Source organism: Kogia breviceps, chromosome 1, assembly GCF_026419965.1.
Source record: "Kogia breviceps isolate mKogBre1 chromosome 1, mKogBre1 haplotype 1, whole genome shotgun sequence".
Taxonomy (NCBI): domain Eukaryota; kingdom Metazoa; phylum Chordata; class Mammalia; order Artiodactyla; family Physeteridae; genus Kogia; species Kogia breviceps.
In genome coordinates, this window is record NC_081310.1 from 108,597,623 (window position 1) to 108,885,980 (window position 288,358).

The 288,358-nt window shown below is 34.0% G+C and overlaps 1 protein-coding gene and 1 pseudogene across 1 annotated transcript; both read right to left on the reverse strand.

Moving 5' to 3' along the window:
* Window positions 1-21,264: 21,264 nt before the first annotated feature.
* On the reverse strand, window positions 21,265-220,565 carry COL11A1 (collagen type XI alpha 1 chain). Its single transcript, XM_059061934.2, has 67 exons — window positions 220,175-220,565; window positions 199,479-199,646; window positions 194,609-194,822; window positions 191,077-191,239; window positions 156,620-156,748; window positions 150,712-150,828; window positions 149,997-150,086; window positions 147,789-148,043; window positions 146,974-147,036; window positions 145,323-145,364; window positions 144,289-144,351; window positions 143,553-143,627; window positions 140,511-140,594; window positions 138,364-138,420; window positions 134,953-135,006; window positions 132,440-132,493; window positions 132,268-132,321; window positions 132,019-132,072; window positions 130,752-130,805; window positions 130,590-130,634; window positions 129,348-129,401; window positions 128,862-128,906; window positions 128,558-128,611; window positions 128,035-128,079; window positions 123,772-123,825; window positions 122,389-122,433; window positions 120,324-120,377; window positions 120,199-120,243; window positions 115,605-115,658; window positions 113,897-114,004; window positions 110,932-110,985; window positions 106,091-106,144; window positions 105,913-105,957; window positions 105,725-105,778; window positions 105,565-105,609; window positions 101,992-102,045; window positions 95,827-95,880; window positions 91,318-91,371; window positions 88,542-88,649; window positions 88,059-88,148; window positions 87,744-87,797; window positions 74,918-75,025; window positions 70,955-71,062; window positions 69,967-70,020; window positions 68,808-68,861; window positions 68,202-68,309; window positions 63,741-63,794; window positions 62,226-62,279; window positions 60,634-60,687; window positions 55,352-55,405; window positions 54,643-54,750; window positions 54,308-54,361; window positions 53,613-53,666; window positions 52,529-52,582; window positions 41,840-41,893; window positions 41,596-41,703; window positions 41,070-41,123; window positions 34,500-34,553; window positions 33,507-33,614; window positions 32,962-33,015; window positions 32,815-32,850; window positions 32,664-32,717; window positions 30,909-31,158; window positions 28,087-28,199; window positions 26,583-26,651; window positions 24,201-24,434; window positions 21,265-22,969 (listed from the first exon to the last, which is right to left on the reverse strand). The coding sequence occupies exons 1-67, from the start codon at window positions 220,278-220,280 to the stop codon at window positions 22,823-22,825; spliced, it is 5,418 nt and encodes a 1,805-aa protein (XP_058917917.1). The 5' UTR covers window positions 220,281-220,565; the 3' UTR covers window positions 21,265-22,822.
* Window positions 212,362-213,009, reverse strand: LOC131765115 (superoxide dismutase [Mn], mitochondrial pseudogene; annotated as a pseudogene).
* Window positions 220,566-288,358: the final 67,793 nt, after the last annotated feature.

A 288,358-nucleotide genomic window follows, 5' to 3' on the forward strand; every position in this document is an offset into this window, starting at 1 on the left:
AACAATGGGAAGTTCAGGGCGGCAATTGCACAGGTTAATGATAGGAGTCTTAGGAGATTAGGCTGGAAATAAGTTAGAATGAGATTATGAAAGACCATGCAGTACTTTCTAAGAAGCCTGTATTGATTTCTTCTATATGTAATGAGATCATAGTAGGTTGCAAGCTGAGCTGTGACATAATCATATTATATTTGGGAAAATGTGACTTAAATCACTAAATCATAATCTATGTGAATGGGATACTGTTGCCTTCTGAAGAGTAAATGTAACATTGTTAAACCTATGTTAGTAATAATGTACGTTAATATTGTAAAACCCGATAAGAATTGCCTTTACAAATAAACAAAAGAACTATTAAGACAAAGAAAATTTAGATTTCTTGCCACCCCCATTTGAACAAAATAGTCTGTCAGTAAAATATATTTGTTGGAATTATAGTCCATATAAAACCTTATTTTAAGGTGATGAAGATGAACAAGTTGATAGATCAAAAGTGGTTATTTTGACAGTATATAATTTCCTTTATGGTTCAAATAAGGCATAAATGAAAAATACATTATATTTGATACCATAGCAAATTTATAAATGCTACTTTACAAGTGAGCATTCATTACATGTCAATTTTCTAGTTTTCAAATGTTAATTTCTTGATAGATTGAACAATCTAGCCATTTGTTTATTCAAGTTATCAATGAGCATATACTGGGCACAGCACAAGTGCTAGTTATTGTGAATGCAGGGCTTCAAAAACAATAGATGGTATATATTATGCCCAAAAAAGAAGCAAAGACTTTGCAATGCAACAGAGTTTCAAACTAAAGAGTGCAAAGGAAGGATGGAAGCACCAATGTGAGGCAGGACGGAGACGGTATAATTAAGTAAGTAAGACTTCTTAAAATAGTTTGTAATGCATTTATTTCTGAAATAATGTATTGATAATATATAGCTTAGCATAGGTAAACCGTATGCACAAATATGCATCTCTCTCTTCTCTTCATATTTTATCATTCCCATTTGGATTTTTTGGTTTGGGCTATTTCTGCCTTCAGGCTCCTCATTGGAACTATTGATACATCGCCCCCAGCCTGCAACTTATTAACAGGCAGCAAACCTTCCTTAATCTGCCTTACTTGAAAATGTGAATGACTGTATGGAATACCCTGGTAAGACTGCTTCATGGATCCCAAGTGGCCACACCACTGCTTCTGGTCCCATCAGGATGTTGTCTCCTTTAGTGCTGCTGAAGCCTTGCTCTTCGGATTTGCTGCGGACTCGTGTTTTTTGTTTGTTTGTTTGTTTTAAGATTTTTTTGATATGGACCATTTTCAAAGTCCCCATTGCATTTGTTACAATACTGCCTCGGTTTTATGTTTTGGTTTTTTTTGGCCCCGAGGCATGTGGGATCTTAGCTCCCTCACCACGGATCAAACCCGCACCTACCCACACACACATTGGAAGGCAAAGCTCCAACCACTGGACCACCAGGGAAGCCCCTAGACTCATGTTTTGGGCCACAGTGGTTACTCTTGCTATTTTCAAATCCTTCCCCTCTCTATCCTGCTATCCTGCTGCCCATCTTTTTCCATTACTCCCTATGATACTGAATTCAACCTACTGTTTTTCAAACTCAAGTGGAAGAATTTTCCTTCTCTAATTATGTCGTCTCAGTAGGGACAAAGACAACTTTTAACTTTTTTTAAGCCATGAATTAATGATAAATCTAAGTAATTGCCTTGGTTATTAGGCCCCAGTTTATTCGGCTTTCATATGAACATTTACAAACCACAATTTAGTTGGTATTTTTAACATTCCCAGGTGGCTATATGCTGTCAAATCAAAGAGCATTTATGAATTTTGTGTTTCAAGATTTTGAAAACTACTATTCCCCTTTCCACTTTTTGAAAACTATCCCACCTGTCCTTCAATTGGCTTTAGAGTCTGAAGAACAAGGAGACACCCTAATCACTTGAAAGTGAAAGAAAGAGAAGCTCTACCTTTCCTACCATCAAAATTGTTCTTCCCTACTAACCAGAGAATCCAGTGTCACAGAGCCCCCAAATACTTAGTAAACTCTTAAATTTTACTTAAACTTCTCCTCTGCCTTCCTGCATTTGAACTGCACTCATTTAATTTATTCCTATTTTCCGCATTACATTCTTTGTTATCCTTAACTAGGACTATTGTTTACTGCTTTGCCACTAACAATTTTATTGTTAGCTATAATATTCTTGTATATATATATATATATATATATATATATATATATATATACATATACATATATATGTATAACTTAAGGTTTTCCCGAGCTAATTCCTCTTAATCTATCAAAAGTATCAGAAAGCAGAAAAAATAATATTCAGAACCATCAAAAATATCATGTATTATGACTTTAAGTTCACTCAGAATGTTTATATATAAAACAACCTCTATGTGACTTACACTACATATGGCCCTGCTCCTTAAGAGCAGACTTGTATATTATAAAAACCGTATCAAATTTAGCACATATATGTTACAATTCTATAAACACTTAACTTTCAGATAGTCTCCTCATATTTTTAGCAGGTCTTAGAGATTTCTCAATTAGGTTCCTGGACCCAATTCCAAAGTGTGAGGGGAGGGGAACAGAGGGAGGTTCTGCACCCCTCCAACAAGCAATGCTTTGACACCAGCTGGCTGTCTTATAATTCAACTCAATTCTGACACTATTTACCTGGAAATAGCATCAGATTCCACAGGTTGAGGGCTCCGTCCCACAAGACAGATCCCACCCCCAACACACACCCAGGCTATTACCTGTGTTCTGACAGCCCGGCTACAAATTGGAGATTCCAACAACCCACTTCAACTCAGGATGCCAATAGTAAGTCCAGGCTGTTACCTGTTATTTCTGATCAAATAGCTATAAATCAGAGATTCCTACCACTGCCACCTTGAGTTCAATTAATTTTCTAGACTGGCTTACAGAACTCAGGAAGATCTATTTACTCACTAGATTACAGGTTTATTATAAAAAGATGTAGCTCAGGAACAGTCAGATGGAAGAGATTTCTATGGCAAGGTACAGGAAAGGGTGCAGAGCTTCCATGCCTTTTCCAGGCCTGCTACTCTTCCAGCACCTGCTTGCCTGCACCAACCTGGAAGTTCTCTGAACCCAGGCCTGGGTTTTTACAGAGACTTTAGTACATAGGCATGGTTGATTAAATCATTGGCCATTGGCAATTTTTCAACCTCCAGCCCCTCTTCCCTCCCTGGAAGTCAGAGTTGGGGCTGAAAGTTCCAATCCTCTAATCACCTGGTTGGTTCCACTGGCAAGGTTGGTTCCCCATCCTTAGGTGATTTCCCAAAGTCACCTCATTAACTTAAAAAGAGACACCTTTACACTCTCAACACTTGGGAAATTCTAAGTGTTGGGGGAACTGTGAGTCAGGACAAAGATTAACTATTTGGACAAATTTCAAATATGTGAAAAACATATTTTGGTCATGTGAATAACCAAATATATATTTTTCTTGTAAATCAAATTTTCACATTTTCACATAAAACAAACACAGAAAATTCATAAAATTATAGCCAAAGCAGAATTTAGTGTAAACTGTTAAATATTCAAATAAAGTAAAATATGGCGGGCTCCTTCAGTTTTGCATTGGTTGTAATGGAATGATCGCCATATAGATAAAAACCTATATTTACTCAAGAGATTAGAGTTATCAGAAAACAACCTAGTTCACTAAAATTGTTTTTCTCCACTCATTTGGCAGCATTTTATATCCTATTATTTTCTGAGTTATGTGATATATCTCCATCATCTTTTCCTAGAATATTTAAATATATATATGATTTCTCAAACAGAAAATATAGCCAATTTCAACTGTAACTCTGCATAAATACCCTCTGTTAGAAAAAATGGAAGGCAGTATGTCAAGACCTATCATGTGGTATCATGATAAAAATTCTAATGAAAAAAATGTGAACACATTTAGCACTGGAAAGAACTACTTGATAATTATTTTTCAGATTATATTGATGTGTGAATACAGGGTCCTACTCCACTCTAACAGATCTCCACAGTCTATAGAAAAAACATCTCTCACTAATTAATTTTATGCCAAAAAAGAAAACAATGCTTAAAACAGCCCATTTTATAATAATACTTTAATTCAGTTTTATCTAGACTGATACCATTCTGAATTCTCAGAAATTATGGCTCATCCTAGAAATAGTGATGCACAACTAACAGATACAAACTTAACAGGTTAAAACAACATACATTTATTATCTCACAATTTCAGTGGTTCAAGTCCAGACACAGCTCAACTGGGTCTTCTGCTCTGGTTCTCACATGCTGCAATCAAGGTGGCAAGTAGAATGAATTATCATCTGGAGACCTGCCTGGAGAAGAATCCACTTCCACACTCATTCAGTTGTTGGAAGACTCTATTTCTCTGTGACTCTATGACTGAGGGCCCCAGCTTTTTACTGGCTGTTGGCAGGGGTCTAGCCTCAGGTCCTAGAGGCCACTGCTGTTTACTGCCATGTGGCCCTATTCATAGTCATTTCACAAATGGCTGTCTGCTTCTTAAGCTCAGCAGGAGAATTTCTTGTTCACCAATCTGCTAAGATGGATTTTCATATAACATGAAGTAATCATGATAAGACATCACCTTTGCCATATAAAATAACCTAGTCAAGGGTGTGATATCCCATCACTTTTGCCTGTATTTTACCTTCTACAAGCAAAAGAGAAATCCTGTCCACACTCAAGGGGATGAGATTATACAGGCTTGGCAGCAGGAGGTGGATCTCATGAAGTCACCTTAGAATTCCCTCTACCACACTTTTCTAATATTCCATCAATTCCTCTCGCATAGGTCATGTCAAGGATGAATTAAAAATGTATATTTTCTTATAATTGTACCAGTAGAAATGTTGTATTCCAACTTAAGTAAACTCTGAAATTTCTAAATACAAATTTTGACCCATTTGATCAGGCTGTATTTTCACAAGCAATGAAGTGCAAAGGCTTTGCCTGAAAAGAAATTGATCTAGCAAGGCTATTTTAGAAGAGTTTTCACTTTTAAAATTTAACTTAGGACCAGTCTTTCCCCTTGGCCAATTTTTCATGGGTATACAGTGAAGGTCAAACTTTTGCAATGGCATCCCCTCTTACATTGGAAATGTTTGTTATTTATCTACTTGCCCTTGGTTTGGAGGCCCTAGAGATCTAATCTTTTCCAGTGATTTCTTTTATCTTGGAAGGTAGAACTGCTAGTAGAAGTGCCATTTTGTTTTCCTAATTTCCTTTCCATCCCCTTAGTCTGTCTAACCACAATGAATTTCTCAACTGAGGACTGTAAGCAGGACTCAGGTCATGTGCTAGATATTTTTACTTTAAGGCTTGTACATTCCTTGCTAATGTATGTCTCATCATTTTGTGATATCCAAATTGTGGAATTGGTTGTGGTAATATAAGGGATCTGCCCCCAATTTGTATAACCCCCATAAGATTCACAGTCCCTTTGTCTGTTAATGACAGAGCAAGACGAGGACTCCTTTCTTCCTATCTTCATAGAGTTCCTTGTGGACTTATCAAACATTTCACTCTAACTATATTAGCTGCTTCACTTTCATTCCCACTGCCAGAATTGCCTGGGCAAAGATGCCTCAGTGATGGATGGCTAAAGTGGTGCTCTTTGTTCTATTCTAATTATTACAATATTTTGACCATAAACTTGGTAAAATGCTGTCTAAAAACTTTATCAGGCAACAAGCCCCCGTCCTTTAAAGAAAATCTTGTAGAAGGACCCTCTGTCCTGGTACCCCAGTTTGTGAGCTATTTCCTCTTTCCTAGAGATAAGTATTTTCTGTACCTCTAATGAAAACCCTTACATTAAATTTTCTTCAGGAAAAGAGAAGTTTCTCCCTCCAATATCAGTGAGCTCTGTAGGAATTTAAAAGTACACAGACATTTTGAGTCAGAAAATGAGAAGGAGAGAGAGAGAGAGAGAGAGAGAGAGAGAGAGGTTGAGAAAAAGCTGATATGAGAAGGGGAGTGCTTAGAGCAAACCGATTTGCCAAAAGATATACTAGTATATTGTATGGTAAATTTATGTAGATATTTATAATACTTAAAAGAATATGACACATGTTTCTGTGGGTCCAGGTTGGATGGGATGGATTGTAGAGGGGGTGAATGAATTTTGGAGGAATTAGATGTGTTTCATATCTTGATTGTGTTGGTGGTTACTTAGGCTTACTTGCTCATCCAACTTCATATTTAAAAACAGTGTATTTTACTGTGTATATGTTATACTTCCTCAAAGTTGATCACATGAATAATATTATATATGGCTTGTAGTTACCTTTACTTATAGATAAATGTATCCTTACAAGAATGGGAAACATATTATCAACTTAGGAAGGGTGAGGAATGGGAGGAGGGGACATGCCCTTTGCAGTTATCCATAACTTTTTCTCGATGAAGGGACCACATGTATTTAATCTGAATGTGGGTATATAAGTATCCTATTTTCTATATTATTCTATTTTATAGGACATATTTCAAATTTGAAGTTAACTGCTTATTCTGATATAATTGTAAATTCACATGCCATTGTAAGAAACAATACAGTGAAACCCTTTACTTCGTTTTCGTCAATAGTAACGTGTGAAAATATACTACAATATCACAACCAGGATATTGACGTTAAAACAAACTAGAACCAGAACATTTCCACCACTACAAGGACTCCTCAGGTTGTCCTTTTATAATCACATCCACTTTCCTCCCATACATACCTACTCCCTCCTTAACTCCCGGCAATGACTAATTTGTTCTCCTTTTCTGTAATTTTGTCATTTCAAGGCTATTATATAAATGCAACCATACAGTATATGACTTTTGGATTAGCTTTTCTTCACTCAGCGTAATTTGCTGAAGATTCATCCAGAGTATTGTGTATATCAACAGTTTGTTTTATAGCTAGAGTATTTCATGGTGTGGATGGATTAAAATTTGTTTGAATCTTCACCCGCTGGAAATCTGGGTTGTTTCCAGTTTTTGCCTATTATGGAAAAGCTGCTATAAACATTTATTTACAGTTTTTTTGTGAACATAAATCTTAATTTCTCTGATATTTCTCTAAGGGTGCAATTGCTGGGTTCTATGGTAGTCCAATGCTTACTTTTGTTTTTAAGAAACTCTCAAACTGTTTTCCAGAGTGTAACATTTTGCATTAACATCAGCAATATATGAATCATCCAGTTTATCTGAATCCTTGACAGCATTTGATGTTGTCACTTTTTTTTTTCGCCATTCTAATAGGTGTGTAGGACTATCTCATATGGTTTTAATTTGCATTTCACCAACGGCTATTGATGTTTGAACATATATTCAAGTGCATATTTTCAGCTGTATATCCTCTCTGGTGAGTTGTCTCTTCATTTCTTTTGCCTACTTTCTAATTGGATTGTTCATTTTATCTAATTGGGCTGTTTATTTTTTAGTTTATAGTTCAATTTTTCCTTTTCTATGGATCGCGCTTCTTTTGGTGTCATGTCTAAGAACTCATTAGCCTTGAGTCTCAAAGATTTCCTCCTATCTTTTTTCCTAGAAGATTTTTATTTTATATTTTAGTCCATGATCCATGGTGAGTTATTTTTGTATAAGGTATGACATTCTTTTTTTTTGCCTATGAATGTCCAATTGCTTTGAAATTATGTGTTGAAAAGGCTATGTTTCCTCCATTGAATTACTTTTGCACTTTTATCAAAATTAGTTGGACATATTTGTGTCTATTTCTGGGCTCTCTATTCTTTTCCATTGCTCTATTTGTCTGTTCTTCTGCCTGTACCATAGAGTGTTGATTACTGTAGCTACATAATAAGCCTTACAACCAGGTAGATCAATTCTCCCACTTTATTCTTCTTTTTCAAAATTGTTTTAACTATTCTAGTTGCCTTGATTTTCAGTATGAATGTTAGAATTATCTTGTGCATAACTGCAACATGTCTTGCTTGCATTATGATAGGAATTGAATTAAACCTATATATCAACTTGGGGAAATTTGGCAACTTCACTGTATTGCTGCTTCAATCAATAAACACGGTATGTCCCTCCATTTGTTTAGATTTTATTTGATTTCTTTCATCAGTGTTGTACAGTTTGGGCTTACAAATCCTATACAGGTTTTGTTAGAATTACACACCTAAGTATTTCATTTTTTAAAGCATGTTAAGTGGTATTGTATTTTTAATTCCAGTGTCCATGTGTTCCTTGCTAGTATACAGGAATCTGTGTCCTTAACTTCACTGAACTCATTTACTAGTTCTGATTTTGTAGATTCTGTTGGAATTTCTCTATAGGCAATCATCTTATCTGTCAAGAAGGACAGTTGTACTTCTTCCTTTCTAATCCATGTCTCCCTGTATCCATTTGTGTTCTCCTCTTCTTATAGGACACCAGTCATATTGGATTAAAGTCCACCTTAATCCAGTATGAATTCATCTTAACTTGATTATATCTACAAAGACCCTGTTACCAAACAAGGGCATATTCTGAGGTTCTACATTGAAATGGATTTATATGGGATACTATTCAACCCAGTACACTTGTGTTTTCTTTTAGCCTCATGTATACCAGACTTGAAGCTAAAGTTGGAATTCAACAGGCATAGACTTAAACTCCCCTGCCTGCTCTACCAAAAAAACTATGAAAGGGGAAGTCCAGTAAGTTAGAAAACTTTGAGATAGTAACTGCTTTTCTCCAACCCAAACCTTGTGGTGCTGTATCCATTGATACCAGGAAAATTCAAGTAAGTAACATAATATTTTACCCTTAGTCGGCTGTAACAAGGCTCCCCAGTATTCCTACTGGAGTGGTGTCTGAGAAGGCAAGTAGGAAGCTGAAACTTTTGCCTCTACTGGTTTGTAATGAACTCTTCCCTTCACCAACCCCCTGCTTCCTCTACGTTATCATTGGAAGCCCATGGGAAGCCTAAATTTCCATTTCCAACTGACAATAAAAAGTCACCCATCTCTCTCCACTGAGGTGGTGTCAGAGGCAGCCTAGCTGAAAGTGAAGCCTTTCACCATTGCCCAGCAGTAATGAGACCACTGCTTTGTGGTATCTGTGGAGATTCAGGGGAAGGGACCCTGAACTCTCTGTAACAAACTGTGACACCCTAGATGATCTGCTGTCTTTTTTTGACCTTTCAGAATCTCCTTATATTTGTTTTATATAAAATATACCGGGTTTTTCAGTTGTACTTAGTGGGAGGAGTAGAAGAAAGTAAATCTACTCCAACTTCCAAGCTGCACAAGTCACTCCACATTTTAAGAGGAGTTTTAGATAATTTTGCTGTTTAACTTCCTCAGTAAATTTTAATGAAAGTCATAGGAAAAAGTAAAATAAAATAAAAATATAGACAGAGCCTATGCACAGGTGGTCACGTAGAGCACAGTTCCAATCTAGGTGTGTAGTGCTCAGTGCCAGTCAATGGAGCTTGCTTTCTCAGATTACAGGGAAGGTCAGTTTATATACCAGGCTGTTGTCTGTGCTCTTTTCTTCTTAAGCTGTTCAGCCCTCCAGGATGGAGAGAGTAGTGCAAGCACTTGTATCTGTATTGCTCCAAATTCTTATACAGGAGCCCATAAGAGTATCTCTCTGCTTTCTTTCAGTCCAGAGTTTCAGATTTCTAAGGTTTCTTTATAAACAGCAGTGGTTTTTAAAAAAATGTATACTGACTTTATCTGAATCTGAAGGAGTAACAACCATTTAGCAGTATCTGAAGTACAGAGACTCAGGCTACCACTTATGAACTAAGTACTATTTTCTCCTTCATATGTTGTTCTTTGTCTCTGGTATACACTCTTCCCAAAGTCTTTCTTAAACATTTAATGTAGAGCTAACTAAACCAGGGTTGCTCCAGTCTCAATTTACCAGTCACTTGATTTGCAAGATGTGTTTTTGTGATGGTTAATATTGTGTCTATCTTGATCAGATTACAGGTATGCAGATATATGGTTAAGCATTATTTCTCTGGATGTGTCTGTGAGGATGTTTCTGTAAGAGATTAGTATTTGAACTGGTGGTAGACTGAGTAAAGCAGATTGTCCACCCCAACATGGGTGGACATCATTTAATCTGTTGAGGTCCTGAGTAGAACACAAAAGTAGAGGAAAAGAAATTCTTTTTTTTTTTGCCTGACTTTTGCTTTGCATGAGCTGAAGCATCAATCTTCTCCTGGCCTAGGACTAGGACCTTCACCATCTAAGTTCCTGCTTCTCAAACTTTTGGACTTAGACAAGAACTTACACCATTGATTCTCCTGGTTCTTTCCTATTGGTTCTATTTTTCTAGAGAACCCTGACTACTTCAATTTTCCTTATGATGCCATTATCGGTCAAGCGGGACAGGGTAGCTTTAATGGAGACTGTCATGGACGGAATGTTCCCCTGCTCTAAATTCATATGTTGACATCTTAACCCCCAATGTGCATTTGGAGATGGGGCCTTTTGGAGGTAAATAACAAGAGTTGATGTTATGTTAGTGGGGCCCTTGTGATGGGACTAGTGTCCTTATAAGAAGAAACACCATAGTGTTTGCTCTCTTTCTCCACCATGTGAGGACACTGCAAGAAGGTAGCAAGGCAAAAAGAGGTCCCTCACAAGAAACCAACCTTGGTGGCATCCTGCCTCCAGAACTGTGAGAAGATAAATTTCAGTTGTTTAAGCCACAAAGTCTATGGTATTTTGTTTTGGCAGCCAGAGCAAACTAATACAGAGACTTTTACTTTGACCAAATCTTTCTGGGTTCTTGGCTGGCTTCACTACTCTGATTGAAAGAGTGTAAACCATCTCATAATATAGTCTGTTTTATTTCCTTGCTTTGTCTATTACCTCTCATGAAATTTGAATTCATTTCCCTGATATGTGGGTGATCTTCCCAATTACCTCTGAATTTAACAGTGTAACTCTTTTAGGCCTTTGTTTTTTTCTCGACAATGAATTCCCTGTCTGATCAATATTTCCTAATCTCCATCCTCCTTTGCCTCCTTAGTCCTGGGTTTAGGACTTAAATGCCTAGAAGGACCAACCCACATGAAAAAAAATAATGAAGCAAATGACATAGAAGAAAAACAATGGAGAGTGCTGGGGGGTACAGCAAATTAGAGAACGCATACTCCCTCAAAAATGTGCAATGGGCACATACTCACATTGTGTTAGATCCTCCAAATTTTCAAGAGAAGCCAGAAATTCTAATTTTAAAAGGTTAGCAACTAGTTTAAAAGATTCAGAAAGAATGTATGCAAGCCAGCATTATTCAGACCAAAAAACATAGGTATGAGGGTCAGATGTAGCTCTTTGGTCCCCAATTTAGGATCTCTACTATAATCTCTTTAATGATTTCTCCCAGGAATGCTAGGAGTTATTATGCAAGCAGTTCTGCAGGTGGCTCTTATTGATATCCCCTAGATGGCTTTGGAGATCAGGCCAATTTAAAGCCTGATTATGGTGGAATCATGTCTCATGTCTTTTTTCAGCTCTGTCTGGCAAACAGCTCCCCCTGGCTCAAAGAATCGTTGCCCAGCTGACTGCTAGCAGCAGAGCAGGACTCCCACAAAGAACAGAACACAGGATAATTGCCCCAATCACTCTGTCCTGGGGATGAGTCTGTCTAAATTGAATAGTTTATGATGCCACGAGCTGGTATATAGCTCTGTAGCCACCTCTGCAGTGGCGGCTGAGACCATCTGTCACACAGAATCTGCAGACATCAATACTATTGTTATCTCAGGCACTAGGATTTTATTTTCCTCAATACTTTATTTACATCATTGAACAATATTGAATTTTCTTCTGCCTGACTTGGTCTGTGAGATGGAATCATGAGCAGGTGCTTTAAATCGTTCTCTTGATGATTGCTTGTTCCTATTTCTGGTATCGTTTTATCTCTGAAGTACTGCTTTGGGTTTTCAATTTTGCTGGTCAGACCTGTGTTGCTCTTCGCTGCGGAAGCGGAAGCGAGTCTCTGAGGCATGTCTTGCTATTTTATTCCTTGTTTCTAATGTGTCAGGCCAGGTTAGGCAGCAGCCTGCGGAGGCTACAGCTTGTTTCACGGAAAGTTTCAGAACTACGCAAGTTCTACGGGCTGATGCAGTCAAAGAAAGAAGAAAAGTGAAAAACCCTTTTAAGCATCCTCTAAAAGAAAGAGAGTAGTACTCAGTGTTTTTGTTTTCCAAGATTTTTTTTGGCCCAGATTCATCAAACAATCATTATCTTTCCTTTACTTAACATACTTTGTCTATTTCACTGTTGTTGAGGAAGAAAATTTCTAAACATGCTTTGGGTCTCATACTAAAGGTCATTCATTCACAGATACCTAACTGGGCTCCTCGTTAAGGTTAGAACCCCTGCCATAGATTACTTCAGTTTCCTATATTTTACCTGATGTAAAATTACTTACTCATTATTATTGTTGTTATTATCAATTATTCACTTTTTTAATATATCTACCTTTAAAGTCTCAAAGGTGAGGAGGCTGTCTTATTCACCATTGTATCCCCAGGAGAACAAATAAGTAATGTATGTCTCAGCTGTATTGATTACACTTTTATACACCACTCTTCATATTTGATTTTTAATTTCATACAGTTCATTAACATTTAGCCCCTCTTTGCCAACCACTATTTTATAGCTGCACAGAGCAAAACAGCCCACTTTACTCCCTATGTGTGGTAGTCGTTGGTCATCTTTTCTGTTTCCATCCACATGTTTCTCCCTCTCATATCTAAAATATAAGGTAGAGAATTTAATTATTCTATTGGTCAATAGTTTAATATTGGTAAACACTAAAAGCTTGTTTTATATATTGTGAATGTGTGATCCAGAAGTTTTAAGTTTCTAGCAATTCAGCCAAAATTTCTCTCGTCTAAGAACATAGGATTATTAATGTATACTCATGAGTCTTTCATCTATTCAATTAATCAAACAAAAATTAATATTTATTTAATACTTAATATTTATTTAATACGGCTCACGGGTCCCAGCCACTCTGCGGCATGTGGGATCTTCCCGGACCGGGGCACGAACCCGTGTCTCCTGCATCGGCAGGCGGACTCCCAACCACTGCTCCACCAGGGAAGCTCAACAACATATGAATTTTTAGAGGACACATTTTAAGCCATAACATACATATTATATCATTAGAACTAATGTTTAGACTCTAGGGAATTCATATTTTACACTCTCATTGGGTAGACCAAACTAACACTCATTAAAGAGAAGTATATGATACAAAGAACTTTACATGCAAGAGCTGAAATTGTGTAGAACATATGTTTATACTAGAGGAGTTCAGAAATTAAAAATAAAAATAGCTGTGTGCACTGGAGTAATCAGGAAGCATCTGAGACTCTAATAAAAATAAAAGCTTAGTAAAAATTAAGCTGGATTTTAATAAAAATAGAGTTTAGTTAAGTATAAAAGATGGAAAAAGGCATATAATGTAGGGGATATGGGTGAGCGCATAGAGGTATGAATGATTAAAAATGTAAGACATATTCATATCAGAGTGAGTAGATGATCTGGCTCAGGTAGAGGAAGTATGTTGAGGAAAAATAGGAAAGGAGGTTAAATTAAATTTAAAATGAAGGTTACGCTAGATGGAAGCTGTTTTGGGATTTGAAATCTTGGGGGCAGTGTTTACATTTTATGAGAATATGAAATAGGTAGTTCTTGAAAGTTTTTGAGCAGGAGATTGACAGTGAGTGTGGTAGAATGCAGAAATCTTCACAGTCTTTTACTTCTCCCCACATCCATATACTTTGTAATGTGACTTTGCAGCCCCACCCCATAAGGGGGTGGAGACTATTTTCTTTTTCACTGGACTCTGCTAGTCCAGTGACTTACTTTGGCCAATAGGATGTAGCCTAATTAACACCACAGCAGTTTTGACCCTAGCCTAAAATTAATGGTTGTGTATACTTTCTCTCCCTCTGTCTCTCTGTCTCTATCTATGTGTCTCACTCTCTTGCGTTTTATCACCATTTGAAGAAGCCTGGTATAACTTGCAAGAGGATGAGGAACCATGTGAAAGAAATCCACCACAGGCAGGGTCATTTTGGATGACTAGTCCCCAGCAGGCCATTCATTTGCCTGCAGACAGCAGACACAGGAGTGAGCCCAAGCAAGATCAGCCTAGTCAGATGCAGGCTAGAAAGGCCTCCCATCTATGCACAGAATCATGAGCAATAACAGAAACTTAATATTTAAAACATTAATTTTTGCAGTTATTCATTAAGCAGTATTATGGTAATAGAAAACTCAAATGGTGACATTTGATTAATTAAAGAAGGATAAATCAGACAGCAAATATAGTATGGATTGGAGTGTTTGTTTGCATAGGTAAGAAGTAGAGGTGGACAATTACAGTAAGGAGTAATAGTTAAGAAACTGACCTAAGAAGGAGCTCCAACTAGGACACTAGTAATTGAGGTACATAGTAAGGCAGTCATGAAAAGCATTTTGAGAAGACTGACAAAGCTTGTGGATTTTAAAAAAATGGTAGGTAAGAATTAAGGAATTTTACTTTTCTTTTTGCCAAGTATTATAGATAAACTTTTGCTAATTCCTTTAGAGATATTTCTAAAGTGATTTTTTAATGGCTCAAATGAGAACTTTCCTTAAGCCGTTTCTTTCATCAGTTTGTCAAAATATACCTAGTGTTTTTGGGATTCCAAGGATAAAAATTATACCACATTCTACAAAATATGTGGCCACAGTAAAATATTTTACAAAAATAAAGTCTTTGCTGGGGATGATTGGTTTAAAATATACACACCAAAGATACTCCACTGTCAGGGAAAGCAGGTGAATTTCTGTTACTGTAAAAGCTAAGAGGTTACATAAGAAAACTTTGGTCTTTCAGTTAGAATTTCCACACGCTCAAGTTCCAGATTATGTCAAGGATAAAGCAAGATTAAACCATTTTCTGTCCAGCTCCTTGGCTTTCTGCCAAAATCATAGTGCTTCCTCATACCCGTCTTCTAACCTAAGCTAAATCCTTCCTACAACTGTTTTAAAGAATGTGCTATCCTAAGAGGGAAGGATCTTATAAAACAGGCATAGGAAGCACAGCCAAATACATAACAACAATGAAAACATGTACTGTTTTTTTTCTTTAATTGTCAAGCGTAACAAGAAGTGGAGATAAAATTTTGAATATTTGGATACTTTAATGTTCATGAACATATGTGTCAAGGATAAAAGGGCAATCTTTTTTAAAACGTTATTTTTAAACATATCTCATCAGGTAATTAGGTAATTTTACATTATTTAGGTCTATGTTAATATATATAATGTAACTTTCTTTCAACAAATCTTAGAAAAATTATGATGTCTTGTTCATAAAAACTCCTCTCAGGCAAAGCATCCATTAAAACAGAGAACAAACAAGTGGTTGCCAGAGGAGAGAGGTGAGGTGACAAGTGAAATAGGTGAGGGTGATTAGGAGGTACAAACTCCCAGTTACAAAGTAAATGTCATGGGGATGAAACATATAGCATGGAGAATATAGTCAATAATTTGTAACATCTTTGAATGGTGACAGATGATAACTAAAAAACGTATCATGGTTATCCTTTTTTATTGTATAGAAATGTTGAATCACTATGTTGTGCACCAGGAGCTATCATAGTGCTGTAGGTCAATTAAACTTAAAAAGCAAACAAACAAATAAAGAAACTCAAAGAAAAGGAGAGCAGATTTGTGAAGTGGTGATGGGTAAAAGGGGAATTGGTTGAAAGTGGTCAAAAGGTACAGACTTCTACCTATAAGATAAATAAGTGCTAGGGATGTAATGTACAATACAATAAATATCATTAACACTGCACTAGCTTATATATGAAAGTTGTAGGAGAGTAAATCCTAAGAGTTCTTATTACAAGGACAAATATCTTTTTCTTTTTTTTAATTTCGTATCTATATGAGATGATGGATATTCACTAAACTTATTGTGATAATCATTTCATGATGTATGTAAGTCAAATCATCATGCTGTACATCTTAAACTTATGCAGTACTGTATGTCAATTGTATTTCAATAAAACTGGAAGAAAAAATAAAACAAAAATTATTAAGTTTAGGTAAAAGGGCTTCCCTGGTGGCGCAGTGGTTGAGAGTCCGCCTGCTGATGCAGGGGACACGGGTTCGTGCCCCGGTCCGGGAGGATCCCACATGCCGCGGAGCGGCTGGGCCCGTGAGCCATGGCCTCTGAGTCTGCGTGTCTGGGAGCCTGCGCTCCGCAACGGGAGAGGCCACAACAGTGAGAAGCCCACGTACCGAAAAAAACCAAAAAAACAATTAGATGAAAAATTAACGAGTGAAGAGGAACAGATAAAGTAGAAATGATGTCATCTTTGTCTCCCTTTGGTTCTTTAGCTCTTGTGATTCTCCAAAGATCTACGTCTATACATCAGCTTTTATTTTGTTCAACAGATGTGCCGTTTAATGACGACAATGTGGAGATATCAGGAGTCCTAATGAGTCAGATGATAATGCATATAACTTTCACACAGATCTGCATCACTGTGAAGGATTCTTGCTGAGAAATCTTACATAATTAATAACTGATACCAGTATACAACACTAACCTAACACTGGGTCTGCCTTTGTATGCTTTATTTGAATTAAGTTACTAGAATTAGCTTGAAGATCTTCTGTTTTTGACTTGTGGTGTTTATCTTATGATCCACCAATTTCTTTTTTGTTACAGATGAGAACTTTATATGGAAAGGACTAATTGCCATGACTTTTGCTGATGAAAGGAGTGATATATTTGTAAAACTTGTTCCCAATAATATGTGATGATTAACACACACACAGATCATATTTTTTCATATTAGTAATATAGAATTATTTCCAAAATCTCCTATTTTCTTATTCTTTATGTTCCAGTTTTTACTTATGAAAGTTTCAGTATCAACAGACAAAACTATAATAATTAAGTTTTAGCAGTTAATCTTTCTTTCTATAAATGTATGTCTTCTGTGGTTGATAATATACATGAACTTTTATTTATATAGGAGATAGGCACTTGCCCATAATCTTGTAAGCATGTATTGTTTAAGCAATCACAAATTATTTTCATATGTAACCTTTACAATAATATATGAGATACAATGGGAGATACAAAGCCAATTGATAAGATTGTGCCAGATGTCATTTTTTTTACTGAGACCTGTTGGCTTTTCAGATTTTTAGTAGATTCAAGGTTTCTTTTCTATTATTTTATGATATATGTTCTTAAAGGCTAGGCAACTATAACTTATTTGTGGATATATCCAGTGAAAGCCTCTGGAATTTTTTTTTTTTTTTTGTGGTACGTGGGCCTCTCACTGTTGTGGCCTCTCCCGTTGTGGAGCACAGGCTCCGGACGCGCAGGCTCAGCGGCCATGGCTCACGGGCCCAGCCACTTCGCGGCATGTGGGATCTTTCCGGACCGGGGCACGAACCCGCGTCCCCTGCATCGGCAGGCAGACTCTCAACCACTGCGCCACCAGGGAAGCCCTGGAATATTTTAAATATTGTTAAGATATAGTCATTTCTTCTATCAATTTGTCTTATACGTGTCCCTTCCTCTTAAATCATGGAGGTGTAATCAAAATCTGTGTTATCACTCACTTAAATTTCCACAACAGTTTCATGATACTTGGTCCCCATTATCTGACTCATCTTACAGATCCATCCAGCATAGAATGTCTACTAGGTCAGTTCTATAAAAACTGCTAAAAATAGTCATTCTAAACACAGTTTAATTGTGACTGTCTTACTCAAGAACCAACATTCATTTAAAATTATTTACTGCATAATATCCATGCTCTTTTGCATGATTTTCAAGCTATTACAACCCAACCCTAAACACAGGCCTTGGCCTCACACCAGGCCATGCCCTCTCATGACTGGGGCTTTATCAGACTCTTCCTCTTCTTCAGGTGCCACACCCACCTGTACCACTGGAATTCTTTCCTGGGTTTCCTCCTTAAAGTAGTCTTCCTTCTCACCTCCATACACACCCATCCACACTCTACAGATATTTGCAGACGTGCCATTTTTTTCACGAAACACACTCACAAACCAGTATTAATTGCTCTTTCAGTTCTCCAAACAAACATCTGTATAGTCAGGACCTTGATAATAAACTGTTTTTATTTTTTAATAGATTTTATTTATTAAAATTAATTATTTTATTTATTTTTGGCTGCACTGGGCCTTTGTTGCTGCACGTGGGCTTTCTCTAGTTGCAGCAAGCAGGGGCTACTCGTCATTGCGGTACACAGGTTTCTCATTGCGGTGGCTTCTCTTGTTGCGGAGCACGGGCTCTAGGCGTGTGGGCTTCAGTAATTGTGGCATGCAGGCTCCAGAGCCCAGGCTCAGCAGTTGTGGTGCACAGACTTAGTTGCTCCGCGGCACGTGGGATCTTCCAGGCCTAGGGCTCGAACCTGTGTCCCCTGCATTGGCAGGCAGATTCTTAACTACTGCGCCACCTGGGAAGTCCAAACTGTTCATTTAGACGTGATGGTTTTATCTCTTCTATTAATCTGTGATTAAGGATATAGCAAAGACACTTTCTGACCTAATTATTTTGTAAAGTTGAGTTTTTAATAGTGATGGTGCTAAATCATATCCTCGGTCATTGATTAACTGATAAGTGACCATCAAGTTTTCTGGCATTGATGTTCTCTGATTCAATGATTCAAAACCACTTGCCTCCATCTTTAGAAAATATTAACTTCAAAATCCTGCCCCTCCTGCAGCTGCCCCCTTCGGCTCTTTCACTGCAGGTGGCCTGGGTTCAATCCCTGGTCGAGGAACTAATATTCCCCCAAACCGCGCAGCACGGGGAAAAGAAAAAAAGGAAAAAAAGAAAAGAAATGAGGATACTGCAGGGGTTGCCTATGTACTGATAACTGAACTTGGAATGTTTTAGCAGGATATATTCTGAAAGATTTTAAATTGTGAATAATTCTGCAGTCTCTGGATCTCTAGGCTGCAGCTGCTTTGAGGAATCATTAGTTGTATAACCACTACAGAGATGAGACCAGCAAAATATAAAATTTGAGAGACCCTAAAACCAACTAAACTCATCCTTCTCAAGAGCAAAATACATCCTGGGGACTTGAGAAGCTCTGTCTGATGAATTCGGAATTCTTGGATATGGTATATGCTACTGCTTATTTTTTGTATCCTTTGTGAATCTCTGCAAGGCTTGTATTTTATGTAAGTCTGTTTGCTGATTTGGACATCTGTGATGCAATTTGTACAGTGTTTTACTTTTTGAAAATTAAATCTTTATAAAAGTCTCATGGGGTAGGTAGCACATATCATTAGCCACGTTTTATAAAGGAACTTATGCTAAGGTAGTGATAGTAGAGGTAGGAAATCTAGAGCAGTAGCAACTATTTATTTAGCTCTTAGTATATATCAGTGTGCTAGACCCTTAATTAACTCATTTATTTTGCAGTTACCCAGCATGCAGAGGACTATTTACTTGAAACTAATAAAGCTTAAGCTTCATAACCCTCTTTCACAGGCACCATCTAAGACCTTAGAGAGCTCCTAGAAATATGTTCATGTGGTAATATGATTGGTAAAATTTGCCAAAGATTCTTTAACCATGATCAGCTAAGAACATAGTCTTTTCACTCCAACTTCCCCTTGGCATTCTTTCTTGTATTGGGCGGTGTGGAAAGAACCTGTAAGGAGGAAATTTAATTAGGGATTCTTTTACTTGGGATTTGTGGAATATGCTTACATGGTAGAATATAATTATGTGGCTTGCAGTTATTATTTACTTACAATTAATGCCAGTATTCCCAGTATAGAAATGGCTTTCTGGAATAACCCTATCACCCACTGTGTTATGATAATGAAACAGAATTTATACCATAGCATGCATGTGTCTTATGGTGCCCAGAATCTGAAATCTAGTGATAGTGGAGGAGAAACAAGGTAAAAAATGTACAGAATCAGAGGCTATTCCGTGGAAAAGGAAAATTTACCGTGTGAAGTATAGTATGAAGGAAATATAAAAGAGCTTTTCCTGAATTTAAAATAATCTAAAATTTAAAAATACCAATAACAGAATGTGACACTGAAACATCTCTAAGCTATTGATAATAAGAATTTATAACCTAACATGTTAGAGAACCTTATTATTTCTATAAGAAATTTAAATTATAAAATTCTCATTTGAAGAGGCACTCAGAGATTGCAGCCAAAAAATATAAGTAAATAAATAAGTAAACAAATAAACACATGGATAAAAGTGTTACAGAAGTACTTCAGAGAATTAATTAATAAAAAAAATATTTTCCTGGATGTTCTGATACTTTTGGTATAGGTTCAGTTTTTAATTTAATGATTTGTTATAATATCTTTACTTCTTCTAAATAGTAACTTTATATTTTTTATTTGTAATTTTTAATTATTTTTTTAAAGAGAATTGTACCAAACTTTATGTGCCTCAGGCCCAGGACTTACTCATGCCTGCAAGGTCAATAATATTCTCCATAATTTACACATGAATAACTTATACATGCTGGGCCAAGACTAGAATGTTGTATAATATGCTTTTTCCTTTCCACTAGCTTCCTTTTGTCCAGATTAAATCAATTACAAGAGAGAGAAAAAAATTTGATACTATGCAGAAAACCATATCCATACATGAAAGGTATAGAAAAGGATAGGTGATTTAGTTATTTATGCATTATTTCTACTGAGTGCCAAATTTGAAGCCATTTTTTAAAATGGACAAATGCAGCTTCCCCAATGCAGGTCAATATGCAAAATATTCTCTCATTGTTATGCGTTCATTAAAGTAAATACTCTGTTGTATGGGACTCCTCTTGATAGACAATATTATTTTATGTATGATTTAGAGACTATATTTCAAATAAAAGTTCTGGAAATTCTTTTAATGCTGAAATTGTGAACATATGTTTGAGACTTTGTAAAACATTTAATTATGAAAAGCATTTCTTTGAAATTTTAAATATACCCTATCTTTATTTTAATAGAGTATTACCATGTGGTGTTTTTATTTTAGAAATGTGGAGAATTTAAACAACTAATCTCTGAAGGATAATATTCTTTTTCAAAAGTGTAAAACTATTCTAACCTGGATGGTCAAGAAACAAAACTGAAAGCCTTTTCTGCAATAGAGAGTAATTTAAAACCTGTTTAAGAAAGAGAATGACCAATCCAGGTAGACAAGACTTGAGTTTATTTATACGATTCATAGCTCCCTTCTTGAAAGGACATTTACAAACTTGATTTCAAAAATAAAAGAACTTCTGAATGACAAATGTTCACTTTTAATTTCAATATTACAGGTATGTTCTTTTGTGATAAATTATCAGTTGAAAATGTTCCAGTGAAATCTGCTATCAATTAACTTAACACTTCATATAAGAAATAATAAAACATTTATTTTCAAGTCTTACATATATTACTTAAAATAGATACAAAGTTCAGTGTGTAATTTTTAAATTTTACTGCTATTTCAAGCTACCTGAAAGAAAATGCCTTAGTGGAAAAAAATGTTTTGATTGTTTTTACTAAGTATGACTTTTAAAACAAGCACTGTTAGTAACAGTCCACCCAGATGTTATTTAGCAATTAGGTCAAATAATGCATGATATTATCTTGAAAGAAAAGAAATAATAGTTGTTGGGCAGGTGCAGGTAAAATAATATTTGGATACTATTATAATATGCAACTTAGAATCAAATTCAAGAAATTGATTAAAAACATAACATTGAACAAATTCATAAATAATTGTTTAGTTTCCATCTTTTAATATTAACCTCACTGGTTGAAGCACACTGAAAACAATAAGATAAGGTAGTAAAAAAACTGTACATCTGATTGATTGCTTGATGGAGGCATCAATTTGTTAAAACAGCTTCTCATACATATTTTCCTGTCCAAAAATATAAACTTGCTTATTTTCCACATATACAAGTATCCTTTGAAATCCTGGTCTCTGAAAAGAAAAAGGTTGAGGTATAGCATTGAATAAAGCATTAAAATGCATGATGTTTTTGGCTGAAATTCAGCAAAATTACGATCAGTACAGAAGAGTTGATTGGAGTGTGCTTCCAAAAGTCTTCCAGGTTTTGCCCTCTGAGAAATTTGTTGGCGACATCAAATAATTGAACTCTTCAACATCAATATATACAAAGGCATTTTATTATTCATCAAAGAAAGGGAATTAGAGTCATCAGAAATTGCAACTTTATTTTTTCATGATACATGTATTTATTGCCATCATAGTTCTGCAGTTGTCATAAAATTAGAGTCAGATGGAATTCAGAGACACGTGCAAGTTTTGGAAATGGACACATAGATAACAGTATAGAACTGTACATAAAATAATTACAATTTATTAAACACACTGTTTTAGCACATCCTGGATGGACGGGAATGAGCACCATGTCTTTTATGAATATATATTTTTCTCTTTTTTTTTTTCTACAGCACCAAAGAAATCCAAATAGGAAAAGAAGAGATGAAAATTGGGAATCAAGAATAAGGCCTGTTTCCATCTTAGCCACACTATCTTATATTTTTATGATTTTCAAAGCTTTTGTCATGTGATTCTGCTCCCACAAGGGCATCGATATTTCCTAATTGGTACATATATACGTAACAAGTTATTTTCTACACCATTCTTATTCAAAACTTGCATGTGGCATAAAATGGGTTGGTGGCACCAAGGTATATTTTCTGTTGATTTCATATGTTCTTTGTCCTAATCTTAGCCAAGAAAACAAACAGGACCAACTTCAAATCCAAACTTCTGATTCAGATCACCAAAGTCATTGATCATTACATCAACGATAGGTACTTGGTCAATTTTCGGTGTATTGATTTCAATCACAGTCTTTTCATAGCCTTTTCTGGACTGTAAAGTTAAGCAGAAATAAAAAGTTATACAATCATTTTATATTTTTAAGATATGTTATTTTTTCTTAAGCTTCTGAGTGGACGTAAGAAGGTAAGAAAGAAGAGAGTAGAAAACAAATTTGCCATTATCTTTGTAGTAATTAACTCTTCTTGTTATCACTGATGTCACATGTAGTTTTAAATTTTGAAAATTGACTGTATTTAATACTTAGCCATAATTACTCAAGATAATGCTCTAATATACTGCACAGTTGGAGAGAATCTTACTGAACTGAAATATACATTTTAACATGAAAACTGATATTGGTACTGGGTCATACCCTTACATAAATAATATATCCTTACCAATATTATAATAATTCTTATATGTATATATACACACACACATAGACAAAATTGCTAAGAAAAATTTGAACGCAGTATAGGAATTATAATGCAAGAAGTCTAAAGTTGAAGCATTTGTATTGCTATGTATTAATTTTATGAATAATTATCAATACATTATATTGGGAAATCCTAAATGCTTTCTCCTTTTACATGCATTACGGTCTCTTCTTTGATCTTTGTGTAACCTACTCACTTTGTTTATTTGTAATTGTGACTTCTCTTCACTCATTAGCTAAGACAACAAGCTTTATAGGATGCTCTATTGGTCATTTGCTCTTACAAAATTACCATATGTGTGAGAAAGACAATTTCACAGGATAAAAATAACAAAATGATAATAACTGTCTAAATTGTTGTAACATAGTACCAATAAGCATGCCTCTATAAGCAAAATACAGGGGTAAGAATTATCTATGGTATAAACAGTATAATGATGATTCCTTTATCTGTCATTTTAGAGTCATGAATTAGGAGGCAAATGAAATAAGGCTCTTGATTTTTTTCTTTTTTTTTTTTTTCATTTCAGGAGTATCTAGCTGTAATAGTATTCAAATATCAGGAATAATTCCATAAAAATAACATATGATCCAAGACTACCTTCTGTTATGACTTTTAAAATGTGTCTATATGTATGTTTGAGAGTTTCTGTGTCTCTGTGTGTGTTTGTGTATGAATATTAGTGGTCTCTAATATACTGTACTTTAATATGTCAGTGTTAAGCATCAAATCTTAATAACAATTGATATCCACTTCATGAGAGAAATCTGACTTAGGCCCAAAGTAGAATGGTTACAGGCTGCTTCTCACCTCTGTGAAAGAAGGCAAGCAGAGTTTATACTCACCGCACAGCCATCATATAAGGCTTTGATGTAAGGGTTGTTGTCATGGGACATCTCCTCATCATTCGATCCCAGGAACCGAAGTGCTTTGTCATAGCTTCCTGATGACACATCGTACCAGGCTGCTGACTGATGACAGCTGTAGGTGAAATTTTGCCGCGCAGAAGCAGTCAGCAGTTTCAGGAATGTCATTTGCACCATATTAATGGAATTGCCTTCCACATCTAAATATGAAAGCTGGGAAGAAGAGAACAAAGAGACACATAAAGACCCTTTTCCTCTTTTCTGTTATAAAAGAATACAATCACTGTCAACAGTGAACTGTGATCCCAGAAGCATGTGGATGCATCAATAGACCCATTTTCACTTAATGAAAGAAAGTATGCATTGAGAGTCAGAAGATCCAGATATAGGACTTTATGAAATCAGGATGTATTCCCACCTTAGGTACTGTCAGCAATACTTATTTTGGAAAAAAATCACTTTACTTCTATATATACCTCAGTTTCCTAATCAGTCAGTCAGTATTACAAAAAATGCCTTTGTTTCCAAGAAATCTATCATTATATTTGTGTATCTTTTAAAATAATAGAGTGGTAATATAGTAAAAATGAAAACTGAGGAATCTCAGTGCAATGCAAAGGTCAACTATTTTTATGTTGTTTGATTTCACCTATTTTCCTAATGTATCTACTTGACAAATTTTTCAACATGTTCCTGAATTTTTCATTTTGGCGGAACAGTCTTTTTGGTCTTCTAATTTTCAGCACAGACCTGCTTGTTTGTCTGTTCTCAGATGATGTACTTATATTCATCATTGTATCACTAGCACCAAGCATATTGCCCAAGACACGCAAGTGAATATTTGTTGTCAGGAAATACTTATTTTGTATTTAGAGCAGGAAAACAGTCTTAATTGCAAATTATTAAGAACTCATTTGTCAAGCTCATAATTTGTTTTATTGGATATAAATAAAGTATCTGGGATCAGCTGAAACATAAACCTATATTTTTAAAAAAATTAAGAAATTCGCTCAGATTATAGATTCACTCAATATAAAGGCAGTTATTTGTGACTTTCCTCCTTTTTGTTGATTTTACTTAATTCTTACTGATTAACAGTTCAGATGATGAGGATCCTTGAGAGGTTGGAGAAAAAAACCAAGCAAACTGGGAAATCCACTCTAAGGAAAACAAAACAAAACAGCAAAAAATAAAACCACACACAGAGTTCTATCTGTGCATGTATCTTTATCTCATACAGAGATACAAATGTAACATGGTTATTTAACACATAACTGGAAGACTGAACTAGACAATTACGTCAAGTGGAGAACTTCACTAGTATGTGTAGGTTCTTATAGGATAATAACTGTGTAAATAGTCATCAATGGAAAAGAATACCTTTTTTAAAGAACATTAAACTATTGAATAAGTATCTGAATAGCTGAAAAATGTTTATTTAAATATATTATAATTAACATTTTAAACACAAATATTTTAAAACAGATTTTAAATGCAAATTTAGTTTTGGCATCCAATTTTAAAATCTCTATAAAATGATTGATCACGAACTGGTAATTGTATGGAAATATTTAAGTAAACTTGTGCTACAATACATAAAAGGTCAGGTCAGTCAGTTAACTTTATTTCCAGATGTAACTATCGGAAAAAACATTTCACATTCCAAAAGTTCTTACTGAAATTGCAAACAAAGAATAAATTAGTTTTCAAGTACAGTGGAAATGAAATAGGGTCAGAGATACTAAATAGGCATTATATTTTCTATACCTGATATTTCTAACATAATCCATTTTTATGATATCTATTTCAGGTACTTAGGGAAATGCATACTTTATTTGATCTTAATATTTTAGTAAATTTAATATATTTCCATTTATTTTGATACAAAAATTTTAGACTTCTCTCTAAAATGCCAAAGTGGTCTAAGAGGGAGGTGGGAGGAATTGGGAGATTGGAATTGACATATATACACTAATGATACTATGTATACAATAGATAACTATGAGAACCTACTGTATAGCACAGGGAACTCTACTCAATGCTCTGTGGTGACCTAAAAGGGAAGGAAATCCAAAAAAGAGGGGATATATGTATACGTATAGCTGATTCACTTTGCTGTGCGGTAGAAACTGACACAACATTGTAAAGCAGCTATACTCCAATAAAAATTTAAAAAAACAAGAAAACGGCAAAAAAAATACAAAGTTTCCAAAGATTTAGATAGAGCAAACTAGGGAATACATAGCATACTGCTTTGTATAATTTAGACTTTCACAGTAAGAGTTTAGAGATTATATAATTTGAACTTGTATTATGTAAGAGGTTCAAAATAAACCACTTCATGCTGAGGTAATAACATACCAGTTTTCCTCTCTTAAATTCACTAAACCAGCTTCTTGGTTTCTCCTTTGGCCATGATGAAATTCTTACCTGTTGCAAAGGAACAGGAAAATTAGACAGCAGATTAAAATTATGAACAGTATTGTTTATGTATATATCAGTAGTTTTCAGTAAGACTTTGATGCTAAAGAGTTTTTAAAATGGTCTACCCTGGATTATACAAAATGAGATAAAGAGCAAAATTTGAAATAGAGCTTGTGAATTCCAATTTAGTGAAGACTGAGTCATTTTTTTTTCCTGTTTTCTTTAATTGCTCAAAAAGAAGGGGGTGGGAAGTAACTTGGTAAAGGCATACTAAGGGTTGGCTGTAGGGGACATGGGTGGAACTCTTAGGTGACCCCTTGCAAAGGAAACCCTCACAATGCCAGTTGGCATCTGCCATCAAGGCAGATACCATGAGTATTTCACAGCCAAGGGAGGCATCCTGAAGCATCCAGCTAGTAACTCAGGGCGGGATGCTATGGAAAAGTCATTGGCAGGAAACAAGCTCATTATTCCCTGCTGGGGAAAATGTTTAGAATCTTTTATAGATCTGAATTTATTGTTTTGCTTTACAAAGATCAGCAAAAATTAAGGTATATGGGCCTCACTATAGGGAATTTGAGTAATCCTGTAAGGGGAGGCATTTCCATTTCCCCACATTTCTTTGTGGGCTAGAGGAACTTTATTCCGCTTCCCCAAATGCAAAGTGTGGTTGGGAAACAGAAGTTGCTTTGTCTCCTGACCCTACTACCCATCCTTCACTTACAAACTAAATGTCTCTCCTAAAGAGATTAGTCACACTTAAAGCTACTTGTTTCGTCTTAAGGAGTTTTCGTGCCTCTGCACGCCTACTCCACTTCCTAAGAAGAATGCGATTTACTAAAACAATACAAATAAAGTCAAAATTTCCCACCTATAAAATGTTTGGAGAATGTAATTGTGCTAGTGAAAAATCTTTCCTTATATTAATAATTTGCCTGTAGCTTTAAAGATAGAGCTCACATGTATTAATAATGCTAGGTGAAAATCAAGGAATGTGTTTGAAGAGATTAAACATTTAAAACGTACAAAAGTGCAGAGAATACTCTTATTTTATGTGAAAGAATCATTCTTTATAAAATTGTGTATTTTGAACATAATATACAGCTGTGAATTCTACCACGTGGTAATTGGAAAGAATACTACACATGCACTAAAATCTGAGAATTAGCTGTGCTGTGTCATGGAAAGCCATAGAATTTTAGAGAGCAAACAGGTGCATGAAGAATACATCTGGGTAGAAAATAAGAAAAGAAGTTATTTGTCAACTCTGTGTGTCACTTTGGTGTCTTATTCATATTTGTGCAAATGAAATGCTCTTAATTACCCTGTAAGAAAAGCAGATAAATGAAAATATGACAGTATAATTTTCCTGTTTAGTTCAATATTGCAAAAACATGGCAGAAACTGTCAACAGTCACCACCAAAACAGATTGGTACTTACGCCCTCTGACTTTCTGTCTGGATAAATGCAAGTCTCACCACCAGACGTGAAATTACAGTAAACTTTGAAGGAATCTCCTGAGCAACCCTGGTTAGGATCAATCCAATATTCACCTGGAAGTAGGAAAAAATCTGTCATATACAAATACATTTATACCAAAAACTGAATACATTATATACCAAATTTTATTAGAGAAATAAGGAAAAATGAATATTCATTCATCTTTTCCCACATGAATCACTTTTATGTTTTTGGTCATATTGAGGTACATGTGTGGATATTTACAGAGCAGCCCTTTGTCTTTGCCAATGCTCCCATACGCTCTGCCTGGAACATCCTTTTTTATTTTAATCTTAGCATGCCTATTACTTTTAGGTTTCGGCTTAAATGCCACCTTCTCAAATATTAACATTCTCTTATCCATGCGTAATAAATTGCAAGTACATTGGGATGAGATACACCTGACTCTAAATACCATATGTATTATTTACTACTTAAGTAATCTGATTTTTTTCCCTTGATTTATTTATCTGTAATGATGGAGGTGAGAGTATCAACTTAGCCTCAAGTATCATACTTTTGCATGACTTTACAGGAAAAACTTCATGCAGTAAGTGTACTCTCTCTTTGAGTGAGCATCTAAGAAGAAAGTCTATTTTATATATTTAAATGCAGTTTGCTATTAATTCTATTATCTAAATGGTACAGAAAAAAATTTATTATGTGAATGACCATGATGATTAATTTGGTGTTAAGTGAGTAAAGATGGTAAGTAGTTGGGCTGACAAAAAGTTATCCCTTACGTAATAGACAATGGAGCTTTTATTAAACAAGAATTATTGGGAGACAGACTTGATATACATGTGATGATTACTTTGCTTTCCTCCTACCATTTTTCATGCTGCCACTTCATTTCAAATATTACTTTGAATTACGTCAATCCACTGATTGTGAACTTTGAACATCTTAAAAGCTCCAACTGCTTAGCTTAGTACTGGAACTCCTGAAAATCTAATGCCAGTTTGCTTTTTGAAATAAATTCTTTAACAAAAAAATTTACACTTTTTCTGATCACGCCACTAATAAGTTCACATCTGGAACAAATTGAAATTCACAGGAAAAATTTATAAAAGAAAATAAAAATCATCAAAGTTTTTACCAATTGGAATAGCCACTCTTAATCTTTGATATTTCTTAGGGTTTTAAAGAATATATAATTTTGAATTATATGGTAAGCATTATTTTTATCTTGTCTTATTCGGTCAACATTGCTACTAAATATTCTTTCAAATAACATACACTTAATTATTAATATACCTTTATGGCTTCATGCCATTTCAGCTTGCAAAAGATTTCATAGGAACCCTCTAATTTTGGAAAGCAGAGGAAATCTGTATCTGTCATAGTTTGCTATTATAAATACTTATGGTTTACCTGTCTCCATCATTATACAATGGTAGCCCGAGGGCATTATTCTTTCTCTTTATCTGTGAATCTCTGCATGAATAACAGTGCCTGGCACCGATAAGTTAATAAATAAATATTTAATTGTAATTAATTAAAATTTAATTAATTACAGAATTAATACAGCTAGTTAATATATGGAAATCACATGGAACTATAGTCCATAGGGAGCTTTCCATCCCCAAACTTTACAAATTTTTTTTCTGGACTGCTCAGGTTCTAATTAATCACACGTTGCTTTATGTTGTCAGTGCATGCTGTCATCTTTTACATTTGATTTTCAGTCACATACGTATGATTACATTAGCTAGATCAGAAGTTTGGGTCATTCTCCTTACAAATCACTGAATTAATATGAAACTAAATGTATCTTTTTCAAATAAATATATTATAAATTTGAATACATTTGATAGCAGTTTGTAAAGAACCCTTAATAATTACCTGTGTTTTCCTTTTAACAGGTTGTGCTTGATTAAGATAGGAGATTTTAAGACATTCTTTGTCATAAAAAATGTCTCTTCCTAAATTGCGTGAAACTTTTCTATCTATACTGAGTTATTTAGATCTCAGTTACAATTTTCATTATATGATCAATAGTGGGAAATAATGTAGTCCCACAAGTAAACAGAGTGGCACAGTATTTCCACATAAAGTGGAAGATTTAAAATCAGATATAGATCTGCCCCTTGTTAGTTTAATATTGTGTGAGTTAGTCACTTAACTTAGGATACTTGGAACTGTTTCCTTCTCAGAATGGGTATGTAAAAGTTTTGTCAAATAATAGTTATAAAACATTATCCTGATTATTATTACAAATACATTGTTCACAGTTGTTCTGGTTATTCATGGAATACATTGTTCACAGTTGTTCTGGTTATTCATGGATCAGTGAAATAAATTTTTGCCTCAAACTATCCTAATTCTTAAATGTTCTGCTCACCAAATCATTGCTAAACTGATAGGTCACATATGATTCAGTTATGCTATTTAATCATTAATGCAAAGTAAATTAGGATATAGGATATAAATATAGTAACATGCACATATGTGTACACACATCAAACCCATTCTGTGATGGTTATTACAAGGCAAATTATATTTGTGTTATCTATAATCATCCAAAATGAACTTGTCATAATTTAATGAAACCTTGCTTAACAAGACAAAGATTTTCCAGAGCAGAACTTGTTTTACAGTGTAAACGACTTTTTCTGTCTACAAGATTGGAACTAATAATCATTCACTTTCGTTTTATTTAGAGACTATATTAAACATTTAACTAGAATTAATGAGCTGAAAATGCACCTTGGTAACTTAGAGGCTCAGTACATTTGCTTGGTCATGTATTATTAACATACCATCTGGGAAGTCAGGATGGCTGAGTTGCAGATCTTTGCAAGTTCGGGCTGGGTTGGTCTGTGTACCCATTGGAAACTTCATATGCTCAATGTCTTGTTTCAAGGAATTGAGGGAACCAAATATTTCCTCCATTCCATCAGTGTAATCCAGAATATTATCACTTGCATCTGACTGCATGCTTTCTGTATGTCTTCTTGTTTTTTTGGGTGACAAGATTGGTAAAGGCTGTATGACTTCACCCGGTGGACCCTGTAAAAGAGATGGATGTGCATGTAACTGTTTCCTAAGGTAAAATATTCTGCAGATATTAGTTATTACTGTTTATGTTATTGTTATAAGAACTTATAGTTTAACTTTTCACTGTTTTCCCTATTTTCGATGTTTTATCTAATTCTAAAATATGTGTATTATGTACATATATCTCTTTATATATAAACTTTGTGAATTCTTTTAAAAAGAATCTAGTGGAGATATTGAGGTAGGCACAAAATTCAGATGATTTCTGAACCTTTTTATATACATGTAACATAACACAGATTTGTGTGTAAATATGTTATATCCATTACTTTCTTATTTATTAATTAGTCCTCATTTACATGTCCTATCTCTGCAACCAGATTTTAATTTCTGAAGCTTAAAACAACAATTTAAAGTTCTTGTGCTATATAATGAGTTGTCTGTCGTGCTTGAAAAAAATTCATATCATGTTTAAAAATACATATTAGCTGGTTCCAAACATCTATAACTTTATAAATAAACAAAATTAAAAGAAGTGCAATCAGATTTGAATTTACATATGTGTAAGAGTAGAACTACACCAAATATTTAATCAATATTGTTATGGATTGAACTGTGTCCCACAGAAATTCATACGTGGAAGTCCTAAGCCACAGTAACTCAGAGGAAGACCTTATTTAGAAATGAGGTGGCTGTAGATATAATTAATAAAGTGAAATGAGGGCATAAGGGTGGGTCCTCTTCCAATACAACCGGTATCCTTCTAAAATAAAAAAAATCTGGGCACAGAGATACACACAGACAGAAGACCATGTGAGGAGACACAAGGAGAAGAGAGCCATCTACAAGCCAAGGAGAGAGGTCTCAAACAGACGTTTACCCCACACCCCTCAGAAGAAACCAATGCAGCTGACAACTTGATCTAAGACTTCTGGCTTCTAGAACTATTAGTTAATACATTTTTATCATTTAGCCATGTAGTTTGTGGTACTTTGTTATTGACATCCTAGCAAACTAATACACATATAACTTGGAAACAAGTTCAAGAAGGAAGCCTCAAATTTTTTCACATGGATCTAACAGGCTTGTGTGAAGCCTGGAAAATGTCAGTGCTAAAAAGTGGTAGCTATTACCATTGCTTTTATTATTATCATTATATGCAGTAGGAAAAAAATGTCAAGCATCTGAACTTTTGTTTTTATTCCTAGTCAGGTATTAATGTATCTTTGTGGCATACAACCAATTGCTTTCATGAAAAATATATGATTTTCTTGAAAAACTAATAAAAGCAAGATTATTATAATAGTTAAGATATCTTTACATTCAAAGAGTGAAGCCAATTAAAAGACAAGTGTTGGCATGTAGACCTGAGTACTTAATTAAGGTAGTTGCTATTTCCTAGAAAATCAGCACTTTGACAGAATATGCTTTTTCATCCTTCTTATAAATTCAGAGAAATCACCGGCAGTCTCAGGATGCTAACTGTCAGAATATCACGCTTTTTACCATGCACTTACCGGAGGCCCAGGAGGCCCTGGAAGACCACTGTCACCCTTCTGGCCAGCAGGTCCCTGTTAGAAAGAATAAGAGAGAGAACAAGAATAAGAGAACAAGGCATTTGAGTAGGTGTCACTGCAAAATTTATATGCCAAAGAGAAAGGTGCTTACAGTAGAGCCTTTGGTACCCTTTGGACCTTGAGGACCCTGGAAAATGCAAAGGCAAAAGTACACATAAAAATCTGGAGAATGTGTGTCTCTTTGGTATATTTGGTATATATACATTTACTTTATAAAATTCTTTTGTTTTGTACTTACTGGTAAGCCTGGAGGACCAGGTGGACCTATGGGACCAGAAGGGCCTGCAATACCCTACAGAGAGAATCATCCAAATTAAAGAGTTTTTCTCAGCGATTCCACTTTCACATGTTGCATAACAACACACATTGCAAAATTTAGACAATGCAAAAATACATAAGAATGGCCTAAAATTTTCCATTGTGAATCTAAGAAATAACTTTTGCAAGATGAGCTGTATTTTTGTCCATTTTGCTGCAATGTCTCCCCTGTCTACACATATGTCTTTACATTCCTACAGCCTTCAGAAAAATGATTTGTATGTGTTGGGGATTCAATAAATGTTTGTGTAATTAAATACTGAACTATAATTTTTATGGTTTCTAACTTAAGTCATATTTTTAAATTTACTGTAAGGTTAAATAAATTTCTTTTTGAAAACACCATTGACTTAAGGAGATTAAGATGCTCTAAATTACTTCCTAGGTCATGTTTAAAGGAATGTCTGCGAGTGTGTGAGTGTATGATTGGAAAGGAGTAGGAAAATAATTTATATCTTTACTCACTCCATCCCCTTTTGCTCCTGGAGAGCCTTGAGTTCCAGGGAGTCCTCTGTCACCCTTTTCACCTTGTTCTCCTGGAGGACCAATCAGGCCAATTAAACCAGGATGTCCCTTTGAAAGGCAAAGAAATTTTAACAATATATAAATTACAAACATATATTATAGTCACAAAATAATTGCACATTAAATTTATGAAACATAAGAGTAAAAAATTAGATAAAAACTTTAACCCTTTCTGAATGAAATATAGGATTAAGAACCTCTTTTCCCTCACCTAACAGGATCATTTATTGATTCCATTAAGTGAGACCTTTATTAAGGGTTGGGAATATTATTGAAAAAATTTTTTCTAAAAATATCCCCTTCAGTGTTACATTTACTTAAAGGGAATTCCTTCAACTAAAAGACTAATAATGACTACATATAATATTGGTGAAACAAACAACTGAAAATTCATTATTTTAAAAAGCATCTTATTTTATATGAAATGATTTCTATCCACAAATTTTTCAGCATCTAAGAAACATTTAAAGATTTAAAAGTAGTTTTAAAAATTTAATGTCATTCTAAAAATGTTTTATTTTCTTTAATTATTTGATGCAATAGAGCATACATATCTTTCAAATCACCATCTGAAAGATAGTCTAGTTTAAATTTTTTTTTTCATGTTTAAAAACATAAAAAAATGACCATTTTGTTATTCTATCTGTTTATTTTCTGAATACTTATTTTAGTATAACCATATGCTTTCTCCATATGGTTCCTACAAAGGAACATTGAGAAATTTAACACTGAAGTCTGGTACATTTTTCACTATTACTTTTATATTTTCTCTTTTCTAAATTCATCTTGGAAGCTAAGGACTGATAACTTTTTCCTTGGTTAGGATGACAAAGGTATTCCTTGAAATTTCCTTTTGACTCATATTATTCTGCAACATTATTGTCTCTGCTATTAAGAAATCAACATTGTAATAACACATTCTTTTACTCTCACCTTCTCACCCTTGGAGCCAGGGTCACCTTTGAGACCAGGTAAGCCAGGAGGTCCCTGAATAATAAACATACATAGAGTAGTTACAAATTAGAGAATCATATTACTATCCACTGGGCTAGTTGGTTTTGATAATATGATAGGGTTCAAAATAACTAATAATGACCACTGTTTATTTTTCAGGATTCTAAATAATTTTATGTGTTTAAAACTCCACAGTTTGATAGTTAACCATAATAATAAAACATAATATTGATAAGTTTGATTAAATAATATGAAGTTAGAAATAGGGCATGATTTACATGATTTTTCAGTTGAAAGAAAAGATGAATTTTTAATTACACTAATTTTAGAAGAAGAGGTTTCCAAGTTATACATACGTTTAATCGAATATTTCTCTGTTAAACTCACATTCAAAGGTTACAATATTTCCAATAAAATTTAAAGAAAAATCCTCAATAAACTTTTGATAGTCAACTGACCATTGTTAATCATTTTTCCTAAATAAACTCCCAAGATACTATTTTTAGCTGTAATTTCTGAATTGAATCTCTTAACTAAATGATTTGTAAATGTAAAGATAAGATAATTTACTTTTCTGACATTTATCGGACCTGTATTTTAATTATTTAACCCTTTTAATAATCCAAGGGTAAGGCATTTATCCATTTAGGCTAAATTATATTTTAATGAAAATTATGGCATGATTTTAGCAACTAACTCTTAGTCGTGGTCCCTACTCATGAAAATATTCATAATGATGACTTTTAAACAGACTTTTAAATATAAAAACTAGCGTACTCCAAATTGAAGGCAACACAAAATAAGATCCTTATTCTGAAATTACAACAAGTTGCTATGCAGGCAACAGATTCTGTCAGAAAAAATGTAACTGACATGGTTTGTAAGATTGTGACTGATGAAACCAGGGCCCAGATAATACCACCACACATGAGTCACTACTGCCTACAACAAGTACCACATCAAGAAACAAAGACAAAATATGAGTTTTCTCTATGAGTTTGAATTATATAGACTGAATTGAACTACTTGAATTATAATTTTAATAATGATTTTAACATGGCACTTAGTAATCAAATTGTTTTAATTTTTACCAAGCTATATGATTAGTCTTTACTATCGTATGTTCTGCAAGGATACCACAAGTAATTTTTTCCCCTCTACCTAGACACTTTTGAGTCTTCAGTGTGAAAGAGCACACTGAGTCTCAGTCCATCATTTTTGTGAATTTAATATATTAAAAGCCATGGATCTAATCCAAGAAGCATGATGTAATTTAAAAAGTATGGGTTCAGAATACAATAGACATGGGGTAGAAGCCAGCTTCTCTTATCAGCAACTTAAATTAGCTAACCAAAGAGAACTTCAGTTCTCTCATCTGAAAATCAAGGATTATAATTCCTGTCTCAAGGGGCTACTGTGAGATTGCGTAGATGAGCGCTTTCAATTCCTTAGTTTCTCAAGTCTACTCCTCAAACCGAAGTCCTTAATATCAGAGGAAGGTAAGAATAATGTTAGTATAAGTTAGTCCTGTGTATCAATAGTATTTTGGACAGTTATCAGAAATATTTATATTTGTTTTAATTCATGAATGAATTTGAAATTCTATAAGTATTGATATAAAAGTGAACAATTTCCCTACATCATTCTATTGACAATAGATAAATTATTTTTGTAGAAATTATGTGCAGTTTAAATGTAAATGTGCCCAGTAATATTCTAGTAAGAAGAAAATTATTAATCCTCAGATGTAAGTTTATATCAATTCAGTTTAGATTTTCTTTTGTATAAATATAAACAATAATGTCACTTTGTTAAATCTCTTGTAGACAAAAAGGAGACTACAAAGAAATTACCAAATTTACTTTCAGGAATATTCTAAGGCTAGGTTTTAACACTGGACTTTCATCTCATTTGCTAACACTATATCAGAGTGGATGATCTCAAAGTGTGATCCTCAGACCAGCAGCCTTAGCATCATTTGTGAACATATTAGCAAAGCAAATTCATAGACATCATCCAGACTAACTGAATCTGAAATTCTGGAGTTAGAGACCAGAAATCTGTTTCACAGGTTTGTTACTCATTAAGGTCTGAGAAACGTGGCTCTGTGGCATTAAGTTCCAAATCTGTTAAATCCATATGAAAATCAGAACAGCATAAAGGATGTCATTTATTTTAAAATAAAAACATTACCTATTTAGCATTACCAGTTTAATAATTTTAAAATTAAGTAAGTATATTTTGCATCTACTTTTTTCTCATCTCATCAGAAAGGTTTGGTGAATTATTGGTTAGGAAAATAATGTTGTCTGATAGCACAATTTTAAAGGAATAATATAAATGAGTAATAGAAATAATAAAATAATTCATTGAGGTCATGTGACCATCAGGATAGATGCCAAACATTCTATATGTTAGAACAAGGGGGCATAAAAAAGCATGAAAAAATAGTTCTAATAAATATGTAATTGCATGAAAGTACCATATACTTGTACCAGTAGCAGAAACCATTTAAAAATATTGGTTAAAACTGACATATGTCACTTAAAAGTAAATACACTCTTTAGATTGAAAACACAAAACTATTAAAGAGGCCAGATATTATTTTCTTTCTTTACTTCTTATTTTACATTCAAACTCTTGCTGGTATGCGATACACTTTACAGAAATTTTGCTGTTAAGTGGGAGAACTAATAGGAATGTCGTTTGCTGGGCATCAATATTCCAAACACTGCTTCATTCAGCGTCTCAGGTCTACCACTCATTAGTTGGGTAATCTTGGGTCTGCTCCTTTTTATCTCAGAGCTTTATTTATAAAGGTGTTCTAATAATAACTGTGTCAGAGAATCGTGATGATGAAAGAAAAAACAGGCTTACAAAAATACTGCATATAGTGGAGTGTAATGTAAATGTGAATTATTATTTGTTTCTTATATGCCACAGATAGTTATCAATCGGCTTCCTCATCACATTCTAATAGTAAAAGCTAAAATGGCAAAAAAGAAGAAATACTGCGGATTCTAATTGCTCGGGGGTAACGGGAAACATACTAGACATTTTTTGTGTTTGTAATGCATTTAAAATCATTTCTATAAATATTATTCAGGAAGGAGTTAAAGGAAAAGAGTGTTAATTCCTCTAAGCTAATAATCTCATAAAATTATGAACTATATCTAAGGAGGCATTAGCCAAGTGAAATCAGTTTATTATCATTTTCATCAGTTAGAAATTGGTAAAGCTATGATGTTAAAGCTATGATAGCAGTTATAAATAACCCTCTGAACCTGGACCATATCAAAAATATCAACTCTGCATATAAAAATATTATTTCAGGTATACATATTTTCTATTTCCTCTTAGGATATTGTAAATTGAAAAACCCTAGGGAAATACATAATTCATAAGTAATAAAGTGAAAGGAAAACAGGGATGATACATTCTTAAGTGTCTAGAATACACAATCAAATATGTTCCCCTGCTGTATTATGCTGTACTGAATATTTGCTTTGAAATGCATCTCAAAATTCTAATGCATTGAAGTTTAAAGAAAATGCAGATCCTACTGTTTATTTAGAATGTAGTATTGTAAAATAACGTTTAATTTGGTGAAAGACAAATGCTTTGTAGTTTAAACCTGCTCAATCATTATGGAATGCTACACATCTCAAACCTTTTTACAGATAAGTTAAATGTAGCATTTAAAAAATCAAAATATAATTCAGTAACCCATCCTACCATTTATTCACACACTTATGGTTTAACAAATAATGTTATCAGATATTTTACTTATCAGCATGTGAAAAGAATTAATGTATGATAATAGTAAGGTAAAATTGTCTGAAGATAAATAATAAACAATTTTTCAGCTACATTGGAACAAATAGGTTCTTAAAATGTAAGATTATGAAACAAAACAAAATAAAAGCTTAAAACTAAAATAGATGCTAATTGTGCCTTCAAAAAATAAAATAAAAATTATTTAAAATGATTAAATCATGCTTATTTTGACTATGCAGCAGAGGAGAGAATGTAGCAACCTTTACTGTTCTCTTTAAAACACTCAATTTTATTCCCATCTGATTTTTGCTATTTCCTAAAAAAAAACCACCCCAGCAGTTCAACTTTAAAACTCCTCAAATAAAATTCTTTATACAATCTCATCATTGTCCTTAGCTTTTAGATTTCACACGTACTGTTTTATTCTCAGTTCCATATGATGATTCTGAATATTTATCTGTATATAAAATTCATGCATATGTAGAAGTTTAATTTTTGCCCTGAGAAATATCTAAATTTTGAAGTAAAAAGTAAATATTGTACCATATCTAAACTCTAGCAGAGCTGATCATATAGAGTGGTCAGACACCAAATATCATCTTAAGAGTTTTAACCAGTGTTTGTTTCACTCTAGCCCAAATAATTTCTAATCCAAAGGTTAATATAAAGTTGTTAAACTGTTACTTATATAGAAATGGTCTAAGTTGTTTCTTTTGTTTGTTTGTTTTGTTTTTTAGAAATAGCTCATCTAATTAACATAAGAACCCCATGGGGTAAAAGATATTAATATCCCCATTTAATTCATTTTAACTTCATAATATCCCATAAGATCGATGCTATTCAAATTCTCATTTTACAGATGAGAGACCTAAGGCTTAAAAAAAATTGAATAACTTACTTAAAACTTATTCAGCAAGCAGGTAGTAGTGCTCATTTTGAAACCAGGGCTCTTGGGTTGAGAGGTGATGACCTTAACCAGTAATCACAATATGCTACTTCTCACTCTAATACAAAATTGCCTACTAAAATAAGTACCAGTATTTCTTCGCTGAGCTGAAAAGTTCATTAAATTGCCATAAAATGCATCCTGAAGATGATTTCTCCACCAATCCTCATCTCCTGTAGACCAAGTAGCATTTTCATTAAAATTAGATAGCACAATCAAACTATTTGATGGTATGAAAAAGCTACAATAGATTTGCATTCTAAGTACTCTCTGATAAAACAAGCAGCCAGAGAAAGAAATGGCACCCATGTTGCTCAATTCTGATGCTTTTCATTTCACTGCAGAAAAGGATGTGAGTTGTTTATTTAGCTCCTTGCTCTGTAAACCCACATTTACCTAAGATTCAGAAATATAAACTTTTGCAAGCCAGAATCAGGTGGTATGTTTGATGGTTTTATTTTTAATATTAGCTGAAGGAAGTCTCCAGCTTGATGCGTTTTATTTCATCTGGAGAAAGGTCAGAATACTTATTGGAAAAATCTGAAATAACAAGAAAAAAAAATCTTTGGCAAATTTTAGGGTGATATTAAGGTGAAATATTTCTTTTTTCCTAGGCTATGACTTTGTACAGTTAGGAATTTAACATATCTAAGAAGAATATTCCCTAAATAGTGATGCAGACATGGAACTGATGATCCTACTTTTGTCAAGTCCCTGTTCCTATGTCAATGGGGTAATGTGCAGATTTGACAATCTCCTCAAAATTTGATAACTTTTATCCATTTATTAAAATAAGTGATCTTTAATTTTTCAGTGCAAGTTAAAAAAATAATCTCTGTAACACTTATGAAATATCTGGAATGTTAGAGGAAATTTTTGTGACATTTTTCCTAAAAGAAATGGCCAAGTTCTCCTGAATGATTAAGGTTGCAAATCCTAGTTTCGATGGCTTTCTGAGCACATACATACCTCTGAGGTAGTTGATATACTCATGAAAAGAGGCAGTTTTGTAAAATTTAAATTTCTGTATGGACAAATCAACTATTTAAACTGATATATATTACACTTGAATAGTGCTATATGTATTGCTTCCTGTTTTAATTAATCCCCTTACATATTACTATTTTGGACATTGAAGTTCAAATATCTCCACCATGAAATAGAATCTGTTACCTAGTAAGCAATCATTTTAAAGGCAAGACTTGGAGTCTCACTTTCTGCCCAAATTTTGTAGAAAGAATAGCCTTGGCTCCTATAATAAACTCTATCTATGAACCATATGCTGGTCAACTAAATGCTTTATTGCATTGCTCAAGTGTGTTGTTTGTATACACAGTTTATGAGAGTAACCAAGCTTTGGTGTTGTAACAATTATACCTCTCTTCACTCACGGGGATATATGCTTTATCTTTCAGCCCATATGACTCATGAAGAGAACAATTTATTTGGTGAAAGAATCACTGTATGCCTGTGCCAATGTTATTCTTTTAAATGAAGTGCCAGGAAACTAAGTGTAATTGCATGCATTTGGGGGAACTGTCCACATTTGGAAAAGAACTGTGTGGGCCAATAGTGGCATTTTATTCAGAATGGAAGTTTTTGTTTTCATCCATTGGACATAAGAAAGGAAAGGTCTTCTGATCAAGGGCATATTTTCCAAATAACTTATCAGTTAGGATTACTTTTCTCTTTTTAGGTCTGAGTAATATGCTTCCTTGAATACTGTACAGAATATAAACCAATTTATAAGACAAAATTTCAGGAATTTTAGCTTATAAATAATTTCATTTCTGGAATTCTAAACAACAGAAAAAGGTGCTACTCACCATAGGACCAGGTGGCCCATCTTGGCCTGCAGCTCCAGGGAGACCTTGTTCTCCCTGAGGAAGAAGAAACATGATTGATTTTTTAAATTAACAAAAGCAGACATATTTTTTCTTTATTTTAATTTTGGTAATATGAATAAGAAAGAAAGCAAACATCACCTATGAATTCCATCATGTGAAGGACATCTACAAATATTGTAAGCAATTTTCGAGTCTTTTTGCTTTCTGTGTATGTGTCTACATACACATATATACACACACACGAATGGATGGATGCATGTATAAAAATTATACATCTTTGAGATCTCAGAATTTAGTTTTCTATTCTACCTTTAGAAGTTAGAATTTCACCATAAACTTATTAAATAAATGACATACTTAAATATTCTAAGGGTCTCTGACTTTATTACATAATAATTACTGCACACAATTTATAAAATAATGCTGACATAAATATTTTCATTCATATTTTTCTTAGAAATAAGACATTATTTTCAAAATGACATCTTTCAGCACAGATGCTCACCACAGGGCCAGGGATGCCCCGAAGACCCTCTGGACCAGGCTTTCCGACAGGTCCCTGAGGACCAATTGGGCCAGTTTTTCCTGGAGGACCTTCAGCTCCTGCTTCTCCCTGTTAGAAAATAAAATATGTGAATGCATTAATAATGAAAAAAGACATTTTATTATTTTATTAAAATTACTGAAATAGATGTTGTCCAGCGTGCACGTGAGTTTTTTAAACATAATACCTGTAATGTATATTTTACCTTAGCACCTTTTTCACCTTGTCTTCCCTCTGCACCTGCAGCTCCAGGAGGACCCTATAAACATAAAATTGCCTTTAAAATATATATGACATATAAAAGTAATGCAGCTGAAGACTTATTTACAAATACCCCAGTTTAATTTGTAGCAGAGTGTAATAAATTGTGATTTTCTATAGCAATTTAGTTTAAAACACTGAGAAAACTCAGTGTTTATGTATAAATTTATGTACAAATTTTAGTTAGAATATTAAAAACAAATGAAGCACAGATTGAGTAGAATACAGATAATCACATCATATCAATGTAAAGAAACAATAGAGATAAAAATTTTAAAGAAATGCTGATGACTTAGTCACCCTTAGTGTGTTAAATACTCAGATATCATTTATTTTGTTGTATAATTAGGAAGTAATTGAAGGTTTCAGATTTCACTTCCATCATTATATGTGTTTTTAAGATTGGCTCCTTTCTTAATCTTAGAAGATCCATACATTATACATTTTCATAAGATCATGTTCAAACTTGAAAAGTACAAAATTTAAAATCTTGTTGGTCAACGGATATTGTATTTTCATTCTCTGGAATTGTGTAATTCACATAATTAAGTGGCATAAAAAATAGTATGACTTTTTAAAACCTAGTATTAGAGAAAAAGCAGGAAAAAAATCTTCACACTCCATATGTCATTCAAAAACTTCAGAAGATATTCTGGTATTTGCATAACTTTTGTATATCTGCATGGATTGCTATGGAGAAATGTTAGTTATTATATATAAATTATATATAATTTATATATATTTAAAGCTTTTCATAATACTGCTCTTTGTGTATATATATATATATTTTTCCCCTATCTTTGTGAGGTATCTGTCTCCCTATTTCTCTTTAGTTTTAGCTAAATAAATAATGATTAATTTAGCTAAATAAATAATTTAGCTAAATAAATAATTAATAAATACTTTAGCTAAATAATTAATAATTAATAAATAATTAATCAATTATTAGTATTTTTGAACTTCAGTTCTTTCATCCATAAAATGTTATTAATAAGAATTCTCTTGCTATAGAATTGTTGTTAAATTTAAATGATGTAACACATGAAAAAATATTTTGTGAACTTCCAGTAGAGCAGTATCAAATACAGGAATGGAATCTGAAGCTTAAGAGACTAAAACCAGGATTCAGACTTCCTGGATTCAAATCCTGGCTCTGCCATCAACAAGCTTTGTGATCTTTGGCAAGTTACACACCCTGTGAGTGATTCAGTTTACTTCTCTGCAAAATGTGGATTATAACAGTAGCTATCTCCCAGCATCATCATGAGAATTCAATGAGTTGGTAAATGTAAATGGTGTATAAAAGTACCTGAGACATAAAGAACACTACAAAATGTTAGTTATTTTATTATTGTTACTAAAATTATTAGATATTGTTATTCTATATAAATTCTATTATTTTACCAATACTTTTCACCCTGTTGGCAACCTAAGAGTCAGGTCAAACAAAACTGACTTTCAAAATACATGTATAGACACCATGTCAACAACTTACTTTTTTCCATACATCCTGTTTATAACAACTGAAAAATATGAACTCCATGTATGAAACTACTTGTTTTAACTAGAAAATTGAAAGTCAGCTAAACGATCCCGTAATATATAGTCAGATATTGAAATCTGACATTCAAATTTCCTTCTTACATTCTCTTAGTCATTTGTGAAATACAAAACTTGACATTTCTAATCTTTGTAATAAACATATAGAAAGGAATCATTTATATTACATAACACATAATATTCAAGGTATCAAAGAAAACAACTATTTTTCAAGCTAGAAATATGCTATAATTCCCACTGTGTCTAAATTTTGTTCCTACTCATTATATTAGGTCATTGATATTTTCACTTATGGTGTCTCAAATCAACACAAGCAGGGCACTTGGTTTGATAGTCCAATACAATAAGAGTGCTTTTGGCCCCTTACTGTGGTGGGCTACACAATATATATACTCATAATAAATTCATTCTAAGACATAAAAAATTTATAATTGTATTATAAAATATTTATTTCATTCCACTACTTAACTGATTTTTATTATTACTTAACAAACATTTAGATTCAATCTGAATCTTAACTGTGCTGAAAATGTCTACACAAGTTCAGACATAAGTATAGAAAGTTTAAAAAAGAAACAATGATCTCTAGGAAATTGTATTTCATTTTTCCCCAGACTCTCTTGTTTTCCATTTGTTTACTTCAATTTTTGTTATGAATTGTGCTCAAAATCGTCAACTGAGATTGAGGTTGGAATTTTGGGAGATTAGCAGAAACAGTGTTAATTGGTGAAAATAAGGTGAGGCAGGATGACTTTCTCTCTTTCCGATGCTATATTAATGTTCTAATGGTAGATACATGTTAGTCTTTCATATGGTCTTTTAAATCCACATTTAAAATGGGTATCAGGCACTTCATCAAACTCAGTTCTGTGAACTCATTTATCTCTGAGAGAGTCAATGAATATATCATTAGTAATTATTTTCTCAATATCATCACTATAACTTCATATATTATTAGGCATTCATTGTGCCTCGACCCAAAGATAAGAAGTGCATAAATCCTGTAAGCAGTCTCTTGAGGCAGCAACAGTTTGTTAGCAATAATATAGGCATTAAAACTTAAGTGTATCTTTTGAATTTCATACTATTTATGCAAGAGGATTTCTGTAGAGAGCATAACCTTCAAATATTTCTTAGTATTAGAGAGTTCAGTCATTTTGGTGTGCAGATGGTAACTACACTTATTGTGGTGATTATTTTGTAATGTATAAAAAATACATTTTTGGTGTGATGGTTAAAGTATTCCTATTCAAAGTGGGTAAAACAGCCATAATGACTATAATTTGGGGAATAGAAATTATGAGATTCAACTGAATAATGGGCTTTTCTTTATTCTATGAAGATTTTTCTGTAAACTAATGACATAAAGGTATGGGGTATTAACTTCAAGATTGCAATTACACATATGAACTTTATAGTATAGAAGATTTATAAATATCTAACTTTAGGAGAAGCAAGTCATCAACTGTCTAAAATGTAACAAAAATATTGCTTTTACTGTAAGGGAGAAAAGAAAATCTGAGTTTGAAAAGCCTAGAGAATTAAACACAAGTAAACTACAACATGGCCACAAAATTGTGATTCAATAAAATGTTTCTTCATCCCCAAAGGATTTCTTTCCTCTTTGAATGAATGCCTGATGTTTATCATGTTGGAAATCCACATTAAATGGTTTTATTCTGTTCTTTATCTGATTTTTCCCATTTTCATTTATTCCTTATACCTTTTCCAGATGGCACAGATTTTTTTAAGAAAAACTAGGATGAAAACAGATAACACACTTTTTTTTAAAGAGAATAGGAAGTTCCCTTTAAAAAATACTAAGCAATGCCTATGGAAAAATTCTTGTTTTAGTTATTTCTTTCTCATATATCTGCATAAGCAGAGAGGCAAGGACTTAATATAGTGAATTACTTCTTGTACTATCATGAAGTAACAAGTGTTCTGATTGGAAAATGCCTTGTAAAACATGAAAATAAAATAAGCCTTGGTTAATTTTCCACCAGTAATCACCGTTACATGAGATTCTCCTTGCTATGAGAAATATACTTTATATAAAATACACAGTATAATCCTCTCTCCACTATTCACATTTTATAATATTATTATACAATTTACCCATTCTTCCATACATGTTGCAAATAGTTAAGTCTTCCTTATATGCCAGAAATGTGCTGTGCATGGAGAATACAAAAAAAACCAAAAAACAAAAAAAAAGTGAAACGCTAAGGAGTTCACAAAGTTTAGTTATGAAGACAGACAACAAAATTAACAAATACAGTACATTGTAAAACACACAAAGATGAAGGAGGTGTACAAAATAGGTACACTGATCTAGTTAGGTAGTAGGGAAAGCTTTCCTAAGAACCTAATATCTGATCTTAATCTTCATGTGGGTAGATATGGGAGGGATGTTTCTTTCTAATCTGACCATCCACATTCATGCATAAAGGCATAGGGATGGAAAGAATACATATATGGTATATATGCACATATATAGTAGGTTAAAGCTTCCTTTGTGATTCTATTAGTTAATAATATCAGTTATTGTTTTAATTTTTTATTGTAAATTCTCCTTTGGCAAATGAGATGGGACTCCTTAAAATTCCATTTAATATATGCATTTTCAGGTTAGGTTTAAATCTTTTTAGTCATCTCTAGATTTTTTTTCAGTAAAAGGGCTTTGAACTAGTTCTTGGTTTCAAACCGCTATGATAACCTGAGTATTAAAATTCCATGGCTTACTGATATAAACTGTACAATCTTTAGTGCCTCAAGGAAATATACATTTATTCTCAAGTATTAAAATGCATGATAAAATGTACATGTACTACAAATAACTTAATTTCCTTACTTGTTCAGTAACTGTTAGAATGTTGTTTCTCAGTATCACTGCCACTCACAACATTCTGACCAATATTCTATTGGGAGGGTTTATTATCATTTATTTGTAAGAGTCACTCAAGGAAAAATGTGATAATACTTTTCAATACATTTCTATTCATTGCTACTTCTGCTATGAGATGCTATAGCAAAATTGTTATTGGTCCTTTTCTGTCGTTCCAATGTAGCAAAACAAAGGTTAAGAAAATGTTAATTTCCACAAAATACATACAAAGCTTACTTAAAATTATGCTTTCTAGATGAACTAAAGGGAAATAAGTGGTAAGGCATTCTGTATTCAATTAAGTCGTAAGTGTGTAGATCAGATATTATAATTATTGTATAGGAATGTTTTTTGCTGTTTCCACAAGGGTGATATTAAATTGATTCCTGCATCAAAGACATTGCTGCCTGTTGGCTGAATGCAAAGAAAGGTTGGTGAAGACAGAATTCTCCTCATTAGCTACAATTCACAAAATTCACTCTGTACCATATCCCTTTAGGCTCTGGAGCTTTGTGTTCACCCAGTGCATAAACAAAGTGACCTCACAGACATACAATAAAATTCCCAAGTACTTCATTCTAACTCATTTTAATCACATTATTATCTCTCAAACTAGTTCTAAATCCCTGTTGCTTGGCACATCCATTTTATTAAAATTATATGCAGTCATCATGAATTTAATGCTCTGTTTTTTGGCAACAGTTCTCATAGGAAATTCCTTTACAGTTTACGCTACATAATTTTACATCAACTTACACCAAATAAATAAATAATACAAATTTGTATCCATCTCAACAGAATCACAGTATTCTATACTTCAAAAATGCAATTAATTATGAAGTTACTATGAATTTATTGCTAATAAACTTTCATCTCAATTTATATAACTCAGAAATTAGAAGAAAATGTTTTTATCTTATCTGTATATTTTATTTAATGTTTGTTTTGTTTATAAAAGATGGCATAATTCAAAACCTGTATTTAACTCCTTAAGAAGAGTATCCACTCTTTGAACTCTTGATAAATCCAGATAGTAGATGTAGTGGTTTAAATATACATTTTATTAATTTAGTCTTTTCTCCAGCATGGAATATTAGTTATTTTGCCTACTTTATAAATGAGAAAACTGAGACTCAAAGAAATTAATTTATTCTAAGTTGTATTTATAAGTAGCAAAGCAAGAATTTGAAACCAGGTCTATTTGATTCTAATGCAATAGCATTCGGGACTAGTTTGTGCTGATAGTTAGCTATGAAGAGTGTCAGTTTACAGGCTGAGAAAGCCCTAAGTAAATAATTTGTATTTCTATTTTTTCATCTAAGCCATCTTTTTTCTTTTTTTTTTTTAGGTTAAGGTAGAGATCTAGACTAGTTTGGTTGGCTGTAATTCAAAAGAATGCAAGCATTAATTGCTACTGTTAAATCAGAGCAAATTATAGTTTTAGTTGACATTAATCTTTACACCATTAAAATATATTTTACTCTGCTAAAGAGAAAAATTATTGTGTAAAACAGAGAAAGCCAATTAAACCTGCCAATCTATCCAATCCTAATACGGAACACAATTTTACACATTACTTTAAATATCGTTCAGGTTAGATTTAATGATGCCACATTTTAAAAGAAGAAAACTTTCATAATACTGCTCAGTTGGGCTGACCTAAGGTTGATTCTTCTACTAAATCAAAATGGATGTAAATAGCTTTGTAAGCAATGCATACTCATCACAATTCCCATATCATTAAATATTCATAGATACAAAGTCTTCTAATTTTGTTTACAAAATGACTAGAGCAGAATAAAAATAGCGTATTATACTCATAAAAATTGTTTTTTAAAATGGGAGACTAGAACATCTCTAAAATTTTGATGAGATTAGTTTAAAATAATCTCATCAAAAATCAGAAAGGCAGCACTCCACTACAGAATTTTCTAATAATGTAAAGGATGATACAGGGTATGAAACAGTTAATTACTTTAATATCTATGAGTCTCATCATACAAATGTATAACTTCTTACATGTCACTTGCAACTACTGTAACCCTCTTTCTCCCAGAGAAATAACTACCATTCTGAATTTAATGAATCATTGCCTTCATTTATTTAATCACTTTTACCACTTATGTTTGAATGCTAAACATGTTTTTATTTTTTTGCATATCATATAAATGAAATTATATATCTTCTCCAGCTCAACACTACATATATTTTCTTCTTAACATCAGGTGTTTGAGATTCATCTTTGTTGATTCACACATCTGCAATACAATATTTTCATTGCCATACAAAATTTCAGTTTACGCCTATCTCAGTACACTTATTTTTTCTACATTTGTATCTTGGTAAAGATGTATAAGATATCATCCAGAATTACGAGATAGTAGGGAAAGTTTATTGTTAAATTCTGCTAGGTAATAATGAACAATTCCTAAAGCAGTTGTACCAGTTAGCTCACAACAGCTGTTTATGATAATCCCCATTATTTTCTTTTTGAAAAACATCATTTCCAACATTTGGTTTGTCAGACTTAAATTTTCATCAATTTATAGATGTAAGTGGTATTTCTACATCATTTTTAACACACATTTCCCTAACTTCTACACATCTTTTTACATGTTTGTGGAACATTTGTGTAAAATACCTTTTCATGCCTTTTGCTGATTTTTATCTATTGTTTGATGCTTTTCTTCTTACTTTGTCAGATACACTTAGATACTCTGGAAAATTTTTCACTGCAAGCTTTCTGTATGTTAAAATATTTTCTCCTGATTCGATTTTTTTCTTTTCAATGTCTTTTCAGTATTTTTAGATAATCAGAAACTTTTCACTGTAATATATTTTATACACCAACTTTTCCATTCTGATCATACCTATGTGACCAGAATTTATAACCAGATGTCATAAATTTATTCTCCAATAATCTTTGCTAAAATATTCCAAAGTTTCCTTTTCATATTTAGGATTGTAATTCAACTAGAATTATTTTTTGTGAATGGAGAAATGTAAAGTCCAACTTTATTTTTTAATATAGATATTCAACTGCCCCAGCAAAATATATTCAATAATCTATCTTTTATCCATTGATCTGCAGTGTCTAATTTGACACAAATGAAGTTACTGTATATTTTTAAGCCTTTTCTAGGCTCTCTCTTCACTGAGACCATTTGTCTATATACCTATAGAGAAGTTCAATTATAAATTTACTAACACATTATGTTAATTTCTTATTTTATATCCATCTCATTGATGCTTATAAACATATTTTGATTTTTTCAAGATATTTTATTCCTTTTAATCAAGAGAGTCTGTCTAGTTAGAAATACTGACAGGAAAGAGAGTAATGTGATTTTTCTACTCTCTAATTTTCTATTTAAATTTAAAGAATAAATTTACCAATTAAACTTGCAATTTATTAATACCATGTAATCTTAAATTTGATTGAAAAAAATCATTGGTTATTATTTATGTTCTTAAAGCAACAAACTACTAAAATTTGTTGAGCGTATACTTATGTTCTTGTTAATATACTATTAATATGTTATATATTATACAATGTACTAGATAGTATAATTATTTCTAATCTGTGAAAAATAAAACCTTATTCTATTATAAAGAGAAAAGAATTAAAAATCAGGGATTAACGTTTTTACATTATACTACATTTGAGCAGCAAATGCAGAGGTCCAATTCAGGTGTGAATGAAGAGAAATGCAAATTACATGGACTTTCCGCTACCCAACACTGTCTCATTGTTATAGAACAGAATACAATCTAAATATCTATATATCTGTGCTGACTTTCCTATGACATTTTTTCAATTCTAGAATCGAGTGGAGGTCTTTCTAGAAGTTTGTTTCAGTTATTCATTAAAAGTATAATTGTTGATAATTACATATTCTAAAGTATTCAGCACAAATATTTTGGAAACTCTGCTATTATAAAGATGAAAAGCGTGTTACATTATATTAGCAAGGCTTAAAAATTAGTAAATGTGGATGGAAATATTTTGAAAGTTCGTAATAGTGTCAACAGTGTCAACATTAACTACTGTGCTGAAATGCTTTCATATATAGCTTAATAGATTTAAGATTTTTTAAATAGTTTTGTTATATATTTGTATGTAAATTTGGAGTCATATTAATCTAAAGGAGGCATCTGATATACTGGTTCACACCTAAGTGCCCCCCTTTTCTTGCATGTTTCTATTCATACTCCCTAGTGAATTGTTTATATTTATTTACTTTTTAAAAATTTCAAAATAATTGTGTTTTCAAAATGAGTAAGCCACATGATCCACCACTGTCTCGCTAAAGAAATTAATTCATCCCCTAACTCTGTCACATATTAAAAGAATACATCCCAAATAGCAAATGGTACTCAGTTGAACTGATCAAAGATTGTAAGTGGACAGTCTGTTTTGACATATTTTAAAATAAAACTGAACTATATAGCACTTGCTGAGAATTTGCTTTGGATAATGGAATGAGCTGAGAAGCTGCCAATGGATGTTAATGAAATATTCAAAATATATTTTTATATAGCTCCTCCTTTTTCAGTAGTTACAATTTGAAGGAAGGTTTAATTCCCTCTGCATCAAAAGCATAATAACTTATACTTATATAAGATGATAATTTTGTGCTTATAATAACTATTCAATAACTATTTCATAAGTAAAGACTAACACACTAACATTATTATGTGAATACATATTATTTTTGTTTTATATGAGTTATCTTATAAATCCTAGGTATAGTAGGCCCTCCCTGAGAAGCAATATAAGTAACTTGCCTAAGGAAATACAGGTAAGAAATGGTAGAGCTGGGTTAAAAGTCAGGTAGTATGACTTCACTGACTTATTAACCACTACATTAAATAGCCTTCTATCATTTGACTGGGAGAAAGAAAAAAATGATTTCATGTTTTCTCAGGAAAGATTTCTACCAATTTTCAAAGACATTTTATATAAGTATTCTTCTGGAAGGTCTGAAATAATAGAACAGATATTCATCCATTTGGAAAGTTTTAAGAACATTCAGACTGTAGGCAAAAACAGGCAACAGATCTCAACATCATGTTGCACTTTGTAATTACTTTCTAAGAATAACAGCCCAATGGTTGTTTTGGGATATATTTCTTTTTCTATCAACATTATGCTTTGGGGCTGCTGACAAAAAGAAAACAAACAAAATAATAATAATAATAATAATAATAATAATAATAATAATGAGAAAGAGGAGGAGAAAAGTAAAAAAGGCACTTGGGTCAGTGAGAAGAAAATTGTATTCAGAGAAAATATTTACTATAAACTAAGTTCATTTCCAGCAAAGAGAAGTGTTTGCTTGTAAATGTTGACTCAATTTATGTCCTGAGAGACAGAATTAAAACCTGTCACGCTCTGTGTATAGGAAGATGTGTAGTGTGAAAATTCTCCTAAGATAAAGCTACTATTAGAAAACCAGAGTGGCCCCAATTGCTCTGTGTCTTTGGATTACTGAAGAGGAAATGAGCTTAAGAAATATATTTTAATGTTGACCAAATATTTTGTTCATGGATAGGTTGGAAAATAGACTAAAGGAGGTTCAGGAGAACACTGTGTATTAATAGAAGTGCTGCAAGAGGCAGGTCAACAGGATTGTTTTATTATAAAAACAATATAATATTGGGAAAAAGGCAGTAAAGCAAATCTCCTAGGGTCCACTGTAGCCAATATTTTGAACAAGACCTTTATATTTTACTATAGCTCTTTCTTAAAATCCTATCAGAGTAGTTTGACAGTGTAAAGCAATCTAACATTATATGCTGATTCCTGAGCTCATTCTACTGATACTGCATTCAGGTTTCTATAACGTTTTCAACAAGCACTGGAGTTTGGACAACTCATCTCCCTGTAGGATACCATGAGCTGAAATTCAGGGTATCAGCAGAGTCTTTTATAAAAGCCTATGGCATTTGTACAGCGGAGACCTAAGCACAGAGAAGTGGGAAACTATTTTTCATTGTGACAGATTAAACCTGTCAATTAAATTGGGTTCTACTTTAATAAGTATTTTGACAAATTTAAGAAATCACTCTCTAGGACATATGTTTTTCAGCACCATTATAATGCGCTGCCTACAGCTTACAAATATAATATAAATTTATACACACAATGGATAATGTTTCAAATAAAGAATTTAAAAAACTTACTCTTTTTCCAGGAGGACCTGGTGGGCCAGCCTCACCAGATGGGCCAGGAGGACCCTAAAAAATGTGAAAAATACCTTTTAAGCAATTGGGTATTATTTTATGGCTCCCAGCACTGTTCAAAATCTGGACTGAAGCCAACCTGCTTTCTTCATTTCTTCACATCTATCTTTCCTGGAAAATCATAGCCCTATTTCAGATACCTAAACTTCCTTCGGATATCTATAATTCGAGCTGGTAAATTCGTATGGAAAACTTCTTCACAGCTGGAAAAAAGTGAATCGAATTCCTTCTATTTAAAACTGTTTTTTTTAAGTGCTAATTTATATCTGACAAGCATCCAATAGATGTACTAATTAATAGAATTATATGGTTACTAATTCTAGACATATCACATACATCTGTGAACCATAAATCTATTACCTCTAATTTCATCTTGTGCAACACTAGCATTTTTATTCCAAGGAGTACGCAGCATGCTGGGATATGACCCACAAGTCTTATCTACACAGAATAAGTCTGTATCTCCTTGACTCCAAGTATCCAGTGGGTATGGCTCTAGAGACAAAGTTATGTTAAGAGTGCAGTTTGTCTTTGACTCCTATTTAAGTTAGTGCCCTCCTTTACTTCCTCCCTAAATAACCATATGTGGTCAAAGTCCCCTACTGCATTTCCCAAATTAAAAATAAAAAAGAGTCCAAAAATGCTGAGTTCATTCTGGTTAGTAATTGAAGTAATTCATGCTAATAATAGGCTGATAACCTAGTTTTCTTCATTTAATTCTTACTTATGTTTTTAAAATGACTTTCCACTTAACACAGTTGGAGAGATAGTTCAATGTAATATAATATAACAAAATCACTAGTATGATATGAATACAGTTTTTATTATGAAGGCTTTGCTTATATTTCTTAAATCACATCAAGTAAGAAATGTTCCATGTAAGACTGACTTTAAACTGGAATTCAAATATACCTGAATATGTACACACATAGCTATGCTTTTGGAAGTGTAATTATTTCTGATTATTTATTTAAGATATCTTGAGACTATGCAAAGATTGAATAAAAATAGTGTGCTTACTTACCGGTTGTCCAGGATCTCCATCTTCACCCTTGTCACCACCAACACCATCCTGACCCTATAATGGGCAATAGAAAATGAACCCAGGTATTTCTCACTATTAATTAACTTTTATCAGAAAAAGAAGATATGATGTACCATCTTAGTCCTTAAGAAAAATTATTACCAGGTAAACAAATAAAAGTATTATTATATTCTTTCAGTTGGTTTTTTTAAGGATTATGGTATCTCTCTTCCCATAAAATGTATGAAATTGCTATGATATCAAATTTAAAATATAGTATGCTCTTAATATAAGGAAAGGGGAGGATGTAATTAGTATAGAAAGACAGTGCATCCTTTAACCATGAACAAATATGGTGCTGTTTGAGATAGAATTTGCATTTTAGAACTGATTGAGGTAAAAGCAAATATCTTATAACTTTGAAATGACAGTAATGCGGCTACTCAGATAATTGGTATGTACAACTCAACAAAGTCTGGAAAACTAACCCAATGAAGAGATAATAATAATCATGCAACACAAGTCTGATAGTCTCCAAATACATAAATTTTTATTCTGGTAGTTGTAATTACAGTTTACATCTTCCTTTTATTCCTATTTTGGGGGATCCACTGAAGTAATTAAGACTTTTCTTTAATTATTAACTGGGAACAATCCCCAGCAAAATAATTCCTTTGTTTTTCTATGATACTTACTGCGGGGCCAGGTTCCCCAGGGGGACCAGGATCTCCAGGAAAACCAACAGGACCCTAAAATAATGTTTTTAAAGGAAAGGAAATAAATGAAAAAATTTTATAAAGTCATGATATTCTGAAATTTAAGAGGTAAAAGTCATGGTAAAACCATATGGGAATATCTCTCTTCTCATGCTAGAAAATTTTTTAAAAATGAAATGCTTATGAATACATCAGATGATGAAAAGTCAGCTTCACCAGCTATGGGCCAAAGTCTATGATTTCTAGTCTTTCTATGAAAAGCTTCAAGTGGCTTTGACATAGATGCCACTTTAAAGAGGACCAAGGTCACTTACCGGGTTACCCTTAGGGCCATCGTCACCTGATGGTCCTTTAGCACCAGGAGGTCCAGCAGCACCAGGTGGACCAGCTTCTCCTTTCTCTCCTCTTTCTCCTTTGGGACCCTACACAACGTAAGAAAAAGAATGATTATCTTACAAGCTTTAAATCAGTTTCTTAACCTTAGCATATGAGATCAGACAATACTCTGCTGTGGGAGCTTGTCTCACGTGTTGCAAGATGTTTAACAGCATTCAGGTCTCTTTTAGTTGGATGCCAGCAGCTACCATTCCTCCAAGTGTGATAACCAAAAATGTCTCCAGACATTGCCAAATGTTTCCTGGGAGTGAAGTTCACTCTCAGTTTAAACCAATCTAAATTAGAATAATGTAATGCTAATACAGTTCATAAATGTTTACTCGATGTAGCAGGGTTTGCTGGTTTCTTTTGTGGACAGTCCACCAAAGATATATGCAATAAACAGCCTATAGTTCTAATGTTCTAACTTATGTTAATGTAATTTTTTTTCAGTTGCTGTGTGAATCAAAATATGCAGAGGATAGGCAAAATTATTGAACAAAAAGGCTCTGCATTTGTGATGATTCTTAACGGGTTGGAAAGTGAAAGGAACTGAATCACAGCTAGGAGTTAAGCTACATGTTTAAAATACCCTGAAAGAAATATCTGATCCATAACACACTACATTGAAAATAAGCCAGCACTTACGCCTGTGCCTGCTTCCCCAGGAGGCCCTGGGTTCCCTGCTTCTCCAGGCTCACCCTATAAAGAAGAGATCAAAAGAGTATCTTAGCACAGAAACAATGTTTCATATTTGTAAAACTTCCTTCAATGATGACCATGACACTTTAAACTAGCCCTTAACTCATTAAATTATTTAAAAGGCAGCGAACAACTTTGATAAAAAGAATAAACTTTTCCTATTACTGACCTTAATATTTTATTTCTCAAGTAGGGAAATAGAACTGGATAAGCTGGATGCTACAATTCTCATCAGTTAGTTAATACCCAGAGCATTAACCCAAGTTACCACCAAACCACACAAACAGACATTTGCATGTTTCCTAAAAACTGTGTATTTGTGTTGCATCAATATTCATATTATAATTAAGTTTATGGATTAAACAATTTTAAATGTTTTTTACTAAAATATGAATTTACTTTACTATAATAATCAAACAATTTCATAGTGTTTTGATAATCCTATAAAATTTAGTTAGTAGAGGTGTAAAGCGGTCTAAAGTAGAGCTATAAATAAATACAAAAACAATATTTATAAGATATACATAGATACTTAGATACTAATTAAAACTGCTCCATTTGAGGATATATATTGGTAGTATTTATGATCTCCATGTATAGATGTGGATGGCTATTTTATGGCTAAGTGCAATAATAAACCTCCTAGCCTAGTAGGCTTCCCTTATGAAAGTCTGTTACTAACTCTTCGCACTTAGAAATGCATACAAACATAATATTCGGTTCAAGTAATCATCCAAGTGAAGTAATACAATACATTCATGTACCACGTTTCTATACAAAATCAGTAGTACTAGAAACTCTGAAGTGAAAATTGTTCTAAGTTTTTAAAAAGTGTGAGGCCTGAATTTTCTTTAATTTTTAACTCAGCTATTTCCAATATTCCTGGCACAGACCCACTGCTCATAAATTGGTTTGAAATGTATTATATTAAATATAAACATAATTCCAGGGGAGAGACTATTTTGTGTACATAATTTCTTATTCTTTGAGAATATGCACATATTTTAACTTCTTGAATTAGCTGCATAATGAGGGAAGATATCAAGTACTTTCTAAGAATTCATTAGTATTATTATGTGTAAATTATTTTCTCTCTCAAGTAGGTAGCAAATATTTCCAATTATCTTGAATAAACTTTACAAGTAAAATACTGCATTTACATTATTTTCAAAGCAATGAATCATTCATCTATCCCAGTATGATGGAAAAATATGCAAGTGATATTTTTATGAGTCATTATTCACATCTTTGGAAAAAACTTAAGCAGTTTGCCATTCAAATCAACTGTAAAATGTCCATATTAAATTCTTTATATATGGAATATATATAGTATACTGCACAACCTCAGTTAGATGTGAAATTTAAAATAGCCAAACTCACACAAGCAGAGAGTAGAATGGTGGTCACCAGGGGTTGGAGAGTGGGGGCCATGGGGAGATGTTGGTTAAAGTGTACAAAATTTCAGATACTCAAGATGAATAAGTTCTGGAGATCTAATATATAGCAATATGACTATAATTAACAATATTGTATTGTGTGCTTGAAATTTGCTAACAGGGTAGATCTTAAGTTTTCTCATCACACAACCAAAAAATGGTAACTCTGTGAGGTGATGAATATGTTAATTAGCTTGGGTGTGGGCATTATTTCACAATGTGACATGTATCGAAATATCAATTATATGCCTTAAAAATACACAATTTTTATTTGTCAATTATACCTCAATAAAGCTAGGGAAAAAGGAAATACAGGACATCTATTGTCTATGTACAAAATGTCTTCATATGTACCACATTAACTCAGTGATATCATAAGAGAACTAGAAGGGAAATAACTGCATATTTTGTGTTTTTTATTAATCTGTGTATTTTGTTGTTCCCCTTTAATCCCTGTCCACTATAAAGTTAAACTAAATTCTGAAATGATTCCATTTGTTTATGGTTTTTTTTATGAGGGAAATAATAGGTGGTGAAGAGACAGGATTAAATAATTGTCAAAAAACAGTACAGATGAACTTATTTGCAAAGCAGTAATAGAGACACAGACATGGAGAACAAATGTATGGACACCAAGGGGGGAAAGGTGGGGGGTGGGATAAATTGGGAGATAGGGATTGACATATATACACTACTATGTATAAAACAAATAACTAATGAGAACCTACTGTATAGCACAAGGGGGAAAAAAGAGCAGGTGCAATCTATTTGTAGGACATATATTAAATTAATCTTAAAAATGCATTCCAATATACAGTAGGTGCAGACAAATACTGTTTGATTCCACTTATACGAGGTACCTAGAATAGTCAAATTCATAGAATCAGAAAGTACATTGGTAGATTCCAAGGGTCAGGGGGTAAGGGGAGTAGGGAGGGGGAATGGGGAGTTAGTGTTTAAAGGGGACAGAGTTTCAGTTTAGGAAGGTGAAAAATTCGGGAGATGGATGATGGTGAGAGCTGCACAACAATGTGAACGTACTTAGTGCCACTGAACTGTATAGTTAAATATGGTTAAAATAGTATGTTTCATATTATGTGACTTTTACCACAATAAAAAACATTAAAAAAATTTAAAGACAAACTTTTACTACAAAGTCTCTTCATTTTAAGAGCAATGCATTAATATTAATTTCTCTAATATATATATGAAACTTACCTTTTTTGAGTATTAGAGATAAGTGTGCACAATATAAATAGCAATTACTTAAGATGAAATTAATATTAAATCTATAAAGGTGCCATTTTAAATCTTTGGAAAAGGGATGGGGCAAAATCACAAGGAAAGAAATAAAACACTGTAACAAGACTACATTATACAAATTAAGTATCTCTAGTATCAATGAGGCTATACCATGTTTATTCTAAGTAATAATAATTGATTTAAATACAATAATATAAATTCTATGAAGAGTATTGGCATATAAAGGAGGTGCTAGTTTATACATTTATTATTACTTATCATGTAACTATTTTATCCCATTCTATAGTGCACTTGTTAAGATTAAACCCCCCTTTAGAAGAGATAGCAAATTACTCTGTATGCCTAAAGTCATAACAGATGTATTCATTCTTAAGGTAATATCCTGATCTGTCTCCTTGTTTTAAAGAAAACACTAAAGTACAAAATCTATCAATAGCAAATATATAGTATATGGAAAACAAGTTAAACTTATTTAAGCAAAGTGCAGCATGACCAAAGTATCTTTGTTTCTCTTTTCTTTTTTTCATTGAATTCGTGACTGGGAATAAATTTTCCAAAATAGAAATGGGGAAGAATTCAAACAAATCAGAGTTGATGTCAAAAATCTATAATCTACATCAAAGTATATTACCCTAGATTGTGAAGAAAAAAATAAAATTAGGGTTTCATTTCTACCCTGCTGTCACATAGAAACTTTTTTAAACAGAGAAAAAATAAAACTCAGGTTTTTTAGTATAACAAATTTAGATTCAGGTATGTTTTAATTGTAAGAAGTCGAATGCCATCATGATTGACTGAATCATTCTGTGAAGATTCAAAGTTGGCCAAGTATATTACCAGATAGGCTTTAAACAAATGGAAACAGTATGGAAAAGAAGTTCCCCAAAACTCCAAACATCTGGCATCCATGTTTATCTTCAAGGGTAGCACAGAGGATAAAACCATAAAAGAAGCAACGAAAGCACTTAAAACTTTTCCCACTGCACACAAAAGCTTTAGGAAACAAGTAAAATAGGCTGAAAAGCCTATGAAATGGTTTTAGAATTTGCTATATCGGCAAAAAACTAAAATTAGAGGCTAGTTCTCACAACTATGTGGTCAGTATTAGAGCCGAAAGAGGATGATGCAAAGGGAAGAAAGAGGAAAGTTGTGGGCCATCTTCATCAGTCTACTGCTATGATACCATTAGGCATCAGTCCTCTCTTCTGCTATTCTTTCTATGACAACTGAATTCAACAAAAAAGTTCTTTCAATTACACTCTCAACTTTCTGCATTTTTCAACACAAAACTTTAAATTTAAGAATATAAACCAAGAGTTGGTCAATCAAAAAAACTAGACCGTTTATGCAGTAAGAATTAGATAACTTTCAAATATTTCTAATTTAGTAATTAAGAAACTATATAATAATCATATAAAATTAATTATAATCAAAATACTAGAATGTGGGTGTTGAGAAGAAATAAACACCAAAATATTAGGTTCTCAACATACTACATTTCTTTTTCTGAGTGCCAAATACTTTGATTGAGATAAATGAAAGAAAAAAAAAGATAAATGAATGAGTATAAGATAAGATATGTCAAAATTTTTGAGACTAAACAACAGAATCATTTTTATGATTAGGATAAGTCTATACTTTTGATATTTATTAACAAAACTGAAGTAAACTCAGGAAATTTCTAAGTTTTTTTCATTGCATAATATTTTATCGTATCAAATTTAATTTTCATCCCTCAAAACTGGTAAATTATTTTTTAAATAAAGCAAATAACAATGTTAATTTTCTTGAAAGTTATTTTAAGAAATGAGAATGAATGCATAAATAACAAATCAGAGGATCATTCTGACATTTTCATGAAAAGGAAGAGCAGATATTTTAAATAAAATCATGTTCATGAAAAAAAACTATTCTGAGCCCAGATATTATGGCACATGCCAACTATTTTGAAAAGTGCCAAAGACAGGTCATAGTATTAGTAATGAAAATATAACTCCAAATATGATGAACTGAATGATTAATTCTTTTGTAATATGAAGGATTCTTTTTTTGCTTTTAAGTCAATTACATCTTTTTTTGCTTTTAAGTCTGTTACCCATCTCTTCCATTTTCAATAATGAATGGTTACTAGAGACACAGTCTAGTCAAACTTACATGGGTTAGAGTGGATCCTGATTTAGTCCCTTTCTAATAACAAAACCTTAATGAAATTACTGAAATTCTCTACAATTCAGCTCACTCAGCCTAAAAATGTGGGTAATAATAATCATGCCATCATCATGGAGTGGCTGTGTTGATTAAAGGAAATAATCCACCGCTCAGCACAATACCTGTCAATCAAAAATGTGATATCTCTAAATCACTTTTTCTTTAATTATTTAACTATTAGAGCAGATGAGCTGTAGTTCATATAACTGTGTGTAAAATACTTAGAAAGACAGAACTATTAAAAGCACTTATACTACTAGCTAATATTGTCAAATTCCTCAGTTCTCGCTGTTTCAAACTGTCTATCACTGCATTCCTTACCTTTTCTCCAACACCACCAACTGAACCAATGGATCCCGGGGGTCCTTGTGGTCCCTGTAGTGTAGGAAAAGGAATACAGTTATCCTTGCTCTTAAAATAAAATATAAAATCATAAATATATGTCCAGTTGTTCTCAAAGGGAGAGAAATATTATGCAAGAATATTCCAAGTCATTTGAAAGATGAGACAAGATGATGAACTTTATTGAGTTGTCAAATTTACCAGATATCAAATAATTTAATTATACTAAATTGATTTTCAAATTCATCAGAATTTTGAAGATAAGGTAGGAGACTTTCCAACTCTAGTCATGTCAGTTGATACTTGGAACATAATTTCAATCTCTCTGCCTATTGAAGAGATCAGATTTAGAGGATGATTTTGTAGATTTTTTTAGTGGATCAAGATATGACTCTGGGGCTTCCCTGGTGGCACAGTGGTTGAGAATCTGTCTGCCAGTGTAGGGGACACGGGTTCGAGTCCTGGTCTAGGAAGATCCCACATGCCACAGAGCAACTGGGCCCGTGAGCCACAACTACTGAGCCTGCGCATCTGGAGCCTGTGCTCCGCAGCAAGAGAGGCCACGACAGTTGGAGGCCCGCGCACCGCGATGAAGAGTGGCCCCCGCTTGCCGCAACTAGAGAAAGCCCTCGCACAGAAACGAAGACCCAACACAGCCATAAATAAATAAATTTATAAAAAAAATATGACTCTGGTTAAGAATTATGTAATCCATGCAAAAAACAATATAAACCATCTCTTAACCTTTAAATTATGTAGGGGGAATTAAAACCTAAAAGCATTTTTAGTACATCTGTGCCTAATCTATTTTACCCAGTTCTGGTCTGCCAAAATTAAAAGCAGGAATAACAGAAGAGCAATAAAGACAAGAATAAATGACTTGTTCTTTGTGAAAAGGGAAAGTCAAATGGAAACAGAACATCAAAGCCTATAAATTTGTTAATGGAAACAGTAAGATAAATACGGCATTACATTCCTGTAATATTGGAATAGTTAGTCAACAATTACGCTTGGGGGAGGAAAGCTTTATACAGTTGAGAAGAAACATTTTTTACATGGTAAGAGGTGCACATATTATCATGCACATATTACTCTGACATATTTTATAGAAGGAAAATATAAAACTTTTAGATAGTAGATGCATAAATAAAAGCTGTTTGGAGTACAGACCTAGGCTAGTACAATCAAGCCAATTACAACCATCTCCTCAAGCAATTGTAAAAGATAAAGGTTAAATTGGAAACAATTCAGAAACATTGTACAGTTATTATGTGCAAGACAGTATGTTGAACTGAACAATGCAGTTCTTAGAGCTAGTATTTCTCATTCACCAATAAATATTAATATATATTGACTGTAAATTTTGTACCTATATTATATTTGTGAGGACTAGCTCCCTACAAAGACTTTCTTTTCCTGTAAAATAAAATGGAGTGAGTAAATGATCCTTGAGCTCTTGTTCACTTAAACATTTAACAGGAGTGTAATTGTCTCCATTATATCGTGACACTACCTGCTATTAAATAATATCTATATAACTTCAAAATAATTAACATATTTCACAGTCTTACATCAGCTCCATTGGGACCTTGAGGACCTCTGGGGCCTGGAGGACCAGGTGGACCCTGTAAGAGATGAATATTAAGGTCTATGAAGTCTAAACTCAAATGAATTTCTGATATTTCATTTTGTGATTAAGAAAACTAAAAGAAGTTTCAGCCTGCAAAATCATAGTCAGTGAAGCATATCAGGGTTATAAGTCATTTGTGATGGATACAGCATCATGTTAGCAAATGATTATTTACACATAGCTATGGGGAAATTAGAACTGCAGGAAAAACAATTTAATTAAAAATTAGAAAAGTCTATTGTTACTATCTGGTACAATGAAGTCCTACAGCTAGAAATATTTTAGGCTAGAATACACTAGAATGCTAGAGTATAAAAGGAACATAAACTCTGAAGAGGAAATGGTGCTTGAGTAGATTTAGAATTCATTAATTCTATATTTTTATTTGTATATTTTTGTTTTGTTTTTTATGTCAGCTCTCCTGTTACATATGCTAGAATTGGAATAAGATTAACTATTTAGTTGTCTTCCTCAAACAAAACGTCTCTCTCTTGGTTGTGCTTTAAGCACTTTTTAAAAAATACTGGTGGCCAGAACCCCTTACTTCAAGAATGTATTAATGATTCAGGGAACCATAGCAAGCATATTTAGAGAGGAGTTTGCTATGTAAGTGATGCTGTTTGAGGTATTAATTAGTTATTTGAATCAGCAATATTTATGTTCTCAGTTTTTAAGTTTATTGTAATAAGAATAATTTCTTATTTGTAGAAAATGAAATCTAACATGCAAATATAAAAATATGTATTCTGAAGGAAGCAAAAATTGGGGGCAATGTTTATTGAAGGCAAAGAGCAATTAGGAAATGTATTCATTACATTTCATAGATTTCAATGACCTTGGCTAATTGTTTCCTTAACCAAGGTAGTGCTTAATCAGCAAATATATGTATTTCAAGTTTTTAGTTGAATTATTAGACTTAAACTTAGAGGAGAAAGCCAGAATCAATAAATGCAAATTTTTATGTTATAGCATTCTGATTAAGACAGAATTCCTTATTAAATTAAGAATTTGTTTCAAAGTACAATTAATTTTTAATACTGTGTTAACATTTGCTAATTATCTAAATCCTGGGTAACTATTATCTATTATTTACCTGTTTCACATCAAAGTCCAGAGCTAAAGACTAAGAAATAACTGAAGCGTGGCAGTTTATATACACTTCAACAATAAATACACATCAAAAGAAAAAATATATAACAATACATCAATCAAAGAATACCATATATGTATAAAACATTACTCCAAAGTGAGAAAGAGAAAAGAGAGAGAATTAGTCAAGACTGTGGGGGAAGACTTCAATAGCAGCAGATGCAAGTTTGGGTGAGAATCAGGGAGGCATCAATCTGAAAAATCATAGCCTTTAGGGCTACTATTGTTTATACTAATAAACCTTAAGAAAGATGTTAGTAATGTGGAAATTCGCAGCATACATCAATTCTAAAACATAAAAACTTACCATGGGACCAACATCCCCATTTTCACCTTTTTCACCAGGTGGGCCTGGCAGACCCTAAGAAAATATAGAAGAAAACAATAAAAGTCATTCATGTATTTAAAAAATATATATTTGGCTAATTTCTAATATAGAATTAAAAATTAAGTATAAGTTAAATAAGAACATGGAAATTGAGTCAAACGATCATTTGTCAAAATACTTATAATGCAAATATTGACTATATATGATGGAATCATATCTACATTCACTAATAAAATTTATGCTTTGCCTAATATACTGTTTGATTTCAGTTACAAGAACTAAGCACATTATTTGGTCTGGGAATTTATGAATACTAAATCATTTTCTCCATCTTTTATGAGTAGTATATGGAACTACCATTGTAAAAATTTTTTGGAAAAATCTCGTCCCAAATTATTTTAGAACACCTTATCCAGGGGAGGATTTTATAACTAGGTATAGTCAAAACTCTTTCAAAAATAAATATTCCATCCAATATACATCCAGGGTTACAAATATCTTCTGAATTTTTAATCTGTTAATTCCACTTCTGAATCTTAAAAACTCATAGGCCATGAGATCTGATATATTAGACTTCCTTTATTCTCTAAATCCATTTCCTTTACATTCATTTGCAGTGTAAGTGCTTTAGGAGAGGTTTTGTGCTACTGAATAAACTCAGAGCAGCTGCACACAAATTTCACTTGGCCCCGTCTTTATTTTACTTCCTCTTGGCTCTTCCTAACTAGTTCCCTCATGCAGAGCTGTTTATATTTCCTCTTTCATATCACAATGATACTTTGTACATATTTGAATGTACACTTAAAAACACAATTATACCAGCTGTTTACATACTTATCCTCACTGGGCAGTGCTCTTTCAGGTGTCAGTTTTTTATCTCTTACAATAAGCAGAGGGCCAGGGAAAAACTGAGATTTTAATAAAATGTTGAATTTATGATGAATGAATGAATTCTAAGAAAATAAATCAGCAGGAAATGCTACATGCAATAAGATGTTTCTTGTAACACTAGCTATGATAGTTAAAATTCTCAATTATTCCAGATGTTTAATCATAAGAAAACATAGTTAAATAAATTTGGTTATATAAACTAATGGAATATTATAAGACTATAATTATGATACTAATATTCTAAATATGAATAATGTTTATGATAAGTATTAAATACAAATATAAATGAATGTATACTATAAATTTAACTGTGAAATATGTATTAAAATAGGTATGATGACTACTGGACAGAAATAGTAAAAGTGGTAACAGGTTTTAATATGGTAGAATTATGGATTGTTTTAATTTTAAAAATGTTTTTGGGGTTACCATTACGTATATAAATCATACATTTTATATATATTTAAATGTTTTTACAATAGTATTCCAGATATAATCTATTTAAGAAATAAAAAATACACACTACATAAGCTCTACATTTCTACTGATATTTTAGTAAAGTTATTGACTTGGTCCTACACACAGTGGTTACAAAGTATTTGACTAAAACCCACAGTAATAAATATATTTTACTTATTACCTAGTAAACATGCACATGTAAAATAGCTGAAACATGGATTTCAAAAGTAATACTTAACTTGAATGGATAGATGATGATCTTTGATATTTTTAATCTATTTTACCTTATCCTGTTATATTTCATTTTTTAATGCTGGTAATAACCCACTAAATTGTTTTTGTGACCTACTAATTCCATATGACTCTCAGTTTGGAGAGAGGGTACTTTACCGAGTATACTTGTAAACTTTTAAAAATATTCCATATATTCATTTTTATGAGGAAATCTTAATTACTGATTTATAATGAATAACATACACCAGAATGTCATTTATTTTTTCTCATATATCAGTCAAATATCTAGGAAAATAGCCTATCATATGTACTTCCCAAACAGTTATCATCATCTGATTCTAGCTTCTAGAATTACTAGAGAAGTTCCTAGTAAGTTTCCTGGGAGGAAAGAGCCAGGTAGTGTTTCTGATTTTAGCCTGCATAAAAATTATTTGAAAGAGATCCCTAAAATTTTAGATTCCAGGATCCACAACCTAAGAGATTCTAATTCATTGATGGAGCACATTAACTCAAATTCTTAACAGACAAGTAGATTTTTAACACAGATGAAATAAACATTTCAGTTTAAGTCCATTTCCCTAAGTAGTAAGCATTACAGCTTAAACATAATTAAGTTCTTATAAACACTGTATAAATTAACAATCACATTCCTTATCTTCTGTACAGGTTTCCACCACTTTTAGTACAGAGTGAATCTGATTTGGGATCCCCAAATTGAATGATATATAAATATTCGCTCATAGTTGTCTTTTATTTCTATAACAAGCCCAGTCTGCATTTCCATCTTTTATTTGAGCATATGATTATTCCTAATATTAGTTCAATAGAAACCTTCCAATAGAAAAATATTTATTTTTTTATGAAGTTTGATTATAGTTTGAGTTAAGACAGAATGTTCTTATTATTAAAATTAATAGAAACATAATGAGTCAAATTCTCTTGTTGCAGGAACTAAACGTGCAAAATTGCACTCCAGTTTTAATCAGTTTTCACATGTCCTACCTCTTTCCTAGGGAGTAATTTATGCATGGAGAGACTCTGTGTTAAGGTCTGTCAATTTAAAATCATTTACTACATAAGTGATGAAATAAAAAAATGAATTCAGGCCAAGAACTCTCATTCTCTATGTGTCCTTCATATGCAGAGAAATAGTAAACATAGAAATGAAAAATCAAGTCATTTAAACAGAATATTAGATTATTATTATTTCTGTCTATTATAATTGCTAATATCTATTCTGCCATGAAGACTCAATTAAAGGATGCAGATGTGATTGTGAACATGTTAATTACATTAGCATCTTTTCAGAATCCTGATTTAAAGAGGTAGCTGTGGGAAAAATATAATCAATTTTTCAGGGAACTGATTCTTGAGTCATCCTCATCAAAGAGGACATTTCTTACTCTGCGGAAATGAAGACCTTTTAAATATAATATCTTGTAAATATAAGCTACAAGGCATCTTTTTAAATCATGATAACTAAATTTCTAAATTACAACCTTATAGAATTCAGAATAATCAGTTAACTGAAAAGCAGAAAATGAGTGGTAATATATCCACTGGCAATCTAATTTTTAATGCCTTGTTGTTTTCAAATATGTGTACTTCTCATACTTACTGATATATACTACTCAGGATTGCTTATTATCATTGTCTAACAAGTATAAAAGGGCTAAACACAAATATGAAATGAAGTTTTTACATTTTCCAAGTTGAAAAATAATTATTTTGGCATTAAAAAAAGTAGAAAATTATAACATCATGTTCACTGGTAGACATCCATTGAGTGTTATAATTGTTATGATAATATAATTATACTTTTACAATATAATTTGTATAATTACATATATAATAAGCTAGTTAATATTAAAAACCAATATTCTATGACTTTACTTATGAAAATAGAGATTAAAATTAAATTTATACAAATTCAATTTTTACTTACTTTTCCACAACTTCACAAAATTTTGAGTACAATGAACTAGATGATTTAATTTAATCATTTCTAAAATTGCTAATGTGGCATAACTCATATTCACATGGCACCCAAATAGCATTTAAAAGAAAAGTTTATAATCTTTTAGAGGATCACTAGGTAGGTATTGAATAAGCAAGTGGGAGAAGAAAGTCAGATGTTTCCAAAGTTTGTAGTAAGCAGTTAACATCACATGAAAGAGTGGAAAAACTACTCAGGACAGATGTCTACTATGCAATGTTTTGCCTAAGAACCCAGTTGTAAGCCGTATTTGAATGCAAATTTTTTAGCCTACAATTTAATATTTCCTCCCCTGAAAGTGTTTCATAAAATACAAATTATAATTCTAAATTTAAGAAGTTATTTTAAATGACCAATTTACTGTTAATTTGTTATTTTACCTATTATTGTTTAACATTTCTTGTTGGCAGTTTCTGTTAATAGTTGCGATTGACCATTTGCTATTTATCAAAAGGCTTTTAGTTTTTGCTAGCCATCTGGAGTACTAATTTTCTTGCTGTGAGATGTGTGAAGGAACGCTTCTAACATCTTGCTTCTAACTGTCACACTTAAAGAAGGTTGTCATTCATTTTCCAAATACAATGAGGATGAAGAAAAGGGGTGTTATACCTATGGTGGGGCTAAATAAACTCCAGAACCAGAAACCAGGGCTGATGCAGCTTCAGAAAAATTAATAATAATTGATTAAAAGCAGTTAAAGTTCAGATACACATTTAAGTAAAACAGTCATTATACTTAAACTTTGTACCCTAGTTCCCAGATAGAAGGAAGGAAAGCTGTTTTGTTTTACAACTTCCAGAAAACTTGGTGTGAAAAGTAAGTGTGAATGACAAGGGTGTGCAACTCAGAGAACATCTTACCTGAAGACCTATGGGACCTGGAGGTCCTGGGAAACCTCTGGCACCTTCATCACCTTTTTGTCCAAACATCCCCTGCTGACCTCTGGGACCTGGCTCACCATCACCTCCCTAGAAAAGACCAATAAAAATGATCACAAACTGGAAGAATCATGATTCTGCTGCAAGTCATCAAAAAAAAATATAGTCCTTTCTAATTGAATCAAAGACAGTCTATTTATAAGTCACCAAGTAAAAAGTAAGTTACAGTTCCATTATCCACTGCAAATATACCATTGTTTGTTTTGCTCACATTATTTGATTTTGGAATATGACTGATTTTGATTTTCTCATGTATATCAAGTGAAGTAAAAGCTATTTAAAAGGGGAAAATAATGTTCAGAATTGTCTACGAAGTAAGTACTTCTCAACTGGTTATTATCTATCTTCAAATGAAGTCACAGTGTTTTTTGTTTATAAAGATCAGCTTGGTTAGCTACATTAGATAATTTAAACTTGATTTAATGTTAAGCATACGAGCTTATTACCACATGAAATCGACAGTTCATAAATCTGATCAGAGAACGGTAAGGATTTAGATTTGCTGAACAAAGAGGAAGGAATACTTACAGCAATTCCAGGGGCACCAACTGGACCTTGAAGACCTGGGGGACCAGGAGGACCCTGCGGTGAGATAAAAATCTGTAATTTTGAAACTGAAGCCAGAGGAGCCTGAGTTATGTAGTGCAGAACATTTGGTTGATCAAAAGCTATTAAGCATCTCTACATTTCTTGGGGGGAAAAAAAAAAGGTTTTTGCATTCAGTGCAGTCAACCATTATTTATTTTACTCCTTGAGACTCAGACTTGCCTACTTGCAATCAATTTTAAATTGGCAGTTATTGAAAGCATTCTCAACTATAATGTTGTGGATATTTAAAAATGGATTTCTATGCTAATATAAATCATGTTGAAGTTTCACACTGGAAAATTTTCAAAATACCAGATTTCTTTAATGAGATAAGTATGTGTCAGAAAGAGCACATGAAAAAAGCATCCATATGCTATCTTCTAAATGAAAAGTAGGATGTGGGGAATTCTATGTGACAGAAAGTAGTGATATATGAAACATCAGAATTTTCTTTATATGGAAACACATGCAAACTCAGTATTATATTAAGTATACTGGAACTCCTTATTTTGAGCAGTAGATTTCAATAGCTTTATGAGTCTTACATACATAAATATTACTTCTTAACTGTCCTCTTTTTCAACATAAATAACTGACCAGGCACTATAAAAGATCCAGACACTAAAGAGTCATTGGGTTGGATTTCTTTTTTTCTTAAAACTGCCACACAGTGGGAAGAGTGCTTAAAGCATAGGTTCTGGAGTTGTGGTTCAGGGACCTCGGGGGTACCTGAGGCCCTGTCAGGTTGCCACTAGGTCAAAAATCCTTTTCATAACAACTTCAAGATATTATATGTCTTTAAACCATATGGTATTTGAAATAACGATGCAAAAACAATGGAGGGTAAAATTGCTGATGATTTAGTCTCATTCTGTGGCTTTTAGGGTTGGAATTATTGCATTTCTTAACACATAATTTGAAAAGAGGTTTTATTAAAATTGACTGAATCTCAAACTGAATAGTTCCCACAGACGTAATATAGTAGTAATATTATAATCTTCCGAGAGGTAAGGGAATAGTAATATGAAAAAATATCCATGGTTAACACCAAAAGGAGTTAAATGAATAATACCCCCTCAATAAGAAGTAGGAAACTTACATTTTCTCCTTTGTCACCCTTGCTGCCTTTTTGTCCTGGTTCACCGATTTCACCCTGTATTTGAAAGATCTGAGTTAAAGTTTGTCTGTAATATGCCATACCTGCCATTGCATTGTCATCACTATCATTGTATGATTAAATTTTACTTTAACGTAATTATGTGCTAACATTTAATGTCACAGTTTAAACTGGAAAAGCCTGCTTCTCACTTTCTAGTATTGACTAATATTGATTTCTAATATTGATTAGTATATAGACAAACAAAAGTCAACTGAACTTTGAGGAATACTGAAGACTGGATTTTTAATTCACAAAAGCAGTTTTGTCTGAAATATTACCAGTATAAATTAGTAATGAAGATACATTAATTTATATAAAAATATCATTACACATTAATCAAAAATCAGTTATTTTTTCCCCCTAGTTTTCCAACTGCTAAAATGTTGCACATTATCAGAGCACTGGTTAACAAATTTTGTTATATAATTTCACAATAATATTCGAAAATATATTCAGTTCAAACACAACATAGCTATACATTCAAAATCAAGAGCTTAGAATCCTTACTTACAAGTTAGTAAAAATTAGGGAAGTATAGGATTATCAAATATGTATGCAGCTCATTCTTAAATTTTAATTCTGCAATATCCAAGACACCACAGCTAAATGTATACAAGTAATTAATTAAATTAATTTAACGTTTATTTCAGAAACATATATATTTAAAAATAGATAAGCAACTTTGGCATCTGTTATTTTTTCTCACTACCATTGTTCTTGTCTTGTTTATATCCTACATACTATTTCTTGGGATAACGATAATTCTCAACCTCTAAAATAAAACTTTTGAGCACAAGGAAGCTGTATTGAAACTTTGGAAAAGATATCTTTAGATTTGACATCTAATCTTAAAAGAGATTATATCCAGGATTCTTAAGAAAAAATTTATTTTTCACAGGATGCACTAATATGAATAAAGAGCACTTACCTTGTCTCCATCCTCTCCTGGGGAGCCAGCAGGCCCAGCAGGCCCTGGGAGACCCACAGGGCCTTGTACTCCATCTCTCCCTGCGGGGCCTTGGGGACCTTTTTCTCCCTGCATTGAAAATCCAGCAGGTCATTACTTTGCCGTAAGAAACCTATAAATTAGCTATTGTTACAATTTTTAAGTACAGCTACAACAGTCATACTCTGGCTTCCATATTTGACAAGGAAATTGCTTTGATTTTCCCCCAAAATATATTTTCCCAAAATATTGCTATTTCCTAGTAGCAAATGATAACACAAAAGATCTCTACATTCTTTCGTGACTAAGAATACTAACACTGTTAACAATTTATGAATCTCAAGTTATGGGTCACAAAAACAATTAAGACTCAACTTGGAATTTTTCTTTCAATCACACATTTTCAAATCAAGCATTATATATTGATAAATCAGAAGCTCGATGTTTGTGAAAACCCACTGACCCTTTACTCTTTTTCTGTGCTGCTCGTATACCCAACTTTATAATATGCTTTATGTGTAGACTTTTTCTATTTTTTAACAATGTTTCATGAATTTTTCTAGATTTTGATATTTTGTTTATTGCTGCTTTTACTGATGCAAAATGACAAGGCTGTTAGCTTTTTAAAAATTTTGTTTATTTTTTGACAGACATGATTTTCCTCTTTTAAAATTTAACTATATTGTTTAGTTTAAAAAGTATAGACTTGATAATAAAGATGGCAAAAAATCCTTTCAGAGCTTAAATAAATGATTTCCTAAAAGTCAAGACTTCATCAGTTTTGCACAAAGTTATTCCTGATTGCAGTTGGTGGTTCTATCTTTTCTCCAATTACACAAGCTGGGAATCCATGTCATTATTTCCTGCATTTATATTATCCTGCTCCCCACTCCTCTGTCCCTCGCCAAGTCCTGTCCCTTTACGATGACTAAGTTTTATCTCTTGAATGTATTTACTTCTCTTTATCTCCACCATTAACATCTTACCCCAAAATACTAGTAGGCTTCCTCTCTACTATTGAAATATTTCCTTCTTATCTCACATCTATTCTTACTTCCAAACTATCCCCTGTGCTGCAATCAGAGAGACAATCATCTTACCAACATTCTTTATAATCAATTTACTTGTTTACCATTCCTAAGATAAAGACCAAGCTGCTAGTGTGGTCTACCATTACCTGGCTCCTACTACCTATGGAATAGCATCTAGCCTCCCTTGCCCTTGCTCTCTATATTTCAACCCCTGTAGATCTTTTTTAGTTAAACTTGATGCCATACCCTTCCTGTCACTTGGCCTGAGCACATGTTGTTCACTTAGCCTGGAATGCCCCTAGGAGGACCCTCCACTTAGTTAATTCCTCCTCATCTTTTACATTCCATCATCAATGTCCTATCCAAGGAAAGGCTCTGATTCCAGCTTAGGTCCCTCTGTTATAAGCTGACATACACCAGTACATTTCCTTATATCATTAGCCAGAGTTTGTAATTATACAGGTACTTAGTGATTCTTTGCTTATTATCTAATGCCCCGTCAGACAATAAATTTTGTGAGGGCAGAAGCTGTCTGATTTTGTATTCCATTGTATCTCACTGGCCTGTGGCCCAGAGTAGCCATTTAAGGCTAGTTAGTTAATTGCTTAATGACAACAAAAATAGCAAAATGTCTATAAAACAAAGTTAACAAGTTTATTACTTTATTGGGTTCCATATGATCTTATTGTATTTTTCAAAACTATGCCATAATTATCATTTAACACATACCTCTGATGTCACACTGGAGACCTTTTATTTCCTTCAAATTAAATATTGCAATGTCTCAAACCTATCTCCACTCATAAAATGTGCTGTGCTATTCACAGTGAATGTCACTATTTTGAACACATGAGCTGATTCAGATATTTCTCCTTAATTTGGCTTTCCTTGAGAGACTGAACTCCAAAAATCAATCCTTTTATATGAGAGTATCTATAAATAAGACAGATTAATTCTTATCTGCCTTCATTACAGTACACATAATCTCTAGCCAGGAATCACCTGCTGTTTATTTCTTCTGATCCTGGTCTGTGTGGAATCTATACCACTATATCAGATTTATATTTGGGTTTAGGAAGAGGTAAAAGACTTTGCTTAACATCTTAGCTAACGTCTCCATCAGTTTTTACTAAATCTCTGCATGGAGGACTATGGGTATTTTCACCCAACACTTCTATAACCATTTGATGCTGCCATCCCTAGATAGATAACTTCTTCAAAAGTACTACCGAATACTGTCCAGGACTTAGTTGCTCTCAATAACTATTTATTGAATAAAAGAACAGTGGAATGAACATCTTGGAGTTTTTGTTGGTGGTGGGAATAACAGAGAGAATGGGTGGGCAGAACATTCTCCTCTCCCTCCCTCCTCATCATACCACCAATCACCAACAAAACCCAGGCCAAATCTTATCTCTGAAAAGGGCTTCTGTCAATAATTTCTCCTCCATATCACCAAAGTAATTTATTATCATTTTCAATACTTTTCCGTATTCTTGTCTTTGTTTCAATATTTTACTTTTTCTTCATAAAGTCAAGGTATTTAAAACCCAGCCTTCAACTTAGTATCTTCAGAGGATTCTTGGCTTCTCTAATAAGTATATTCTCAATTGGTATACAAAGCAATGCATGTCTGTTTTCTCTGTATACATTTTTCATTGTGTTGTGCCAATATTCGGGTGCCCTGAATTTTTGAATGAACTTGTATGAAAGGGCCTGAATCTATATCTTTTATATCCCCTCCCAGTGCACAGTAAACTATAAAAGTTTTATGGACAAATCTTTACTGTCTGAGATTGGTTGGAAATTATAGAAATTGTAAGAAGGAGCCAAAGAACAATTTTTTATAGTTGTCTTTTAACATCTCAGAAAATAATGTCTAAATTTTCAACAAATTTACTAAGCTGGAAATACATTGCTTTAAAAACTTCTCAGCAATTAAAAATGCTTTTTTCTCTGTCACCAAAAAATTCTAACCACAGGTGATATGGTCCTATTCTAATATTCTAAATGTGTCTAAAATGTAGTAGATTACAGAAAAACTGTCACTTTAAGTTGGAAATACTGAAGATCACGAACAGTAATGTCAATGGACAATGAAAGCAACTTGCTAAATCTGACTCAACTTGCTAAAACCAGGGCCTTAGTGATTAAAAGTTACTTTGAAGATTATAGGCTTAAACTAGATAATATGTGTCAAAACTTACATATACACAAAAGTATTGAACTCGTATTTTTGGCATACAATGGTCAGCAATTTTTATATATATTTACTGAACAAGTTTGTGTTTTAACCTTGGAGGATGAGAGAATGCTTTAGTTGTTTTAGAAAATTAATATGATTAAGTGAAAAGCAGGAACAAAATTAGGGGAGAAATCTTGATGATGAAACTTAAACCTAATGAACAGAATATATGCATAATTATTAAATAAATATAAGATAAAATAATTGACCAGATGTTTTCCACCTCTTTCACTGGAAATCAAAACTCAAATCACATGAGAAGTGCAGCCTCTTTCTATGTGTTTCACTTACAGACCATGAAAGTGATTGGAAATTAAGTTGTACTACAAGAGGAGTGAAAAGTGAACACTTTTCTAATATAAAGCAGCAAAGGATGGTTTTAATCAAAGGTCCAATTTTATCTTTTAAAAGGAACCAAATCAGAAGCATTTCACATTAATAATATCCAACTCCCCCACAGATATTAGGGTTTCATAAAATGTGGAAAAATGTCATCTCATTTAATGAATTTGAAATTTTCTTATTATAAATATAAAAAGACGTGTGTTTATATGCCAGGCACATATGCAGAAAGAATGCAGTGGACTATGAAGAGCTAATATCATTGAATAAAAAGTAATAAGTTGTGCAGGATGACAATATAATATATTCCTCCTTGAAGTGACTTACAGGAGCACCTTTCTCTCCAGCTGGACCAGGAGGACCCTGAGGTCCTGGTCGCCCTGGCAAACCAATTGGGCCAGCTGTTCCTGCTGACCCACGTTCTCCTGGTGAGCCCTAGTACAGGGGAAAAAAGGTATTTTGTTACTGATGATGGAAAAAGTTACACTTAAGAATCACTTATTTAGTTGTGAAATCTTACAGTTTACATAACATAAAAGTCACTTTTAGACAATTTTAAGATCTCAGACAAGAACAGTACTCACAATTTAAAAGATTAAGTTCTAGCCCCAATATTAAGCACAGATACTAAAGTTAAGAAATACTGATAAGAAGAAAAATATTTCAAAATTTTATATCTTTAATATTTTAAAGATGTTTACTTTTTTCATTTAAGTGTTCACAATTGTTCACAATGCTTTATAAGAGATAAATCCAACAGTACCTTCCTATACAATTTTCTCCCTGTATTATTCTGGATTGGTAGGATACACTGTCTAGACTAGCATTTTTCAAAGTGATTTCTGGACTTCACCTCAAACTGGCTGAATCACAATTTCAAAGTCCTAAAAATGAGTTCAGAAATTGTCATTGCCTTGAGGTACAAATATAATTTTTTACATAATAAAGTTCAATAATCACTATCCCAGAGCTTGTACTTTTTCCTGAAAATAAGTCCTTAAATTTATCTTAGAATCCTGTAGGGACCATTGGGTTTTATTATGAACACTAACTAGATAATTCACATTTGACTAGGTAGGTCCAATGGAGTTTCAAAACAGAGGCTATATATTTTCAATTAGTTTGCTTTAAAAATGCCTAATATGTAAAATTTTAAAAAGTGTGGATACTGCCTTCATATTAATTACCTCTATCAACAATTTAAGAAAACATTATTTAAAGCAAGAATAAAAGAAATGCAAATGTAGATTTACTAAGTCATGTAAAGGTCAAGATAACCTATTTACTATTTACTATTTCCAATTTTATTTATTGAAAGATAACAAGAATATTGTCTTTGCATTAGATTCCTAGATGGGTGGCTAAGTTATAATTTATCATTTTCTTTCAGGATTGAACTAATGTGAAATATTAGAAAATATGATTATTAGCAGCTTTCCTTAATAATTAAGAAGTCTAAATAATAACATTATCATTTTAAAACTCAAAGAAATGATTTATAAAAGCTGGAAAATATAGTACTGAAACGTTTATTTTCTAATATTACTCTCCCTATGTAATTAGAAGTCATTTTATTATACAAATATGAATTATTGACTTTGTTCTAATTTTTATTTTTATTAGCTAGAGAAGTAACTACATATGAACATAAGAACAATGATAATGACAACAAGATGTAGTGCTTTACAATTTAAAAATCAATTTCACATTCATTTTGTCATTTTATTCTCACAAAGATTCCGTTGTGTTTTTGGTGCAGCTGTAGCATGACAGTCTTAAAGATGAGGAACCTGTGGCTCAAAGAAGTTGACTATCTTTCCCATAATCAGGGAACTAGTCAAGAGCAACCCTGACCTTGGACCCCTCCCTGTGCTTTCTCCACAAAGCCAACCATTGTTTCTCTCTAATGAAGACATCAATGACTCCCAGGGGCTATTGAGTTGGAATTTCTTTAAATGTAGTACCTATTCAATTTTATTGAACTATTCCTTGATTACAAAGGATTACAAGAATATTTACTATGTAATTTCTTGACATTTTTCTGGCTAAATTCACAAGCTACATAGAGTACTTTTTTATTTTGTGAGGTGTCTGAATATTAAAGCAATTAAAATGAATGCATAGCCTATAGATTTGAGATTATTGTGAACAACTTAAGAGTAACATTAGAAAAGTGATTTTGTTTCTCATTTTCTTTGTTTTAGGACAAACTGAACCACGGTTATGGTTGTTTTAATTATAGGGTATCATAAACTTAGGAGATAGGAGATAGAAATAATCTGAAGAAACTTTACCAAAAATATGGTTAAAGAAATCACGACACTTCAACTTGATATAAACAAAAAGTGGTGTTTTTGAGCTATAATGAGTATATATTTTAAAAACAAACTCAGGAATTGTTCAGATGGATAATAATTAAGAGTTGTGTGAAAAATAAATTTTTACCAATCATAATTCAAATACTAGAGAAGAAGAGATTACAAAGGAAAACTTCAGTTAGTATTTTTTAAAATAATAAACATCTGGGGCTTCCCTGGTGGCGCAGTGGTTGAGAGTCCGCCTGCCGATGCAGCGGACGCGGGTTCGTGCCCCGGTCCGGGAAGATCCCACATGCCGCGCGGAGCGGCTGGGCCCCTGAGCCATGGCCGCTGGGCCTGCGTGTCTGGAGCCTGTGCTCCGCAACGGGAGAGGCCACAACAGTGAGAGGCCTGCGTACCGCAAATAATAATAATAATAATAATAAACATCTGTCCTCTGTCAAAATGCTATTTTTAATTTAATAATATTAAAATATTTTATGCAAAAGAGTCAACCACAAGTGGTGTGACTGTTAACCAGATGGCAGACTGGATGAATGATTCCAGAGGCCAATGCAGAAATTAAAAATGAGAATAGAGTCCTCTGAGTGCATTCAAGAAGTGCAGCCCTAAAAGTTGAAGGCATGCAAAGATTTGTCTCTACTTATCAGAGACAGCAAAGAAAGAAAGTAAGCCTGGAGGCTGAGGAGGAGGGCAGGGTAGGGAGGAAGATGGACTATGTGAGAGAGAAAGAGAGAGAGAACAGAGGAGGAAGACAAGGATTAAAAGGAGGCAAAGGAGAGCAAGGACCCTGAAATTGAGAGGAATGCAAAGAATTCTGAATTACAGAAAAGAGAGAAAGAAAAAGTTCAGTAATGAAAGCACTGTTTTTTGGTATAAGTATAAACAGAAAACAATATACAGTGTGACTAGGGTGATTCTGTTTTATTCAGGTAAACACTATCCTCCCTAAAGATAAATCTCTAATATCTGAAAATCTGATTTCTTGAGGATCAGTGTGCATACAAGGTGGGTGTATTACATTTTCATTTTAACATTTTACTTGTAAAATCTCACAAAAGCATTACTACCCATTAGTGTTATCAAATCTAAACTAAGCAACCAATTTAAGGGCTGAAATATTTTATTTGTAATTGATGATACAAAAAGAGATGCAATTTTGATATGTCAGGCCATGAAACCTTTCTCTTTGATCCTGTTTTAAATTTAAACCCCAACTTTTCAAAGACTACCTGAGGAAGATATCATTTTAGACTGTGTTGAGCTTGACAGCTATGACACCAGAATGATAAAAGAGGAAATTCACTAGAAAACAGATATGTATATTAAGAAAATTTATTATTTTCCAACTATTGAGCCTACTAAACAACTATTGTGCTAAGTACTTTACAAATGCAATATAATTTAATTCCTGTACGACGTGTTTACTTTTCAGGTAAAGGCGGCCGTAAGTGTGCCCTGATTCACCAAAGTTTCTTCCTGCAATATAGAGTACTTCATAAATGGTGAAGAAAACATTCCCTGGTTGTTTGTACCACTATAATTCACACATATTATGCTAAATTTTAATAAGTAGAAGAAATAGAAGCCATTTAAGACCACTTCTACCAGAACAAGCTCATATTGGTTGAACACTTTCTAAAATGAGAAAACTTAAAAGAATTAATGGCAATGCTTATCTCCTTTGTCCAAACAGTCGTTCTCTGACATTCATACAGTCTAGATATTTTTGATAACAGCATGCTCTGCAGTGATTTTATTTTATACATCTATAAATGAAAAGTGAAAATCTCTGATGATACCTACTGATTACGCCCATGCTATTATCAACATACAGATCTTATTTAAATATTCCCAGGTCAACTTTTAAGAGTAAGCCTTATGAATCCTATAATCCCAATTGAATCACTGAAGAAATTCCATTAAAAATGAAAATTTAAACCCGATATTAAAAAGAGAACCCATTTACACATTTAACAAAAATATAGTGAGACTCTACTCTTGTGACACTGACTGGGAATACAAAATGTATTATGGCAGGTATCAGCCCTTAAGAAGCTCACACTGCAGATACATTTTTTCCATAAAGGCTAGACAGTTATAGAATTTATTGCATTGTCCTATAACTGGCTATAGTGAAGCACAGAGGGCTTTATATTTGTCAGATAAGTGAACAATTACATCTAAGATGAACATGTTTGGGTTTAAACATAGGTTAAGTGGATAATAATAGGCTCACAAAGGTAAAATTTTTGCTTGTTTTTTAAATTGATCTTCAGCCCTCTGAGTACTTACTGGCACATAGCAAGCCCTACGTAAATGTGTCAACTGTATGTGTGATCTTTTCCTTCTCAGCACTGAAACCACTAGCTTTCCTATCTTGAACAAACTGATTAACTTCTATTTGGCTCTATTTTCTCGCCAACAAAATAGGAACAGAAATAATTTGCCCTCTGTATTTTCTGATATTAATGTGTTGATACATCTAAAGTCTGTCCTAAAGTATGAATGCAACAGATGTTGGAGTACTGTACATGAACAGCTACGTACTTTAAAAGTAGATATGCAATCTCAAATGAATGCAGAAGTGAAATTTTATAGGAGAGAAAATTAGGCCATACTGTTAAAGAGTAGAGCTTTTCCCACAAAACAGTATTTTTCATCCTAATTTAAACTGTTTACATACTCATCTCTATTGCAATGATAAATATTTTACCCATCAAAAGTGCTTAACTGGAAAGAACTCAGAGAAAAAGAGGCTAAAAACTATAAAAATATTTCCCCAATTTGTGATTTAAATAGCAATGGACACATGGTAGGAATTACAGGAATTATAACAACTGTAATATCATGAAGTATTCTGTTATTTTAATACTAAACAGCAACCACTATATGTCACTTATTTTCAACTGAAGGTTGGACATTTACTTATTTTTAAAAGGGAGGGATTTACATTTTTATAATTAGTGACCTCTCTTTAAGTTTATATTAGCCTTACCCTCTTCTGCAGCCCTTTTCCCTAAACCTTGCAATGGTAATAAAACACAGGTCAATAGCATCAGCTTATTTCCTTGAAACAATGAGAATAGTGGTTATTTCTCTAACTCTTCACACACAGGAGAACCCCAGATAAATATTTTCTGTTATGTTCACTGAGTGTTTCATATTCTGAGAAGCATTTGTAAAGTAAAGGAAAGAGGTAAACAGAGAAATCATCTCATCAGCTTTCAATTAGAAGGCAGACCACTAGAGAGAGAAAAAGAAACATAAACGCAAGTTCTTATGAACAGAGCTATACAAGTAGGAAACAAAAAAAGGAAAAAGTCTGCCCCTCTCTTTGAAAAGCCAGGTTGAGCTTCGTGGCAAAATTTGAGGTAATTCTCATTCTGCAGATTACATGTATTTGAGATCAGATAAGCTGAAAATTCAGATAAAATTCAAGCATTACCAGAGTTTAAAACATAAATTCTGAATGATTAAGTTAAAGTCCTACAATATCTCAGTCTTCGGTCACTGATCCCACCACCATCTCTCTACATGATTCATCCTGATTGGATGTCATAATAGCCCCCTGAGGTCTAACCGGATTCCAATAGAGAAAGTGTGCTTTAACTTTAAAAAGAATAGCATATGACCCAGTTAGTAAGTATAATCCTTCTAAAAACTTCTCCAGCTCCTTGTTTGAGAAATAAGTAAAAAGCCAGTGAAAAGAAGGTTCTCTGGAATGGGATGTGGAAAAAAAATTAGAAGAAATAGGAATTATGATAAGAAGGGCATATAAAATCCTAAAGGAGAGACAACAGGAAAAAATAATAGCACATAAAGAGGAAAAGAGAGAATCATCAGGGGACAATCATGAAATAGGAGTCATGGGAAAGGAATAAAGACTGATACGTTGCACAGTTGTGAAATCTTGGACTTTTACCTTTTAGCAGCTATGTGTCTGCCCCCTCCCCATATACATTCTCCATATTAACTCCCACTCCTGGGAAGGGGGAAGAAGTGTGGTTGTAAAGATAGAGGGCCTTTACCAGCACACTATTTTACTTTTTAAAGTCTCCTCATTTTTAGAGAAATAACTGTTGGCAATGAGGGGATTTTAAAAATTATTATTATTATTATTTATCTTTTGGCCACACTACGTGGCATGTGGGATCTTAGTTCCCCCACCAGAGATCGAATCCATGCCCCCTGCACTGGCAGCGTGGAGTCTTAACCACTGTATTGCCATGGAAGTCCCTGAGGGGACTCTTTTTTTTTTAATCAGAAAAAGCATATGAGGGAGAGATTATTTAGGGAATACATTTTCCTTGATTTTGTTTTATGAAAATATAGGTGGTAAATGCAATCTGAGAACTCGTTTGCATAATATATTTGTATATACTGTGTGTTAACATAAATATAAAATGTTTACTCAGTGTGTGTTCAACATATGAGACAAACGCTGTGCTGCCTTCCTCTCTTGCTGTTCAGCCCCTTGATTCTTCCTGCCTTGTGTGTGTGCATCAAGACACCTACTTAGCAAGTAACCCCCTGAGATGAGAAAACATGTCCTGCTTTGATGGGCATCTATTACCAGCTTTTTTGTACATCATCACGCATACAGAGAACGCTTGGTTTTGGCCGGATTTTAGAAGCCCAAAGTCACAGTATCCTGTTGGGATAATTTTGTTTGTCTTCAGCAGGAGCACTAAAAACTGTTTCTCAATATACATTCACTCCGAGTAGCTAGACCTTCAGAGAACTATGACATTGAGATACCAATTCTTTGCTAAGAGGACTAAAACAGTGATGAACACTTCAAGACTAAGTCTAACCATAAAAAGCTTGCTTTTCATAGATCAAATTGATTTTTATTTATAACTTTAACTCCGAACTTTCACTTCGACTTCTTTGTTCTATCTTTTAATATATTACTCATTATTTACTATGTTATTTTATCTATTCCACATCCATCATCCTCAGTAAACCATAAGCTCTATGCAGGAAATGTCCATTTAATGAATCTATAAACCTCCAGCTTAATAGATTGTCTGGCATATTCAGATATTTATTTAATTATAGTTTTCCATAAGAAAAGACTTACAGCAGCTTACAGGGAAGACATAAATAAAAGATAATATGAATAAGAAATGTTAGGTAAGAAATGTAAATAAGCAAGTAACTTTTTTTATTGGCAAAAAATAGGACTAACAATATTAGTAATCTAAAAATGCATACTAGAGACCAATGCTTTTCCCAAATGCAGGTCATGATCCATTGATGGTTTATGAAGTCAATGCAATGGGTCTTGTACAGCATTTTTAAAAAGTAACTATAATAAAATAAAGCAGATAATATTAAAGTACATTATATGTACTTTTTGTATAGAGTTGAATGCAAAAAGTTACAAAAACAGTCAAAAAGCAAGGAGTTATCCTCTCTACTGTGTCCCAAATTTGATTCCATTATTTCCGTAAGCCATAACAAAAAGAGAAATTTAATTTTTGTAATAGTTAAAAGAAAAAAGAAACCCAGCTAACTGCTCAAGAAACTACAAACATTTCTAATGCTATTATTAGTAAGAGATTTCTGAGGATACTCATAATAGGAGCTTTGCATACAAATCTCCCATATCCTCAAATAGATACTTTTGGTTGATACCACTCTACACATTATAGTTTCTCTAAATACAAGCCAATGGCATCATAGCTAGACCTATCAGAGTTCAATAAACCCACTTCTATAGGCTGTCATAACAACGTGATACAGTCTGGCCTATGTTTCCAACTGAATAGATTATGAATAAAAAGAATAGATGTTAAATATACTTATAAATGTATACATGTACACAGGTATAGATGGATGACTATTAAATATATTTTGCTTTGTATGGGCCAGAATATATTGAAAGGGTATAGTGTTTGACATGCATAACTGTGACATGTACACACATAACTGTGACATGTACACACTTTACAAATCTCACTGTGAGCAAGAACTGTTGATAAAAACCCTGCTTTTTCATGAAGAGCCTAGGGGTAGGACGGGAATAAAACACAGACCTACTAGAGCATGGCCTTGAGGATATGGGGAGGGGGAAGGGTAAGCTGTGACGAAGTGAGACAGTGGCATGAACATATATATATACTACCAAACGTAGGGTGGATAGCTAGTGGGAAGCAGCCACATGGCACAGGGAGATCAGCTAGGTGCTCTGTGACCACCTAGAGGGGTGGGATAGGGAGGGTGGGAGGGAGGGAGACTCAAAAGGGAAGAGATATGGGAACATATGTATATGTATAACTGATTCACTTTGTTGTAAAGCAGAAACTAACACACCATTGTAAAGCAATTATACTCCAATAAAGATGTTAAAAAAAAAAAACCAAAAAAACCCTGCTTTTAGTTTTAGTTCATTGATGTCCTATGCAATGAGGGAATTTATTATTTCTCTAGTATTCCAGAAAGACAGCGTAACTACTCTCCTTAAGAATTGTATTCTAAGGAAAAAAGTTAAGGATTCAATAGTATACTGGAAAATATTTATGGTCATTAAGGATCCAACTTGTACATCTGTTTAAGCAGTTTAATCTTTGATTCATTCAAGTTAAGAATGATTATAAAGAACACATATAGGAATATTAAAGCCTAGTTAGCTGTAATATTAGCTCCTCTAACTCTTTTCCTTTTGACAAATTTTTCACCAAAATAGAGAAGGATGAAGAGGACTTGGAAAACTGCAACTGAGAGAGACAGAGAGAGAGGGAGAGAGAGAGAATGTTAGGCCAATGTTTACAGAGTAAGAGATACACATGTCTGGAAATGGGTCTATGTAATGTGCTGTGGTGTTTCGTTTTCAAAGGACTATGAACTTGGGCAAATTGTTTACCTTCTCTAAGTCTCAGATCCTTTGCCTTTAAAAATGGGAAGATCTACTGGGCCAGGTTGCAAGAATCAAATAAGATAACAATTATAAAGTTCTTAGCATGAGTTGCAAGAATAAATACTCTTAATAATTTCCTTTCCCTTTTCTACTTCCTTTACCATCCACATCTTTCTTTACATTTTTTCCTTAGAGAACTCACCACTTTAATATTTTTTCCTTAGTATGCATATGTGCTGAATCTCTATCTCTCTCTGTTCCTGTGAATTTTAGTCCTGCACTTACCAATACTTGGTCAATATCCCTAAGGTAAAGTTAATATGAGATTGATACAAACTCAGGAGTTCTACAGGATACTTTTACACCTTTATCCCTATGCATTACAATTTCATTGTCTCTCACTAACTGACCAGATATTTTCCTCTGATATTTTGATGTCACATCTTTGATCAACATTGCAAAATAGAACATGTTATCTTTCTTGCCAAAGAAGTCAGTGCTCCTTATTCTTTGCTTTTACTATCAATTGCAAGATAATCCCGCTAAGTCTTTAACCTCAAAAAATGAGAATCAACATGAACAAATTTTCTGAATAAATTATAGTTTACATCTAGAAAATCAACAACTTTTGTTTTAATCTTGGTAATTTGGAATTTAAAAATTTCAAAATCAAATTTCACATGCATGTAATTGCTTTAACTGGAGTAAACTGAGGCTTGTTTAGCACTTGTTATGGAGTAGGAGTCATCATCATGAACCTCTTTATTATATTTTATAGCAATTACAGTAATAGCATAGAGAACTAATAAATGTGGATGATGTCTTTCCTTGTAGTGGTTCCTTTTCCAACAACTTTGAGGAAGAATTTTAATTGGTTGATGCCTACTGAATTGGGTATGTTAACTTATTGTAAGAATAGATTCTAATTCCAAATAAATAAACTCACAGTCAGCATCTGTGGAGCATTTCTATTAGCAAAGTATAAAAGCCTTTTAAAATCTTTTGTGACTACTAAGAGGCTTTCAGCTTTCGTGTGAGAGTGTTTTGTGTTTGTCGTTGTTCCTGACCAGGTAAAACTGACCAGGCATCACTAAATTGTCATTCCCCCAAGGACACAAGCTTGAAGTCATCATTCAGTTTTCATCTTTCCTCACTGCCCATATCCAATCTTAGTCATAAATCCTACTATCCTGCCTTCCTAGTGTTTGTTCCATCTGCACTGGCCTTTGACTTCCCACTGCACTATCATTGGCTCACTCATATTATGACATTGATCACTGAACTTTTATGCTCAATGAGTCTCTCTCATCTCTGCTATATATTACACACTAATGATAACTTTTTCCCTAAAACTTTATTAAATTTGTTTGCTCCAAAAAACTTTAACTTTTTTTTTTACTCCATTTACTCCAAAAACTTCAAATTTTCATATTACTTCAACTTGGCATTTTAGAGCTTCAATAATCATATGGCATATTATATTTCTGCTTTAGCATTATATTATGTAAATACATAGCAGAGTACCTGGATCCTAGCAAGAATTCATCACACTTTAGTCCCTCTCCCAAGGTGCCACACTTTGGTAAGACCAGATGTTCCCTAAACACCTTATCCCTTTCCTAGTATCATTCTCTAGATCTTAATGATTTTGTAATCCTCTATACTCTTTGAAGCCAAGTTCAAAGGCCACCTCCTGCATGACCCTTTTACTGATTTATCTTCTCTTCCCCTGCCCTTGAATAATTAATATTTGTTATTTGTATATCATTAAGCATTTAATCAGTGACTGTCTTATAGTGCTATTTCATCTTTGGCGTGTTTCTTTTCAAAATTGTTTCCCTTATTTTAAGTCTTTTAGAGGTATATCTTCTGTAGAGCTTAATTGTATACAGGGAAGTAAGTAGTAATTGCCAAATAAACAGTTCTTGATACTAAATGAATAAATATTAGATCTTTTTGATCATATTTACTATGTTCTTTCACATGTAACTGGATAATTGTTGACTAATATTCTATTAAAGTATATCTCTATCTCCTGGGCATATTACGTACCCTACAAATATATTGATTTCAACTGTCCAAAGACCTCAGATAACATTGTTTGCTTGGGTCCTAAAAAATACCTTTAAACAATTTAAATGTTGTGCTCATGATTCAGGTTTCACAGATGCAATAACCATTGATCTTAAAAAATGCATCCATATTCTAAAATAAAATTCACTTTAGAACCTGAAGTTCTGGATAAATAGATTGCATTGCACTGAAAATTTTGAAGATTCTATCTATGCTCAAATAAGCACTTCTGTCTTATTCAACTATTTTTCCTACTCATGCTACCACCACTAACTTATCTGGATATCTTAAAATGTTCTATATAATTTTATGAATATCAAATATAGTTACTGAAAAGTCTTATTTTTCTTTTTAAAAAATCCTTATCAGATATCCATACCCACCATAATCATTGTAATGACATTTGTATGATCTACAGATTAAATATAATGTTAATCAGTCTGCCAAAGATTATATTGCTATGTTCTCAGTATTATTCATGCTATATATGCTTTACTCCAATATCAGGATATATGATAAATTTAAACAGGTAGGTATGGAATGATTATATTGACAGCACTGTGCTGTGAATGTAAGCAAAGTAACATAAGGAACTCACAGTCTAATGAAAGAGACAACCAAATATATTCCAATGCAATTTCTAAAATGCAAATCATAACAAAGAGCACAAAGAGTAGAGAAATTTCACTAATATATGAAATGGAAGCAAATTGTCCAAAGATGACCTTATAGAGATTTTAACATTTAAGCTTGATCTCTACGGATGAGTAGGATTTTTTTCAAACAGAGAAAGGAAAATTGAGATTTCCTGGAAGAAGAAGAAAAGTATAAAGTATATTCTCTGCAAAGTATAAAGATTGTAGTAGTATGATAAGCAAGAAATTCAGTGCATTAAATCGGGTAGAATTAGAATTGTAGGCCTTAAGAAAAATAAAATAGACTATAGTGATTGGGATCAAATTTTGAAGAAACTTATAAGGAGTTTGGTTTCCAAAGATGGTGTGGAACCATGAGATATGTATAAGCAGAGGAATGGAAGAGTTAAGGTTGTGTATTAAACTATAATTCTACAATCAGTGGGCAAAACAAACAGAAGAGGGTAAGAAAGAGAGTCAAGGAGATAAGATACTATTAAGCAAAGAGAGAAATGAAAAGAGTCTGAACAAATGTGGTGGTAGTGGAAATGAAGAAAAGGGGACAAACTAAAGAAATATTTTGGAGGTGGAACTAGTATGACTTCAATATGTTATATAAAGAAGTTGAGATGCAAGTTAAGGTAACTTTCAGCTTTTAGATTGGTGAAATAAAATGGAGAATGAGAAGAAACTGCTAAAATTGGTAGTTTGGCTCTTATTGGTAACTTCACACAGTACAGCTAAGAATGAAGGTAAATTAATGGAAAAAAATAAAGGCTGTATTCTAATGCTTTCTGGGGGGTTATATGTATCTCAAGAAAATAAAAATCTGATATTTACTCATTTGCCGATTATTTCACAAGGTTACATTGACTAAATAAAGCAATCTAGATAATATACAAAATGGATATATGCCTTTCACACTTACAGGATTTTTTTAATGAGCATTGATAAAATTTAAGTCTCATTAAGTACTCAGAATCAGACAAATTATGATTTATTTCCTCAGGATTGTAAGAAGCGAGATAGCTCCTTTTACCTCCTGACAGCAGTGGTAAAATAAATATTTTCAATCATCTAAACTCTTTTGTTTCTGCACCCATTAGACCATGCAACGGGTAGAAACCAGGCTTTGACTGATTTGATTGACATGTATTTATTTTCTCTTCCACACACTGTGGGATCACAGCATGACAGCATTGAAAGAAGAGCTGTAATTTGCAATCATGGATAGCATGGCTATTTATTATAATCATACTTACTACTGGACCTGGTGGGCCCTGGGGACCTTCTCCTCCTTTCAGTCCAGGTGCACCCTGGGAAAAGTGAAAAGCAAAGAAAATGAATTGATGTGAATTGAATATAAATAGGAGGAGATGTATGATTGATAAAATGAGAATATTAGGAAGTGTTTCCAGACACTAATGTATATTGCTATACGTATTATGACAACCAATGCATACACCTACATATTTCCCTTTAATTACTCATGAATCTTTATTTAGTTGAGAGAGACCTAAAAAAATGCTTCTAATAAGCAATGTTATTCACATATTTTATTAATATGTTAATTATACCTGAGCTCCAGAAAGTCCTCTTTCACCTGGGAAACCACGTAGTCCTGCTGGTCCATCTTTCCCTGAGACACCTTGAGGACCTGGGTCACCCTAAAGAATATAATATACATCCATCATAGAGAGTAAACTCTACATGTTTCCAGAAACAAAATTGTAATTACCTCTAAACTACTGTGAGTAAAGCCTGAATACCGTTTAATGATGAGAGTATTGTGTGGAATGTCATATACATTAAAATGAACTACTATCCACAGTTGAGTGTATATAAATGGATGGTTTTATGGTCAATAGAACTAACTGTTCTTATATATTGTCCAGTCATGCCTTGAGATACAATAAACTGAATATTTTACTGACATATCTTTCTGACATTCATTTAAATATTACACCAACATTTAGAGAATCTATGGACAAGTAATGAGAAGCTACAGTAAAAAGCAAATGGATATTTTCAGCCAAGAAAATTCCTTGAGCATGGTGTACCTTTGCACCTTCTTTTCCTGCAGCACCAGGAAGACCTTGCTCCCCAGGAGGGCCAGGAGGACCAGGATGTCCACGTTCACCTATGGGACCAGTCTCACCAGTTGGTCCCTAAATTGGATAAACAAACTTAATTAAATTTCTCTTTTATTTTTGGCAAAGATAACACAAACCCAAGACAAGTATCACTCCCTTTCACAAAGGTTTATCATTTTCAATTTTTTTCATTATGTCCTACAAAACTGCATATAAAGCACTGAAAGTAAACTATCTGGTAGAAGTCTGAAAGATTATGTGTAATCTTTGTTAAAATCTGAGTGTATAAGGGAAATATATAGATAAATTCAAAGAGCTGTTTTCTTTGTTTAATACCAGATTGTTTCAGAGTGAGGCCAAGTATTGTTGAAAACTGTTTTTTCACTATAATTTCATACCCTCCCCTCTTTTTATATTAGGTGTCAAATGAGTTTAAGAGTAAAAGAGGCACTGGTACCACTACTCAATGAATCACTGCTTGATAATAAGCTCAGGTCCCCTGGAACCCAAACAACCAAAGTGGTTCTCCTTGGAATTTCCATGATTGGAGACCTTCCAATTGTTAATCTACATTCATTTGACAAAGTCTAGACAACGTGGCAAGGGGACCCTGAAGATCACGAGTTTGGGTTGGCAGTTCCTTTCGGCCAAGACTATAACAAATAGCCTACTGCCTTAAACTGATGCAAATGCCAAAGTGAAAAATGTCAGGTCACTTATGTGTCCCCTGAGTGGTGCTGGTTTGTGGTGCTATTTCAAGTGTAAATAGAGAATGGTGCCCAGTTGCTCTCTATCTCCACTTAGAAAAAAGCAAAATGAAGGATTTAAGTTAAAGATATATAAAGGGAAAGTTTCCAGATGCTAAGATTGTTAAACAGTGGAATGTGTTATTGAAGTTGCTTATGGAATATCATTCTCTGTTATTTTTCTAAAAATGCAACAGATTCTTACTTTTGGGTCTTGGATAAAAAACACATCTATCCCGAATTTGAGTGTACATTTCTAGGTTTAAATTCCTTTAATTATGTATTGCTGAAGGTCCCCAACTTATCATTAATGCATAAACATTTCTCCCCAAAGGAATTTTTCCTTAAACATCTGATCAGAATTTCAATAGTAAGGAATGTAGAACTCATCCTAATTTAATGGCTATCACCACTGAGACAAAAATGAGCGGTGATTCACATGACCACACAAAAAAAGGAGTATCAAGTATTGCAATCAAGATTGCTCCTATTAAATCACTTCCTTTGTCCTAACATGAAAATACGATTACATTTGAAAAAGGCTATAGAATTTTCTTTCTTAAAAAGACCAATAAAGAAAAATAATGCAATGAAGATGCATATTCAATAACACACCTGTTATTTTTATGCCTTAAAGTAGGGAGACAAAAAAGAACATGGGGCTCAGAAACCAGATGTCTGCATTAGGCAGAGATGAATTTTCAAACTTGTGAGGACCCGAAATGTTCAGTTAAGTCCCAAGCTGTTTACATTCTAGTTGGGGCCCTAATTCTATTTCTGTTCATAGATAAATAACATAATAGGAATCGTTCTTTCAGTTAGATTTTTCCACAGAAAATTGTTGTGAAGTTGTTTGGAAAAAAGAAGAAAACAATTATTTAGATGGTTTTTAAAAGATTAAAACTGATACGCAGTTAAAAGGAAGGCTCAGCACACACACAGAAGTCTGCAAAAAGAGCATCATGCACACTGTTTTCTTCTTTATAAAGTAGCAAACAGAAATTCCCTTGGCTCAAAAGTGATCTCTGAAATAAAAGGGATCAACGAATCCAAGAATTCTTCATTTTTGCTTCTATCACACATATTCCTAGAAAGAAGAAGCAGTTTTTTTTTCTCTGTGTGTATGTGGTGTGTGTTTGAGTTACAAAGTATTAAGAACTAATTGTAGGCTGAGAAAAAGCTACTTAAAGCAATTAAATAATTAAAACACTCAATCAACTGCTCTTTTGCTATAATTTGTTATTAGCAGGGGTAAAATTCCAGCTGAATAAACTAGATGTGTCTTGTCCATTGAATAGGCTACACCAGAATAAAAACATTGTTTTCTATCCCTGTGAATTATTTTCTATAAGTAGTTAATACTATAATTCAGGACACTGCATCAATTTTTGAGATTCTTTCTGCCATCTCCCTTGAAAAAGCTACTTGTCTTTGCTATTATTTCTATATACTCAAAGATTATACACTAATATTTTATCACTGATGGAAATCATTGTTATGAAGAAAAAAATTTTAAGAAACATGTAATATAATGCAAATATTAACATTTTAGAAGAATTATGTTAGAAGCTTTATATTTCTAATATATTATACCTCTAAATCTAATTTATACTCAGAAAACTAAGGTCATTTTATAATTTGAAATCCCCGAAAAAGATGATGGCCAATCTATTTAAAAATTATGTGGTGTTTTTAGCAAATGATGCCACGATCAGGCTTTCGTGTCACTTTCATTGTGAACTTTCTGACTTATTGTCATTTATTTTATTCTTTTCTTTTATTCATTCAGGCAATTGAAAAGTTGCTTTAGCTAACTGATGGTTTGCTGAAGTTCATCTGATGTAGGCAAATTATATATTTAAATGTCATCCAAAATACATAAATTTCAATTAAAAACTTTTCACAATAAAATGAGCAAATTTTACACAACTTAGCAAAGGTGAAAATATACACAAGAAAATAAATCTTGTTAGGAAAATAAAGTAAATGGAACGTACCTGTGGTCCAACAACACCCCCTGGCCCAGGAGGGCCGGTCTTGCCTTGAAACCCCTAAAGTAAAAAAAAAAATCTATAAAAGCTATCCAGGACACGAAGCATAAATTAAAATTCTCTGAGATAGTTGAATAATTCACATTAAAGGAAAGTCATCTTTTGGCTAAAAATACTTATTTTTAAATGCCTATGAATTATTACATTCCAGTTCTTTTTATATTGAAAATTTAACATCTTCACTATTGTACATTGTAGTCCTATGATTATTTTCAGTAAGCTTAAAAAAGAAAACAAGAAAATGGGATGAAGCTCGAGCAAACATGTGTTCTTAGCCTTCTTTCACTGTGTCAGACAACATAGAAATTTTAATCGACAAACGTTTATGGATGAAATAAATGAGGATTTAGACATTCTTTGAAACAGTCCACTGGTTCTTTATACAGAGATAAATCTACAGTCTGTGATATTAATGCATTTCTCTTTCTTGCATTCCAACAATCTCATAAAGTAAACAAGATATAAAAATAAATTTATAAAAAGAAGGCTTTGCATGCTTTGTCATTATTTCAACATTTTATCAGTGTTCTTTCTTAAAACCCAAAGAATATACTTACAAATGTACTTTGCATATAATGCAGTCATTAGAATAAAATCCAGTAGATGCGAGCACATGTACTCACTAAACAAGACCTTTGGGCATATATTCTGGTATCTATATTTCTCTAGACTCCTGGGTTATTCATTCTGCATGACTGTATTATGATTAGCAAATTTCCTTCTCATGTGAGTTAACTGGCGCTTAACAGTTGGATAAAGATTCAAAATACTGACAAACATGCCAAAGAACTGAATTAAAGCAAATAGTATTTGCAAAAGTTTTATTCATTATAACATCGGATTGGAAATAAGAAAGTTAGAAAGCAAAGAGCAGAAACTAGCCCCACACTTGTATCATGAACTTCCAGATAATTGTGATTACATTATTTATAAAAATAAAACTTAAAAGCAGGAAAAAGGAAAAGAATCTGTAATTATTTTAATTGATGTCATGGGGAAAGAAAACAAATTTCTCCTATTTTTAAAATACATTAATTCTTTTTTTTTGGACTTGAGGACATGGGGTGAGAGGGGGAAGCTGGGGCAAAGTGAGAGAAGTGAGAGGAGCATTGATATGTGGGAAGCAGCAGCATAGCACAGGGAGATCAGCTCGGTGCTTTGCGATGACCTAGAGGGGTGGGATAGGGAGGGTGGGAGGGAGGCTCAAGAGGGAGGGGATATGGGGATATATGTATGCATGTGGCTGATTCACTTTGGTGTACAACAGAAACTAACACAGTATTGTGAAGGAGTTATACTCCAATAAAGATCTATTAAAAAATACATTAATTCTTAAGACCATCAGGTTTCCACTTGAGTTATCAATAACAACAGCAAAGTGGATCAATTCCAGGGAAATATATTATAGCATTTACTTAGCTTGACTGCTTAATTTTAACTTTTCAGGAACTTAATGGTGTAGAAATTTGTACCCACATATGTAAGCCTATATATATACATAATATATAGTTTTTCTTTTTCACTGAGAGCTAACAACTCTTAGTGCTGTTACTCTTATCATTTGTTTACAGTATTTAGTCCCACATCCTAGCTACTCCTTAGATGATCTCAATAACTTCCATGATCACAATTGTTATCAATGCCTTCTTATGCTTTTTCCTCAGCTTAACATTCTCAAAATTGTTCTCACTGAATGAATCCTCTCCTTTGATTTTCTACCTCTGTTCTCTCCCTTTATTAACAAAGTGACTTCAGATCCCAGACTTTCCTCAGGTCTGCAAACTCAGTCATTTAATCCTACCATGTCATCTCAGAAACTCACAAATCCAGCTTCTTCTCTCTTGTCTAGTAGACCTGTCTTATTTGAACTATACTTGCCACTTTCCTTGACCACTACAGTTTTTCAAGTCAGGTTCACTCACCTGTCCACTTGTTATCATGCCACAAAAGCAAATCAATTCAACTCATTGCAAAGTATATGTCATGAAATATCCATTACCAAGTCTACACAATCTCATCTTTCCCTAAACAGCCATGTACCACATGTTTGTATAATCTGTTCCCTCTGTGTGGATCACCTTTTGCCCAATTTCTAATCACAGAGTTTGACATAAAGATGTAAGTGCAATCAGGACTTTAAAAAATTAGTCTTATGAAGATTTTTCCTTAGTAACTGTTAGAGCAAGAATAGCAGATGAAATTGATCACAATAACAATTATGAAAATTAGTTGATTAAAAATAAACACTTAACTGAGGAAATTCTGTGAAAAATTTGCCACCCAGACTTGTACTCATATGTTCTAAGAGGGTGCTAGTACCTCTGAGTGAGAAACAGATTTGGAAGGAGCTGGAAACAGCATTGACCACACGCCAGCTCATTCAAAACATTCAGAGTTTTGCAAGTATCTTATAAATCTGACACTGAGGATCTTACAAATGAACTATGTACAAGAAAACTTTTATAGATCAAAATGGAGTGTGATTATTCTAATACTGTCATGTAATAAGACTTTCCTTGCCATTTAATTTTAGGATAAAAAGTTAAATTATGTTTTTCAAAATCCTGAAAAACAGAAGTTTATTTGATACATGAGTAATAAAAATGGAACTCCTATTCTGATCACCTCTACAGTCAAAGCATGATTTAGCACTGTGTTTCTGAGACAAACGTGGGTTGTTTCAGTATAATAAAGACTATCTCTAATTATTCCTAGTGGTCTTAAAAAGCTTTAAATTGTAAGATGTCAGAATGAACCTTCAATTCAAGGATTTCTGAATGGGGACAAATCTCAAATATAATAAAATACTTTCTTCTTTAAAAAAAGGAAACATATATATCAAAATATAGATGCCCTAGATTCTGACTCTTGGACAAGACAATCTTTTGAATCACAATCAACACAGAACAAGGTGAGAAAGAAAGGTTCCTGATGATAGGGTGACTCACTATTGTTCTTAAAGTGGATTTGAAATCAGGAATACAATTTTCCAGACATAATTCTAGTTGTTGTTTACAAGAAACTACTAGATGAGAATATCCATCCTAGAAACATTAGTTAATATTCTAGTTTTCCACTTTAACTTTAAATGTTATATATAATATGGTTACTTTGGATAGAAGCAGAAGCTCTTGATTAAAGTCAAAAGGGATTTTATAATGATAATTCTCTAGGTTCTCCTTCCTCAAAGACATTTTGGAAATATTTGAGAGGTATTCCCAAGAAACTATACCATGACTTAGTTAAAAATGATTGACTGCAATATTTGAATGAGAATGCATTTGAATGTGGATTATCCTTTAGAGAGTTTATTTCTTGCTCATCATGGAGATGTCTTTCCCAAGAGGAAACCCAAACAATTTTACTTTTTGGTCTCACTAAGATAATTCTTCATTTTGCTTTTGTAATCCAAGACTTTGAAGTTTACAACCTGACTAAAACTAAGAAGTCATTACACTAAGAATTGTCACTTGGTGAGCAAAACAGGAATTGGCTGCTGCTGCCAGATTGTTTATCCTATGTAGAAAATCATCATGTTTTCAGATCTGTTATCCAGTATTTCTATTGAACCCCTAATATATGTTCATGCTGGCAGAATACCCTAAGATAATTTTGAGCCACACAGTCAAAGGTAGTCTGTGGTTTCCTTAAGAAATCTGGATAAAATTAATCAATGTTAGGAACCAAGAATTGATTCCAAGGAAACATGCTAATCCGTGATGATTTCTTATTAGACTACCATCCCACTGCAACAGTCAGATTCAAAGTTTTGTTAACAGTGGAAGATTAAATAAACAAAACTTCCAGGATTCTTAAACCATAGTTAAGCTGCCAGTTTCCCTGCTGTCCACCTCTGTTATACACATAAGTTGTTCAGAGAATGTATTTAATGTTGTATTCCCCATAATTTAAGTTACATTTTTTTGCCATTTCCATTTTCCTACTTGAGAGGAGAGAATGCATTTGACATAGTTCTAGACCAATTACAGCCTTACAGTTCCAACAGCAGGAAATATTTCATCCCTTAATTCTGAATAGAAGAATATATTATCTGCACAGTTTATTGTAATGTGTCTCCTTTAGAGAGTGGAAAGGTGAAAGGGTAGGGTGGAATATATCTGTAACAAAGACTTATGTGAAAGGGTCAAGGCTGACAACCTTATGGAAGTATCCGAAAGACAATGAGGTCTTTTCCATCAGCTTATCCCTAAAGTGCTGTTATTGAAAATAAGGAAAATCAAGTAACATCCATGTCCTCAAGTATATTTATTTAAATGCTTAGATACAAACATAGGTCTATTTATGTATTTCAAATATATTTTTAAAAGATTAAATGGAATTAATTTCACCATTGTCCTTAACCTGGTAATTGACTTGTTAATAATAAATATCTTTCTGTGAAATTATGAAGTGCTTGAGATAGAAAATTTGAATCAGAAGACTGGGGTCACTTACAGTCTCTCCACGTTGCCCAGGGTGTCCTGGCAGGCCATCCTTTCCAGGTGGTCCCTGAAATCACAAATATTAAACATCGAACATCATAAATATTTCTTGAATTATTTACAATCTAAATACATGTTAGGCAATTTTCTTATATCTTCATTAGATATCTTATTTTGATGTTCTATTGACTTCATATACGGTAGAATGTGTATATATATCTTTTTAGCATATCTATAGCTATAAATGAGACCAGGAGAAAATTGTACAACTGTAATCTGAATATTTTATATTTAAATTTCATTAGCATCTTTCTTCTCAAAAAGCATATTCATATTGCTTTGTAATTTTATTTTTGTAAAAATGTTAGTTCCTCAGTACTTGACAAATGAATATTTTTCCCTCTTTTTGGTGATGTGTTCCTAATACAATTTCTTGTGCACTGAGTTGGATACCAGAGATAGATAGTGTCCTCTAGTGGTGGTCTGAGCTTCTGACTGACAAGAATGTGAAAGAAATACAAACTTATACACAATGGCATTTTACTTCGCAGTTGCTTCAAGTAAAGGAAACAAGGTGCAAGGCTCAATTTTAGAAGTCATCAGGACAAACTTTTCCCAGCAGGTTTTCTTAAATACCCTCTTGGAAGCATAATGTTTATTAAACACTGGAGAGCACATCTACTATGTTATCACTTTCAGTAAAGGATGCTGTCTTTGTCATGACTGAAAAAATAAATGAAGCCATTAACTAAGTACTTAAAGTAAACAACTCTGTGAGGTTCTTATGTTTTAGATACTTAGTAGAAATAGATTGTGTCTTTAGACTGCATTATGGATTATTCATCCTACTTAGAAATCATTAAGCACCAGGTTCAGTTTTCAAAACATACATGTATAATAAGTATAGGCAGAGATATTCTTAGGTGAGAATGTCTGGATAAATGAAGAGAAATGATCACTGTAATAACATTTTTAATGATAACAGGTATACCTCTCACAGTATGTTAATTATTTGAATAAACCTACTTATTTATTTAAAAATACATTATTTACATAAAGCTATTTTCAAATATCAATTTGAGTTTGAAAAAAAGTATTTCAAAATAAGATCATTTTCACAGACAGCTTTTTTCCCACTGGAATAAGACTTTTTCTACCTTGGTTATAACATTTCAGTGGAAAGCCTTCCCGACAGTGACTAGTACCAGCTCTGCTTCCTGATTGCATCTTTATTGACACACTGGTTAAATTACCAGCTCTAATTAAAGCCTGTTATGATATTTCACAATATCATAGTTTGCTCAGTGATTTGTTCATATTTTCCAGAATCATCTCAGTGATTCTATTCCCATCCACCCAAAGGACCAAAACTGGAATGTTTTTAACCAAGTCCCCCAAATGTTCTTGGATATCATCTACCCATCCCTTCTTTCAAAAACATATATTACATATGGAAACATATGTATATGTATAACTGATTCAGTTTGTTGTAAAGGAGAAACTAACACACTATTGTAAAACAGTTACACTCAAATAAAGATGTTAAAAAATAAAATAAAATAAAATAAACATATATTACATATCTATGTATTAGGCATTAGGTGTATCGTTCTCGGTTTAGAGGTGAGACACATAAATAAGTAGTTGATTGCTAGTGGACCTCATCTAGGTTCAGTATTTCAAAATAGTAGGTAAAAACAAATCTTGTGCTCTATCACTATTTTGATATATATGGGAATAAATATACCATTAATTGAGGGCAGTAGTAAAAGTTTTAACTAAAATTATAGAGGGTGACAGCTAAAGGATAATAAACATAAGTCAGGTGTTTTTTTCCCACCACGCTAAAGTGCATCTCAAATGGTGAGTTTTGCAATCAGTATAAGCCATTTACATGTTTTTTTAGCAAATCTGTAAATATAAAAGTTAAATATCTTGTTATATTTGCTGGTGTGAAAAGTATAGATTACACTTTTATTGCAAAATATTATAACTCTTTAAAACAGTGATCTTACATCTAAAAAATGTCACATGGGATGAATGCAACATGATTTTTAATGACTGCTCCTATGGGAGCAGTGTAAACAGACTATATAAAGAATTCATATCATCATCATTTTTCTTAAGTATTTATTCTTAACATTAAGTGATTAATCCTAAGTAATTTTAATGGCCTCACACTACTATCCAATAAAATAAGCATATTAATTACCAAATAATTTCATGGCATTAATTTAAATATAATAATTTTATTGATCAAAGTACACTACCCCTTTAACAGTGTTGGTGAAGAGTAATGACAACAAATTCATTTAAATGGGGGGAGGGTGCATATACAGCAAAGCAATCTGTGAAACAACACTTATAAATAAATGTTAAGATGTTTTTCACTTCACATTGGCACTGAGTTTTGACTTTTCTCTAAATAGAATGTATCTTATAGTAGTCATGTTATAAATCCTAATCACCTAAATTAATTTTTAAAATTGGATAACTATATGCTGACACTGGCATGAGATTAACAGACTCTAAACATGAACATTCCAAGTGCTCAATCCATACTCCACATGTGTCTTTGTGAATATATATATTTTTTCATTTATTTTTCATGTATATATCTAACATACATATGTGTATATATATATATATTTCCTGATTACAATGAAAATGAATCAATTAATTCGAAGGAAGAGGATGAGCTTGGTTCTATACCTCTACCTGAATCCCTCCTAAATATCAAAGAAATGAAGACAGTTCTTTCTTACATGTTACAAAACTACATAGCAGAGAAATGATAGGTACTTTTATTTCACGCACTAATGTTTCATTTGTTAGAGAAATAGAGTATAAAACTCATTTTGTTTAGCAGTGAATGCAATGTTCCTTAACAGTGTCATGTCTTTCCAAGCAGACTACATGTTTCTCAAGCGTAGGCATTTATTATACTTCTAATACTCCTTAGAGACAAAATGCATGCATGATCAACGGCTCAAAACTTGTTGAAAGATACGTGAGATAAGCGACTGAAAAAGTTTGAGGAAAAAATGGCTTTCTTGGCAATAAAATTATATTACATGAGGGAAACTTCTTAACAATTTGTACAAATATAAATGGTATGATAATGTTGAAGTTACACATATCACTGGATTTTATGTTGCTAAACAATGATTATGCACATGGCTTCAAAATACTTATGAAAGAATCTTATGTGCAAAATCATTTTTGCAACAGTATTTTCACTTCTCTGTATGTGCAACTTTGCATGACTTAATATTACATTTGGAACAAAACTGAAATAGTGAGTAAGCAATATTATATGCCGACAGTATCTATATTATCCTTTGTTTAATACTAGCTATTTGTATTAATCCTTTCATAACACAATATATAGATAAGTTTTCTTGATATGTGTGCTGTAATAGAGCAAGACTGTTAGTGATAAAAATAATATTTTAAACAGTGTCTAAAATTATTTTAAAAAGTAAGAGAGTTTCAGCATTTAAGTCAGTATTTCACAATAAATAATTCATTTTTAAAATATGTGAGCTAAAATCACATTTGAAAGTAATCAGAGAAAGAGGGGGTTATTCAAACTCAACATAAAAATAATGGAGAACAAGAGTTCTCTGGTGGCGCAGTGGTTAAGAATCCGCCTGCCAATGCAGGGGACATGGGTTCCATCCTGGTCCGGGAAGATCCCACATGCCGTGGAGCAACTAAGCCCGTGCGCCACAACTACTGAGCAGGCACTCTAGTGCCTGTGAGCCACTACTGAAGCCCTTGCACCTAGAGCCCATGCTCTGCAACAAGAGAAGCCACCGCAATGAGAAACCTGTGCACCGCAATGAAAAGTACCCCCCGCTGGCCACAACTAGAGAAAGCCTGCACGCAGCAACGAAGACCCAATGCAGCAAAAAAATTAATTAATTAATTTTTTAAAAATTGGAGAATATATTTATTTACTTATAAATGATTTTCAACATGTTTAAAAGTATAATCATTTGTAACATTTATTTAAATTTCTAACATCTTAATCTATAATTTTCTGAATAGTTCATTTATGCAAAATTGTTACTGGACTATATTTGACTAATTATAATTATTTATATTATATATAATTATTAGAAATGAGAACATTGGTGTGTACAATTTTTGAAATATTGGCATATATAAAAATCCTCACATAACTTCCTCTCACAAGGTGCATGTTGTGGTTTTGCCAAAAAGATTCAGTTCAACAGATGTAGAAAACAAACTTATGGTTACCAGGGGAGAAGGAGGGGGGAGGATTAAACTGGAAGAGTGGTATTGACACATACACACTACTATACATAAAATAGATAACTAATAAGCACTTACTATATAGCACAGGGAACTCTACTCAATACTCTGTAATGGTCTATATGGGAAAAGAATCTAAAAAAGATTGGATATATGTAGATGTATAACTGATTCACTTTGCTGTACACCTGAAACCAACACAACATTGTAAATCAACTATCCTCCAATAAAAATTTTAAAAAAAGATTCAGTTCAAAAATCAGTTTAAAATATTCAGCCAAAAATCTATATCAATGTGCCGCTAAGTGAAAATAACCAGGATGTGAGTAAAACTGCCACTAGGAATTAGCTATTGGTATTATTACATTGAGAAAACATTTGGTTCTCAAATCACTGACTAAAAATTTTAACTATACTGAGTTTCCTACAGCATAGATAATATTCAAACTATGTTGGTCTTATTCTCAGCCAAACCTTTTTTGCTATTCAAAGTACAGCCCATTGACCACTGGCGTTGGCATCATCTAGACTTTTGCCAGTAATGTCAAGTCTCAAGACCCATCCCAGACCTACTGAATTAAAATCTACATTTTTAACAAAATACCAACATGATTTACATGCACATTAAAGTTTGAATAGAATTGTCTACTCTGGATTAGAACAGTGGTTCACAAACATTAGCATGCATCAGAACTATCTAGAGAGTTCTTTAAGACACAGACTGGGCCCCTCTCCTAGAGTTCTGATTAGATGAGTGAGGTGGAGACAAGGCGCTGCATTTCTAACAGATTGAAAGCCATGCTGATCGTCTGGTCCAGAGACCACACTGTGAGAACAATTTCCTTAGACAGGTGGGTGCTATGGTTTGAAAGTCTGTGTCCCCTTGAAATTCAGATGTTGAAATCCTAACCCTCGAAGGTGATGTTATTAGTAGATGGGACTTTTGGGCAATGTTTATGTCACCTTCATGGAACCTTCATGAATGGAACTAGTGACTTATAAAAGAGGTTCCAGAGAGTAGACAGTGAAAAGTCTGCTACCCGAATGAGGGTCTTCACCTCACCATTCTGGGATGATGATCTTGGACTTCCAGCCTTCAGAACTCTAACAAATAGATTCTACTGTTTATACACTACACAATCTGTGTTTTTTTGTTATAGCAGCCAGTATGGACTAAGACAGTAAGTTGATTCTAACTCATAAATAAACTGAATAGGTTGCCAAAAAAAAAGAGAGAAAGAAAAAGGCAGCTGAGCACTGAGCATGTCCTATATCCCCACGAATATTTGTGTGAAAGTAAAAGATTTCAATTAACTTTGTGAAAATATTTGATGAAGATATTCTACAGGCTGTGGTTCTAAACAAATTTTATAAAAAGGAAATGATTCAGGAAGGGTTATCATTACATTTTCTAAGAAAAATACATTATAGAGGCAAAAATAGTAAATACAAATGAATAGATCTTAATGTGATATAAGTAATGTCAGAATGTTAGAGGATGTTTAGGAAGTGACATTTTGAAGAAGGATACATTGGATAATGGAAGCTAAAAAAGAAATTGATATGCCAAATATTTAAGATTCAGTAATGATTTTTAATGCTGTCAATAATATTCATTGCAGTAGAAGAGTAGTTGAGAGAATTATATTCATGTTGTTCTAGTTTTGATATACTTTGAAGGAATATTTAATAAGATATATTTAAATTAGATTCAGAAACATTTGATAAACTTCATAAGCTGAAAATACATACTCTGGCATTATTAAGCACAATTTTGTTTTTATAGGAATTTTTATCCATATTTGTACCTAGATATTATTTAATATAAAAGCTATGACTTTCAAAATTTGAAAACACTGTCAAATGAAGAAAGAGAAAGAAAAACCATGACACTTACAGGAGGGCCTTTTGGTCCAGGGAATCCAACTGGACCTTGAGGTCCTTGAGGACCCTGAAGAGAAAAAGCAGTGGGGAAATTTAAGAATATACCTTATAAGGCACATCTTTACATGTTGCAGTTTATTTCTACAGATAAAGAACAATATAAAATACAGCTTCTTTACCATAATGGCAGAACTATTGCATTACAACAGGATAGTCTATGGTAATTTAAAAGCAAAATGGATGATCTTCCACACTATTCACTACTCAAAACTGCACATCACATCAATGGTCTTAGCTGAAGAACACTGTAAATATTTAGAATTCATATTAAAAGTGAATAGAGCATGGATGTATCAGGAACCCTGTAGATAATCTACTTTCAACACTGGCTACAAACATCCCTAAATGGAGGATATTTCAAGTCCATAGCCCCCAAAAAGAAAAATTATTTTTAAAATTGATTCTATAAATGTTCTGACTCTACAGTCATACAAAATTAAAAGAAAAAAATAAGTGACTATCTCAAAAAGACCATAGAGGATACCTTTAACTAATCTTTATATTTAAAACGTATTTATTTCTGAGGATGTCACTATCTCATTTTACTCATGTATAAACTTCTTTTGTAGATAAGATGAAAAGAACATTATTATATAATTATTCTCATTAACATTAAATCCAAATATACATTTATAATATTGCTCTTGACTTGACGCTTAATTAACTATATTATTCAACACTTAGATTTACATATCTTTAAAAGGCATAAAGTAGACCCTATTACAAGGACTACGTTGGTCGCAGCAAAAGGATGGTGAAAGAGAATCCTTTATATGACCAGAACATGATAATTATATTCCTAAAAGGAATATATATAAAATGGAACATAATATACATAAAATTTCTTAAGTAATACAATTAGGTTAGGATTTATTTATACTTAAATAAAAAATAAAGTTTACTAAAGTTGATCTTTAATATTATTTACTCTCTTCAATTTATCAATTTAGCCTTCCCACAGGAAATTTCATTATGATTCTCAAGCCAATGCTAGTTCAGAAATCAGAACAAATTATTGCTGTTACCAACATCTTAAAATCAAAAAGAAACTTCAAAGTTAGATATGTCATTTAAAAATATAGATATCTCATGTAATTACCAAAAACAATGGGAAAATATTTGGAACTTAGAAATTTTGGTACTCTCATTAAAATATAAAACTATCATTCTTAAATATCTATCATAATAGCAAGAAAATTATAAACCAAAAACCATTTTAAATTCAAAATTTAAAATATAGTATTCCTTTAGGTTATATAGTAAGCTCTACTATCCTAATTTCATAAATTGTCATTTCTTTACTTTTAGTTTTTTGCTCCTTTTCAAAATAAAATTTTATTTTGAATTTAAATTTCTTTAAGAAAAATTTCAAAAATCACTTCTCCAGAGAAAATAAAGAAGAAAAAGTGGGTCTTTCTATATACAATTACACAAAAACATGTTGACACACTCTCTTTGTATTAATCAAAATAGTTTCCACGTGAGGTAGAAATTATGTAAATACTCAGTGTGTAAAGATAGTGTTGGAACCCAATTAGTGTTGTCAGATAAAATACCAAATGCTTAATGAAATTTAAATTTTAGATAAATAATGAATAATTTTAATATGTCCCAAATATTGCAAGGGACGTACTTATGCCACAAATTATTCATTGTTTACTTAAAATTCAGTTTATTTGGGTGTCTTAGTTGTTTTGTTTTTATTTTGTTTTGTTTTGTTTTTGCTAAATCTAATCATCTTAGACCCAAGTAAAAGCTGTATTAACTAAGTCTTTAATAGCAGGCATCCATGCTCTGCAAATCATGAGTACGAGGGATCATATTTAACTTGTAGAATATCCTAATGGGTGTTTATATATATATATAATTTTTACATATAATACTATATATATATATATATATATACACACACACACCAATATATTTTTAAAGAAGACCTTTGAAATGGGCAAAAATGGGTATTTTTCATTTCTAATCCAATGGTACTGCAAAATTCTCTCCCTGAACCTCCCAAGTCATATAGTTTGAAGAAAACATTTTTGTGATATTACTTTCATTGTTCTTCAACTGTGTGCCTAAGACATAATAAATAGTTCATGATACTTAAAATTCTTTGCAGAAAATGAGGATATATTAGATAGAAAATGTCTGATCAACTACACAGAACACAAGAAATATATTCTTTATACTTAAAACATGTATAAATGTTTCTTGAAAATGGTTTCAAGCTTACTTAAAAAATTTTTTTTGAAATCAACCTGACTTTGATCATTAGAATATACTTTTCTTAATCTGAAAGTGTCTTTACAATTACAAATGATCATGTTCTTGGGTTACACTGTTGTGTCCCAAAATAAAATCATAAAGATTTATAGTTGATCATGAAATTTTGGAATGTATAAACAAAATATGTAAAGAGAAGAGTTTGCACTTTAAAGACAAGACTCTTAGTTATGCTACAATTTGTTAAATGGTTCTACTCCATTTAATGATTTAGCCATTTTAATTAATTTAGCTGTATATTCTTATTAAAATGACTTTGACATAAAATATTTCAAATGTATTGTTTTATTTATGAAGTCAAAATATACAGGATGAACTTAATTTAGGAATAGCTCATCAAGAGTGAGAAACATTTAATAGAAAGTTAAGTTCATTAAATTTGAACCAAAGATTTGAAAAAACTGGAATTAAATGTTTATTCTTGAGTCCAATCTAGTGACTTTTCTGTCACAAATAGAAAGTTTATATTTAAAAAAATTACTTATTCTCAGTTTTAAGTTATATGTCAGAGGGTATTTCTATTTTACTTTTTGTGAAACATATATTATAAATTTCAATAATATAAAAATGTATAATATTAAAATAGAATATTAAGTCATGATCTAATTTGTTTGTCAGTAATACAGAATATTTAAAATTCTTTCAAGATGATAGCTTTTAAAAAATCTGGCTACAAAAAATGCTATATTTTGCCAAAAAAAAAAAACAAACAAATAAAGGGCGTGCTTACTTATGTATATTTAGCTTTATTTTATACCAATTGAAAATCAAATTACTAAATAGTTTTCCTATTTACTGGAATAGATGTTTTATCTTGATTTGAATGTATATTGATTGTGACTTAATGGCTACTGGTAGCTTGCATTTTACCAGCATAATGCTGCTGCCAGCTCCAGGAACAAAGTGAGAATCAGGATGGAAAGCAAGAGGAGTGGAGGAGAAGGCATAGGTGTTACATGTGTATTTAAAAGAAAACAATTATTTTTGTTTTAAAGTTGATATCATAGGCCAATTAGACATATAAATTCTCTCATTTCTATAACAAAATTAATAGCACATAATTGATTAAGCTTTTTTTAGGAAAGTAAATTAAAGAATAGGAATTTTTTAAACTCTGACTAGATTTTGTAGATGATTGTGTACATGTATTTGCAGAAATATGTAACTGTAACCTTTCCCAGAAATTTAAACATTTGCAACATACTAATATTTACTTTATAAGATATGGCTGTATCGTACTTACTCTTTCACCAGGAGGGCCAGGAGGACCATCACCGCCTGAAGTGCCCTGGCAACAACAACACAAAAAACAGAAAAAATCAGTTTAGATTCCTTTTGTTAACATCCATCCTCTGGAAGAGGAACTTATAGGAAAGCCCAAATGGAATAAGTGCTGATGATACCTTTGGACCAGGTTTCCCAGTGGGACCTCTCGCACCTCTTGAACCTCGAGGACCCTACACATAAGAGCAAAGATGAAATTGATCTAGTTCCAAGCAGATCTAAAGGCACAGGATCAGTTTTTATTTCTGAAGAAAATAGCAGAGTTAAATGAAAAATGAAAATCATTATTTTAAATCAAGGTACTTACCGTTGGACCACGCTGACCCCGAGGGCCTGGTTTGCCAGCTACACCCTGCCAAAGACAGTTCAAACAGTTTCAATACGCAGTATACCACAGTAAATTGTGAGTCTGGTGCTAAGAGATAGGTACTCATGTAAGAACATTTATATTATATAGTCCAGAACAATATACTTGTATATCATACCCGGGCACCTTTCTCTCCATTGGCACCTGGAAACCCAGGAAATCCAGTGGAACCCTACAAAAATAAAAATAATAAACAATGAGTACAGTAACTAACATTTTTAGCCACAAGCTGAAAGTCTTTTGGAACACAATGATTCTCGCAAGCTGGTAGCATTCAAATCAAAAATATAATTTAAGATACCATACAACCTCCATTCATGTATTTAGAAATGAACTTACAGTGACACCTGAAATCCTGGAAGCATTGAAAACATGAATTGATAAAACATTTTAGTTTTTAACTTTAAGGAAATTAATTAATCAAATATATCATTTCTCATATTAGTAAACAGCAATTAATGGGCATTTCATATAAAATAAATAATTTTAAAAATAAATTTTTGACTTATAATTCTACATACTTGTTTCAACTCTGAAAAAAATTTTATTTTTCACAAGCATGAATAATCAAATATTAAAATAGGAATTTTATAAAATATTTTCCTGAATTAACATTATTGTATTCTTATACTTATCACTTTTTAGTTGAGTATTTTACACCTTTAGAACTGGGTCAAATCATAAAGACTAAAAATCTTCTTCCATCATTTCTGTTTGATGTTTGAATGTGGTTAGATTTAACTGAGAGTCTATGTCAGACAGTTCAGCATTAAAATCTGTTTGTGGGATTCTGAAGACATAAATTCAAGACTTATGTTTGTCATGCATTCACCTAAGTAATTGGGTACATTACTATAGTATAATAATGAGTACAGTTTTTTCTTTTACAAAATGAGAGCAATCATCTGCATCTTACAGGTACTTTGAAATTTATAGGAAATCGGAATAAAGGAAAGCAAGGTATAAAAATGATAACGACAGCTAACAATAAATAATGATTATTTAAAGATGTACTAAGCACTGTAAAAGCATTATGTAATTTAATCCACAAACAGCTACATTTTACAAATAGAATGATTCCCCTATTTTACCTTGTACATATGTCCAGATTCTCATCTGCTGAGAGATTCCTTTGAACATGACTGTGATTGGTTTGCCTCGTCATTGTATCATGAAGTAGAGCAGATTAGGGTTCAATCCTTGCTCCTCAACTTACCAATAACTATGAGACCCTGGGAGGGGGGGGCTGGGGGGGCTTCCAAACACTCACTATTTTCCTATTCTGACCAGTGCATGGATTAAATGCAATAATGTGTAAAATGTCTAGCAAAGAGTAATAGAACTGCAGACTTTACACACTTCCCCATGCATTGAGGAAGATGTAACAAAGCCTTCTTTGACTTGAATACATCTTTGTGTTTTGTTTTGTTTGTTTGTTTTTGATTTACAATGTTGTATTAGTTTCAGGTATAAAGTGAATCAGTTACACATATGTATATCTGTATTCTTTATTCAGATTCTTTTCATTACAGGTTTTTACAAGATACTGAATATAGTTCCCTGTGCTATACAGAAGATCCTTGTTGTTTATCTATTTTACATGTAGTAGTGTGTATCTCTTAATCCCAAACTCCTGATTTATCCCTCCCTCTCCGTTTCACCTTTGGTAACCATAAGTTTGTTTTCTATGCCTGTGAGTCTATTTCTGTTTACACTCATTTGGATAGAACTAACCTACAGTAACCTTTCTCTAAGTGATAAATGTCTCCTCTGTATCAGAATAATCTGGAGTGACTGCTAAAAGTGTGGACTGTCAAATCCCACTGTAGACATACTCAGACAGACTCTCTGGCATGGCATTCCTGGACCCTGCAATTTCCCCAGGTGATACATACAGAATGCATGTTATAATTTATATTTCCTCCACAAGTCAGGAAAATTGTATATGCAGCCTTATGGGATTTGATGGACAAAACTTAGTATGAGCTGCTAAACTTCTTTTTAGGACCTGTTTAGCAATATATTCTAATTCATGCTTATAGAGACCACTATGTGATCAACCTGAGGACAATTGTTAGGACATGTAATAAACAATGGGGGAAAATGTCTGCAAATGACATTTTTTGAAGGGCTTTCAAAGCCTTTTCTCTTTCTCTAGAGAGAATCAGATAGTTATACCTGGTAGAATATTACTATGTGACTACTCTAGGAATTTGACAAGTGAGTATAATCCAATATGAAAGTAATTCATTTCTATCAAATTCAATTTGAGGACAAATATTCATCTGTCCTGAGTAGAACACAAACACATTTATAGAGACTCCATTCAAATAAATTGCTCTTATGCATCAATTTCATGTTTAATAAATTTATTTTCTTACATGGTTTCTGCTCTTAGAAATTTATGGGAAATAGACAAAAATGTCCAATCCACTAACTAAACAGTTTGTAATATATGGACATATTCTTCTTCTTTTCTCACATAAAAATTATCACCAAAATATACAGTTTCCATGAAAAGACATTATCTGCTTTTAAATGGAAAAAATAAACAGCCAACAAAAGGCCAAAAAGTCAAAGGTTAATAGTGAAATTGGCTCTTTTCAGTGAACTGAAAATTTCAAAATTATTTTAAATTCTGTTTTAAATATAAATGAATCCTACCTTAAAATAGATTTTACTTTTTGAAATAGCTATCATTTTATAGTGCATATGGCAGTGCATCTTTTAAATACTCAGTATGGTTTATATTACTAGTAAGATATTGGATAAATTATATTGCCTAATTATAGTCCTTAAGTTGCTTGAAAGGGATTAGCAGCTGAATTTCATTTTTAGTACAATAAAGACTTAAATCTATTCAAAATTCATTGGCTTCCACATAGGAAAAAATATGAAGCTATCTTTGATCTTTGATGTATCCATCATTTATTGTTTTAGAACTGAGAAACATAAATGTTTTTGACCATAGAAAAAAGTTATGAAGAAAAGTAATAGAAAAAAATAAAGACCAAAATTTCAGACATTTAGGTTAAAGGGTAAAAATAAAATGTTTGATTCCTCTAGGAAGAAATATTTCTCTCTAGTCATTCTGGTCCATTTTGTAAACAAAAATAAGTCAATGAATATTGAATAGAGGACTGATTTAGGAAAAACAGAAAAAGATAAAAATGTCAAATAAACACTTAATAGAAAACTGTACTCATTCATGTAACATGTAAAAAAAGTTTTCCATTCTTAAATCTAAACACCACCACATTGCAATTCAATTTAGTAATTAGATAAAAAATTTACCAAATAATCTAATAATAGTTTAAAGTTGTGGGTTATGAAGTAAATATCTTCTTTTACTCAAAGCACTTGTTAAAATGCTTGACATTTGAAAGGCAGGTAACTAGGTGACAGGACAATGTATTAGAGACAGTATTTATAAGGTAAAAATTATTAATCAGTGTTCTAAATGTAGGCAGAAACATATAAATGATGCTTGCATTATTTTAAAATAATAGATTAAATGAATCTTATTTTAGAAAGCCTCAATTACCTCCTAGCATACAAGGAAATATATATTCTAGAAATTCAGTGAAATATTATAGGACAAAACCACATAGCAAGCCTAAAATACTGCTGCCACATGATGATGAGTCACAAGTGCATGCAGTTCACATTAGTCAGGAGGGAGGATATTTTTGTCTCTCATTGTTTATCTGTGAAACTTATTAATAAATATATATTTGGGGATTATTATACCCAACCAGGATGTATTTTTATATACTAAACCTGTCTAGCCTGAATGGATCAAACAGGGATAGATAGATGACAAAGATATAGGTAGATAAATAATACATAGATAGATAGATAATGTGCATATAATTACCTTAATATTATGAACCAAAATTTACATATTAAATCATTTAACCGTTTACTGGAACTAGTCAATACATAAAATGCAGCCTTAGCAAGGTTTTATAATTAGGTCGAGGAAAATTAGTACACCAAGGTAAACATGTATTTTTAAAACATCTTCTTTTTTGTTAAAATATGTATATTTCAAATAGTCAAAAATAGAATTTGAGTGCATTGAGTGCAGGGGTTGAATGGTGCCCCTGCAAAGATATATCTAATATACAAATGTTCTAGAATCTGCAAATATTACTTTATTTGGAAAAAGGGGCCTTTGTAGATGTGATCAAGTTAAGGATCTTGAAATGAGAATATCCTGAATTATCCAAGTGGTCTTTAAATCCAATGACAAGTGTCTTTATAAGAGAAGATACAGACACAGAAAAAACTCTGTGGGAAGAAGGGGTTGGAGATTGCACACAAGCCAAAAAGTGCCTGGGCCCACCAGAAGATGGAAGAGACAAGGACAGATTCTCCCACAGGGCTTCTGGAGGGAGCATGGGACTGCTGACACCTCCATTTTAGACTTCTGGCCTCCAGAACTGTAACAAAGTCAATTTCCGTTGTTTTAAGTCACCAAGTTTGTGGTGATTTGTTACAGTAGCCCTAGGAAACAAGTTCTGTGGAAATGAGGGTAAATAAAGAGGATGAAAGAAGAGTCATTCTTTCTTTAAAAAAAATATAAGTGGTAATTCAAACCTTCAGGGTACCAGAAAGGAAATCAAAAGCTATTATCCATCACCTGTCATCTACTTAAAACTTCTATATATATTAATATACTGCCCTGGAATAGTCCTTATTCAACTTACAAGGAAGTGGCTGACTGTGCCTTCCTTTCATGAGTCTGTCTCTAAATTACTCCAATCCAAAATCACCTAGGATCTCTGAACTCTCTGCACTCCAGGTGCCCACACCGCCTCTGACTTTCCCTTATAAGATTATATTTTAAGGATTCATCATTTCTATATTACAAACTGAAAGGTAACCATAGATGATTAATTTTAAGTGTATCTACAAAAGGCTGATAAACTGTAAAAATCAAGCTAATTATTTTACCTTTGGACCTTGTCTTCCTGGATATCCTGGTAATCCTGGAACACCAAGTTTCCCCTAAAGTTAAAATAATAATAATCAATTCTAAGATGAATTAAGTTTAAATGATGCTTTTAGTCAATTTTCTAGAAGTTAGAACCACATGTTTGCACATTTGAAAGGAAGATTTGCAAGTTTTTGCCATTCTTTACTTTCATTATATTTCTTAATTTGAATAGAGAAAAAAATGTTGTTAATTCTATAATGTTCACTAACTTAACCTCTGTTATCTAGAACACTGAGTAAAAAGAATTCTAGGACTGTTTGTGAGCTAAAGAATATGCTAAGAAATCACCTAAGTTTTACGAACATTAAATACTATTTAAAATTAATGGATGTAGTTAGAACTGCATGTAGATCTTATCATTCCAACTAAAGGTAATCTATTTGATAAAATTATTTCATTTCTCACTGTAAATATAAAGCAAGCAATCATAAGTTAACTTTTTTTTTTTGCTGAGTAAGGAAAGTTTAAATAACTATACTAAGAAATTTGAAACTTATTTTTGAGCAAAGTTTCTTCTTTTATTCAAATGTCTGAATAAATTGGGTTAATAAGTACCAAATGGTGAGAGATATAGCTAAATAATGATTTTTGTGGAGTGTTAATTCCTATAGTTGGGAACTTGAATATACAGCTATTTTCTTCCAGTGCAATGAGATTACCTCTAAATCTGAAAGTGCTGAAACAAATGATAAGTTACAGTGAAGCCCAAAGATGTATAACAAATACTAAGAGGTTTAAAATGCTAAACTAATAAAATTGGCCCCTTGAACAAAGCATTAAATTAAAAACATGAGTAGAGAGAAAATTAAAATAAAAGAATTGAATAAAATATGTTTGTGGAATTTTACTGTGACATTTTCCTTAAGATCTTATGAAAGCATATTTCATATATAAAATATTATTTATCAAAGTCTTAAACATTAACAGACACATAGTATCATTATTTCCCATGTGCATTTAAATGAAATAAGAATAAAAACAAACAAGTTCAAATTACTATATATAAAACATAACAGATGAGCAGGATTTTATGAAAAAATAAATATTTTACTGGATGAAGCAAGGCAAGAAATTAGGAATATAGTTTATGACCTTGTTATTATAGGTTGAACTAAACAGTTGTCTGATTCATGATCAACACTGTATAGGTAAGCAGTCTCAGATGGAAAACATTCAAACAAGCCTTAAGAAGCATACTTATAATGATGTCCCCTTGGACAGAGTAAGTTATCACAGCTTGTTTTATGCTACTGATTTCAAGGTTAATGAAATTCTCTAATTATTATCAGAAAACTTTTGTAGTCCATGTTAATTACAACATTAGCATGTAAATTCATTCATTTTAGAGTCATTTAAAAATAAATCCAGACAGAAAATGTCTTTGCATTTTCAGTGTGGTGATAAGCAACTTCAATAAAAGGGAAAATTCTAATGAAAGGTGAAAGATGAAGCACTGCGGGGTAAAGTCCTGATGCCTCAGAATAGTTTGTGGAACTGTTTACACAGAATATAGTGGGGCTGAGAAAAGAGGAAGGTCCTAGAGTATCCTTAACTATTGGCAAGTGAGCACTTTAAGTAGAAGGGTCATAGGCCTTGTAAGCCCTTGTCCCCCCAACCCTATCTTTTCCCTCCGTTGCCTAAATATAATGACATTATTCATCAGTTTACAAACCGCAACTGAGAGTATGAAACTGTAGAACTACTATATCAGATGACTCATAATGACATGAGGAAATGATTTTTTATTTGTCTAGTCACAATTCTTATATAATCCTTATATATTTCCCTTCTGGGACAGGATGGTAAGGGGCAGGGGCGACAATTTTCTTACATAGCATGGAATTTCCATATTTATAGAATAATGGCATGCTCACTATAAAAACTGGAGAATAGTCATATTTACAAAAAAAAGAAATCATCTGATTTATATCACCTAGAGATAATTATTATTTATATTTTCCTTCAGTGTACATAATCGGAAAGCACTTGTCATAGATATTTCTAGTTTTGTCTTAACTTCAGGTTCATTTTTAGACGTTTACAATATCACTAAATAGTCTATGAAGGTATAATTTTAATGTTGCCTAATATTCTATCTAAATGTAAGTATAATGATTGCAAATATTTTTTGACATAATGCATATAGCCCAGTGGCTCTTAAAGCAATGAACATTAATATTATCTGGGGATATTTTAAAACATAGCGATGCTTGAGTTAGCCCCAGATTAAAATTAAAACCTTTTCAAGTTTTGGCCTCAACATCAGTTTTTTGGTTTTGTTTTTTTTCGGTACACGGGCCTCCCACTGCTGTGGCCCCTCCCGTTGCGGAGCACAGGCTCCGGACGCGCAGGCTCAGCGGCCATGGCTCACGGGCCCAGCCGCTCCGCGGCCTGTGGGATCTTCCCGGACCGGGGCACGAACCCGTGTGCCCTGCATCGGCAGGTGGACTCTCAACCACTGCTCCACCAGGGAAGCCCAACATCAGTATTTTTAAAAACATTTATCCTGTAAAAAAATATGTTTATGTGGAAAGAGTGTAAAAAGGACATTTTGGTTTGAGGGCCAAAGATGATTCAAGTTGTTTGAAAATAATAAGTAGACCATCTTTGATTGGTTCTTTCAGCCTTCATTAATCACACTCAAATTTTGCACTTTTAATATAGAAGAGCATTAAGAGTGGTCGATTCTACATGGCCAATGGAAGCAGAAGGGACTAGAAAATAAGGAAGAGTGAAAGAGGATAAATATGCCCATCTCATGATTATACTTCTAAGTAGTAATATGGATATGAAACTGAAATTCAAAAAATTGAAATTCAATAAAACCCTTTAGATTTACATCACAGGTGATTAAAAACACCCTAAAATGATAGTGAAGCATCATCTACAAGAGGACCTGTGAATTTAAAGTTGCTCCCTAACCTTCTCTCCTGCTTGACCAGCAGGACCCGGGTCTCCGGTCGGACCTGCTCGACCTTTGGGGCCTTCAGGGCCATCTTCTCCTCTTGGACCTACTTGACCAACTTCCCCCTGAAACACAGAGTAACAACGTTCTTGTAATTTAAAATATTTTGGAGACTGAATGGCAGAAATTATAGTCTATCAAAAAGTTATATTCTTCAACTCTTGGTTTGTTTACTCACATATTACATATGACAAAGAGGCTTGAAAGTATTTGATTTCATCAATCTTTCAATTAATAAATAAACTACTCAATGCAGTCTGAAAGTTGAAAAACTACAGAAGCCCTATGGTACTATGTATCACATTAAATTAATTTTAATACATTGTGTTGAAGAAAGAGAGAGAGAAAGAAAAAATAAATAAGAATCAAAATTAAACACCGTAGGTTGGCTGAATATGCTACACCAAAATATGCCACTTTGGCATAAGGATTATTTTGAACTGAAGGCAATTGAAAAGAAGCAGATGCAAAAAAAGTTCTCTACCCACCCCATACTTGCTTAAAAGCAGGGCATACGTTTGCAAAGGTGTCTTTACTCCCCTTCTCTACTAGAAAGGACAAAAATTAATCACTAGTGATAACTAGAACCTTACCAGTCCAGAGTCAGAAGCAGGTACAAGTGGAATCTACCTATGCAACAAACTTTACAACTAGCCTTTATATACCATTAATTTCCCATATATCTGCCTTCCCACAATTTACAGTACTAGAAACTCAAAGTCCTTTTCCTGCTCAAAATTTATTGTTCCTTTGCTAAAATGCTATACAAGCCCCAGTCCTAACCACTCTTTTTAGTTACTCATCACTGAGTGTTCGCATATATAATCATGATACATATGCTAGCAAACTTCTGTTTATTTTTCTCTTGTTCATCTGTCTTGTGTCAGTCTAATTTTTCAGAGCACCAGCCTGAGAACCTATTAGGGTAATAGGGAAAATAATTGTTCCTCCCAGATGATAGCAACTTTAGAAATCACCGTTTGGAACACAAAAAAAATGTCTCTGTTTTAAACTTGGCTTTCGCATTTAAGGTATTAGGAACTGGAATGTGTACATTATTGCCCCTATCCCGGACACAGGCTTTCTATGCATTTTAGGAAAATCAATATTCTATAGTATCCTTTTTTGCTTAAATTTATTAGATACTATTATGCTGGTTATAAAATAAATCTTCCCAATAAAATTTAATTTACTTTAAGTGATACAATTTTGTTTTCAAGGTACTCATTAACAGAAAAAGTGTAATATTTCTACATTCAAAAATTCAAGACAACTATATAGTGAACATTCATAAAAGTTGCAGATACAGTTTCCAGGCAGCATAGCTCACTATATGTGAACAAAATTTAAAACAAATCTATTGAATTAATTATATAAAACAATTTGATCATCATTTTGGAATATATAATATACTATATATTATGTATATATATATATATATATATATAAAACTGTGGATGTTCTGGGACATATAGAGATTTAACATAACATTTAAAAAACAACTGATACTATATTATCTCTACAAAAATTAAAACACCTAATCTTCATATAAAAATGGAAGTGAAAAATATCACGGGTAGTACATTTTTATCCTGTGTTTGCAATATTTAATTATAAGAATAAACACACAAATGCATGTACTAGTGCAAATTTCTTTCTACTTACTCTGTCACCTTTAAGACCCATGTCCCCTTTGAATCCTGGAAAACCATCTTCTCCCTAAAAAGTATAAGTAATAAAACAAGTGTTTAATCAATTGTTTCTATGAATCTAAAATACGTCTATACAAATTATGAGTACTGATAATTAGGAAAAATTGTTCTGAGAAATATGTACCTTAGTTGTGAAACCTCCTCTTCCCTATTTTAACCCTTTATCCCCAGTATCCTCCCATTTTCCCATAATTAATGCCTCTAAGTTACCAGAAAAGTTTTCACAAATGTGTCCATTGTATCTTCTCTATCTTATTTGGGGGAATAACCATTTTCTTATAACAACATGTATCCTATGTTATTTGAACAAAGAAAAAGTAAAAATTTAATTAATTATATTAACTTTGGATTACAAGAACTCTGGACAACCAAATAAAATGTCTTTAATTTACTGATATATAATTAAGAATTTTATATCATTCATTTTGTCTCCTGTGCTTTAGATAAATGTCTTCTGACTCAACTTGTTCTCTAATTAGAATCTCTCTTCAGGTGAAGAATAAGCAAATTAATATTAACCTTAACGTGTAAATAGAGATTGCTTATCATCACATCATATGCACAAACAAATGATGCCAAAAACTGGGCATCCTTTAGCAAAGAGAGGAGAAATTTTGACTATGAAAATATTTCCTGTCGTTTTTACTATATGCAGACTTTTAAGAAATAAGCTTCATCAGTAACCTTCCTGTCTCTTAATTTCAAGAAAAAAATTTAAATTCCTAAGGAATAATCATTCATGTATTCACTAGCATTAATTGAGCAATAACTCTGTTCAGAGTATTGTAGAGTAGTTTGAAGTTTTTGTTTTACCAATAATTTGTATTAATTTTGGTTCAGATGGAATAGAAGGGGAGTTTAGAGAAGAAAGACAAGAGGATGATGATAATGATGATGATGTGTTGTACTGGTGCTGGTTCTGGTGAGGCAAGAAGTGAATGTGGAGATTTGAGGGGGCAGTTGGCACCTTAATTAGTAGTTGGAGAATAATCATTCATGTATTCAATAGCATTAATTGGCTTGCAGAGTTTGAGAAGAAGATATGTCAGGCCAAGTCTGAGAACAGAGTTGAGAAGATTAGTTCCTACACTTCCACATCCTGCTGCCAAATGACCTCTACACAACATAAAACTGATCATATCAGTTTTTGCTTTAAAATACTTCAATGGTTCCAAAGTGCTAATGATGAATATACGCTGCCATCCCCCCTCTCCTTCCTACCATGATCTAGGCTTTGTTCACCTCTATAGTCTTATCTTTGGTCTTAAATCACCTCTACTTCCATCCAACACACTGGGACTGATTTTAGAAAAACGGAATTACCCGTATTTCCATTTGTAATTCTTGCATTGGTTGACTACTTACACATACACACACATCTGCAAATCCTTTATCTTCTACCTGGTGATACTTTCCTCTTCTTTTAGGATTTAGTTCATGATTCTGCTATGAAGTTTTCCATGACCTCAATCTTTCCCCCTTAAATTTAACCTCTTTGTCCTGTGTGTCTCACTGAACATTCAGCATTATAAGATAACATCCTGCACTTAATAGATCATAGGTCTCTTTCTTTCTACTAAATGGTCAAAACCAAGAATCATGCCAAATTAACCTCTGAATCTCCAGTGCCTAGTACATTTTGACCCTCAAAAATCATGATATTTGGGCTTCCCTGGTGGCGCAGTAGTTGAGAGTCCGCCTGCTGATGCAGGGGACACGGGTTTGTAAAAATCAAGATATTTAATAAACATTTATTAACTGTACATTTGGAATCATCCTTGCCTCAGTGCTAGTTTGGTAAGGTATGCTAAGGTCCAGAAAATATCAGGTTATGATGGATATATTAGACTTAGACTTGGAAAATGTATCCAATCTGATATCCTATCTAAACATAAGAATTCTAACAGGTCTAAAAGTTTTGACACAAGCAAAACATTTTCAACTTTCTGGCCACAAAGTAGCCTTGTGGAATTAGGAATCTCTCTGCACTGAATGCAATTGGTCAATAGCAGAGGCTTAAAAACTGAAAATGACCACTTAACTTCCTATTGACTGGTGTCTTCAATACTTTCTCCCTAGAGAGAAAGGTAATTACACAGTTGCCAAGTTTAGTTTAAAAAAATACTGCACTCTATGTCTAAAATCAGTAACAGTTTTTTTTTTTTTTTTTTGTGGTACGCGGGCCTCTCACTGCTGTGGCCTCTCCCATTGCGGAGGACAGGCTCCGGACGCGCAGGCCCAGTGGCCATGGCTCACGGGCCCAGCCGCTCCGCGGCATGTGGGATCTTCCCGGACCCGGGCACGAACCCGTGTCCCCTGCATCGGCAGGCGGGCTCTCAACCACTGCGCCACCAGGGAAGCCCAGTAACAGTTTTTAGGATATTTTTTTCTGGGAGAGATTTGTTTTTTTAAGAGAGCATATAGTGGACTAGATGATATTTCTGTCAAAACTTTGTTTTCAATACATTTGCAATTTAAAAATAAATTAGATGACTCAAGTTATTAAGAATATCCTTACAATAAGTGACATTTTTAAAACAAATAACACTTTCAAGCTATTGAGCTTTCCAGTCCTTAAATTATTAAGTCTGAATTAACATTTTAAAAAAGTAGACAGATTTTTAGAAAACATGTAAAAAAGGAATTCACCTGTGCTACTTGGTTAACTGGATTATGTTACTTAAGTTCTAAGGAACAAATCTGAGTCTAAACAATGGAGAATTTTATTCTAGTTAGGGTACTAACTTGGTATTTCACCTTTGGTTAATTAATATTGTTATTCAAAAAAGAAAAGAATTTCAACTTCCTTCTTCATCTCTTATGAGATAAATGGTCAATTATAATATATACTCAGAAAAACAAAATAACCAATAATCTCACATTGTTTTCCTACATATAAGCAATATACATTTATTTTTTTCCTGAGTAGGATTTTCCTCACATATATCTCATCATCTATAATTTTATTTTCCTTTGTCATTTGCTACTACCCCTCTTTCCAAAAAGTTCACAACTTTCCCACCCCAATTAAATGCCTTTCCTTTAAACACTGCCTTCCCTAAAAATCCTTCATGGGCACTAATTCCAGAGAAACAATTTGAATTGATATTTAAATGTATTACCAATAAAGACTGAGATTCCAAATTCCAAACTGAGACAATATATTTTTTTGCATAGGCAACTTGCAAGTAATTACAAGTTCAACACTGTCCAAACTACCACTGTGCTAGGTCAGTAAGACACCATAACCTGAAGTTCATCTGTGATGACCAAGATGAATTGGGATTCAAATCAATGTAGCTGAGTTAATTTAAAATGTATGACATTTTTTCACACAGTAGAATTGTCAATATAGTTGCATACCTTGACAATGCCTCAGTATGTAACCTATTTATTCTTTTCAGAAAAATAAAATATAATGTATATAATAAGTCCATCCCTTCTTGTTATCTACTCCTTACTGATACCAAATCTATTCAAGGTGTTTTTGATAATATTATGACTGTGGGAATAAACAGTTATCCTTGAAATCAAAATGTGTATTGCATATATTTCTCACCAAATCTACCAACATTTTATACTTAACCTTGTTTTATAAAATGAAATATAGTAAGAATTAATGCAATACTGATTCTGAGTAATGTCATTCCATTTCAACACAATCATCGAAGGATTTGGGAGCTCCACATTTAATGTTAAACATTTACATGAAAAAAATCTCAATTTTGTTTTCTTCATCAAATTAAACTCTTTAAAAGAGTGCACATTCTTTCAGCCACCTTTACTTGGCTTTAATCTTAATTTCCTTCTTATTAAAGCTTTTGCTGTGCATGCAGTATCACATATGAAGACTTCCTCTTCCCCCAGTTGATTCATGTTACTTCTAATTCATATTTTGCACTTCATTTCAATTTATAAAATTTGGGGATTTTAGTAGAGAAAAAAATGGAATAAACATTCCTCTGTTATGCATATAAATGGATCCAATCCAAGCATAACAAACCAATCATAAGGCCAACCTTATAATTTAGAAAAGTTAAACACATGTAAGAAAAAAAGGGGGCTTCCCTGGTGGCGCAGTGGTTGAGAGTCCGCCTGCCGATGCAGGGGACACGGGTTCGTGCCCTGGTCCGGGAAGATCCCACATGCCGCGGAGCAACTAAGCCCGTGAGCCATGGCCGCTGAGCCTGTGCGTCCGGAGCCTGTGCTCCGCAACGGGAGAGGCCACAACAGTGAGAGGCCCGCATACCGCAAAAAAAAAAAAAAAAAAAAAAAAAAAAAAAAAAAAAAGAAAAAAAGGGATGCAGGATTGATTCTATTTATGACATACCTTTTTTTTTTTTTTTTTTTTAATAATTAAGTCCTCCCCCAAGGATATAAGACTTCTAAACTTTCTGGGATATAGAGTACAAAATTAGACTTGCATTGTTTGGTACATAAGTAATCACTCAATATATTTGAGAAATGGAATATCTGTTCAAAAGATTTAAATTTTTTATACAATAGGTATATAGCAATTAAAATCACCTAAATAAATTATGTTTTACCTTTTCACCTTTAGAGCCCTTGAGACCTCTGACACCATCTGCTCCCTATGGAATAAATTAGAAGGATTAAATAACTATAATATTTTACATTGAAATTAAATAATGTAGGAAAAAATAACATTTACCTTTACTCCTCGGGGACCAGGGTAGCCAATGGGACCCTGTGGACCAGGAGGACCCTGAAAAAGACCCATTGCAATTTAAATACATAATGCACTGAAAGTGCCCCTCACTCACAACATACTATAATTTTACCAAATCTATAAGAACATGGTATTTTTCTACTTTTGGTAAAGATTTCTTTGGTACTTTATCGTTTGTGTCTAAAGTCAGATAATGAACAAATCATGTGATGAGCCTTACCTACTCCAAACTTATATATTCATGCAAAAAGTAAGATAAATATTATGAATATGTGAAATAATATAAGTAATTATATAATTAATAACTGCTTTTCTAAGCCTGAAAAAATCTGATGTCCTCAATGTCTACAATAAACAATTATAGATTAGCCAAAAGGATAAATAATTTCTAACCAAAAACTAGTATTAAATGTATTGCATTCCAATTCAAAACTACAATGAGGTATCACCTCACACCAGTCAGAACGGCTATCATCAAAAAATCTACAAACGATAAATGCTGGAGAGGGTGTGGAGAAAAGGAAACCCTCTTACACTGTTGGTGGGAATGTAAATTGATACAGCCACTATGGAGAACAGTATGGAGGTTCCTTAAAAAACTAAAAATAGAACTAAGATACGACCTAGCAATCCCACTACTGGACATACACTCTGAGAAAACCCTAATTCAAAAAGAGTCATGCACCACAATGTTCATTGCAGCTCTATTTACAATAGCCAGGACATGGAAGCAACCTAAGTGTCCATCGACAGATGAATGGATAAAGAAGATGTGGCACATATATACAATGGAATATTACTCAGAAATAAAAAGAAACGAAATTGAGTTATTTGTAGTGAGGTGGATGGACCTAGAGACTGTCATACAGAGTGAAGTAAGTCAGAAAGAGAAAAATAAATACCGTATGCTAACACATATATATGGAATCTAAAAAAAAAAAAAAAAGGTTCTGAAGAACCTAGGGGTAGGACAGGAATAAAGACGCAGACGTAGAGAATGGACTTGAGGACATGGGGAAGGGTAACGGTAAGCTGGGACGAAGTGAGAGAGTGGCATGGACATATATATACTACCAAATGTAAAAGAGATTGCTAGTGGGAAGCAGCTGCAGAGCACAGGGAGTTCAGCTTGGTGCTTTGTGACCACCTAGAGGGATGGGATAGGGAGGAGGGGAGGGAGATGCAAGAGGGAGGACATATGGGGCTATATGTATGTATAGCTGATTCACTTTGTTATACAGCAGAAACTAACACACCATTGTAAAGCAATTATACTCTAATAAAGGATGTTAAAAAAATTTATTGCATTCACATCATCAAGAATATGATCAAAATTATATATTTTCCATGGCTGGCTTCATTTCACTAGTCTACCTAAAGGAAATAACATATAATATACAATAGTATATAATATACAATAGTAATGTTGACTATTTTAATAAGAATCCAAAATTAGCAACTCTAAATAAAAATGATCTTGCCCTGCTACTGTAATCCAAAATAGTATTAACATTGAAAGCTTTTATTTTGATATTTTATTTAGATATTTTGATCATCGTTGCTCCTACAATTTAGTCTCATCTTATGTAAAGGTTATCAGAAAGTAATAAGTATAGATAAAATTCAAGTGACATAAACACTTTAATGATATTCAGTAGTTCTTGTCCAATTATGTTATTATTACTTATGGTCATTTATTCCACATATACTACATAGGCAGAATGTGGATTTATTTCTGATCATGAGAATATTTTTTAAAAAACAGAGAATTCTAGTCTAATTGATCAAATTGCCAATGCAAAATTAAAAGTTATCTAAGACACATCTTTTTTATACCCTAAATAAAAAGTAACGATAGAAACATGATTTATATCTAAATGAGGGCAAAAATTCTTTTGAAAGTAAAGATATATTACAGGTAGAGAATAACTATTTTCTGGCACTTAGTGTCCAACATTCATATCCCTAAATGATCATCGAAGAATATGATAGGCATTTTCTCTAGAGGATAAGGTGACAATATTTACATGAATACTTTGTAACATACCAGAGAACCCTTTTCTCCAGACTGGCCTTCTTTTCCAGGATGACCCTACATTTATCAAAAATATAGACTGGTGAGACGCAATATTAATGGTAATTTATACTATGAAATTGTTCCCTTTTTTCCCATCTGTTGAGGTTTTTCTCTTTATGTTTCAAAATATATTGCACATTTTGCATCAGTGTATATGGCTTTAAATAACACTGGAGGGCTTCCCTGGTGGCGCAGTGGTTGAGAATCCGCCTGCCGATGCAGGGGACACGGGTTCGTGCCCCGGTCCGGGAAGATCCCACATGCCGCGGAGTGGCTGGGCCCGTGAGCCATGGCCACTGAGCCTGTGCTTCCAGAGCCTGTGCTCCGCAATGGGAGAGGCCACAACAGTGAGAGGCCCGCGAACCCCAAACAAACAAACAAACAAACAAAAAACAAAATAAATAACACTGGAAACGGTGGCATTTGGAAAGAAACATCGTAAGTGTATGTTGCATATGTATAAGTTTCATCAAGTACATAATATACTTGAGCGAGAGCTTGGGAAAAGCACATAAAACATATTATTCATCAACAATTCAACCCCAGTCTCATTTAGAGTCTTACATAGAGGTGTTTCAATCTAATTTCTATTTTGCATATTGATCAAATAATCATACACACTTCTTTAAAAGACAACTAAAATATGTGGATGGGATATTTTAAAGTATAGCAACCTCATAAACACTAATGGTGTTTGTAATCAAGTTATTGAGAGTCACTAAATATTGCATAAAAACATACAGCTCCACAACAACTATACTCAATGAAAACAAGTAGTTGCAGAATGAAAATTTTTGTACCCTAGCTCTGAGTAAGTAGTTTGAAGAGAAAAAAATAACAACTGTGGAGATTACATAATTACATTATTTATTACTATGTGATAAGATATAATAAACATTGCTATATTTCTAGAAAAGTAGGGAATCCCTGAAGGCAGAGGAATTTTCATGGAAGATGTCTGAGGAAACTTACAAAAGCTAAGGAATTTCACCTGGACTCTCAAGAAACATGTTCTTTGAAAAGGAAGAGAGAATGGAAAAGTGTTTTCTATGAAAAGAAGAGGACATAACAAAAGGCATAGCAATAGAAAATGTAAAGCATGCTAAGAGAAAAGTGAGTGGTAGGAAAATATGAGATTCTGGCCTAGAGTGGTCCAAAGCCCACTGGGAACTCCTTAAAGAGTTTGTAATATGGAAGTGACATGATGAAATAACATTTTAGAGAGATCAATGTTTAATTACTGGCTCATTTGCTTTTATTATTGAATTCTTACAATCACTTCTAAAGCACATGTAAAATCTATTTTTGAAAATAACATATAGAAATTTTAATGACCAGGTAACTCTTACTTACAGGAGGCCCATCAGCACCAGGGAGTCCTCCGAGCCCTGGTTTTCCTTGTGGTCCCTAATCAAATAGAGAAAAAGAATATTTTCATTTAAAAATTAAAAATAATGAAAAGTCTGCCTTTGTACATAGTAATTTACAGCCAATAAAATTCTTAACTTGAGTCACTGGCTTTTATCTATAAGCAACAAACATCTGAATAATTTTTAACATATGTAGAAAATGGTATATAAAGATAGATGAAAACCAAATTTAACATCTGTCAAAGATATGCTAGTTTTCATCCTGCTTAGTAGTCCTAAATGTGTCTTTTTAAATTAACAAGTTAGTTTTTGCATACCACAATAAACTGGAACTTATAGAATAAAAAGGAAAACAATATAGGTCAATGTACAATCAATCTACATTGATTTATATCATTGAAAAAGCAAATATTGTCTATTTCCATCAATGATGTTAATAAGTGCCAATTCACAGGGAAATATATTCGATACCGTGTGACAAACCATAATGGAAAAGAATATGAAAAAAAATGAACTAAATCACTTTGCTGTACAGTAGAAATTAATACAACATTGTAAATCAACTGTACTTCAGTAACTATTTATTCAACAGATTAATCTGCGTTTAATCACAGGGGATTTCAAATCTCATTTAATTTGATCATTGGTAAGGCTGGAACATGCTAAGAATGACTATTACAAGAAGTAGACCCTTCATCGGGAGAAAAATTGGCTTTCTGCTTAGAATAATTAACTTTATCAAGTCTTCAGAGCCTAAGCCATTATGGCTTACTGGTCAAGTCATTAGCCAGACTTTAGAAACAATTAAAAGGGCAAGGATATATCAGCAAGCAATCCTGGATGTAGGAGGATTTTTCCATTCTTAGAAAGTAGTTAGAAAAATCATCGTATTCATATACATGGATAGTACAGAATTTAACTAGAATGGCTCACTTGAATCACTTAACAAGAAAGTCTCACTTAAATCACTACGGAACAACACATAAAAATAAAGATAACCTTTAAATTGAACAATCTGGACTTTATAAATGAATTTAATTGCATCTCATTTACAGGATTTAAAAGATTCAATTCCCTTCACCACTCTGCAAAGTCATATACAGTTAAATAATCTAACATTAAGAAACAACTGTTATAAAACTTGTTTTTTTTTTTGTGGCAGTATTTTGCCTTTCACTCAAATCATTTTTTCGCTCTCAGGAAATGGTCTTATTTCTTCAAAACAAAATGTAGATTACAAAGGCAAAACTATTCCAGTAATTATTATTATCAGCATATATGATATTTCTAAGACAATGACCTTGTGTACAATACTACATGGATTTTATGTTGTTGCTATATATTTAAGGGTAGATGAGAAATACTAAAACTCTTGTACTATAGGATGATTTTTTTAATCAAGTTAAAATCAATCCATCTTTTTTAAAATGGAAGCTCCATGACAGTACAATATTTTGTCTGCTTTCTTAACTGCTTGGTGTCTCCCTACAGGAATGGGAACAAAGTTAAATGAATGAATGCCATATTTTAGATTTTAATAAAATAGTTAAAATTTATTGTGTCCCTATGTATATATTATATATATTTATATGTATAGTATCCATTTTAAGTCTCAAGCAATTCCATGAAATATCAGCATCAAAGAGCTTGAGTAATTAACTAATGTTAATACATCACAGAGTTGCAATATAAATGAATCCAGATCTGTAGCCATATGATCAAAGTCCTTGCCTTTAACTAATATATATTTCGTGTCTTGCTATTTCTTCTTTAGCTCATATAGTTATACAATACCATTTGTTTCCTGTAAAGCCATTAACATATGTGATGTAAATTCTGAACCCATAAACTAAATCACGGACTTAACAGTATATTTAAGTTATCAACGTGTCAGAAAAGCAATATAGTTGTCGTCCATTTTGGTTAATTAACTTGAACTTTATTAAATCTTTTATCACAAATAGAATAACAGCATAGGCTATGATAACTTAGGACAAAAATATAAAAGTTATTGGGAATTAAAAATATATGACATTACTTAAATTATATTTAATTGTGAGATTATAGCATGATCCAACTGAAAACATTATTCACCACGTTTTGAAAGACAAGGCTCTTGAGCCAGAATAAACAGAACACAGTATATCATCAAGAAAATAAAAGTAATATAGATCCAAAATAAACTATATACTGTAAATGCAATATAAATAAAATGCATTTTCTTCATGTTCTTGAGTTTCTTTCTCCTTTTGATGGAAAGAGGCTGTCTTTGGACCCAAGAGCTGGATATGTTCAAAGCAGAGAAAGAAGCAGCTTGTGCTTAAAGACAGCTCTCTTCCTACCACACGAAGTGCAGTGAATCAGATTCTATATTTTACCTGTGGCTCAACAAAGGGAATTCAGATATACCAGCTTTCCTTAAAAGCAAATTCTTCCTAGGAATCCAGTTCAGAGATGATAAAATTATTGTAGAAAATTCAATAGGCACATGCCTCAAGTGCAATTTATGGTTATGATGAGCTAATCTGAAATATGTTAAGAATGGTCCAAATTAAGATCTCTGATCTAAAGCAAAGGTTTAAAATCACCTTTGGTACCTAACATCTTAAATAAATAAACCATTTTCCAATAGCACTCTAATACTGTAAACATATGGAAAATATGCACAGAGAAAAAGTACTTTAAGGATCATTTAAGTTGGATATGCTAATTCTTAATATTAATAAGTAACTTGGTAAGAATGTTACCAAACGATTTGAATATATATTTTACCAAAGAATATATAGAAAAGGTCAATAAGCACATAAAAATATGCTCAGCATCACTAGTGAGTAGGGAAATGCCAGTTAAAACCATAGTAAGATACTATTTCACACCAACAAAAATGACCATAATCAAAAAGGGAAGCAATATTAGTATTGTTGAGAATGTAGAGAAACTAGAATCCTCATAAATTGCTGATAGGAAGGAAATATGGTACAACCACTTTGAAAAACAATTGGAAACTTCTTAAAATGTTAAATATAAATTTACCATAAAACCCAGCGATTCCACTTCTAAGTATCTACCAAAAATAAATGAAAACATGTCTACACAAATACCTTTTTACAAATATTCATGGCAGCACTATTCATAATAGCTGAAAAGTGTACATAACTCATATGTCCCTCAACTGCTGAATAAGTAAACAAAATGTGGTATATTCAATCAATGGAATACTATTTGGCAACAAAAAGGAGCAAAGTGCTGATATATGCTGCAATATGGATAAACCTCAAAAACATTATGCCAAATGAAGCCAGAAACAAATGTCACATATTATATTCATTCATATGATTAAATTAAAATATTAATTTCATTCCTATATCTTGTTCACATGAGATGTTCAGATAAGGTAAACCTATGAAGATAGAAAGTAGATAATGGTTGTCTAGCTTTGTGGGTGAAATGGGGAGTGCAAATTGATACAAGGTTTCTTTCTGGGGTGGTGTAAGTATTCTAAAAATGTGATTGTGGCACAACTCTATAAATTTACTAAAAATCATTGACTTGTGCACTTAAAATGAGTAAGTTTTTAGGGTATGAAATTAACCCCAATAAAGTTGTTAATTTTTAAAAAATTACATATTCACAGAAATCAACAAAAATAAGAAAAAATTATATTAGAAAGAATTAGGTAACACTGTGCTGTAACTATAGGGGACAGGAAATATTAGTTAGGGAATCTGTCAGAGGAGATAGGGACAAAAGACATCTCTTTAATTATAAACTTATTCTTGTTTTGATCCAGACATTGAGTTATTAACAAGAACATCATTTGCCATTTATACATGAGAAATGTTGGCAATAATAATGTCACAATTTTCCCTTAATTAGACCTTGCTAAAAGCCTTTTGTCACAAGCAAACCTAATTACATTTTTTAAATAATGAAAAATAAAAGGAGAACCAAAATAAAGAGAAAACACTCACTCATATCAGTACGTTTCTGAAATTAATATAGCTGAGAATGTCACATTTGGAAGTTATCCAAATGGAAACTCTGTGAAATTTTATCATTTACAGTTCAGAGACATATGAATGACTGCTGCTCACCCTGTGCTTTCCTAATTTAACTCCAGATTAATTCTGTATATGCTGAGACACTTAGATATCTGATCAAAAACAGAAGGCAGGCCTTATACCTCCTGAAAGCTGACAGCACAAGCTTGTTTACCAGACATTACTAGAACAACAGAAAAACTTACTTTTTCACCGGGAGGACCAATTGGACCTTGTGGACCAGGAAGACCCTATTTTAAAAGAATTCATTTCATATTTCAAGAATCACATCACAAGAATACACTTTTAAAATAGTAAATGATTAGCTCTCTTTTACATGAAATGATTTATGAGAATATATATATATATATATATGTATATATATATCCCCCCACATTCCCCAGAAAGTTTGCAACACTATGAGGAGTTTTACATAAGCTACCCTTCTGGCAACGGATATGTAATGTGATCCTATTCAGAATCCTCCTGCAGGTGTCCTGGCATTCCATGAACACCGAATGACTCATTTTTCTCTTGGAAGAAAGAGGCCTCAGCAAATTTGCTCAAATTATTTTTTAAAATGGAAAAAAAAAAAAAAAGAATGATCTTCCTACATTCACAATAAAAACTTTTAGCCCTACATAGAAAATTCTGAGGCTGTCAATTTTCTTGTATAAAGATACCATCTTACCCCAGTATCTCAAAAAAGCTGTGACGGTTTAGACTTACTTGAGATCCTGGATTCCCTTGCTGACCTGGAGGTCCAGGCTCCCCTTGGGGACCCTGCCATAGGAAAATATAAAGAGTCTTTAGTAAAACTATTTCACATAATAGGTTTTTTCTTCTCAGTTGAAAAATAGTCCCCAAACCATGTTTCCCTATAGAGAATCTGGAAAATCTTGCAAAATATTAATGCTGGCAGAAGCACTTGGCAACACATTGTAAGAAATCTTAATTTTAGATTTAGCAACAAAAGTGGTTTGTTAGTACTTAGATTACAGAAATGAGTATCTTATGGATATTTTCTACATACCATGTTCCCTTTTGGTCCTGGGGGGCCATCCACACCTGCGATACCCTTCAATGACGCAAAAAATATGCATGAGTGTTAACAAGTTCTGATGCTACAATGAAAAATTTAGAAAACTAACCTAATAGCATGACACCCAGTAGCCTAGGTTGACTAAAAAATCATTTTTGAACTTAATGGAAATGAGGGAAAAAGCAAGGTCTATACTCTCCTCTCCAAGCCCACGGAGACAACCTAACAGCATTTTCCACTGCGTGTTCGGAATTTGACACAAAACAATAAAATAGGTAAACTAAAAGGAAGAGAAAAGAAAGAAGCCAGTGGAGTGGGGTATGCTCAGTTAAACTGGTTGGCAGCATCATTAGGTCTTAGAATATAACAGCAGTAAACTCTTGGCTGTCTACTGAAAGCTTTCACAGCCTCCTGGCTTTAAAAAGTCTGGTAACAAGCTTTCCCTAGGAAATCTTCAATATTGTCAACAATACATACAGGCTGTCCTGTAGGTCCTGGAGTTCCCCTTGGTCCTAGCAAACCTCGTGGACCCTAGGAGGAAAAGAAAAACACATTCTCATAAGAAATGCCTTCAAAACATGCCTCTTCCTTTAAATAAATTTTAATATAATATTTAGATTAAAATATTTGTTCATCTTCTTTTAATGGTGTTTAAAATGCCATTTTTATATGACACAAATATCTAGTGTTTATATTGATCCAAAAGCCAAGATGGATAAGAAAGTCTTTAATACAGAAGCCATATCTTTGATTTTATAAATTTATATATGAATCACTTGGGAAATTTTAAAAATAGGAAATATTTTAATGCTTTATATAAGTCACTTTTGTGTCATTTTCCAATTTGAATAGCAACACTGAATCTTATTAAATCTTATTATTCAATAAGATAGACTACACAAATAGAAGAGTCCTGATTCTCATTTATTTTACATTTAAGTAAATTCCATCTTGAAGAATATTCTACTGAGAGAAAGAAACAAACAGCTGGATAACTATATTAGTAAGATTATAGAAACCATTTGCTTGATTTTTAAAATTATTATGACTTAATTAATTTCTTCTCTTCTTCTTCTCCCTCCTCCATTTGTTCCTCCTTCTTTTCCTTCTTTAGAAAAGTGAATACAATGACTTACTGTCACATTCACTTGAGCTACTATGCCTTTTAGTTGACAGGCTCTATAATGTGGAAAACTCGGACTAACACTAGGAGGCTTGCTTCTAGTCTGGTTCTTTGATTAACTAGCTTTGGGTAAACCTTTCCAATTCAATTTCCTCATTTATAAAAATCAGTGGAAAAAAGGATATAATCTGGTAAATTTTATAGTTCTATCTGGTATATACTAAGCACCTCATTTTTGTGTTTCTTCTGATAATAAGATTAATTTATCCTAAACACATAACTAGATTCTAGAGCTATTGATGATATAAAAACTGAAACAAAACAAAAAAACAGCAACAAAAACTAGGTAAGGTTTTTGCCTGACAAGATGTTATACCCCACAATTTTTTCTCTCGATTTTCTAAGACTTTTTCTTTAACAAAAGAAGAGCTCTGAGTATCATTTTAAAATGTTTTTTCACATAACAATTAACTGTTTAGCTTAGGCAAGACGGCAATAGTCATCTGAGTTTATTATTGACTTTATATATGTTACACCAATCACGATTCCTTCAAAATGGGGTATTATTTAAAAAGAAAAAAAAGAAAGTTGCTTACAGCTTCACCTGGAAGACCCCTTGGTCCTATTTCTCCATCTTCTCCCTGTCATGGACAAAATGAATGGGAGAGTGATGCAATCAGACAATGTAACATTTCAGCATGATTTTGTTCTATGTTTTAATTTTAAATATTTCTTAAAAGAAATGAAGTTTAATATACCCGCATTCCATCTTCACCAGGAGGACCAGGAGGACCTTGGGGACCTCGTTCACCCTATTAAATAAATCCAAGTATAAGTAGAACACGAAATAAACTAGAATGTTGGTCTATCCTACAGCTATCCTACCAAATATAACAGAACATTTGCAGAAAAAACTTATGCTCTATTTTCCCTCCTCAAAACACTTCAAAGATAAATCATAATTTTACATTAACTGGCGTTACATATTAGTATGCCAGGAAAAATGTTCCCTCAATTTTGAAAACAAAAAGGTTTAAATGAAATTCCCAAATAATTTTCAGACATTTAATTATTACAAACTAATAGAAAAGTATTTTGCTGAAGACTGTCTTAAACATGGACACACTTTGCTGATTTTTATTTAATTTACATTTTTTCTGCTTCTAAAATAATTCTTATTAAATCAGCACAGTTCTAGTACACTAAAGAAGTTTTTGGATTTTTTAAAAAACAAAATTATATATTTTTCTCAACATGTGATAGGTACACACTAAATATCTTGCTAGACATTCATAGTGCTCTCTTTTCTTTATTTTTCTATTTTTTTATATTCTCCAATTTCCTAATGGTTGTCCCATCTTCCTTCTTAACTTTTGGAGAAGAAAAATGTGAAGATCCAAAGCTGATCTTTTTTTGAAAGACCACATCTTTGCTTAATTTCCCACTAAAAATATTGACTGGATTGCTGTTCAACATTGCATTTTGTTTAGCCTTAGTGAATTATAAGCTCTTGCACTGGATTGCAAACTAATATTATCACAAAAAAGTATCCTGTTGTGTCTCAATCTACTGGAGCCATCTAACTAGTATAATAAAATACAGTGCCCAGTATATTGTTATATTAATGACAAACTGCCTATAGATGTCCTCTTTTGAGTATATTTCCACAGACAAAATGTAAGAAGGAAATTGAGGCAATTATCAAAAAATTAGAGGTAAAATTAAATCTCCACACTTGTTCTATAAATGTATTTTCCATATATGTGTACATAAAGATTCCACATCAACTTATGTTTGTGTAAAATGAGTATTTTAATGTCTAAAAGAAATTAAAGAACTTATATGAGTATCGCACATATAATTCTACTTATCTTTCTTCAAGTATCTAGTAGATGTACTAATTTACATGAGTTCACAAATACTTAAATTAATTTTCTTCTTGTATCTTAGTGTATCAATATTTCATAGTATTCCTGTATTATACCAATATAAAAAGTATAAAATGTACAGAATGGTATATCTTACCCTGTGACCCTTGTCACCTGGCAGACCTGGAAGTCCATCAAATCCTCGATCCCCCTGTAAAATCACCATCATCATCATTATCAACATCACCGTCATCATCATCATCACATTTCCAGCCTATTTCTGTGCTGTAATTTGAGTGTGAAATATTCTTTCATATCAAGAAATTCTATTTTAAAATATAAAAATTTCATGGGTGAACTGAGATACAAGATGTGAAAATACAAATGTATGAGATGAGCTCCTGACCTTGGCCCCGGGTTCTCCTGGCATTCCTCTTCCTCCATCAGCACCTGGACGACCCTGACAATACCAAGAACATGACTAAGCAAAAGGGATTCCAAATAGCACAGAATAAAAGAAAACAAAATAACTGATGATTTCAGATGCCCTCAAAATGTACAATGAAAACTAACCATACCCTTTTTCCAGGTTTTCCTATTGGACCAGGAGGACCTTGGACACCACGAGGACCCTATACAAAACATCATAATTAATTAATTTTATAGAATTCCTGATCAATAAACTTAACCACATCAAGAGAAATGGCTTTAGAAATTTATATCTTCTTAGCTTTACCTTGATCATTTTAACACAAGGAAATTATTTCTTATGTAAAAGTCTAGATAAAGCGAAAAGTCAAGAGAATCGATTTTTCTAAACGGTTTCTTGCCAAAAAAGAGTCATGCTATTTTATTAAGTTTATATAAACATGTGATTACATTTAAACAAAAGGCATATAAAGTGATATTTTAAGCTTAAAAAAATCCTCAATTACTAAATATATTCTCAAAACCTTGCAGTTTTACATTTCACTTGACTGAAAACACTTCCCTTTTATTCCTCTTCTCTTTGACTTCACCTTTCTCTTCATTTTTTGGAGATCCTATTCTAGATATTTATTCTTTTATTGTAGGTATCACATTGAATTATAATTGTCTTTTTTTCATAGTTGAATCTCCCATTAAATTGTTAACCACTGTGATTTTGGACTAGATCTTTTTCTCCGTTATACTCCTATAATTTAGCACAGTGCCTGGTACATATTTCTTTCAATCATCTACAAAATCCTGGAGGATCACTTGGCAAAACTTAATTCAAATTATTGACTGGCACCATGCCATGTCAGATTAAAGTTTAAAGATTCTCAATATATTTCTTGAAGCAGTATAATATGATATCAATATACAGTGTCTTATTTGTGAATTAATATGTTTTTTAAAATAAAATTACACAGCTAATAATAGAGTCAATATAGATCCAGTAAAAATAGTATATAGGCCTTTGAATTTAATTAACTCTACCCCTTTTTAAGTTTAAACAACATGCATATAATGAGTGAGGTAGAAAATGCAACACATATTTGAAATTACAATTAATTCTTATGATTGTTGTGAAATGTTGAATATAGAAATATGAAATTAAGTTTGCCTAATAATTAGAGGTTAGAAGAATATAGCTTTTAAAAAAATACTTCAGCAAGAAAACTCTATCCTATACCCCAGCTGGAAGGCAAGGAGCAATAATAACAGGACAAATCTTGTTAGTTTTTAATGAAAATGATCCTTCATTTGATATTGCATCTCATTGGAGTTAAGGAAAACTGCAAAGACCATGAAAACTACAGCATGTTTTCAGATTCATCCATTTTGTAAAGAGGTGAGTCTGAACCAAAAGTTCATAAACTTTGCAAAAGACATATCAATATTTTAATGCAATTCTCAGTTAAGGTACAAATGTTTTCCATCTCTTTATGGTAACATTTAACAAGCACGAAAAAGAAGGTTGCCACATTCTGTTCACCCAAATATCTTTCTAAATTTTGCGGGGATTTTTTCTCATTTCAAAATAAACTGTGGTGCATCTAAACAGGGGAATATTATCCAGCAACAAAAAGGAATAAACTATTGATGCACTCAAATCCCAAAGGCATTATGCTGAGTGAAAGAAGCCAGTCTCAAAGGTTACCTAATGTATGATTTCACTTATGTAGTATTCTTGGAAACATGAAACTGTAGTGATGAAGAACAGATCAGTGCTTGTCAGGTATTAGGGGTACGAGGAAGTTGTGACTATAAAGTGGCACCAAGAAATTGCTTGGGGTTACAGAACTGTTCTCTATCCTAATGACTGTGGTGGTGGTGACGAAGAATACGTATAGGTGTTCACATTCAAGTTTACATTATAATATTGTTAAAATAAAACTAATTTAAAAAAAAGAAAAAAATTAGTTGGATGGCCACTTGAGAGCTCCTGTAGCCCAATCTGAGTTTATATGTATTGAGTACATCAGAAAGCATTTTCATTAAAAATGAATTTTAAAAATACATCACATTTTGCTTTTTCAGTTTTCTAGAATAAGTATAATTCATAATGTGCTTATAGTGAATGTCTCTATCTACTTATTATCATTCAAGGAAAAATAATACTTTTTAATTTAGTACCATGTAAATATAACGTAAGATCTTTTAAAGAATTTCAGGTCAGATGTTCTCAATTTCTCTTAGTTTCCTCAGCTCTACAAAGGGCTTAAAATTAGCTTCTTTTAGGTATATTAAATATTCTTTCTGAGAGAATTTCCTAGATTTTATTCTCCACAGGAAACATGTTAGGCTTGTGGCAGGGCCACTATAAATACAATTGTAATAGTGCTTCTCTGTTCTGTACAATCTCAAGCCAATTTAACGTTCTGAAGACCTATTACTATCAAGACTTTCCCATTCTAGCTTATTATCTTCTTTTAATATTGTTTAAATTAATAAAGTTATTGGCAGTCAACTGACCACTAGAGATGTTTCAATTAAAGAAGGTGATGTGAGCTTAAAGGTAATGTAAGTAATTTCTTTACTCAGAAAACAGATGGCAGACACTTCAATTACCCTAATAGATGAAAAAAACTCAAAAATAAAATAAGTGAAATAGGTTAATTTTTACCTGAGGACCTGGATCACCCCTCTCACCTTTGGCCCCAGAGGAACCAGGCCCCCCCTATAGAGAAAAGGTGAAGACATAATCATTTAATTTTGTAATTCCCTAACAAGTTTTGTCCTACCATTTTCACTTGAAATAATTAAACATTATTCAAAATACATTTCTTCAAATAGTATGATTTTATTAGTTAATACAACAAAATTTTCAAGTCTTCTGATTGAAATACATCTCTTCTCAGATTTTGACTGTATTCCAGCATGTGAACTATATTTAAAAGTCTATATTTTACTAATAACTACACAGAAGCAAATTTCATGAAATCACACTGAAATGTTCTTTAATGTGTGTGCCATCAGAGCACTTACGATGATACACAGGCGTTACTTATCATTACACTGTGGTGGAGTACTAGAGGAAACACATTTTTACAGAATCGGGTACACATTGAATTCATTTATGAAACTTGGCAAATATTAATGCTGTTATACTCAGAAACTTCTCAGACACTGAATTCTATAGCAATAAAATGTCAAGAACAGATGCTATTGTTGTTATTATAATTGTACCGAAATAATGTCAAAGCATTTTTTCCTAGATTGGTCTATTTTTCCTTAGAAGAATAAGTCCTTATGACAAACACCTCTTCCAAATATTTACATAATTCACAAAGTGCAACAAAAGCCTACCATAGTAACTGGAAAAAAGTATAAAACCACTTTATAAAAGTGTTGTGGGTTTTAAAAAATAAATACTAGGCCATTCATTTTCCTAAAAAGCTTTAGAACACTAAAACTGAACATAGTGATAATAGTTACTTCACTCTGAAGTATACTTTGTGTGTTCAAGAAGTTTCTGATTTATTTAAATCAATAGAGATTCAGTTAAATACTGCATTGAATCAAAGTGCAAAAAGGTTAAAATTATGCTAAGCCTGTAAATGCTAGGTATCTAGAGCCTCCTGGTGGCTCCAAAGTAAAATAACTATTAATATGACTGCCAAAAAGTATGGCAAGTCAAGTAACATGCATATTCCAATCCTGAAAATTACAAGAATGATGACTTTCAAGTGTCTAATTAAGAATTCTTGCAACTAAATTTCTTCAAGAGATAAACTGGGGTTCTACATTAAATCAGATTATTAAGCATAGAATTGAATGCAGTTAAAGGTCAATTTATTTTTAATTACTTTACTATATTATACCTTCTGTATATAAGCACAAACTACTCAATAGATTATAATTACTTGGCCCAAACACTTATTCTAAAAATCGCCATGTAATAATTGACAGTAACAGAATAGGGTAAAGAATATTTTCTATGTTTCCTGCATATTTTAAAATATAGATCTCTTTTAGTCTATAAAATCAATTGGAAACAAATAATTGAAAAAAGGAATATTTCACTGAAAGAATGAACATATTTATGTATTAAAATATTGTATCTTTTTAAAATCTTAATATATAAAATATGTTTAGACTCTAGAATTAAGATTTTTTAAAGTCTGTTATAATTTGATGTTTTGGAGCAAAGAATAATAGAAGAGAAAATGGTGAAAACAAACAATGTGATTTTTTTCTCTCAATACCAACCTTGAATATGTTAGGAAGCTAAAACTTTCTATAACAAAGACTTAAGTAGTAGAATCAATTAATCTTGGATATTACATTGAGAATGGTAATGTAATAACATGGTTGTCAATGTTTTCTCTTTGCCAACATGCTGTGAATGTCTGACCTTTAAGGACTGGTAAAAACAGGAACAGCTTAATGTAACAAGCTTTCATTGGTTTTGCTCATCACTGTCCTTACTCTCTACAGATCCACTAGACTTGTGTTTGTCAGGATGATAAGCAGGAAAATTCCTTTGGATAATAGGATTTTACAGATGCTAGGCTGATATTTTTAATTTAAGCAAAAGGCAGTGTTTCCCAAACACGCTTGACCGTAAGAATAAGCCTGCTGCACTCATTTAAAATAATAGTTTGCCAGTTCCAACCCTGAATATGCATCATTAGAGCCTCAAGTTCAAGGCCCCAGGAACTTTCACTTTTGATAAAATATATGGGTAATTCTTCTGCCCCCAAATTTGTAAAACACTAGCATACTGCTGATTTTCCTCAGTCACGTAAATGTGTTATTATTAACAAGCAATTAAATATTAACTCTATTTCTTCCTTTATTAAATGACGTGGAATCTCTCATCTTCCCTACTATATTTTGAAAGGCAAAAGAGTAAAACTACATGATAAATACATAATAATGCATTTAGAAATGTGTATAATTTAAATTCTGTGGAACATATTGCCAGAACACATGTTCTACATGAGCTCATATGATTGAGTGTAAAGCCCTCCAAGATATAGGAAATGTTATAAAATTTCAAGACTGAAGAGACCCATAAATTTATGGAAAAGTAGATAACAAACTCTTGAGTAAACTACATGAAGAAAACTATTTTTCCTCCTAATAAGATCAGTAAAACAGATTAAATAATTTGAAAACTACTTAATTGATTCAAATTTGAATAAAATAGTTTTGCTGTGTCTACTAATTAAACCAAAGATAAACTTTTAATGTTCAGAGTAATAATTTCTATAAATATCATTATTTCAATAAAATATTGTGAGCATATAAGATCATACTGAAAGTATACTACAGCTTTTTATAACAAAAAAATACTTAAAATAGAAATTATTTCATTAATTTTGAAATCAATGCGAACTCAGGTTGGAATTCTACAATGTTCTTTTCCCTTAAGAAAAAAGTATGATTTAAAAAGAATCTTTGTTATGTGTGTGTGTGAATTGCTACACTGCTCAGCATTTGGTAAGTTTCAAACTATTTTTTAAAATATATAGAATATTAGATTATCAGTAAGCTTGTAAGGAAAATAAAACACTTATTTTCCAAGAGTCTCTAAAAGACAAAATAATTTCTCTAATAACTGAAGCAGTTTATGGAATACTAAAGGCAACTTAAAGTTTAAGCCAAGTCTCCTGCTTTCTCCTAAGATTATGGAAAATTTTTCATTGGCCTCAAATATTTTTTTCTTTTTTAATAAATTCTGTTTAACATAAAATTAAATCTCAAGAACTTACTGTACACTTGAACTTCAACAACTCAAACTATTATGCAAATAAATTATAGTTTGAAAAGTTAATAACTGGATATGTGATTCAATTATATTTTTCATTGTATTTATTTGATTTGAGAATTTTCCATTGTAACCTTTCCATTAAAATTTACTGAGGACTGAATTCAGAGAGATTTCTTAAATGGAAACCAAATCCAAGTATAAGCCTGTATATTTACCCTACTTTCACCAGCCAGAGATATGAAAACTGCCTGGCCAAAGTTGCACAAGGAACTACTAATACAGGAATTTAAACATATATTATCTTTTTGGGTAACCTACCACAGGACCCGGTCTTCCAGTTAGACCCATTGGGCCAGGTGGACCTCTCAGAGCAATCTAGAAAATAAAACATAGCAAATTCAGGAATGTCTCCCTGGATGAGCATATTAAACCACAATATTCATTTGCACAAGTTCCCCTTAAGTAGCTGCTCATCAACAGAGGTATAATAGCTACATAGTAGAAAGAGTGCCTGATTACTGAAGAATCACGTAGTTTTTAGAATGACAAATTGACCTAATAAGTATCAGACATTTTTAAGCTCTTGTGATTTATATACAATCTTGTACCATATATATTATGATTTATTCAATGAAAAAAGTTAAAATATATTTTACCATCTAATAAGAAATTTAATATCTGGTGATTTTTCTACTCAAAAGTGCATTCAGAATATTGCGTAGGCTTCTCTTAAATATGTAGGTGCAATTCTCATTGACAATACTTTTAGATGTGAACAATTTGAAGTGCTTTAAGTGAAAGTTTTCTAGCAGTATTTTAGGAAAAACTATGACAATTCAAGCCAGATAGTAAAAAGCAAAATTGATAAGAAAGTGCTTAGATAATATAGTTATTTTAACAAATCTCAAATTTAATGCTTTATAGAAAAATACATTTATTTTGTAGAATCATAGGCATGATAGACTGATTACATGCACTATTGACACTGAATATTAGAAATGTGAAATTAGCACTTGGAAAGCTGGAACAAGTAGAGTAAAAGGATAAATATTTGACAGATGTTAAATTAGTATGGTGTGCTATTTTTTAATATTAGTGATTCCAAAAGATGAATATTTAGATTACCAAAACAGATATAAAAATAATATTGTAATAGAAATAATGTAAAATCATATTAGAAAAGTGCATGAGATGAAAACAGTAATATCTCCAAAATTTCACTACTGACTCACCATGAGATTTTTGACAATACACTTCTTAATCCTTGAGATTAAATATCTGAAAAATTGGAATTATAATGCTTGCTACCTATTTCCAAGTAGGTTAAAAGGACTAATAAAATTAGGAATTCAATGGCCTAATAAACTATTTAAGCTCAAATAATTACCTGAAATCTGTTCAAAGTAATAAAATTTATAAGTTGTAGGCATCATTAGTAAATCAATTTAAATATTTTTAGATTTGTATTATGCCAAGTTCTAATAAACAAATATTTAAGTTTTTCATTGTCTTTATAAATGATGTAACCAAACAAGGCATCTTGTCAGATTAATAGACTTATACTCTCAGATAATTTATGCACTCATAAATTTATGGTGATAATTAGTTATCACCGAAATGATTTATATCACTTAGGAAGCAGGTACCCATATCCATGCCAACTATAAGCCCTTTATTTCCTTTTTCCTTGAAAAGAAAAAATGACTATACTATGAATAAAAGTATTGTATGACTTTCAACCCTTTCCTGATCCTTTCTTTTGATTTCCTTAGCTATATTTTAACTGCACTGGAGCTAACTTAAAAAACAAACCATTTTATATTACATAAGTATACAGATAGTGGAAAGCTTTTAGCTGACAAACAAATATGAACTGAATGGATTTGGCTTAAAATATAGATTACAATGATTCGAGCTTAGAATACATATTTGAAGGTTTCTTTCCTCCAAAAGAATGCTTAAGAAATTTAATTTTCTGGATTATTTGGGATATCCTGAATAATCTATAAGATTGGGTGGAAAAATTATTTTAAACTTTATCCTCTTACTTTATTCATTGATCATTGACATATGCCTTAGCAGGGAAAACTGGATGTGAAAGATAAAGGGTGATATATATAAATACATCAGTACTCTTTGAAAAAAAATTAGAAAATTTGTGTATTATGGTCTGCATGTTTTTGCCAGAATTATGTATGGCAATACTGCAAGGGTCAGTCTTTTAAATTAAATATTAAATTAAAGAAAATATTCCTATTGAAAAATAGATATTATCTTAGTATCTTCTCCATCTAAATTCAACATACTATTCAGAAGTATTTTGCTCATAATAGTTGCACCCTCCAGATACATACACACACACACACATACACACACACACACACACACACACACACACACACACACTCTCTCTTGCATAACTGCACAGAATCAGGTTATGGAACTACATGTTGATCCTTTCTTACCCGAGCCTGCTGAAGAATGGCCTGGGCCTGCGCTTCCTGAGCAGAGATGACTGGTCCTTTGGAACCATCGCCACCATAACGAAACTAAGAAAAGATAACGTACAGAAGCTCAAAATAAGAATTTCTCAAATAGGTGCCTTAATTACTAGATTAAAAACTACTTACTTAAAATGGTGGGATTTTACCAAAGTCCAAGGTAACTCCATCATGAATCATGATACTTAGATTTTTTTAAAAACTTTTTTTCTGTCCATTATGGAAGTTTTCTAGACCATGCTTTACCACTTGTAGGAGCGACTACAGACTCCTTTACAATTTTAAATTCCATAATTTTTGAAAACTCTGGAATAAGCTATCATCCATTTCTTTACCTGCACAAACGCTACCCGTTCTACTCACTCATTTGTAAAAATTCTAAACGCACTAAGTTCGGTAGTGTTATAGATCAACTGCTATTTTGTTGAGCAAAATTTCTGGAATCTCTGTGAACACAGAGGAAATCTTCCTTGAGATAGATTCAGTTTGTTTACCTTTTCTTAAGTAATTATACTAGGAAACTGATCTTTTCTGTATCCCTCTATACAATGCTAAAGCTCCTTTTAAATTTTAACTCAAAATGCAGCATGAATAAATTTCTCTCTATGTTATTATTACTTGAATCTTTATTACATTTAAACAAATAAACAAATTTTTTCCACAAGAATTTGGGCAACTTTATTTTTAAAATTCTTTTTATTGAAGTATAGTTGATTTACAAAGTTGTGTTAGTTTCTGGTGTACAGCAAGTGATTCCGTTATATATATATACACTGAATATATGTGTATTATATTCTTTTTCATATTCTTTTCCATTATGGTTTATTATAAGATATTGAATACAGTTCTCTGTGCTATACAGAGGGACCTTGTTGTTTATCTTTTTTTCTTTCTTTTTTTTTTCTTTTTTTGCAGTACGCGGGATTCTCACTGCATCCCCTGCATTGGCAGGCGGACTCTCAACCACTGCGCCACCAGGGAAGCCCTGTTTATCTATTTTATATTTAGTACTTTGTATCTGCTAATCCCAAACTCTTAATTTATCCCTCACCCCTCCCTTCCCCTTTGGTAAGCATAAATTTGTTTTCTAAGTCTATGAGTCTGTTTCTATTTTGTAAATATGTTCATTTGTATCATACTTTATATTCCACATATAAGTGATATCATATGATATTTGTCTTTCTCTGTCTGCCTTACTTCACCCAGTATGATAATCTCTAGTTTCATCCATGTTGCTGCAAATGATATAATTTCATTCTTTTCAATGGCTGAATAGTATCCCACTATATATATATATATATATATATATATATATGCCACATCTTCTTTATCCATTCATCTGTCACTGGACATTTAGGTTTATTCCATGTCTTGGCTATTGTAAATAGAGCTGCTATGAACACTGGGGTGCATGTATCTTTTTAAGTTTGAGTATTCTGTGGATACATGCCCAGGAGTGGGACTGCTGGTTCATATGTTAACTCTATTTTTTAGTTTTTTGAGGAACCTCCATACTGTTTTCCATAGTAGTGACTCAATTTACATTCCCGCTAACAGTGTAGGAGGGCTCCCTTTTCTCCACACCGTCTCCGGCATTTATTATTTGTAGTCTTTTTAATGATGGCCATTCTGACTGGTGAGAGTTGATACCTCATTGTAGATCAGATTTACACTTCTCTAATAATTAGCAATGTTTAGCATCTCTTCTTGTGCCTATTGACCATCTGTATGTCTTCTTTGGAGAAATGTTTATTTAGGTCTTCTGCCCAGTTTTTGATTGGGTTTTTTTGGTTTTGTTGTTACTGAGCTGTATGAGATGTTTGTATATTTTGGAAATTAAGCCCTTGACGGTCGCATCTTTTGCAAGAATTTTCTTCCAGTCTGTTGGTTGTCTTTTTGTTTTGTTTATGGTTTCCTTTGCTGTGCAAAAGCTTATAAACTTGATTGGTCCCATTTGTTTAGTTTTGCTTTTATTTCTAGTACCTTGGAAGACTGACCCAAGAAAACATTGCTACGATTTATGTCAAAGAATGTTTTGCCTATGTCTCTTCTAGAAGTTTTATGGTGTCGTGTCTTTTATTTAAGTCTTTAAGCCATTTTGAGTTTATTTTTGTGTATGATGTGAGGATGTGTTCTAACTTCATTGATTTACACGGGTCTCTCCAACTTTCCCAACACCCCTTGCTAAAAAGATCATCTTTTCTCCATTGTATATTCTTGCCTCCTTTGTCAAAGATTAATTGACCATAGGTGTGTGGGTTTATTTCTGGGCTCTCTACTCTGTTCCATTGATCCATATGTCTGTTTTTGTGTCAATACCATGCTGCTTTGATTACCGTGGCTTTGTAATATTGTCTGAAGTCTGGGAGGGTTATGCCTCCAGCTTTGTTCTTTTTCCTAAGGATTGCTTTGGCAATTCTGGGTTTTTTATGGTTCCATATACATTTTAGGATTTTTTTGTTCTAGTTCTGTGAAAACTGTCCAGGTTAATTTGATAGAGATTGCATTAAATCTGTAGATTGCTTTGGGTAGTATGGCCATTTTAACAATATTAATTCTTTTGGGCAACTTTAAAAAGCAATCTTAAGGTAAAACAAATAATTTTTGGACAATGAATAATAACACTATAGATATATCATATTTAAAAAGTATTAGCTAGTGTCTACATGGTAGTAAATAGCATATTAACTTTATGTTAATACATGAAATGCATATTACTCATATGACTCAGTATAAAGCACATGATTAAAAATATTAAGAAAATCCTCTAAGATTTGTTGTCAAAAAATATAATGAAATAATAAAGCCTTAGTTCTACTGCAGAAATAAATATTTACCAGAATTTTGTTTTAGCAAAATTTATCACACTTTCTGAAGGCTGCTTCATTTCAAGTATCTCTACCTCATACAGTGGTTTTTTGATTGACCTATAATATGGTTAAGCAATATTTTTCAGCAGTAGGATGACAAAACATTGGGTCATCTTTATAACTATAAAAAACATACCGGTAACACTAACATGGTACCAGGAGGACCAGGTAAACCATCAGCCCCTGGTAGACCAGGACGTCCTGGGGGACCCTAGGGAAGTAAATAAAATCATCAAAATTAATCAATAAACAAAATAATTAAATGTATTAGAAACAGAATAACTTTGAATACCATAAGTCTACATTATCTACTTTGTGTTTGTCCTCTACTCCTTGGTTAATCTCCTTTTATTAAGTATACCTAGAGAGGATTGTATTTCATTGCAGTAGTTTTATATAATTTAAATAATGCACAAATTTATTGCTTACTCAAGGAAGGAGAAAAAAACAGATTTTACAAGAAGAGTTTCAACAGACTTAACGCAAATGGTCTATTTCACCATGTGACCCAGAATGCAATCTTCATATTAGGATGTAGCCTCATTAATTCATTCTATCAGTATTCAACTAAATAGTCATGGGAGTTTCTGATAAACATGTCTGAACTAAAAAGGAAGAACTTAATCTAATGTTTGGGTTCATATGAAAATGGAAATTGATTAAAAATAAAAAATTTCTTACTAATTATAACAAAGATAAATGCACATTCTTTCACCTCACTTTTAAAATTATAGTTAGAAAAGTTAAACAAAATTTTGCACAACACTGAATTCATATGTTATCCAAGTGAGAATAATATGTTAAACCTGTAGAATATATTTTAATTCTTTTCATTTATGTTGCATTCTTTTGTTATGAGTCCCTTCACTTACCCTTTCGCCAGGGTCACCAGGGGGTCCAGTGGGGCCTTGTAGACCTGGAGGACCCATAAGACCCTACAGAGAAATAAACCATGATCTGAGTTAGATTCCTGAGTTTGTTAGTGTTCAGGCAAATTCATCCTACCAAAATCAAAGAAGAACTCGTATTCATAAATAAACACTCTTCTCCCAAACAATTGCCCTATTTATCTTGCCATAAAAAGAGAACATATAGGGACCACTTTGTAGCTAGCTCAACTCTTCCTCTATGAGGCTGCTCTCAGGGTAGAGACAGACATTCCAAGGAAGAACAGGAAAGGAAATCCTGCCAATGTACAGTCCCTGAGGTGGAAGTTGGTTCCCAGTTCTTACTGAAGAAATGGTATACTCATTTAATTAGACTGCAAAAATGTGACAGTGAAGTTGAAATGTAGAAATCATTTATATTCTTTATGGGTAAAAGTATTTAAAGGTATCAGTATAATATATTTATTTCACATAACAAGAATTTAGTTAATTCCACAAAAGAAAGAGGATTTCTTACAAAGTCAGATCAGTACAACTACCTGACAATAAAGACACCCTGATGAGTAACATTAGCCTTATTAGGAAATGACAATGGAAGCTGATAGTCACTCCATTCAGAAGTACAGATCAGGCAGATACAGTCCGCTTAATTCTCAGCTCTCTTCTTTGAGATATATCTATACCTCTTTAAAAAAAAAAAAAAAAAAAAAAAAGGGCTTTTTTTTTTTACTTTTATAACTTTCAGGCACAAAGTTGAAGATGAGGTTAGAAAAGTCAGAGATATTTAAGCAACAAAAATATTTAAAACAAAATTTAATTTCATAGCTCTCAAAAGAATATCATTTGGATAGCCAAATCAGAAAGCGATTCAAGGCCACCGCGTCTTCTGACCAAGTATTTGCCTCTATAATTCAATACTCAAATTAGTCTAAAATGTATAAATTCAACAGTGTAATAGAAATCTTATATCTGATTATTTAAAAAATCAAGACAAAAATAGTCTTGAAACATTTACATACCGCAGGTCCTGCTGGCCCCGGTGGTCCTTCAATAAGCATGCCCTACAGTTAAAAAAAGATAGAATCATTACTAGGGCAATGTAACCCCTAACCTCTTATCTAATTGGCTCTTAGAAAGCACCACATCATTACATTTTAAAAGGTAAATTATCTGTTCCTACATATAAAACAATTACAAGCATTTTTGCACGGGGAAGGGAGGAAATTAAAAATGATAGAAGACATAATCCCTGTCCTGAGAAAATCTGTGAACTAATTAGCAAGGAAATAAATATTCAGATAAGTAATATTACAAAGAGAATATGCTAAGTGCTCCCCAAAAGGGCAAAGACATTTAACCAAGTTTTCCCTAGCACCCAGAATAATGCCGGGCACAAAGCAAGAACCTGATAAATATTTGCTGTGTGAATGAAAGGATGGAAGAAAGTGGCACCTAAGCACTTTAACTCAGGGAAAGGGGAGAAAAGTCCATGTTAAAGAACTGGACATAGGGCTTCCCTGGTGGCGCAGTGGTTGAGAATCCGCCTGCGGATGCCTGGGACACGGGTTTGTGCCCCGGTCCGGGAAGATCCCACATGCCGTGGAGCGGCTGGGCCCGTGAGCCATGGTCGCTGAGCCTGCGCGTCCGGAGCCTGTGCTCCGCAACGGGAGAGGCCACGGCAGTGAGAGGCCCGCGTACCACAAAAAAATAAAAATAAAAAAAATTAAAAAAAAAAAGAACTGGACATAAATATAAGTTCTTAAAAAGACAAGAGAATAGAATACTATTTCAGGATAAGAACCCAATTCTAGAAAGTTAATGATTCTACTGCTGAAAACTGTCTTGTCATTTAAAAAGTTGGTTGTAAATTTTCATAACAAGGACAAATTTATTCTGAAAAAATATTTTTAAAGACTTTGGTAAGCATATGATGTGCTTTCTCAGATTTTGGAGTAATAAACAGACAACAATGTTCTTAGAGATGCAACTTTTAAAATTTTTATCTCCTCCATCTTTTATAAAAATTTTATGTCCTTGTAGTTCCTGAAATGATTTTCATTAGCTTGAGGCAAATATTTAAACATACTTCCTTTAGTTCTAATGCAAGACTTTTCCCAAATTGCTGATTAGGAAGAACAACAGTAAAATTGACTTCCAGTAAGAATTTGCTTCTTACCAATATCTTGAGTGGTAGTAACATTAATATAAATCTTCAAATCACTTTTGAAGTGATTTGAAGATTTTTTCCAATGGAAGAAAAGGAAGCAAATTTTAAAAAGAACATTTTCATATTATTACATGATGTGATTTGAATATGAAACAAATAAGTACTATGTCAAATAATATATTTCTAATAATGTTAAGTTATAGAAATTAGAGGAGAAAATCACTGGACTGGAAAACAGAAGAGGTAAAGTCTGGTCATACCTCAACCACCAAACATTTGAACCCTTTAGGTCTTAGGTTTCTTAGTTTTAAAATGAGAGAATTAGATTAAAACATTGTCGGCTAGTTTCAAATTCCAAAATTCTGTATCTCTATATTTTTGGGGTTTATTGAAATTCTACTTGCCAGAACTGGCCTTACTAACTCATTACTTGTGGCATGAAAAACATTCGGACATTAGAATTTTCAATGGTACTATGACAGCGTATTCATACCAGTACTTACAGGTTCAACTACTGCTGGTTCTCCTTTCTGTCCTTTTTCTCCGTATGCACCATGGCCATTTATCTGTTGAGTGAAAAATTCAAGCAGCCTGTCTTTAAGTAAATAAGGCCATTTAAGTATTTTTAAAAGGTCATTTAATCATCTAAGTGCATTTAAAACAATCTATTAAAATGTGTTTTTTAACACAGAAACCTGTTAAAGTTTTAAATACTGAAAATATACAAAGGGAAACACAATGAACATTAATGCTAAATCTTGAATGAGATTGAACAATTGTTTCTTAAAGACATATTATAAAAAGATAAAGATTATCTGTCGACCTCATTATTATCCCAAGGTACTAAGCAAAAAGTGTCATCAAATTAAATTCAATAAAATAGAGGTGGAGGAAGAAATGGGTGAAGGGGTTCAAAAGGTTAAATAATAATAATTATAATGATAAAATGTTAATTAATATGGTGCATTCCTAAGCATCACCAGAAAAGAAAAATAAATAAAACAGTCTAAAAATTAGAAAATAGTCTTAGTACCCAGAATGACAATGACTGTAATTTAATATTATCATGCCAAGAAAACTTGGATACAACTCTATTAAAGATTATTCTTTCAAATGAAGACTCCAGTAGTGTGGCCTGAGATACAACTGCTGAAGATCCCCATGAGGAAGAATCTATCAAGGTGACCTAGTAGTGATAAATATTCATAATTTATATAAGAACATAACCTACATTTTAAACCTGAAAAGACATCACGATGAACACGAAAATACTCCAGAAATAAGACATACAATGACACAGAGCAGAATACTGACTTACACTTGTTTCTGTGATATCTGTTTCTGCTGGAACACCTGGACCAAATTCTTCATTAGTGGGGCTTGTTGGTTTATCTTCATATTCTTTATATTCATAAAAATCATATTCGCCTAAATCTCCATCTACCAGAAGTTCAGAGTCCCTGCCGTCTATTTCTTTGTTTTCATATAGCATATCCTCAGAATTTTTCCTCTGGGAATCATAATCCTCTCCAGTTAGATATTCTTCAGTAAATACTTCTTCAACCGGATTTGGCTATTAATTTAAGTCGCAAGGAATTGGAGAACATGAAGTTTACTGTTAGTAAAGCAAGGTAAGCATTTGCAATTACAGTTTGATGGAATGTGACAGGAAGTGGTCTGAATACTACTCAAGCAAGTCTGAAAGCTGGGAAAAACAGCCTTTCAGCATTATTGAAAGAAATATTTTTGTACATTAGTATGTACAAGGAAATATTGCTTTCAAAGAACTTTTGCCAATAAACTGCAAATATTCACATAGAATCAACATGTGTATTTGCTTGTTCCATTGGAAAAAACTTGTTATGTACTTTGGTATTTACTTTATAGTTTGACTTGAATAATATATATATGTATATATAGAAAATATATAGTTAAAGTTTTGCTTAATTTTCAAATCTCACAGAACCTCACAATGAAATATAATTGCTACCAGAAAAGCCATGTAAATTTGACTCTCAATCCGAAAAATAAAATATTAATGCCAATACTGAGAGTTATCATTGCAATATTTATGCAGAGTATCTAGAATGTAGGGAAGTATTATATCACCAAAGAGTTCTTTACAGCAAATGAAATATAAAATATAGTCCTCAGAATTTAATACAATAGACTATATCACTGTGTAGTCTCATAAAGAGTATGAGATTATTCACTTAAAAGTAAAAATTATATCAAAAACACTATCTCAGAGATATAGAAAAATAAAGCTAGTATAATTTCTTTTTTTCATAAATAATTCTCATTAATAGCATAAATCTGAATGATATTTATTAGGTAATTTTGGGCCATATGATTCTGATGAGGTTCAAATTAAATAATTTATCTTGCTACTTTTGAATTTCATAAATAACTTGTTTGATATAACATAGTGAATCAAGATGATAGAACAATATTGAATAATAAGTAGTGTTACATAAAGTCATGTGAATGAAAAACATGGCTAAATGATTAATTTAGTGATTGTTAACTAAAAATAAAATGTCCAATAACCATAATATTTTTGTATTTTTAAACAATGAGTATATACTATCATTAGGGGGTGCATACCATCTGGGATCAGAATATTACTATGTTCATAGATCTGAGCAAAAGATGAATGAATTTGGGTATATAAATAAACATCTTGAATCAAGATAACCATTTTTGGAAAATGATTATTTTGGACTAGATGAAATTTGAAATCAGTTCTTACCCTAAAATGTTATTATTCTAAATTATGTGTTTGCATGTAAAGTCTCACTGAGTTAATTTGCCTCACTGGGACACATGTTATATAAATTTTTAATAATTAAAATGGTTCAGGTATTCCTCATACCAGGTGTGACAGGAATTTAACAGTTAAACTGAATTGTATACTTATTTTTTCATAATCAGAATATATGCATAGTATGAAATTCAGGAAGATTGTTCTATTTGTACCTGTATGTACTTAAACATTTTCATAGAAAAGGACTGGAAAAGGTTAAGATATAATATTTTAACTATAATTAAGTTTGAAAATGTAAATAGTCATTAAAACCAACTAAGACTATATTTTCTCAAAATATTTGTGTCATAAAAATGCATGATTATTGGTCAGATGGAGTAAATTCTAATTGTATCATTTGATGATACAGTTGTTACTTTAGAGGATTCTCCTCCTCACAGAAGGGTCATGTTGTGAATACCCTTAATCACAACATTTTGAGAAGCTTGCTCAATCCCAGGAGGATTCAAGAAAATGATAGCAGCCAATTCAGTTTGTTCAATTTAGCATTTGCATGAAGCAAAGAGTCATGCAAAACCTGAATTGACATTAATTTTAAATGAACTGTTTTTAGTAATAGTGAGCCAATTCTACTGTTTCTCTTACCTCCGTAAAAGAATAAAAATGTCAAACTTTTCAGAGGTTATAGATTCTTCCAGAGTGAAATATACCAAGAAATATTACACATTTTAAAAATTTAATGCTGTCTATGAGCATTACCTCATTTGGTCCAGATACACGCCTAGGAGCTTCTGTTTGGTAACTTTCTGTTCCATAGTTGTATTCTTGAAAATCATCAACAATATTTGCCTAATGGTAAATTCAAAAGAAAAGCAATTAGTAAAAATGTAAGGTGATCCAAAATCTATGGAAATCATGATTTAACTGGAAATCATGATTTAACTGGGATATCGTATTAGCCAAATGAGTATTTATCTAGTTGGGTTAGGACAATGACTCATCATCAGAGATCTTCCAGCTTATCTAGGAGAGATCTTGATTGCTTTTTCTTTGCTACCTTTACCCCTAGCTTGGCTTTTGCTGCTGCTTGATAACTTTTCTTCTTCTTGGTTGCAAATTTTTCAGATTTAGGGGGTGTAAACTTTTTGGACTTTTTCTTTGAGTTAGTGGCCACTGTCTTCATCTTCATTTTGAAATTGAATTTCTTTTTCTGTAAAATGTGGTGAAAGATGGAATGGAAAACATAAATAAAATGAAAAGGGAAATAAAGAGCATGGATGAAAGGAAGGATAAGCAAAGCAAACCGGGCATCATTCCTTCAGGACATCTACTGTCAAATAAAAATCACAGTTATCAGGTCATAGAAATCAGATGAATGAAAGCCTTATGATAAGTTTGAGGAAAAGTGGACATAAGGAACCACAGGATGACAAACAGTAGGACACCATACACAAAGGCGCTACTTTGCTTTTACCTCAGTTTGTGCTATTGTCTCCTCAGTTACAGTGGGAGTCTCTGTTACACTTTCAGCCTCTTTATATTCTGCTTCCCCATACTCATAGTCATATTCCATTATATCCTCAGGTGCATACTACATCGCAAAGGAAAAAATATCAGGCAATTCTGTTAGTTGCAGGTAATGCTGTTAACAAAGGGGTAATCATGTTCTTAACTTTTACTAGTAAAAGTTAAGAGACAAGGAAATGCTTTTATTTAAATATTACTTCCTGTTACAAGAAGTAATACTGTCTTATACAGAGTATAATAACACAGTGACAAAGCAGGTTTTCTAAGAGCAGAATAGTGGTTAGGATTGTGAGGAAATTAAAAGTTTAGAATATTAATTCAAACTTTTAATTGTTGAATATTAATTCAAACATAACAATTACATACTTGGACATAGTTGTTAAACAGTCACGTTAATTTTGATTTGTAAAAATTGCTGCATAAGGCTCCTTTATCTTACAGCAATTTCAATGGGTACTTTTTTTTTTTCCATTGAACTACATGTTTAAAAATAAAAGTATGGGGCTTCCCTAGTGGCGCAGTGGTTGAGATTCCGCCTGCCGATGCAGGGGACGCGGGTTCGTGCCCCGGTCCGGGAAGATCCCACATGCCGCGGAGCGGCTGGGCCCGTGAGCCGTGGTCGCTGAGCCTGCGCGTCCGGAGCCTGTGCTCCGCAACGGGAGAGGCCACAACAGTGAGAGGCCCTCGTACCGCAAAAAATAATAAATAAATAAATAAATAAAAGTATGGAGAGTAGTCTTCCCAAGTATGAAACAATTTTCATATCTATTATAAGATGGAAAGGGGAGAGGAACGAAAGGGAACAGAGGAACATGAAATGAGTCTATATTTTGTTTGGAATACTGGAACCGAGGCAAAAATACAATCTAAAGTTTATTCAGAAATAACTAATTTTCTATAGACTTAAGATCAAAATGAGCACAGAATACTTGTGAACCATTAAAAGATTCAAAATTAAATCTGTTTATAATTAATACATTTCAGTTTTACAAATACTGCATTTTTTCTATTGAAAAAATAGCATAACATTTACATACCTTAAACCATGTAAATGTAACTAAAACTGAAAAATGGAATACTAGATTATTCTGTATTAAAAAAAAATTTAGGAGAAATAGGTATGTTTCTCAGTAGAGGGATGTGCAATACAATCATTAATATTGAATGATGAGGAAAATAACATGCTTGCTCACCTTCAGAGCCAAACACCTCTATCAAAATTTTAATTTTTAAACACCAACATAGGTACTGTGAAACATATATTAATTATTGGTTTTAATTAAAATAACTGTAAATCCATTAAGATCATATATAACAAAAGATATTAAGCAGCAAACTCAACAAGCTAAAACTCATATATATTTATATATTATTTATAATATATATTTATGTATAGGTATATATATATTTATGTATATACATACATATATACATATATTTATTATGTATAATACATAATGTGTGTATATATACATATATACCTATGTGTGTGTGTGTATATATATATATATATATATATATATATATATATATATATATATGCTAAAAGCAACCTATTTGAAATTCCCTAAGTATTATATTTGGTAACATTTTAATTATATCCCAACTGGAACTCTCTTGGTATTTTCAAATTGACAAAAAATCTCTTTTAATGTGCCAGAAAAATAATTCTTCACCACATGCCTTTTAGAGAACTGTGATCACTGTGCCTTCTAATTTAAAGCTCTATTAGATATAGCAATGCTAACGAGTGCAAATTTCACATGAGACATGTTCAAAACTGACCCCCTGGCAATATTGTATATCTGGCCCTTAATGAAATACCCCCACTAGAGGAAACTTTTCTAGATGGTTCAGCTGAAGGTCATATTGATATATAGAGACATACTTTCAGTGTTTATGATTGTCAAAACTTCAATTTGATTAAATTAATTGAGATTGATTCATAATTTTACCTATCCAGTAATAGTTTAATTATCATTGAATATACATTTCAAAGACTTTAACAAATCTTCATTCTAATAAGAATTTGAGTAGAATTTGTTAAAATAGAAGAATGCATATATAACTTTTTGAACATTTGTGTTTCTTCATGACTCTGCAAGCAAGATATAATGCCGACTATTTCTAGGAAAGGTAGAGTAAGTATTAATCAATAGCATCATTAAATAAATAAAACAAATACTGAATTTAGATACATATTAAAATAATTAATGGAAACTGAATATTGTCGAATGAATAATTTTTTCTATAGTTATAGTCACACATGTTGGAATAAGAAATAGTGTATTTATATAATTACTAGCTGGCAGCTTGAAGTTACAACATGAAAAAAGATTAGCCAGGCTAATTTATGCTTTAGAATTTTAAAATTAAGCAGACTTTTCAGAATCATATACATCTATAATGAATTGTAAAAACATAAGACAATATATAAAGGCATGAAGGACTGTAAAAATGGACAATTTAAATGCATCTTAAATGAAGCCTGGTATTCAAAACAGCCAATTACCTTTACTATCTTTATATCATGGTTTTTTTTCCTTATAGGAGGAAACCTTTTCCAACCTCCATAATTCTCTCCTCTATTTAAACTTTTCCCACATGGAGATAAACCAGACTAGCTGTGGTCATGGAATAATGAAGGCAGTAACATGCTTAGGCACTAAAGCACATCTTTTTCTTAGAGCCACTCAGGAGTCAGTGAAAAGAATCACTGCTTCTCTTCTTATTTCTTTATCTAAACAACATGCCCCTTCTGGTGGGTATTTGATATACTTAGGACTTTGCTGGTCTACACGAAGCTTTACAACCTATTTTTGGAGATGATTCTCCCTTCTTGCTATGGAATTTGGGGGTGTCTCAAAGACAGGTAAAGAAGAGAGAACTACTTGTAATCAATCAGATGCATATATGCAAAAAGATGTGCAGTGATGGAAAGATTTCACCTATGATCTCTGAGTTGCCTAGCATAAGTTATAGTATGTGAGGAGAAAGGGTCTTCTTCTAGAAATGTCAAGTCTGTTCTTATTCAGTTTGTTAGAAAAATAGTGGCATAAGTAAATACCTGAATATCTTTGAGAACTAGAATATATGATAAATATTGAGTGCAAAAAATATTAAGGTAAGAAATTTCTTTATAAAATATTGTTTTTCCCTTGCTTCTTCTTCTCTTTCCATCCTTTATATATATATATTTAAAAAGAACATCAACTGCCTAGTATATAAAGGGCATTGTAGTCTGTGTAGCACATTAAGAAAGAACCATATGTAGATTTAACACCTAATTTCTTATTAAGATATAAGGATAATTTAACACAATGGTTTAATACAAAACCATCATAATTTTAATATTAGTTACTTTGCTATATAAATGGTATTGTGGAGTTTCACATAGAATAACAGTTTGATATTATCACTATGTTTAAATCTATCTTCATTTTACATTTCACTCTATGATGATGATGTGATACTGTGCCAAACACATAAAAAATGTAATTTTAACAATGAATTAAGATATGTTATTTAGAGGATATGAACTATACAAAATCACAAGTTGAATAAAACACATTTGAGTTAATTTATAAAATAAATTGACATATTTATTAATCCAAATCAGAATAATAAATATGCAATTTTACAAATTTATTAATTGTAAATTAAGCAATATAAAGTACAACATATATGTTTGATGCTCTATTTTGTACTATATGTTCTTTATTCACTGGTAACATTGCCTTCCTATTTTGTATAAGTAAAACATCTGTAGTACAATTATTAAAATGCATATTTGTAATATAATGATGTATTAATGGCTATGGTTCCAAAAGTAATATAAGGATGGCTTACTAATTCTGTTAACCAGGTGTTTTTCATACTAGTATATAATAGTTATCTTATTATTGAAGTATCAATGTAATTTAGTACTGGGGGGAAAAGTGAGAGCTGATTCCTCAAAAAAACTTTTCATTGTGACCTACTCAACATAGAAACTGTAAGAAATACTATTATTGCATCACCCAACCAGATTTTCATGGAGCTTTTATTATAGCAGCATGCTCTTTTCCTTATCAGTTGCTTCTAGTAAAAGCAAGTTTGATTTATCAACAGAATGTTAAATTTATGAATCAACAACTAAGGTCAAAAAGGGAAAGTCTACTTTTAAATGAATTTAAGACAAAAATGGTTAAAAATATTATTTTGCTTTAAAATAACTCTGCTTACCTGATGTAATAGCATTAAAACATGGGAATAAAACACCTCAAGGTGATATAATAAGAATGCATACCTTCATTCTTCCAAAAATCAGAGCCATATCTGTTACTAAAAAGAACAAGACTTATCTTTCTTAAAGCAAGAGCAAAATAAATCTCACCCATCTTGAACACGCATACTAAATATTATAAATTTTAATATTGAATCACCACATAATCTCTAAGATATAAAAACACTAAAGCCTGATGGATATTTTACCTAATCTCTTGGAATTCACAGACTGTTTTAATAAATCATGAGGAAATAAAAAGAATGAAGCACTTGAGAACTGTGAAAGAAGCAAACACAAATATCCAAGTAATTTCTCTTTTTTCTCTCATATTTGCTTTCCTGTTAGCTTCTTAAGACTTTACCCTGTTTTAAAAAAACATTAATATTAAGTCATGGAAAAGATCAGTGCAACAGAATTCACTATCATACCTTAAAAAGGAAAGTAATGTCAAAAAATATATTTCAAGCACTTAAATGGTAAAATCCAAATTGAATTCGCATGCAGAAATAACAGTAAATTAAAAGATAAGATCCTAACCTATTCTAAATAGTAGAACTCAAAAGATGGTATCTAATAGTATTTTAATAGTCAAGAAGAAAGCTATTTGAGTTATTTTCAAACATAAGGACAGTCTTTATGTGTTTAAACTTCCACCCTCACCTTCTAAAATTAAGAACTCTTCACGTTGAGAAAAAAATTAAAATATAGTTTTGCTGCTAACTAAAGACTCAATTCCTTCCAGTATTTGCTTTATAATTTCCAGAAAATTCACATTAAAGAATTTAACCTAAAAATCTGCATAAAGCATACACTGTACTATATTTTTTTGTTTTTTGGGATATTCACGTCTGACAAAATTGCTATGGCTAACTTAAATGTACTTATTTTTGGTCTGAGAGAGAATACAGTCAAATTTCATTATGGTGAATTTTCTTGCAAAAATAGCCTGGAAGAATGGTTTCACACCCTAGTTTCAAATAAAGTGACATAATATTAATCAAAGAATATGAATATTTAGTTACAGCAATCAGTTCATAATGCTTTTCATTTCATTGCTCTCTGTATCAAATCTTATGCAAGAAAAAGAAAACTTACATATCAATGTAGCATAGCCTTACAGAAATGGAAAAAAAAAATCCCTCTAAATATTCAACACAGCCTGACAACTTTAAGATAGCACTAAAGTCCCTTTCTCATCTGCATGAATTACCAAAAGCCTGGGGATATGGCAAGTACACCAGAAAATAGTCACCCTTGTCTTGAGGCTGTTTTAATTACTGAAATGCTAAGGACAAAATATATCTTTGAGAAATTATCTTTTTTCTCATCTCCCCCCAAATAAAATATGCTCCTCTACACAGTATATGTGAAGTATCTGTATTTTTATGAAATTATGTAACAAAATACTTAAGATGGAAACAAACACCAAAATCTTCTTCAAATCACATATTCTTAGAAATATTAAAACACTATAAATACAAGGTAAAGTTTAATTAAAAGTGAATAAATGGAGGTGAGCCTGAAAACTGCAAACCTATGTCCTTAGCATTGGAATGAGAAAACCTGCCCTTGATCTTACGGTCCTCACCTCATCGATCTGGGGTTCCTGAGCCTGAGCAGCCTTGGATGCTGAGGAATCACAGTCTGGACTGTAATGCTCACAGTAGTCATACGCTGCTTTGGGGTCACCTATGATCAAGAACTGCTGGATGTCCCCCTGCCAAGAAACAAACATGGTTATGTAATCAGCATATTTGAATACACATATATCCAGAGCAAGATTTATCCAAGACACAGTGTAATTCACCTTTAAATATGAGAAGAAATCGCTTACATTTCAATGTTAAAAACAGTCCTATAGGAATGAGAGAGAAATTCACACCTGTTTAACAAATCAGATCTTCTGCTATATTGTGGTTCAGAGAATCTATAGTATATTCATCTGTTTGCTAAAACTTGATTTTACTGCATTCACAGTTTACTCTGTGTGGAACAAGACAAATGAATTGTGAATAATAAGCTGATAAAAAAGTAAATAAGATTTTTAAAACTATAAATATATAAAACGGTAATGTATTTCCAATATTAAATAATGGAAGAGTTCGATTGAATTATTTTTTCAACAAGTTTATACAAGAATTTTTAAATGAAAATATAGATGCAACTATTGAGTTCTGTTAGGGGACTGAATATCAAAAGAAATTTCTACTTACAAATATGAATGAGAAATGCAGAGACCAGAAAAATCCAAATTAAAAAGCATGAGTTTGGCATATTTTTGTTAAAAATGGAGCATCTAAGCATACATCAAACTCACCTATTTAGAAATCTGAATAATTTTAATAAAAATAAACATTAGAAATAATTAATACAGTTATCCAAAGAGTTTTAGTTCCAGGAGGTTCTGGAAACTGTGTAAACAAGAGGAAGATCAAATATTTTGCTCTCAAACCCATCTGAATATTTCCACATGGGTCTAATTTGACATGAAACTAGTTTGATATTAATCTATGGGTCATGACCATATTAATTCAGAATTATATTCAGGCCTAGAAGAATGTCTGGGTTAATATCCATTTGACTTGGTGATTCAAGTCCCTGTAAGTCTGAGCCCATGAGTCTGATTCACAGAACTCCTGATATCATTCTGAATAATTTCAAAGTTATTTCAGCTTTCTCTACCTCTGATTAACATAAGCTATTTAGAGCCTAATGAAAATTTTAGAAGTCTCTAACATTGAGTTAGAGAGCAGGAAATAATTCATAGCACTTTTATACCACAATATTCATTTATTCATCAACAAATATGGATTGAGAAAGTACTATAGACAAGACATTGAACATAGTATCACTGGAGATGGAAACATAAATTTGATGTAATCCTTGCCCTTGGAGAATACAATATAGTGGTTAAGATTTAAAACTGTAATAAAATGGAGAATAGAATTTATAACTTGAAAAGATATAAGCAGACTCTTGTGCAAAGTGCCAAGAAAAGAGTATAAATTATTTAGTTCTAGCTGGCAATCCTTTATTGAATACTGTGGTTACTATCTTTGGTGTGATAGTTATTTCTATTTACATTGCTCTTTCTTCTGTCTAAAAAGCACTGTATATTCTTACTCTTAAAATTAACATTTATGCTAATGGATCAGAAATCTATATTTTCATTCATATCACTTTACTGAGATATAATTTACATATAGAATTTATTCTTTTAAAGTGGACAATTCAGTGTTTCTTAGTTCATTCACAGAGTTTTCCATCCATCACCAATATCTAACTTCAGGAAATTGTCAACACCCCTAAAAGAAACACCATAACCAATGGCAGTTACACCTTATCTCTTCCTTTGCTAGCCCGTGGTAACCACTGGACATTTCATATAAATGGAATCATACATCATGAGGCCTTTTGTGACTAGCTTCTTTCATTTGTCATGTTTTCAAAGTTCATCCATGTTTTAACATGTATCAGTACTGCATTCCTTTTTTGAAATAACAACTTGCTGTATGAACCTACTATTGAATACATTTTATCTAGTCAGCTGTTACTAGCTATTTGAGTTGTCTCAACTTAGTAGATATTTTGCTATTTGTTTCTTATATGTCATTCCTTTTTTGTTACTCTCTTATTTTGTGCTATCTTCTTTTGTGCTAAATAGATATTTACTAGTGAACAATTTTTTTTTTTTTTTTTTGCGGTACTCGGGCCTCTCACTGTTGTGGCCTCTCCCATTGTGGAGCACAGGCTCCGGATGTGCAGGCTCAGTGGCCATGGCTCATGGGCCTAGCCGCTCCACGGCATGTGGGATCTTCCCGGACCGGGGCATGAACCTGTGTCCCCTGCATCAGCAGGCAGACTCTCAACCACTGCGCCACCAGGGAAACCCCAACTAGTGAACAATTTTAATGATTTTGTTTCTTTTACTATATTTTAGAGAGTTTTTGTTTTAGTGATTACCCTGAGGATTATAATTATCTTAATTTATAACATTTTTCAGATTAATATCAACTTAATATCAGCACTATGCAAAAATTTGTTTCTGTATAACTCTATTCCCTTTTCCCCTGCTTTGTAATATTATAGTTATACAAATTACATCTTTATACAATGTAAGCCATCAACCTAGTTCTATAAATTTTGCTTTATGCAATTGTATTTTAAAACAGATAAGAGAAGGAAAGTGCTATAAACAACAACAAAAATTTGTACTGTTTTTATATATACTTATGTTAGTAATTTTACCAGTGTTCTTTAATTTCTCTGTGTGAATTTGAGTTACAGTCCGATGTCCTTTCATTTCAATCTAAAGGACTCCTTTTTATTTCTGGTAAGGCAGCTCTACTTTTGATACATTATTTGTTTTTCATAAAGCTGGGAATGTCAACTTCTTCTTTGTTTTTTGAAAGATAGTTTTGCAGGTTATAGCATTTTTCATTGACAGTCTTTTTCTTCCAGAACTTGGAATATGTCAACCACTGTTTTCTGGCCTCTATGAAATCTGACAAAAAATTAGCTGTTAATGAGAATCTCTTTTATGTTATGAGTCACTTTATTATTGATGCTTTGCAGATTCTTTCATTCTTTTGACTGATTATTATACTTTGCATGTGGATTTCTACAAGTTTATCTTGCAGTTTCTTGAGATTCTCAGATATATAGATTAATGTGTTTCATCAAAATTGGGAAGGTTTTGGTAATTATTTTTTGGAATATGCTTTGTACCTCCTTCCTCTCCACTCTTTTTGGGACTCATTATTATGTCTATGTTGCTATGCTTGATGGTGTCCCACAGGTCTTTGATGCTCTATAAACTTTTTGCAAGTTTATTCATTCTTTTCTTCATACTGAGTAATCTCAATTGATTTTCAACTCCCGATCTATTTTGTTCTTTTTAAAGACATTCTATCTTTATTTATCTCTATTTGATAAGGCTTCATTCTCAAACTTTCATGTAGTTGTTAAGCTGTGGCTTCCTTTAGTTGTTTTTTTTTTTTTTTTTTAACATACTCATAATTGCTGATTTAAAGTCTTTGTCTGGTAAGTCCAATGTCTGCATGTCTTCAAGGATAGTTCCTATAGATTTGTTTTTCCTTTGTATGGGACATAATTTCCTGATTCTTTGCCTGTCTCATAATTTTTTGTTGACAGCTGCACATTTTAAATGTCACCTGTGGAGATTGGATTCCATTGCCCCCTCCCCTCAATGCTTGTTGTTATTTTGTTTGTGGTTGTTTTTGCTGCTTGTCTGGTGACCTTTTGAAGTAATTATATAAGTCAATTTTCTTTGTTTCCTGTGTCCACTGAGGTCTCTGCTCAGTTAAGTTAGTGATGAGCAAATGATTGGACAGAGAATTCCTTAAAAATCTCTCACTATTTGCCAAGAGACTTTGAGTGTTTATTTGTGTGTGAGCATGCCTATAATATTCCAACAGTTTACAACTCTGCCTTAGATCTCATTTCTTGCTATGCAGATCCTCCAGGTCAGTAATATTTGAGATATTAGGGTCTCTTCAGGTATTTCTTGGACAGGCACACAGGCCTCCTAGATCTCCAAGAGTATATTGAAGTTCCTCAGTGACTTTTATAGACATCTCATTTCCAAACTTTTTCTTTTTAGTGTCTTTGTCTGATCCTTGTTTGCTCAATATCCTAACAGTTAAATGAACACTGCCAACTACTTGCTAAAGATCTGCATCTAGAATGTCTCATTAGTAACAGAGAAATGATTAAAATTAAAATGTCAAAACACACATCTGCCAATAAAAATTTCATTGACATAATATATTACAATGTTTAGTAATCCTTGAGATAAATTTTGTTGAATTCAGAAATTTCTCTACAATCAGATTTAGCTAGATTTCTTCAGTTATTTAGTCATTTCATTCAATCATTCATTCAAAAAGTGCTTTGAAAGTGCATGTAACATGTTAATATGTTCAGATAACACCCAAATAAGGAAACACCTACTTTATTTCCCAGTAAAACATGAAAATAAAGCAGAATCAGCAAATACCCATTCACAAAATATATGGCTTATAATGGTCATACTATTATTAGTGTTTCCAACATCAAACTTATTTATTTTTATATGTTATGAGGCAGTACAACCAAACAAATTAGATTGTTTCTGAGTTTTTTTAAAATTCTTTTTTGTAAATAGCTAGAATAGACTCTAATAGCTTATGCCTACTGATTTTAAACATTCTCACAGCAAATGAATATAAATTCTTAAAATTTATTGATAACATTTCTCAAACACTAACTTATGAGTCTAAAACACTGAGTAGCCACAATTGAATTATTATAAATGAGTAACAACTAGTAACAGAGAAATTTGAATATTCTTCATTCTATTGTTTTAAAAAAAGGCATCATTCAGTACCTCTTGTGTACTGTCATCACTGAGGGTTTCAATCAGAAATTCTGATTCTTGAATCCCAGCCTTGCCATTAATTACTTGGAATTATGCAAGTCACTCACCCAAATTCATCATTTGTAAAATGAATGCACTTAGAGATCATATCTAAGGTCCTTTTCAGAACTAAAAATTATGGAGTTCCACACTTAACTTATAGATAACATAATAAACCAAATGATGCTTTTGCTGAAATACAAAAAATTGCCTATCTTATTACATATAGTATTTTTAATAGTATATTTTTTAGAAGAATACTGATTTCCTGAGTACTTAACTGTTCTAATCAAGGCACTTCACTTCATTAAATGGAATCCTGCCAACCTTTCCACAATAAATTCTTTTTTCAGGTGTTTGATATTCAGCCATTAAATACAGTACTACTGGAAAGAAACTGGAAAATTATGTTAAAAACCTACAGTACTATTTTCCCCAGAAGGCATTTTATAGTGTTTTATGTTAATCATATGACATGTTATGAGACAGTCTGTAGACAAACAAAAGCATCCTGACAGCTTGAATGAACTATAAATATTTAGATTCAACAGTCATAAAAATTTCTACAGCTGGAAAAGGGTGAAGTTACCAAGTAAAGTTGGCATCTGCCATACACAACGTATTAAAAAGACATCCTCCTCCTCTAACGCTCTACAAAGCCAAAATTAAAGTAGAGCTGACACAATTACCTTGCTATTTACAGCTCTGTCAACTAGGTCTATACTATAGTATTTTTCTATAGACAGAATGAGTCTAGAGGAGGGAAGCAAAACAAATGCAAGAAAACTGAACAGAAACTATATATAAAGATGAGGTTCTTCTGAATGTCACTGCATTGCAAAAGGATCCAGCCACATTTTTATCAAGACCAATTATATAAGTAATAGCATATCCTCCTCTCAAAACTAAAATATAATGCACATATTCTAATAATTTTTGTTTGTTATTTTTGTTTGTATATGCATATATATAGTAACTCTCTATAAGGCCTAGCTATTTCCTTTTTCTGTGCTATGAATGTAATTACATTATAATTCAGGAAATACACAAGTTAATACACATTTAGCTTTTTTGCATGCACAAGAAATCACATTTGTTGAAAAAGTGTTGTACAAGAAATTGGTATAATGTCAAAGGTCACATGTCCATATGTCAATGTTAAGTGTCTGAATTTTCAGATTCAATTCCTCATCCTATGAAGTCAACCAATGCTTGGTTGAAGTCAGTTCCCAGCCTGAGAATCCACTGAACTATACAGCAACAGCAGCTGATTCCTGAGAATGAGCAATGAAAAACCGGGTTTTGATCAGCTGTTATGTGCAATTCCATTTGATTGAATAAGGTAACCTGTGAATGAATTATGTGCTTGAAGCATAATAAGATCCCAAGAATGACAGAGGAAATTCAGACATAACCAAAACAGCTAAAGCAGAGGCTGGATCAATATACAACTATAATTGTTCAAATAAACTGCTTTTAAACAGCTTATTTATAACCAGTCTCTCTAATATCAACCTGGCAACTAGTAACTCTATAATCCTATAAGGCTTTTAATTCCACTATGAATCTTGGAAAGTTTAAACTTTTAATATTAAAACTTGGGTATTAGTTATATTCTAGGAGAATAACTTACTTTTGGTAATATTTGGAAAAGAAGACTCCAAGTATTTATTGACTATGTGTCTCACTGAATTTCAAAGCTTTCTAGAGTTAGAAATTTCATCTCCCCTAAACCTGTTGTAAATCACATGCTGCAATTGCATTCTATAAGATCAGCTAGCCTCCAAATTTCCCAAAGCACATTCTTACCTCCATTAACTTTAACATGCAGGTATCTCAACAGGAATGAATGCTTTTATAAAATGCTTCTTGTTAAAATCTTGAATGTATGTTATAAGTAAATAGGAGTTAGGTTGATGAAGAAGATGGAGAGGGAAATAGTATTAAACAGGAAAACATCTGAAACAGAACTCTGGATGCATGAAACTGACAAAGTTGGAAAAGTACATATAGTGCTGTATAGTTGGAGGGAAGGCCTTATATGGTGATAATGAGCAGTGAGGGTTGAGGGATGAAAGAGATAAAGTAGAAGAAAAAAAAAGAACCAAGCAAGGAACCAATCTGAGAAAAGCTTTGTGTGTGAACTGAATTCTAAAAGTTACAGAATATCATTCAAGGACTTGGAACCATGGAGCAAATTGATCAATGACATATTTTAACAAAATCGCTATGACTACATAGGGAAGGATGATTTGAAAGCAGCTACTTTGGAAGCATGAGACTCTTGCTTAGGAATCCATCGCAGTTAAGCATTGGGAAATTTAACTCAGCAATAGCAGGAATGGAATAGATGATACATAGAGTTTATTAGAGAAAAACGTGTGGGATTTGGGAACTGACTAGGTAATGATGATGGAGTGGGATGGGAATGGCAAGAAGAGAGGGAGGAAGTGCATTAAGAAGAGTGGAAGGTAGTTCTGTAGTTTCTGGTATGAGCAAGGGTAAGATGGAAAAGCAATTTACTCAGTTGAGAAACAATAAAAATGAAAAATTGGGGATCAATCTTTTAAGTCTATGAAGTGAAATGATAATTAATGATTGTTTCTAGAAAAAGTTTTGTCTTTTTCTTTTTAAGAAACTTGCCTTTGTTTACTTTTGAATTGTACTCCTCTACGTGCCACCTGTCAGGTTATATCGCTGAGGCCAAACCAAGTTATAAGCATCAATAAGAATCAGCAGAAAGTTTCCCTTTAGCTGGACAGCCCATACCTCTTTCTGTAGCAATTTATACCCATTTTTTCACTGATAATCAAAGACAAATGAACTTGTCTAGACTTAGTGTTATGGGATGACCTGTGTCTCCCAAATTCATATGTTTAAGTTCTTAGCCTCAGAATCTCACTATATTTGGAGATGGGACCTATAAAGACAGAATTAAGATTAAATGAAATCTTTATGGTGGGTCCTAATCCAATATGACTGGTCTTCTTATAAGAAGAGGAGATTAGGACACAGACATCACAATGTGAAGGTCATGTGAAGACACAAGGAGAAGTTGACTATCTACAAGCCAAGGTGAAAGGCCTCAAAAGAAATCAACCTTGCTAACATCTTGCTCTCAGACTTCAAGCATCTGGAACTGTGAAAATATTAATTTCTTTTGTTTAAGACATAGTGTGTGGTATTTGGTTATGGCAGCCCTAGAAAACAGACTGATAAACACTAGTTAGTTTTTATTTATATCTTGCAAGTAATATCTTTATAGCAGAATAAAGAAGAGCACTTCAAAACAAGTATTTTTGTTTGTTTGTAACATGGGTAATCTCTAACTATGTCCAGGGACTGGTATTAAATAGATGCTGTGGAAATATTGACTAATTTAATTTGGCAAGCAGCTGGAACTCAGGGTAATCACAGGTTATCATACACCCGACAGTATCATCATGTGTAAATATCCCTCAGGCATTAGAGGTAATAGAAAGTAAGAGTGATAAATAAATATTTGTCTCCAAGTATAAATAAAGAATTTGAAGGGAACAAGTTTTTAAGTAAACTTACCAGAGTTTTAAAGATCTTTATCAAATTAAATTATGCTAGAGGCCATAGTGAGTTTAAACAACCATTTATATGATTTTTTTAAAAATGCAATTTCATTACACTAGTAAAAAAGTTAGAACAATTCCTGGTTGTATCATTAACTCCATATTAATGAAATTATATCCTAATTCTACTTCATGTCAACAATGAAAAGAAAATAGGAATAGAAAAGTGTTTTATCATTTTTATATATAATATAAAAAATATATATATATAATCAGAATAATACATTTTTTGTATTCTATACTTCATTTTATCTATTCATAGTAATATAAATCAAAAGTAAAACAACATACTTGGTTCTTTCTTGATTTAAGAAAACACATGCAAAATTAAATTACAAATCATAAAAAATACTGAGATGATCCTCAGATTACAAAAAGACTCTTCATTTCAAATGTTTATTAAATAATGAACATTTAAAATATGAATAATCAAAATTTGATCTTCCTCCCAAAATAGTCATCTGATACTTTTAACAAACATCTGTTGTTCAAAATAATATAACTGAAGATAACATTTAAAATCTAAAAAGAGGATTTTAAAACAAAATGGAAATCATTTGGGACCTTATCTCTAAAAATTAACTTGAGAAAAAAACATTATTTGTATGAAAGAAAATATTATGTATCATTTAATATTTTAGACTTGTATTTTAACACCGACTCAAAGAAAAAATTCATATAAGTAATATCAGCATAAAGATCAAATATGACCTTTGCAAGCAGGTATGACTTTTGCTGCCTGTCACACAAAGTTAACTGCAGAATTTGACATTTACTTTATATTTCATAGCCTTGACAGTAAATTTTGAATTTATTTTAAAGTAATTATCATCTTTTGAATATGAAAAGAAGTGATAGACTCTTCATCATTTCCTAAAGAGTTTAACAGTTGAACTGGCACATTTACTCTTTTAACTCAAGCAAATAAACTGTTATCATTTCTTTTCACATATCTGTTTAGCATCATCATTTTTATTGCCTATTTTTATGTCTAGAGAAAATATCAGTGGATGAAAAGAAGTCATTGGTAGTAGCATTTTTATACATTTATTATTCTAGTTCTACATGCAATGATACTGTCCCAGAAGTAATAGGTCCTAGAAATAATATTTTAAAATACTTCCTTACTTCCTTATTTCTACTCTGTTGCACTCCTCTACTATAATAAATGATACATTTCTTTAGTGAATTGAAGTTTTATTAAATCAAAATTTGGCCATTTTGTGAAATATATAAGCCTAAGAGGATTTTAAAAGTATGCATATACATTATAAAGTAATTGATATACCTTTTACTCTTTTTTAATTTTGAAAAAAATGTTTTTTTAGTACCAATGTGAAAACTTCTTTGCTCACTACAGAATGTAGTCAAACTGTATATATGTCTACTGAACAGTGAAAGATGGGGGTCATGCTCTCAAATTTGAAAGCCAGAATTCCCTATTGAAATGCGAGTATTTGCAAAGAACTATACTTTTGAAGGAAAAAAAAAAGCAAACCTGTTACACAGCATTCCTGATTTCAGGAGGCACTTCAGGCCTTACAATTTTAAGACAAGCTACATTTTTCCCCCCCAAACAAAATATTTTCTTAAAAAAGAAAACAGCAGAAGTAACACATACTTTTATTAATAGGCACAGATATATTATAAATCAGATAATAAATGTATTTCTTCTATAACTTTTAGTGGTAACTTACACAGAAATTTGACAGCCAGATAACTTTCAGAATCCTTTCCCCTGGTTGTCTATCAATCAGTCATCTATCCATTTAGTCAACACATATTTATTGAGGCAAAGTAACATGCTGACACTATAGATAGGCAAAAGAAAAATAAAGAGGGAAATCAGACCCAGATCCTACTCTCAGATAGCATATAACCTGGTAAGGGAGATTAATTATACACAGACATGATATATAAGAAACATATTTCTTTAGTACTTACTATATTCCAATTATGAAAAAAAATAAATTGGGGTGGCAGGGGTGGGGTGATGACACAATTTTCATCTGGGAAAATCAAAGGAATAATCTGGAAGCACCTGGCATAAATGAGATAATTAATGAGAAAGTGTCTAGTTTTTCTTTTAAATATAAAGATACTTGGTATTCTTTGTTGGCTCCCAGAATCCTAATCATTGCTCTCTCTTACACTGTGCCTAAAGAATATGACCCCATAGCCCACATCATCAGACTGTCTTGCAGGTCAGTTTCCAGTACGGACAATGGAAGTGACCACCAAGAGTTAGGGGTTAGGAAGGTGCGAAGAGAAGGAGGTTGGGTAGTTTCGCCAGACACTTTCCTGTCCGTCACAGCAGTCTGGTACCTTGACCACTAGTGCCACTGTCAGAAAGCACTAGTGCAGGGCTCCAGCTTTCACTGTACTGCTATTTCTGCCCCTTGCCCATTTAACCCTTGGAAAGGTAACACTCCTTGCCAGGTAACTCTGCCCCCTTGTTCAAACCTCTGAAATCACCTGAGTAGAAATTCAGTTTCCTGCTGGAACCCACACTGAACTCACTCACAGAGAGTATGAGAAGTTAGAGAAAGACCCCATAGTTGAAGGCCCTAAAATAGTAATTGGCATCGGCCTTTTATATATATTATGTTTAAGGATTCAAATAATCAGTATGTATCACTTTCCAGGAAAGTACACTGTATCTACTAGAATACACACAGTTTATGGTCGGGGCTCCTCTTCTTCTTTTTTTTTTTTTTTTTTGGCCATGCCACACGGTTTGCAGGATCCCAGTTCCCTGACCTGGAACTGAACCCGGGCCATGGCAGTGAAAGCCTGGAATCCTAACCACTAGGCTATCAGGGAACTCCCAGGGGCTCCTCTTCTTAATAAGCCAATCTACATTATTCAGCTAAACTCACTGGAATATAAACTTCATGAGAGTAAGGACCTGTCTGTTTTGTTCTCCCAGGTTTCCACAATTCCTGGAATAGGCCTGCATGTAGTGAGTCTGTACTAAATGTTTGTTTGGTAAATAGATATCCAGGCAATTAATTTATTCACCATTATAAGACTCAATTTCAACAATTGCAAATTAAGAATACTATTATTTGTCTTGTATTTCCTATAGATTCTTTAAAAATTAATACCTACTTTAGCAATTTTTAAAGTGTAAGTGTACACAAACGTAAGGTATAATTATTATAGTACTTGAAGCCAATTAAAGGAGAACACACCTTGGAGCTTAAACTTCTAGATGTGTTTATAGACTGTAAAATTTAAGAAATGCTGCTGGAGAATACATTTTTATTCATTCCATAAATAAATTCCAAAAAAGTGGAGTTTCAGAAGACTTAAAGTCATTATTCTATAAGTAAAGCCCATAAGGAAAAAGTATAATAGAAGAGAAAGAAAAATACATTCAGATAAACAGTTTCCAGCATGTACCACTGTAAAAGCAATAGCTTAACAAAATTCTACAATGTTTCCATAAGATATTCCCTGGACACTAAAACTTCTGCTCACATTTGATATTAGAGCTTTGTTGAAAAGTATGGTGCGTCTTGGAAGAGGTTTTTGATTGTATATCCAGGAACAAGACTGACATTAAATCTTAAACATGGCATAAAATGCTCAAAAAAGTAGAGATTATCAGAAGATTAATTGAAAAAATATGCTTCTTGCCTACTAAGACTTCAGAATTTGCCAAGGCATTAACTCACATCATAGTTTTTTTTTTCAGACATTCTATACAGTTTATGATTCTTTCTCAACTATTTTGTGTGGAAAAGGAAAGCTGCCAAAATGCTTCAAATTTTAGTTTAATTGAAAAATGCATCAGAGATTGCATCTGAACTATAATTCAAAGGAAAAAATGAGAAAAACCACATAATCACAGACAGAACTGCTACCCACACAGTCCTTACATTTCACTGTGTCCCAAAACCAGCTTAAGAAATCAGTTTTAAGAAAATGAGTAGTGATCCTATGTTACTGAATGTACTACTAATTCAACAACTATTTACCAAGTATTACAAAAAATGCAATACTTTAAAACTTTAAAGTTGTATAAAACACTACCACAAAAAGGGCACATTTATCTTATACTTTCTAACAAACATTCCTACTGAAAGAGAACTATCAATGTAGCTCTATTCCACAAAAAAAAAAAATAATAAAAGAAAATGAGGAAGGAAAAAATGATTAGAAAAAAGGTAACAAATCTTTCTTCCTGCTTCCTTATTGGCCAAGATGATCTATACTCCTTGAATTAATAAGTGCTAGAAAGCATATTTATTTCATCCATTTAAAAAATATTTTCAGGCAGTGTTGTAGACACTACAGGTACAATACAAAGCTTCTGCTCTCTTGGAGCTTACATTCCAGAGAAGGAAAGAGAAAATAAGTAAAATATAGTATCAGAGTAATAGGTGCTGTAAAGAATATAAAGCAAAATAGGAGAGATTGTAGAAAGTAAGATACTATATTACAAACTGCGATCATGAAAGATTTTGCTGATAAAGGGACACTGAGACAGAGACAACTGAGGAACTAAGGAAGTAAGAAATTCAGAGAAATATCTAAGGAAAAGCCTTCCAGGCAGAAGGACGAGTGGATGCTCAGACCCCAAGGCTGGAACATGATTGATGTGTTCAAAACGGGATGCCCTGTGGATCAGAGGGAGTGAGGGGGTTAGGAATCATTGATGAAGTCAGAGGAAAGGGGCAGAGGGTGTGGATGAATCACTTAGGAGACTACGGAATATTGAATTCGAACTTTAACGTACTCTACTAAATGATATGAAAAGCCACCAGACAATTATAAACAAGGAAGTGACATTCTTTACTGACTCATTCATTCTTTCAGCCAGGTGCTATTTGACAGGAATATGCCTGCTAGTCTAGGCTTGCTGCTTAGAGAACAGACTAGCAGATGGGCAGACAGACACAGGGAGATCAATTAAAAGCCTCCTGCAATTTTCCAAGAAATAGATAACGCTAATAGTTATAATAATAAATTATACTTAACTGGCACTTACTGTATACCTGCCACTCTCTAAGAACTTTATATAGTCATATTGTAAACCAAAATGAACTAGGTCATGCCTTAAAAAAAACTACTTCCTAAAAATATATAAAATAATTTAAATAATTTATCACATCCTTATTCTACTTCTTTGAGCTAATAACAATTTCACACTACCTATGTTTTTACTATAAAGCTCAGAACTATATAGAAAGATGGTGAAATAAGGTTATTTGGTCCAGGATAATCCTATGGCCTTTTAAAGATTTATTAAAAGCACATAGTTCATCAATCGTAAAAAAGAGAACTAAAGACTTTTGAATTTAGCTAAAATTCCAAACAGTTCATGTTTTTAAGAAGGAAACATTGACTATTTAATACCCTATGTAAAGCGTAAAGTATTAAGTTCCTCTCTCCTTTAACCCCACATACCTAGTCAGCCCCTAAGACCTGTCAATTCTATCCCACATTAGCATTCTGAAGCAAGAACCTTCTCTCTATTTCTTGTCATGGCCTTGTCTCTACTGTAAGTAACCTTTTATTTGAACTAATGTTTCAACATAACAGTTTTGGTGTTTTTTTCCACCAGGTTCTTCTGATTCTAGACTAACTCCTTCACTGCCACAAAAAGAATTTTTAAAAAACAAATCTCAATGTTTAATTCCTCTACTTAAAGAAATTTCTTATGACCTATGGTTTAAAGTTCAACCCCCTCAGCATGGTATAAAATGCAGTCCAAAGACAGGCCCTAACTCATCCTACCAGATCATCTCCCAAATACCCCCAAAGCAAATTGCATTCTCAGATGTCCTGAGCTCATTCCAAACTTTCATCTTTTGCACAGGTGCCCTCATCTTTAAATACCCTTTTATTTTTCATTGTTTTGGATACAGTTATTTTCTCCCTTGAACATATCTGTATCTTTATTACGGGAAGAATCATATTTATTACAACTATTTATTTGTATCACTACATCAATTATTTAGGCCCAATGTTTGCCATATAATATTTATTCTGTTTCAACAGAGAATAGTCAGCTACTTAATAAAAACCTAACTTTCAAATGATATATGCTATCCTATACCTCTCCCTGCCCCTTCTCCTCCCAGACACTTCTAACAAAGTCTTAACCACTTGCATATACAGCACTCATTCACATATTTACTAATCTTCATTGGCTATAAACACTGTGCAAACTTTGTGTTTGATGCCACTGCTGGAGTACCTAAATTAAGGGGATATAAATCCTGCTCTCAATAAATTTATAGTCTAACAAGAAAGCTATATATTAATAGATAATTATAAAACAACATGGTAATAGACAGTGACAACAAGAATGCAATGCAAGATGGCTTATTTTGGGGGGGAGTTAATAAAATGCCACAAACTAATAATAAACCTTAAATGGAAAAAAAGAAGACAAGTAATCAGGGATAAGACTTATAAAAGGGACAAAACAAAATGTGTGACACTTTATTGTGCACTGTTGGCATCAGATAACCTAATCATGCACTAATCAAAAAATAGACAACAAACCAAACAAGGCAATGATCCTATTAGAGGATAAGTAATATCTTGTATAAGTGGTACTTTGAATCTTCCATTGAGCTCTGAAATCTGAATCCACCTCAAATGCTATATTGAGCTTCTTGAAACAATTACAATCATAAATCCTAGTAAATATGAAATTATAGTAAATTATCAGTAGAGTCACAAAATAAAAGCTGTTATCTGCATATCACACTACAGTGGCACAGATCTGATCATAGTCTGAATGACAACAGGATAGCATGTGGCTGGTGTATAATAAACTACAGTGATGTCTAGAATGGAGAACTGAGGAAAAGTCCTACAGCATCGCTGAAGCTTGGTCATAAATAATGCAGCACATTCTTGTGTGTTTTCCCTCACCACACTTGTCATACCAACTTGGTGTGCAATAATAAGGAATGTAATTACACATCCAGAAGGCAAAAGCAGAAGCTCCTTTCAGACTTGGCTAAGAATAACTCTCAAAAAAGGATTAAACTAATGCTATATCTTGATCTACTCATGCATGTGATCTGTAGGAAAACTTAAATTTATCTCCCCAAAACAGAAAAATACACAGGGAAAAATCATATTTGCCATCACCACTTTGTAAATAATTGATTATTAACACCAAGTCTAAATGAAATCTGACAACTTCTAAATTTGTTACTGTCAGAAAGAAAAAAATATGTTCTATAAAACTACTACTACAAGATACTGTCATGTAGATACATTGGACTACTTCTGCATAAAAGCCATAAGATCCTCTTTTAGAAATAACTACACATATGCATCATTGTTCTGTATATTAGAGAAATTCAACATGTCCATGAATCCAGTGAATCTGTAAAGCAGTGTTATTGCTGAACCCTAATATTACATGGGTGTGTGGTGTGTCTTGGGATTTTAACTCTAATTTGCGTTGAAGTTGTGTTTGTTACAATCAATGTGTACTTGGACAGTGTTTGAACATCAACTCTATCAAATTTGTACCTCATGTTTGGTATCCACATTATTTTATTATTATTTTTTTTTCGGTACGCGGGCCTCTCACGGTTGTGGCCTCTTCCCGTTGCAGAGCACAGGCACCGGATGTGCAGCCTCAGTGGCCATGGTTCACGGGCCCAGCCGCTCCGCGGCATGTGGGATCTTCCCGGACTGGGGTACGAACCCGTGTCCCCTGCGTCGGCAGGCGGACTCTCAACCACTGCGCCACCAGGGAAGCCCCTGGTATCCACATTTATCACTTCTCTTAAAATTGTACATTATTTCCTGAAATTTATAAATAAATAATTTTCATGTCTTACTGCATTCCATAAAATATGAATCACAAAACTGATTCCAGACAATGTTTCAAAAATTACAAAAAGAACCACAGCTACATTCCCAAATGTACATCTTAACCAAAGATTTACAGGACAAGAACAAAACTGAATAGCCATGGTAAACTCAAAGCTTTCTTATTTTCCTGTTTTGCAGACTCTATGTTACTTTGACAGAGTAAGTAATAAAATCCCATTCCAGAATGACATTTTATTTTTTCTTTTAGCTATTGAAGCCTTCTTTAAAATAAACTATAGTGTCTTTTACAAAGACAAATGTGGCTCCTATGTTAGCCATATCTGTTGTTTTACCCTAGTTTCAGAAATAATCAACAGAAGAAAGCTTTTTTAAAAAACACGTACTTATAAAACATTCAGTACTACAAGACACACATAAATATTTTATAAATGTTAACTCATTTAATCTTCAAATGACCCTAGGAGTTAACTACTGCAGCTCTCCCATTTTACAGATGAGGAAAAAGACATAGGGAGGTTGAGTATCTTGCCCATGATCTTCAAGCTGATTAAGTTCCAAATTCAAAAATCAAACCCTGGCTGTCTGACTCGAGTCAATGCTGCTAACTACCATGCACATGGTTAAAAAAGGCAAAAGCTTAATTTTAAAAAGCTTGATAATCATTATCATAACATTTTTTCATTTAACCATTTCTTTACTTATTAGACTGAATGATACCTTTGTCTTCAACTTTCATTTCCCAAGTGAAACAATGGAAATGACTTTATCATCCGTGTTCACTCACTTCTACTGTTTTGCTCCTAAAGTTCATATTTTATGAAAGATCTTAAATATTTATAAAGAAAAAAACTTAAAGAAATAATTAGTGATTATATTTTTCAGTTTAGAACCTAGATTGAAATCACATAATGATAATTTTTAAATATAGTGATAGCTTGCTTTTTTCCCTTAATTAAAGAAGATCCAGAGAAGCCAGGGCAAGAAAGTTTTAGAGATAAATTTTGTGATACCAGAATTTTACCAATTTTAGAGATTTTTAAGATGAGACTACAGCCAAGTACCAGGCATAAACCTTCATAGCAATATAAATGTTTTCATAACAAGGAATGAACACTTTTAAATATTTATATTTTGGAAGTTGCAGTACTCCTATAACAGTGTAAACCCATTACAGCCCAATGCTCATGCTGATGATGACTACAAACACTGAACAAAATGCAGTAATTCCTTGAGAACTCTGAAAAGCAGGTAGGTCATGAAGGAGGGTTAGACCTTGAAGAAGTAAACCTGCATATGATAAGTTATCTGTGTGTGTTTTGGGAGGGGTGAGGCGTTTCCCTTGAGGTTTTTTCCCCTAAAGTGGAAGCCAGTAGCTGAGCACTGCAACAGTGCTGTGGCTAGAACTTTGACAGAAACCCTGTTTCTGGACAAAGGAACAAGCTAAAAAAATAAAAATAAAAAATAAATAAATAAATAAATAAATAATGCATGTTAGAAGACATGGAGGGAATCTAAAGTGAACACATGGAAATAGGAAATCACCTAGCTTTGTGTATAAACCACAAAAATATAAAATTACCTCCAGAACTACACATGTGTAATGAACTCAAACCAATTTAGTTAAAACTGAGAGAACAGAACTGAGATTAAAACTATCAACACCGGGCTTCCCTGGTGGTGCAGTGGTTGAGAATCCGCCTGCTGATGCGGGGGACACGGGTTCGTGCCCCAGTCCGGGAAGATCCCACGTGCCGCAGAGCGGCTGGGCCCGTGAGCCATGGCCACTGAGCCTGTGCATCCAGAGCCTGTGCTCCGCAATGGAAGAGGCCACAGCAGTGATAGGCCCTCGTACCACACACACACAAAAACTATCAATACCAGTCTCACAATAGCTCCTGAACACACACAAACAAAACAAAACTCTGAGAGTTCAAAGCTCCAGTGAAACCAGTCATAAAGGAGACACTCACCTTCTGAGTTTTACCACCAGGAGCTCTACCAGGCTTCACAGTGAATACTGGAGAAAAATCCCCTCATGCTTCCAGAAGGGGAAAAGAAACAATTTTGAAATATGCCAGGGCATTCTGTTCTTAGCAAGACCTGCCCTCAGGCAGAAATAATTTACCCAGATTCTAACCTGTGGGGGTTTTATTAGAACTGAACCTAACCTAACCAGAGAAAGGAAAATACCTCAATCCAGCCCCTTTAGCCTTCCTATGTGGGAGAAGAAAAATACATCTTCAGCTGCTTCCTGTCCCTCCTACAGGAGGAAAAACAACTGAAAAACACTGGTGAACATCACAATGCAGGGGCATAGGCTAACCAAAATACTGAGACCTAATCATAGAACTATAGAATGTTTCCACTCCCCCTGCATCTTTTACCCAGTATATAATGTCTGTCTTCCAACAAAAAATTACAAGGCATACGAAAAGGCTAAAAACAAAGTTTGAAGAGACAGAACAAGCATCAGAATCAGAAACAGATATGGCAGGATGTTGGAATTGTCAGACTAGGAATGTTTCTTGAAACTATTATTAATATTCTAAGAATGTTAATAGAAAAAATAGACAACCTACAAGAATAGATGGATAATGTAAGTCGAGAAATGGAATTTCAAAGATCAAAAAGAAATGCTAGAGATCACAGAAATTAAGAAAGTCTTTGGAGATTGGTTCAAGATGGTGGAGTAGAAGGACGTGCGCTCACTCCCTCTTGCGAGAGCACCAGAATCACAACTAACTGCTGAACAATCATCAACAGGAAGACATTGGAACTCACCAAAAAAGATACCCCACATCCAAAGACAAAAGAGAAGCCGCAATGAGATGGTAGGAGTGGCGTAATCACAATAAAATCAAATCCCATAACTGCTGGGTGGGTGACTCACAAACTGGAGAACACATACCACAGAAGTCCACCCACTGCAGTGAAGGTTCTGAACCCCATGTCAGGCTTCCCAACCTGGGGGACTGGCAATGGGAGGAGGAATTCCTAGAGAATCAAACTTTGAAGGCTAACAGGATTTGACTGCAGGACTTCAACAGGACTTGGGGAAACAGAGACTCCACTCTTGGGGGCACACACAAAGTAGTGTGTGCATCAGGACCCAGGGGAAGGAGTAGTGACCCCATAGCAGACTGAACCAGACCTACCTGCTAGTGTTGGAGGGTCTTGTGCAGAGGCGGGGGGTGGCTGTGGCTCACCATGCAGACAGGGACACTGGCAGCAGAAGTTCTGGGAAGTACTCCTTGGCATGAGCCCTCCCAGAGTCTGCTATTAGCCCCACCAAGGAGCTGGGTAGGCTCCAGTGCTGGGTCACCTCAGGCCAAACAACCAAGAGGGAGGGAACCCAGCCCCACACATCAGCAGACAATTGGATTAAAATTCTACTGAGTTCTGCCCACCCACTCTACCCACCACCAGTCCCTCCCATCAGGAAGCTTGCACAAGTCTTTTAGATAGCCTCATCCAACAGAGGGCAGAGAGCAGAAGCAAGAAGAACTACAATTCTGCAGCCTGTGGAACGAAAACCACATTCACAGAAAGATAGACAAAATGAAAAGGCAGAGGACTACACGCCAGATGAAGAAACAAGATAAACCCCCCAAAAAACAACTAAATGAAGTGGAGATAGGCAATCTTCCAGAAAAAGAATTCAGAATAATGATAGTGAAGATGATCCAGGACCTCGGAAAAAGAATGGAGGCAAAGATCGAGAAGATGCAAGAAGTGTTTAACAAACACCTAGAAGAATTAAAGAACAAACAAACAGAGGCGAACAAACAGAGATGAACGATACAATAAATGAAATGAAAAATACACTAGAAGGAATCAGTAGCAGAATAACTAAGGCAGAAGAACGAATAAGTGACCTGGAAGACAGAATGGTGGAATTCATTGCCGTGGAATAGAATAAAGAAAATAGAATGAAAAGAAATGAAGACAGCCTAAGAGACCTCTGGGACAACATTAAACGCAACAACATTCGCATTATAGGGTCCCAGAAGGAGAAGAGAGAGAGAAAGGACCCGAGAAAAATATTTGAAGAGATTACATTTGAAAACTTCCCTAACATGGGAAATGAAATAGCCATCCAAGTCCAGGAAGCGCAGCAAGTCCCAGGCAGGATAAACCCAAGGAAAAAAAGCTGAGACACATAGTAATCAAACTGACACAAATTAAAGACAAAGAAAAATTACTGAAAGCAACAAGGGAAAAACGACAAATAACATACAAGGGAACTCCCATAGGGTTAACAGCTGATTTCTCAGCAGAAACTCTACAAGCCAGAAGGAAGTGGCATGATATATTTAAAGTGATGAAAGGGAAGAATCTACAACAAAGATTACTCTAGCCAGCAAGGATCTCATTCAGATTCGATGGAGAAATCAAAAGCTTTACAGACAAGCAAAAGTTAAGAGAATTCAGCACCACCAAACTAGCTCTACAACAAATGCTAAAGGAAATTCTCTAAGTGGGAAACACAAGAGAAGAAAAGGACCTACAAAAACAAACCCATAACAATTAAGAAAATGGTAATAGGAACAAGAATGTCTTTGATGGGTTTATTAGTTGACTGGACATGGCTCAGAAAAAATCTCTGAGATTGAGGATATGACAATAGAAACTTCCAAAACTGAAAAGCAAAAAAGAAAAAGATTTTTAAAAAATCAAACAGAACAGGATATCCAAGAACTGTGGGACGACTACAAATGATATAACATACACATTATGGGAATAACAGAAAAAGAAAGAAAGAAACAGAGCAACATTTGAAGCAATAATGACTGAAAATTTGCTCAAATTAATGTCAGACACCCTTCAAAGATCCAGGAAGAACAGAGAACCAGGAGCTGCATAAATGCCAAAAAAACCCTCTGACACCTAGGCACATCATATCCAAACTTCAGAAAATCAATAATAAAAAAATTTTCAAAAAATCAGATGAAAAAAACACCTTACCTATAGAGATACAAATGTATCAACAGTAATTACATCTGACTTCTTTTTAGAAACTATACAAGCAAAAAGAAAGTAGAGTGAAATATTTAAAGTCTTGAGAGAAAAAAAAAACAACAACCTACAATTCTGTACCCTGCAAAATTACCCTTCAAAAGTGAAAGCACAATACTTTCTCGGCCAAACACTGAGGTAATTTGCTGGCAGTAGACCTGTCTCTCAAGCAATTTATTTTTTTTTTTTATTTATTTATTTTTTTTTGTGGTATGCGGGCCTCTCACTGTTGTGGCCTCTCCCGTTGCGGAGCACAGGCTCCGGACGCGCAGGCCTAGCGGCCATGGCTCACGGGCTCAGTTGCTCCGCGGCATGTGGGATCTTCCCGGACCAGGGCACGAACCCGTGTCTCCCGCATCGGCAGGCGGATTCTCAACCACTGCGCCACCAGGGAAGCCCTCAAGCAATTTAAAAAGAAGTTCTTCAGAGAAAAGAAAGATGACATAATTCAGAGAAACCAGATAATGAAAAAAGAATTGGAGAAAGAATAAAGGTAAAACAGAAATTTTTATTTTTCTTATTCTTAATTGATCTGTTTCAGTTTGTTCAAAATAATATATATATATATAAAACACACACACACACTCACACACACACACACACACACACACACACACACAGTTGGCCCTCTGTATCCAGAGGTTGCTCGTCCATGAATTCAACCAATTGTGGATCAAGAACATTTAGAAAAAAAAAAAATCCCAGAAAGTTCCAAAAAGCAAAACTTGAATTTGCTGCATGCCTGCAACTACTAACATAACATTTTCATTGTATTTACAATTATTTACATAACATTTACATTGTATTAGGTATTATAAGTAACTTATAGAAGATTTAAAGTGTACAGAAAGACAGCAGGGAGGAATAAGGATTACATTATTATTATAAGGTACTTGTACTACCTGTGAAATAGTATAGTATTATTTGAAAGTGGACTTGGATTAGTTGTAAATGTATATTGCAAATGATAGGGTAAACACTAAAATAAGTAATAAAAGAAGTATAATTGATATGCCAAGAAAATAGTGAAAATGGAATCATAAAAAATGCTCAATTTAAACAAAAAAAGAAGGCAGAAAAGTAATAGAAGACAAATATGAACAAAAATAAAGGGCAGCAAATAGAAAACAGTAGCAAATATGGTAGACGTAAATTCATCTATATCAATAATCATTTTAAACATCAGTGGTCCAAATATACCAACTAAAAGACAGAGATTGTCAGAGTGGATCAAAAAACAAGGCCCAACTATATTTTGTTTACAAGAAACCTACTTTCAATATAAAGACACATATAGATTAAAAGTATAGGTAATTCAAAAAGATACATGCACCCCAACGTTCATTGCAGCACTGTTTACAATAGCCAGGACATGGAAGCAACCTAAATGACCATCAACAGAGAAATGCATAAAGAAGTTGTGGTACAAATATATAATATTTGTATATACAATACACAATATACAATACAATATACAATACAATATTACTCAGCCATAAAAAGGAATGAAATTGGGTCATGTGCAGAGATGTGGATGGACCTAGAGACTGTCATACAGAGTTAAGTAAGTCAGAAAGAGAAAAACAAATACTGTATATTAATGCATATATGTGGAATCTAGAAAATGGTATAGATGAACTTATATGCAAAGCAGCAATAGAGACACAATGTAGAGAACAAACATATGGATACCAAGAGGGGAAGGGGGTGAGATGGATTGGGAAATTGAGATTGACATATATACACTACTATGTATAAAATAGATAACTAATGAGAACAGACTGTATAGCACAGGGAACTCTACTCAATGCTCTGTGGTGAACTAAATGGGAAAGAAATCCAAGGAAGAGAGGATATATGTATATGTGTGGCTGATTCACTTTGCTGTCCAGAAGAAACTAACACAATACAGTAAAGCAACTATACTCCAAAAAAAAGAAGAAAAAAGTATAGGGATGGAAAAGATATACCATATTATCACTAATCAAAAGAAAGTAAGAATAGCTATATTAATTTAGGCACAGTAGACTTCAGAACAAGAAAAGTTATCAGAGATAGAGATATTACATACTGATAAAGGAGTCAATAGTCCAAGAATAATAGTCCTTAATATGTATGTGCTTAACAACAGAATATCAAAGTATAATACATGAGGCAAAAACTGATATAACTGTAAGAAGAAATAGAGTAATCTAATATCATAGTTGGAAAGTTTAACACCCTTCTACCAGAAATCGACAGATCCAGCTACAGAAAACTAGTAAGGACATAGTTGAACTCAACAGCATTATCAGTCAAGTGGATATAATTGACATGTATACACTTCTTTATCCACAACAGCAGATTACACATTTTTCTCAAGCTCACATGGAACATTCACAAAAACAGACCACATTCTGGGCCATAAAACACACTTTAATCAATTTAAAAGAACAGAATCATATGATATCAGCCCTTAGAACACAGTGAAATTAAACTAGAAATCAATAACAGAAAGATGTCTGTAAAGTTTAAAAAAACTTAGAGAATAAACTACAACTTCCAAATAACACATGAGTCAATGGTGCTATCTCAAAGATAATTTTAAAATATTTTTGAACTAAATGAAAATAAAAACACAACTTATCAAAATGTGTAGGATGCAGCAAAAGCAGTTCTCACAGAGAAATTTCTAACATCGAATGCAAATACTAGAAAAGAAGAAAAATTGAAAATCAATCATCTAAGTTTCCACCTTAGAAAACTAGAAAAGGAAGAGCAAGTTAATTCCAAAATAAGCAGAAAAAAGAATAATAAAAATTAGAGCTGAAATGAGTGAAATTGAAAACAATAACAAAATATGAACAAGATCTACATGAGGAAAACTACAAAATGCTGATTAAATATCAAAGAAGTACTAAATATTCCATTTTCAAAGATAGAAAGAACTCAGTACTGCCAAGATGTAAGGTTGTCCCAACTTGATCTATAAAGTCAACTCTCCCAGTTAAAATCCCAGGAAATGGACTTCCCTGGTGCCACAGTGGTTAAGAATCCACCTGCCAATGCAAGGGACATGGGTTTGAGCCCTGGTCGGGAAGATCCCACATGCCGTGGGGCAACTAAGCCCATGTGCCACAACTACTGAGCCTGTGCTCCACAGCAAGAGAAGCCACCACAATGAGAAGCAACAAAGAGTAGCCCCCACTCGCCTCAACCAGAGAAAGCCTGTTCACAGCAATGAAAATCCAATGCAGCCAAAAAAAATAAATTAAAAGAAATCCCGGGAAATTATTTTGTGAATATTGTCAAACTGATTCTAAAATTTATAATAAGAGGCAAAAGGCCCAAAATAGCCAACTCAATATTGAACGAGTAAAACAAAGGTGGAGAACTGACACTACCTGACTTCAAGACTTACTATAAAGCTACAGTATTAAAGACAATGTGGTATTCGTGAGAGAACAGACAAATAGATCAATGGAACAGTATAGAGAGCCCTGAAGTAGACCCATATAAGTACAGTCAACTTATCTTTGACAAAGGAGCAAACAAAGACAATACAATGGAGTAAAGACAGTCATTTCAACAAATGTTACTAGAACAACTGGAAATCCACATGCAAAAAACTGAATCTAAACACAAACCTTACACCCTTCACAAAAATTAACTCAAAATATATCATTGATCTAAATGTAAAATGCAAAACTATAAAACTCCTAGAAGATAACATATAAAAAAGGTTAGATGACCTTGGGTATGGCAATGACTTTTTAGCTATCACATCAAAGGCATGATGCATGAAAGAAATAATTGATAAGCTGCACTTCATTAAAATTAAAAACTTTTACTCCATGAAATACAATGTCAAGGGAATGAGAAGACAAGCCAAACTGCGAGAAAGTATCTGCAAAAGACACAACTGATAAAGAACTCTTCTCCAAAATATACAAAGAGCATTTAAAATTCAACTATAACCTGCTTAAAAAATGGGCAAAAGACATTCACAGATACATCACCAAAGAAGATATACAGATGGCAAGTATGTATATATGAAAAGGTGTTCAACGTGTCATCAGGAAAATGCAAACTAAAATGAGATACTACTATACACCTATCAGAATGGACAACATCCAAATAGTGCCAAAACTGTGAAGCAATAGCTTTCATTCATTGTGGTGATAATGCAAGACAGTACAGTCCTTTGGAAGGCAGTTTGCCAATTTCTTATACAACGAAGCATACTCATACCATATGATCCAGCAATTATGCTCCATGGTATTTACCCTAAGAGGTTGAAAACATATCCACATGAAAACCTGCACACAGTTGTTTATAGCAGATTTATTCATAGTTACCAAAATTTGGAAGTAATCAGTAGGTCCTTCAGTAGATGAATGGATAAATAAACTGTGATACATTCAAACAGTGGAATATTATTCACTACTAAAAAGAGATGAGTTATCAAGCCATGAAGGACATGGAGAGAATGTAAATGCATGTTACAAAGTGAAAGGGGCTAACATGAAAAGTCTAAAAACTGTATGATTCCAACTATATGACATCCTGGAAAAAGCAAAACTAAGCAGCCAGTAAAAACTCCCCTAAACGGAAGAGCTTAGGGGAGAGGGGGCAATGAATAAGTGGAGCACAGAGAACTTTTAGGGCATGAAACCATTTCGTAAGATACTACTGTATACATGTATTGGTGAATACATGTTATTATACATTTGCCAAAACATGCAGAATGTACAAAACCCTAATATAAACTATGGATTTTGGCTGATAATGATGTGTTGATATACGTTCATCCACTGCCACAAATGTGCCACTCTGGTAGGGATGTTGCTAGTGGGGGAAGCTGCGTGTGTGTGCGTGCACAAGGCTATATGGAAACTCCCTATACTTTTCACTCAATTTTTCGGTGAACCTAAAACAGCTCTAAAGAAATAAAGTATATTAATAAATAATTTTTAAAAGATAATAAACAAATGACAACTCTGAGATAACCCAGTTGTTAAAACTCTACAAAAGAGACTTCAAACAGCTAATTAAAATAATAAAGCACTCAGTCCAACAATTTCACAACACATTTTTTGTTAAAGACATGCGCTACATTCACCAAGATAGACTGACTACAAGCTGGGCCATCAAACAACTGTAAATAAACCTGAATGGAATGAGATCACAGCAAGTTTACTGTCAGACAGAAATAGAATTAAATTAGACATCAATAATAATAAGCAATCTAAGAAAAACAGGTATCTAGACATTATTACCTCTCTATAATTCATGGGTCATAGATGAAATAAAAAAGGAACTATTTTAACTGAATGACGATAAAAATGCATATAACACATTTATGGGATGCAGCTAAAACTGTTTAAAGAGAAATGTATAGCTTTAAATGTTTATACTGGCAAATAATAGATCTGAAAATAATGACTTTCTGCTTTGCAAGACCAGAACAAAGATTTTCCTCTTCCAAATTTAGGATAGAGAGAACAATAATAGAATAGAAAAGAGGTCAGTTAAGAGAGATAATAAAAAGAGCCAAATATGATTTGTTAAAAATATCAACAAAATTTTCAAGGGTCTACTTAAACTGATTGATCTAGGGAAAAAAGAAAGAGAATACAGATCATTATTATCCGGAATGAAAAGTAGTTGCCACCAGTAATCTTACAGACATTAAATGTAGACAAGAAAATACTACAAACAACTTTATGCCAACAAATTCAACAACTTACTGACCTAGAAAAATTTCTTTAAATGTAAAATTTATCAAGATTGATATTTAAAAAAATCAGAAAAAATTAATTAACCTATATCTAGGAATGAAATTAATGTTTTAAAAGTTTCTAACAAGGAAACTCTGACACCTGACATTTTCACTGGTGAATTCTATGCGGCATACAAGGAAGAAACAACATCAACCATACCAAAAATTTTTCAGAAAACAGATGAGATCACTTTTTAAATCATTTTATGAGGCCAGTATTATCCTAACACCAAAACTTGACAAAGACATTACAAATATAGAGAATCATATATCACTTAAATGTAATCCCAATTAAAACCTTAATTTTATTTTAGCAATTGACAAGCTTATTCCAAAACTTATGCAGAGTGCAGATAACCTAAATTAAATAAAGCAATGTTTACAAAGAATAAAAGTTGGAGCAGTTACCTCACCTAATTTCCAATATCCTAGAAAATTACTTTAATCAAGATGATTTGGTATCAGTGAAAAGAGAGACAAATAAATCAATGGAATGGGATAGTAGAATGTTCAGTAAGAGATTTACTCATATGTAGTCAACTGATTTTTAACACAGAAGCCAAGATAATCCAGTGAATAAAAGGAAACTTTTTTAAAATAAAGGATGCTAGATGAACTGGATATCCTTATGTAAAAACAATCAGTGTTAACATTTACCTCATGCCATACACAAATATTAACTCAAAATGAGGCATGACCTATGTGTAAAACATAAAACTTCAACATGCCTAATAGCAGGAGATCTTGTGATTTTGGTGTAGGTAAAGGTTTCTTAGAACACAAAAAGTGTAAAACATGAACAACAAAATCAATAAACTGAACTTTATCAAAATGAAAAGCATTCACACTTTGAAAGACAACATTAAGAAAATAAAAAGGCAAGCCACATGCTGGAAAAATTATCTGCACAGATCTATCAAAGTGCATGCATGGGACTTCTCTGGTGGCGCAGTGGTTAAGAATCTGCCTGCCAGTGCAGGGGACACATGTTCAAGCCCTGATCCGGGAAGATCTCACATGCCATGGAGCAACGAAACCTGTGTGACACAGCTACTTAGCCTGTGCTCTAGAGCCTGCAGGCTACAACTACTGAGCCCATGTGCCACAACTACTGAAGCCCGCGCACCTAGAGCCCGTGCGGCAACAAAAGAAGCCACGGCAATGAGACGCCCGTGTACTGAAACTAGAGAGCAACAAAGACCCAACGCAGCCAAAAACAAATGTATTAATTAATTAATTTTTTTAAAGTGTATGAATGATACATAAAGAACTCTTAAAATGTCATAATCAGAATATAGCAGCCATTTTTTTAATGGGCAAGACATCTCACAAAAGAAGATGCATAAATGGCCAATAAGAACCTGAAAATATGCTTATCGTCATCTGTCATCAGGGAAATGCTAGTTAAAATCACAATGAAACACTAGTACATAAACACTTAGAATGGCTAAAATTTAAAGGACTGACCAGATAAAGGGTTGACAAGGATGCAGAACAAGTGGAACTCTCATTCACTGCTGGAGGGAGTGTAAAATGATTAATGTCACTTTGGAACACAATTTGACAGTTCAGTTTGCTTTTTTTAAAATTAAGTTAAACATGCACCTGCCAAATAACTCAAACATTCCACTTCTAGGTAATAAAATAAATGCCCACACAAAATTTATAGATGATTGTTCACAAGAGCTTTATATGCAGTAGCCAAAATCTGGAAATAATCCAAATGCCTTCTAACAGAATAGGTGGATGAAGAAATTGTGGTTTATTCATACATTGGAATACTGTTCAGAAAAATAAGCAAAATAAAGATACATATGAAGACATGGGTAAATCTCAAAAATGGTATGCTGACAGAAAAAAAGCCAAGCTAAAGAGTGCATTCAACACAATTCCATTTATAAAAATTCTAGAACAAATAGCTATAGTGATAAAAAGCAAATTAGTGATTGCCTGGGGTTAGGGTGGAAGAAGAGATGGATCATAAAAATGCAGGAGGACACTTCCTCTGGGTGTGATGGCAATGTTTATTTTCTTGATTATGATGTTGTTTTCAGAGGTATATACATATGCCACAACTGATTAAATGGTACACTTTTGATATTTGCAACTTATTGTACTTCAATTATACCTTGATAAATAGAGAAAAAAATCTCAAGGACTATGACCTAAATGCATCTAGACTGGGAAAGGTAGATAAATGGGAAAGCTACCTGCATCCTATCATGCTGTTCTATACAAAAACTACGTCTACTAGCATACAGTTTTTTTTTTAAAGTATGTACCTTGGAAAATATATGCAGTAAAAAGACACATGGACATCACAAGTCAGTAATCAAATTCTTAACAAAATATTTGAGATGGCTATTATTACTTTAAGGTAAGTTTTCAGGCCTTGAAGAACTACTGAAATAGTATAGCTTTTATACATTATTATTCATTAATTTCTCCAAAGAAAATTGAATGCAAATACCTCTTCTGAGAAGTTAGAAAAAATGAAAAATTTCATCAACAAGTTTTTTCACTCAAATTGCCATCATATTTCTCTTATTCCTTCAAAAGAAAGAAACAATCTGCCCAAAGACAGATAATTGTTAAAAATATAAAAGATTTGGAATAACCTACTTTGATTCATTAAAAAAGAAAAATAAGATGGAAATATCAATGCTTTGAAAACTGGAGTTATAATGGCTACAACTTGATATTTAGTAAAAAAATTTCCTCTTTATAAGACTCCAAAAGTAATTTTATTAATAATCAATATAGGCAGTGTGGATCTTCTTCAAATTTAGCATCTCTTCACATTTTTGAAGTGTATTATTAAACTAGAACAAACCAAGGCTGTCGACTAGGGTTGGTTGGATATTTTGTGCCTGCATGAAAATATTCATCAGCTCAGACCATGTTCCACTCACTAAGGTCCATATCCAGGTGCTACCTCTGTCTAGAAAGGGCAGATTTATCTAATTCCCACAAGGTACCTTGTAAACAAGCAGCAGCCCAGAAAGAAGCACTTTGTTTACAAGTCAGACCACTAAGGACTTGTGATAGGTCATTGTTGCTCACTTGTATCAAAATGTATAAGAATATTTTAAAAGTCAGAGTTGTAAGATAAAAAAGAAGTTATAATAATGAAGAAAACTACATATCAGTGCAAAAATAAATTAACACATAACATATAACCATATATATAAACAAAATTAATACTAGTATTTTAAGCACTTTATATACATAAATTCAATTTTTTATAAATACTTGAGAGAGATTATATTACTATTCCCATTTGAAGACTGAGAAATTAAAACCAGCAAGATTTATTGCACAGAGAAACATAATTAAGCTAGATACTGGCATTCAAAATCATATTTTTCTCATTCCAGAATCAATTCTTAGGTTCACTCTGCTAAACTGAAATTATATAATCTGAATTATGGGCCTATATATTCCTTTTGGCATTTTCATATAAACTAACTTCATCTTACTTTTTAAAATATTTCCAGTTTTGCTTTCATCTGTTTATTGATAAATTTTTTAAATTCTTCAGATTGCAATTCAAATATGGACATTTTTAGCATTTATTGCCATTAACATTACCATTGCATAAATGTAGGGTCGTATATAGACAAAATTATATACACTAAACAAATTTGCATCTAAAGTGGAATGATAAGGGCTTCCCTGGTGGCGCAGTGGTTGAGAATCCGCCTGCCGATGCCGGGGACACGGGTTCGTGCCCCGGTCCGGGAAGATCCCACATGCCGCGGAGCGGATAGGCCCGTGAGCCATGGCCACTGAGGCTGCGCGTCCGGAGCCTGTGTTCCGCAACGGGAAGAGGCCACAACCATGAGAGGCCCGCGTACCACAAAAAATATTTAAAAATAAATAAATAAAGTGGAATGATACTATTTCCAAAGAAGTAATGTTTTCAGATTAATAAATCACTGGTGTTTTTATATCTTCATCATTACAACTGTTTATCAAACACTAAAATAATGCAAACATGGTACCATTCCTATTTCCTGCCAGTTTTAGTTCGATTTTTAAACATTTAGTTGCAAAGATTCAAAAATCTAGATAGGTACCGTACATAAACCAAAATGAAAGGAAAAATATTTGAGTAAATTTTAGGGAAAGATATATTAAAAACATATTCAGATAAGATGAACTAATTTCACAAAAGGAGTCAGAAAATTTTATTCCGATTTAAAAATCTGTGTGTCTGAATCATTTACTTTCTCCATAGCATTTTATCAAGTTGAGAAGACCACATTGTTTTTAAAATTTTATATTTATATATATTTATATATATAAATATATATAATATAATATATATTTATATATAAAAATATATATAAATATAATATATATTTATATATATAAATATAATATATATTTTTATCTATTTTATATAGCCATACAATAATACACTTTAGGAAGTATGTATGATGACTATTCTGATATGTGGATTAGATAAATACAAAATTTCTTCCAATTCAAACATTCTTATTCTAAAGCCTTCCCAATATTTTATTAAGTAAAAATAGTTTTCCTATTTAATTGATCAAAGATAGTACAAGATAAACCTAAAAGTGAAGGTTCTGCATTTGCTTTTTCAAAACGAACTGCACTTCATATAAAATAACTGTTATATTTAAAGTTCCAGAGGTTTTCATGAAACTCCAAGATGCGAAGCAACTTAATAAACTTATTTTTGCGACCCACTGTCATACTCACTAAAGGTTTCATTAATGAGTCTTTTAAAGATTATTTTTCTAGTGGTTTAATAGAGTTTTTCAAAATAAACAGCTGAAGTTACTTCAAGATTTAGAATATGGTTTATATATTAGAAAGTTAAGAATTAATCAAAGAGAATAATAATAATCTTTGCTTCCAGCACCTCTGTCTTTGCTTATTTACTAGATGCCTCTTGGCTAGAGGTATTTGGGTTAGCAGTGGTTGAAAACATATGGGATCGACAGATGAATGGATAAAGAAGATATGGCACATATATATAATGGAATATTACTCAGCCATAAAAAGAAATGAAATTGAGTTATTTGTAGTGAGGTGGATGGACCTAGAGTCTGTCATACAGAGTGAAGTATGTCAGAAAGAGAAAAACAAATACCGTATGCTAACACATATATATGGAATCTAAAAACAAAAAATTGTTATGAAGAACCTAGGGGCAGGACGGGAATAAAGATGCAGACATAGTAGAGAATGGACTTGAGGACACGGGGAGGGGTAAAGGTAAGCTGGGACAAAGTGAGAGAGTGGCATGGACATATATAACCTACCAGGTGTAGAACTGATAGCTAGTGGGAAGCAGCCGCATGGCACAGGGAGATCAGCTCGGTGCTTTGTGACCACCTTGAGGGGTGGGATGGAGAGGGTGGGAGGGAGGGAGAGGCAGGAGGGAAGAGATATGGGGATGTGTGTGTATGTATGACTGATTCACTTTGTTGTAAAGCAGAAGGTAACACACCATTGTAGGGCAGTTGTGCTCCAGTGAAGATGTTAAAAAAAAAAGAAAACATATGGAAATATTTTAAAGAAATCAATTTTTATGTTTTAGTTGTTGATACCATAATCAGCCTCTGAAACACAGAGGAATTTATTATGTATTTTTTAATATGCAACATCAGGTTCAATTATTTATTTTGAAAAAAGAACTTACTGTGATAGTCTGTAACTATACTTGAAAACTCTAAACTGGACCCCAGTGAGCCCAAGTGTAGTATATGGGAAAGAAGGTGGAGTATAGTCTGGTTTGGTATGTGTGTTGGAGTGGGGTAAAAAATGAAAATTAAATGATATTCACCTAGAAGTAAGTTCCGGTAAAAATAGAAGTCTCAATGCTACGAAACTGTATGAAAAAAGTCTAATCAACATGTACATACATCAAATCTTATATTTCAGAGCCAGTAAATTTTGAGGATTAATTAATATTAATTTGTATATTTTCTCTTCTATATTTCCTCTTTATATGTTCTAATCATTTATGACAAAAAATTCTACTTTTAATTTCTGTTGTTTAACTTCCATGGGCTCTGTGAATACGTACAGCAATAGATAAACTAATGTATGAAATGAAACCATCCACTGATATATTTCTTCCATATTACTCATTTATGTTTCAGGAAAATAAGGATTTGGATATTACAAAAATAAGTTTAATTTGCAAAACTGATGTTCATGAAGAGTTTAATTTTAAAATAGAACTTTGTAAGCCTAAAATTTAATTTGTTTATAATATTCATTCATTTAATAAATAAATACTGATTTATCATTTGTGTGCAATCAATGCCTGATATCAGAGATCTGAGACTATATTATTATACATTGCCTGAATCAGTTTGTCATTAATTTAGTATGATATGATGTGCTAAAACATTTCGTTTAGAGTCAAAGGCTTAGGTACACACTAATGCAGAACTCAAAAACAAATAGAATCCCAAATAATCTGAAAATGTCACAAATATTAATTGTAGTTAAAATTATGCCATAGATTATATAACTAAGTACAGGGATGCAATATTCTACTGACCCTCTGAATTTACATTGTGCTTTTTTTGAAAATACATACTCTGTGTGTGTGTGTGTGTGTACATCTCTATGTGTACATATCTGTGTGTGTGTATATATATATATATATATATACACACACACATTTCAACAGAATACAGCAAATCTTCCATGTAAAACTTGTCTATTAATCCATAATATATTACACAATTTTACTTTGTTACACTTTGAAAAATAAATTATTCAGAAATTATATAAAAACAATCATCATAGCAATGACTAATATCTCAGGAGTGCATCCCTTTATGGGGTCTGGTCTGTATGTTCTGTTAATGATTGACTAAATGAAAATTAAAGCAAGAGTTACCAGGTCCAATGATTGAAGAATTAAAAGAAAGAATGTGATTATCATAACTGGCAAATTATAATTGGAAAGGAGCTTTTTACCATGACCTTCATATAATTAAAATAGTGATTTTTAAAAATTACAGTTCATCTTTTGCAGTATCTCTATTTTACCTTGGAAACATTCACAAAGAACAGAGAAAGGCAAAATATCAGACTTGTACATTTCATTAAATTACTCTGAGAGGAGGAAGTGAAGAAAATGTTCTTTTCTCCAAAGAAAATAATACAAAGTACTAAGAGGAAAGTCATTTGCTCTTCCCAGGAGAATAGCATGCCTGTGTTTAAATCAACAAATCTCTGTTAAAGTTTCCCAGGCGTTACAGTCACCATTGTCTACTCATTCTCTTACTGAACAATAGAAAACATCACTGCTACACCCACGGGGGAAGAAAGTAGGTCACCCTTTGGAGTTCACAACTTTGCTTTATAGCATATATTGAAACTGTTAACTCAGTTCATCTGATTTAATAATATTCAGCTTAAAATAAAGTTTGATTTACCTCAAAAACTTCTTCATCCAAAATTCTTGTTCCAAAAACTGTAATTCCACTGGTGTCAACGATTGCTCTCTCACTTCTGTCAAGTGGTTTTGTGGTTTTCATCTTACAATCAACAATCATTGTCACAGTTTTCTTCTCCACGCTGATTGCTACCCGGTGCCACCTTAAAAAGCCAAGTAATTATTTTGTAAGTTCCAAAGATGTTGCCAAACCATTATTCACGTTAAAATACAATGTATTTTAAATTATACACGTAATCTGAAAGTATACGAAATGTAAGCTCATTTATTAATCAGTTAACAGGTGACTACTTACCATTAACCCAGAACAGTGCTAGGTACTCAAAAAGACTCACCAGCACTGTAAGATGCACAGCAGGATTGGCTGTCTATGTTGATAAGGAAGTGACCATCCTTTGCTACACTTTGTGTTGTAACAAAAGCTTAATCTCACCATGTCCTGATGACGGTATTTGACAGAGATTAGGGGCGGGATATGGAGTAATTAATAGTTTCTATGTACGTAAATGCTTTCTTCCAAAATGGAATTGCACTTAAAAAAATTCTGCTCCAGAGATCCCCTGAGATAGACTGTAAAAGGGTATGTCTGCTAATTGAATGAATGCTCCATCTGGAACAACTGAACGTTCTAATTGCAAGACACAATGTGCTTCTCTGTCTTTAGGCACATTTATTTCAAGTGCTTTCGTTTTCTTTTTCCACTTCAATTTCAAGACAGTTATAGATCACTACTGTGGGCAGGATCCAAGACAGACACAATATCTCTCCTTCTTTCCAGGGTTGGCAGGAAGTGAGAACATTGAAAGAAAGCATAGTCAACGCATGTGTGGACTGAGTCTCAATTCACTCTGAAGCTACTGCTCCAGCTAATTCAGGGCAGTGATGACAGACCTGGGGGGAGACGTGGCCAGCCCTTTGCAAACATAAATACCCTAATCATACTGTAAAATGTTGAGTTTTATTAACAGTATCTGGTGCTAACATAAACAACTAAGTGAAGTGCACTTGGATTTTGCAAGCCATTCTTTTTTTTTTCCAAACGAAAAGTGCTAAATTAATATTCCAGAAGTTTCTAGGACTAGATCCATAAAATAAAGTACCCAAAAAGTTGCAGGAGCCTTTCTAAAATATCTTTTTCATGTGACTTGGCATGGCTACTGATGAGGACCAAGTATATTTCCAAGTACATTTAATCTTTGGTCTTTCTGTAGCACTTTCAACTAGCATAGGCATCTGCTTGGTTTGACTTGAGCAAAGATTTATATTAGGAGGCACTTAATACTGTGAGAGTAAAATTTAGACATGTTTCTGCCAAGAAGCCTGTGTCTTAAATTAAACCATCTCTACTATTGTGGGTATGTGCTTTTCATTAACAGAAAATAAAAACGATTTCTTTCAATTGCTTAAAGCTGATTCGGACTCTAAACTTGATATTTTTGTTGAATTAATTTAAGCTCTGATAATAATGTCATAATCATGGTATCACATATAATATTCAAAATATTAAATAAACCCTAAGTTTTGGAGTCTTTTTTTTTTTTTTTGCGGTACGCGGGCCTCTCACTGTTGTGGCCTCTCCCGTTGCGGAGCACAGGCTCCGGACGCGCAGGCTCAGCGGCCATGGCTCATGCGCCCAGCCGCTCCGCGGCATGTGGGATCCTCCCGGACCGGGGCACAAACCCGTATCCCCTGCATCGGCAGGCGGACTCAACCACTGCACCACCAGGGAAGCCCCTGGAGTCATTCTTAATTATTCTTTTTATCTCATACTACACATTCATATCATCAGAATATCTGTCAATCCTATATTCACAGTATACACAAAATTCAAAGGCTCACAACTTTGTCCAAGTACCCATGCCTCTCACCTGGACTCCTAACTGGTCCCTGCTTCCACTCTGATGCAACCAGAGTGATCATTTAAAAAAATAAGTCAGATCAAGTTTCTGTCTTGCTAAAAACTAATACTCTTAATTAAAAACTGAAGTCCTTACTTTGCCTCACCCTAGCAGTCTCTGATCTCATGTCCAAATGTTTGCTTTCTGATTCCCAGTATCCCAGCCACCGCTGCCTCTTTCTTGTTCCTTTCACATATTCTTCACTCTGCCGGGAATGCTCTCCTCCATATCCCCACATGCCCACTCTCTCACTTCCAATATGTCTTTGCTCAATGCAACTATGCCAAAGAGGACTGCTCTGTCTAAAACAGTACACTCTACATTCCTGCCCCTGATGTATTTTCATTCATAGAACTATCATCATTTTTCATATGAATTATTAAGGATAATGATGTAAATTACTCATGAAAGCCCAGTTTTCCCTGCACAGAGATGAAGGTTTTTCCATGGTCCTGACAATGATAATCTGAGTGTGAATTTTTTTTTTCCACCTGAACAGCTATTTCTTTCTTATGTGTACAACCAAATGTCATATTTCCGATAAATCTTTTTTTAGTAGCCTGAATTCAGCAATAAAATACCGAGTAAATTTAATAAACATTTATTTGTCTTTAGCTGCTCCCTACGTGATAGACAATATTCACAACACAGAATTCAGAATTCAGCATGATTTTGAGAAGAGTGTGGTTGTTACTGGAAAGTGCTTCTACCTGAGTTCAAACGCTATCTCTGCCACCTTTCAAATATATGTTACTTAAACACCCAGTGCCTCACTTCCCTCATCTGTAAAATGGGTTTATTAATATTATTTTCTTCCAAGAGTCGTGAAAACTTAAATGAGTTGACTATGTATAAAGTGTTCAGAACAGTAGGTAGCACATATCGAGTGCTATATAAAGCTTCCTATGATTGTCAATATTAACATGATTGGTAAAGGAAGTCAAATCAGGTCATTCTCCTGCTCAAAAAGTCTACAGGGACTTTGTATTTCACTTAGAATAAAATCCAAAGTGTTTACAACCACCTACAATGTGTTATACCATTTGGCCTCCCACTGATTCTCCATCCTCATCATCCCACACTGTTTCTGCCACACTGGCATCCTTGATGTTGCTTAGACCAAATCAGCCACACCCAGAATCAGAGGTTGTGTATTTGCTTTTCCTCCATCTGTGTTGCTTAGACCAAATCAGCCACACCCAGAATCAGAGGTTGTGTATTTGCTTTTCCTCCATCTGGAATAGTATGCTTTTCATTATCAGCATGGCATGCACGCCGCCTCCTTCACATGTCACCTTCTCAGTGAGACTATCCCTGACCTCACTCCTTAAAGCTGCACTCCCCACCATCATCCCCTATTCTCTTCACTGCTATATTTCTCTCTCTCTCTCACTTATCACCATCTGATAAACCATTTATTAGTCATTTTTTATCATTCATTATGTGTCTACCCAGACTGTAAACTATGTATGATTAGGTATTTTATTGTTTTGTTCATTTCTATATCACCACTCCCCAGAAAACCTGCATCACACTTTATAAATATTTGTTGAATGATCAAATGAAAGAATTGTTTTCAACACAGCTAAAACATTGGATTATTGTGTTACTTACTTTCCATCTGCGATGTTAACAGTTCTAAAGAGGGGGTAGTCTTCTGGGGCAGGTTTTCCAGTGTGGTCTTCATACAGGAAAACAGGTGATCTCCCAACCTCCACACCGATTTGCTGAATACCATGCTCATTATATATAGATAAAAGGAAAGACTGAATTCCTTTTTTGGGTTTTACTGTAAATAATATTGAAAAATCCTCTGGAAAAGTTCCTCCTGGGAAGAAAATGCCAAAGAGTCAAAAATTCTAAATTTCCAAATTATTCCTTGATCATCTTATTATTTTTGAGCTTACTAAGTGGCCTTAACAAGTAACCAAAGTTCAAACAGTAATAACAATACAGATTTAAAAACCAATGGAGAAGGGGTTCTATTAATCTTTGTCTGCAACAATTGTTGAAGCTGTATTCAAACTTTACCACCACTCATTTAAAGCACAAGTATTATGTAAAATTGAATTCATGGTTAGGAAACAAGATCATGGTGCCAGTTCAATATCAAACACACAATAAGCACTTTTAAAACACTTAAGTAGAAATTCTGGTGTAAGATTTGTATTTTCTGCCCTTATCTAATCTGTGGCCATCTATCCTCTCTTTAAAGTGGCATTGTAAGGACACAACATGTGAAGGTACACTTTTAGTCATCTCTTCAAAAGCTAAAGAGTTTCTGAGCAGTTTTTCCTATCACACAATGAAGTTTCACTAATAAAAAGCTTATGTCATTATAAGTCAGAACTTTTAGATACTTGGTAATTTAATTCTAAATTCAAGAAGGAAGATTTTTTTTTTCTTTTCCCTCTCATCGTAATATCCCAAATATCCAGCATTGGGCCATATCTATATAAGTTCTTAGTAAGCATTTATTAAATAAATATATAAATTAAATGGTTACCACAATTATATCTCAGGTAGTTAAGCAATGACTATTACATATTTTTTTAATAAAAACACTGCATATAAAATTGTGGGTTCTATTTTTCAAAAACAGTTTTACATATATATCTTATTTAATCCTTTTACTACCCTGGGACAAAAGTAAAGCAGGCATTGTTATTTGAAGGATGAGATTATTTAAATTAAAAAGTTTTCCAAATGCAGAACTGGTGTATATGTGCATATGTAATCAATGATATCTGGGCCAACACCAAGAGATTCCATATTCAGTCCATTCATTCCATATTCTATTATGTATAGTAGTATAAAATAATAAAAATAAATAAATATGACTGCCATGGATTCAAATTCAAAAAACTGTAGGAGACTAGCAATTTTACTTCTAAGAATTTACAGAGGTGATAGGGATGCTTATATGTAAAGATATTTTGTTAAGCCAATTCATCAGAACACTATTTATAATCATAAAATGTCAAAATCACCTGCAATGGTTGGGACTGGTTAAATAAAATACAAAACATTTATATAGTGGAAATCTATGCAGCCACTTAATGTAGTGGAAAGATGTCTTATGAAATGGAAATTATTTTAAATGTTGTAGAAAGTAAATAAGAATATGTCACAAAGAAAACAGCCAATTAATGTTAACTATTTGGTTCTAGTCTATCTATCTAGAATCTAGATAGAGATCTCCAAACTAAAAAGTGTTTATTTAAAATTCTCAATTTTAATTTTAAAATAACTTACCAATAATACAACTTCACTATATCACAAATATATCATAAAAGCCTTGCTTTCATGGCAAAAAAAAAAGATATATATATAGAGAGAGAGAGGGAGAGAGAGAAAGAGAGAGAGAGAGAGAGAGAGAAAGTTTTGTTTGATTAGATTTGTGTCACAGATATATCCAATTTTGTATTCATGAAAATCAATAGAGAAAAATAATCATGTATATAAAATTGAAAGGTAATAAAACACATCAATTAAAAACACCTTTTAGCTGCTTATACTACAAATAAAAATCTAGGTAATTCAGCTTATTATTGAGGAAGCTCCACAGCAAATAAGTTTTTTCTTCAAATGAATAGCTCAAAATGTTGAAAATTATAGGACTTCTTTCCCTAAATACCTCAATTTTCAAATATCTCATACATTGAAAAATGATGCTAAAATATTATGAGGTGGAGAAAACAATATCTTTTTCATTTTTGCAAAAACATTATGAAATAAGATCTACATAGAGACATTTAGAAAAAGAGGAATTTCAGAAAATAGTATATTCATATAAGGCTAAATAAGTTGTAACAAATTTTAATTAATCATCCAATTTATATAACACAACTTTTGAAAATTGTCAACTTCAAACTACACTGAGTAAAATCTTCAATTATGGAAGTATTTCCCAATTTAAAATTAAACAATAAGGTTTTAATTATAATCTTTACACTATGACCTTTAAAAAAGAAAATTTAGTTGTCTAAAAAATCATGACTTGATGTCAAAATGTTCACAGTATAACCTAGACACCTACCTTAGATTCCTCCCTATTAGATACTAATCAAATTTGTTCATAACCAACTAAATTTATCAGAGAGAATTCACTATGAGATAAGTTCAACAACACAAAGTCAACCACTTAAGATGTGAAATTTTATCTAAAATAGTAGTGATAAGTATATATGATACAGATAAAATATGGAATTTTGCAACTTAAATAATATGTTTTAAAATCTATAAATACAAACTAACAATAAAGCATCCTCTCTGTTAAATGACTGCTGTTAAAGAAAAAAATGTTCTTACTACCTTTAATAAGTGTGTATACATAAATCCTATACATGTGATAATAATCATAATTCACTCTGAGTATATCAGATTCAATAGTGATTCTTAAAATAGGCTTTTAACATCAACAGATACTGCATCCATGAATACATTCAATATGAAAAAAGCACAATAACTTTATTATTTGATTTTAATTTTTAACTTGTGGTCAATACATTTCCATGCAGAATATGTCTCCGTTTAAATAAAATCTCTTTCTGATGTAGCTTAGTGGTTGGTAAGGTTTTTTAAATGAGGAGTGAGGGTCATTTGGCATAGTGGGAAAAGCCCACCTTAGTCTAAAAAAACCCCAAACTGTCTCTCAGCTTCATATCATCCACAGGTTCTGTGATTATATTCAAATACTTCACTTTTCTAACTCTTAATCTATAATTTGGGTTTAAATATTCCCCTTTCCAGGTGGTTATGAACATAAAGATCAATATACAGTTTCTTGCATAGCATATGTTTACAGCAGGTGTTCTAAAGAGGCCAGATAGAATTTGCAAATTACAGCTTCTATTCAGTTCACAGGCACAGAGCTCTCAGATATTTAAATTCAAGGTCTCAGATTGGGACTTTGGAGGACATACACCTTAATTCTACAGAGTATTATGACAATCTGAAAACCCTTACCCCCACCCCAATATTGACGTTTCCAATAATACTGCTTACTTTATTCATTGGAAAGAAGTTGTTATTTTGTGTTTTCGTAATGGAAGAAAAAATATTCCAAATAAATTTTCAAAGATCTTTTTTACTATTTTTTATAGAGAATAGTATTCACATTTTCACTGTTCAGATTTTTTTAATGGTGAATATGTCATTGGTAATTTTTATTAAATGCCCTTTACTATTATTTGACAAGAAGCTCTATCCTCTAGGAAGATAAGCCTATAATCATTTGCATGGGGAAAAAATGAGGCCTTTACCATAGATATCTCTTCCTATCTGAACTACTCATTATTAGAATCACATACCTAAGACACAGTGTTTTGAGAAGAGGGAAAAATGTTGATATATTCTGTTAACTGACATGGAAGTAGACCCTAGAGACATAGGTTGTATTCTTTTTCCAAGATAAAACAACAGAAATAATCAAAATAACTACCACACTGGAGGGCAGAAAAACTGCCCTGAGATGATAAGCCAAATATAAAAAATTATAAACTAACTTCTTCAGTATTTCTACAGCATTTCCAGTAATCTATTTCTTTCTCTCTTGAAAATTCCCATCCTTTTCCTATTTCTGCATTAGAGTGCAAATAAATAGAAGAGCAGCTTAGTTTTTACTGTTTAAAACTTTCACCATTTGATTTGAAAAATATTTCATGTATTTAATAACCATTTTAATTTTAGTTTGTCAGAAAATTTGTGCATTAATAGTCTTTATATTTGCAGTTTGTTACTTTTGTCCACCACAAATTATTGCAAAACAGGAAATATTTTGGAAGAATCAATGATTTATCAAAATAAATGTATTTTCGAAAATACTTTAAAATGTTCTTTCCTAAAAAATATGCTTTCTTGTTTTGTTAATTTTTAGTCCCTTGATTTATAATTTTTCTGTTGTTAGAAAACAGTTTTATGTGAAAATAGGGAACTCAAATTCCTTCAGATGAAGACAGTAGAGGATAATATGAAGAATTTAAATGATAAATTGTTTCTGAAAAGATCCCAAAACACCAGAAAGGGATATTTGATAATACAGACAATATTGGTCTTGGCAACAGACAAACCCTGCATTATATTGGCCTCCTGTAATTTGGACAAATCAGAGAGTCTCAGTGAAACTCAATTTCTTCTGTTAAATAGGAACAAGGCCACTCAACTTAGTGAAGTTGTAACAAAAAATAATCAACATGTATCCAATAGCAGGCAAGTACTCATAACAAGTTACCTGCTTAGAAAATGTGACACTCAGAAATTGTCATTTCACTACTCAACTCCCTTTCCCTACGTTATCATGATTTCTAGATAATGAGTACTATTAGGTCATTTAGTGTTTTCATGGACAGAAAGAAAATATTCACTGAGTATTTTTCAAACTATTATGAAAAATCCCCCCATAATTGTGCATTATATAGCATAAGAAAAAGGGATAATAATAATTAGCAAAGCAGCAGTAGTCATAGTAATAAAAAGAACATACCTGAAAATAACTGTTTTGTTGGGGCACTGAGTTGTGCTTGCTTTGAAACTCTGTAAGCAGTATCTGAACCTTTTGAATTCTTTCTGTTTGTGCAAAAGCCCATTGTTTTTGATATTCCCTCTGGAGAACTGTGAAAATCTAGAGCTTTTAGTACATCAACTGGAGCAGCTGAAAAATAAGTTAAAAATAGGAAAACATAATTGAACAAATAATCTAATATAAAAATGAGTATGTGTTAAACAAAGGAAATAGATTATAGTCCTACCTCTCAAATCTACTTATCTTTTGCCATGTTTCTCTAACATTTAGGTGGGGGGCTAAGGAGTGGAGCAGCAAGTAAAATATAAACTGTAACATTCTCAAAGTCAAAATATCTCAAATCAGAAATCAAATTACAGAGAAGCAAAGAGATGTTGAAAAAGCCAGCATCTGTACATATTCCATGAATTTCTAATAGATTTACTATTCAACTATTCATAATCTAAACAAAGGTGATTCTGAAGATTCAAATTCACAATAAATGTTATATGTAAATATTGTAAAATGTGCAGTTGCTAAGCCATATTGTATACCCAAGGATAAGTTACAAGATGTTTAAAAGAATAGGTAACAAATATAATGCTCTAGTTTTGAGTGCTTTCCTATGTTAGTTATTTACAAAGTGTATGTATATATCTGTGTATTTGTGTGTGCCTTTGTAAGTGTGCATGCATGTATGTGTCTATTCATAATTTGTTGTTTTTAATCCTCTACATTTGCCAGAGTAACTTCATGTACACTGCTTCATGCCTTATGATTTAGATTGAATGTCCCTGCAGATAAGTAATTTTTTCCCCCTTTTATGTAGCCCTAGGGTGTGTAACACAGGGCCGTTTTTTGGCAGAAGCATAAATTTCTCATTCCAATCCATTCCAGCTACCTCCTGCTACCATGAAGTGGTCAACATAAAATAAGTTTGGAACCTTAAACTTTCCCTTTGCAAGTATAATCCTTTTGGATAAACTTGATGTTTCAAACAGCTTTATTGGAATATAATTCACATACCATGCAATTCACCCATTTCAAGTGTGCAATTTATTAGTTCTGGTATATTATACTTCTTAAACTATTCATTTTCTAATTGTGGTAGAATATACACAACATAAATTTTGCCATTTTAACCATTTTAAAGTATACAATTTAGTAGCATAAGTACATTCACAATGCTATGTAACCATTACCAAAATCTATTTCCAAAACTTTTTTTGTTACCCCAAATAGAACCATTAGGTGATAACTCCCTATTCCCCGTCTCTGCCCTGTCTCTGGTGACTGATAATCTACTCTCCGTCTCTATGAAGTTTCCTATTCTAGAAATTTCATATAAGGGGAATCAGATAATATCTGTCAAAGTGCTAAACACAGAAGTACCATATGCCCAAGCAATGCCACTCCTAGGTATATACTTAAGCAAATGGAAAGTCGGGGCTTAAAACAGGCACCTGTATGCGAATGTTCATTGCAACATTATTCACAATAGCCAAAAGATACAAACAACCCAAGTTTCGATCAGTATGTGAACAGGTTAACAAAATGTGATAATATACATACAATAGAATATGATTCAACCAAAAAAGGAATGAAGTTCTGATACATGCTACCACATGGAACCTTTGAAACATTATGCTACATGAAATAAACCAGACATAAAAGGACAAACGATTCTTTAGACCCTCGAATACCCTGGTCCACAACTAAATATCTGCCTAATTCACCAAGCAAGTCAAAACATGAATCATGTGGTGTAAGTATTGTTCTAAAAACAGACTTAGGACTCCATATTACTCAATATACTTATATTCTATTGAATTTCTATTTTATTCAAAAATAAAAATATTCAGAGAAGGCCATGTGTTAGCTAATGCATCACTGAGCATGTCTGAAACATAGTCCTGACTGCAAGTATTCAGATTCTAATTAAGGAGGGCCCAATAATTACGTAGGAGGCAGTATCTATAGTTTTATAGAGATGCACATAGTACTCTTTTGTTTAGAAGGAAAAGAGATCACTTCTGGCTGAAAGTGAGACCAATATTATTGATTTGAAAAGTTTCAGTTCTTAGTTAAAAAAAATAGAATTGCCATCAAATTTCAAAATATGTTGGGTTTTATAAGTACACTATTTCTGGGAGGACTTAGAATGAAAAAGGGACTGAGTGTAAAATCAGGAAATACCATCAGCACGGTTTATCACACTCCACAAAATAGGCAGTGACCTGCAATAGAGTGGTGTTCTTTGAAAATTACAATGTCAATTAATACTTTTTTAATAATAATTAGAGTTAGTTATAGAATGTATGAATGGATTATCGAATGAGCACGTGAGAAACATGCATCTGGTCACTTCCTTAGTTAATTAAATTTTAGGCATATTAACTTCTATATGTACAAACATGTGAATGAAGCTTTATATAATTTGCCTTTTACCTTATAACAAATGTACTTTAATAATGACTGTCTACCTATTTCATCAACCTTCTGAATGAAAATCAACATATTTTCCAGTAGACTACACATCGTTCCAAATTATTAAAAAGAAAAAAAAACCTTTTTAATGGAAATCAGACATACTGAAGGGATCACTAACCTTATCAAATATGATCCCGTTTAATTCAGCCTTGGAATATTTAAAAGAATAATAACAACTTTCAAGAACATTTTTTGCAGGACTCCTGCTTTCAATGGCCAATTTTTTTAGGCCAGTAGTATACCTAACTATTTTTACATTCTTTTTTTCTCTTATCATAAAGCTAAGAAAATAATGACTATATTAACTGCCAGGCCCAGAGAGCCTAACATGTGACAGTCCTTGGGCTAAGTTCTTCCTAGCATTAACCATCAAAAAACTTTGCAAGCCATGTGTTCTTATCCCCATTGTGCAGATGAAGGAATTGAGAACCAGAAAGCAAACTATGGATACTCCTAAAGTCTGTGCAAAATCAAATCTAGGTTCATTCCACTTCATCACCTTCATTGCTATAGCCCATAAATAAAAACACTGTGAAAAGTAACTTAAAACATAAATATAATATATTAACATTATCTTGAGCCAGTTCATTGATCCCTGATGTTTATATTTGCTTTAAATTAAACTCAATTCAGGCTTCAGGGTATAAATTACTCTGAAGGAGACTGTTTCTAAAAGCACAGCATCTTATCTGCTTATTTTATCTTATCTTCTTGCTCTGAAGCCATTAGCAAAAGTACATCTGAATAGGGTAAAGACTCTAGGAGCGACATGAACACAGCTACGAAGGCTGTAATCCTTCTGTGAAGAAAAGGTTGCAGCCCCATGGTCACAGTCCCAACTGCATATCAGTAAATAATACATAAAATGGACCACAACTTTCCTTCTCTCCAAACTATCTTGACCTTTTCCAAGAGCACAGGTTTTGTCACATTTGTTAGTTCTTACTTTGAAAGCAATGTGATAAAAACACACTCCCTCTACAGGATTCAAAATAAGGGTTCTATTTTTAAAGACTAAACAAAGTTCTATGTAGAGACATATGATATGAAATAAAAATTCACTCTACAAAAAACAATAAAAAATAGGGATATATAATAAAGATTGCAAATAGTTTTTTTCTAAAAAGTCATCTAAAGTTACAAAAACGTAAAACTCAGTTAATCAAGTCTTAAAGATTTTTCCTTTCAAGTAAACTAAATAATAAATTAAAGCCACTTTGAAATCTGCCTCTTATTTGATATCATAATTATAGCATTTAACAAATTCTCATAACATGGGTTTGATGGTTTTATATGCACACACACACACACACACACATACACACACATGGGGGGAAACTATTCTTCATATTTTATTAACTGAACTTCAACAGTTTAAAGATTAAAAGCAGTAATTTATTATAGCTTAACTCGATATATCTAAAAAACTGTGATTTTGATATTCAAAGCAATTCCTAAATGTCCCTAATATTTTAATTGTTTCTATGTTGCCAATCCTTATGGCACAGATTATGATTCTCATTTCAGAAGTATCCAGTCAGCACAATATTTGCTCAATAATATTTTTCCTGCCTTTTATTGTATATTTTTTTGCTTATTAATTGGGAAAATAGGATAGCAGACTCAGTGCAATACTACAATAGCCATTTAACTGGTTTCAATACCTTTTCTCATCAATCTGCATACCACAGCTTGAATGAGCTTCCAAAACTCCATGCCTCAAGTCCTTTTGCTTAAATTCCTTCCGAGAACCCAACTAACTTCCAGATGGTACGCTCATACCTTGCATGTAAAATCTTAATGATCTGGACACACGCACGTATTCTTCCAGTTCCATGCTACTGCATCTCTGTCCTTGTATCTCATTACCCCTTAATTCCTTCCTCACTCAGTGCTCTAGCCATACTGGACTCAGACTTCACGGACTACCTACCATGTTCCTCCTCCTGTCTCTGAGCTTTTATAAATCCTGTTCTGAGGAATAAGTAGGATATAATTAATGTGCAATCTCTTCCTGAAAGCATTCCCTATCTCCCAAAGCTGGGTTAGAAATACTCACCTCTGTGATAGTGCTTTTCACACTTGGTTTTAATTTTTTGCCTACACTTGACTTTTTTCCAAAACTAGAAGAGAACAGGTATACACACACACACGGACTATATAAAATATCGTTTAAACGTGAAACATATAAAAGCAACTTCCTCTGAAGTCCGTGGGGCTCTCTGGTCTTGAAACGAAAATTTGTGAGGGCCTAATATGTCTTTCCTATTGTGTTCTGTTGATCTCTTAAACACCTCCATTCATTCATTGATTAGTCTATCCCAGGTCTTTAATCCTTTCTCCTTCATGCCTCCAACATCTACTTAAATTACTGTTCTAAGGTCACACAACGCTTTGACTGTTTAGTCTCTAATTAATTCCTCCTTTAAACTTCTTCACATACTCCCATGACCAGTAAGTAGAATAAAGCAGCAATGCACAGTGTTGGAAAGCCAGACAGGTTTGAATCCCACCTCTGGCACTTAGCATCTGTGTGATTTGGACACACTACTTTACTGTTTTGTGCCTCAGTTTCCACATCTGTATAATGAGAATAATAAAAAGTATCTACCTATTAAGAATTTTTGTGAGAACTAAGTTGGTATTTGTAACAATGCCTTAGAACAGTGGCTGGGAAAACTATGCTTAAGGTTTAAGACCTCCTGCTGTCTATTTTTGTATGGTACACGAAATAAGAATGTTTCTATATTTTTGCAGGGTTGAAAAAAATTAAAAGCAGCATAATATTTTATGACACATGAAAATTACATGAAATTTAAATTTCAGTCTCCACAAATAAGGTTTATATTGTAAATACAGCTACTGCCATTCATTTATATATTGTCCATAGCTGCTTTTGCACTACAAGGACAGAGTTCTGTAGCTGACAGAGACCGTGTGGCCCGCAAAGGCTAAAATATCTACCATGTGGTTCTTGTAAGCTGAGTCTTGAATGATAGAATCATCAGTGAAGAGGAAGGTGATAGAAATACCAAATATGACAGCACAGATACAAGACACTACAGAGTTCAAGAAAATGCAACTAGTCATGTCCTGACAAGACATCAATATGGAATAAATTTAGATGTTCAAAGTCTCCCTGGGGGCATCATGGCAGCTGAGGAGTTCTTGAGAAAAATCACATCTCTGCCATGAACACTCACAGCCACAAACTCCAAGTGAGATATCTACACTAACTCCTATGTGCTCCCTCAACCCCAAATTTTATGGTCCAGCTGAAATAAACTTCTTTCAGTTTCTAAAATTTACTGTATTCCCTTTGTTGGAGATTTTTTGCAATCCTTCCTCAATTGACTAAGGATAGTTGACTGGTTTTTTCAACCCTAATTGTCTGTAGAATCTCCTGGCAAGCTTTTAAAACATATAGATGTCTGGATTGGCATGGGGCCCAGGCATTCACATGTTTTAAACATTTCCCAGATGAGCCTAATGGGTAGCTGGGGTTGAAACCTGGTGAACTCAGACCTAATCAAACTTTTGATATCAACCTAGCCATGACTTTCTTCAGGAAATCATTTCTTATCCCTCCCAGGCTGGGTTATGTGACCCTTTCATATGATCCCAAGTGCCCCATATACCCCCTTGGTTAACTCCATGCTCTATTTTGTTTGTTTGCTTAATTATCTCATTTTCACTCTAGGCTGTGTGCTCTCAGCCACAGTGTATGTCTAAATTATGCTCCTAATTTCCCTGTTACATACTTATGCCACTAATTTCTTTCTCTCTCTCTCTTTTTGCTAAGCTTGTAATTTATTGGTTAATGTCTGCCTCCCCTGATAGATTGTAAACCCTCTGACAGCAAACATCAGCACTATTGATGTTCACTGCAGTATTCATAAATAACATAGCAGCTGACACACAATAAATAATCAAGAGAAATATGTTTAATGAATGAATGAATAAGTGAGTAAATGGGCAGCCACATACTGCCTCAGAGTTGAAGCTTCTTTCTTATTAGTCTCAGACAAAAAAGGTTGAACGTGGCCTTTACAAACAGCATCCTGAAGAGCTTGACAAGTCTGGTTGTTTCCATTTGATTCAGGTATGGCAAGAACACAGGTCTGAAGTGACCTTCCTAAAGTATGCTAGATGCTTTCCCCACTACTAGGGAGTCACTTATCCTCACCTTGTACCTCACATCACAGGTCGTACATGAAGCATATCATTATAGACAGAAATAAAAACAAAATAAAGCACAGAGTTATAAATCATCTCCCACCCAGTTATGAAATGCTTTGCTGCTCTAGATAAGTATAAAATAACCAGGAGTGCTGGGATGCAGGTCTGGCAAAAGAAAAAATGAGAGAGAAGTGACTGTTATAATTTAACTACTACCAACACCCTGCTATATTTCAAAATCATAAGAGCCCGTAATAAAGAATTTAAAATGTAGGATATGACAAGTGTACAGACAACAATTAACAGCTCAGTTTCTGCAGTTGGAACAGCCCAACTTCTAACCCAAGTTTGGTATTTATTATTTGTATAACTTTGGGTAAGCTACTTACTCCTCTAAGAGTTAGTTTCTTCAACTTAACCAAATTTTGAGAATTAAATGAGATAAGGCATTTTAATCTCTGAGGATAGTGTCTAAGCACTCAATAAAAATAATACCTGAAAGCACTATTTTGTCAAAATTTTAACCTTTCTGAACATCTCTAACAGTTCCAGTGAGTGCCACCGTGTTTTCCCAGAGCTATAATTCACTAGATTCCTGTTATCCATTTCCTCTGACTACCTTGGGAAATCTCTTTATAGTCAAGTAGAAGACTGAACAGTTTTCTATCTCTAAAGATCCATTAGATATCATCCATGAAGATTATGCAATGCTTAGCATCTCTCCAGCATGATTTTATGTTATTCTAGGGACATACAACCCCAGGAGGCTTCCTGGAACTTCGACAGCTTAAGCTGTCATGTTCACTGTTCATTACCACCCTGTAGCACAACTCGACATTAATACACTGATATCATTGAAATTTTTTCCTTTTCAATAATTTTTTCTTTGCATCTCATAGACATTGATATAATTATAGATTAACCCTGACATGTTATTTATTAAAAGGTTTTTAAAAAACTAATATTTTATTGTCTTTCCTCTGATACTATTCCTTCATTTATTTCGAACCCACATATGCCACATACAAATCTTGTATTATAAACTAACATGAAGTATTAGAAAATAAAACATATCAACCTAAATTCTCCCATATTTAAAAAGGTGTGAAAGCTTATCTTTAAATGCTTATATGGCACAAATAATGTCGATATAAATCACATAAGTGTCCTAAGTCTCTACACAACTATTTCTGGCTTAAATTACCAGACTTTTTGTCTGTATTTTGCGATCTAACCATTGTAGTCAAAACAAGTGCAAAATGGGAGAAATGAACTGCTTGACTACATCAGTAAATTGTAAGTATATAAGATTATAGATGTATAGTTTACATTAAATATTCCTGGGTATGGGAAGGTTTTAGACTACATTTTCCCCCAAGGGGTTCTATAGTAAACTTAAATGTTTTGCCATTTTAAGCCTATGTTTAGAGTATATATTTCCCTACAGAAAAAAAAAAGAATAAAATATGCATCTCAAGGCTCAAGTTTTTGAGAAGCAGTCTCTTATGCATCTTGGAAAAAAAATCACTATTTGATATTCAAACAAAGAAAAACAACAAATTGAGAAAGACAATATAAAACAGGAGCCTAGAGTTTTAGGAATTTTACAGTTAATTTCACCAATCCAAATACCTACAAACCTATTGGTACTACCATTTCAGAAAATAAAAACTCAATGATCAAATGTAAATGTACTTACTTACAGCTCCGTGAAAATACCAGTTTGCTTTTTTTTTAAATCAGTTACACAGTGAAATTCAAAATTGGAAAGATCAGAGAAAAAAATACATAGTAAAATACTCTGAAGTGGAACTAATGGAAAAATATGACTCCCATTAAAATCAATTGTATTCACATCCAAATGTTCATGATTTATTCTAATTCTGACCTATCTAGTGGTTAAAAGAAATCTATAAAACACAAAATCCCAGATTTAATATTGACTAGGAATAATAAATGAATTTGCTTTGAATAGCAACATGTGTCTAATCTGTAATTGCTGTCTAGGTCTTCAGTTGGGAACATATCCCCTCTACTTTCTAGGTAACTACAAGTCCTGCCTCATCGCTCTGTTAAACCAGTAAAATAAAATGCAAACTCCCATTACCATTTCTAGACAACTATAACCTCTTAAGACACCTGGATCAATGTGTATGGTGTCTATCAAATAAGTAAAATGCTTTACTGTGTGGACTTTGACTATCATATTGACTATATCTAAATAGGTAAAATGAAATGAAAAGCCATGGGAATTATTTGGATAAATATGGCTTAGAAGCTGCCCCCAAAATTTAAGGCAATATTTGTACTCCAAAATTATCTAATTCCACATTATATATAAAGCCTTAAAATAAAATCTCAACCTTAAATTTAAATGTCATTACTTTTTATAAATGACAAATATTTGAGTAGTACCAAGGAGAAAAATAAATCAGTGAATGAGTATAGGGAGGGTTAAGGAGACATGGATTTTAATATAAGAAAGACAGAAAAAGCCTCAATAGGAAGATGATGCTTGAGTAAATTCTAGAAAGGCATAAGCTGTTCCTCTATCCTGATATTTTTACAGAATGGCATTGTAAGCAAAGGGAACAGTAAGTACAAAGAACCTGAGATAAGAGTTGACCCAAGACATTGGTGGAAATGCAAGGAGACAAATATATCTCCTGCAAAGGAAATAAAAGGGGTATAAGAGATGAGGTCAGAGGAGTAAGGGTGAGGGCATGTTGAAGGCAGCTTGTATAGGTCCTGTGGGATCTTCAACAAGCTTGGATTTTGTTCCAAATGAGATGGAAAACCACTGGCAGTTAAGGGGAGAGGAAGAACATCAACCAACTAATTTTTCAGAAGACTGTGGTTGCTGTGTTGAGAACAGACTCTAGGGGCACTGGAGTGGAATCAGAGAGCAGAGAAACAACTGTAGTCTTCTAAATGTAAAATTTTGTTGATATTGTTTTCTTGGACTGAGAGATGAAGAACTTTGTGAGATTATGGATATATTCTGGAGACAGAGCAGAACAGAGTGGAGTATGAGAGAAAACGAATCAAAGATGACTCCCAAGTTTTTTAGCTCAAACATCATGACTGATTGTGTTGCCATTAACTGAGATGGGGAAGACTGAGAGGAATGGATTTCAGGAGGAGAGTTCTGCAATTCAGTTATGGGCATGCTAATTTTGAGATGACTTAATAATGCCATTGGAAATAGCTGAATAGGCAGTTGAGTGAGTATATAAGTCTGAAGTTCAGGGGCAAGGCCTGGGATAAAAATAAAGCTTTGGGAGTTGACAGCCTATCAATGTTATTTTAAACTATAACTAACTCAATTAATGATATGTTTTTAAAACTCTATTTGATATAACTTTCCCTGAAAGAAATCATTATGACTTAAAAATGCTTATAATAAATATTTTATTCTCTCAAATAATCAAAATAGAGACCTTGGTCCAACATATTAATCATCAGAAACAAAAATCACTATTTACACTTTATGTTCTAAAACATGCTATAATTTGTTTAATAAGAAAATAAATCACATTTTAAGGTTTAAAAATGTTAGGAAACTTTGTCTCATAATAGACTTTATAAATGTGTATATGCTTGCTTAACATACTCCTTTATAAAATAAGAAGATTATTCATTCACATATTTTTCAACTTTATAATGGCCATAACTCCATATCAAGTATGACTCAACTGTACTAATTATCATTGAGAACCCCAGGTGACTTTACAGTGGGTTGGCTATTCCAGAAAAAGTTGCATGGCTCTCTACTTCCCTGGTTATTTGTCAGAGGATCCAATAGTTGCAACCAATTGGAACCACCTAGTAAGTACAGATATCAAAGTATGCACTGACCATGCCATCTTAGCAGCCTCCCTGTACTTTTAAATTAGTCACATGAATCCATTCTATCCAGAAAAATATACCCATATGGTCTTGTGTTATGTGGTCCCTGCCCACATCCCCAACTCCAGCACTCTCCTAGTAACACACATACTCCATGAGAATGGAGGCTGGCAAACCATCTTTGTAGTTCTGGCATCTAACATAGTGACTGCACATAAAAGAGAGTCATTTAATTTTCTCAGTTATACCTCAATCCTGAACTTTCTCATATCATAAAAAGCATATATGAACTGAAAGTCGAAAGCAGAAACAGTATCACAACTTTGAGAATGGTGAGGGAAGAACAAACACCATTTGAGAGTGTGATATTTGAAATGTATGGCATTTCTGATTTATAAGTGGTCACAGCTATTAAAATATCCTTATTATAAAACTAAAATTATATTTTCATTACAACAACTTGACTTTAATGTTGAGAAGAGCAATATTTATTGGCATTTAGTTTATCACATGCTATGGAGAGGAGGATTTTTTTAAAAAGCATTATCAATATCATAATCAGTTGATCTACTTAAATCAGTTTTTTGCAGAGCCACTTCTGTCTGGCAATAAGGTATGTATCAATTGATTTCCACATAGCAGATAAACTTTCACTTGACTTCCAGTACCCTGTTACACAAGTTAGGCACATCCTCATCTTTGTATACATTTATTTCCTATTACAGAAGGTTCATGAACCCTTGGTTGTGCATCAGAATTATATGTAGAGCCTTATAAAGCAGCTGTTCTTGGATTCTGCACAAAATCTACTCAATTGATATCTATAGGGATGTAACTGGAAATGATTGTGATATCAAGCCAGGACTGAGTACCCCTGTCTTCTTGACTTTAGTGAAAATGTCTTGCTATGAGTTCATTAATTCATTCAATGAATATTTACTGGCCATCTATTATGCTCTAGGTATGGTGCTAGACCTAGACGTCAGAAATTCTTACATAGATGAAAAAGATGCAGTCCCTGCTTTCATTTTAACATCAAAAATATTCTATGATAAGTATTCAAGTTGGAGTTAGTACAGTGTGCTTTAGGATATTATACAAGGTCAATTATCCTAGTCTTCATGGTTAAGGAGAGGTATTCCTAGAGGAGATAATATCTAAATTCTGTGTAAAAAAGCAATGCTAAGCAGATTGAGAGAGTGTTCAGGGTGAAGATCATAGCTTGCTTGGAGGCAAAACAGAGAGTGTTATTTTCAGGAAATCACAATAGTATCAGCAAAAATCTGTTCAATATACTTCTGTAGACACTGGCAATAACTTGATCTACATAACCCTATATCCATCTCAGATCATCAATTAGGTTATTGAAGAGCAATTCATTAGAGCTGCAGTCAACACCCTTACATCTTTCAACAAAAATTTTCCAAATGTTTACTATGTGTTAAGTTCCGATCTATGTGCTTAAGACACACTAAATAAGGCAGATAAAGACATCCATCCTAATGATTTTAGTGGAACTAAAACATACAATGGATAGGAATAGAATATTAAAAACATATAATTTTCATTAAAAACAATTCTACACCTACAGACTATTAACCTTATTAAGCACTTGAAATTTTACATACTGCTTGCTTAAAGATGTTACTTCTTAATATAATAATTATGTGTGTAATATGCAAACTGCTCTCTAAAAGAACTAGTTTAGTAAAATAATCATAAAGCAATAAATATAGATAGGCTACTCTTCCTAATAGTCATTAAGCAAGATCAGACAATCCTTAATAGGATGCAAAACTGAAATAAAGGTTTCAAAAATGAATATATGAGAGGAAATTTCCCAATTATTACTTTTACAAATTGAAATGATGTAGACAAATTAAATGATGATTTATGTTGCTGTCAAAGCAAAAACACGACTTCATATGGTATTTTTCTCGATCAGATTCCTATGTTAAAGCAAACTACAGTTTTAGAGGTAAACTGGTCAATCAAGAGCTTCAAATATTTAAAGATATCTTTGGAGAGAATGTGCAAAACTATTTTCCAGATGAAGAAAGCTAGAAAGAAGTCGCAACTCATTCACTTTCAGAGAATGAGTAAAAAAAGAGGGGGGGAGGAGAGATCTAATTACTGCTAACAACATGACATGAGGAGGTCACTTCACACCACTCCAAGTTAACTAGATTTTAACCTTGTTCCAGTCTGCTGAGCAAAGTAAGAAGATAATTAGTAATCTAAATAGTGACTATATCATATCCTGTGCATTCTGGCATGTTGGTAGACACCAGGGGAAGAAATAAAACTAAATCACAGTCATTAGCCTCCAGCAACTCCTAGAGAAAGGCTAACATATAAATGAGAAATTTTTAAAATAATTATAATGTGTGTTTGCATGTTTGTTTGTTTGTTTGCAAACCATGTATCTTTCAGTTACATTCTCCCAGTTGATTACATTGCAAACAGCTTTTAGATAATCAGATCTGACACTTTTATACTGAAGGTAGTAAGCATACTACCATACCAATCCCCCAAAGTGGAAAAGAACTGTTGTTCCTTGTAATGGATCCTGATTAGAACAGGCAGCAATTTGTAAGTGTCCTTGTAACTTAATGAAACCAGGCCAACCCCAATCTGAACCTTGAATGCCAAGAGATACAGCTGTCAACTTCTCCTTCAATCAGTCAAAGGAAATAAAGTAACATTTACTAGCGTCCATCCACTCCCCTTTGGGTTCTCCACCATCATTAGGGCTTAAGTTTGTCCCTAAAATGGGAAGGGTGACAGGTCCTCCAACTCTGAACTTTAGTGCAGGCTGAAGAGCTACCTGAATTATAACATCATCTTTAATGAGAGTCTCTTTATATTTTTCCTTGGTGGCATTCAAGTTATTCACACAATTTACATGATATTCACTGTGGTGCAGCTGCATGATTTGTGCATTAATGTTAGGGCCCAGGGCACCATAATCATAAGCAAAGTCATGAAGGTTGTGTAAAAGCATTAAGAATACACCATAAACATGGGCAAGTGATCAAAAGTAAGGTCTCTGGAGCATGATTGCCTGGGTTCAAATCCCAGGTCTATCACATAGTAGTTGTATGGTCTTAAGCAAGATAATTAACTTCTCTGTTTTTAAATTTCCTTATGGGTAAAATGGAGATTTTAGTATTAGCTTACTTCCAGGACAATTGTCAGAATGAAATGATATTTTATACAAAAAGTGCTTACAACAGGACCTGGTACATAATGGGCATTCATTCAGCGTGACAGCTTGTTATATCTGCCTGGAGTATGAAGCTTGAGCTAAATCTTGAAGTATGAGAAGGCATCTGCGAGATGGATGAGAAGGAAACATACATTACAGGTAAAAAGAATAGTGTGTTCAAAGATAGGGGAGAATATGGGCAAGAGGTTCAACATGCCTGAAGTGCAGAGTGAATGGGAGTGAGGTGGCAGCAGGTGGGAAAAGGCTGATCCTGAGCCTGGACGTACAGAAGGGCCACATCCTGAAGGGTACTCTACACCACGCTAGGCCATTTGGACAATACTTTTGTCTTCAAAACCAGTGAAGTATTTTGAAGATTCATCAGCGTTCAAAGAGTGACAGCAAGTAGTAGGTTGTCCTCCACAGTTAGTCTAAAAAGAGTATTAAGGGCAAACACCACTCTAATATTTATGGCTCTTTCTCTGCAGAGCTATCCAAGAGCACAAAGTAGGAAAGTGCGCTAGAGCTTCTTATTAGTTTTGTCAGGAATTGCAGCTACTGCTCTTTCTGGCAGGCATCCTTTCGGGAAGTTGTTTGTGAAAATCTGAGTGAGGAAGGAAAACCAACCACCTCATACCATCTAAGGTTCGCTCGTTTAAGCCCGGATGTGAGTTTACCAGTCAGACAGAGGAAGGAAGCTTCCACTGACACCCTATGCGCTCAAGTTCTATGAATAGGGACCTTCATTTGCCTGTACAGTACAGGGCCATTCAAGAGCAATTAAATTTGGTTAAAATAAGAAAGAAATGCTTTTTAAGGAAAAAAAAGAAGGTTTGAGGGAATTGCAAAAGTTGATTGTGCTAAAGCACTTTTACACAGGTTTGTTTTAGTTCTCAATTGTCAAGTCGTATTTAAGCTGGTCTCTTACTCTGAAATATGATAACCTTTCTTTTCTCTGAGTTCTTTCTCCTAAATTAATAGCACTGTCTCTAATTCCATGCGCAGCAAGCAAAGAGTTTATTTTACCAGATAACAGTAGGTCTGGTGATCAGCCAATGTCTAAAGAACCACTAGCCAAGTCAGTAGTAAGCCAAAGACTGCAACTGATAGATACTACTCACTAAATCACTTTAAAATTGACTTTCATCTTCTCTACCAGATAATATTATTCATGTTGAGTTCTGACACTACTGAAAGTAGAAATAAAAAACAAACCCAAGATTATCTATAAAAATAAAATCATATTAGGGTTTTGAAAGGAGAAGTAAATATATTAGATGCATTAGAATATAGAAGGCAGTTAAATGAAAAACCAAATCCCTTAGTTTCTGAATTAAATTGCAAAAGAAATGAGTAGAAAAAGTCCAAATTTAGGAAATTTGTTATAGTATACTTTTAGTACACCTGAAAACTGAATTTAAAATGGACTCTTCAGTGAGACAACTTAGGGAGCGCTGCAACTTTTTATAGCACATGTGCATACCTCTCTTTCTTCTTTGCTAAGGAACAAAACTTCAACAGACAAAAAAAACTTTGGTTTCCTCTCACCACACCCAGCTCAGGCCACATTTTCCCACTATTAAATGAAGGAAGTGGAGGAGTAAAAGCAGAAATGCAAATCAGCCCTCAGCTCCCCCTCTGCAATTGCCCTGAATTCCTAATGATCACAGACCAACTGCACTTAATTATTTCTCCAAAGGTAGATGGGAAAGAAAAATGTATTTAGGATACAATATGATTTTGGCTTTCAAATACTTAAATATCATCACTAAAAATTATATAAAATGATAGGACTGGCTCAATATTTATAAAACCCTATATTTATATAAATTGTTAGAGTTAGCCATGAGTATAAATATTAACTTCCATAGTTTCTTCTTCAGGACCCTAAGGACATATACTGCATTTCCCAAAAGAGAGGAAAAAACTTCATTTGGTTGAAATACTAGCTCTACCATAGTGGTTGCAGCACAACATATCATGGTAGCCCATTAAGAGGGAGTACTTCCTTACAAATTAACTGTCCATTTATTCCTGAAGTAAAAGGTATTTATGTGATTTCAGACACTTTGACAATCCAAAAGAAAAACTTGAATTAGAATTTGCACTACTAAGTGCTCTCTTATTTTTTTTCAAAGTTGACCACTTGTTTGGAAAAAATTATCTATTAAACAAATAACCCATATCAAGTAAAAATCAATTTATTGTCTGACTTATTTTAAAAAGCCAGACAATTATATATAATATATATTATCCAATCTAAAATAAACATGAAAAGCATAGAAATTTGACACTATTTGCCTTACTTGAAATAAATATATAATTTTCTTAGCTTCTTGAAAATTTGAAGCTGTACTGGGTCCTCCATTAGTAACTTTAGAGAAGATAAAAAGCTATGTTCTTAATCCAGCAAGATATGTACACAAAAAATATTTTACAAACTGTTGTGCTTTCTACTTTGATACAGATAATCTTATAGAATCACATAATTAGGCATATTAACAATACAAATTACCTATCTCTAAACTTGAGACTTTGAGGAATTTTTAAATGCTTTCTATAATTTCCTGTTTTTCTTTAAATCAGTCATTTTCACTTAATCTATCTTCTCACTAATTTAAACTCCAGCATGTACATTTAAGTAATATTTGGTCATCCCGTATTCTATAAATACATATACATTAAGTAATAATTGTTTATTCCATTGTCTCAGACTACTGTTATTTAAAGATAGTTTTATCATTATTGCAAATCTTCACCTTACTCATTAGAAAAACCTTGACTATTATAAGAATATATTTTTTTGAGAAAGAGGACTCAGCTAATAAATTCTCTGTGCCTTAGTTTCCTCGTTAGTAAAGTGAGAAGGTAGTATAGAGATGCAATTTTTATAAGAATTTCTATCTCAAGCATTCTCTTTAAAAAATCTAAACACCTTTTCTTCCTTTGAAAAACTTCAGCTTTTTATTACACACTCTCACCCAAGCTTGATTCAAGACCATTCATTATCATTACATAGGTAGTGCTTCTATAAATTAATCAGAGTGAAGAGAAATTTGTCTCAGAAAAGAAGCAAAATTTTAGAAAAGAAAGGCGACTACTTAGGTTTTTTGTAAGAAATCCTATCCACAAATCTGAAAAGAGGCTCATATTTGCCTTGCTATATTTTAGTGATAACTTGAATAATGTGCTCCTTCAATCTGAGTCACAAATTGAGGCAAACACAGAAGCTAGAAGTTAATTACATAAATCATAAGCAATCATACTACCTAGGTATATACATTTCTTGTTTTGCAACTTATAACTTTATTTGAAACTCTGAGAGTATCTCTTAGAGAGTGATTTTTATAAAGTAGATTCTAGTTAAGTATTAATTATAAAGTGAATTGTCACATTAAGATATTGATAAACTTAATTTCAAAACTAATAGACAATTTTGTGAAAGTGTCTATAATTAACTGAATATATATGTGTCACCTAAACTAAGGTTATCTGTATAAAAGATTCAGGAAGATGCTTCTCATAAGATACCTATTTTTCTTTATTGTTTATTACAGACTTTGTCCATTTTGATTAAAAAACAAATGGAAAGGCAATATTAATAATCATAGAAAACATTGCATTTGTCATCAGAAGCATATCTGATCTTTTAACTGATTTCTGATTAAGTAACCACAGGGACAAACTTGATCTCTTTGCAAAGTTGGATTAGCACATACTCTGGAAGCCAGCACCATTTCACCTGCTGATCCCAGGCACTCAAAACACTCCAGCAGGGCTCACTACCAATTGCTGACAAACTTTGAAAGTTCTTCATAAAATTAATCAACTTTTTGCAAAGCACAGTACTGGCTCAACCGCCAAAGGTTGAATACCATCTTAATTAGTGAAAAATGATTCAATTAGATATTTTTTTTCTTTGTACTCAATTTAGCTTAACTCCTTTAAAAACCGCTTAAAACCATCTATCTTAAAACTGTCTATCTTAACACAATCACAGGCTGTAGTCACTATAAATTCCAGGTGAATCGCAGGTTCTACCTATAATAAGTAATGCATTAATTGAAAATGAAATTCATAAATTCATGAGATAAAACATTTATATTAACCATAAGCAAATATATGAATCATGAAATTGAAGTTAATGCAAATAAATATATTATAAAAAATAAAAATATATATATAAAAATTATAAAAAAATAATGCTTACTCTTTTATGCTAAATCTTAATAAATACTAAAATTTTAAATAAGTTAAAGATTACCAAGTTACAGAGTTTGGATTTGCAAGGTAAAATAACATAACTCTGTGTTTGTTCATAAATTTTCTTTTAATTCATTCACTCCAAGAACTTTTCTCTGTAAGATTAGAGGTTTCAGGATCCTAACTACACATTTTTAGAGTCCAATTTTTTATGACTCAGAACTTTTTAAGGCTTTAGTGTTTTTAATCCAAGAAATACACATTTTAGATGAAAATAGGCTGTTGTAAATTATCTTTTGGTTTAGCAACCAAATCACACCAGTGCACCTCAATGAAATCAATAAATTACAGTAAAATGCTAGTACATAATACCTTATTTAGGAACTTATTCATTGCTACATCAATTGCAAATCTGAAGGCTAGTATGAGAGCTAGACCTTGAGTTTATTTTTCCCTTGTGAGATGATTCAGGCTAGTGTTTCCTTTTTAAGCATTAATATATAATATACTATTTCCTTTTTGAAGTTCATTAAGGGCCAAAGAATGACTACAAGAGTAGGTTTAAAATGTGTAGCTTCCCACTAAGCAATAAGCACCTAGTAACTTGGTGAAACAAATACCAAATCTTATAATATGAAGATCCAAATAACCATATAACTTTCAAGACATTTCATCAAAAATGACAGAAACAACATATTATCCTTAAAGTTTGCTATTTCTCACATTAGATGGCTTTATAATAATAGAGAAGGTTATTTTTCCACCATTTATTTGATGTGGTACTGAGATGTTTGTTTAAAAGGGTTTTAGGTATGCAGCTACATTTAAATGAAAAAATTATGCATCACAAGTGTAGAAATTTGATCTTTCTGATCTCCTTAGAGCTTTAAGGAAGTCCCAGTGTGGAAATGAAACATCTTCAGTGAAATAACCCCTGAATGCCTATGATAACATCTCTTGAGTTTATAGTGCATCTGTCTTCATTGAAGAAAGTCTTAGTTTCCACATTAAAAAAAATAAATAGCTGCCACTATGATACTTTTTCCTACGTTTGAACAAAAGAAATAGCTGAAAAAGCTCAAAAAGAAACAGCATATCTGTTCTTCCTTAATCGAGTGTCCTTTTTCAGCATCACTGTATATACTTAGAAGGATTTTAAGAGGCCTCATTTACTAACACAGTTGCTTGAATTCCAAATAATAAATAAAACCAGCAGAGGGCAGACCTGATGACAGAACTGACCAATCCAGCTGGTGACCAGGTACCAAAGGTAAAATATAAATTTTTGATGGATTCCACTTTCAACTCTACTATTTATTTTTTTAAATGTAGAAATGAATGAATCCACGTAATTAGCATAACTTCAAAATTCAAATATAGTCCTAATGAGGCTCTGACTGTATTCTCCAGGAAAAGCCACAGAGGAAAAATCCACCACTGCCTGCTACTCAGGAAGGTGAACATCACAAAGTGTGGGGAAGAAATACAGACCTGGTTTCGCAGAGTTCGGCCTCCGGGAGCGCTAACTCCCATTAGGGAGAACTCAGATCTTGGCACCCACAGGGTCAGACTCAGGTTTCCGCTAAAGCCTGCGCATTTGGGGTTGACAGTTTCTTTCTCCCTCAGCCAATCATCGCCACCCTCCTTCTTACCCCCCCACTTCTCTGCGCACTCCTGACAAAGCTTGCTTTTTTACTCTAAGCTGTTTGGGCTCCCTTAACTCCAAAGGAGTCCTCCCGCCAGCCGTGTCTACAGCACCTAACGGACCGCTCCAGCCAGATGCCTTTGCGGGAAAGGGCGGGGGAAGGGGAGGGAGGAGGCGGAGGGGAGGAGTGAAGTCGCTCTCCCTCCTTGGGTACTGACAGGGCTGTAGTCTCCCGAGCAGGTCTGGTCATTGAATATTTGGTGGTGCCACGTAGGAACTTTTCCTTACCTCTCTCCTCCCATCCCACCCCACGCCCCCTCCCCTTCCCTCCAATCCCTATTCCTCCACCCCCACCCCATTTGCTTGGCGAGTTTCATCATTCTCCAAGAGAGCTGCACGTCCAACCTGCAAGAAGAAGTTGGGGGTGGGAGGGCTCACAGGAGGAGGAGGGTGCTGAAATCCCGGGAAAAAAGTTATTCCTATCTTTATCCATTTCTTATAATCTCCCATTTTATCCTCTTAACATCTCAAAATGACACACACACACACACACACACACACACACATACACACACACACACAGTGTTCTCAGTGTTCAAGATTCAGGCCCCCTGCTTCCTCTCATATCCCTAAAAGTAAAACAGCTTGAGAACTTCATCAAGGTTCATTTAATACACTTTCTCTATATTTTCTCCTCAGCTCACCTTTAAAAAAGCTTTTCCATTAGTTAGAATCTGAAGAAACCAGAAGATGTGCTCAAAGGGCAGTCTAAGGACTGTTCCTCAAACAAAAGCTTTGTACAACTGCCCTTGTGTTCAAGGTAATACTTTTCCTCTTTTCAAAGCCCCTGGAAAGTGGTGAAGGGCATTTCAGTAGGCTCTGTGCCTGACAGATCTTTTTTTCCTGCTACCTCTTCTCCCATTACTGTCCCGCCTACATCCATCTCTCTCTCCAGTCTTCACTTCCAACCTGATGGCAGCTACAATCTGGATTTAAGAGAATTGCTTCTTTGGGGGGGGGGGGGGGTTGGAAGAAGGAATGGGGGAGGGGCACAGAATGAGAAAGACAGCAATCTCCCACCTTCCCAAAACCATTTTTTCTTACCTCCTCTGACCTCTCTAGCCTGGAAGAGGAAAGTCAGTGCGAGAGTTGTTATGGTGAAATCCCAGAGCCACCGTTTCGTTTTCCACCTAGAGGACCACCGCTCCATCTCCGAGCCCCGCACTCACAACTGTGAACTCAAACCACGAAAACGCGACTGCAGACCAACTCCCTTCCAAGGTATCGTCGGGGATGTTTGCTACACAGCCATTGGAAGGGAGAGGGGGAAAAAGTCAAAGGGCTTTTTCTTTAGATTTGATGGTTTGCTTCCTTCCTGTCTCTCGCCCCCTCCTCTCCTTCTCGGTCGGCCCCGCTGGTCGGGACCCTCCGATCCGTCCTCTGCGGGGCCCTGCCTTCAGACTGAAGGCAGATGAGGGGCTTCAACCAAAAATCTGTGAGGACTGCGTGCCCCTAAAGGCTTCATGCCGTCTGTGGGCCGGACGAGAGGCTCTGGGCAGCCCCCTCCTCCGCCCACTCCCCTCTGGCTCCCCCCTTACCCCGGGCGAAACTGACAAGCCCGCTGAAGGTCAGACCCAATCACACGCCTCGTGGGCAGCCCCGAGCCCGCCCCCCTCTCCTTTGCCCAAGAATCAGGTCTCCCCTGCAAGCCCAGCCCACCAACCACCCCCCTCCCCATCTCCCCACTCCTCCCCTCCCTTTTCTCCTACCCAAATCCCCGAGAAGAAATGGGAGGGAGTTACGGGGGACGCGTGCTTGGCTCCAGCACTTTGGGAATGAAAGGAATTGCAGGAGAGCCCCGGAGTCCACAGAGTTTTCAAGGAGCTTCTGTATTCAATAAAAACAGCTACTTGTCTCCTTGCACCCGTCTGTTAGCCTCTTGTTCGTCGGCGGGGGAGGGGAGGAGCCCAGCGTCTGATCGGCCACACCGCTGGAGTTCTGGGCTGCCAGCCGTAACCTTATCCTTGTGCAAAAGTCTGCTTCTTATAGCAGACGTGGAACCAGCGGACTCATTGCTTTGCCTGCTTCGAAAAGAAATTTTAATATTTTTTTTAAACCGAGAACTAAAAGAAAGGGATGACGGTGAGATGGAGGGACCCAAGAGGTCAAAACTCATGATCTTATAGGGAAGCTCTCCTTCGAGGTCTGAAACTGACAGGTTTCTCTCTTGAATGTTTAAATTCTACGCTAGCTTCATTCAAAGGCTTGTCTCTTAAAGAGCTGAACTGTACTCTGAGGCGGGAGGAGAAAGAAATGTATGGGAGCTGACCTTAAGGGGGTGAGTAATTGAATTTTCCAGCTGATTCCGTCCTGAACCCGGATGAGGGGGCAGAGGGGGAGGAGAAAAGACAGGGAAAGCAATTCACAGAGATCTCCAAGCGTCTAGGCCCACAGTTCCTCATAAAGGGCCTCAGGAGCTGAAAATATGGTCACTCCACAGTGAAAATAATAAGAAGGGGGCAGGTTTCTAAATTCCTTCTACTTACCCCTCCTCAAAGTAATCCACTTAAACCTGGAGTATCGATTCTCTGGTCATTTTTTCCACGTTTAAATTATTCCCTCTTATTGGCTCCTTTTTGTTCCTTAATATTTCTTAAGATGTCTCTCAAAAATTTTCTGGAACAGAGCCAAACAAGGTGCCAGCATACATTAGGCATTCAATAGAGATGTGCCGAGTGAATGAATACATTTTCCTGTTGGTAAAGACTGGAAGCTTTGGCCAGGACCTATGCTGAGTAGTTAAGATATTTCAAGGCTTAAGGATTCTCAACTAAGTTTATCAGGCGCATATTTCCACTAATTTTTAAAATCTAATTTTCTATTAGTTACCAAAATATACCTCATGACCTGTGAGATTAATCAGATATTCTAGCTATGTGGTTTAAGAGTTGGAAGGAAGGTGTTCAGAGACTATACTGAGGCCCAAGATGGAATTGTATAAGGACATGTATAAGAGGCATGTAAAAGGAGGAAAGCAACTAAAAAATACTTTCAACAAGACTGTCACTCTCTGTGACAAAGAACCATTCCCACATCAAGAAATTTACCTCTTAGATAATAGGTAAAAAAATACTTTGTATTAATAATGTTGCTTGTGGAATGTTTGAGATGCCTTATATCAGCTGCAGAGAAATATCACCAACTAGTTTTTCTGATTATAACCTCAAATTGTTAATATAATTTAATAAAATAATTAAATATCATACTGTGTTTGAATGTGAAATGTATAATTAAAAGTTAAGAACCTTAAGGTAAAAATGTACCTAAATTTATCACCTTCATTATCCTTCATCTTCTCAAAGTGAAAAATATGTGTGAATTTTCAGTTAACACAATTTTTTGAAATCTGAATTTTTTTGTCCAATTCTTGGTATATTTTTAAACTTATTTTCTAGGTCTTCTCTTAAATGTAAAACAGTGAAATGAATACAAAGTTTAGAAACACATTATTTATGAAGCTACCAGAATCCTAAATCAACTCAAGAACTAGAGAGAGTTACAGTGCTTGCAGCAACATGTAGAAATGGTGTTCCAAACTGTTTCTCAATAACTCTCCTGATTTATAGAGAATTCCATGGCCTGATACTGTTCTAGGAGGTGAGAAATGTTGCAGTCAGTCTAGCAAGCCCCACCTTCTGGTCACATCTCAGGCCTTCTCAATGCGGTGAATGGGTCCTTTCAGGCAAAGTGGCTTGGGTGAATAGAGTTATTACTACCTTATGCTCTCTGTATTCTGTGGTCTGAATTCTTCTGGCCACTGCCCAGAAGGGCATAACCTGGGTCTGAATTAATGCTCTGGAAGGAAATATAGTGGATTCATAGTAAGGAATAGTTAATTATGCCTAACCCCTCTAGCCTATAGCTAGCCGCCAGGTTAAGAACCTCCTGGGAACTTGCCCATGGATTTGCAGGAGGTGGAGTCAACAGGAGGAAGTATAATGCTAAATAGTAAAGTGTGTAAAGGGAAGCTAGAAGAGACCCACCTCATTACCTTCAACTTCACAGGGGATGACTTCCAGGGATGTTGTTTCCTAGGCCATCTTTCAGCCAGTCCTTGCTAACTGTTATATAGAGCTTCAAAAATGTAATAGAATGTGACAATTTTCTTGACATATGTCTTTTATTTGGAGCACAATTAGCTGTAGGACATTTCCTATCTTGTTATATTTATTCAGCTTTGTAGAATTTGCTTTCATCACAAGTCTTTCAAAAACAAGATGAAAACAGTTTAGAGAAAAATATAGTCATATCCTTTGTAGCAGTATTTTAGATTGACCACTTGTCCATATTGGCTTGTCTGGGAAACTTAGAGAGTAATTTGATAATTGATTAGAGGTCATATTAGGGGAACTTAAATGTTCTAGACAATCTTCAGAGTTCACAGAGCTTTATTAAACATTGTGTAATGCTCATAACTCTCCCTTAATATTGTCAAAAATCCCTAGGAATGAGGGGATGCAAATTCAGAAGCAATGTTTTAAATATTGAGACCTCAATAACCAAACTGTAACTAAAGAAACCTTGTCCATAGCTGTATGTCACTAATGCAAACAGTAATAGAGTATTTGAGGTAGAGGGAACTCTACACTAAGATTTAAATTACTACAGGTAGAATTAGGTGAAAGAAGTAGAGTTTTGAAAAGATGCATGATCTTTGAAATGATTTGGTATTCACAACAGAGAGAGAAGGAGAAAGAGGGAGAGAGAGAAGATATATATATGAACATTTTCTCCAAACACTGTGCAGTAACTAAAACTATCAAATTTGACTTATTGAATGAGAAATTATTATGGGGGTGAGAAACTCTTGCACATATCAGAAATACTTAAAATGTTTTAAAGAAAATTGCTGTTGAATGTAATCCCTCTCTTACTGTGCCTAATAGTTTGTCTTTCTTGCCCTTTTCTGAACTTTAGGTCAATTATTTTAAGAAAGAAATGACTAAGCAGTTTGACATTTATTTTACAGCTTTTTTTTTCTAATACATGAGTGGCTAAAAATTATTTTCTGTTTTAAAGTGGAGTTGGTCCCTCTTATCTCACAGATGGACCATTGTATTATAGAAAGTGGGGGGTGGGGAAGGGATAGAGAAGTTTATATGTCCATGCCACTCTCTCACTTTGTCCCAGCTTACCCTTTCCCCTCCCTGTATCCTCAAGTCCATTCTCTAGTAGGTCTGCATCTTTATTCCCGTCTTGCACCTAGGTTCTTCATGAACTTTTTTTTCCCTTAGATTCCATATATATGTGTTAGCATACGGTATTTGTTTTTCTTTCAGACTTACTTCACTCTGTATGACAGACTCTAGGTCCATCCTCCTAACTACAAATAACTCAATTTCGTTTCTTTTTATGGCTGAGTAATATTCCACTGTATATATGTGCCACATCTTCTTTATCCATTCACCTGTCAATGGACACATAGGTTGCTTCCATATCCTGGCTATTGTAAATAGAGCTGCAATAAACATTGTGGTACATGACTCTTTTTGAATTATGGTTTTCTCTCAAAAAATGACCAAATTTCGTTCCTTTTCATAGTTGAGTAATATTCCATTGTATATATGTACCACATCTTCTTTATCCATTCGTTTGTCAGTGGATATTTAGTTTGCTTCTATGACCTGACTATTGTAAATAGTGCTTCAATGAACATTGGGGTGCATGTGTCTTTTTGAATTATGGTTTTCTCTGGGTATATGCCCAGTAGTGGGATTGCTGGGTCATATGGTAGTTCTATTTTTAGTTTTTTAAGGAACCTCCATACTGTTCTCCATAGTGGCTGTATCAATTTATATTCCGACCAACAGTGCAAAGGGTTCCCTTTTATCCACACCCTATCCAGCATTTATTGTTTGTAGAGATTTTGATGATGATTTTGACTGGTGTGAGGTGATACCTCAGTGTAGTTTTCATTTGCATTTCTCTAATGATTAGTGATGTTGAGCATCCTTTCATGTGTTTGTTGGCAATCTGTATATCTTCTTTGGAGAAATGTCTATTTAGGTCTTCTGCCCATTTTTGAATTGAGTTGTTCATTTTTATGATATTGAGCTGCATGAGTTGCTTGTAAATTTTGGAGACTAATCCTTTGTCCGTTGATTTTTTTGCAAATATTTTCTCCCATTCTGAGAGTTGTCTTTTTGTCCTGTTTATGTTTTCCTTTGCTGTGCAAAAGCTTTTAAATTTCATTAGGTTCCATTTGTTTATTTTTGTTTTTATTTCCATTTCTCTAGAAGGTGGGTCAAAAAGATTCTTGCTGTGATTTATGTCATGGAGTGTTCTGCCTATGTTTTCCTCTAAGAGTTTAATAGTGTCTGGCCTTACATTTAGGTTTTTAATCCATCTTGAGTTTATTTTTGTGAATGGTATTAGGGAGTGTTCTAATTTCATACTTTTACATGTACCTGTCCAGTTTTCCCAGCACCACTTATTGAAGGGGCTGTCTTTTCTCCACTGTGTATTCTGGCCTCCTTTATCAAAGATAAGGTGACCATATGTGCATGGGTTTATCTCTGGGCTTTCTATCCTGTTCCATTGATCTATATTTCTGTTTTTGTGGCAGTACAGTACTGTCTTGATGACTGTATTCTTGGAGTATAGTCTGAAGTCAGGGAGCCTGATTTCTCCAGCTCCATTTTTCTTTCTCAAGATTGCTTTGGCTATTCGGGGTCTTTTATGTTTCCATACAAATTGTGAATTTTTTTTGTTCTAGTTCTGTGAAAAATGCCAGTGGTACTTTAATAGGGATTGCATTGAATCTGTAGATTGCTCTGGGTAGTAGAGTCATTTTCACAATGTTGATTCTTCCAATCCAAGAACATGGTATATCTCTCCATCTATTTGTATCATCTTTAATTTCTTTAATCAGTGTCTTATAATTTTCTACATATAGGTCTTTTGTCTCCTTAGGTAGGTTTATTCCTAGATATTTTATTCTTTTTGTTGCAATGGTAAATGGGAGCGTTTTCTTAATTTCACTTTCTGATTTTTCATCATTAGTGTAGAGGAATGCAAGAGATTTCTGTGCTTTAATTTTGTATCCTGCTACTTAACCAAATCCATTGATTAGCTCTATTAGTTTTCTGGTAGCATCTTTAGGATTCTGTACACATAGTATCATGCCAACTGCAAACAGTGACGGCTAATTTTTATTTTCCAATTTGGATTCTTCTTATTTCTTTTTCTTCTCTGATTGCTGTGGCTAAAACTTCCAAAACTATGTTGAATAATACTGGTGAGAGTGGGCAACCTTGCCTTGTTCCTGATCTTAATGGAAATGGTTTCAGTTTTTCACCATTGTGGACGATGTTGGCTGTGGGTTTGTCATATATAGCCTTTATTATGTTGAGGTAAGTTCCCTCTATGCCTACAATCTGGAGGGTTTTTATCATAAATGGGTGTTGAATTTTGTCGAAAGCTTTCTCTGCATCTATTGACATGATCATATGGTTTTTCTCCTTCAATTTGTTAATATGGTGTATCACATTGATTGCTTTCCGTATATTGAAGATTCCTTGCATTCCTGGGATAAAACCCACTTGATCAGGGTGTATGATCTTTTAATGTGCTGTTGGATTCTCCTTGCCAGTATTTTGTTGAGGATTTTTGCATCTATGTCCATCAGTGATATTGTCCTGTAGTTTTCTGTGGGACATCTTTGTCTGGTTTTGGTATAATGGTGATGGTGGCCTCATTGAATGAGTTTGTGAGTGTTCCTCCCTCTGCTATATTTTGGAAGAGTTTGAGAAGGATAGGTGTTAGTTCTTCTCTAAATGTTTGATAGAATTCGCCTGTGAAGCCATCTGGTCCTGGGCTTTTTTTTGTTGGAAGATTTTTAATCACAGTGTCAATTTCAGTGCTTGTGATCGGTCTGTTCATGTTCTCTATTTCTTCCTGGTTCAGTCTTGGAAGGTTGTGCATTGCTACGAATTTGTCCATTTCTTCCAGGTTGTCCATTTTATTGGCATATAGTTGCTTATAGTAATCTCTCATGATCCTTTGTATTTCTACAATGTCAGTTGTTACTTCTCCTTTTATCATTTCTAATATTATTGATTTGAGTCTTCTATCTTTTTTTCCTGATGAGTCTGGCTAATGGTTTATCAATTTTGTTTATCTTTTCAAAGAACCAGCTTTTACTTTTATTGATCTTTGCTATAGTTTCCTTCATTTCTTTTTCATTTATTTCTGATCTGATCTTTATGATTTCTTTCCTTCTGCTAAATTTGGGCGTTTTTTGTTCTTCTTTCTCTAATTGCTGTAAGTGTAAGGTTAGGTTGTTTATTTGAGATGTTTCTTGTTTCCTAAGGTAGGATTGTATTGCTATAAACTTCCCTCTTAGCACTGCTTTTGCTGCATCCCATAAGTTTTGGGTCATTGTGTTTTCATTGTCATTTGTTTCTAGGTATTTTTTGATTTCCTCTTGATTTCCTCAGTGATCTCTTGGTTATTAAGTAGTGTGTTGTTTAGCCTCCATGTGTTTGTATTTTTTACAAATTTTTTCCTGTAACTGATATCTAGTCTCATAGCATTGTGGTCAGAAAAGATACTTGATACAATTTCAATTTTCTTAAATTTACAAAGGCTTGATTTGTCACCCAAGATATGATCTATCCTGGAAATATTCATGAGCACTTGAGAAGAAACTGTATTCTGTTGTTTTTGGATGGAATGTCTTATAAATATCAATTAAGTCCACATTGTTTAATGTGTCATTTAAAACTTGTGTTTCCTTATTTATCTTCATTTTGGATGATCTGTCTATTGGTGAAAGTGTGGTGTTAAAGTCCCCTAATATGATTGTGTTACTGTCAATTTCCCATTTTACGGCAATTAGTATTTACCTTATGTATTGAGATGCTCCTATGTTGGGTGAAAAAATATTTAAAATTGTTATATCTTCTTCTTGGATTGATCTCTTGATCATTATGTAGTATCCTTCTTTGTCTCTTGTAATAGTCTTTGTTCTAAAGTCCATTTTTTCTGATATGAGAATTGCTACTCCAGCTTTCTTTTGATTTCCATTTGCATGGAATATCTTTTTCCATCCCCTCACTTTCAGTCTGTATGTGTCCCTAGGTCTGAAGTGGATCTCTTGTAGAGAGCATATACATGGGTCTTCTTTTTGTATCCATTCAGCCAGTCTATGTCTTTTGGAGCATTTAATCCATTTACATTTAAGGTAATTATCGATATGTATGTTCTTATTACCATTTTCTTAATTGTTTGGGGTTTGTTATTGTAGGTCTTTTCCTTGTCTTGTGTTTCCTGCCTAGGGAAGTTCCTTTAGCATTTGTTGTAAAGCTGGTTTGGTGGTGCTGAATTCTCTTAGCTTTTGCTTGTCTGTAAAGGTTTTCATTTCTCTGTCAAATCTAAATGAGGCCTTTGCTGGGTAGAATAATCTTAGCTGTATGTTTTCCCCCTTCATCACTTTAAATATGTCCTGCCACTCCCTTCTGGCTTGGAGAATTTCTGCTGAAAGATCAGCTGTTAACCTTATGGGGATTCCCTTGTGTGTTATTTGTTGTTTTTCCCTTGCTGCTTTTAATATTTTTTCTTTGTATTTAATTTTTGATAGTTTGATTAATATGTGTTTTGCCATGTTTCTCCTTGGATTTATCCTGTAAGGGACTCTCTGTGCTTCCTGAGCTTGATTAACTATTTCCTTTCCCATATTAGGGAAGTTTTCAATTATAATATCTTCAAATATGTTCTCAGTCCCTTTCTTTTTCTCTTCTTCTTCTGGGACCCCTTTAGTTCGAATGTTGGTGTGTTTAATCTTGTCCAAGAGGTCTCTGAGTCTGTCCTCAATTCTTTTCATTTTTTTTTTTTCTTTATTCTGCTCTGTAGTAGTTATTTCCACTATTTTATCTTCCAGGTCACTTATCCATTTTTCTGCCTCAGTTATTCTGCTATTGATCCCTTCTAGAGAATTTTTAGTTTCATTTATTGTGTTTTTGATCACTGTTTGTTTGCTCTTTAGTTCTTCTAGTTCCTTGTTAAGCATTTCTTGTATTTTCTCCATTCTATTTCCAAGATTTTGGATCATCTTTACTATCAATATTCCGAATACTTTTTCAGGTAGACTGCCTATTTCCTCTTTATTTGTTAGGTCTGGTGGTTTTTACCTTGCTCCTTCTTCTGCTGTGTGTTTCTCTGTCTTCTCATTTTGCTTAACTTACTGTGTTTGGGGTCTCCTTTTTGCAGGCTGCAGGTTTGTAGTTCCCATTGTTTTTGGTGTCTGCCCCCAGTGGGTAAGTTTGGTTTGGTGGGTTGTGTAGACTTCCTTGTGGAGGGGACTAGTGCCTGTGTTCTGGTGGATGAGGCCGGATCTTGTCTTTCTGGTGGGCAGGTCCACGTCTGGTGATGTGTTTTGGGGTATCTGTGGCCGTTTTATGATTTTAGGCAGCCTCTCTGCTAATGGTTGGGGTTGTGTTCCTATCTTGTTGGTTGTTTGGCATAGGGTGTCTAGCACTGGAACTTGTTGGTCATTTAGTGGAACTGGGTCCTGGCGTTGAGACGGAGATCTCTGGGAGATTTTTGCTGTTTGATATTATGTGGAGCTGGGATGTCTCTTGTGGACCAATGTCCTGAACTTCGCTCTCCCACCTCAGAGGCACAGCCCAGATGCCTGGCTGGAGCACCAGTAGCCTATCATCCACACAGCTCAGAATAAAAGGGAGAAAAAAGAAGAATGAAAGAAAAAGAAAGAAAGAAAGGGAGAAAGAGAAGATAAAATTAAATTTAATTTAAAAGTTATTAAAATAAAAATAATTATTTAAAATAAAATTTAATAACAAGTGCTAAAAACTATACTAGAAAAAAAAAGTGGTCAGACAGAATCCTAGGACAAATGGTAAAAGCAAAGCTATACAGACAAAATTACACACAGAAGCATACACATACACACTCACAAAAAAAGAAAAGGGAAAGAAATATATATATATATCTCATTGCTGCCAAAGTCCACCTCCTCAATTTGGGATGATTCGTTGTCTATTGAGGTATTCCACAGATGCAGGGTACATCAAGTTGATTGTGGAGATTTAATCCACTACTCCTAAGGCTGCTGGGAGAGACTTCTCTTTCTCTTCTTTTTTGCACAGCTCCTGGGGTTCAGCTTTGGATTTGGCCCTGCCTCTACGTGTAAGTCGCCTGAGGGCATCTGTTCTTCCCTCAGACAGGATGGGGTTAAAGGAGCAGCTGCTTCGGGGGCTCTGGCCCTCTCAGGCCGGGAGGAGGGAGGGGTACGGGATGAGGGGCGAGCCTGCGGCAGCGGCAAAGACCAGCGTGATGCTGCACCACCCTGAGGTGTGCCATGTGTTCTCCCGGGGAAGTTGTCCCTGAATCACGGGACCCTGGCAGTGGCGGGCTGCACAGGCTCCTGGGAGGGGAGGTGTGGATAGTGACCTGTGCTTGCACACAGGCTTCTTGGTGGCGGCAGCAGCAGCCTTAGCGTCTCATGCCCGTCTCTGGGGTCCGCGCTGATATCCGCGACTCGCGGCCGTCTCTGGAGCTTCTTTAAATGGTGCTCTTAATTCCCTCTCCTCACGCACCAGCAAACAAAGAGGAAAGAAAAACGTCTCTTGTCTCTTCGGCAGCTGCAGACATTTTCCGTAACTCCCTCCCGGCTAGCCGTGGTGCACTAGCCTCCTTCAGGCTGTCCTCACGCAGCCAACCCCAGTCCTCTCCCAGCTTCCGACCGAAGCCCAAGCCTCAGCTGCCAGCCCCCGCCCTCCCCGGCGGGTGAGCACACAAGCCTCTCGGGCTGGTGAGTGCTGGTCGGCACCCATCCTCTGTGGGAATCTATCCGCTTTGCCCCCAGCACCTCTGTTGCTGCGCTCTCTTCCGTGGCTCCGAAGTTTCCCTTCTGCCACCCGCAGTCTCCGCCCGTGAAAGGGCTTCTAGTGTGTGGGAACCTTTCCTCCTTCACGGCTCCCTCCCACTGGTGCAGGTCCCGTCCCTATTCTTTTGTCTCTGTTTATTCTTTTTTCTTTTGCCCTACCCAGGTATGTGGGGAGTTTCTTGCCTTTTGGGAGGTCTGAGGTCTTCTGCCAGCGTTCAGTAGGTGTTCTGTAGGACTTGTTCCCCATGTAGATGTATTTCTGATGTATTTGTGCAGAGGAAGGTGATCTCCACCTCTTACTCTTCTGCCATCTTGAAGCGCCTAAAGATGGCATTTTAAACATTTTAGTGAACTACATACCATGGCCAAAGGAAGTTACCACACCAATAACATATCCCAATGATATTTCACTGTATATGGCTTCTTAACTATCATTTGAGTAGTAATTGTCTTGATTCACATTGGTTGTTCCTAATAAAATAAGGTTGCTGGAGATAAGGATTTTACATTCTTTATAGGAATTATTTACTCTTAAAAATCTCATAACAATTTCATGAATTTTTAAATTTAATTTTGGTAGTAAAACGAGAATATGCATAGTTTTCCTTTGACACTTGTTATTTCCTAATATAAATAATAAAAATGACCAAATAGGGCTTCCCTGGTGGCGCAGTGGTTGAGAGTCCGCCTGCCGATGCAGAGGACACAGGTTCATGCCCTGGTCCGGGAAGATCCCACATGCTGCGGAGCGGCTGGGCCCGTGAGCCATGGCCACTGAGCCTGTGCGCCCGGAGCCTGTGCTCCGCAATGGGAGAGCCACAGCAGTGAGAGGTCCGTGTACCACAAAAACCAAAAAAAAAAAAAAAAATGACCAAATATATCAGTGCACTTTCCAAAATAAGTGAATCCTCTTTTTCACCTCAATCATGTCTTCATAGATTCACCCATCCCAATGACATTTGTCAGTATTTTTTACTTAAAATGAATATTATTTCCAGACAACCATTTGTAATCTGTTTTGTGCCTCTACCATTTGTACCAATTTATTTAATTCTGAAATCAAATGCATATGCTTCAGAAATCTGAAGACTCATAGAAAACAGATTTCTGAATTATAAAAAAATATTTCTGTTATTTTTATATGACAGTCATACATTCTCTTGATGCCAAAATGAATGCCAAATACAAGATTTAAGGTTGGTGAGTATGGTTAAATGTTAAAACATCTGTGATGAATAACTCCAACTTAATTTGTTTTGCAGATTCTCAGTGTTTAATAACCCTCTCAATATTATATGTTCTGCCAGTACTGGTATGGTCAAATTATTGCACATTCAAATGCTGGACAAAGAATAGATCTTATTTCAAAAATTTCCCCAATCTATTCTATAAGGCTGGAAAATCACATATGGATTCAAATTGTTGCAAAACAAGCAATATTTACCATGAAGTTATCGGTTTTTGTTTTTTTTTTTTTTTTTTTTTTTTTTTTTTTTGCGGTACGCGGGCCTCTCACTGTTGTGGCCTCTCCTGTTGCGGCGCACAGGCTCCGGACGCGCAGGCTCAGGGGCCACGGCTCACAGGCCCAGTCGCTGCACGGCATGTGGGATCCTCCCGGACTGGGGCACGAACCCGTGTTTCCTGCATCGGCAGGCGGACTCTCAACCACTGCGCCACCAGGGAAGCCCGAAGGTATAGTTTTGAAAGCAAAATACCTTTGTCACTAAAATACAAACTTTTTAATTTAAAATACTTAATGGTTTTGTTGTTGTTGTTGTTAGTCTTCATAATATCTTCATGAGGTAGGAATGTGGCAATTTCAATCGTTTCATTTTAAGGATGAGGTTAGGGAAACTCAAAGTTCAAACTAGGGATACAGAAACAGAATATGTGAAAAACATTTTATTTTCACACTTCTCTCATTATCAATTTTTTCCTTATAAATAACACATTTTTAGAGCATATTTTTGTATCTTATAATGAGCACATTGTTTCCTTATAGATTAACTATTAAAATGAATGAGATCCCCAGTAATACAAATCTTAAAATAAGGAAAGGTAATGTCAGTGACCATAGCCTTATTAATCTATAAATAAAAAGAGTTACATCTTTGAATACATTCAAAAAGCCTCTTTTTAAAGATAAATGAAGATGAGTTATTTTTATTCCAATACCGACCCTTAGGTTTCACTCTCTTCTGGGATTACTAAACTATTTTATAACTTTATATGCATCTGCAAACAGAAAACACTACTGAAGTGAACCTCAAGTCATTTCACACTTCCTAAGAAGAAGACATCCAATATGTTAAAGAGAGGAAATACAATCATAACTACATCAATATTTTGTAAATGCATGGAACATCTTAAAAGTTGTCAAGTACTATACAGGAACTGATAATTCAAACTTTAACTTTGAAGTAGAATATATATCAAGCCTTAGATAAGTATTTTCTTCTAGAATCTAAATTCCTTGAGGGCAGAAACCCTCATTCTATACTGTATATTCAATATTTTACTTCTCCCTTCGTATTGAGCTTTGAATGCTTTTGTTGACACTTACCTTAATTGTGCACTTTAATTCTTCTTTAAAACACAAAAGAGTCTGTTTATGTAATTTTGTCCATTATTTTAAAGCATTGGAACTTTAGACATGAGTCACTATATTCCTGAGACCCAAGCTGAGATTGGACCCCCTGAAAGCTACTGACAGTACCATGGAGCTCTAACCAACCTGGAAGGAAGATTAAACACAGCACTACCTATGAAACTAGCTTTTGAGGTCTGGACAATCAAGACAAAGTTTGACATACTCCATGAGGCACAATTTATTGGAATATTTAACTAAAACAGGGTTCAAAACTTCAGAAGGATCAGTTCTGCTGATAGAGGTCCCACCATGTTCAAATCTTCTTCTCATCTCCACCATCTCATGTTGATAAGAATCCTGCATGGTTTGTGTCTAAGGTCCCATGAATATTGATATTGACAACTAACCAGAACTTCTTCCTGTAGTCTCCACTGTCTTCTCTTGTTGATTCTACCCAGTGATTCTGAAGCAGGGTAACTGAGTAAATTTTGATGAATGGGTAAGAATGGAAGATGAAGATGTCAAAGAATTCATATGAGGATTTCAAATCATTGGGTTACAAATACATTTTTTATTTTATATGTAAACACATTCATATCATACAGCAAATATTATAATGGCAAAAGTAATGCCATGAGTTATCCTCAAAAATATGTCATAAATATGGAAAGTGATTCCATAAATATTTGAATGGGGCATTGGCCTAAATCCTATAACCTTGCTCATATTAAAGACAGAAAAATCTATTAATAAGTTAATTAATTGCCTAGGAAATCAGGCACCCTACTTTGGAAGTAAATGTTATTTCTTACAGAAAGTGATTTTTTAAAACCTACTTTCTTTAGTCCTGTCTTAAATAGATCTTTATTTGAGATTATAACAAAACATAATAACATAATAATCAGAAATAGTATTCTGACAAATGTATAGTGGCTTATTTAGTCTCATGACAGAACAGAAAATATACTCATTGCTATTTATTTAAAACCTGGGTCTGTCTTTGTTTCATCCTAGTTTTTAGAAATATGACTGGGGGAAATTCACAGGGAATGCCTATCCAACCTTATATTCTCATAGCTTATGGATATCTTTGAGACATTTTCAAATCTATTACTAAGACATTTTCCTAAATTTGGATTGTCAGAAAAGTTTATGCCTCTGAATCTCAGGGGCTAGGATAGGGATAAAAGTTTCAGTATTTTTGCAAGAAAAGCAATCAGCATGGGAGAAAATTATTTATCCTAAGGGAAAAGGCCAGGGCAATAGTAGGAGAAAGAGATGTGGAGAGCACATGGAAACAAAGAAAAAAAAAAAAGAGACTCTTAACAGACTTTATAAATGAGAAGTGTTGAAGAAAGAGAGTTGTCTCAGAAAATGTTTTAAGAAGTGCTGCTCTATGATACATTTTCTTACATATTCTATTTAGATGGGACATCTCTTATCTATCATCTTCTCTTGCCCTTGGACTAGGATTTACCTATTGGCTTCCCTGACTATCAGACCTTTGGATTACAACTGAATTATACCATGTGGATCCCCATCTTGCATAAGGCAGATCATGGGACTTCTCAGCCTCTATAACCGCACGAGCCAATCCCTCATAATAAATCACCTTATATATATATAGGTTTTATTGGTTCTATTTCTCTGGGGAAACCTGACTAATACACCATTTTTTTAAAAAGTACTTTTGATTTCATTGTAAAATGGAGTACTCAACTGCTTTGGAAGCTCTTTCTGAAATATTTAATAGTATTCCTTTCTCCATACTCTCCAAAATATTTGCTTTTAAAAAGACTGCTAAATATAAATAATATTTGTTAAATGATATAAAAATGAATTAAAGAGCACATGTAGAGAAATCAATACTTATACAAGGAGCATTAGAATCATTAAATTATTATTCCTCCATATATAATTAAACCATAACGACAGTAGAATCCAGAAAAAATTTACTACATTGGCAAATTTGGTACAAACTGATCTTCTATTCTCTAGACAACACTTTAGGAATTATACCCAGCTGTATTATATATATATATATATATATATATATATATATATATATACATATATATATATATATGTGTGTGTGTGTGTGTGTGTGTGTGTGTGTGTGTATACACACACACACACATATATATATATATAAAACCTAAAGTATGTCTTTTCATCACTAACACAAGAAGTAAAAAAGAAGTAACAATAAGCCAAGCTTAGGAACAACCTTACAAATATAAGAGGCAAGGATTTGTACATAATTTCAAGTAGGACAGCAATAATCTGCTTTAGTTTTATTGATAAGGAATTAAGATCATTTCAAAAGAAAAATGTTGTTTTAGTCTGTTTTGGCTGTTATAACTAAAACACCATACACTGGGTGGCTTATAAACAATAGAAATTTATTTCTCACAACTCAGGAGGCTGGGAAGTCTAAGATCAAAGTACCAGCAGATTCAATATCTGGTGAGAACCTACTTTCTAGTTCATAGATGGTGAATGTCTTTTAACTATAAACTTACATGGCAGAAGAGGCAATGTAGCTCTTTGAGACCTCTTTTATAAGGGCACTAATTGCATTCATGAAGTCTCCACCCTCATAACATAATCACCTCACAACATCCCCACCTCCAAATACCATCACGTTGGGGATGGGATTTTAATATATGAATTCTGGTGGGAATAATACATTCTGTCTGCAGCAAATGTCACTCATTGTACTTATCAGATAGCAATGTAAATTAGTCATCCCTTGGTTCTTATGCAAAATATCCTGTAAGATATGTATTAAGCAAATCAATTGGAATCTGTATTTGCTGATTTTAAATGGTGACCCTCACTAATGATAAGTTTAAGTTATTTCAGTTATCAAGAAATGGTAAATTTACTCCTCTATAACTGGAAGACAAATCTTGAGTTTTTTCAGGGATGTTTAACTTCATATGAATTATGTAATTATCAAAAGTTCAACAGATCTTATGTTTAGGTACTACTTTTGACATTTTAAATTTAATAATCAAAGACAAAAATTCATAGAAGGGTCAGAGGTTGTCAGCAAAAATGACAGAATAAGCAGATCCAAGCAACTATCTTTCTACAGAAATACTGAAAAACCAAGCAAAAGTGGTCAGAATCCATTCTGTTAAAACTCTAGAAAAAACTACTTACTGTATTTTTTTAAAAACCCACTGAATTTTAAAAAATGCAATGTAAACAGCACACTTATCATCTGAAACCATGGAGGCCAGATGAGAATGGGATTAAATTTTTTAAAGTGCTGAAAGAAAATACTTTCAACCAATAATTCTATATCCAACAGCAAAATTATTTTTCAAAGATGAAGGAGAAATTAAGACCATTTCCAAATAAACAAACATTGAGTTTGTTGCTAATAGACCTGTTTTTTTTTTTGTTGTTGTTGTTTTTGTTTTATTTATGAAATGTTAAAGGGAATCCATCAAACTCAAATAAGAAAACACTAGACAGTAACTCAGAGCCATATGAAGAAATAAAGAACTTTGATAGTGGTAACTACATAGGACAATATAAAATCCAGCGTGGCTTTAGTTTTGGTTTGCAACCGCTCTTTTTGTTTTTTTACATAATTTAAAATAAAAGGCATATAATAATTGTAAATCTATGTTTGTTATGGACTGAATTTTGTTCCCCCCAAATTTATATGTACAAGCTTTAACCTCTCAATGTGACTGAATTTGGAGATAGGGTCTTTAAAAAAGTAATTAAGGTTAAATAAGGTTATAAGAATGGGCCCCTAATCCAATGGGAATGGTGTCCTCATAAGAAGAAGAGATACTTGTCCTGCACTCACGGAGAGAAAGTCCACGTGAGGATACAGTGAGAAGGAAGTCATCTATAAAGCAAAAAGAGTTGCCTCAGAAAAGCAAACCTGCTGCTACCTTGATCTTAGACTTCCAGTTTCTACAGTTGTTAGCAAATAAATTTCTATTGTTTAAGCCAGCTGATCTGGGGTACTTTTTTATGATGGCCCTAGCAAACTATGCAATGTTAATGGGTGCACAGTGTATAAAGATGCAATTCGTGACAACAACAACATAAGGGAGTGTGGAACAAAGCTGTATAGGAACAGAATTTTGTATGCTATTGAAGCTAACTTGGTATCATTTCAAACTACATTGTTGTAAACTCTTCCTTATCAGTAATTAAATGTAAATGATTAAACTCTCCTATCAAAACACGGAAATTGAGAGAATGAATTTTTTAAAAAAGATTCAACAATATGCTATCTAAAAAAGACTCACTTTTTAAAAATACATTGTGATTTTTTAAACTTTTTTTATTGGCATTTTAAAAACTTTTTATTTTGAGATAACTATAGATTCAAAGGAAGTCACAAAGAAATACACAAGCAGGTCCTGTGCACCCTTCACCCAGCCTTCCCATATGTTAGCACCTTACAAAACTATTGTTCTATAGTGAAATACCAAAATCAGGAAATTGATAATACAAACCATAGAGCTTATTCAGATTTCACCAGTTATACATTCATGTGTGTATATGTTGCTCTATGCAATTTTATCACATGTGCAGCTTCAGGTAACCACCACCACAGTCAAGATACAGAACTGTCCCATCACCACAAGACTCCCTTGTGTTAGCCCTCCTTAGCCACATTCACTCCCATTCCCCCCACATGAACACCCCCAACTTCTGGCAACCACTCCATTTCTATAATTATTATTTCACAAGTGTTTTATAAATGGAGTAATATTTTATGTATCCTTTTGGAATTGACTTTTTAAAAAATTCAGCATAATTTCCTTGAGGTTTATCCAAGTTGTATATATCAGTAGTTCATTCCTTTTCATTGCTGAGTACTATTCTTTAGTATAGATGTTACCACAGTTTGTTTAACCATTCATCCATTGAAGGACATTTCTGTAGTTTCCAGTTTGTGGCTATTAATAAATCTTCAATGAACATTCCTGTCCAAGTTTCTTTTTTAAAAAATAGATCTTTAATGGAGTATAATTGCTTTACAATACTCTGTTAGTTTCTGTTGTACACTAAAGTGAATCAGCCGTATGCATACATATGTCCCCATATCCCTTCCCTCTTGAGCCTCCCTCCCATCCTCCCTATCTCACCCCTCTAGGTCATCACAAAGCACCAAGCTGATCTCCTTATGCTATGCTGCTGCTTCCCACTAGCTAACTATTTTGCATTCAGTAGTGTATATATGTCGATACTACTCTCACTTTGCTCCAGCTTCCACTTCCCACCCCGTGTCCTCAAGTCCATTCTCTATGTCTACCTCTTTATTCTTGCCCTTCAACTAGGTTCATCAGTACCATTGTTTTTTCTTTTTTAGATTCCATATATATGTGTTAACATATGGTATTTGTTTTTCTCTTTCTGACTTCACTCTGTATGACAGTCTCTAGGTCCATCCACCTCACTACAAATAACTCAATTTCGTTTCTTTTTATGGCTGAGTAATATTCCATTGTAGATATGTGCCACATCTTCTTTATCCATTCATCTGTCAATGGACACTTAGGTTGCTTCCATGTCCTCGCTATTGTAAATAGAGCTGCAATGAACATTGTGGTACATGACTCTTTTTGAATTATTGTTTGTTCAGGGTATATGCCCGGTAGTGGGATTGCTGGGTTATATGATAGTTCTATTTTTAGTTTCTTAAGGAATCTCCATACTGTTTTTCATAGTGTTTGTATCAATTTACATTCCCACCAACAGTTCAGGAGGGTTCCCTTTTCACCACACCCTTTCCAGCATTTATTGTTTGTAGATTGTTTTTGATGATGGCCATTCTGACTGGTGTGAGGTGATGCCTCATTGTAGTTTTGATTTGCATTTCTCTAATGATTAGTGATGCTAAGCATCTTTTCATGTGCCTCTTGGCCATCTGTATGTCTTCCTTGGTGAAATGTCTAGTTAGGTCTTCTGCTAAGTTTTTAATTGGATTGTTTGTGTTTTTGACATTCAACTCAATGAGCTGTTTCAAACTATACCACCATATTTTGGAGATTAATTCTTTGTCTGTTGTTTCATTTGCAAATATTTTCTCCCATTCTGAGAGTTGTCTTTTTGTCTTGTTTTATGGTTTCCTTTGCCATGCAAAAGCTTTTAAATTTAATTAAGTCCCATTTGCTTATTTTTGTTTTTATTTCTGTTACTCTAGGAGGTGGGTAAAAAAGATCTTGCTGTGGTTTATGTCAAAGTGTATTTTTCCTATGTTGTCCTCAAAGAGTTTTATAGTGTCTGGTCTTACATTTAGGTCTTTAATCCAGTTGGAGTTTATTTTCCGTATGGTGTTAGGTAGTGTTCTAATTTCATTCTTTTACATGCAGCTGTCCAGTTTTCCAAGCACCACTTATTGAAGATGCTGTCTTTTCTCCATTGTATATTCTTACCTCCTTTGTCATAAATTAGGTGACCATATGTGCATGGGTTTATCCCTGGGCATTCTATCCTGTACCATTGATCTATATTTCTGTTTTTGTGCCAGTACCATACTGTCTTGATGACTGTAGCTTTGTGGTATAGTTTGAAGTCAGGGAGCCTGATTCCTCCAACTCTGTTTTACTTTCTCAAGATTGCTTTGGCTATTGCTTTTGGCTATTCAGGGTCTTTTGTGTTTCCACACGAATTGCAAAATTTTTTGTTCTAATTCTGTGAAGAATGCCATTGGTAGTTTGATAGGGATTGCATTGAATCTGCAGATTACTTTGGGAAGTATAGTCATTTCCACAATATTGTTTCTTGTTACCACAAAAATATCTGGTGACAAAGTATTTAATACAGTAGTGAACACAATTAAAATTATACAACTTTTTGTTATTTCCCACCCTCCCCAAATATCTTCAAATTAGAGAATGGACTTGAGGATATGGGGAGGGGGAAGGGTAAGCTGTGACGAAGTGAGAGAGTGGCAGGGACATATATACACTACCAAATGTAAATTAGATAGCTAGTGGGAAGCTGCTGCATAGCACAGGGAGATCACCTCTGTGCTTTGTGACCACCTAGAGGGGTGGGATAGGGAGGGTGGGAGAGAGGGTGATGCAAGAGGGAAGAGATATGTGAACATATGTATATGTATAACTGATTCACTTTGTTGTAAAAGAGAAACACACTATGGTAAAACAGTTATACTCCAATAAAGACGTTAAAAAAATTTACTGAACTTTTTTCTTGATAAGAGCAGCTGTCACTATTGTTCATACTAGTAAATAATTTAGTCAATTTTTCAGACTGAAATATCATTTTAAAGTAAAGATGACATTTTAGCAATGACTGAGAAAGAAATTGTGTTAGAGTGGAAAATTATGCTATGGAGAGTGTTTTGAAAACATACATATGGAAATGTTACTGTCATTATATGATCAATGCCAAAAACCACCTGTCTTACCTACAAGACTTCTATATCTGCACTCATTGGAAATGAAAAAATACCTTTCAAATAAAGATTTTCAGTGAATTTAAAGCCATTAAAAAAATGTTGACACAGAACACTTCCTGAAATTTGCATGAATATCACTGAGTTGAAGAAAAACATTTACCTAAGTCATGGATAGGATTGAACGGTGAATATCAGTATTTATTTCTAAGAGTAGACTCTTTCCACTTATAGCAACTGACATGAAGTATCAAGATAAATTAAATGTAGAACCATATTTTTTATAACAACTAGTAAAGTCAAAATTTTTGAAATTATGTATATATTTCTATCATATGTCTCTCACTGACAATATTGTTAATATTTTTATATTTTAGAGAGACCAAATACCAATACAATAGGAAGGAGGTGACATCAGCAAGGTGGAAGAATAAGAAGACCTAGTCCTCATTCCTCCACAGAAACACTGATATAACAATCATATTTGGACCAAAAAACCTTAAGGTGAAATCCAGAATACAGTTATGAAGTTGCAGCAATCTCAGAAGAACATAAGGCTGAATTAACCCCTCCCCTAAACCAGTTAGCTCAGTGCCAAAAAGATTGCTTTGGCCTATGACTTCCCCCTCAGGGAGAAAGGAGGGTGAAGTGAGAGCCTGGCAGCCTGACCTCCTGGCCTTGTGGTGTGCTCCTCTGAAGGGTTGATTTCTATCTCATCTCATACTAAGCAGTGAAAGACCAACACAGCCTAGATGCCTGGAACAGCTAGGAACAAAGGAAAGCGGGTAGATTTACCCAAACAGCAAACACTGCTCTGTGCGATTAGGAAGAGCTGCAGAATTAAGGCTCTTCCTTTTAGAGGAAGGGAGAAAGCAAAGTGAGCCTTGTCCCAGGCTTTCATTGTGTTCTTTGAGGGGTCAGATTTGATTTCACCTCATAGCAAGTGCTTAAGGACTGGCATAGCCTGGGCACTTGGGACAGCTAGCAACAAAGGAAAGGAAACAGGTGTTCTCCTACAACTGGCACTGCTCTCTGAGACTGGGAAAAGGTGCTATTTTTTCAAATGAGCAAGAACCAGTGCAACTCTATGAGGAAAATGAAGAATCAAGAAAATATGCCACAATCAAAAGAAAAAAAATACATCTCCAGTGACTGACCTCCCTCAAAATCTCCAATAACTGACTCCAAATAAATGGAGATTTATCAATTACATTATAAACAATTCAAATTAGTCACCTAACAGTAGCCCAGTGAGTTATAAGAGAACACACTGATAGACAATTAAATGAAATCAGGAAAATGATACATGAACAAAATGAGAATACCAACAAAGAGACGTAAATTATTATAAAGAACCAAACAGAAATATTAGAGCCAAAAAATTCAATAATTGAACTGAAAAATTTACTTCAGTAATTCAATAACAGACTGGAACAAGCAGAAGAATGAATCAGCAAGCATGAAGACAAGTTGTTTGAAATTACCTAGTCAGAGGAGGAAAAAGAAAAAATATAATAAAAAAAAATTTAACAAAGCCTAAAGGGTTTATGGGATTAATCAAGAGAACTAATATACACATTATAGGACTCCTAGAAGGAAAAGAGAGAAAGAGAAAGGGAAAGTCTATTTAAAGAAACAATAGATGGACACTTTTCAAATCTGAGAAGGGAAATAAACATCCTGATTCATGAAGCTCAAATAGACTAAATTTAAAGAGGTGTCCTTGAAAACACATTAAATCAAATTGTCAAAAACCAAAGAGAAGGAATTTTTTTAAGCAGCAAGAGAAAAGTAACACTGTATACAAGAGAGCCCACCCATAAGCTTATCAGCAGATTTCTCAGCACAAACTTTGCAGGCCAGGAGAAAATGAAATGATATGTTCAAAGTGCTGAAAGAAAAACTGCTAACCAAAGTTACTATACCCAAAAAAGCTGTTCTTCAGAAATGCAAAATAGATAAAGACTTTCCCAGATGAACAAAAGCTGAGGGAATTCATTACCACTAGAACTGCCTAACATGAAATACTAGGGAGTTCTCCAAGTTGAAACAAACAACGTTACTTATTAACATGAAAACAGATGAAAGAATAAACTCACTGGTAAAGTGTATAATTAATTCATAATGCTCTAATATTTTAGTGGTGTCACTTAAATCACTTTTAACCCTAGTATAAAAGTTAAAAGAAAAATGATTAAGAATAGCTATAGGGACTTCCTTGGTGGTCCAGTGACTAAGACTCTGCTCCCAATGCAGGGGATCTGGATTCAAACCCTGGTCAAGGAACTAGATCCCACATGCTGCAACTAAGAGTTCACACGCTGCAACTAAGAGTTCACATGCCGCAACTAAAGATCCCACATGCCGCAACTAAGACCCAATGCAGCCAAATAAATAAATAAATATTTTTTAAAAAAGAAAACCCATAACAACAAGAACTAGTTAATGGATACACATTATAAAAATATGTAAATAGTGACATCAATAACATAAAGTATGTTTGGGGAATAAAAATTTGGAGTTTTGTATGTGAGTAAAATTAAGTTGCTATTGATGTGAAAAAAGACTGTTCTAAATATAAGATGATTTATGTAACTCACATGTGTAATATTGTGATTTATAACAAAAAAACATATATTTGGTCTTCATCCCCATTTCTGGCACAGGGCTCCTAAATATCTTGGAATTTCCTAAGGGATGAGCACCATAAAGGTGTCTTTTGCTATGTTCATGAGGTAACTTTTGGAACTCACTTAAGGATGGGGCTGATGGCCAGTGGAGACAATCAAATGATTTACGGGTTGGAACTTTCAGTCCCACACTTAACCTGCAGAGATGGGGAGAGGCTGAAGGTTGAGTTCAATCACCAATGGCCAATGATTTAATCAACCATGTCTATGTAATGAAGCTCCATAAAAACCCAGAAGGACAAGGTATGCAGAGCTTCCAGGTTGGTGAACATGTGGAGAAACTGGGAAAGTGGTACATCCAGATAGGGCATGAAAGCTTCACACTCTTTCCCAATACCTTGTGCACCTCCTCCATTGCTGTTCCTGAGTATTATTTTATAATAAGCCAGTGATCCAGTAAGCAATATGTTTCTGTAAGTTCTGTAAGCCTCTCTAGCAAATTAATTAAACCCAAGGAGGGGGGGTCACTGGAACTCTCAATCTATAGCCTGTTATCAAAAGCATAGATGATAACCTGGAGTTATGACTAGCATCTCAACTGGCATAAGGGAGGGGGAAGTCTTGTAGGATTCAGCTCTTAACCTGTGGAATGTGATGCAATCTCTGGGTAAATAGTGCCAAAATTAAGTTGAATCTTAGAACTTTTAGCTGGTGTCAGAGAATTGCAACACACACAGACACATTGGAGTTGAGTCTAGAACCTCTCTACATGGTAATCACAAAGAAAAAACGTACAGTAAATACACAAAAGATTGAGAGAAAAAAATCAAAGCATATCACTACAAAAACATTACCAAATCACAAATGAACACAGTAAGGAGTGGAAGAAAGGAACAAAAGAATTACAAAACAGACATAAAGCAATAAACAAAATGTCAATTGTTAATCCTTAGCTATCAATAATTACTTTAAATATAAATGAATGAGATGCCCTAATCAAAAGACATAAAGTAGTAGCATGGGTAAAAAACAAGATTCAACCAAATGCTTTATACAAAAGACTCACTTTAGATTTAAGGACACACATAGGCTAAAGTTAAGGTATGGAAAAAGATATTCCATGCAAATGGTAATCTAAAGAGAACAGGGGCGGCTGTACTTATATCAAAAAAAGTAGATTTTAAGTCAACAACTGTCACAAGAGACAAAGAAGATCATTATATAATGATAACAGAGTCAATTCGTTGGGAAAATATAACAATTATAAGTATATATGCACCCAATATAAGAGCACCTAAATATATAAAGCAAATATTAAAGGAATTGAAGGAAGAAATAAACAGTAATATAATAATAGTATTATTATTGTATTTTCAATGCATTATTTTAATGTATTATTGTATTGTAATAGAATTATATATATTATTGAACGAGACTTCAATATTTCACACTCAACAATGTATAGATCATACAGAAAAAAAAATCAATAAGGAAATGGCAGACTTGAGCAACATGATAGACCAAAAGAACCTAACACATATGCAGATCATTCCACCCCAAAACAGCATAATACACATTCTCCTCAAGTGCACACAGAACATTTTCCAGGATAGATTACATGTTAGTTCACAAAATAAGTCTTAAAAAGTTTAAGAAGATGGAAATCATATCAAGTATTTTTTCCAACCACAATGGCATGAAACTAGAAATCAGTAACAGAAGGAAAATTGGAAACATCACATATATGTGGAAATTAACACATTCCTGAAAAATCAATGGGTCAAAGAAAATATCAAAATGGAAACTAAAAATATTTTGAGACAAATTAAGATGAAAACACAACAGCAAAAGTAACTGAAAGTTTATAACGCTAAATGCTTAATTAAGAAAGAAAAAAGATCTTAAGTAAACAATTTAACTTTACACTTTAATGAACTAGAAAAAGAACAAATTAAGCCCAAAGTTAGTAAAAGGAAAGAAATAATAAAGATTAGAGCAGAAATAAATGAAATACAGACTAGAAAGACATTAGAAAAAAATAAATGAAACTAAGAAGAAACTCAAATAAGTAAAATTATAAATAAAAGAGAAGAAATTACAACTGATGCCACAAATATGTATGGAATAATAAAAGAACACTATGAATAATTATATGCCAACAAACTGGATAACCTAGAAGGAATTGATAAATTCCTAGAAACATACAACCTACTATGACTGAATCTTGACATAGGAAATATGAACAGATCAATAAAAAGTAAGGAGATTGAATCAGTACAGTAAGTCCCCTACATATGAACCTTCAAGTTGCGAACTTTCAATGATGTGAACACATGTGATGCATGTGTTCACATGTCCAATCACATTAAGTTATTTCACGTGTCTGGCATACATTGTCACGTGCGTGCATTCTCTACAAGTGGTTGTGCTTTTGCATACTTTACTGTACAGTACTGTATAGAGAACTGTAGTACAGTATCTGTTCTAAGCCCAGGATGTCCAGAAGCAAGCATAAAAGCAATGGTGATGTAGCTGGTACTGCTAAGAAGCACCAAGCGATAACGATGGAAACAAAAGTGAAAATAATTGAGGAAGTGGAGCCAGGCGAAAAGATGGTAGACGTCACTCATTAACGTGAATCGTTCAACCATTGACACGATTCTAAAGAACAAGCACAAGATCATGGAACATTTGAAATCTGCTGTGCCAATGATGTAGACAATATTGAAGAAGCGTGGAAAAGGGATAGAGATGGAGAAACCTCTAAGTGTGTGGATGCAGCATCAGTATCATCGTCGAGCCCTGCTCAGCTTAATGTTGATTCAAGAGAAAGTTAAAAGCCTTTATGAAGATTTGAAGAAGAAACTCGGCAAAGAATCAGAGGGCACATCTTTTAATGCCAGCCATGGCTAGTTTCATCGTTTCAAGGCTAGAGCCAACCTGCACAACATAAAAGTACGTGATGAGGCAGGGAGTGCAGATGCATAGCTGCCCAGGAACTTCCTGAAATGCTTTGAGAAATTACAGTAACTGAAGAGATTCACGATGCAGGAAATGGCAAGAAGATTTTCTTTATTTGAGAAGGCGCTGTTAGTTTTTGAGGCATAGGACCCAAACGTACAATGGTATATGAAGGTTACAGTAGCCATTCAGAATGCAATCCAGTGCTACCATGTCATCTATCACGAGAAAAAAAGAGCTACTCCCCAGACCACTGGATCAGTTTTTCAAAAGGGTTGATAGAACTGAATCCAGCAAGGAACCAGAACCTGTGCCATCAATGTCAGGCATGAGTGAAATTGCAGCTTGTCCTCCGTCTCCTGTTGCTGACGATCCTCAGCTCTACCATCTCCCACCTCCTCTCCCTCCTCCAGTCAGTAACTCTTCTTGCCTGTTCACTTGATGCCACAAAACTAAGTATAAAGCCAGGCTGAACACCACACCCCTGAGGTATCTCTTTTTTTTTTTTTGACAGATACTGGTAGGTTTATAGAACTAAACATTCGGGCAGCTTTTTTTTTTCTCTTCCTGCGCTTTAAATTCCCATTCTTATATTTTAAATTTATCAATAGAGAACCCATGAAACACTAGGCTCCCACCCTCGACCCCAAATAGAAGCAGACCCCAGGCTTACACACTCTTTCTCTCTCTTTCTCTCTACCTGTGACCTCCCTAAGTGGCACAAGGTGTCGCGTGTAATTTCCAGAACTTGTAAGTAATAAACATTTTTTCCTCAAATTTCCAATAACCAAATAAATGGTTATTGCTGAGAGTGTTTGCAATCATACTAAGAACCACAAGAGCCTACAGAATAGGAGGAAATATTTTCAAACTGTATATCTGACAAGGAATTAATTCCCAACACATATATGGAACTCTTCCTACAACTCAATGGCAAAAAAACAAATATCCTGATCTAAAATTTGACAAAGGACTTGAATGGACATTTCTTCAAAGAAAATATACAGTGGCCATCAGGTATAGAAATGGTGCTCAACATCACTAATCATTAGAGAGGTGCAAATCAAAACCACAGTGAGATTTCACCTCACACCTGTTAGGATGGCTATTATCAGAAAAGAAAAAAAAAATGATAAGAAGTGTTGGCAAGGATGTGGAGAAATGTAAACTCTTGTACACTATTGGTGAAAATGTAAAATTGTTTAGCCACTATGGAAATAGTATGGAGGTTCCTCAAAAGATTAAAAATAGAACTGTCATATGATCTAGCAATTTCTCTTCTTAGAATATATCCAAAGGACTTCAGCTTAGAATTTCAAAGAGATGCCTCTTATGTTCATTGCTGCATTACTCACAATAGCCAAGATGTAGAAACAACACAAAGGTCCATTGACAGATGAATAGATAAAGAAAATGTGATATATACATACAATGGAATATAATTCAGCATTAACAAAAGAAAGATATCCTACTATTTGGACAACATGGGTGAACCTAAAAGACATTATGGTAAGTGAAATAAATTAGTCATAGAAGGAAAAATACTGCATGATTCCACTTATGTGAGGTATCTGAAATGATCAAACTTATAGAAGCAGAGAATAGAATGGTGATTGACAGGAACTGGGGAAGGGGGAGTTGTTGTTCAATGGGTATAACATTACAACGATATGAGATAAATAAGTTCTACAGATCTCCTGGATAACATAGTGCCTTTACTTACCATCATGGTTTTGTGCATCTAACTTGTTGAGAGGGTAGATCTCATATTGTGTTCTAACCACACACACACACACACACACACACACACACACACACACACACACACACAAACCCCAAAACAAAAGGACGCAAGAACTAATTTGGAGGTTACGGTTATATTAAACATGTGCAATTTTTTTATATTAAATATACCTCCAATAAAGCTGAAAAAATATAAGAAGGAAATTTATCATTAAGAAATAATAATAAATAAGATTTACTCTACATTTAGTCTATTTCAATCTATTTTTTCCAAATTTAATTTTTACATATTTTAATATATTTAATACAGAATACATAAGTATATACTAAGACTTACATACGCATAATGTTTATACACATGTATATAAACTAGTGTGGCTCAGCAAAGTTCAATTTCTAATCAGTCACTCAGCTGAGCACACTCCCCACAACTTAGAGACCGAGTGTCTCAGTTCTAAAGGGGTTACCTATGTGATGCACTATAGCATCTTCTACAACCCATCTCTTGAGCAGCTTAAATGTGCTCTCTTTATATAAGTTCTAGAAAGAGCTCCTCCAGGACTTTTAACATTTTAAGTATGTTTTATTAGGGAAAACTACTGTGCTGCACCTTGTCTCAGGTTGGGATTCATTTTCTTCTTTCTTTATTATCCATTTTGCTGGACTAGCTGGCTTACCTGGTGTCATAATCCAGACACTCATCCCTGTGGGTTCTGATCTCCTTAGCATCATGCCCTTCTCAGACCATGGTTGATATACTTGTCTATTCATAATGGAGATAGAGCAAAGGGGTGCCAAGAGACAGCCTAGTGGATCGCCTGATATCAAATATATTCTTCCTTCCCCACTGCATAGCAGCAGCCCTACCTTCTCTTAATAAGCAGAATCAATTTATCTCGGACAAAATGGTAACCCTTTTCTTACCTTCTGGTCTCTTAGAAGGAAGATACAGAAGTGACATGGCAGGAGCTGTAGTTTAGTTTATCGGACTTTTGCTGTGAACCTTGTTGGAAACAGTGCCCCTCTGGAAACTAGGGTATCTAATCCTAATGCTCAGGGTTATTAGGCCAGGAAGCACAAATTCCCAGGTAGGTTCCTGTATGGTAAGTGGTAATTGGAGTGGTAATGGTAAGTGGAACTATTTCTACTTTTGCCCTTAGTTCCCATTCCATACCCAAGTATTCTACCTACAGGTGACACAGAATTATATACTAGTTGTTGACTTAGTGTATATAATGAGTTTTTAAAGATGATGCTCAATCCACACAAGAGTAGCATCTCCAAGTTGGTTCCTCAGTTGTTAACTTCAAAAGACTATACTGCATCACTCTATCAAGCCAGCGACCTCTGAGTAATGCAACATGATAGAACTAGTGGATTCCATTACTATGCATTCATTGCTATACTTTCTTTGCTGCTATAAAATGAATTCCTTTTACATTTCTGTTGTAATGTTACATATACTTTGTTGGCAGATCAAACACTCCATAATCTAGCTGAGACCATGTAGGCAGGAAAGACAAACTCATACCTATGGATATGACTTAACACAGTCAAGATGAATCACTGCCACTCCCCCAGTGGAAGGGGTACAGTATTATCAACTTATCACCAAGTGGCTGGTTGGTTTCCTTGAAAGAAAATTTTATATCAGAGGCTCAGCACTGACCATGCTTTTGATTGGATATCATCAGTGACAGTAATTTTATCTGTATTTGTGGTATAAGAGCTATTATAGTAGGAAAAGCTAAGTCAAAGACTCCAAAACTAACACTCTCCCAGTCAATACTATAAAACAAAAACACTACATCACAGTAGTGGGGGTGAAGTGGTGGCAGATATTTGAGCCACCGTTAAAGACATAAAGGATGCAATCAGATCCTGGAGGAGAATACAAATTCACCCACTCCTGCAGCTCCTGCTTAAGATGTGACATTTTGGGGCTTCCCTGGTGGCGCAGTGGTTGAGAGTCCGCCTGCTGATGCAGGAGACATGGGTTCGTGCCCCGGTCCGGGAAGATCCCACATGCCGCGGAGCGGCTGGGCCCGTGAGCCATGGCTGCTGAGCCTGCGCGTCCGGAGCTTGTGCTCCACAACGGGAGAGGCCACAACAGGGAGAGACCCGCGTACCGCAAAAAAAAAAAAAAAAAAAAAAAAAAAAAAAAAAAAATGATGTGACTTTTTTTATGACAGCAGATTAACATGGTCTCAGATACATGGTATGCAGTCATTGATCTGGTAAATCCATTCTTTCCATCCCTATCAGGAAAGAGGATTAGAAACGTTTCAAATTCATTTGGGACACAAAGTAGTATATATTAATAGCTCCAGGGATATGTTAACTCTCCTGCCTTCTGTCCTGATATAGCCAGAGGATCTTGTACCATCTGACCATTCTGCTGAATAGCACACTGGTCCCCTATATTGATGACATCATGTTAAACTAAATGACCACAGTGTGCTACAGAAGATAGGAGATAAAACATACGAAGATTCAGGACCTGCCCTTTCAGTGAAGATTTTAGGGATCCAGTTGTCTGTTTCACGTCTAGACATGTCCTCCAAAGTAAAATATAGATATATATTGCATCTTACATCTTCCACCACTAAAAAGGAAGGATAACATTTGGTAGACCTCTTAAAGTTTTAGAGGTAGTGTATTTCACACTTATGAATGCTGTTCTGGTCTATTTACTGGGTGATACAAAAGACTGCTAGTTTTAGATAGGGCTTAGAGTAGGAACATTATCTTCGGTAAATCTAGGCTGTGGAGCAAGCAGCACAGGTACCCAGAAGTCCTTGTGGTTTTAGAATATCAGTGAAAGGACCACCAAATTAATTAGACAAAAGACTTTCCCAGTTGGCAAAAGCCAACATCTATGATTGGCTACCCCAGTGTTGGCACAAGGAACACAATAACAGAAGCGCTACAATAACAGAAATGGAGGCCATGCATAGGTCTACTAGTGTGGTCTCCCACTAACATGGGCCAGCTGAAGCTGACACGGAACCGGTGCCTGAGGACGACAAGGCAGCTGCTTCAGAAGATATGGATGAAGCCAACTGGCCACCGCCAGAGTGAGCAGCAGGGATTCAGGGAATGGCCAAGAACTGGACAGTCCTGGAGCCTGAGGACCTAGACACTAAAACCTAACCCTCCCCTTACTCCATGCGAAGAAATCAAAAAGAAAAAAATACAGATAAAATTACCAACACTGATGATATCCAGTCAAAAGCATGGTTGATGCTGAACTTCCAATATAAAATTATCTTTCAAGGAAACTAACAAGCCATTTGGTGACAAGTTGATTACATTGTACCCCTTCCCCTATGGGAGCTCCTGACAGTACAAGGTCTTGCAGTCACTTCAACAGGGTATCATCTCTTTCCTCTTTTAGCAGGGCCAGCACTTCCTGACTGGGTCAAAAGAGTTATGTTATGGTGCAAAGCAGTGTGCGTGTTTTCTTGAAAGAGGAGATCTCTGCATCATTTTCAATAAAAGAGGTACGCTAGAGTAGAACATCACAGACTGAGAAAATTCTATACACCCAAAGGCTCAGAGGAACCTGAGGATTCAAGATTTTCTGAAACATTGAGTCAGAGATACTCATCCTACGTCACACGACCTCACATTTCTTCAGTCAGGGCTCTGGTTGGTAAACCAGACTCTCCCAGGTTGAATATTCAACCTCCTCTAGAACTCAGTTATAAATATGTGTTGGACCTGACACTCAGTTTTTTCTGCAATACACTTGCAAAAAATGAAAGAACTTTATTGACTACAAAAGTGGCCTTCTGGCTTTTGTACATAGAATTTATTTGGTGACTAATCATCTCATAACTTCAAATTTGCTTTTATTTCTCTCATACATCAATTACCTTCATTAGCAGCCATCCAATTTCATAATTCTTATTTCCCTTGAGCTTCCAATGTGTCTGAAATATTGCATCTGCTAGTGTATTTGCTTCCATCAGTACCCCATCCCAGTTTGTCACAAATGAAAGTTTTAACAATTGCACATTTACATGACACCAGGGGTTAATCATGATTTATCTTCCATCAGTAATTGGGTCTCCCTGCCAAATGACCAACTGATGATTCAACTCCAATATCCCATTATAGTTCCTGCTTCCTTGAACCACTTCTTACATTGGGCCTCTTAAGTTAAGGTTTCCAGGAAACAGATTTAAATAGAGATTTAAACAGATTTAAATAGAGATTTGCTTCAATGTTCATTGAAGGCTGCCTTCAAGATAAACACCTAGAGAAGAGTGAAGAAAGCAAGATGGGCTAACAGAGTTGTTAAACTGCAATCCAGGGAGCTTTGGAGCTGGGCTGGACCTTAAGAATTGCTTGGAATTGGGAGAGTGTGTGATTTACACTTCGGCTGCATCATTGGATACAGGTTGTCATTGGGAAGAAGGAGCTCTTTTCTGGGTGTTAGACTGGCAGAAATCTTGCAAAGGGCATGTGATTTTTCACAGGGGATCCAATAAGACCTCATTCTGGATTCTTAGAAATCCAGGAAATCTTGGAAATCCCAAATGATATAGAAGTTGTATTATCTTCCTTTTGGTGTTTTTGATTTCTCAGATGTAACAGAAGAGGAAATGTATCATTAGTATTATCATTATTATTTTATCCCTATTATTATCATTATTTTAGAAATTTCAAAGGCAAAATCAGTCTCCAATGATATCAGCATTCCTTGTAACATGTTGGCATTTATTTGTTCAACTCCCATGAAAACATTAGCCTATTATAGTTTCCCTAAATGTACATATCATAATTCTTTTTAGAGAATCATAAAAACCATTTACTGATAACTCAGACACAAATGCAGATTTGAGGTATTCAAAAATATTTCATACTGAGAAATGTTACCAGTTTTTAAATGTTCTTTTTTCTGTTGCTTTTTTCTATGTATAAGAAAATGAAAGCCTCAATGATTGTCAAGGTGGTAGGCAGAGAAACTGAGTGGGAAACTTCATAATGGAACCCAGATTTCCCATTTCCTGCCTACATGTTCCAATAACTGGATTTCCTTGGTTTCCACTATATCTTTATAAGCATTAAATTCATTTAAAAAATACAAATTAGGGCTTCCCTGGTGGCGCAGTGGTTGGGAGTCTGCCTGCCAATGCAGGGGACACGGGTTCGTGCCCCGGTCCGGGAAGATCCCACATGCCGCGGAGCGGCTGGGCCCGTGAGCCATGGCCGCTGAGCCTGTGCGTCCGGAGCCTGTGCTCCGCAATGGGAGAGGCCACAACAGTGAGAGGCCCGCGTACCGCAAAAAAAAAAAAAGAAAAAAAAAAATTACCCCAAGATTTTAAGATAAACACATTCAGTCATTCTGACAATATTTGAAATTAGTTATTGGTTGTTAGTTCTGTAAGTCTACTCTTTTATATTGTTTAAATAGAATGATTTTAAATGTGTGTAATGAAGAAAATTAAATGACTCCCATTTATTTTTGGATTGTTAATGAGAATAAATTTTATATAAAATATGATTATTACTCTTATTTCTTTTTGGCTAGATTTTCTGTCCATCTCTATTCATTTTTACTGAAGTTTCAGGTATTATCAAATGCTTGTCAACATTCATTGAATATTTACTGTATATCGGACACTGTTTTATGTACTTGACACAGAATAACTCATTTTCCTAATTCTTCTATAAGGTAGATACTACAGTATCCCCATTTTTCAAGTGAAGAACAGGACAGAGAAATTAAAGGACTTGCCTAAGTCGTGCACCTTGAACTAGGAATATTGTTCTTTCATCTCTGCAAAGCGCTGACTGATTCTCATCTTGGAGTCTCTGCTCAAATGTCACTTCCTCAAAAAGACATTTCCTGGTCATTCTGTCTATTTTGGGTTCTACAATATATTGATACTTCACAGAAATTATAATAATCAGGAGTTATCATCCACTTATGTGTTTACTAGTCTGTTTTTGATATTTTCAATCAGACTGCAAGCTTCATGAAGGGAGAAACTTTCCCTGTCTGCTGCTGTGTCATGAATGTCCATCACTGAGTAGGGAGATCATTAAATATTTCATGAATGCATGAATAAACACTCCATTGTAATAGCATGTGAAGTAAGTCTCCATCATACTTCCTCAAGTAAAACAACGTTTCCATTCTTCCAGATAAACTTCAGGGTCATTTTGTTCAAGTTTGATTGAAATTGTAGTATTCAATAAATCTTAAATTAATTTAGCATGTGTAAATTTCTTTTGCAAAATTCATTTTTAAAATCTAAATAATAATATAGTATGTCTTTAACTCAAGCTTTATTTTTCCTGCCTTTCAGATATTGTTTTGTTTTCTTCATAAAGCCTTCTCCTATTTATCAACATGTCCACCCCTTGGGGTTTATTATTGTCATGATCCAATAATAAGGGTTGTACTAGTAGTAGCCTCTCGGTGGTGGTGTTAAGAGAAGTAGGAGTAGGAACAGAATAGGAACACGAGTCCTAAGAGTTTGAATTAGTGTAGCAGTGGTAGGAATTGTTGCCATGTGAATGGGATTTTCTCTCAATTCCATACAGAACTTTTATCAATACAGAACTGCTTTATGAATTCTAATGGTTTTTCATCTAATATCTTAGGTTTTCTGAAGATATGAAATCCACAGCTTATTCATATCTGGAGGATAGTAAAACCACCAACAAGTTTAGACAAATAATAGTGATAATAAATGTAGACAGGTTTATGATGCAGGCAGGAAAGATCACATGGGATACATCTTGGGGAAAAAAATGCACAGAATTTGTGTATCTCTCATGCAAAAATAAGCCTAGATTTTCCAATTAGAAACAAAACTTAGACAACAAAAAAACAAGTGAAATATAATAATGAAGTAAATGAAGATAAATTTTAAAAACACAAGGAAAATAATACCTTTTCTCTTAGGGCTTTATATACTAACTGTATTTTCTCACAAATTTGAGGATGTTTCTGGTGTGCAGGATAATATTTGATCCCAAGTTTATTCACTGGAGCAGAGACAACTTTCGCAATTGTCTGAGTGATTTCCTAGAGTTGCAATTGTGAAATGCAGATATTGCAAACCTGGAGAAAGTTTCACACTATAGAGAAAACAGATAGATTTTTGGTACAATAAATCCACAAATATTAAAAAAACAATTTAGGTATTTATAAGGAATATATAAGGAGAGTTGAGAGAACTTTGAATAGCTAGAGAAAGGGCTTCTGGTAAATATTTAGTAAGATCATTCAAATTGTATGCTTAAATGCACACTGAAGTTAGGGAGAATGAAAATTTATTTAAATGCATAATATCAGTGTAACTGATAATATGTTGTAAAGATAATAAGAATAAAAAAGAATGAATCTGAAAAAGAGCTGAAAGTGCATAAGCAAGGTCTTTGACATTTAGTTTATAATTTTGTATTTATAAGTTCCATTTTTCAGAATATTATATTTCATTATTTCACACCTACTTCATCTGTATATATTTCCATAGTGAAATTCTGCTTAATTTTTTTAAAAGTAATATTTAATCTTTAAAAAAACTTCTCACGCAGGAAGGATATATTTAGCTTACACTTTCAGGGTAAAAATGTTATTTCTGCCTTGCAAATCGGTTAATCTGTACCATGTTTCTAGATTCCACATATAGTAGAGAGCAAACATATGGACACCAAGGGGGGAAAGTGTGTGTGTGTGGGGGGTGGGATGAAATGGGAGATTGGGATTGACATATATACACTAATATGTATAAAATAGATAACTAATAAGAACCTGCTATATTAAAAAAAAAGAGTGATTAACTACATAAAATAATTTGCCTTTGGTAAAGCAAAAAAACAATGTTATTATACCTATCTATATAATAGAAATACATCAACAAAATCAACCCTTTTCTCTTTCTCTTAGACACATACACACAGAGAAATAGCAAGCATATAGGTTTCTCATCCTGAAAAGTATAGATTTAAAAGACCAGGTTGGGGGCTTCCCTGGTGGCACAGTGGTTAAGAATCTGCCTGCCAATTCAAGGGACACGGGCTCAACCCCTGGCCTAGGAAGATACCACATGCCGCGGAGCAACTAAGCCCGTGCGCCACAACTACTGAGTCTGAGCTCTAGAGCCCGCAAGCCACAGCTACTGAAGCCTGCGCGCCTAGAGCCCATGCTCTGCAACAAGAGAAGCCACTACAATGAGAAGGCCGTGAACAGCAACGAAGAGTAGCCCACGCTCATTGCAACTAGAGAAAACCCGCGCACAGCAACAAAGACCCAACACAGCCAAAAATTTAAAACTAACTAACTAACTAACCAAATTTATAAAAATAAATAAATAAAAGACCAGGTTGTTTCACATCAGATTAATATTTAGAGATTATACAGGTGATTGTTTTCTAAAAGACAAATTCTACATTTTGGATAGTTTCAGCAAAAGTGATTGTGTTTTTTAAAATCTGTCCACAGAATGTCCTTAGGTGTGATAATACTAAATATTGTAGCATATGGAAAAAAAGACAATATGCACTGCATTTCCTGGAAATGAAATGACCTTTCCACTGGAATAGCAGGGTACTATCATTCCAAATTTTTGACAAGCTTCTTCAGAAACTTTATAATAGAACAGAATCCGTGGTACTCAGGAGACATTTCTGCTGAACTGGACTCCAATATCTACGTATGTTTTCCATGCATTCATATTAACATTCAAATGTGTACCTCAGAATATATCTAAAATAATTTACTTAATATGTGTATGTAATCTGTATATCTATATCTATGTTTACATCGCCCTACTAGAATAAATGCTCCCTAATTGCAAGAACTGTACAGAAGCCAAACAATATAAAATTACTAAGTGCTATGCACCATGGAAATGATCATTAACTTTCCGTAGATGCAATAATAATTCTTCAGAATTATAAAGCTAACTTAAGATTTTCAGATGACTGTTACTTAAGAAGTAGCTGTGATTAGCTTGTCACTTTGAAAATGGGGTAGGAGGAACACCCTCTGTGTAACTCAGCTATAACATTTCAGGTGAACTATTTTCCCTAGAAAGGGAACTGGAGGATTCCCAGGAAACAAGAGCAAAATTTGGTCAGGATAATGTAACACGATGAACAAACTTGATTTTAGCAAAATACGACTTTTCAACAGATAGGAATCTGAATAAAGGTTTTGTTTTATTCTACCATTTACTCAAACAAATGAAAATATTTTAAATGCCGATTTAAAATGAAAACATTTACATCTCCATAAACTCCAGTAATGTGCTCCAATAACCTGAGGATCTTAGGTTTTTTTCACTAACAATCACTAATGTTCGATTTATTTGGAAACAACAATTATTTTTTTCCTTGTGAAGAAACTCATGCCACAAAATAACTCACTTTTCTCTTTTGTAGGAGAGAGCCCTTATTCAAGAGCCCTTATTAGTTTATAGTCAAGGAAAATAATTTGACTGCTCACGATCTTTCTTTTACACTTTGCACTGCGTTAGATTTTACCCAATTTTGATAGTATTTTTATTTAGTTGCCCCGCATCTATCCTAAAATTCAAAATAACAAGTTTACTGATTACAAAATCAATACTTATTTATCATAGAAAAAACACACAATAAAATAAAAATCACCTATAATTCCACACTCTATACACTATTAACTTTCTAGTGTATTCCTTAGAATTCTGTTTCTACTCATGTGTATACTTCAAGCTATAACTTATTATTATTATTATTATTTTTTGAAACAAACACTGGTTTCATTTTTATTTATTTATTTTTTTTGTGGTACGTGGGTCTCTCACTGTTGTGGCCTCTCCCATTGCGGAGCGCAGGCTCCGGACGCGCAGGCTCAGCGGCCATTGCTCACGGGCCTAGCCGCTCCGCGGCACGTGGGATCTTCCCGGACCGGGGCACGAACCCGTGTCCCCTGCATCAGCAGGCGGATTCTCAACCACTGCACCACCAGGGAAGCCCCAATATAACTTATTTTTAGATAAATTTTGAAACATGTTGTACATACTGTTCTAACCTATTTTTTAACTTATCAAAATAATGTTTTCTCAAGACATGGCATATTTTTCTTCAATAACATTTTAATTACTGCATATTATTCCATTATTCCAGTGTGTCAGGATTTATTTAACCCATATTTTATTGAGTGATGATTATTTTTTTTCAATTTTATAAATATCATCAAAATGCACTTTTTTTTTTTTTTTTTTTTTCCTTTTCTTTTTTTTTTTTTTTAACATCTTTATTTGAGTATAACTGTTTTACAATAGTGGGTTAGTTTCTCCTTTACAACAAAGTGAATCAGTTATACATATACATATGTTCCCATAACTCTTCCCTCTTTTGTCACCCTCCCTCCCACCCTCCCTATCCCACCCCTCTAGGTGGTCACTAAGTACAGAGGTGAACTCCCTGTGCTATGCTGTAGCTTCCCACTAGCTATCTAATTTACATTTGGTAGTGTGTATATGTCCCTGCCACTCTCTCACATCGTCACAGCTTACCCTTCCCCCTCCCCATATCCTCAAGTCCATGCTCTAGTAGGTCTGTGTTTTATTCCCTCCTACCACTAATCTCTTCATGACATTTTTTTTTTTAGATTCCATATATATGTGTTAGCATACGGTATTTGTTTTTGTCCTTCTGACTTACTTCACTCTGTATGACAGATTCCAGGTCTATCCACCTCATTACAAATAACTCAGTTTCATTTCTTTTTATGGCTGAGTAATATTCCATTGTATATATGTGCCACATCTTCCTTATCCATTCATCTGTTGATGGACACTTAGGTTGCTTCCATGTCCTGGCTATCGTAAATAGAGCTGCAATAAACATTTTGGTACATGACTCTTTTTGAATTATGGTTTTCTCAGGGTATATGCCCAGTAGTGGGATTGCTGGGTCATATGGTAGTTCTATTTGTAGTTTTTTAAGGAACCTCCATACTGTTCTCCATAGTGGCTGTATCATTTTACATTCCCACCAGCAGTGCAAGAGTGTTCCCTTTTCTCCACACCCTCTCCAGCATTTATTGTTTCTAGAGTTTTTGATGATGGCCAATCTGGCCGGTGTGAGATGATATCTCATTGTAGTTTTGATTTGCATTTCTCTAATGATTAATGATGTTGAGCATTCTTTCATGTGTTTGTTGGCTGTCTGTATATCTTCTTTGGAGAAATGTCTATTTAGTTCTTCTGCCCATTTTTGGATTGGGCTGTTTGTTTTTTTGTTATTGAGCTGCATGAGTTGCTTATAAATTTTGGATATTAATCCTTTGTCAGTTGCTTCATTTGCAAATATTTTCTCCCATTCTGAGGGTTGTCTTTTGGTCTTGTTTATGGTATCCTTTGCTGTGCAAAAGCTTTTAAGTTTCATTAGATCCCATTTGTTTATTTTTGTTTTTATTTCCATTTCTCTAGGAGATGGGTCAAAAAGGATCTTGCTGTGATTGATGTCATAGAGTGTTCTGCCTATGTTTTCCTCTAAGAGTTTGATAGTGTCTGGCCTTACATTTAGGTCTTTAACCCATTTTGAGTTTATTTTTGTGTATGGTGTTAGGGAGTGTTCTAATTTCATACTTCTACAGGTGGCTGTCCAGTTTTCCCAACACCACTTATTGAAGAGGCTGTCTTTTCTCCAATGTATATTCTTGCCTCCTTTATCAAAGATAAGGTGACCATATGTGTGTGGGTTTATCTCTGGGCTTTCTATCCTGATCCATTGATCTATATTTCTGTTTTTGTGCCAGTACCATACTGTCTTGATTACTGTGGCCTTGTAGTATAGTCTGAAGTCAGGGAGCCTGATTCCTCCAGCTCCATTTTTCGTTCTCAAGATTGCTTTGGCTATTCGGGGTCTTTTGTGTTTCCATACAAATTGTGAAATTCTTTTTTCTAGTTCTGTAAAAAATGCCAGTGGCAATTTGATAGGGATTGCATTGAATCTGTATATTGCTTTGGGTAATACAGTCATTTTCACTATGTTGATTCTTCCAATCCAAGAACATGGTATATTTCTCCACCTATTTGTATCATCTTTAATTTCTTTCATCAGTGTCTTATAGTTTTCTGCATACAAGTCTTTTGTCTCCTTAGGTAGGTTTATTCCTAGATATTTTATTCTTTTTGTTGCAATGGTAAATGGGAGTGTTTTCTTAATTTCATTCTCAGATTTTTCATCATTAGTGTATAAGAATGCCAGAGATTTCTGTGCATTAACTTTGTATCCTGCTACTTTACCAAATTCATTGATTAGTTCTAGTAGTTTTCTGGTAGCATCCTTAGTATTCTCTATATATAGTATCATGTCATCTGCAAACAGTGACAGCTTTACTTCTTCTTTTCCTATTTGGATTCCTTTTATTTCTTTATTTTCTCTAATTGCTGTGGCTAGAACTTCCAAAACTATGTTGAATAAGAGTGGTGAGAGTGGGCAACCTTGTCTTGTTCCTGATCTTAGTGGAAATGGTTTCAGTTTTTCACCATTGAGAACAATGCTGGCTGTGGGTTTGTCATATATTGCCTTTATTATGTTGAGGAAAGTTCCCTCTATGCCTACTTTCTGCAGGGTTTTTATCATAAATGGGTGTTGAATTTTGTCAAAAGCTTTCTCTGCATCTATTGAGATGATCATATGGTTTTTCTCCTTCAGTTTGTTGATATGGTGTATCACGTTGATTGATTTGCGTATATTGAAGAATCCTTGCATTCCTGGAATAAACCCCACTTGATCATGGTGTATGATCCTTTTAATGTGCTGTTGGATTCTGTTTGCTAGTATTTTGTTGAGGATTTTTGCATCTATGTTCATCAGTGATATTGGCCTATAGTTTTCTTTCTTTGTGACGTCTTTGTCTGGTTTTGGTATCAGGGTGATGGTGGCCTCGTAGAATGAGTTTGGGAGTGTTCCTACCTCTGCTATCTTTTGGAAGAGTTTCAGAAGGATAGGTGTTAGCTCTTCTCTAAATGTTTGATAGAATTCGCCTGTGAAGCCATCTGGTCCTGGGCTTTTGTTTGTTGGAAGATTTTTAATCACAGTTTCAATTTCAGTGCTTGTGATTGGTCTGTTCATGTTTTCTATTTCTTCCTGGTTCAGTCTTGGCAGGTTGTGCATTTCTAAGAATTTGTCCATTTCTTCCAGGTTGTCCATTTTATTGCCATAGAGTTGCTTGTAGTAATCTCTAATAATCTTTTGTATTTCTGCAGAGTCAGTTGTTACATCTCCTTTTTCATTTCTAATTCTATTGATTTGAGTCTTCTCCCTTTTTTTCTTGATGAGTCTGGCTAATGGTTTATCAATTTTATTTATCTTCTCAAAGAACCAGCTTTTACTTTTATTGATCTTTGCTATTGTTTCCTTCATTTCTTTTTCATTAATTTCTGATCTGATCTTTATGATTTCTTTCCTTCTGCTAAATTTGGGTTTTTTTTGTTCTTCCTTCTCTAATTGCTTTAGGTGCAAAGTTAAGTTGTTTATTCGAGTTGCTTCCTGTTTCTTAAGGTATGATTGTATTGCTATAAACTTCCCTCTTAGAACTGCTTTTGCTGTATCCCATAGGTTTTGGGTCGTCGTGTCTCCATTGTCATTTGTTTCTAAGTACTTTTTGATTTCCTCTTTGATTTCTTCAGTGATCACTTCGTTATTAAGTAGTGTATTGTTTAGCCTCCATGTGCTTGTATTTTTTACAGATCTTTTCCTGTAATTGATATGTAGTCTCATAGCGTTGTGGTCAGAAAAGATACTTGATACGATTTCAATTTTCTTAAATTTGCCAAGGCTAGATTTGTGACCCAAGATATGATCTATCCTGGAGAATGTTCCATGGGCACTTGAGAAAAATGTGTATTCTGTTGTTTTTGGATGGAATGTCCTATAAATATCAAGTAAATCCATCTTGTATAATGTATCATTTAAAGCTTGTGTTTCTTTATTTATTTTCATTTTGGATGATCTGTCCATTGGTGAAAGTGGGGTGTTAAAGTCCCCTACTATGATTGTGTTACTGTCGATTTCCCCTTTTATGGCTGTTAGTATTTGCCTTATGTATTGGGGTGCACCTATGTTGGGTGCATAAATATTTACAATTGTTATATCTTCTTCATGGATCGATCCCTTGATCATTATATAGTGTCCTTCTTTGTCTCTTGTAATAGTTTTTATTTTAAAGTCTATTTTGTCTGATATGAGAATTGCTACTCCAGCTTTCTTCTGATTTCCATTTGCATGGAATATCTTTTTCCATCCCCTCACTTTCAGCCTGTAAGTGTCCCTAGGTCTGAAGTGGGTCTCTTGTAGACAGCATATATATGGGTCCTGTTTTTGTATCCATTCAGCCAGTCTGTGTCTTTTGGTGGGAGCATTTAATCCATTTACATTTAAGGTAATTATTGATATGTGCGTTCCTATTACCATTTACTTAATTGTTTCAGGTTGTTCTTGTAGGTCTTTTCCTTCTCTTATGTTTCTTGCTTAGAGAAGTTCCTTTAGCATTTGTTGTAAAGCTGGTTTGGTGGTGCTGTACTCTCTCAGCTTTTGCTTGTCTGTAAAGGTTTTAATTTCTCCATCAAATCTGAATGAGATCCTTGCTGGGTAGAGTAGTCTTGGTTGTAGGTTTTTTTCCTTCATCACTTTAAATATGTCCTGCCACTCCCTTCTGGCTTGTAGAGTTTCTGCTGAAAGATCAGATGTTAGCCTTATGGGGATTCCCTTGTGTGTTATTTGTTGTTTTTCCCTTGCTGCTTTTAATATGTTTTCTTTGTATTTAATTTTTGACAGTTTGATTATTATGTGTCTCGGCGTGTTTATCCTTGGGTTTATCCTGTATGGGACTCTCTGTGCTTCCTGGACTTGGTTGACTATTTCCTTTCCTATATTAGGGAAGTTTTCAACTATAATCTCTTCAAATATTTTCTCAGTCCCTTTCTTTTTCTCTTCTTCTTCTGGGACCCCTATGATTCGAATGTTGGTGCGTTTAATGTTGTCCCAGAGATCTCTGAGACTGTCCTCAGTTCTTTTCATTCTTTTTTCTTTCTTCTGCTCTGCAGTAGTTATTTCCACTATTTTATCTTCCAGGTCACTTATCCGTCCTTCTGCCTCCGTTATTCTGCTACTGATCCCGTCTAGAGTATTTTTCATTTCATTTATTGTGTTGCTCATCGTTACTTGCTTCCTCTTTATTTCTTCTAGGTCCTTGTTAACTGATTCTTGCAATTTGTCTATTCTATTTCCAAGATTTTGCATCATCTTCACCATCATTATTCTAAATTCTCTTTCAGGTAGATTGGCTATTACCTCTTCATCTGTTAGGTCTGGTGTGTTTTTATCTTGTTCCTTCATCTGCTGTGTGTTTTTCTGTCTTCTCATTTTGCTTATCTTACTATGTTTGGGGTCTCCCTTTTGCAGGCTGCAGGTTCGAATTTCTATCTATTTTTGGTGGCTGTCCCCAGTGACTGAGGTTGGTTCAGTGGGTTGAGTAGGTTTCCTGGTTGGGGGGACCAGTTCCCCTGTTCTGGTGGATGAGGCTGGATCCCGTCTCCCTGGTGGGTAGGTCCACGTCTGGGGGCGTGTATGGGGATGTCGGTAGCCTTACTGTGATTCTAGGCCGCCTCTCTGCTAATGGATGGGGCTGTAGACCTGTCTCGCTCTTTGTTGGGGATAGGGTGTCCAGCACTGTTTGTTGCTGGTCCTTGAGTGAATCTGGGTCTTGGTGTTGAGATGGAGATCTCTGTGAGATTTTCGCCGTTTGATATTACGTGGAGCTGAGAGGTCTCTTGTGGACCAGTGTCCTGAGGTTAGTTCTCCCACCTCAGAGACACAGCCTTGACACCTGGTGGAGTGCCAAGAGCCTTTAATCCACACGGCTCAAAACAAAAGGGAGAAAAAAGTAGAAAGTCAAGAAAGGAAGGAAGAAAGGAGGAAGGGAGGGAAGGAAGGAAAAAAGGGAGGGAAGGAAGGAAGAAAGGAAGGGAGGGAGGAGGAAAGGAAGGGAGGAAGGAAGGAGGGAATAAAAGGAAGGGAGGGAGGAAGAAAGGAAGGGAGGAAGGAAGGAGGGAATAAAGAAAGGAAGGGAGGGAGGAAGAAAGGAAGGGAGGAAGGAAGGAGGGAATAAAGAAAGGAAGGGAGGGAGGAAGAAAGGAAGGGAGGAAGGAAGGAGGGAATAAAGAAAGGAAGGGAGGGAGGAAGAAAGGAAGAGAGGGAGGAAGAAAGGAAGGGAGGGAGAAAGAAAGGAAGGGAGGAAGGAAGGAGGGAATAAAGAAAGGAAGGGAGGGAGGAAGAAAGGAAGGGAAGAAGGAAGGAGGGAATAAAGAAGGGAGGGAGGAATAAAGGAAGAGAGGGAGGAAGAAAGGAAGGGAGGGAGGAAGAAAGGAAGGGAGGAAGAAAGGAGGGAATAAAGGAAGGAAGGGAGGGAGGAAGAAAGGAAGGGAGGAAGGAAGGAGGGAATAAAGGAAGGAAGGGAGGGAGGAAGAAAGGAAGGGAGGAAGGAAGGAGGGAATAAAGAAAGGAAGGGAGGAAGGAAGGAGGGAATAAAGGAAGGAAGGGAGGAAGGAAGGAAGGGAGGAAGGAAGGAGGGAAATAGGAAAAGGAGGGAAGAAAGGAAGAAAGAAAGGGGAGAAGACAAAATAAAGTAGGGTAAAATACAGTTATTAAAATAACAAAATAATTATTAAGAAGAAAAATTTCTATTAAAGAAAAAAAAAAGGTCGGTCTAACCCCAGGACAAATGGTGAAAACAAAGCTATACAGACAAAATCTCACACAGCAGCACCCACATACACACTCACAAAAAGAAAAAAGGGGAAAATAATAGTATATCTTGCTCCCAAAGTCCACTTCCTCAACCTGGGATATTTCGCTGTCTATTCAGGTTTTCCACAGATGCAGGGCACTTCAAGCTGACTGTGGAGCTTTAACCTGCTGTTTCTGAGGCTGCTGGGAGGGACCTCCCCCTCTCTTTGTTCGCACAGCTCCTGTGGCTCAGCCCTGGACCTGGCCCCGCCTCTGTGCGCAGGTCGTCCGAGGGCGTCTGCCCTTCGCTCAGAGAGGGCGGGGTCAAAGGAGCAGGGTTAACGGAGCAGTTGATTCGGGGGCTCTGGCTCACTCAGGCGGTGGGTGGGGGGGCACGGATGTGGGGCGAGTCCGCGGCGGCAGAGGCCAGCGTGACGCTGCACCGGCCCGAGGCACGCCGCGCGTTTTCCCGGGGAAGCTGTCCCAGGATCCCGGGACCCCGGCGCTGGCGGGCTGCACAGGCTCCCGGGAGGGGCGGTGTGGAGAGTGACCTGCGCTCGCACACAGGCCTCTTGGTGGCGGCAGCAGCAACCGTAGCGCCCCACACCCGTCTCTGTTGTCCGCGCCGACAGCCGCAGCTCGCGCCCGTTTCTGGGGCTCCTTTATGTGGTGCCCTTAATTCCCTTTCCTCGCGCCCCAGGAAGCGAAGAGGAAAGAAAAAGTCTCTTGTCTCTTCGGCAGCTCCGCGCCCGTTTCTGGAGCTCCTTTAAGCGGCGCGCTTAAACCCCTCTCCTCGCGCAGCAGGAGGTAAAGAGGGAAGAAAAGGTCTCTTGCCTCTTCGGCAGCTCCAGACTTCTCCCGAACTCCCTCCCGGCCCGCCGTGGTGCGCTAACCCCTTCAGGCTGTTTTCGCTGTGCCAACTCCAGACCTTTCCCTGGGATCCGCCCGAGGCTCAGTTCCCAGCCCCGCCCACCGCGGCGGATGAGCAGACAAGCCTCTCGGGATGGTGAGTGCTGATCGGCACCGATCCTCCGTGCGGGAATCTCTCCGCTTTGCCCTCCGCACCCTGTTGGCTGTGGTCTCCTCCGCGGCTCTGAAGCTTCCCACTCCGCCACCCGCAGTCTCCGCCCGCGAAGGGGCTTCTAGTGTGCGGGAACCTTTCCTCCCTCTCGGCTCCCTCCCACTGGTGCAGGTCCCGTCCCTATTCTTTTGTCTCTGTTTATTCTTTTTTCTTTTGCCCTAACAAGGTACGTGGGGGGGTTTCTTGCCTGAGGTCTGAGGTCTGAGGTCTTCTGCCATCGTTCGGTGGGTGTTCTATAGGAGAAGTTCCACGTGTAGATGTATTTCTGATGTATCTGTGAGGAGGAAGAGTGATCCCCGCGTCTTACTCTTCCGCCATCTTCTCGCTCTCCAAAATGCACTTTTAAAACTGTAAGTCGTAGGTCAAAGGGCAAGAGCACTTAATAATCTTTTGTTATATTATTACCAAAATGTCCTCCAGATGTGAAAAATAGAGAAACTACAACCAATTGTGTAAGAGAGAGCCCAGTTCATTATATAGCAAAAGTGGCTATGGCCTATGGTCAGGCTTCTGTTAAGATTCTTTACCATATCGGTGGCAAAAAAAAAAGTAACTCATTATTATTTTCATTTAAAACTCTTCTGTTAGAAGTAAATTTGATAAACACTGGTGTTGACATATTTATCGTCTATATTTTGAATTTGGAAATTGTTCCCACTTGCATCTATCGCTCAGTTTCTCTGAGACATTGGATCTTTCTCTTCATTTATAAGCAATTTTTATAAATTAAAATTTATGAAACTTTATAACGGTAACTTTATACTTCCAACAGGCACTATTCCAGGAGCTTGAGATACATCAGTGAGCTAAAAAAGCAAAATTTTCTAGTCCTTGGGGAATTTCCATTTTTGTTTATAACATAGTAGAATATTTGTTAGTTTTTAACTCTTAATACTGTTGATAGCCTATACAGTAGCATTCTAATTTTCTACCTACAGGTAATAATATAAGCAAATATATATATATATATATATATATATATATATATATATATATAAACAGATCATCCTAAACACAATTCATCAGGATTCATAAACCAGGTGAATAATCTATAAACACAGACAAGAAAGTAATTGGTTAAATAAGTTTTCAGTCTGTATGTGAAAAAAAATATTAACAGAAACCCACTTCTAATCTAATCTACTCAGTAAATGCAAATTTCTAAAGGATTAAGTGGTCTATAGAACCATTTTATCAATGTTGGTGATCAATTGTTCTTCATTTTCACCAACTATAAGATAAAACAAAAGATTTTAATTTAGAGGAAATTTTACATGAGTTTTGAAGCATTAGAATACATCTAAAATTATGAAAGGTTTGCTAGGGCTCATTAAGCACTAGTTTAACAAATGTATCTCTGAAAATGTTTGGACGTAGTATGGAAAGAATGCAAATTAATGGACCACAGGCTCTTTCAATGTACTTAAGTTATAATTCTAGTTACTTTTAACATTTACTTTCTTTTAATTTTTGCCATTATCTCAAATTAGTAGTTGCTGACTATTATAAACTCTCCATAACTTTCTACCTCCCATTAAACTAACTATATTTATGATCTAATAAGGAAAGATCTGGTTGATAAGTTTACAGGTTTGTTGATAAAATTACTTATCCTTTCTTAAGGAAAAAAAATAATAAAGATCAAGTTTAGCTTTGAAAGGCAAGGCCCCCTGGACATAATTTAGATCAAAGAAGATTAGACATAGAGTTAATTTGGTCTCCTTAATAAATTCACAGAAATGAAGTAGGAGGTCTTCCATGGATGTCTGTTGGGTACAGAATTGGGGCTGGGATTGACATCTGAAAGAGGAAACTGTGGAGGCCTCAGCAACATGATGGCAGGCAGAGACTGGTTCCAGAACTTTAAAACAACAAGGATATCTATTACTCATCTTTCATTTGCAAAACCCAGTATTCCTTAGGAAATTGCTGATCATAACAAAGAAGCAGATAGTATCAAGTGTGGAAAAATAAGCTAGATGGAGTGAAAGTCATAGGACTGAGAATACAAGAAACTTCAGAAAAGAGGTTAAGACTGGACTGACTAGATTAAGGAAGTGTCCCACCCACACTCCACCCTTATCCATTCCAAAGGTACTGGAGAGTGATTTTACCTTTCCATTGTACTTGCAAGGAAAATTGTAGTACTTTTCTTTGTTTTTGAATATTTAAATATAAGGGCAAGGAAAATTGTAGTACTTGTCTTTGTTTTTGAATATTTAAATATAAGGTCACTACTGGAAGACTTGAGAACTTTGGGTTATCAAATCATCTTGATTATGTTAAGCTTCACACATAATAAAACAAGCTCACTATGTATCTCCAAAATTCTATAATCTAAAAAAAACAAAAAAAAAACCTATTTTATAACAACTTTTATTAACTACTTTGTGACAGAACATACTAGTTGCAACATAAATGAGGAGCTAACAATGTGAGTGCATGTGAAAGAATACTGACTCTGGATAAACTGTATCAAACACCCTTTAAAATACTACCAGTGGTTTGAAAACACATAGACAATTATATATTAAATGAATAATAAATTTTAGGTAAAAATCTTAAAATTTTATTAGAAAATTAATACTTGGAATGATTAAATCTCATCTAATCCTTCAGGGACAAAACAGAATGAAAATATGTTTATAAGACATTCAAAGAACTTATTCAAAGTCAAGTCTTTCCCTGTAGATTCAGGGTAAGAGAGGTACAGTTTCTTGAATAACACAAGCAAATCTGAGGAATTTTAATCATATTTTCCAGAAAAGTACTACTCATTTACATGAGTATATTTTTAAAGATTTACTATATTCTAATGGTGTAACTTGAGGTCATCTTTTTCCTTTAGGTCAGAATACATCTCCAGGTTAATAACTGATGTCAGTACTTCCTAACTGCATTTAAGGAAAATCTTAAGTTAACCTGTGTACTGTGACATCATGGATTTCTCCCATCCTTTTTGCTAATATTTGTTTGAGAAATGGAAAACAAGCTGTAAACTGTGTTGGAGACTGGTAGGAGAGACATGATACGTACTCATGCATGTACAATTCATTTCTAGCTGGATCCACCAGTATCATCATTATCTTTTAATGGGATTAAGGAATAAAGGTGCTCTCTCATATTTGCTTTGGCTAGTTTGATTTATAGACATGAGGAAAATATGATTTAACTAAAAGTAACTATATTTCTTTAAAGTTTTTGTTCTCATACCGTCACTAGGAAATTACAATTTAATTAAGAGGAATTAATTTTTCTTGTGTGTGTGTGTATCTGGAATAATTTTATACTTGCTTTGCTAGATTCTATGAAAGGGAAGAATTTTTCCTTCTAGAAAGTTCACTAACAGGGTTTAAAGAGATTTAGATTCTAAACCAACTTCACAAATGTATGTTGTTATATAATTGAATTCAGGTAACACCATTAACTAATCTATACTCAGTTCCTCATTTATACAAATAAGTTCATTGTTTTTTTTTTTTTTTTTTTTTTTTTTTTTTGCTGTACGCGGGCCTCTCACTGCTGTGGCCTCTCGCGTCGCGGAGCACAGGCTACAGACGCACAGGCTCAGCAGCCATGGCTCACGGGCCCAGCCGCTCCACGGCATGTGGGATCTTCCCAGACCGGGGCACAAAGCCGTGTCCCGAACCCGTGTCCCCTGCATCGGCAGGCGGACTCTCAACCACTGCGCCATCAGGGAAGCCCCATTGAATTTTTTAAATCTTCAGTATTCTTTTTAAATCTGATGTTCTGTGAAACAAAATGAAGAGCATTTTAAAATATCAGTCTCTTTCAACACCAGAATTAATTTCATTGGTATGTGGATTTTCTTGTTGAAATTTTATGGTCTGTGAAAATGTATATTCTTTTACATTTTCAGTAGTAACCAGAGCAGTGATGGTCAAATGCTACATTCTTTAAAATGTTTATTTAAAAAAATTATAGGTACTTTAAGAAAATGTGTTGTTTATTTATGCATTCAACAAATTTTGATTGTGGGTTTACCATACACATAGAGTTACATCCTAGAGATAAAAAGAGTGGGAAAACAAGTGTTTGCCATTAACAAGTTCACAGTTTCTTGATATCCTGCTTGGCAAACTAATTTTATTATTTTCAGAAAATGCTTGTCAAAAAAGGTCATTGAAGACAATATTATAAAATTATACATTTCAATGGAAAAAGTATTCAATCTGAAAATTTAATTTATCCTTATGAATGGGTAAGACCTAAAATTAACAATGTAGAAGTTGTTACCAAAAACTATAGAATCTAAGCAGGTAAAGGGATATTGAAAATTCCAGCCAGGATGAAGTGAGTCTAGAAATCCAGTTCTATTGTTTCAAAGATCAGTTATTATGGGACAACCTAAATATGGGGGAAAAAATTTGATTGTGAAACAAAACTGACTCCTTTCTTTGTGACTAATACTCTATCTCTGGAAAATATGCATTTCAAAGCACCATGAAGAGCTAAAATTATGAAAGAGGAATTCAAAGGTTTGAAAGCTCATCTGGTCTGAGGTGAGGAAAAGAATGTGGGGTTTGAAACACTAACGTAAATTACTCTAGGTATGAACTCTGGGAAATCAAGGGCCATACCCTAGAATGACCCTTTTCAAGTTCAGGACTTGCTGAATATTACTATTTATGATTGTTAAATTTACATTTTATACCCTTTATTTTTCAATCAAAAGTCTTTTTGTTCTATACTAAGTCCTTTTGGGATGAAAATATTTAGTTTGAAATGACTTCATTATTTTCCAAAAAGTGAATTCATTACAGTTTCCTATTAACAAAACTCTTGATCCTATTTAGTATTAGCATAAACGTATTTACAGACACATGATACACATTTTAATAATAAAAGCAGCCATATGTAATGAAGAGCATTTTAAACTAGAACAATCTTTCTGAACACCAAAATGAATTTTTTTGTATGTTGGTATTTTGTTAAAATTCTAAAATATGTATTTAATCACTTGTTTTCCACCTAAGTATTCAAAATGTGATAAATATATGACCACAGAGAATTTTATTTTGAATGCTTAGCCTTGAGTCAGACAAATATTTTCAATTAGTGTTCCAGGAGTCAAATCTCCTGTCTAATTTAAGTCAGCGTTATTAAAACTATCATCTCTTGTCAGAAAAAAATTAAAGTTAGCACATCTGCAAGGTAATGCAGCTTGCCAAGTCCCACTGTCTGCAGGCAGACTGCCCAAACAAACAAAAAGTAAATAAATAAAATAATTAATGTCACTTTTAGCCATTTGTGCTGAAGCACAGTATTACTCTTTGCTTGAATGGTGCTAGTGGAAGGAGTTTAAAAACAGGAAATGAAAGGGGAAAAAAGAGGCTCTTTCATGAATTACTAAACCTCTAGACACCAAACTGCCTTTACCTTTGAATTCTCTGCTTGTAAAAATTCTAATTTACCTTTACTCTGGAAAAATAAAAATATATATAAATTAATAGTCTGATATAACTTAAATTATGTCAGTTTCATCTTTTTGATAATCTTGCCTTGTCAGAGTTTGCCTGACCAGAGAATCTAAAGAAAATAGCTCCTTATTAACAGTCCTTCTCTAAAAAATGCCATTTCTCAAAGAGATGAAAAATATTCTAATTTCATGTACAGATAAAAAATTTTTACACTTATTTTTTAAGAGCTCCAGGACAAGAAAAAAAAAAAAGTAGAGCTGGTAGTAGAAAACTACATTTTGGGTTTCTAATTTCCATGAAATTTCTTAACTTATTCTTTTTAATTTCAAGGTCCTTAAATGGAAGAAAAAATGTGTTTTTAGTGCATGACCTGTTTTTAATTTTTTCCACCCCCTACTTCAGTTGACTGTAAGCATGCAAAGAAACCAAAAACTATTTCACACTAAATGTACTGAAAGAAGGGAATGGTGCTAGTGGTTAGAGAGTGGGACTTGTAGCTCAATTTTTTGAGTTCTATTTCTGGCTTAATCCCTGGCAAGCCCTCAGGTTTTGTAATAGTTGCTTATATAGTCATATAGGGTTTTGCTTATCTATCAAAGAACTGGGTGTTGTGAGTGCTCTGCCCTCCTAAGAAGTAATGTTAAATAGAGACTTGCATTCAATTCCCTACACAATGTGAACTAAGCTTGTATTTTAAACTTTTCATCTGACCCACCTCTTGTGATATAATCCTTAAAATGTTTTATTTCAGGTTTGTCCTCATAATGTTCTCTCATACCTACCATGCCTAATATCCATCAGATATTGAAATTGTGCCCATCCTCCATATCCAGCCTGTATCTCATTGTTTCCTAATTACTAAAGTTCATTTGGTTGTGAGAAATGGGAATCTCCTCTGGTTAGGTTAGGCCACAAAGGAAATTATTTGAAAGTGTTCATTATTATCTCTCTGAAGCCAAGAAGAAATTGATCAACCAAGCATTAGGGGACATGGGAATTAGAGTAGATTCCGGTACTTAGCAAAAAAAATTCATGAGTTCTTCCACTGAGATACTGTCAATAGTATGGTTCTGCTTCCATGATTCCACGTGTTCTTTCCTCTCAATTCTGTATTCCAAATGCCCAGAAAAAGACTGATTGACACGGTAGTATGGAAAACCCTATTTCTAAATCAGTCCTTTGTGACCTGGGCTCAAGATTATTTTATTTAGCAGAAAGACTTTCACAGTGGCCATGTATGTATGAGAGCAAAGACAATTCCCAGAAGTGATTCTTGGCCAGATAAAACTATAGGTCTCCAGTATATTCACCATTCATCCATTATTCAACATATCTATTGACTTCTTATCATGGATGAGATACTGTGAGACAGGCTTAGAACACAAATGTAAATATAATGGCTTCTCTGCCTTCAAAGAATGTCTGGTCTATGTGGGAGGAAGACAAATAACAATACATTGTACCACTATTACAAGATAGGTGTGAAAAGAAATTAAATGTAGTGAAAAAGTATAAAGAGAGTAGCAATTAATTCCTCTTGAAAAGAGCATGGAAGTTACATCAGATAGAACTGCCTCAGATTATAAGTAACAGAAAACCAAACTACAACTCCTTAAAGAAAGGTACAGTTTTGTTTGTTTGTTTGTTTTGTTTTTAATCACATAGTAAGAATTCTGAAGGTATATGACTACTGACATTAGGTTAACAGTTCAGATCTTTCCCTAATGTCCACAATTAAGCACTGGAACTCAGCCTGGAAGTCAGCAAGTTCTGTTCTATCAAGAAAAAAAAGCATTCCCCAAACACCCCAAGCTGACACGTGTTTACTAGTCATGGTCAACAGATCAACCATAAATATAAAGAAGGCTTTAAAAAAGTAAGTATTTGTCTTTCCTGAGACTTTTAGACACCTTGCCACTGATACCCCCATACACTAAGGGACCATAAAGACTGTTTCTTAGAAAGTGTTGCAGGCAGTTTGACTGTCTGCACTTCCTATTCCTGTATTCCCTCCTCATTTTCCAGTCAGTACTCAAGGTCACCTAAGAACACAAAACACGTTCTTTCATGACCTCCAAGAGCTCCTCCCCTTCACCATCTTCACACTGTGCTCTCATGAACCCTGTTGCCATGATAAAGGAGCCCTCCTTCATTCTCAAGCTCTTCAAAGAATATATATTTCTCTTTGCCTGACTGAAATTGAGTCTCAGACCTTTCCACACACTTTAGAGCCAGGAGGTAAGGTTCATTTTCTCTTTGTTTCTCAACCACTGCTTGGAAATTATTATTTCTCCATAATTGTATAAAAACTCATGAACATTTGAGGTATTTGACATTTTAGCTATTTGATCTTCTGACCTTCCTTGTTGTTTTGCTGTTATGTACCGCGATTATCAAAGATTTTGTCATTACTTTAGGATTTTCTTCTCCACTTTAACCTCTGCCATTGTCCTGGAAGGATTATAAAATCCAAGTGGATAACCAATCTAACACACCGCTCTTCCCCCAGGTGGGTGGCCAGTTAGGCGCTGCTAAAACCCCAACAGGTTAGGCTCTGGTAAAACAGTTTCTCCTGGGGGCAGGCCTTATTAAGAAAAACATGTGTGTTTCAGCATGGCTCCTTTTCCCCTCCCCCTCCCAGAAACATGAGTAGATTTCTTTCCGACATTCACCGTGAGAACCTGGTAGAATGCCTGGAGCTAAAAATCACAAAGTGTGGGTTTTACGACTGGATCCCCCTGGAGTTTTTGACTCTCAGAATTTTCCACACTGAGCCTCCAGCAATTCATCAATTACAGTTTAGGTTTTCCTCTCCTGGTATTGGTTCCTGCTGGGGTTTCTACACGTTGGTTTCTGCTCCAGTTGTGATTCTCTGTGTCCGCCTGTCTCTCCAATTTAGGACTTAGCAGTTTGCCCTGTGATCTCGCTTCTCTGGTGAATGTAAGAATAGTTATTGACTTTTAGGTTTTTCAAACTTCTTACTTGTTGTTAGGATGGACTTCCAAGCCCCTTACATATGGAAACTGGAAGTCTGTAACTTTAATTTTTGGTGGTCTTTCTCATGCTAGAAATCTATCTTCACAGCCCAAGTTCTAGGATTTTTTTGAAGCGTTCTCTCTTTATTTTTGTCTTACACTGAGTAGTTGGAAGTTCTGGGTATAATTTTTCAAAAGTTAAAAATGGCTTAAAGTGTTTATATTTTAAAAATACTCCTAGATATTCTTCCAAATGTTCTCTAAATTTCATTCAAATATCTACTAAGGGCTAGGACTTAGGCACTAGTGATATAGTTATAAAGAAAACTGACCAAAGCCCCGTCCTATCTGGAGTTTTCTTTCTAGAAGAGGAAACAGAAATGAACAATGTAAATAAGATATGTATTATATTAAATAATGAAACAACTACAGAGAAAAATAAATCTGGAAAGGCAGTTATGAAATGGGGTGTGTTTATGAAATTTCAGATGGCATGGTAAGGGAAAGCCTCATTGAGAAAGTATATTTAAAACAAGGAGGGAGTGGGGGAGCATGCAAGTAATGTGAGGGCAATAAGTACAAAGTCCCTGAGGCAAGAATGTGTATCACAGGTTAGAGAAACAGCAAGGAAATCAACCATGTGGCTGGTGTGGAGAGAACCGTGAGATCTTGAGGGCTATAACAAGTACTTTGATTTTTAATCCGGGCAAGATGGAATGCCATTGAGAATTTTGATCAGGGCAGTGACATCCTTATGTTTTAACAAAATCACTCTGGCTACTTTGTTGGGAATAGAATGCCAGGAGGGTAGGGACAGAAATAGGGAAGACTATGTAGAGGCTATAGTAAAAATCTAGGTGAAAGATTATGGAAGCTTGGACTACATTGATAGCTATGAAATGGGAGAAGTGGACAAATTGCAGAAACGTTTTGAAGACAGGTTCTTAAGACCAAATATTCTAAAATTCTTATAATATGATGCTAGGGGGCATTACTTTAATACATTAATGTAATTAATTTTAGTATGATTTGAAATAGTTTATTTGAAACCCCATTTTACATAGATTCTAAAACAATAATATACATTTTTTTGATAATTGTAATGCTTAAGTTTAAGATATTCACTGATTTTTTTACATTAGGAAAAAGCACCAATTTATTTTTTTTTAAATGAGTTCCCAGTCTTCACGTGGAGACAATACTTACAGAAATTTTTCATGTGTTTTTGTGTTTTTACACAACAGGAAAAGAAAATCACGCTAAATCTTCAGTTGTATTAATTCATGTTGTTTTCCTCCAAATTTTCACTATCAATAAATGTATAAGCTAAGTTAGTATTCTAAATAATTCTCCCACTTATTAAGTTTCTTGTGTATGTTAGTAATTGCTGGAGTAAAGCTAAAATAGGGAATGTGAATAATCTGACAATCATCTTAATTTTCTCATTGGCACAATGCCAACAAAAGCATTTAGAGTTTTACAGTTTTTACGCTTAGCAAATGATACTGGTAGATTTAAAAGTGGTGGAACTTTCTGTAATTTTTAAAAATTAAAATATAGCATGTGTACAATACAAACCAAAAAAATATGGCTCCAAAAGTTTTTACAAAATGAGATAATCCATGAAACCAGAACTCAGATAAAAAATTGCAACATTAGGAAAACTGATTGTTCCCTTGTGAGAATGCCCTCTGGTGACCCTTCTGATCATTACCCTCCCTCAAGACTAAATCACTTTCACCTATTTTTTAACTTTATAGAAATGGTATCATACAGTATATATTAATTTGTATATACTTCTTTCACTCAACAATGTATTTGTGAGATTCACCATTGTTATTGCATATAATTGTAGTTTGTTTATTCTCATTGTTGTGTGTGTGTATATATATATATATATATATATATATATATACACACACACATATACACACAATACACACATGTATATATGTGTAATATTGACTATTTTCTATGTACCTGTTCTGTGCTGGGCAGTAACCCAGAGAAATAGCCACAGGTGAAAATGCCCACTTATACTGATGAACAAAGTACAGGGAAACCAAATTATTACCTTTTCCACTCTGGCTTCCTTTCAAAAAGAGTTCCATATTGAGGTATTTTTCATAATTCCTTCATTAGTAAAAGATAGGGCAAAACTTCAGGACTTTCCTTTTCTGATAGGAGTTAAAACCAGTCATCCCAAGAACCTTTTAGGAAATCCAGAGTGCTTAACCCAGCAACAAGACAACTCATTTTCTTCTGGAGAATCATCTGACATCAATCAATTAAATAGGCATCCTTTAGTAGAAGGCAGCCTGCCTAAGGGCAAAATATTCTTAAGTAAGATTGTAATCATTCCCGGCAAACTTTGTTTGGAACATGCATTTGGGATGACCACACACATCTCACAAATTGTATTATGAAATCTAATGGCCTTTTAAAGCAAGTCAGTATTTTAAGAAGCATTATGGTGATTTTATAGAAAATAAAGTCCTTAGAAAGAAATATTGGCTTCTAACATATTTGGATTCAGGGTCAGCAGTGGAAGACTTTGTTAGGAGGTAGCTGGAATTGTTTTGAGCCAACCTCAAGATGACTTTAACATTGATCCAGAGACATTTACAAAATGAGCCTACTTAATCGTGGAAAAAGAAAAACTAATGAGGGTAACTCATCTGAATCCTTCCCAAATTGAAAAACCCATTTGCTGATACTGATACCTCTGACCTAGCCATGTTTGTAAGGTGACAATAGAGAATAATAAAAGAGGTAATGCTAAGTTCATTCTCAAGATCACCAATATTCTAAAAAGGAACAAGAGACAGAATAAAGATAACTGCAACTCAAGTCATGAAATGCTGCTTTGATAGAATTAAAATAAAACTCTACTTTTTAGTACCAACTTGTTTTCAAAATCTCTTGTAGAACGTCCTACTAGGGCATAACAGGACCCTAAATTTGGGGAAGAATTGGCCTCAAAACAGTATTGATTTTTGTAATTCATGAACCTGAAATATCTTTATTTAGATTTCCTTTGGTGTTTTTCATGACAGTTTTGTAGTTTTCAGTATACAGTTTATTTTGTTAGAAAAGTACTTTTGCGGGGAAGGAGGAGATGCTATAGTAAGTGGTATTGCTTATTTTAATTTCAAAGTAAAATTTTTTATTGCTGGTATATCAAAAACAATTGCCTTTTGTATATTAAGCTTGTATCCTGCAATCTTGAATGCCTTTTCGCTACTAATTCCAGGATTATATTTGTAGATATTCTACAAAACTAATTATCTCATCTGCTTTGCCTTTTGTATATTAAGCTTGTATCCTGCAATCTTGAATGCCTTTTCGCTACTAATTCCAGGATTATATTTGTAGATATTCTACAAAACTAATTATCTCATCTGCATATATACAGCAATTTTCTTTCTTTACAAGCTGCATATTTTTTCTTTGTCTTCTTTTTTTTTTTTTTTTCGGTATGCAGGCCTCTCCCTGTTGTGGCCTCTCCTGTTGCAGAGCACAGGCTCTGGACGCGCAGGCTCAGCGGCCATGGCTCACGGGCCCAGCCGCTCCGCGGCATGTGGGATCTTCCCAGGCCGGGGCACGAACCCGTGTCCCCTGCATCGGCAGGCAGATTCTTAACCACTGCGCCACCAGGGAAGCCCTGGGAAGCCCTCTTTGTCTTCTTTTATTTCTTATTTTCTTATTTTCTTGTCTTTTATTTCTTTGTCACACCAGCTAGAATGACCAATATGATGTTGAATAGGATTTGTAAGATCAGATATGTTACTTTGTACTTGATCTTAGGGGAAAAAGTGTTTAGTCCTAACCAGTAAGTATCACGTTAGCTGTAGGTTTTTCAAATATACCCTTTATTAGGGAAAGGAAGCTCCCTTCAATTCCTAGTTTATTGAGAGTTTTGTTTTTTATGAATGTGTGTTAAATATTATTAACTACTAGTTATTATTAACTTTGTTAGTATAATAAATTATACTGATTGATGTGAAAATATTGGATCAGCCTTTCATTCCTGAAATGACCCTACTGGTCATGAGTTATTATCCTTTTTATTTAATGCTGGATTAAACTGATGATATTTTGTTCAGGATATTTTTCCCCATGTTCCTGAGGGATATTGGTCTGTAGTTTTCTTTTATTCTTATGTCTTTATCTGGTTTTGGTTATGGTAATATTAACATAAAATTAGTCAGGAAGTGTCCCATAGCTTCTATTTTCTGGAAGATATTGTGGGAAATTAGTATTATTTTTCTTTTAAATATTTGGTTGAATTTGCCAGTAAAACCATCTGAGCCTAGTGATTTTCTTTTCTTTTTTAAAGATTTTATATTATTGACTCGATTTTTAAAATAGACATAAGGCTGTTCAGCATATCTATTTCTCCTTAAGTGAATATTTAGTCTTATAAAAAATTAATCTATTTTGTCTAAGTTATCAAATTTGTGGGCATTTAATTTTTTGAAGTATTCTGCTATCATCTTTTAATATCATGGGATCAGTAAGGATGACCCATTTTAATTTTTGATATTGGTAATTTATGTATTTTTCTCTTGGTTAGTCTAGCTATAAATTTATCAATTTCATTAATTTTTTCAAAAAATTGGCTTTTGGAGAGACCTTCAAGATGGCAGAGGAGTAATACGTGGAGATCACCTTCCTCCCCACAAATACATCAGAAACACATCTATATGTGGAACAACTCCTACAGAACACCTACTGAACACTGGCAGAAGACCTCAGACTTCTCAAAAGGCAAGAAATTCCCCATGTACCAGGTTAGGGCAAAACAAACCAAGAAAAAACAGAGACAAAAGAATAGGGACGGGACCTGCAACTGGGGGAGGGAGCTATGAGGGAGGAAAAGTTTCCACACACTAGGAAGCCCCTTCACTGGCAGAGATGGGGGTTGGCGGGAGTGGGGGGAAGCTTTGGAGCCACGGAGGAGAGCGCAACAGGGGTGCAGAGGGCAAAGCGGAGAGATTCCTGCACAGAGGGTTGGTGCCGACCAGCACTCACCAGCCCGAGAGGCTTGTCATCTCACCCACCAGGACGGGTGGGTGCTGGGACCTGAGGCTTGGGCTTCAGTCGGATCCCAGGGAGAGGACTGATGTTGGCTGCAAGAACACAGCCTGAAGGGTGCTAGTGTGCCACAGCTGGCCAGGAGAGAGTCCAGGATAATGTCTGGACATGCAGAAGAATCAAGAGACCAGTGTTTCGGGGTGCACGAGTAGAGGGGACTCAAAGCACCAACCTAAACGACCTCCAGAGAAGGGCATGGGCCGTGGCTATCAGTGCAGACACCAAAGACAGGCATGAAACGCTAAGGCTGCTGCTGCAGCCACCAAAACGTCTGTGTGCAAGCACAGGTCACTATCCACAACTCCCCTCCTGAGACCCTGTGCAGCCCACCACTGCCAGGGTCCCATTATAAAGGGACACCTTTCCCAGTAGAACACATGACGTGCCTCAGGCTGTTGCAATGTCATGTTAGCCTCTGCTGCCACAGGCTTGCCCTGCATTCTGTACCCCTCCTTACCCCCAGCCTGAGTGAGGCAAAGCCCCTGAATCAGCTGCTCCTTTAACCCCATCCTGTCTGAGCAAAGAACAGATGCCCTCAGGTGACCTACACGCAGGTGGGGCCAAATCCAAAGCTGAACCCCAGGAGCTGTGCGAACACAGAAGAGAAAGGGAAATCTCTCCCAGTAGCCTCAGCAGCAGCAGATTAAATCTCCACAATCAACTTGATGTACCCTGCATCTTTGGAATACCTGAATAGACAATGAATCATCCCAAAATTGAGGCGGTAGATTTTGGGAGCAACTGTAGACTTGGGGTTTGCTTTCTGCATCTAATTTGTTTTTGTTTTATGTTTATCTTAGTTTAGTATTTAGAGTTTTTTTATCATTGGTAGATTTGTTTATTGACTTGGTTGCTCTCTTCCTTTTTTTATACATATATATATATTTTTTTCCTTTTTCTCTTTTTGTGAATGTGTATGTGTATGCTTCTTTGTGTATTTTGTCTGTATAGCTTTGCTTTTACCATTTGTCCTAGGGTTCTGTGTGTCTTTTTTTTTTCTATAGTTTTTAGCACTTGTTAAAATTGGTGGATTTGTTTTTTGGTTTGCTTGCTCTCTTCTTTCTTTCTTTCCTTCTTTCTTTTTAGAAATTAATTTCTAATTTGTTTACTTTAAATATTTTTTAATTTTTAATTTTAATAACTTTTATTTTATATTTTTTCTTTCTTTCTTTCTTTCTTTCTTTCTTTCTTTCTTTCTTCCTTTCTTCCTTCCTTCCTTCCTTCCTTCCTTCCTTTCTTTCTTTCTTTCTTTCTTTCTTTCTTTCTTTCTTTCTTTCTTTCTTTCTTTCTTTCTTTCTTTCTTTCTTTCTTTCTTTCTTCTTTTCTTTCTTCCTTTCTTTTCTTTCTTTCCTTCTTTTTTTCTTCCTTTTCTTCTGAGCCATGTGGCTGACAGGGTCTTGGTGCTCCAGCTGCATGTCAGGCCTGTGGCTCTGAGGTGGGAGGACTGAGTTCAGGACATTGGTCCACCAGAGACCTCTTGGCTCCAAGTAATATCAAACAGCAAAAGCTCTCCCAGAGATCTCCATCTCAACGCTAACACCCAGCTCCACTCAATAAGCACCAAGCTCCAGTGCTGGATACTCTATGCCAAACAACTAGCAAGATAGGAACACAAACCTACCCATTAGCAGAGAGGCTGCTTAAAATCATAATAAGGTCACAGACACCCCCAAACACACCTCTGGACGCAGTCCTGCCCACCAGAAAGACAAGATCCAGCCTCATCCACCAGAACACAGGCACCAGTCCCCTCCACCAGGGGGCTTACACAACCAACTGAAGCAACCTTACCCACTGGGGGCAGACACCAAAAACAACAGGAATTACGGACCTGCAGCCTGTGAAAAGGAGACCCCAAACACAGTAAGTTAAGCAAAATGAGAGATAGAGAAACACAGAGGAGATGAAGGAGCAAGGTAAAAACCCACCAGACCAAATAAATGAAGAGGAAATAGGCAGTCTACCTGAAAAAGTATTCAGAGATATGATAGTAAAGATGATCCAAAATCTTGGAAATAGAATGGAGAAAATACAAGAACCATTTGACAAGGACCTAGAAGAACTAAAGAGCAAACAAACAATGATGACTAACACAATAAACGAAATTGAAAATCCTCTAGAAGGGATCAATAGCAGAATAACTGAGGCAGAAGGACGGATAAGTGACCTTGAAGATAAAATAGTGGAAATAACTACCACAGAGCAGAATAAAGAAAAAAGAATGAAAAGACTTGAGGAGTCTCAGAGATCTCTGGGACAACATTAAAGGTACCAACATTCGAATTATAGGGGTCCCAGAAGAAGAACAGAAAAAGAAGGGCCTGAGAAAATATTTGAAGAGATTGTAATTGAAAACTTCCCTAATATGGCAAAGGAAATAGTCAATAAAGTCCAAGAAGGGCAGAGAGTCCCATACAGGATAAATCCAAGGAGAAACATGCCAAGACACATATTAATCAAACTATCAAAAATTAAATACAAGGAAAAAATATTAAAAGCAATGAGGGAAAAACAAAAAATAATATACAAGGGAATCCCCATAAGGTAAACAGCTGATCTTTCAGCAGAAACTCTGCAAGCCAGAAGGAAGCAGCAGGACATATTTAAAGTGATGAAAGGGAAAAATCTACAACCAAGATTACTCTACCCAGCAAGGATCTCATTCTGTTACAACAGAGAAATTAAAAACTTTATGGACAAGCAAAACCTAAGAGAATTCAGCACCATCAAACCAGCTTTACAACAAATGCTAAAGGAACTTCTCTAGGCAAGAAACACAAGACAAGGAAAAGACCTACAATAACAAACCCAAAACAATTAGGAAAATGGTAATAGGTACATACATATCAATAATTACATTAAATGTAAATGGATTAAATGCTCCAACCAAAAGACATAGACTGGCTGAATGGATACAAAAACAAGAGCCATCTATATGCTGTCTAAAAGAGACCTACTTCAGACCTAGGGACACATACAGACTGAAAGTGAGGGGATGGAAAAAGATATTCCATGCAAATGGAAATCAAAAGAAAGCTGGCGTGGCAATTCTCATATCAGACAAAATAGACTTTAAAATAAAGGATATTACAAGAGAAAAGAAGGACAGTACACAATGATCAAGGGATCAATCCAAGAAGATGATATAACAATTGTAAATATTTATGCACCCAACATAGGAGCACCGTGATACATAAGGCAAATGCTAACAGCCATAAAAGGGGAAGTCAACAGTAACACAATCATAGTAGGGGACTTTAACACCCCACTTTCACCAATGGACAGACCATCCAAAATGAAAATAAATAAGGAAACACAAGCTTTAGATGGTACATTAAACAAGATGGACTTAATTGATATTTATAGTACATTCCATCCAAAAACAACAGAACACACTTTCTTCTCAAGTGCTCATGGAACATTCTCTGGCATAGATCATATCTTGGGTGGCAAAGCAAGCCTTGGTAAATTTAAGAAAATTGAAATCATATCAAGTATCTTTTCCAACCACAACCCTATGAGACTAGGTATCAATTACAGGAAAAATCTGTAAAAAATACAAACACATGGAGGCTAAGCAATGCACTACTAAATAACCAATAGATCACTGAAGAAATCAAAGAGGAAATTTAAAAATACCTAGAGAAAAATGACAATGAAAAACACGACAGTGAAAAAGCTATGTGATGCAGCAAAAGCAGTTATAAGAGGGAAGTTTATAGCAATACAATCCTACCTCAAGAAACAAGAAACATCTCAAATAAACAACCTAGTCTTACGACTAAAGCAGTTAGAGAAAGAAGAACAAAAAATCCCTAAATTTAGCAGAAGGAAAGAAATCATAAAGATCAAATCAGATATAAATGAAGGAAACAAGAGCAGAGATCAATAAAATTAAAAGCTGGTTCTTTAAGAAGATAAACAAAATTGATAAACCATTACCAGACTCATCAAGAAAAAAAGGGAGAAGACCGAAATCAATAAAATTAGAAATGAAAATGGAGAGGAAACAACTGACACTGCAGAAATACAAAAGATCATGAAAGATTACTACAAGAAACTGTATGCCAATAAAATGGACAACCTGGAAGAAATGGACAAATTCTTAGAAAAGCACAACATTCCGAGACTGAACCAGGAAGAAACAGAAAATATAAACAGACCAATCACAAGCACTGAAATTGAAACTGTGATTAAAAATCTTCCAACAAACAAAAGCCCAGGACCAGATTTCTTCACAGGCAAATTCTATCAAACATTTAGAGAAGAGCTAACACCTATCCTTCTCAAACTCTTCCAAAATATAACAGAGGGAGGAATACTCCGAAACTCATTCTATGAGGCCAACATCACCCTGATACCAAAACCAGACAAAGATGTCACAAAAAAAGAAAACTACAGGCCAATATCACTGATAAACATAGATGCAAAAATCCTCAACAAAATACTAGCAAACAGAATCCAACAGCACATTAAAAGGATCATACACCATGATTAAGTAGGGTTTATCCCAAGAATGCAAGGATTCTTCAATATACGGAAATCAATCAATGTGATACACCATATCAACAAACTGAAAGAGAAAAACCATATGATCATCTCAATAGATGCAGAGAAAGCTTTCGACAAAATTCAACACCCATTTATGATAAAAACCCTCCAGAAAGTAGGCATAGAGGGAACTTACCTCAACATAATAAAGGTCATATATGAGAAACCCACAGCTAACATCGTTCTCAATGGTGAAAAACTGAAACCATTTCCATTAAGATCAGGAGCAAGACAAGTTTGCCCTCTCTCATCACTATTATTCAACAAAATTTTGGAATTTTTAGCCACAGAAATCAGAGAAGAAAAAGAAATAAAATGTATCCAAATTGGAAAAGAAGAAGTAAAGCTGTCACTGTTTGCAGATGACATAGTACTATACACAGATCATCTTAAAGATGCTACTAGAAAACTACTAGTGTTAATCAATGAATTTGTTAAAATAGCAGGATACAAAATTAATGCATAGAAATCTGTTGCATTCCTCTAAACTAATGATGAAAAATCTGAAAGAGAAACTAAGGAAACAATCCTTTTTACTATTGCAACAAAAAGAATAAAATACCTAGGAATAAACCTACCTAAGGAGACAAAAGACCTGTTTGCAGATAACTATAAGACACTGATGAAAGAAAATAAGATGATACAAACAGATGGAGAAATATACCATGTTCTTGGATTGGAAGGATCGACATTTTGAAAATGACTATACTACCCAGAGCAATCTACAGATTCAATGCAATCCCTATCAAACTACCAACAGCATTTTTCACAGAACTAAAACAAAAAATTTCACAATTTGTATGGAAACATGAAAGATCCTGAATAGCCAAAGCAATTTTGAAAAAGAAAAACGGAGCTGGAGGAATCGGCCTCCTGGACTTCAGACTATACCACAAAGCTACAGTAATCAAGACAGTATGGTGCTGGCACAAAAACAGAAAAATGTATCAATGGACCAGGATAGAAAGCCCAGGGATAAACCCATGCACATATGGTCACCTTATCTTTGATAAAGGAGGCCAGAATACACAGTGGAGAAAAGACAGCCCCTTCAATAAGTGGTGCTGGGAAAACTGGACAGGTACATGTAAAAGTATGAAATTAGAACACTCCCTAATACCATACACAAAAATAAACTCAAGATGGATTAAAAACCTAAATGTAAGGCCAGACACTATTAAACTCTTAGAGGAAAACATAGGCAGAACACTCCATGACATAAATCACAGCAAGAATCTTTTTGACCCACCTTCTAGAGAAATGGAAATAAAAACAAAAATAAACAAATGGGACCTAATTAAATTTAAAAGCTTTTGCACAGCAAAGGAAAACATAAACAGGACAAAAAGACAACTCTCAGAATGGGAGAAAATATTTGCAAAAAAATCAACTGACAAAGGATTAGTCTCCAAAATTTACAAGCAACTCATGCAGCTCAATATCATAAAAATGAACAACTCAATTCAAAAATGGGCAGAAGACCTAAATAGACATTTCTCCAAAGAAGATATACAGATTGCCAACAAACACATGAAAGGATGCTCAGCATCACTAATCATTAGAGAAATGCAAATGAAAACTACAATGAGGTATCACCTCACACCAGTCAGAATCATCATCAAAATCTCTACAAACAATAAATGCTGGAGAGGGTGTGGAGAAAAGGGAACCCTCTTTCACTCTTGGTGGGAATGTAAATTGATACAGCCACTATGGAGAACAGTATGGAGCCTCCTCAAAAAACTAAAAATAGAACTGCCATACAACCCAGCAATCCCACTACTGGGAATATACCCTGAGAAAACCATAATTCAAAAAGAGTCATGTACCACAATGTTCATTGCAGCACTATTTACAATAGCCAGGACATGGAAGCAACCTAAGTGTCCATTAATAGATAAATGGATAAAGATGTGGCACATATATGCAATGGAATATTACCCAGTCATAAAAAGAAAAGTAATTGAGTTATTTGTAGTGAGGTAGATGGACCTAGAGTCTGTAATACAGAGTGAAGTAAGTAAGAAAGAGAAAAATACTGTATGCTAACACATATATATGGAGTCAAAAAAAAAAAATGGTTCTGAAGAACCGAGTGGCAGGACAGTAATAAGGATGCAGATGTAGAGAATGGACTTGAGGACACGGGAAGTGAGAAGCATAAGCAGGGATGAAGTGAGAGAGTGGCATTGACTTATAAACACTACCAAATGTAAAATTGATAGCTAGTGGAAAGCAGCTGCATAGCACAGTGTGACCACTTAGATGGATGGGATAGGGAGGGTGGGAGGGAGACACAAGAGGGAGGACATATGGGTATATATGTATATTTATAGCTGATTCACTTTGTTATAAAGCGGAAACTAACAAACCATTGTAAGGCTACTATAGTCTAATAAAGATGTAAAAAAAAAGAAATTGAACAGAAAGAATAAAAAGTCCTGATGCGTGTAAAAAAAGAAAAATGACTTTTAGTTTTGTTGATTTTCTCTATTTTTTTCTGGTTTTAATTTCATTGATTTTTGATCTTTAAAAATTTCTTTTATCTCGTTAGTTTTAGGTTTAATTTTCTCTTCTCTCTGTAGATTCCTTAAGTAAGAGTTTATTTTCTAAAATATACATTTAATGCTTTAAACTTTCCTCTAAGCACCACATCCTTAAAGATTCTGTGATTCTGCTGTACCACACAAATTTTCATAAATTGTATTTTCATTTTCATTTAATACAAAATACTTTAAAAAATTCTTCTTGGGACTTCTTCTTTGACCCTTGTATTTTTTAGAATGTTATTTACTTTCCAAATATTTGGGGATTTTTCCTGATATCTTTATGTTATTGATTTTTTAAATGTAATTCCATTATAGTCTGAGAATATATTTTGTATGATTCATATTCTTTTCAATTTGTTAAGATGTGTTTTATGGCCCAGAACATGGTCTATCTTGATAAACGTTCCATGCAAACTTGAAACGAATGTGTATTCTACTGTTGTTAGATGGATTATTTTATAAATGTCAATTGTTGATCTAATTAATCCTGTTAAAATCATTCTTACTGATTTTCTATCTGCTTCATCCAGCAATTATGACAGAGGAGTATTGAAGTCTCCAACTATAACAATTCTTTCTTCAGGTCTATCAGTTTTTCCTCATTTGTTTTTATTATTTTTTGTTTGGTGCATACACATTTAGCATTGTGTGTCTTCTTGGAGAATTAACCCACCATTATATAACTCCCCTCTTTATCTGTGATGGTTTTTCTTGTTCTAAGTTCTCCTTTCTCTGATATTAATACAGCCTCTCCACCTTTCATTAATTAGAGTTTGCATGGTATAGCTCTCTCCACACCTTTACCTTAAGCCTATCAGTCTTTACAATTAAAGTGGGTTTCTTGTAGAAAACATACAATTGGATTTTTTAAACCACTTTGGCAATCTGTTTTTAATTAGTATGTATAAAACATTCACGTTTAAAATGATTATTGATATAGTTGAATTAATGTCTACCATCTTTGTAACTTTATAACCGTTTTCTATTCATTCTATTAGCTCTTTTCTTCCTTCTCTCTACAGCCACGCATTTTTGCTTTCTCTTATTTTAACTAAGCCTTTTATATGATTCCATTTTATCTCCTCTTTTACTTTAACATTTGTACTTCTTTGAAGAAAACTTTAGTTGCTGTCCTAGAGCAGTTTGACTAATGTATCAGTTTTTAGATCTGCCATAACAAAGTACCACAACGGTGGCTTTAAATAAAAGAAATTTATTCCATCACAGTTCTAGAGCCCATAATTGTAAAATCAATGTGACACAGGGCCATGATCCCTGTGAAGGCTCTAGGGAACAATCCTTCCTCACCTTTTCCCAGCACCTGGTAGTTGCCTGAAACCCTTGGTGTTTCTTGGTTTGCAACTGCATCACTCCAATCTCTGTCTCTGGTGTCACATGGCATTCTCCTTTTGTGTTTTGTCTGTCTCCGTATGGTAATCTTCCCTCTGTGTGTGACTGACTGTGTGCCCCAATGTTCCTTGTCTTATAAGGACACCATTTATTTCATTATAGCCTACACTAATTCAGTATGACTTCATCTTAACTTGGTTACATCTACAAAGATGCTATTTTTAGATAAGACCACATTCACAGGTACTGGGAGGTAGAGTCTGAACA

Coding starts and splice junctions, on each gene's coding strand:
- COL11A1 (XM_059061934.2), bottom strand. CDS start 220,280: ATGGAGCGGTGGTCCTCTAGGTGGAAAACGAAACGGTGGCTCTGGGAT. Junction 132,494..134,952: donor GGGGTGATCCAGGTCCTCAG/GTAAAAATTAAC, acceptor TGTTTTGTATAG/GGTCCTCGTGGTGTCCAAGG. Junction 114,005..115,604: donor TGGGTCTTAAAGGTGACAGA/GTAAGTAGAAAG, acceptor TCTGTGTTTCAG/GGGGAAGTTGGTCAAGTAGG.